The sequence below is a fragment of the Lycium barbarum genome, chromosome 7 (assembly GCF_019175385.1).
Source record: "Lycium barbarum isolate Lr01 chromosome 7, ASM1917538v2, whole genome shotgun sequence".
Classification (NCBI taxonomy): Eukaryota; Viridiplantae; Streptophyta; class Magnoliopsida; order Solanales; family Solanaceae; genus Lycium; species Lycium barbarum.
In genome coordinates, this window is record NC_083343.1 from 9809345 (window position 1) to 10097702 (window position 288358).

At 35.4% G+C, this 288358-nt stretch overlaps 13 protein-coding genes and 1 pseudogene across 21 annotated transcripts; 7 read left to right on the forward strand and 7 right to left on the reverse strand.

Moving 5' to 3' along the window:
* Positions 1-29593: 29593 nt before the first annotated feature.
* LOC132601258 (uncharacterized) lies at positions 29594-32437 on the forward strand. Its single transcript, XM_060314359.1, has 5 exons — positions 29594-30198; positions 30484-31037; positions 31169-31314; positions 31393-31779; positions 31997-32437. The coding sequence occupies exons 1-5, from the start codon at positions 29594-29596 to the stop codon at positions 32435-32437; spliced, it is 2133 nt and encodes a 710-aa protein (XP_060170342.1).
* Positions 32438-33941: 1504 nt separating this feature from the next.
* LOC132601259 (uncharacterized) lies at positions 33942-38064 on the reverse strand. The gene is made up of 9 exons (XM_060314360.1): positions 37591-38064; positions 36846-37340; positions 36647-36751; positions 36434-36559; positions 35952-36083; positions 35349-35875; positions 35106-35253; positions 34623-34921; positions 33942-34167 (listed from the first exon to the last, which is right to left on the reverse strand). Exons 1-9 carry the CDS (start codon positions 38062-38064, stop codon positions 33942-33944), a joined length of 2532 nt encoding a protein of 843 aa, XP_060170343.1.
* Positions 38065-54236: 16172 nt separating this feature from the next.
* Positions 54237-59721, forward strand: LOC132603090 (protein NUCLEAR FUSION DEFECTIVE 4-like). 2 transcript variants are annotated; one of them, XM_060315974.1, is made up of 3 exons: positions 54237-54876; positions 57149-58017; positions 58962-59721. In XM_060315974.1, the coding sequence occupies exons 1-3, from the start codon at positions 54553-54555 to the stop codon at positions 59425-59427; spliced, it is 1659 nt and encodes a 552-aa protein (XP_060171957.1). In that variant the 5' UTR covers positions 54237-54552; the 3' UTR covers positions 59428-59721. The 2 variants fall into 2 exon arrangements, with proteins under 2 accessions (XP_060171957.1, XP_060171958.1); XM_060315975.1 differs by lacking the exon at positions 54237-54876 and adding an exon at positions 55011-55307.
* A 2305-nt stretch (positions 59722-62026) lies between these two features.
* On the reverse strand, positions 62027-62356 carry LOC132601260 (uncharacterized). Its single transcript, XM_060314361.1, has one exon. It carries the CDS (start codon positions 62354-62356, stop codon positions 62027-62029), a length of 330 nt encoding a protein of 109 aa, XP_060170344.1.
* A 14556-nt stretch (positions 62357-76912) lies between these two features.
* On the reverse strand, positions 76913-79102 carry LOC132603091 (protein ALP1-like). Its single transcript, XM_060315976.1, has one exon. The coding sequence runs from the start codon at positions 79017-79019 to the stop codon at positions 77097-77099; it is 1923 nt and encodes a 640-aa protein (XP_060171959.1). The 5' UTR covers positions 79020-79102; the 3' UTR covers positions 76913-77096.
* Positions 79103-111204: 32102 nt separating this feature from the next.
* LOC132601261 (uncharacterized) lies at positions 111205-112236 on the reverse strand. The gene is made up of 2 exons (XM_060314362.1): positions 111402-112236; positions 111205-111275 (listed from the first exon to the last, which is right to left on the reverse strand). Exons 1-2 carry the CDS (start codon positions 112234-112236, stop codon positions 111205-111207), a joined length of 906 nt encoding a protein of 301 aa, XP_060170345.1.
* A 14632-nt stretch (positions 112237-126868) lies between these two features.
* On the forward strand, positions 126869-136030 carry LOC132603092 (uncharacterized). 3 transcript variants are annotated; one of them, XM_060315980.1, is made up of 12 exons: positions 126869-127188; positions 128419-128566; positions 131063-131185; positions 131284-131380; positions 131469-131504; positions 132111-132298; positions 132407-132509; positions 133238-133419; positions 133511-133588; positions 134037-134139; positions 135000-135093; positions 135513-136030. In XM_060315980.1, the coding sequence occupies exons 1-12, from the start codon at positions 127020-127022 to the stop codon at positions 135896-135898; spliced, it is 1707 nt and encodes a 568-aa protein (XP_060171963.1). In that variant the 5' UTR covers positions 126869-127019; the 3' UTR covers positions 135899-136030. The 3 variants fall into 3 exon arrangements, with proteins under 3 accessions (XP_060171963.1, XP_060171960.1, XP_060171962.1); XM_060315977.1 differs by lacking the exon at positions 128419-128566 and having other exon boundaries at positions 126870-127333; XM_060315979.1 differs by lacking the exons at positions 126869-127188; positions 128419-128566 and adding an exon at positions 127739-128049.
* Positions 136031-136932: 902 nt separating this feature from the next.
* Positions 136933-146907, reverse strand: LOC132603093 (protein OS-9 homolog). 2 transcript variants are annotated; one of them, XM_060315981.1, is made up of 8 exons: positions 146690-146907; positions 144362-144438; positions 142532-142732; positions 142266-142337; positions 139337-139452; positions 138978-139044; positions 138795-138901; positions 136933-137467 (listed from the first exon to the last, which is right to left on the reverse strand). In XM_060315981.1, exons 1-8 carry the CDS (start codon positions 146781-146783, stop codon positions 137221-137223), a joined length of 981 nt encoding a protein of 326 aa, XP_060171964.1. In that variant the 5' UTR covers positions 146784-146907; the 3' UTR covers positions 136933-137220. The 2 variants fall into 2 exon arrangements, with proteins under 2 accessions (XP_060171964.1, XP_060171965.1); XM_060315982.1 differs by lacking the exon at positions 144362-144438 and having other exon boundaries at positions 146690-146828.
* A 911-nt stretch (positions 146908-147818) lies between these two features.
* On the forward strand, positions 147819-150835 carry LOC132602116 (cell division cycle protein 48 homolog). The gene has a single exon (XM_060315125.1). It carries the CDS (start codon positions 148259-148261, stop codon positions 150698-150700), a length of 2442 nt encoding a protein of 813 aa, XP_060171108.1. The 5' UTR covers positions 147819-148258; the 3' UTR covers positions 150701-150835.
* Positions 150836-158965: 8130 nt separating this feature from the next.
* Positions 158966-164507, forward strand: LOC132603094 (protein PHOX1-like). The gene is made up of 3 exons (XM_060315983.1): positions 158966-161862; positions 161957-162194; positions 163953-164507. Exons 1-2 carry the CDS (start codon positions 159708-159710, stop codon positions 162103-162105), a joined length of 2304 nt encoding a protein of 767 aa, XP_060171966.1. The 5' UTR covers positions 158966-159707; the 3' UTR covers positions 162106-162194; positions 163953-164507.
* A 363-nt stretch (positions 164508-164870) lies between these two features.
* LOC132603095 (uncharacterized) lies at positions 164871-175068 on the reverse strand. Of its 5 annotated transcripts, XM_060315985.1 has the most exons (17): positions 174891-175068; positions 173863-173929; positions 172492-172821; positions 172270-172398; positions 171849-172056; positions 171371-171517; positions 170343-170417; positions 170181-170252; positions 169940-170011; positions 169652-169723; positions 169492-169563; positions 168983-169054; positions 168825-168896; positions 167259-167402; positions 166539-166613; positions 166217-166363; positions 164871-165487 (listed from the first exon to the last, which is right to left on the reverse strand). In XM_060315985.1, the coding sequence occupies exons 3-17, from the start codon at positions 172723-172725 to the stop codon at positions 165300-165302; spliced, it is 1779 nt and encodes a 592-aa protein (XP_060171968.1). In that variant the 5' UTR covers positions 172726-172821; positions 173863-173929; positions 174891-175068; the 3' UTR covers positions 164871-165299. The 5 variants fall into 5 exon arrangements, with proteins under 5 accessions (XP_060171968.1, XP_060171967.1, XP_060171971.1 ...); XM_060315984.1 differs by lacking the exon at positions 173863-173929; XM_060315988.1 differs by lacking the exon at positions 173863-173929 and having other exon boundaries at positions 166539-166610; positions 174891-175067.
* An 8939-nt stretch (positions 175069-184007) lies between these two features.
* LOC132602117 (uncharacterized) lies at positions 184008-185525 on the forward strand. The gene has a single exon (XM_060315126.1). The coding sequence runs from the start codon at positions 184582-184584 to the stop codon at positions 185365-185367; it is 786 nt and encodes a 261-aa protein (XP_060171109.1). The 5' UTR covers positions 184008-184581; the 3' UTR covers positions 185368-185525.
* A 14182-nt stretch (positions 185526-199707) lies between these two features.
* On the reverse strand, positions 199708-213592 carry LOC132603097 (protein S-acyltransferase 24). Its single transcript, XM_060315989.1, has 13 exons — positions 213211-213592; positions 209856-209996; positions 206013-206125; positions 204324-204403; positions 204074-204237; positions 203217-203355; positions 203029-203128; positions 202768-202825; positions 202453-202530; positions 202264-202362; positions 201539-201617; positions 201290-201438; positions 199708-200369 (listed from the first exon to the last, which is right to left on the reverse strand). Exons 1-13 carry the CDS (start codon positions 213484-213486, stop codon positions 199974-199976), a joined length of 1872 nt encoding a protein of 623 aa, XP_060171972.1. The 5' UTR covers positions 213487-213592; the 3' UTR covers positions 199708-199973.
* A 35409-nt stretch (positions 213593-249001) lies between these two features.
* LOC132601263 (phosphoglycerate kinase, cytosolic-like) lies at positions 249002-282430 on the forward strand (annotated as a pseudogene).
* Positions 282431-288358: the final 5928 nt, after the last annotated feature.

Genomic DNA, 288358 nt, shown 5'->3' on the forward strand with positions numbered 1-288358 from the left:
GTAAGCACGTTTAAGTAATCAATTGGCTAATGTTCATACGACTTCTCTTGAAGGTAGAAACGTGAGCATCAAGGGAGAATAAGCAAGCGATAGATTAGTTAAACGAAAAAGGTATGTAAGGCTATCCCTTTTTCTTCAAAGGCATTACTCTTGTTTCATAATTTCTTCCCTATACTTCCATGACCTTCTTACATCCCTAAAGATGAAAGTGGAAGAACTTCAAGACCTTCTTACAAGATACGATCCATAACGATAAGGTTGACAATGATGGCCTCATGATACAGATATTTTTATGCTTATGATTTCATTGATACCATTCTCCATTGTTGTCTCGCCTCATAATATTAGTTCCTTCAAGGCGAGATGTAGCGATGAGGATGTTGCCATAATGTAATCGGAGGTTCACGACCTTACGTCACTCCGATAAAGTGCACTTTTGTTTGGGCTCTCATGCATGCTACGTATATTATGTGTGTATACGATATGTATATATATATAGGGGACATGGGGAAAGGTGAGGCGCTATAGACGGATAGCCACCTGATCAGCTGGTATCTTATGATATCATCCCGGACGCGGGATATATGGGTAATGGATCAGGCCGTACGTTCCGCGGCAATATATTGATATATGATGATATATGGATCGGGCTGCACGTTCCGCAGCAATATATGATATGATGATAATTTTACGAGCATGCATGCATGACTTCGCCTTAAGAGGCAAGGAGTCACCGGTTATTTTCTTACCTTTATCTTATCTTTCTGTTCCTTTGTTATTTTATGATGCATGTCTTACATACTCAGTACATTGCTCGTACTGACATCCCTTTTCTTCTTGGACGTTGTGTTCATGCCCACAGGTAGACAGGGAGACGACCCAACTTCCTAGGAGCCACACCAGCTTGCATAGGAGCACTTCCATATTCCGGAGGTGCAGTTCTAATATATATTTTTTTGTGTACATACTTGGATATGGCGGGGTCCTGTCCCGTCCTCATGACTTCAGTGTCTTAGCTAGAGGCTCGTAGATACTCATGTGTGGGTAGTGGATGTTGTGTAACCCTCATTGTACATTCTGTATATTATTCTTTTGCCGCCGCGAGGGATTATGTGTGTGTATATATATTTGTGTATGCGTACAGTTTAAGACGATAGTAGTATGATGCGAGGTGCTCGGGAGCCAGCTCCGGGTGCCCGTCATGGCCCGCTGGGCGGGTCATGACAGCTGCCCTGAGCCGATTCATCTCCAGATCCTCGGATAAGAGTCACTGTTTTTTCTCGTTGCTCAAGAAAAAGATTGACTTTGCATGGACCCCCGAATGTCAGGCGGCCTTGGCAGAACTCAAAAGATACTTATCAAGTCAACCTCTACTCCACACACCAAAAGCGAACGAGCAGTAGTATCTATACCTGGCGGTGTCCGAGATTGCGATGAGCGGTGTCCTGGTTCGAGAGGAGAATGGTACACAATACCCAGTTTACTATGTAAGTAGAACTCTCGGTGACGCCGAAACCAGGTACCCACATTTGGAAAAACTCGCTTTGGCTTTCAGTGTCATCCCATATGCGTCGTAACGTCGTACCCCCTAAGGAACGTCATGCATAAACCCGAACTCTCAGGCCGACTAGCAAAGTGGGCTGTGGAGATTAGCGGGTATGATATTGAATACAAACCCCGAACTGCGATCAAATCCCAAATATTGGTGGATTTCGTGGCCGATTTTGCACCGGCCATGATCCCCGAGGTCGACAAGAAATGCTTCTTGCCTCGGGGACTAGTACGGGAGTCTGGACCCTTCACACGGATGGTACGTCTAATGTGAAAGGGTCCGAGTTAGGGATCGTTCTCAAACCCCCCTCAGGTGACATAATAAGACAATCTATTAGGTCTGCTGATTTAACTAACTACGAAGCCGGGTATGAGGCTATGATTGCAGGTTTAGAACTGGCTAAAAGCTTGGGAGCCGAGATGGTAAAGGTCAAGTGCGATTCTCACTTGGTGGTCAACCAAACGAACGGAACCTTCGAAATCAAAGATGACAGAATGCGGTGATACCAAGAGAAGTTGCAAGTTGTCCTTCACCGATTCAAGGAGTGGACTTTGGAACACGTACCCCGGGATCAAAATAATGAAGCGGACGCCCTGGCAAATTTGGGATCTTCGGTCGAATCGGAAGGGTTCGCCTCTGAAGCTGTGGTACAGTTGACAAAATCAGTCATAGAGACTGGCCACGCCGAGATAAACTCGACTAACCTCACTTGGGATTGGAGGAACAAATACATAAACTATCTCCAAACAGGGAAGCTACCATCCGATGCCAAAGAATCAAGGGCCCTCCGAACCAAGGCAGCTAGATTTTGTTTTGTCGATGGCCAGTTGTATCGAAGATCATTCCACGGCCCCTTGGCGAGATGCCTAGGACCAGGGGAAATCGACTATGTTCTGAGGAAAGTTCATGAGGGCACTTGTGGAAACCATTTAGGAGCCGATTCATTGGTCTGCAAGCTAATCAGAGCAGGATAATACTGGAACGAGATGGAGGGGGATGCCAAAACCTTCGTTCAAAAATGTAACGAATGCCAAAGGCACGCCCCGTCAATACATCAACTCGGGGAAGAGCTTCATCCGGTCCTCTCCCCATGGCCATTCATGAAATGGGGCATGGATATAGTGGGACCGTTGCCATAGGCCCCAGGTAAGACACAATTTATTTTACTTACGACTGATTATTTCTCTAAATGGGTCGAAGCATAGGCACTCGAGAAAGTCAGGGAAAAAGAGGTTATTGATTTCATTTACGACCATATAATCTGTCGATTCGGGGTACCAGCGGAGATCGCGTGTGATAACGGGAAGCAGTTCATAGGTAGCAAGGTCAGCAAGTTTTTTGAAGAATACAGAATCAAGAAAATCTTATCAACCCCATACCATCCAAGCCGAATGGTCAGGCCAAGTCTACCAATAAAACCATATTGCAGAATTTAAAGAAGAGACTGGCCAGTTCCAAGCACCGATGGAAGGAGGTTCTGCCTGAGATTTTATGGGCCTACCGCACAACGGTAAGATCAAGCACCGGGGAGACTCCATTTTTCCTTGTATACGGAGCCGAGGCCCTGATACCCGTTGAGGTTAGTGAGTCGAGCTTTAGATTCCGTTATGCCACTGAGAACTCGAACCATGAAGCAATGACCGTCAATTTGGATCTCGTGGACGAAAGAAAGGAAGTTGCTCATATTCGGATAGCCGCACAAAAACAGAGGATGCAAAGGTATTATAACCGGAGGACAAACCTCAGACATTTTCAAATTGGGGACTTGGTACTGAGGAAGGTCACACTTTATACGAAGAACCCTCACGAAGGGAAACGAGCCCTGAATTGGGAAGGTCCATGCCGAGTCACTGGAATAACCGGAAAGGGTTCTTATCAGCTCGAGAATGAAGACGGCCACCGACTGAAAAACAACTGCAATGTGGCACACCTAAAACGATATTACTGTTAAAGGTATAAATAAATTTCTTTTGCTTTCTTCTCTCTCGATCTAACCATGCAGGGATACAGCCCGAGGCACAACGAAACAGCACACCGGATACTCGGAAATCATAGACTTAGGACTGAAAGCACGTGCTGCACTCTTTTTCCCTTCGACCATTTTGTCCCGAAGTGGGTTTTTGGCAAGGTTTTTAATGAGGCAACACTGAACAGCGTGCTACGCATATAGAGCATACCGATCAGAGACCGGAGACCGGGGACTGCACATTCCGGTCTAATAGTACCCGAGCCCTCATACTTCGGACTCGAATACTAGGGGACTACTATACCATGAGTTAAGTGAGAACTATGTAAAAGCCAAGGCCTGAACGATAGGATCAGATGTAAGGACCAAACGATCAATTGAATCGTGTTCACTTAGTTTGTTCTTACCGCGGCAACAATTGCGAATGCATCTCTGGCCGGTTTTTTCAATAAAAAACTTACTTCGATCAAAAGGATCCGATATTGCTAAATACCGAAAAACTATGGCATAACAGTTAAAGACTACGGTCTAAACTATGACATAAACAGTTAAAGACTACAGTCTAAAAAACAAATGCAAGCTCGAAAGCTGCGACCTAAAATGATTAAAGACCACGGTCTAGAAACGCAAAATTGTCACGATTGGGTCTGTCTTGCAAATTATGAATAAAGCAACGACTAACGACAACACGGACAAAAACCCAATCGCGGGTCGTTACCATTTGAATTTTATCCTGGCTGAAACAATACGACAAATTATAATGAAGGAATAAACCAAGCAAACATTGAAACGTGGAGTACTTTGCAAATATCAAACACAAATTTTCATTCATTCATATATAAAGTAGATTTACAAAGGCTCGGATAGTGGCCTCAAAACAAAGATGCAAAAACAAAAGAAGGGGCACAAGGCCCCGAACCTAATCTTCATCCGACCCCTCGGCCTCTTCATCGGCTGACTCGAGATCGATATCCAACTCCTCGGGGTCGAACGCAGCCTTTGCTTCCGCTTCAAGCTTTTTGGCTTCCTCGATCAAATTTGATAAGTCCACACCAGTGGCTTGAACTTCTTCGAGGGTCTTCCTTCGGGACAAACACCGCTCATACTCAGCTTTAAGATTACTGCCTTTTCGGCAGCAGTCACATCGGCCTTGTACTGCTCTAACATGTCGTCACAACCCGAGATCTGATCAAGAGCCTTTCCATTCTCAGCTTGCAGATCGGTGATGACCCGGCTCAATCGATCTCTTTCCACTTCGGCCGCAGCAAATGATGCGCTAAGGCCATTCATTTATTCCACCGACGTCCGAAGCTGCTCCCGGAGAACATCACGTTCGGCCACAGCACGGATGGTCGGTTCGTAGAGGGCATCAAACTCAGGCCTGATCCCATCAAGCTCTGTTCAGAGTTGATCGATCTGGCTAACATAAGCCCGGTCCTGAGAAGCAAGGACATTAGCATCAGCTATTAAAGATTTATTTTAAGTTTCGAAGGCCTTTACCTTCTCCGCCAACTGGTCACGTTCCTGTTTGGCTTCGGCAGCTTCGTTTCGAGCCGCTGCTAAATCCGATTTAAGGATGGAAAGATCAGGAAGAGACGAGATATATTGCAACTTCTTTTCATATAGAGTCATGAGCTCGTCCACCTCCTTACTCTTACTTTTGAGCTCCTCCTTGAGTCGGCCCACTTCATGCCTAAGCCGGTCGAAGCTTGCATGGTGAAGCACGGAGGCCTATAAGGGAAAAAGGAATGGTTATTAAAATGAGGCATGAAATTAAAAGCTGAGTAAAAAGAATATAAGGACGAGACTTACCCGATTCAATGCATGCTGAGCCTCGTTGAAAAGGCACGATTCGTCGACTTCGGCCATTTTCTTACGGTCCTCTTGGGACACCAGAGGGTACAAATAGCTGGACACCCCAACAGGACCCGATAAGATGTTCATATCGGCCGGTACCTTAAAAGTAATTAGCCTCTTCCAACTCCGGTCGATACTAGGGGCAGGAAACGATTTCTCCAACCTGGGACTAGAATTAACCCCAAAACGGATAGCTACAGGGGTGGGCAAATGCTCGAAACTCGACATACCCGGAGCAGGTATTTCATAACTCCCATGACCGGCCACCTTTTGCTCGGTCACCTTGCCTTTGGCTTTTTCGTCATCGGCGGGAATATCCACCAATGGCGGCAGAGAATCCTGCATGCAAATTATCGTTTCAGATGAGGCCATAGCTAGTATCGGAAGGACGGAACCAATACCGTACAAAGGCAGAATAGTAGGTACCTTAGATCCTGATACCGATGAAGTTTCCCTCGATCCAGCGGTTGTGGCTGGCAATTTTTCAGTACTACGAGTAGAAGTGTGATCGGAGACCCCGACTTTCGACCCGATGATCCCTGCTTCCGTCGACTTCGAGATACCACTCGACTCAGCCGGAATTCGACTTGAACTTTCCACCAACGGTGGAGTAATTACAACAGAACCAGTTAAATCATGCTCGAGGAGCTCGTCACTAAGACGATGCCCACCCGACACCTGATCATCGTCGTCAGAATGGTCCAATAATTGACCAACGACCTCAGCATCCAAAGCACCGGCCGAGATATCTTCCGACGAGGTCTCTCGAGTGACGACCCTCGATCTTTTCTTAGCCTGGGAAGGAGCTCGAGATGATTCGGAGGATTTTCTTTTCCTCCTTACAACTAGGTCTCCCTAATCGGGAGCTTCGGCATCCTGCTCATCAACTGAGGTCTTGGCAGTTTCCTGGCCCCGAATTCTGGTGGCCTTTAACAAACCTGTGAAGCAAAGAGAAGAACAATCACTACCTAACTAACGTGGCATACTACACAGCGTAGAACGGACGACGCTCTAAGGAGAAGACTTACCATGGGTCTCGGCCTCCCAACGGGACCGGGATAAATGCCTCCAGGTGCGTTCGGCATAAGTAAGTTGGGAACATATTTTCCCAATCCACTGGTCGAGGTTAGGAACCGCACCAAGGGTTCGGATAAGAGTTGTATACACACAAACAAACAAAAAGTTCAGTATCGGTGCAGGCACGCGGCCGAATCGCATCGATGTAAAATTACTTACGTTTTAGGTTCCATTTCTCGGGAAACGGCAATTTGTCAGCATGGATCAAATCCGCTGTCCTGATTCGGACAAGCCTGCCCTGCCAGCCTCGGTCTTTATCTTCGTCCAAACCGGAGAAGGGCGCTTTTACAGCTCGTTTTGAAAGTTTTATCCTTCCCCCTCTGAAGACACGGGGGCTTTATAGTCGAAGTAGGTGGTGCACCGTGAACGGAATGTTCACGTTTGTATCAAAATAACGGAGGAGCACAACGATCCTCCAAAATGACACGTGAATTTGGCCGAGGGTGATCTCGTACCGCTTGCAAAAATCGACCACCACAGAGTCGAGTGTGGTGAAGGTGAAAGGGTAGGTATAAACACTCAAGTACCCTTCCACGTGGGTCAATATGGCTTCATCTTGGTCAGGAATAACGACCTCCTTACCTTTCCACCCACAATCTTCCTTGACTTGTTCAAGTTTATTCAGGGGTATCGTGCACAGATAGGCTGATATTTCAACACCTCGATCCCCCTGTTGAGAAGGTTTCTCGACTTTGAAGTCCCGAATTGTCGAACAGTCTTGAGGAACGAAGTCAGTCAGCAGTGGCTCTGGTTTAGGAGCCGAAGACGTCTCACCGGCCTTAGCCTTTGAAGATTTGCTCGTCATTTTGAAAGTAAGAAGATAAGAAGGTCTAAAATGAAGGTTTGAAGATTGAACTGCAAATTAAGAAGAAGATATGAAGATATGGAGGTTTGAAGGTTTGAAGATATCAAGATCAAAGTATTCAGAGCACATGAAGCTAAAAATTCCCTTTGGTAAAAGTCGGAAAGTGAAAAAAAAGGGAAAAACTTGCTTTTATAGAGTGGGACCGAGACACTTTACCTTCCGCAACCGTTTTCAGAGCCAACGGGGCTTCGACACGTGTCGATGTCAGACGGATGTGACCTTGATCCTATCTAATCATTGGAAGCGTACGAGAGAAGGAACCGGGGTGTCCGCTCAACCCACAGATCGTACTTGAACAGATCGACCTTCCGAAGAGACCTAGATCGGAACCTCGTACGAACACCTCTATGATCGAGTAAAGCTTCCGAATATTTCACAAAGGGTGTTGTTTCGAACCGGTCATGGCCGAATTTAATAACAAGATGCTCGATTATGGATTATGGAATTAGAACCGGTAGCAAAACATGTCGTGTTCTTTCGGATTATGGAATAAATGATTACTGATCGAATACAAAAAAGGCATATACGAAAGTTTGGGTACAAACATTATACATGGAATGCTCAATAAAGTCCAATAACAACCAGTTTGCAAGATTCCATTAAAGATTTTTTCCATTTCATAAAATCCCGACTATGCCGGATACATCGGTACATCAGAAAAAAGCAGAAGAAACCCTACTCTACGACCAGTAATTGGAAAACAAAAGTAAAGTAGCCACACCCTTGCTCAACCTAACAAGTCGGAGGATGAGATCTCCAAGTCTATCCACGGGATGCGGCAATGACTGGTGATGCTGATTAGTTGTCCCCATGACTTGCACCAGAGATGGACGATCCGGGGATATCCAATTCCGGTAAATCTTCCTCATCGAGCACAATCACTGGTGTAGTTTCACCCAAAGGCATCTCTCGACGAGTCCCCATAATATGGCGAGTTCGAACTCGAGATCCAACCCCCGAATGCACAATGGGAAAACGTCCGGGCTCCCTGCGTCTAGGTGGCCTTGATGGAGCGGGTGTTCTTCTTCCCCAAACTACGTCCTCGGCTACCGATTTCCCATTGGAAGCCCTCATCGGCCGAAGTCCTGGAAACCAAAGGTATTGAGTTGAGATATAATGCAGGGAAATAGGGATCGAAACGTTCAGATTAAGAAGTTACCATGGTCCTTGACTTTCCAACCTTCGGGTGCCATTCTTCTCCAAGAACGGCCTAAGCTACGAGAAGCCCCGGAGAAGGGCAATCGCCCATTCAAAAATAGCAGTTTCGAGCGTGGGCTCAACTGGATTCGATGAAGGGTTCCACACTTTGGAATAATCGACAGACGATGGACGGTGAAGTTGAACCGTGCGTATCATCACGAACCGGTTAAGCCATCCTCGATCATAATCGTCTTCAGGGTCGATTAGGCTTCGGCTTCCCATGGGTATCAACTGAACAATTCCGCCTCGGATCACCCGAGGTATATATAAATGAAGCAACTGATCGAGGGTAAAAGCGACTCCGGCCGCGTTGACCAACTTCTCAATAAAGAACACGAGCCTCCAAATTTGCAGGGTGATCTGCCTAATAGATACTCGATATCGACAGCAGAAGTCCTCGATTATTCTATGAACAGGGAGGGTGAACCCTATGGCAAAGGGATATATGTATGATAACGAGTAACCGGGAACGTGATGATTTATTTTCACACCCTCCCCAACGGGGAGAAGGTCGACGTCTGCGCCTAGATGGCAATCTTCCCTGACCGTAGTAATGGCGCTATCATCGACATAAGACTCGAAATCTTCCACCGGGTCAAGATGGTGAAGGACCTTGCAGTCATTCGTATAAATAAAACCCGACGGGACAATACCAGCAGCAATAGATTCTAAATCCCTATCAGAACCAGCGGCTCCAGCCGATGACATGAATGAAGGTTGATCTTCATCCTGAGTCAGTAACGGTACGTAGGCCATGATCGTGGAAGGTCCTCCTTAACAAAGGGTATTCTCACCCTGGAACAAGAAGATTGAAGATCCGAATAGTATTATGGGCTCAATGCAGGAATATCAGTAGGTTTAGAGGTGGAACAAAGTGAGATTTGAAGAAGTGCCGACGCATGGAAAAGAAAGAAGACATAGGCTTTATATAGAAAGAGATTTAGAGCCCGTTTGGATTGGCTTATAAGTTGCTTATAAGTTACTTATAAGCTGTTTTCAGCTTTTTTGAGCGTTTGGCTGGCCAGCTTAAAGTCATTTTGTGCTTAAAATAAGCTCAAAAAAATAATTGGGTTCATTTGACTTAACTTATCTAAAGCAGCTTATAAGCTGAAAACAGCTTATAAGCCAAAAAAAAAAAAGTTAGACTACCCCAACTTATTTTTTTTAGCTTATAAGCTGTTTGCAGCTTATAGACATAAGCCCATCCAAACAGCCTCTTAAGAGATCCTATAGCGTATCAAGAATTCTGATACAAGGAGGATTCCCCAAAAAGATTTGGCGGCTGGGTAATAATGACCCAGCATCGGGCAGAGTGAGATTTGACTTAAAGGTCCCATCCTGGGTAATTAGAGGCGGCTGCTCATTTTATTCAGGGTCCATTCCCCGCCGTCAGTAACTGTGCCTCGGGAAACGGGGGGACTATCTGTATACGGGTAAAACCGAGGACACAGGCACGCTCGGTTTCCCGACATCATGGTTATGCTCGATCACAATACGACCGTCTCACCGGGAACGAGGCTTCGAGCCCGGGCCAGGATGAGGCGATAAAGGAAGGGCGATTAACTGCCATTAGTGGGAGATCGAAATATCCGTCCTCACCTGGATATCTCGGCGTCGATCTCGGCAATACAGTTGTTACCAGATTTACTTGCTTTATTTAGAATTGTACTAGGGTTGAAACTCCTCTACTATATAAAAAGGAGGTCATCATTCATGAAAGGGGTTGGCAATAATAGCAAGGAGAGAAATAGTTTACATCAACAATCATAAGAATCTTATTAAATTAGTTCTTAAGTTCATTTTTATTATAACTCGTGAGGGTTTGTAACAAAAGGGTATCGACCTCGGTTTCTATACCCGAGGCCATACGTATTTAACATTTGGTTAGATCTGCTTTTTTGTTCATTTTCTTGACATATCTCGCTATTTAATCTTGAATTGAATTTAGCCACATATCTTTGGCATCACGTACAAATTTAATTGTTCTACGTTTTAAGGTTAAACAGGTTTGGTTTGGTATTTAAAAAATCCGAATCAATCCAGTCCATGTACACCCCTAGAACCGGCCAACTTCCTTAGGTCGCCTCTCTTGTCTGATTGAGTAGCTTCAATCCTTCTATTTGCTATAAGTCATTTCATTAAGAGCAAGAAAAAAAAAATATAAAACTAAATAATTTTTAAAAAAAAGTTTAATCTTTTCGGAAAAATTAAAAAAAAAAATGTGGGTCACATAAATTTTGACGGATGAAAGTATTCGACAAATGGGGTTTTTTTCTTCTTCTATAAATATGAATAGTGGCCTTTCAGAATAAGTAGAAGCCATAGTATTATAATTAGATAATGACACTGCCATATTTCTCCTTGAAAGCCAAAAAATTGTTGGCGAGGCACTGTCATAGTCTTAAATGAATAGGCAAGACGAAAGCACTCTATTTATATTAGCTACTTATTATTTATTTTACAGGCAAGGAATCTGAAAAAACTGAAATTCTAAGAATCAAGATAAGGTTCTGAAAATGAGGTTTGTGGATGCATATATCATGTGATGAGTATTTTGCCTTCTTTGTGTTGTGCCTGCTTTTCTTTTCCACAAAAGAAAAAAAAAGTGTTCGAATGTGACCCATTTAATTAGATGTGGCTAGGGCTCTTTTGGTTATTAGAATTAGGATACTAATTTCGGGATAAAATTTTGAGTTATATCAATCAAATTGTGTTTAGTTATTTGTTTGGTATTTGATTAAGAACTTTTTTTTGTTTAACTTGACCTGAAAGTTAGCTCAAAAAGTTAAGATTGTCCAAGACCATATAAAAAGTCATCCATACAACTACTACTGTGACACACTCAATCACCCCTGCACGTCTAGACCTACCATCTAAAGCGTGGATAACATAATATAGGAGCTCAATATCGGGTAAACAATGGATTGAGATGAGCATGATGATGATAATAAATAAAATGGACTTTTGGATCTAATTCAACCCTAAAAGTTAGCTCAAGAAGTGCGGATCGTCCAAAAACATATAAAAAGATACAAACTTCACCCCACAACTAAGATGGGACACTCAACACCCCATGCATGCCCAGGCTTGCCAATTGGAGCGTGGACGACATAATATGAGAACCCAACATCAAGTAAATAATGAATTGAGATGAGCATGATTTTAATATCATGATTTAAAAAATTAAAAAAAAAAACAATATTCAACACCTCATGCACACCCAGCCTGCTAATTGAAGTGTGGATAACACAACATAGGAGCTCAACATCATGTAGATAATGAATTGGAATAAGCATGATTTTGATACCATAATTTTAAAAAATTAAATCTAACCTAACTCCCACAGCTAGTTCAAGAGGTGAGGATTTCTCAATTCTCATCCCACAACTAATGTGGGAGACTCAACATTATTAGCTGATATCGATATAAATTTTATACCAAAATTTCTATATTATTTAATGTAATGATAGTCCAATTCCAATTGCGAAAGGGCTGCTTTTTGTTTCCCCACCAAACGAAAACACTCAAATAAATTTTAAAAAAGTTTTTTTTTTTTTTTTTTTTTTTAAATACAAGCAGGAAGATCGACATCGTGTATGCGTGTTCTTGATAATTGTGGGCCATCCTTATTTGGTCCATAGCTGGAAATAGGCAAAAAGCAAAGGGCCAAAGCCCACTAAGAGATAAACGTAATCCAAAAACTAGTGGGGCCTTAATAAATAGCAGTGTCACTTTTATCTTGACGTCTTTATTTGACTACTTTAAGAAATTCAGTTGGAGATTACGTCCAAGGGCTGGCCTACAAAGATAAGGTTATCTACAATGACGTTGCGGATATAATAAAATAATAATAATAATAATACCACAACAACATAGCCGTGAAATCTCCCCAAGTGGGATTTGGAGAGGGTATAATATATGCTGACCTTACCCATGCCTCGGAATGTAGAGAGGTCGTTTCCGACAGACCATCGGCTCAAGGATAAGCAATTCAAAGCAATACTTAAAAGAAATAACATAAGAGAATCCGTCATGGCAAAATATTATAAAAGCCTAATGCATAAGCACCCCCTCTCCCGCCCTAAACTTGTCCCTTTTTTTCATTTTGGCACCTCAACTAAATGTTGTTTCTATTGAACCCCTAAACTCGTCCTGGAGTGTGTCTATCAAACCTCCTAAATCTGATTTTTATTAAAAGCAGAAATTAAATTGGGGAAATGAAGGAGGAGTAATATTTTAGACATGTAATAAGCTATTCTTTAGCTCATAAATGTGTCAGTTTCTGCTCGTTCTGCTCTTCCACTGCCAGCTTAATTAAGAGCTACTTTTTTTTTACCTCTCAATTGCTGCTAATCTTAGCTAAAAGGTGACATAATTAAATTATAATATATATTAGCATGTTGCTACATTGAAGATGGAATACTATGTAAGTCGAATTATGTTTGATAGATACACTTGAGGTCGAGTTCAGGGATTCAATAAGAACAACACTTAGTTGAGGTATCAAAATAAAAAAAAAGGGGCAAATTTAAGGAGTCGCATATGCATTAAGCCTATTATAAAAGCAAGATAGAAAGGAACAGTTACTACCATCAATTAATATGATAACGAAGTACAAAAAAATAACAGATAATAGTGGAAATCGAAGAATAATAACAATAATAATATAAAGAATAGTAATCGTACTCACAATATAATAACAAAAAGCAAAAGCAAAAAAAGCAGGCGAAGGAGTTATTTTTTGAATTTTGATATAGATTTTCGAATTAAGTATAACAATTTGGACTTTGGATTTGGAACATTAGATTTATATTTATCCCTACTCATTACTCGTTAGACATAAATCATATACACAATCAGATGTGAAATGCGCTCGGGAATTCAAAGAAATTGAAGATGGGTTCTTCAAACTCCACATGAACACCAAGAACAATAAATAAAGCGATAAAATGATAGGAAGATTAAGATAATTGTTGGGATAAATACACACCTAAGTAATTAATTATCTAGACGTATAAAAATGCAACTAATAATCTTGAATCTAAGACAAGAAGAAAGAAAGGATAAATCTAGAATTGAAACAATCAATTAACCCAAAGAAACAATGAAGAGAATTTGGGAACTAATTAGTTTAACATTCAACTATCAAATATAATCCAAAGGGGAAAGAGAATGAACTCATACATGAATTGCCTACTTCTAATAATTCAAGAGAGGTTCAAGAGACAATTCCCCAACTCTCAAAAGAGCAATCTACACTCATAATCCAATATAATCTATCCTCTAAAATAAGGACATAATAGTCTATTTATACCATTGTTTTAAAAGGCAGTGTCAGGACTCGCCCCGGGGCTCGCCTCGGGGCAGGGCAGTGGCAAAATGCCCTAGGGCTAAGGTGCGGGGCTTAGTTCCTATGAAGCTTACGCCCTAAGCGCCCAACCGTACGCCCTAAACACGCGTAACGCCCAGGGCTCGCCTAACAGTTCTTACACAAATTATATTTTAAATTCCTTAATTAAAATCATTCACCCTCATAATTGTTTAACAAAATAATGATACTTAATAGTTGTTCATATATAGAAATAGAAGATTGGGTGTAACTCATATAACAAGTCATAATATTGGATATTTACTATTTGAGAAAGTCGTGAGGGTGAATATCACTTAATTTTTTTAAAAAAAAAAACACATAGCGGAATTGTACATTTTCACTTGTCATTGGTCATAAGTCCTATGTATCAGAATTATCATATAATTTTATTTTTTGTTCATGAAGAAGTTATGTTTTAATTGTAATATTGATAAATTTTATTGATTATTTGCTTATAGGGAGATAAAATGAATAGTATGATAGTAATAGTGTTTTAAGAAACTATGTTTTTTTCCGTGTTTGAAAGTTAAAATGTTAGAATTGATTTGCATTTCATAATAGCTTTTATTTCATTGTATTATTTATACATGTAAAATTATGTTATATATAATTACAAGTTATAAGCGGTGTATAATGGATTGCTTTGATCATTTTTTTGTGAGGATCCGCGCGCGCGCGCGCGCGCGCGCGCGCACACACACACACACACACACACATATATATATATATATATATATATATTTCATTTATTTACAGTTTTTTTTTATTTTTTAATGTAATTTTACCTATTTAAAAATATTAATTGTAATTATATTATTTTAAGAAATACTAAAAAATAAATATCCATGGGGCTTACGCCTCGTCGAGGCGTATGCCTCGTCGAAGCGTATGTAAAACGCCCCGTCTTACGCCCCCGCCTTTTAAAACACTGATTTATACTAGGGCTCATATCTAAACAAAAAATATTAAAATATCCATTAACTTAGGGCCTTTTAATTGAAGACTAATGACATGGGATCTTTCTTATTTTGGGCTTCTATTTGTCATGGACCTTGTTCTCCATTCTTTAAATTTTCATATAAGCATATTGTGGATCTTGAAATTCGGAACGAAACCTCCAATTTCATTATGGCCACCCCGTATACCATCACAATCATAAGTTCAATATCTACTAAATCACCTAATATACGCTATTAGGCTAATGAATGGATTGAAATGTAATTATTGTGATTGTGTTTATCGTTGTCCTTTGAGGAGTTGTGGCACCAGGTCCTTAAGAAAGTATATTAGTTGATGTTGGAATCGCACAGAGTTTATAAGGATTGAGTAGTACTGATTGACTTGAATTTGGACATGATTTTACTATGTTGGAACTTGTTGATTTTCAAGATGACTATTTCTTATTTTTCTTTTTGGTTATCAGCAATTCAGCATACTTTCTATTTAGACATAATTTTATAATTTCAGACTTGTCGAATATTCTGACGCCTTAATGCTTCTATTGATACAAATTTTCTTGATAATCGGTTCATTGCTTGCATGGATATTTTATATTGATGATTGTAATGGGAATGAGGAAGTATCAAAGCAACTTTACATGAATACTTTATTTGTGTGTGACTTTTTATTAAGAAGAAGAAAATGTTGCAGCTCAACAAATAGACTCAAAACAGAATATTTTAAATAACCAAACCGATTAATTATATGAAACCAAAATTTTTAAACTATCAATTCGAAATCAAATAGCCAAACCGATTACTATGAAACCAATTTTTTTTTTTTAAATCATCAATTCAAAATTATTTCGATTGAATTAGGACTATAATTTCTTGAATTAGGTAATTCAAAATTCAAAATTAAAATTTTTATATTCAATCCGAACACCCAGGACACTCCCTTTAGGAAGCATCGGTTTTTTTCTATTTAGGCACACAATCCAATTACGAAGGGATTATCTATTTAGGAAGTAAGATGAAACAACCAAGTCAACTAATTAAACTCTAATCTTATAAGATAAGCTTGCTAATAATTTGATCGCCCGATAAGGTTTTTGAAAGAGCATGATGCGTCTAACAGTCAGAAAGCTATCAATAGATTGTTATCTTTTTAAGAACAAGAAGGTGTTGAGGAAATGATTTCTAATTGCTATTTAAATAAAAGAAAATTGTCCTACAAAATTCTCGTGTCTTTTATTCATCGATCTCTTATAAAAAAAAGTATTTGTAATGACTATAAACCGATTTCCTCAAAGTGTTGCCTACAAGAAAAATGCGAATTTATAGCGGAACAGATAAGTCGATTACAAAATTGTGATGAATTTGTGACGATTTTATGATGGAATTGATCATTATGAACGAAATTTATCACAAACATAACTATCAAGAAACTGTTAAGGAAATGATCTCTGATTATAATTTAAATAGAAAAAAAATGGTCCTACAAAATTCTTCTCTTATCTTATTTATCGATTTCTTGCGAAAAAGATCAAATAATTAAAATAAGTTTATGATGAAGGACTACATAGATTTCTTGTTTGGTCGACTCTGTTGTTGGTGTGTGTCGAAACCAATTCGTGCATTCAAATAGACTTACAAATACTTTTTAAAATCTTTTTCGTCATACCAAACATATCCTAAATTTATGTGGATTATATGACCTCCTAAACGTATTCGAAATGAAATTATTATCGTTTTTATTTATTAATGTGATGCAGAAAATTTGGTTACTTAACCCCTGATAATATATCTATGTCAAAAATAAAAAGCATATCCACAGTATAACGAATGAGATAAATTGAATCACTAGTTTCGATTCAAATTTTGTGTATAAGTGTTATAATCGCGCTGTACTAATTAAGTACAAATAATATATTTTGATTCCAGAAGACTAAACGAGCTGTGAATTTAATACTTTACGGATCTATAATTTTCAAATTCTCAATCCATTTTTATCAAAATGAATATCACCATCGGATGGTACCCTAATGATAATGTATGTCCAATCACCAACGTACAAGCCACTAAGATGGTGATGGGTGTTTCACTTTTTTGGTGCAAACTGCAAAGGGGATAAGGATAAAGTTTTCCAAGGTTTGCTATTAGGTACCATTATTGTATATTGTGGGCTAGCTAAGTTACATAAAGCCTGTTTTCCATTATGATGTGTAGTATTTAGATGAGCACACAGCTAGCAAATGCCATTTATGAGTTTTTAATTTGTTTGCCTTGTATTGTATTGGTCTTGTCAGTTGTGTGTCTTTTCAACTTCTAGTCAATTGGGAGGTAGTAGTGGAAATTAGAAAGTGGAATTTAGACTATATACAGTTGGAAATGTATCAAAAGGTCGTGACACTGAAAATAACAATTCTTTGCTTGAGTAATTTTGGGAATGTTCTCAAAGGTATAATCATGAGTCACATTAAGATATTATCACAAACATACCCTTCCCACCTTTTAACTAAAAAAAGGTTTTAGAATGCATAGGAAGCCCTTTACTCTTTATTGAGAAGTTTGTTTAGCGTGAATTTAAAACAGCCGACTTGAAAATTCTAAATATAGAATATTTAAACAAAATAAGTATTAGAGGAACACTTTTTCTTTCATATTTTTTCATTTTATACTTGAGATTTAAGAAAAGTTAGAATTTTCCTTTATTCTTCCATATTATTCTTCCATTCCTTTACTATCTACTTACATGTGCTTTAATAAATTATGTATATTAAAAACCACAAGCATTGTCATAATAGATCCGGACTTCCAGATCATAATTGCTCTAGTAAATAACTAAAGAAAATAAATAGATGAGAGATAAAAAATAGAAGAGAAACAAACCATAGTGGCTTATTCAATATTGTTCTTCTAAACCAATAATGATAGCCGTTTCAGTATCTTAAGGATACATATCTATTCACGGTTGAAAATTAATTGATAATACTATATACCCTGTCTTGTATAGAGTATTTGAAAGCAAACAAATGCACACATGCCTTATCTTACATCTCATTCTAATCTAATTCGAGTAGACGATACTAAATAGATCATTATCAAAGAATGACTCTGGTTATCAAATGATTGAACAACCGGGAGCAATTTACTTACGATACTTAGTTGACATTCATAAAAAACATCTAATGAATTATGAGTTCAATCAATCCTAGCTCATCGAAAGGATCTCGGAGACCCACCAAAGTACGAAAGCCATCTCTCCCGCAAAAAAACATGTTTTTTGTTACCGACGCACAAAGAAAATATTTTGTTGCGAATGAACAAGATATTGAGAAATTGTCCATACTTAAAATCAGAATTATTGATACGGGTCTTTTCCTCATAAAGGGGAATCTTGTGTTCCAACAGAATGTTAAAAGTCCCTGTAAGTTTTGAACTTTAATTACGGACAATTATGAGCTTAATTGCGTGATCCAAGTATCATTGAAGTGCAATAAATTGGAAGGTGAGCTCAATGCTATTTTGGGTAAATTTCACTGAATAAACACAAGTCTTAACATCATTTATCATTGGATTAGATATTTAGATTAGATTTCACCAAATCTTGAAGAATCTCCCAAACTTGGATTTTACGGGTTAAGCTTCAAGAAACAATCCCACTTATAGCCAAACTTCAGTACAAATAAGTATGTAGAACGTATTTACGGGTAGAAATCTTGATTGGACTAAGTATTTACTGAACCCTAAAAGTGGATGTTAGTGGAGTTGGTTGGATAGTTGAGGCAAGATAATGATAATTGTCCAGTTATTTGGGCACTATAATGATCCTGAAGATATTAATTAATAGCCTGTTAAATTAATGGAATTGTTTGGTGAACCAATTAAGATGTCAACATAATGGAGAATTGAAGGTTTTGGTAGTTTCAAAGCCAATACTCAAAGCGTAATTGGGACTTGTTAGGTTATAATTAGACATGTGTTGATTAAATGAGTTACATAATGTAGATTAAACCTTATTGGTCGTGTTGCTGAAATTGGATTGGTTGGAGAACAACATATGCTAAGGTAGATAAGTTGAGGCCTAACCATTCTTATGAATTTTCCTTAAATACATGCTTCCAGAATGCAATTTCAAATATGGATTCATAGAGCGGATACAAGTCAAACTATCTGCTTTTTATTGACTTGCGTTATACGTGTTATACCTTGATGCTGTATAATAGGTTTAAAGAACTTATTAAATATGCATTATGAGTTAATGCATAAAAGATTGCATATATTGTACGTATTTATTTCCAAGAATGATTCTGTATCATGTACTACAAAAATGTTATGAAAGTATGACACTTGCAAGATTTAAGTATTGTGGCATGTCTTAAATCTAGACTACATATGGAATCTTTTTATGAATATTGAGTGAGGCGACCTTGTGTTCCAATTAAAAATATTATGTTCAGGCCAATGCGACCGTATTTGAAATAATGATGAGAACTAGGCCAATGGTGTCATACTTGTTATGATTAAATGTTCAGTTGTCCTGGATGAGAACTAGGCCAATGGTGTCATACTGGCAACCGGTTTAACCGGAACCGGACCGGTAACCGGTTAGGGAACCGGCCGGTTTCCGGTTAAAAAACCGGAAACGATTCCGGTTTACCGGTTTGAAATCGCAAACTGGAACCGGTCCGGTTCCAAGTGCCCAAAACATGTTTTTTTTTGTTTTTTGTATTATATATATATATATATATATATATATATATATATATATATATTATAGTATTTATTAGTATATTGTAGGTATATTTACATATGTTATACAAGTTTATAAGTAAAGTTTAAATATTTACTGACTAACAGACTAACAGCAAGTCAGCAATACAGAATATACGTATACATATATATATATATATATATATATATATATATATATATATATATATATATATATATATATATATATATATATATATCAATATATGTATCAATATACTTCGGTTATATAACTTAATATATATAAATATGTTTAAGTTATATATAACTTATATATATGTATAACTTAATATATATATATATATATATATATATATATATATATATAACTAAAATATACTAAAAATATACTTATAATATATAGTATACTTATACATATATATATATATATATATATATATATATATACCTAAAATGTAGTAAGAATATACTTTTATATATATATATATAACTAAAATATACTAAAAATATACTTATAATATATAGTATACTTATACATATATATATATATATATATATATATATATATATATATATATATATATATATATATATATATATATATATATCAATATATGTATCAATATACTTAGGTTATATAACTTAATATATATAAATATGTTTAAGTTATATATAGCTTATATATATGTATAACTTAATATATATATATATATATATATATATATATAATTAATTTTTTATTTATTTCACCGGTTTAACCGGTTCCGGTTTCAAAAAAATGGGAACCGGACCGGTAAAGAATTAATGGTTAACCGAACCTATTGTGGTACACGTTGCCTAGAAACTATACATACTAGTGTAAGGTAGAGTCCGGAACCAAAATAACTCAATAAAAAATTAAGTGAACCAAAATATTCTAATAAAAAAAAAATTTACAAAACTACCTTTAGCGCAGTAAAATACTGCGCTAAAGCAGTTCACGAAGACGGAGCCGTTAACTGCTTTAGCGCAGTATTTTACTGCGCTAAAGATTTTTTTTTTTTTGTAAAAGTAAAATACTGCGCTATAGCGAGCACTAAAAAAAAATTTGGTCAACTTTTTTTTTTTTGTAACACTTAGTGTTTTTTCCATACTTTGACCAACGATTAGTCGTGTATCAAGACTCCGAAACGTCAATATTTTATATAAAACCTGATTTTTTTCTGCATACAATAATGTAGGCTCAATACATCAAGATACGTAGATGTTCGGATCGTCATTTTAGGGGTTGACAAGGTGCCCGAAGTAAGTTTTTTTTTAAAAACAACTTAGTGTTTTTTGGTCAACTTTTTTTTTTTTGTAACACTTAGTGTTTTTTTTTCATAATTTGACCAATGATTAGTCGTGTGTCAAGACTCCAAAACGTCAATATTTTATATAGAACCTGATTTTTTTCTGCGTACAATAATGTAGGCTCAATACATTAAGGATACGTAGACGTTCGGATCGTCATTTTAGGGGTTGAAGTAAGTTTTGTTTGAAAAAACTCAGTGTTTTTTGGCCAACTTTTTTTTTTTTTTTTTTGTAACACTTAGTGTTTTTTCCATACTTTGACCAATGATTAGTCGTGTGTCAAGACTCCGAAACGTCAATATTTTATATAGAACCTGATATTTTTTTCTGCGTACAATAATGTAGGCTCAATACATTAAGGATACGTAGACGTTCGGATCGTCATTTTAGGGGTTGAAAAGGTGCCCGAAGTAAGTTTTGTTTGAAAAAACTTTAAGTGTTTTTTGGCCAACTTTTTATTTTTATTTTTTTGTAACACTTAGTGTTTTTTCCATACTTTGACCAATGATTAGTCGTGTGTCAAGACTCCGAAACGTCAATATTTTATATAGACCTGATATTTTTTTCTGCGTACAATAATGTAGGCTCAATACATCAAGGATACGTAGACGTTCGGATCGTCATTTTAGGGGTTGAAAAGGTGCCCGAAGTAAGTTTTGTTTGAAAAAACTTTAAGTGTTTTTTGGCCAACTTTTTTTTTTTTTTTTGTAACACTTAGTGGTTTTTCCATACTTTGACCAATGATTAATCGTGTGTCAAGACTCCGAAACGTTAATATTTTATATAGAACCTGATATTTGTTTTTGCGTACAATAATGTAAGCCCAATACATCAAGGATACGTAAACGTTCGGGTAGTCATTTTAGGGGTTGAAAAGGTGCCCGAAGTAAGTTTTGTTTGAAAAAACTTGTGTTTTTTGGCCAACTTTTTATTTTTATTTTTTTGTAACACTTAGTGTTTTTTCCATACATTGACCAATGATTCGTCGGTTGTCAAGACTCCGAAACGTCAATATTTTATACAGAACCTGATTTTTTTTCTACGTACAATAATATAGGCTCAATACATCAAGGATACGTAAACATTCGGATCGTCATTTTAGGGGTTGAAAAGGTGCCTGAAGTAAGTTTTGTTTGAAAACTTTAGGTTTGAGTGTTCTATATACATAGACGTCCATTTTTATTTGAAGACTTGTTGTCATTAGCTTAAATTTTTTTATTTTTAGGGTTTAGATTTAAGTGTGTTATTTTTTAATGCGTAACTTTGTTTCAAATATACGCAATTTTTTGTGCTCGGACGTCCGATTTACGCGATTTCTTTTGGCAACATATTCGAAATAAAGTTACGCATTAAAAAATAACACACTTAAGAAACACTTAGTGTTTTTTTCCATAAAAATATCGTAACATCTTATTTTAATAAATCTTTTTTTTTTGTTTTTTGCAATACTTAGAGTTCTCTTTTCTTTACTTTGACCAATGATTAGTCGTGTATCAAGACTTAAAACCTGATTTTGTTTTCTGCGTGCTATAATGTAAGCTCAATACATCAAGGATACATAAGCGTTCGGATGGTCTTTTTAGGAGTTGAAAAGGTACCCGAAGTAAGTTTTGTTTGGAAACTTTAAGTTTAAGTTTTTTATTTTTTAAGATTTTGATTTAAGCGTGTTATTTTTTAATCAAGCATAACTTTATTTTGAATATAAATATAATTCTAAAAAATATAGGGAGAAAAACTAGTTGTAAAGTGGTCAAACTTTAGATGGTCATAACTTTGCGCTCGGACATCCGTTTTACGCATTTTTTTTTAACTTGCGTATTTTTCCGAGATCTATGCGGACAAACCGCATGGCTGAGCCGATTTTTAAAAAAACACCTTTTATCCCATTCAATTTTAATTTTCCCCCAAATTGGCGTGAAATTTTCAGTTTTATTTAGTAATAATATGATGATACGCAATAGATTTCAACGTAAAAATCCTGGGGTAATGTAGTTGTGAATGTCAATTTCACTTCTGTGGTTTCAATTTTCAAAAATAAAGCTGACTAATTTTCTCGACATATAAAGTTGACTAAAATAATCTTACAGTCAAACACTAAGTTTTTTTTTTTAAAAAAAAAAAAACTTACTTCGGGCACCTTTTCAACCCCTAAAATGACGATCCGAACGTCTACGTATTCTTGATGTATTGAGCCTACATTATTGTACGCAGAAAAAAATATCAGGTTCTATATAAAATATTGACTTTTTGGAGTCTTGACACACGACTAATCGTTGGTCAACATATGACAAAAACACTAAGTGTTACAAAAAAAAAAAAAAAAAAAAAAAAGGTTGACCAAATTTATTTTTTTAGTGCTCGCTATAGCGCAGTAAAATACTGCGCTAAAGCAGTTAACGGCTCCATCTCTGTGAACTGCTTTAGCGCAGTATTTTACTGCGCTAAAGGTAGTTTTATAACTTTTTTTTTATTGGGTATTTTGATTCACTTGATTTTTTATTGAGTCATTTTGGTTCCGGACTCGTGTAAGGTATACTGAGAATTACTTGATAGTGGCTATGTATATTCTATTCACTCAAGAATAGTGGTGTATTTGGTACCTCGGTTACGTATGCTAGCAATACCTAATAGGCATGTATGTACAACATTATGGTAGGATGCACGACCAAACTAACCCTTTAAAAAAAAAAAAATCAAACTACGCTTCACGCTCAGAATCTGTGCGTGAAAGGACCAAACTGCCTTTCACGCACAGATTCTGTGCGTGAAGGGGGGTATCCCCTTTTTTTTTTTAAGCTATCAAAATCACATTTTTTTTCCATACTTTGGGCAAAGATTAGTCATGTTTCAAAACCCCGAAATATCAATATTTTATATAAAACTTAATATATTTTTTTGCGTAAAATAACGTCGGCTCATTACATCAAGTATAGTTAACGTTTGGATCGTCGTTTTAGGGGTTGCAAAGTGCCCCGAAGTAAGTTTTGTTTGTTTGAAAACTTGTCATCTTTGTTCTTTGGAAATCAAACTCAAAATTAAGCTTTTTTCGTACTTTGATCAAAGATTAATCACGTTTCAAAACACCGGAATATAAATATTTTATATAGAACTTCATATTTTTTTTAGCGTAAAATAATGTTGGCTCATTACATCAAGTATACATACATGTTTGGATTGTCATTTTATGGGTTGTAAAGTGCCTCGAAGTAAGTTTGCAAACTTGTTATCTTTAAGTTTTTTTTCGTACTTTGACCGAAGATTAGTCACGTTTCAAAACGTCGGAATATAAATATTTTATATAAAACTTAATATTTTTTTAGCGTACAATAATATCGGCTCATTACATCAAGTATACATATGTCTCTTCACTCACGTAAATAAAAAATAAGGATAGGAGCATAGGTAGAAAACTAGTTGTAAATTGTTAAAACTTTAAACGGTCATAACTTTGTTACAGTTTGATCCTTTCACACACAGATTCTGTGCGTGAAGCCTAGTTTGGTTTTTTTTTTTTTTTTAAAAGGGTTAATTTAGTTCCAAAAGTTATTTTTGGGTTAAAAAAGTTCCGGGCTCTAGGACACCCTAAATGATCACCTGGGTGATCGGGCACTATATATGATCATCATATGGTGGTATATTATATTCCATGTTATTGTCTACCTAGGTAATACTTCATATATAAATAATTGGTTGATATACACTACGATTTTATTATGGACGAAGGAGCCAAATGTGATTTCAAAGATATGCTTTTCAACTGTAAAGTTATATATATGTTGTTACAAGCTACGTTTTGACATGTAAAGATAAATGTTTTGCTATTGTCAGTCACACATCATGCATGCATGTTTTCGTTAAGACTTGTCTCACCCTCACTTGGAGTGGTAGGTATTGGGTGTGCGAATAATGTATCACATTGGTAGCTGAAAAGAAAGAAGAGCTACTTATAAGGTGTTGAATACTCTTAATGGTGTGAGACCTTTTGAAAAAAAACCGTACAGGCTAAGCCTGAAACGAACAATATCACATCATGTTAATTAAGAGTATGTTTGGACTGTTTAGCCCAACGGTAGGTCTATACAATTGTTAAGTACGATTATGCTCACGATTTCAATCACTTGTTATTTTTCATTACAGGACATGAGCTTCAGGTGAGGTGACAGCACACGCAAGATAGAGTTCACCTCCTATATTCGTATTTTTGGTGAACCCTTACCCCACTATACATTCTTGAGGCCTAATTTAATAAATTCTTTTGCAGATTTTTTTTTGGGTTAATTCTTTTGCAGATCGTGGCTTCATAGACATACTTTGGACTTATTTTTTAGGAGTATATGTCATAAATATTCACTATGCTATTCATGAATGAAACAATTCTTTTCTTTATCTGATAAGGGCAAAGAGCCAATGTTTATGTGTGATATCTAATTTTCTTAGTCTAACAATTTATCTGTGATGCTACATCTCATTTCAGACAAATATAAGATGAGGCAGGCTGAGTACGAATAAAGTTTTAAATGCTTATATTATTAGGTCCCGTCATACTTCCTCTTAACATTTTACTGACCATTACTTCTACTAAAAATAATTGTTCCAAAACATAATCTCAAATGATTTAGTCAAACAAAAACTGTTAATCTCGTAAAGTACTTTTCAAAATAAATTGATCTCGACAACTTGACCCAATAGTCCCCAAACGACACTGATTATTTAGAAATTTATATACACTATCAAAGGATATACGTAAAATTATTTTAAAAGAACCACAAGAAATCAATGGATAACTGACTATTTTTAAGAAGGCTCACTGCATCCAAGTGGAAAATGCACCTTCTTCCCTGTTTATTCTTGGACTTATTTTGTTAGTTGTTAATTGGATGCAACTTAAGTTTTGGAAATAATGGCTAGTACCTATGAAGTCAACCAACTTTTGATTTAATTATAGCTGTCAAAATCTTTAAAGATTCTTGGATTTCACAGATAAGAAAGTTGCAAAGATATTTTCTTCTTATGGATAAGTATTAGTGAGCTTGAAAGAATAACATTTGGATACTTCTTCTTGTTCTATAAAGGAACAATTCCAAAGTTTCACGAAAAGACAACATTGTAGTTCCCATCAAAGTTTAGAGTGTACCAGCACAAGTTTGACTTTTTCATTAGTTAACATCTTGTGTTCAAGGCCTAAATGTAAAGTTATCTTCGATAGATATCATTTTACCTCCCAATGTAAAGTTTTTTAGCATGCATTTGAATTTAATCAGACTCCAAATATATCGTACTGAGCATCAGTTGGATTTTATTTTATTTTAAAAAGTCAATTTTTTTTTTTTTTACATCTCTAGTTCGAGATCTGAAAATGGAGAAATTTCTGCTAAAAAATTCTTCTATCTTATAAATTTTACGCGGTGAAAATCATGATTGATCGTCCAATGAATTGCGAATACTATATAATTATATCACCAAGGAGAAATTTCTACACAATAGATATACTGTGAATTCGATGTTTTACTCCTTTTTCCTTTCCCATATATATGAAAAAAGAAACTAAAACAAAAAACATTGTAAAAAATCAAGTCTCAACATGTAGAAGCTATATTAGTAACATGATTTTTCTAGAAAATGCAACTAAAAAGAAAAAAGAAAAAAAAAAGAATGTAGAGATAGAGATGAACAAGTGCATAGAGAACAATGATGATCAGCTTCACCTTTGCAATTTGTTATGTTTATATATTTTTCTAAGTATTAATTTATGGGAAAATAACCTATATATACATAAGAATAGAGTATATTTAGAAAATATGACGACTTTTCAGTTTACAAAATATGACGATAGATTTCTTACAAAACATATACGAAAATTTTCGCTCAATATTTTGTGTATGGAAACTGTATGAAATGTGTATATCTCGCTCAAGGCTTAGTTCGCTCAAATTTTTGTGTATGAAATGTGTATGTCTCACTCAAGACTTAGAATTCTCACATTTTTCGTATGTGAAAACTGTATGAAATATGTATATAACTGTGTAAATTTTGTTAAGTTCATGTTAGATTTTTGGAAATTTAAAACAACTACAATAACATTGTATATAACTTTTATCCAATATTCATACAAATTTATACAACAACATAAAAAACTTAATTTACAATTTTCATACAAACTCAGTATACAATTATCATACAACTTTAATACAAATTTGAATCTCGCTTCGAAATTTGAAAAAAAATCACGCTTCAAATTTCACGTAGTGATGCAATTAAAAAGCTTTCTCACTGCTACCCTAAGAAATAACCGAATCCAATGAAGGGTCATCAACCAAATCAAAAGTCTTTGACAAAAATGACGAAATTGATGTTTTTTCAGATCTGTGTTCTTTAGATATGCAGTCGGAGTCATCAATAGATACTCTAACAGACACAAAGAACTGGGAGAAGGGGAAGAGAAGGGTGGGGTGGTGGAGTTTTCGGAGGAGACAGAACGGGAGAAGGGGAAGGGAAGTGTGGGGCGGATATGTTGAAACAGAGAATAGGGAAAGGTGGGGAAGGGTGGGGCAGATCTGTTGAAACAGAGAATAGGAAAAGAATAGGAAAACGGGCAGATCTGTTGAAATAGAGAATAGGAAAAGGGGAAGGGTGGGCTTAGCTTTTAATTTTTTTAGATCTGGTATATTTTATAATTTTATTGGTATGTTTTATAAATAAGAAAAAGTATTCTTATATTTTGTAATATAGAGTCTTAAGTAGTATTATTAGGAGCCCGTTTGGATTGGCTTATAAGTTGGCTTATAAGTTGTTTTCAGCTTTTTTGAGTGTTTGGCTGGTCAGCTTAAAGTCATTTTATGCTTAAAATAAGCTCAAAAAAATAATTGGACCCATTTGACTTAGTTTATCTAAAGCAGCTTATAAGCTGAAAACAGCTTATAAGCCAAAAAAAATAAGTTAGACTACCCCAACTTATTTTTTTCAGCTTATAAGCTGCAAACAGCTTTAAGCTGTAAGCCAATCCAAACGGGCTCTAGGTCATTTTCCCTTAATTTAAGCAGAAATGTTGAAATGGTCGTATCAAAGCTTAGCTAATCTCCACTTCTAATGGCTCTAAACTAATATTTTAAAAACTACTCCATACATCGAGAAAACAAAAATAATGACAAGCTATATAATACCAAATAATACCAATTTTCGAAATGAACTACTCATATCTTTGATTATTGAATAATTGAACATATAAAAAAGTGATCTCAAGAGAGAAATTAACGTTTCTGTTTCATCATAATTAAGTCGGCCCAACTATTGTCTTTTTTAGTAAACAATATTGGGCTTTGCCAGTCAATTTGGTACCATTTGCCTAATGTTTTCGATAATGTCCAACTAAAAGTTACATAATCATTATTAGGCACTTAATTGAAATCAAATGCTACTTATAACCAAAGGTATCTAGAGCGGGCCTAACAGTTCAAGTGAATTCATTATTTTCGACTCAAACTATACATGGACACACAAAAACAAAATGTATACATAAAATATAACCAATGTCATCCTGTATCTGCTAACTCTAGATCTTAAGTTCACTCCATCTTGGAGCTTACTCTATAAATGGCTAACCTACAAAAAAATATGAAGCTTTAGGTGTGTTTTACGGAGGAAAATATTTTCCAAATCTTCCATGTTTGATTGGTCAAAATATTTTAAAAAGTATTTTCTCTAAGGATTAATTTCCTTAAAAATGAGAAAAATGACCTCCCTATCAGAAGTAGGGAAACATAAATAGCATTCCAAGTTCATTAACTCCTCCCCACTCCCAAGCGCTCCAAATCCCAACCCTGAAACCCCACTCCCCACAATATTTTGCCCGATTACATATAAATGCTCTTGGCCCAATATTTCTTTCTTTACTTAGCAAACACTAGAAAAAAATAAGGAAAAAACCACTTACTTTTAAAAAAAAAAAACATTTTTTAGGAAAATATTTTCCATGAAAAACATTTTGCTTCGTACCAAACACACCCTTAGTTGAACAAAATTGGAATCAATTGGGCAAAGCTAAATTAATTAGCACTTTACCCACCTCATTTCACTTCATTATTTCTCATAATCTTTTAACTTACATAAATAGCTACCTTTTAGTAGCTTGTAACAAGAAATAGCTATAAAATTGTTATTTACTAAGCGTAGCTGTTTTTTTAGTTGAAACGCGTGTATTTCATTTTTTTGAAATATAGTGAAATACACGGAACGTCCGACACTGCTGAGTAAAATTAGGCCGTATTTATGGAAAAGATTTTTTTAAAAAAAATTCAGGGATTCAGTTTAAATCTTCCCATTAATCACGCGTAATGAATGTTCTTCCATAACAGATTACGTATCTCTCTCCACTTTTATCACAATAAAAACTTTTTGAATTCAAAAAAATACTGAAGATCTAAAAAGATGCAACTACAGAAGAATCTCTTTGAGCTCTGTTTTCTACATTCGAATTCTTCAAAATCAAGTCGAAATACACTCAATAAGATACGAACGAGTGTATATATGGAATTTTAGTGAAGATCAGATTTGTATTTCAGACTCTACAAAAGGTATGTTTCAAATTTTCAATGATTTGTGTGATTTTTTTTTATTCAATTTTCTGTGATTGGAACGATGAATTTTTTTTTTCCAATGCAGTTAATGTTCTTCTAGTTTTGTTGAATTATCAAAACGAAACATGTCAAGCATAACAACAGTGATCAGACACTCCGGTTTTTGGAATGAACAGAATTGCTTTGTTGATTACAAACTAGACGCAGTTGTCTTCAAAGATTATTGTTCATACGGTGATTTGGTTGAAACTATAGCAATTCAGTTAGGTGTTGATATTAGCAGGAAAACGATATCAATAAAATATGTTGTTGAAGGAGACAACATGCCAATTGAAATACGCAACAATATGGGAGTAAGGGTGTATGTTGAGCTTAAGAGAGAAAACAGGGGATTTGAAGCATATCCGTTGTGCGTTAACATAACTGATAATGATCTTGAGAATTTTGTGTCCGGCAAATCTGCAGTTGAAGACGATATGTTTCAACTTGAATTTAATGATTATATGTATGCTATGGACGTAGTTGATTCAAATGATTTGGATGCGTCGGATTGTGCTAAGGCTGTTGTTTTATTTCAAAACAACGATGACTTGATAATTTCGAACAAGGAACATAAGGATGTTTTTGTTGATCAAATCTACAAAGATAAGGACACTCTGAAGAATGTTATGGCGAATTATGCAATTCGCAAAAGATTCAATTTCAGGACAGAGAGGTCGAATGCCGTAAGGTATGTTAGTCACCTAAAAATATGAAATACATTGAAATTTACTATGAAATATATATGAAATATATTGAAATATACTAAGAAATGCATTGAAATACAGTGACGTAAACTGTTGTATTGCCATTACATTTCAGCTGGATTTAATTAAATACAGTGAAATACGAACTGTTTGAATTATTTAATTCCATTATCTAACCATTTCAGTATATATATAGACAATGTATTTATGATGTTGTATGTGTTTGAAACTTCAATCTGACTGTTCTTTTCTTGTATTGGTTTATGTAGTTACACTCTGGTATGCTGTTCAACTGATTGTCGTTGGAAATTCAGAGCTTCAAGTATTGCGAACTCTGAAATATTTAGAGTGAGATCTTTTCATGACGAACATACGTGTCTATTGAAGGACAAAGTGTATTCCCAAAGGCAAGCAACAAATTGGTTGATTGGTGCGTCAGTTGTTAAGCCAAAAATAGCAAATCATAAGAGGAAATATACACCTGGTGATATAGTAGACGACGTAAAAAATGAGTATGGCGTTGATGTTTCTTATATGACGGCCTGGAGGGCTAGAGAAAAGGCAATGAATGAATTAAGAGGGGAACCAACAGAATCATACAAGAAGTTACCGGGATATGTCTACATATTGGATAAAACATACCCTGGATCACATGTGAGAATGCACAAATCACAACAAAACGAGTTCTTGTATTTGTTTATAGCACTTAAAGCGTTCATAAAAGGCTTCGAGTGTTGTAGACCAATAGTTGTAGTAGATGGTTCCCACCTTAAAACTACATATAACGGTACTTTTGTATCAGCCAGCACGTTGGATGGTGCAGGTAGATGCCAAAATGTTTAAATACATTTTTTTTTTTCTGTTTTTGGTATATTTCGTTGTATTTCTAATGTATTTCCAATATGCTTTATGCTATATTTCACTGTAATAATACACAAAAACATGTATGTGCAGGTAATATTCTACCATTGGCATATGGTGTGATAGATTCAGAGAACGATAAGTCTTGGACCTGGTTCTTTGAGCAGTTCAAACAAGCTTATGGGAATAGGGATAACATGTGTATTGTATCAGACAGACAAGAGAGCATCATTAAGGCGGTGAGTAGAGTGTATCCAACTGTGCCACATTTGGCGTGCATATGACATTTATGGAAAAATGTGACCACGAAATACAAGTCGAATGGTGAAGTATTGAGTCCTGTATTCTATGCACTTGCAAAAGCATACACACATGCTGAGTTTGATAAGCTGATGGAGAAGATTGAGAAGGTTGATTTTCGGGTAAAAGAGTACTTGGAGGATGCTGGAAGGGAAAAGTGGGCTCGACTGTATTCACCCGTTAACAGAGGATGGACAATGACGTCAAATATAGCCGAATTTATTAATGGAAAATTAGTAGCAACAAGAGAGTTGCCTGTTTTCGATTTTCTTGAAGAAGTGAGGAAGATGTTTGGGAGATGGAATTGCACTAATAGGAGGAACGGTACATACACATTCACAACACTTGGGAAAGCATTCCAACAATTATTATCAATAAACGAATGTAAATCTCTACGTATGACGGTATGTTAATGTTTATTTTGTTGAAGTCTGCCTACATATATTTCAATATATTTCAGCATATTTTAGAAGGTACTTAAGTAATTCTGTTTGGATTGTATATTTCCATGTATTTCATATTAAGTAATTTTGTTTGGATTGTATATTTCCATGTATTGCATATTACTTATCGTTGTTAATATTCAATGTATTCTGGTCTGACACATTTCGTCTTGATTAGGTTGAACCATCAACTGAATATGTGTATACCGTAAATGATGAGGCAAGGCGATTCATAATTGATCTTAAAAAGAAAACATGCAGTTGTCGGATGTTCCAAATGGACGAGATACCATGTCCACATGCATGGGCTGTATTGAAGAGTAAAAGTCTTATGCCTGATGAATATTGTTCAGACCTATTCAAACCAAAGACAGTGATTAAGACGTATGATGTACCTGTGGATCCTCTGCCTGACGAGAGTGAGTGGAATATTCCCAAACACATAAGCAATGAAGTTGTTTTGCCACCAAGATACAAGATACCCCCGGGAAGGCCAAAGAAAAAGCGAGATAAACCATTAATGGAGACGATGATTGGTAAACGTAGGAATGCTTGTAGTACTTGTGGACGTCTTGGTCACAATAGACGTTCTTGTTCCAATGAGCCACGTAAGAAGTAGATGTTTAGATTGTAATAGGTTTTTTTTAAAAAAAAAAATACCTTATCCCCAAAAATATTAAATAAAGAAATTTTTGGTTCATCGTTGTATTCTGTAATTTTTGTCCTTCATTTTCATAATAATATTGCATACAATTCGGTGTTAACGGACATTAAAATGAAAAATAAGTGAAATGTTTAAGAAATATTAAGTTGCATTAGGACTGGAATAACCAGAAGCAGGTGCTGGAATACAACCCTGATATTTTGTATTTCACTATATTCCGGTGTATTTCCTTTTGCATTTTCACGATGTTTTTTTTAAATTTCACTATATTTCTGTGTATTTCTCTGTATTTCAGTGTTCAAAATGTAAGAGTATTCCAGTTCACCTGGAATAATTTGTCGAATTGAAGAGTGGGTATATAACATTGGAATATATTGAAAATGCACCAGAGGCTGTTTTCATTAAACGATAAATAAAAATATGGGAGGCTTAAAGAAAAAATAGTTGTGAAAGAAATTAGTTAAGTCATTGATGAAAAAACACTGTCATTTGTCAATTCTTTACAAAACAACACAACAAAATGTAGAAAAATGGTCAGCAAAACAGTACTGTGAAAAACGATTCAACATTAAAACCTAGTGGACTAATTAACAACTACTGTGTCGACCGCGTTGTAATCTATGGCAGGCCTAACTGGTCTTGGCGACAGTTCATTGTCATTGAAGGCATTCAAATCAGCCTTTTGCCATCCGTATTCCCATAGTAATGCCCCGTATCTATTACGTAGTGTTTCTACATCAATTTCAGATGGAACGCCTCATCCAGAACAAAAGTATTCAGCAAAATGCGGCAACATACACACCACAATCCCTGAAAAAATAAAAAATAAAAATGATTATTGGTTGAGAATTTTGAAAAAAAAAATGGAACTCTGATGTTGAAAGACATACATGCTGCCAGAGGCTTGTTCATCGTTGTATTCTGTAATTTTTGACCTTCATTTTCATAATAATAATGCATACAATTCGGTGTTAACGAACATTAAAATGAAAAATAAGTGAAATGTTTAAGAAATATTAAGTTGCATTAGGAATGGAATAACCAGAAGCAGATGCTGGAATACAACCCTGATTTTTTGTATTTCACTATATTTCGGTGTATTTCCTTTTACATTTTCACTATATTTTTTTTTACATTTCACTATATTTCTGTGTATTTCTCTATATTTCAGTGTTCAAAATGTAAGAGTATTCCAGTTCACCTGGAATAATTTGTCGAATTGAAGAGTGGGTATATAGCATTGGAATATATTGAAAATACACCAGAGGTTGTTTTCATTAAACGATAAATAAAAATATGGGAGACTTAAACAAAAAATAGTAGTGAAAGAAATTAGTTAAGTCATTGATGAAAAAACACTGCCATTTGTCAATTCTTTACAAAACAACACAACAAAATGTAGAAAAATGGTCAGCAAAACAGTACTGTGAAAACCGATTCAACATTAAAACCTAGTGGACTAATTAACAACTATTGTGTCGACCGCGTTGTAATCTATGGCAGGCCTAACTGGTCTTGGCGGCAGTTCATTGTCACTGAAGGCATTCAAATCAGCCTTTTGCCATCCGTATTCCCATAGTAATGCCCCGTATCTATTACGTAGTGTTTCTGCATCAATTTCAGATGGAACGCCTCGTCCAGAACAAAAGTATTCAGCAAATGCGGCAACATACACACCACAATCCCTGAAAAAATAAAAAATAAAAATGATTATTGGTTGAGAATTTTGAAAAAAAAAAATGGAACTCTGATGTTGAAAGACATACATGCTGCCAGAGGCTTGTTGTGGCAAGTCGTTCACATACATGACATGAAAGTCATCAGTCCGTTGTTTGCCCTTGTATGATGGGTGGTTAATCCAATCGATGCCTTTTTTTTCTCATAAAATCCAGACAAATGTAGATGATGTGCAATAGGGTAGCTATCTTGTGTATTTTTCTTCTAACAACAACATCATGACCAGCAGCTCGGTATGAGTTGTAGATGTAGAGACGCCTGCACGTAAAAGAATATTACATCAGCTCGGTTAACAGGTTGGTAAATTAAATTTCATACGGACCTTGTAGGATAGAAATACGAGGAACATACAAGGAGATATGCAGATTTAATGAATTTTGTTTAAAAAAAAGAGTAGGAATACCTGTCAGTGAATGGCACTATAATCAAGATCCAGTGATTTTCCTCTTTGATGTTGACAGGGATGAGAACACAATCAACTGTATGCCATGGCAGATTAGCCAGCATCCTATGCCCGTTAATGTACTCGCATATTTCGTTCTCCGAACTGGCAACACTACTGGTCCCCTCCGGATTAGCATATGCACGATGAATTTCATCAATTTTGGAGAAGAACATACAGTCAACAGTTGTGGATTTGAACCTGTTATCCTTGTCGTACTTGCCTTTCTTCCGCAAGTAGTAAAAAATGACATCAATATGCTGTAAAAAAAAATGAAATTAGTCTAATGGATACTGGTAAAAAAAATGAAATAAGCTTCTGCAGAAAAAAATGCAGTCAAGATGCAGGAAATATAGAGAAATACACAGTATGAATATCGAGAAATATGGGAAATATAGAGAAATATAGAGAATATGGGAAAAGAGGACATGGAAAATATAGCACCTCATCATTCCAAGACTGGCCATTCATCGATAAGAGATAGAACCAGTTTTTGTCATCAACATGTAACACACCAAAATTGAAGCCAAAATTGATGTCATCTAGATCCAAAGCTTGCTTATTCTTTTTGTAACGGCTTTCCTTACCCTTTCTAAATAACAACAATCAGTTATTTTCATTTTGAACAGTTTACTTTGCTGAAAGAATGAATATATAAATTAAAAAGGTAAATACGTTCAAACTTACTTTTTATCATGCCTTAGAAGTAGATCCTGTTCAAGACAATTCCGGTATTGTTGAATAAGCGAAGTATTTCGCGGGCCATTAATTGGATCTTCAACAAATGGATGCTTCTTTTCAAATATGGAAGGTGTGGGGTCTTGAACAGAAGCTTCTGCAGAGCCGTAATTGGTCATGTAAGGTGAACTGAAGTATTTACTAGGTTTGACTATCCTAGTTGGAATAACATCTGGTTGAGCAATTACAACTTCCGCATTAATCACTGGCTGTTGTATTCCTTTATCAGCAGACATTACTGGCATAACAAATCCTTTGTGACCCGTTTGATGACACACAGATAATCCTGACGAACCTATTTGGCTTGGTAACATTTCGTCAGGGATCAACCATTGTGACCTAGTAATGTTCTCATCGAACCTGTGTGGAGTCTCTAAAATTGAATGATCAGTGATGTCCCCGGGTTGTATTTCCGCACCTGCTTCTGGTACACGAGTTTCTAGAGGCAACTCAATGAGCATCTCTGCGACCATTCCCTAAAAAAAAAGATTTAATAAATGTTAAGTATAGCAGTATCTTGAAAATATCTATAAGATTGAATGTAAAATTTACCTCTGTTGAGTTGAAAGATCCTTCGTCCGCCCGATTAATCTCTTCAGATGAAGCTTTACGTGTATCTGCTCTTAAATTTCCGGCGGTCACTACAATTTCCGGAACTTCCTCATGTAACTTTGGTCCAACACCCTTTTGAATAAGAAAAAATCAAAATTTAAAACAAAATCATAACATAAAAATATAAGATTGGAGAATTACTAAATACACAGAAATAGGGCCAAGATTAGATTGATTCTGTGGGGGTGGAAATACATAGAAATACAAAAAAAAAAAAAAAAAAGTTTGAAAAATAGACAATTGTATCAGTGAAATACAAACGAAATGCCATAAAATACGAAAGTTTGTAAAATAGAAAATACCGAGGAAAACATAACTTTAAAATTTAAGACTGAAACATGGCAACCATATACTTTTTTGTGCATACAATGCACAACAACATAACTTTAAAAGATGGATTTCACGTCACAAACTCATTTTACCTTAATTGACTCATCATCATGTTTCGGAGGAGATGTTTGAATGGTAGAATCATGACGTAAGTTTTCTTCAGGCGTTAACTGTAGCCCAACATCAGTTTGATGCTCCGGCGCCTCACTATCGGCAGCCTTCACATAAAAAAATGAATTAATATAAATTGTATTTCGCAATAAGAGTCTAAAAATGTTAGTTCAATTGCTATTTCACACATTTACCTTGTCCGCAGAATTGTTCACCTTGATTGCTTCAAATAGCTTCTTGAAGTTGTCATCCATGAAAGTTCGAAGCTTGGACAACTCACTTGTGAATTCACCAACGACCTAATATTTAAACAAAAATAGTATTTCAATTTGTTTAGAAACAGTAAATTAAATACACCAATTTTTTTTTTGTTTCGTAACTAAAATCACTTACTGATTCCTTGAAAACTTGAAAATCTTTCCTTAGCAATTGCATTTCCTCTTTCATGGATATAGTAGGGACATCGCGTAGGACTGTGGTGTTTTGGGGTCTATTCATTTGTTCATTCAACTTTGGTGAAGCAGACTTCTGTAAAATAGGCTTTTGAGCAACCTTTTGATCCTTGTGACTCTTCTTCACAGTTGTCTGTGGTTCGGTGTGGATTTGTTGTTTTTTAGATGTGGAAGCTGTTGTAGGAAGTTGTCTGCGTCTCTTTGAAGGTGGAGAATCTGTCTGATTCGTCCGTTGTTGTTGTTTGCCCTTAGAAAGGTGGGGGGGAGTAGTACTGAAATCATCAAAGTCATCCACTGGCATATCTGTGACTTGGGTACCTTCATTGGCATCAACTAAGACATTTTTGTCTACTGTATCTCGACAGACAACAACATCGGGCAATTGGAGGCTCTCCAACTCACTGCTAGTGGGGATTGTATTAGCAAATGTACAGCTCTGAAGAAGAAAGAAATAAAATGCTATGAAATACACCGAAATATAGTGAAATACAAAAAATAGTGAAATACAAAAAATCAGGAAATACACCGAAATATAGTGAAATACAAAAAATCAGGAAAACAAAACAGCAGAAAAGCAATAATACGACAGTAGAACAGTGGGGTACAAACTAAAATCAGTAAGGCATAATTGCAAAATAAAATGCTATGAAAAAACATAAAAATAAGTTAGAGTGTTCGAATATTACCGACTGTTTGCCGTCTCTAAAAATGTCTTCCATCAAAATATTATATTTTGGCTGACTGTCGATGGACCTCCAATTCAACATTCTTGGAATGGAATTTACGGATTTAATAGCGAGATACGATGGAACTCTTGAACAACACTCATAAAGCCAAACTTGCATAGCCAGTGGCATCCCATGGATCTTATAATACTGTGTTGTGGCAGAATACTTCTTGCTGATGCTTCTAATCAACTCGTTAAAAGCATCTTTGCCCCATGGATAATCTACATACCTTCCATCCTCAACCACTTCAAAATGAACCCTTGGTATATTCGTTTTCCTAGGCTCACCGCAAAAGATGTATGTATTTATAAAAAACAAAATTACAAACTTAACAGCGTCCTCATCATTATCTCCCCAACACTTATTCTTAAAGCAATCAATGAACTCCAATCTTTTTACTTTACTCCTAGTTCCACCAAAATATACATCCATAATCCTATTCAATTTTCCTCATTGTATGTAAATTCACCTTCATCGGCTACACAATTTAGCCCGCTCATAAGGGCAAATTCTCTCATTGTAAATCTCAATACGATACCATTTATATCAATTGTAAAACAATCAGAAGTGCTTTCCTTGAGCTCTCTTACCATGAAGCTTGAACCTCCAGGTGCTGCATTCCGAGGAATTTCCCAAATATTGTCTTGGAAAAGATCTCTAACTGTGGAACAGTTAGCTTACTCTTGATATCTTTGAACACCTCGATATTAGTGTACCGTTGCATCGATGGAGCCTCTTCAAGATGACTCCTAACATAGAATTTAGTTTCCTAAAATAAAAATGCAACACTAAATTAAGGCTGAAACAATTGTATAAAACATAGACACACACAAGAAATATACTGAATTGCATATCCAAGAAAAATATACACACAAAAAAAAAATTGCATAACACAACTAACACAGCTTTTAAAATCAATAAGTACAGAATAGTAAACATAAGTACTTGTGAAAATACATAGAAATATAATGAAATACAGTTAACCACGAAAAACAACTTCCACAGTTATGTTGTATATGATATAAACTACAGTTGATGCACATATAGATTTTATTAAATACACAGAAATATACTGAATTGCATATCCAATTATGTCGAAATATACAGAAATATAGTGAAATACAAAACAACAAAATCGAAAAATTTCATCAAATACCTGTTCATCCTCTTCCAGATCTACATCTTTAACAACATTTTTACCCTTAACGTCTGAAGAAGGCTTGGTTACTTTTCTCTTATTTTGTTGAGCAACTTTAGAACCTTTTTTTACTGGTACATCATCTTTTGGCTTGCTCGGTTTTGGAACTTCAGTTGGAGGAAGTTGACGCATCCTTGATGGGTCATGAATCTTCTTCTCTCAACAGCAATTTTAGCAGATTCTCCTGCAATTGGAAGTTGTTGTTGTGAAAATCCCAAAGAGAAACTAGGACCATCATAAGCATGAGGACTACCTCGAGTATTCCTACTTGGAGTATCTCTTTCCGCCATTAAAATGGAGAATTAGATCTTGTTTTAAACACTCTAACAATGGCTGAAAACAGAAAAGGAATGAAAAAAGAAACAAAGAAAACGATGAAATATAAGAATAAATATAGAGAAATACAACAAAGAAAGTAAAAAAATTCTAATAAATTATCAAAATTCGTTACCTACACTGTGTGGGTAACGATTAAGGAAGATGGAATCGTGATAATAATGATGATAGATAATGGGCGTATAATACGGTTGAAGATATTGAAGATGGGAGAGAAATTAATTTGAAAAGAGAAGAGATTGGGAGTTATTGGGGAACATGGGCCGTAAGTTTAGGGAAATACAGAGACGCTTGTAGATCAGTTACAACTGGTAATTTTGAAATTAATTTAAGCTATTAAAAATAAATAAAATAAAAGGTAGCTATTATTACTAAATAAGTCTTAAAGGTAGTTATGTCCAGTAAATTTTACTTACTTTTATTCTTTTACATGTATTCATCATCTTAGAACTGTGGCCTCAAAAACGAGGGCTGTTTTAGGCCCAAATTAGCAAACTCTCAACGGAAAAGTTCCATAACTTTATAATGGGGTCATTTGCAGTTTTGTGCCTATTTTGTGCCGGTCTTAAAAATCGAACTTATTTCTCGTGCGGTATAACTTATGCATCATAATATCCACAAGTTATGCTAGCTCCCTTCAAGAATTTATGCCCTGCCAGGCATAAGTTCGATTTTGAAAGGCAAATATTAAGACCAGCCCATCTGATGGTTAAAGATTAAAGACCAGTTCATTTAAAGGCCAAACCCTGCAATTACATCTTATAATGATAAACGAAAGTGGGCCTAAACATTTGACTGTTGAATTAGCCCAATCTGCATTTACTGCACAGTGCCTTACGTTTTTTCTTCTTTTAGTGCGCGTTAATTTTAACTTTAATCTAATTTTAAACATTTTGGTAAAGACTTTCAAAGTTTGATTAGAGTAATATCACTTATTCATTTTTTATATCCTTCCTCTTTGGCTTATTTTGAAGAAACAAAAAAAGAATTTTTTTTTTACATATTTAATAGAGAAATAAGAAAAGATCATATCAACACAATTTGAAAAGTAACTTATAATACTACAGGGGAATTTCAGTAAGACAAAATTGCGTCTTGTGCAACTCAGGTACTGTGGAGCAGTCTACACACCTCTTCTTTGACTTTGCATATTCTAACTATATGTGGAGTTCTTTACTAGTGTGGATGCAAATGCCAAGACAGATAGAAAGCTGGGAAGAAGAAGTAAAATGGATCTCAAACAGGGCTCATAGAAAATAACCGCAACTAAAAATCTTAGGTGCCGCATTTCGCTCAAAGGGTTGAAGGGAGATAGTGCATGAGATTCATAGTTACATTACTTATAGCTTCCTTGTTCGTAGACAAAGCGGATTCAGAATTGTCTTTCATTCCAAGGCATAATTAATTCTTCTTCTGATGATCGATTCAACCTCTAATAAAAAAGATATACCTTGGTTATATTTCATCTCTTGGTTGCAGCTTGTGGTTATCACATTTGGATTGACAGAAATGCTCGACGATTCTCACAGCGTATCACACCAGCGAAGCGAAAGATTACTTATAGACATTGCCCTTCAATTGCATATCTGAGGACAGCTCAAATCAAAGTGGAGTAGAGTACTTGATAGATTAAATACTTATCCTGTCTAGTTCTTTACTTGTATATGATTATAGATACATAGGAAAAACTTGAGGCACAGTTCTAGAGTCCAAATGAACTGGCGGATATAAATATTTACTTGGTTAAATGAAATTTTATTGTTTGGTCAAAAAAAAAAAACTTGTAATACTACAATTTGTATTTCTGTCTCGTAATAATATAAAAGACGATTATAGTTAAACTTTTCTCGTATGTCTAAATCATACGGACAGAGTAATATAACAATTATGCTGGTGGCAAATAGAAATTGTTAAGCGCCTATTAGATTATTCGAGGTTCACATAAGTTGGTGCAAACATGAGAAAAAAATATTCTTCCAGAAAATAAGGGAATAAGATACTCGATTTTTTGCTTTCTGTAGTTTAGTTATGAGGGGGACCTTGGGATTAATTATTTTTCTCACTGAAATTAAGCTCGTTTTCCAACAAAACAGGAAAAAAATGTTTTCAGTCTTAACCCTAGTACTAATAAGATAATAAATATTAATGAAACTTTTGTCTTTCGGCATGTGATTTACCATAATTAGTCCTTGCAAACTTTAAGTATATAAAAAAATATTAATCGTTCATGTTGCTCTTTATGTCCTAATACTTGTTTTAAATAAATAGTTTTAATACAAATTAATTACTACCAAATTTTGAGGGCCTAGATTTTACTCTTTATGTTACAACATCATCATTTTCGTATGTGTCCCATACAAATTTGACGGATATTATATCTATATGAAAATGAATTTAGAAAAATATATTTTTCAATTTAATTTGTGTAATGATGTAATCTAATTTTCATAAGTGTCCCATACAGATTTGTTGTGCCGCATCATTCAGACAGCAACAGAGACAATATGTTTTGTTTCTTCGATCTTTTTTTTTTTTAAATAAAGAATGGGGCAGAATTAAATTCAAGATTTCGTGGGTTCAACTTTTAAGATTTTAATAGTGAATTTATAATACTTTTAAAATTTAGTAGTAATTATTAAAATGTTAATAACTTTGCACATAAATATAATTATCTACATATCGTTTTAAAAATGCTAAATTTAGTTGAACCTATTGGATATCGTCTCTATCCGCGTCTGGTTAGAAAAATATTACATTAGTACTCCACTGTAAACATTGTTAGTCTAGTTATTTTATGAAATTGAATGTTTAATTTTTAATTGTGCATTATTGTAATAAACTCTTAAATTAAAGAGTCAGTCTCAACTCTCAACCGCAAACAAAAAAGAAAGAAAGGGTGACACGTCTCTATAGTGCAGAATAAGTCACTTTAGTAGGGGTTTAGCCATAGGATTTGAGATCCCAATTTCAAATTTTAACTACAAATCAGCATTTGTTTATGAAATTTGCATAAAAATTCAACTTCAATTTCAAATATCAAATTCTCTAAAAAATAAAATTTCAAATTGTGATTTCATTTTTTTTTTAATATAACATTTGACTCATAAGTTTATATTTTGTAAAACAAAAGACTCATTATTTAAGTTTTGCGGAAAAAAAAGGCTCATGCTCGACGCGAAGAAATTGTTCATACCATGTGAAAGGATTACGTTAAATAATAGCTAGTTACTACTATAATTGATTTTTTTGGACCAGTGGATCTTTGTAAAATTATGTGTATTTGAAAGTTTTTAATAACGTATAATCGCAAGCATTTATTTATAAAAGGAACAGAAATATGTGATTTATTAATGTGGCGCCTTAGGATATTCGGACACACCTGTTTATGTGCTATAGTTTGCTCTGTTGGTAAAATTGCATAAGAATTGAGGAACTCTTAATAGTTTTCACAAATTGTGGGGTTTTCATGTTTATGAGAAAAAATACAACTTAAGAAATTCAAATTGCATGTCCAAATAAAACTTGAACTCAAATCAACATGATTTCAAATCATATCCAAACGGGTCTTTGTGTACACCATATGTTGAAGGTTTAACGTAAAAGATTCAAAATCCGTATCGGTAATCAAACTCTGAAAGATGTTGTTTCATATCACTTGTATAAGGTTCTCAAACAAGAAAATTTGATTGCTTGATGATGCAATATGAATTTGGGAGTTATATAATGGGAGATGAGCTAACGTTTTGGGTGGTTGTACTTAGTGCAGTACACAACTGTTGAAAGCTTAATCTTCTGAAGGAGGACATGAGTTTCATTAACTACATGCAGACCTCTTAAGTGTAGCTCCTTAATTATTCATTTTAACTCAACTTTTATTGTAATACTAGTTATTTTAGGCCCATTAGCTTGCTAGGGTTCTTTAGTATATATTTTATTGGTGTAACGATTTTAGAGTTTATATGAAAATCTACCTTTAGCTCTCTTTAGAGTAGCTTTACCTTAGATTAGTTTCTAGCTAGTTTTCTTCTCAAATTCCATTTTGTATCATTTATTGTTAATAATAATAATTTTGGTACCTTGGGTTATTGATAAATCGATTTTAGTTCTTATGATATCTGATTAAGTATAGAGCTTTTGCACATTTTCGTTAATCCATGAACAGGATCAAAAATGGATTTTTGTTAGAATCATTAGTGGAAATAAGAAAATGATTTTGTTGATACATTCAAGTAATTAAACGTTTCACAATTAGAAAACTAAATTTATTGTTATAACCTGGATTTTCCAACAAAATCGACCTTTCTATTTAAACCATGATCATGAGCAAGTGCATAAATATACTCCTGAAAGATAAGTGGATATAGGAAGTTGTGTTGTTGCGAGCTATCTGGCTGTAAATATCTTTGGATTTCTTCCATTTGAAATTCGATTTGAACCAAAGATGGAAGATTTTGAGGGTTATCAAATGATACATAGTGCGATACAGTTAAACAAAGTATTATAGTAAGAATAGAATAGATACCTTGGATACAGGTAAACTTCTCAACGGATTCTCTATCATCTTTTTTTTTTTTCATTTCATTTAATTGGTCTATGTTATATATAGTGTTATTTTGACCTCAATTGAATGAAATATGCATGTACTTTGATACCTTTGCTCGTAAATATTCACAAATTTAGCATGATTACCGATTGGTCCACCGTTTAATTACTCATATGTTATGTAAAACTTGTATAGTTACTTCATATTTACCTATAATATAGGTATAAAAATTATCATAATATTACATATTTGCTACATAAAGAGATCAAAATCACACATTTCAATTAATTGAGGTTAAATTCCACGTATTTAAATTCTTAAAAAAAGTTTAAATTTATCCAACAATTTTTTAATTAGGAGTCAAAATTACCTTAGCTTGGAGATCAGTTAATGATCAAAGGCAGATTTTTTTTTTCTTTTTCTTGACGACAAGATTGACCATGTCACAAATTAGACAATAAATATATGACACATTTTAAATTCAATATTTATGGAATCCAAGATAAATGTTCTACCGATTCTAAATTTTCAATCCCTAGGTATCCCAAATAATTTGGCAGCGTCATCATTTCCTTTTTTTTTCTTTTTTTCTTTTGGGTATATTAATAAAGAATACTGTTAATGTTACACTAGACAAATGTCAATTTTTTGTAGTCTATTAGTACCACTGACAGTATCTTATAATGTGTAAAGTTCAATTTTAATGTAAAAGAATCTAAAGATCCAATCTCAACTGAACTAAGAAAACGAAAAAAAAAAATGATTCTTAAAAAAAAAAAAAAAAGGACACCACTCTATCTGCAGGGATCTATAATTCAATAATATTCCAAGCACTTGGTAGACAAGAATAGATCTTTAGATTAGAAATCATCATGTGAATTGGATTTAGAATATTTAAAGGGAGCACAAAGTACATATGTATACACTTTGCATCATATTGTTTGCCAATTTGATTAAGAGCCCGTTTGGATTGGCTTATAAGTTGCTTATAAGCTGTTTTCAGTTTTTTTGAGTGTTTGGCTGGCCAGATCATTTTGTGCTTAAAATAAGCTCAAAAAAATAATTAAGCCCATTTGACTTAGCTTATTTAAAGCAGCTTATAAGCTGAAAACAGCTTATAAGCCAAAAAAAATAAGTTAGACTATCCCAACTTATTTTTTTTAGCTTATAAGCCGCAAACAGCTTATAGGCATAAGCCCATCCAAACAGGCTCTAAAATAGTTTTGGATTCCGAATCTTAGAAAAGTGTTTTGACTAGAGTGTAAGTGCCAAGGGAATCTACAAATGGCAGAGTTTAAATTTTAGCAGAAACAAAAAATATATTGATTGATTTTTTTTTATTTTTTTTTTTGTATCTATCGAAGTTTTAGAGGATAAAATTATTTGTTATATAGAAAATAACAAGTACCTAATAAAAAATTAAGGTGTGAACAAACTAGATGCGAATCAACACAATCGTGGCATCGTCATTGGAAGAGGGAAGATGTCCAAATTTGTTCCTGAACTTCGTGGAATGATCTAAATTTTCCGTTTGTTAATAGTTATGTCACATCTAATGTATCCTTGTTGGTACAAAAATGAGCTAGATTTGCTCATGAACTATAAGAATTGGTCCATATATGCCCCTGAACTTTGCGAAATAATTTAGATTGTGTTTTTCTTGATCACCATCTCTCATCCCTCTAAAATGATCACTATCATAATAATTGATTCTCTCCGGTCTTTAAAAACACCACCTAAAAGTCATCGTTACTAAACCACCACTTCATCCCCACAAGTCCACACCTCTCAAAAAAGAAAAAGGAACAAACGAAAGTTCCACATGGAAACCACCCTGTTCAAGTATCTCTCTCATATATTCATCTTTACCACTTTCCTCCATAACCTTACCTCCTTTAGAAGACTATTGGTCCTCAACTGTTGCAACCTTATCTTGACAGTCACGATACTATTACAAATGATTTAGAAGTTGAATATTGTGTGCGTGGATTTGTTTTAATATTAGAAGGTTGCTATAAAGTTCTGTCATCGATATTAGTGATTTGAGAAGTATTGGTGATGAGTTGTGTCGATTGAGTTTCGATATAGTGCAGCTTAACTGGATGGTGCAATTGATCATTATATGAATGCCATTTGGGTTGATCTTAGGTTTGAGGGTGATTAATTTGAGATTGGAAGGGAGAGATATCCATCTTTTGGAGGTTTTGAGTGTCGAAAATTCGGCATAGCTGCCGTCGAAACAATGACCTTGTTATTTAAAACTGAAGGACAAATTTAGACCAATTTGCATATTTCAAATGCAAAATTGACACTTTTCACTTGCAAGGAAGGTTCACATGTCAGAAAACCTTTGTCATTTGTCAATAATGCCACATCTAATCTACATTTAAAACGGCAAAAGTTGATTTTGTTAGGGTTTTGCCCTGATTTTCTTATCATATTTGGATTTTACCTTCTTTTTTTTTTAAGAAAGGACAAAGAGTTTACCATAATTGGTTTTACTTCCAAAGGAAAATTTTAATATTCCATTGTTAGGTAACCTTTTTTTTTTTGGAGGAAAAGGTTTTGGACCTCTCTAAATTGAAGAATCCTTCTCATACAATACACCAGAGTAGCACCCACAATGTAGTCATTAAAGAGTCTTGTTTAGGGGGAGGTTATTCTCTCAATAGTTTTATACTTTTATTTTAGTTTGTCATATATAGGGCAGTTAACCAAATCATATAATAATATTATGCTTATTTTAGTATAGTTCTTTTTGTCATCTGATTTATCGACCTTCGAGGTTTGCAATTATTAGCTTCCGCACGACGCCCTGTTATTTCTATTACAACAAGTGGTATCAGAGCCAATGGTTGAACGAGGTTGAGGACGGGTTGAAGCAGATACAAATCAAATTGCAGACCAGTTCATGATAATAAAGATCTTGTCCGAAGTATTACATGTGGAGACGAAGTTTCAACCATATTTTCAATATCTACTGTTGCATCTTTAAAAATAAAAATAAAATATTTTTTAAACCATTTTTAACCCATAATATTTTCAACATATTTTTAACCATGGCAAGCAGCAGTGATGAAGATTATGTGAAGATGAAGAATCAAGTTTTGTCAAAAAAATCCAGGCCAAAATGGGAGATTTGTTAGGGTTTTGCCTTGATTTTCTTTCCATATTTAGATTTTACCTTTTCTTGAAGGAATGACAAAGAGTTTACCATAATTGATTTTACTTTTTTCAAAAGAAAATTTTTAATATTCCACATTTGGGTAACCTCTTTCTTGGAGAAAAAGGTTTTGGACCTATATAAATTGAAGAATCCTTCTCATACAACATAACACAATAACATCCATAATGTAGTCTCTAAAGGAGTCTTCTTTAGGGGGAGACTATTCTCTCAATGATTTTATGCTTTTATTTTAGTTTTTCATATGTAGGCTAGTTGGCCAAATCATATAATAATAGTATGCTTATTTTAGTATAGTTGTTTTTGTCGTATGATTTATCGACCTTCGAGGTTTGTAATTATTAGCTTCCGCACAACGCCTTGTTATTTCGATCCCAACAGATTTGACCTATATTATTATTAAAAAAAAAAATTGAATCATTTCGCAAAGTTTTGAGAAAATTTTTATCTTTACAAAAAGTGTCGTTGGTCTGCTTTTTTAATCCTCTACAGCACATTCAGAAAAACAAAATTGACACGGAATATTCAATTGAAAATATTCCTTGTTTTAATTTAAGATGGTACACTTGGGTCTTCATGTCTGCACCCAAGAGGCCAAGAGTGACCATGCAACTCTAGTGTTAATATGTTCTAGTATTAGTTATGCCAAAAGTAATAATACGATTTTAACAAGCATTGCTTTGATTAATACAGCAAATGTAAGTAAATCTTGGCCATCAATGGATGAGATCGCTTCATTTTCATCAGATGTCTCGGATTCAAGTCTTTGAAATGGAGAAACTTCTAATACAAACATTGTTTTTCATTTAATAGGTCCTCTGCTACGCGAATATGAATTAGTCGATCAAGTCAGTCAGTTTCGAATATCAAATAGTTATACAAAGAAAAAAAAATAAGGTCTCACTTGTCAAACAATTTAGTCAAAATTTTTTAAAAGTATATGTTGGACCTTTATTCTAAAATGTTGAGTTAATTTGTGCTTTTTTGAAAAATTGATGCTTGTAGATTATGACGGACTCACAATTATAGCAGCAAGAATTGATAAAAATAATTAGTTGCTGATATGTCATTTTCAAGCAAAGCACGCGTAATACATGCCACAAAATTAATACGTCAAGCAAATAGCACAAATTAAGCAAAAAACCACAATGTGATATCATAAAACAACACCCAAAATGGGTGTGTTTGCCACAATAAAAAAAAAATTAAGCAAAAGAATCCTCAATTGAGTTTTCAAATTTTACTTATTTAATTTAACAAATGCGTAGATGCTGTAATAACAAGTTGACCAATTCATATAAAAATAATTTATCACTCAAAAACGGCTTAGACAATAAAAATTTAATACATGAGGGAAGGAAATAATTACAGAAAAGCTTTCAAGAAAGGCTTGTAGAACTAGAAACTAATAGCCTATTCAATACTTCCTGTATTTCCATGCTGATGAATATTTTCATGAATCAGTTATATTAAGCGTGACCAATATATTTTTTAAGAAATTATTTTGACACTGATTTTTTGTATATTATTTTTAAATAAAATGTCAGTTCACGTTTAATTTCACTTTACGATAAATAGCGGAAACTATTTGTGTCAAAAGTATGACTAGCACTTCTTTGTTGTTTTAAATGATTTACCTTTTTTCTTGTTAATTTTTTTCGAGGGACCATATAAGATTTTTAACAATTTTATAGAAAAATACCATTGCTCTGGGATTTGGGAAACAAAAGGAAAAGGGAGAAATGACACCACTAAACTACAAGTCTTGGTGGTAACCACGTAAGAATCAATTGTTCTTTTGAGATGTGATTTCTTTTTTAAGAGAAGGTATATGTTCCCTCCTTCTCAATTTGTTTGTCACTATTTCCTACTAATTCATTTAAAAAAGAAAAGTATATTTCTATATTTACAGTAATTAATTTGAATTTACATTTTACCTTTAAGAAAAAAATTGTATTACTACACAACATTTATGATATACTTTAAGATCATAAATTTTAAAAGTCTTATAATTATACATATCATGATATATTTAAGATCACAATTTTAAAGTCTTCATTTAAATTTCATGCGAGTCAAACTATATCTAATAAATTGAAGGAAAAAAGAGAGTTTAATATTTCTTTCTATTTCATGCAGCTTCGGAGTACGAAAGTCAAGCAAATTAATTTCTTGCCTGAATTTTGGCAACATTGTTTTAAGATAGGTGGAAACAACATATAAGCATTATTATGTAATTCAAAATATTTAATAGATACTTAAATAATTTATGATCAAACAAAAATCTTTGCGGCTCCTACCAAGGGCTATAGTTAAAATTAGGGGTTCAATATAACTCAGTAGCTTTATTTCAAAGCTCCATGTTTGGAGTTGTTTTAAGAAACTCATTTAAGGCGAAATTGCTCGGGTGTCCCCTAATGGGATTGATATTTATTTTTTATCCCCATTTTTATAAATGTTGTGACATATGCGTGTTTTGGGTTTACATGCAAGGCAAATGACATATGTGCCCTTGCAATAGAAGACAATATATTAAAACTCTTCAGGACAAGTCATGGCCCGGGTCAACAGAAAAATCATGACAACCGATATGGTTTATGAATAATCCAACAAGACAATATGTTGAATATAGTATGAAGTCCTAACGATTTGTCATGACACGCATGTCACCGTTATGGGATGTATTTCTTTATGTATATTTTAAATTATAAAAGAGAGATATCATGAGTGAGACGAAATGAATAATGAAGAGATATCATGAGTGAAATGATAGTATGATAACTCTGTAAAGTTTGTGAGTGATCCAACAGGATAGCTAGATTCTATATAGCTTAAAGCTTTACCGATTTATCATGACTTACATGTCCCCGTTCTAAATGTATATTTTCCTCTTCTTTGTGTACTGTACCTTTGAAATCATGACCACTCAATAAGATTTATGAGTAATCAAGCAAGACAGTTAGGTTCAATATAGAATGAATTCATAACGTGTCATGACTTGCATGCTATTGTTTGATGTCGTTTTACCATCTCTATTGTTCTATTCAAGAGTATTTTAGTCCAATTTTTTTCATTAAACTTGAAATAATTATTCACATACAAATTCTAATATTGAAAACATTAATTTAAATAGAAGCATAAAATATTCATTTTTTAAATCACCCCATTTAATATGTATAAGTATTTTATTTAAAATTCAATATATAAAAAGTGTTATAGTCTAAAGAGTCATGAACTTAAAAGGGATACTTAAACTATGACGAGATTGCAAAATTACACACCTAAACTATTATAACCCGTGTTTTCACACGTTTGGAAAGACTTGAATTATATTGGATCCTTGAGATATAAGGTCAAATTTGATATTTTGTTGAACATAGGAGTTATGCATGAAAGATTAGAGTCATGAAAGTGTGGGACAAGGCTAAGGGCAATTTTGGAATTTTGGAAATTAGTTTCGGGAATTACAAAACGTGGACTATAAGTCATTGGGCCAAAAATGATGGAATAGAATTTAAGGCCCAATGCACTTGGAGTGGCCGGCCATGGTATGGCCCAAGCCCAAATGTGTATTAAATTTTCATGGGATTAATTAACTTGAGGCCTTGATCCAAGCCCAATTAATTAGTCATGTGCATGGTCATATGACAATTAATATAAGATGCCTAAAGTCTTCATTATATGCATTAGAACATTCAAGAAAACTAAGCAAGAAAGAAGTCAAAGAGCAAGAGAAAAACCAAGGAGGGTTTCGGGTTTGGCTAGGAAAAATAGCCACAAAAAATATTGCTCCAAAAATTTATTTCTTGTTGATTCCCTACTAAGTCAAGGTCCCTTTGTAACTTGGTGTAGTTGGATTGGAGTGGGGAGCATTAGAATCACCAAAGTAATCATACCTCCAAGTGAAGAAGACTTGAAGAAAAGGTAAGAATTTCTACCTTTTTATTGTGTTATGAAGTTTTGATTGTGTTGTAGTATATAGAAATGTGTTGATTGTATGGAAAAATGGAAGTTTACAAAGTGGGTATGTAGTAAATATGTATGGCCGTGTATATGCATGCCTTATATGCTAATGAAGAATTGAAATTATGTTGTATTCTAGTTGTAAGTATGGTGGAATTCATATTGAGAATGAAAGTTGAATAAAATTGGATGAATTGATGAAAATAGCATTTGGCCGTGTGGTATGGAGTGGTATGGAATGGAATGGATTAAGTTTGTTTAATGTGTTAGAGTGTTGTTGTGATGTTTGTAATGTAAATGAAGTTAGAATGATATAAGTTTGTATTGAATTGGAATGTAGAAACTTATGTCGTTTTAGTATGATTTTCCGACATTAAGGAAATGAAGTTGTTTGGTTGTTGGTTGTGATGATCATTGATGAATTTGGAAGTTGGAAACATGTTATGAAGTTGTATGCCAAAGATTTGATGTTTTGCATAAGTTATGACTTTGGCGGAAAATTGTATATTATGTATATCGAGTGTATAACTTGAGGAAAACGATATGAAATGTTTCTAGAACTATATGGTGATGATCTTGATTGTTGATGAATGTGAAATTATTGATATTAGCGAAAGTTTGGGTTGAATTGAAGATTATGTCAACTTGTGAGAAAAATGACTAGTTGAAGGATATTTGTGTTTTTAATGTTCATTGTTGATATTGATGTTGTCGTTTGGGTTGTTGTTGATGATTTCTAGCCGAGTTGAATTCTCGGGGTGCCATATGTATAGGGGAAGTGCTGCCGAAATTTCGGTAGCCAAAAATGCTTAAAGTTGTAATAATGGCATTAATAACTCACAATTGGTTAACTTGACCAATTGCAGTTTTTCGACGAAACAGGAAGTGAGTTTGGAAAGGCTTAAGGAGCGTGAAAGGTATGTAAAGCAAACCCAATTCTTCCCTTGGCATGCCCTTAGTGTATTAGGGTCGGATCCGGGCCTCGAAGGACCTCTTGGCCCTCGGAATCCGCAAGACAAAATTTCAGTTTTTCCTTCAGTAGAATTGAACCATTTTGATACGCTTTTTCTGAAATTATGCAATTGTGCTCTAAATTACTCAGAAAGTCATAGAATGTCTGTATAACCTTCGTAGATGATATTATATGTTTAGAGGGCACAATTTGAGCCCGCCGCCTTATTTGTTCTGAGGCGGGCCCGCTATTTACGGTTTTGCCCCTAATGTGTTAAAGCTTCCTTTTTAAGCGATTTTTGAAAGAAATGTTTTAATTACCCTACTAATCGCTTAACGAATATTATTTTAAATATTCTGTTAAATATTATAAATTATTTTGACATTCGGAATGACTTCGGGAAAGTTATACTTCTGTAATTTATTATGATATCCGAAATACATTTATTATGATTCCGTCCGACCCCATTGGATTTGTTTGTCTTTGATACGCTTCATCGAGTCTTTGAAAACATTTATTATATTTTTAAATTGCATTAGTCTCTCACTACTCCATTCGTGGATGTCCCAATGTTTCCCACACTGAGCCCGGGCCAGGATATGTTGTCAAGCGTAATTCTCTGCATTGTTCGCCGCGCCCCGATGTGAGGGGGCAGGTATACGCGTACATGGGTCTGTGGAGTATGATGTGCCATGTCCGCCTATTCTGATTTGATCTGTTATGGCCATTCTGATATGACATTTTATGATACGGGGCCACGCCCCCTTTTCTGATTCCTCTGTATTGTGGCACCAGTGTCGGGAGGGTGACCACGTTCTGTCTGCCGAGCCCCGTGGCAGGGATCGGATATGATATGACATATGTTTCTGTACACATTCTGTCTGATTTGGAAATATGCATTTGACACTCTGGATTTTGTACCCATTTTCTGTAATCATTATGATTTGACTTCTGTGATTCCGCTTTACATATTTAGTACATATTTCGTACTGACCCCCTTTCTTCGGGGGCTGCGTTTTCATGCCGCGCAGGTACAGACGACAGGTTTGCTGATCCGCACGTTTAGGATCCCATTTCTGCTATTTTGGGGCGCTCTCTTCTACAGAGCCCATCTTTTGGTACAGTCTGTCACTGCTATCTGGATATGTACTTTGTTCAGGGTATGACGGGGCCCTGTCCCGTCTTATGATTATGATATGTTCTGTAGAGGTCTGTGGATACATCTGTGTGGGTTCTGTACATATGTTTGGGATACTTTGTTCTATGATGGCCTTATCGGCCTATGTGTGCCAAGTCTGTTTTTTCTGATAAATTCTGTAGCATCCACTAATATTATTATATTATTATTCTGATAATATGCTAATTTGGGTATCGGGTACGTATAGGTGCCCAGCTAGGGCACTGGTCGCGGCCCACGGGGTTGGGTCGTGACATAAACTACGTGAGTCGTGGGAATTTTATGACTTCGCTGAATTTATTTTTTTCATATCATTTACTCCTTTACTAATTACCTGCTGAAAAATAAGTTAGAACTAGCATGTACAAACACGCATTTATTCAAGACTAATGTCTTCGAAGAAGGAATTCTAGAAATGTGCAAAAAGTACATTTGAAATAGAATTTAAAGCAAATTTAGCAACATTAAAGCTACTTAGTGGGAAAAAAAATAGTTGAAGACTGATCTATTAATGGTGCAAGGTGTATTTTAATTTTGGGATGCAAGAATCAATAAGTTTGTGTTTGCATATGTTGCGTTTAACTTTTTTCTTTTTACCAGGTACTTAATGAGAGAGTAAATACTACGAAAATAATAATTCAAGATCATCATAGAACACCAACCCCCCGCACCCATAATTTAAATAGGAAAATAACACTCTATGTCTGTTTGGAGAAAATATTTATCCAAAATGGCCCATATTTCTAAAATAACCCGAAATGACCATTTTATACATTATTAGACACTTATAAACAAGGTTTATACATTGTTTACAATAATTATAATGTTGTATATCGTGTGTATAAATATTGTTGCAATAAAAAATTTAGCTATGCGGATGTAATTTAAAAATATGACTATGTGGATGTAATATTTTGTGTAATTGATTTACGAAGGGATTGCTTGTACGTTCTTTTGAATATTTTTACATGTGTGAGTTATTAGTGCGATATAATTGAGACGTTTCTTGAATAGCCGAAGTCATAATTTTCTACGATATGGAAATACGTAAGTCGAATTCGAACAAACTATGATTACCGATTTACCGTACTGCAAAATACTGAAACCGAATTTAAAAATACCAACCATATTAAATTAATTTAATATAATAATAATATAATATTTTTAAAAATCGAAAATTGAAATTATCACCAAAATTTCATATGCCTTACCATGCCCCATGCTCCAATGAGTAGACACAAGCCTCAATAAATCCAAAGAAACCTGGTTTTTTCCTCTGTTTTCTGTTTTTGGACACACTCTACCTCTCAGACAAACAGCACACTGCAACCTGCAAGATCCATCCCCCCACTCACCCCAAGCTGATCTCATCTAACATCAAAATCAAGTATAAAACACCATCTTTCCCTTTCATCAAAATCAAATATAAAAACACCATCTTTCCCTTTCCTTTTGTCTCTTTCTTTCTTTCTCACTTGCACCTCCCAATTCTTGTAAATACACACACACAAAAAGAACACAAAAGCCTCTTCTTTATGATCAAAAATAGAATCTTGAAAACCTTAAAATGGTGAATGTAAAGGGTGGAACAAGACCACCATGGGTAGGATTAGGAGCTGCAGTTTGGTTACAAATAGCATCTGGAAATGCATACAATTTCCCACTTTACTCTCATTCATTAAAATCAGTTCTTGGTTTTAATCAACAACAACTTACTATGCTTGGTGTGGCAAATGATATTGGTGAAAATGTTGGACTTATTCCTGGACTTGTTTGTAATAAGTTCCCACCTTGGGTTGTTTTATTAATTGGTTCTTTCTCATGTTTCTTTGGTTATGGTGTTCTTTGGCTTTCACTTAGTCAAACTGTTCAGAATTTACCTTATTGGCTGGTAAAGACTCTTCCTTTTTTGCTTTTTATTAACCCCTTTTACTTTCTTTGTCTTGTTTTGTGCATATGTATGTTAAAGATCTAATCTTTGATTGATGTTTATTCTTTTTATTTGCAATTGCAATCTTGTTTCTTTGTTTTGAGATGATTGGATTAGTTTGGTACTTATCAATTTGTTTATCTTAGTTTGACTAGGTACGGTGTTTAAAAAAGTAGATAAGACTGGTGAATCTTGTGGTCTAAAACGTGCCAAGTGGGATGTTGAAACTACAGTGTTGCCAAATTAGGAAAGAGGTAAACCGACTAAAAAGAAAAGTAATACGAACATATTGAAACCTTAAAGATCCAAAAGATTCCAAGAAAATGGTGAATGTAAAAGGAGGAACAAGGCCACCACTTAGTCAAACTGTTCAGAACTTGCCTTATTGGCTGGTAAAGACTCTTCCTTTTTTGCTTTTTATTAGCCCCTTTTACTTTCTTTGTCTTGTTTTGTGCTTATGTATGTTAAAGATCTAATATTTGATTGATGTTTATTATTTTTATTTGCAATTGCAATCTTGTTTCTTTGTTTTGAGCCGATTGGATTAGTTTTGGTACTTACTGCTCCCTCCGTTTCAATTTGTTTATCTTAGTTTGACTAAGCACGGAGTTTAAGAATGTAAAGAAGATGGTTGAATCTTGTGGTTTTAAACTAAAAATATGTATGATGTACAAAAATGCCCTTTAACTTTGTGGTCTTAAACGTGCCAAGTGGGATGTTTGAAATTAAAGAGTTGAAAATTAGGAAAGAGGTAAACCGACTAAAAAGGAGAGTAAGACGAACAAATTGAAACAATCCCTTTTCTTCCTTTTTAGTCCCTTTTGTTTTTCTTGTCTTCCTTTTTGTGTTGATGTTTTTGAAAGTTCCATTTCTAGGACATTACATGCTGTTTATTCTTTTTATTTGCAATTGCAATCTTGTGTCTTTGTTATGAGCTGATTTATGTGTGTCTTAATGAAATCCAATTTTATGAGAAAAGAATTGATTTGCTGTCCAAGTGGTATATTTGCAATTGCAATATAAATACTCCCTTTGTTTGAATTTGTTTGTCTTAGTTTAACTTGGCATGAAGTATTAGAAAGTAAAACGATTTTTGAATCTTGTGGTCTTAAACTAAATATATGTATAATGTACCAAAATTCCCTTTAATCTTGAAGTCTTCAACATGTCATGTGGGTTGTTGGAATTAAAGAGTTGCCAAATTAGGAAAGAGATATTCTTTTTTAAACAGACTAAGACTAAAAAGGAAAGTAAGACAAACAAATTGAAACAGAGGGAATATAAAAATTTCAGAAAGATCAACTTTATGAGTAATGAGTTCTTCAAAATTGATGCTTATACTGCATAATTTAAAATTATGTGGTTAAAGTGATTTTACAGTTGAGAATGTTACAGTCTGCTGGAATTTTATGAAATCTTAGCAACAGCCCAGCTATAATTAGATTTTCTGAGAGTAAAGCCTCTTCACTCTCGGTTCATCTTTCAAGATTGTGCTTGACATGAAAGAAAATTAACTTAAGTTTCTGACGTGGAAGTGTTCAATCGTGCAACTTAATGTTAAGAAGCATCGATTGTTGAATCAAGTCTTCTATGAAAGGACCTCTGCCAGAGGCGGAAGCAGCCTTAGAGCACCGGGTTCATCTGAACCCAATATTTTTGACCCATGTATGTGTAAACAAATAGTACGTCTGGACCCATAATTATAAAAATAAAATAGGTTCAATGCTCAGAACCTTAAAGCTTGAACCCATAGAGTCCTTAAGCTTGAACAAGCTGAACTAAGATTGCATGGCAGAAGAATAACTTATTTATTATTACATCTCATGAAACAAATCGTGCTGGACTACCTTAAGAAGATGTCCGAGCCAGTAATATTTATTTCTTCTTCTTTGAAGCCGAATGTTTTTCCTTCCATCTTGCTTTTTCTGGTCATTAACACCGCGTACCATGGCTTAATTCACAGTAATGTAATGGGTTTCCCCAGTCCTGAAATGTTCCATGTTGTCCTTTAAAGTTGTTCACTGCTACTTGGTGAATGGTACCCGCTGATGCTCATTAATCGTTTCGGTGTTTAATATTTCCTAATTTTTCATTCATTGTTGCCGGTAGCTTCGTCAACACTACTTATGGTTCCAAGAGTTAATGTAATTGTCTCTGGTATTTTGTTTCACTTATCATTCTCTCATTTCTTCTTTTTAATTGAACAATATACTGTACTTTGTGGTTTTGGCAGTTATGGATTGCACTTTGTGTGGCCACAAATAGCAGTGCTTGGTTCAGCACAACTGTGCTTGTGACTAATATGAGAAACTTTCCTCTAAGTCGGGGCACAGTTGCTGGGATTCTTAAAGGCTATGGAGGGCTCAGCGCTGCAGTATATACAGAAGTCTATAGTGCATTGCTTCGCAATTCTTCTTCTAAGCTCTTGCTGTTCCTTGCATTAGGTGTTCCTACATTAAGTTTGTTAATGATGTACTTTATTAGGCCTTGTACTCCGTCTTTAGGAGAAGATTCTTCAGAGTCGTACCACTTTTTGTTCGTCCAAGTAGCTAGTATCGTGCTCGGTGTCTATGTATTAACAACAACAATTTTGGAAGACGTATTTTCGTTAAACGTCTTTGTTTCTTACAGTCTTCTCGTTATCATGGTTGTCCTTCTAATGGCTCCACTAGCCATTCCTGCGAAGATGACTTTTTATCCGTCAAACAAAGGCAAGTTGGGCGTTTCCGATGTATCAGAAAAATCGGAACCCTTGTTAACACCGTCATCATCAGCAACAAATCTAGGAAGTTTTCAAGAGGGAGAAGAAATATCTGAAGTGGATATGCTTTTGGCTGAGGGGGAAGGTGCGATAAAGAAAAAGAGGAGGCCAAGAAGAGGCGAAGATTTCAAGTTTACTGAAGCTTTGGTCAAGGCAGATTTCTGGCTTTTGTTTTTGGTTTATTTTTTCGGTGTGGGTTCTGGGGTTACTGTTCTCAATAATCTGGCACAGATTGGAATAGCTCAAGGTCTTCATGATACAAAGATCCTGTTATCACTCTTCAGTTTCTGCAGCTTTGTTGGTCGCCTTGGTGGAGGAGTTCTTTCAGAATATTTTGTCAGGTGTGATAATTGATCCTTCAACCTCTTCTTAGCTACTATTTGTATTTATCCTCTCTTGTTGCCCCAAGGCTTAACTCAAACGGCAAATGTTGAGGGACTTGTGACTTAGGTCACAGGTTCGAGCCCTGCACCATGCAAACTATGCTTGGTATTTAAGTAGAGAAGGGTAGAGGGGCGGGCCCATTTTCACCGAGTTTCAGAAGTTACGGTTAGTCCTAAGGGTTGGCCCCAGTCGGATTTCTCGGTCATCAAAAAGATAAAAAAAATTAATCCTCTCTTGCTTGACTTAATTATTGTCAATCAATGGGAAAATGAAATAGCCGATAGGTGGTTTTATCGCTTAAAACTTAACCAAAAGTAATTAGTTAAGCAGTTATTGCTACTACAGTACCCTTCTATAACAGTCATGCTCCATATCAACATTTCACTATAACAAACCATGGTTTCTGTGGAACCCATCCTTTCTTTTTTTTGGCAATAAAATGATTTCATTACCAAGTGAATGCAGTTACAGCGCAAATAACCTGAGGTTGGACATTGTCCCAACCTTCAGGATGTTCTTATGCTCATCTATGACTTACTACCATATGGATACCAATTTAGCTGCTGAAACACACTTGCTAGTCTAGGAGCCCATCTTTTATGATATGTTATATGTTCTCTATAACAACATTTCACTATAGCAGCCAAAAAGTATCAGAACAAACGATGCTGTTATAGACAGGTTTGACTGATTTTGTGCTTTTGTCAATAAAATTGATAGGGCAACTTTTTTACCTAAGTATTCAAAAAGGGTAGTCAAAAACAATTTATGGACGAGATAACGTGTTGAAGATGCTAAACATGCTTGAAATGAATAAGTAGACTGCTTGTTTCAGTTATAGTGTTTTACTGTCATAATACTAGCCCTGATCTAATCGCTTATTGTTCGATTTTCAATGCAGGTTAAAAGCAGTACCTAGAACAGTTTGGATGACATGCACACAAGTAGTAATGATCATTACCTACCTTCTGTTTGCTTCTGCACTTAACGGTACCTTATATGCAGCGACAGCATTACTCGGGGTCTGCTATGGCGTTCAATTTACAACAATGGTCCCAACAGCTTCTGAGCTGTTCGGTCTCAAGAATTTTGGTATAATTTTCAATTTTATGTCGCTTGGAAACCCCTTAGGTGCTTACCTCTTCTCCGGTCTGCTTGCCGGGTTTCTCTATGATAATGAGGCAGCCAAGCAGCATACTTCCACTTGCATGGGTCCTAATTGCTTTAGAGTCACCTTCCTTGTTCTGGCTGGAGTATGTGGTCTCGGCACCATGCTTAGTATCGTTCTTACCATGAGAATAAAACCCGTTTATCAAATGCTTTATGCTGGAGGATCGTTTCGGCTACCTCAAAGTTCAAATCATTAGGTATCTTGAAAAAAATCCGAGTGACGTTATGTGGTAATGTTCTAAAGGAAAGCACATTGACAAGTACCTGATTGCCTGTGAGTGCAAATCTCGGACAGTATGATATTTTTGAAATTTGTTGTGATTTGTATGATATGTTTGATAATTTTAGGTTATTTCGGGTGTGTCCACGATGAAACATCTTGCAGTTAGATGCTTAACCTACTGAATGTAACTACTTGCTGAGTTGTAACACTGGATACATGAAGCTATAGTAAGAAATAGCGTCCTCTCATCTAATTTGTATCTGCTCCATCCCAAATGGTTATACAATCTTGGTAGTATTATGTGCATGTTATTGTTAGATAATGTATCACTGTCCCCTTAAGACTGACGTCTAAACACTATGAAAACTGTTTCGATGACACCACAACATTATAAGTATGTGTGTGGTTATTCCGTAAGAACTCCCAGAGACTTCAAAGGGAACAGGAAGAAATGAAGTTCTCGATCACTAACAAAAACATGGAGCTAGGCTAACTGACATGGAAGTGTATACTACTACAGTTATCAGGGCCGGTCTGAGGTTTGCCTATCAATAAAATACCTGAAACATTACAACAAACATAGTTATGTAGATCTTATACCCTGATTTGTAGTTAATTGCAGAAAGGTAGAGTTATGCTGATAAGTTGAATTGGTTTTGGATTATCAGACTTTAATTCTGAGCCAGGGCCCACATGCAATCTACTGGTGCTCGAGCACCCATTAACCCCGATGTAAATTATGTATATTTGTATAGAAACTTTTCAAATGATAGATATATTAAACCAAAAGCACCCAATGAACGAAAATCCTGATGGGTGCTTTGGTTAGATGGCTGGCGTGAAAGCCTACCTTGGGAAGACGTTTAGGGGTTCGAACTTGGCATGATACAAATTGTTTTGTAACTCAAGTCATCTTTTTCTGCTTTAAAGTCAAACTTTTTCCATCTTTTTCTATTTTTTTTCTTCCAACAAAGCTTCTTTCTCCCCATACAGATTCTTCAATTCCTTTACTTATACTTTATTTATGGCTTTTCATTTTAACTCAGTTTCAACTAAGTGATTTCTCCTCCTCCTCCTCAGTTATACTTACTTTAGCATTTGATTTTCTTTTATATTCATGTAATTTCCTTTAAGAAAGAAAACGAAAAAAAACTCTATTTTTTTTTTTAGAAAGTCTGGCTATTTGGTTAAAAAATCCTTCAAGTGAATTCATTTTTTCCTAAGAAGCGAAGAGTTTTTTTTTTTTTTTTATGTCAATTGTGTTTTCTTCATTGACTTTTTAAACAACTGTGTTTAAATATTTGTGCACCTATACTATGTGATTTATAGTAACTTTATATGAAAAGAATACCACTCACGAGCTTAAAATTCTGGGTCCGCCACTGTTCTGACCGTTGAGGTTCAAGATGGAACAATTTCAAGTTTCATGATTACAACGTTCTAATGGCCTATCCTTGTGGATGTGGACAAGGTCAATTCTGGTAAGTTTTGGTGCCTTTATAATGACATGAGACCTGTCTTTTTCAGTATCAAAATAAGTATTGCATGTGAATGTCTTTATCAAGTCCCACCATCATGCTCATCTTGTAGAATAAACTCCCAGGAAGATCATTTAATTGTGTGTGTAGTTTACCCCAAAATCACATTGCTGCTGTGGTCCTGCAATTTATCTTTAACATCTTTCATTGGTTGGAAAACTTGGTCTTGATCTTATATGCATTGCTAAACATTACATGAGTGAAGAAGAAAGGAACTTGCATAGCCTTCACTTAATAGATGAAATGGAAATGGAATGATACTAGGTAGGCATTTGGTCGTAGATTTAAAATATTTTTCACTTTATTTGGAATCCAACTCCAAGTTGGATTTGGGAAATTTATAACCAAAGCACTGATTGTGAAATAACGTGAAAAAAAAAATTCCAGAAAAAAAGTGAATAGTTTTCATGGCCAAACATTTCCTTAAGCGTGATCTTTAAAGTGCTGATGGACTAGAATTCTTCCTGCTGGTCTTTTATTGCATATATACTTGTAGCTGATTGAGCTTTCTATTTGGTAGCTCTGTATTGATCTATTGGGAAGAACGATTGTAGTATATCTGCCTTGCCTAGAATTTCATTTTTATAATCAATATATGAACCAGCCATCATACATATTTGATACTGAGCTTAATTCAAGACTTCCAAGTACACAAATGCAGAAAAAAAGGTTATAACAGAACAAGAAATGTTGAGTTGAGACAGCAACCCACATGCCTGTGCTACCTTAAGAATGCACTCTGCCTTTTTGCTACTAAAAACCAAACATATATCTACCAAAAACATACTAACCAAGAAGCATCCAAAGGTGTGGCCTAGTGGTCAATAAAGTGGGAGAACCAGGAAGTCTCAGGTTCAAATCCCAGCGGACAAAACATAATAGGTGGTTTTTTCCCATCTGTCTGAGCCTTGGTGAACAGAGTTACCCGGGACATATTGCTGGCCAGACACCACGGTTATCAAGAAAAAACATACTAACCTAGGATATTCTGTAATCTGCAGACACTCTTACAAGATGATAGCTACATATGAGTTGTCAAGTGGGCTTCATATCTTGAAACATTAAAGACCATTGCGAGTAGAGAACCCCATCATCAGCTGGTATAATGTCTTGATGGTAGTGATTAAGCCTTGGGCTGAAGCCCTTTCCATCTAATGGTCCAGATTTATTGATTCTGTTTGGATAAACAGCACTGTCTTTGTATCTTCTATCCAATGGACCAGACTTCATTGGGCTCCTATTGGGGTACATCATCAACCTTTCTTGAACTTTCCCATCTAGAGGCCCTGAGACACTCAAATTCCTACTGGTGATCATCAATTTGTTGTCTTGCATTCTTCTGTCTAGTGGTCCAGACTTCATCATGCTTCTTGTTGTGACTGTGGCTTTCGAGCTCTCGAGCTTCTTCAGTGTTCTAGACCCCACTTGTGGGATCACACTATGTATGTTGTTATTTTTGTTGTTGAGCTTCTTCAGTGCTCCGGTCCACTGTGTTCGGTAAGGTTTGAGCTCCGAGAGAGCCAGATGAGTCGACCCTCGGTGAAAACTGAGCTTGCTGAAGTTCTTGGCAAGGAGCTTTTTTGTTTTGTTGATTGCCAAAACAAGTCTTGAAAGGCCATTTGATGATGAGATTGTTCCTCCTCCTTCCTTTCTGGCTAATTTGAGAATCTCTAGTCTGTGTTTAGCTACAATTATGCCCATACTTAGAAGAAATTCATGGTTGAAGTAAATCAAGTCCTCTTTTTGAAGCTCATTTCTGTTGAAAACAAGACCATACTCATAGATAAGTGTTTGATCAAGGCTAGTCTTGGATAACCAAGAATACCAATCCATGTTTTTTTATGTTTGCTAGTGAGTGATGTGGCTAATGAGACATTTAAATATAACATGCATCGTGAACCTCCACCCTCCTCCACCCCCCCCCCCCCCCCCCACCCTCCACCCCCCACCAAAAGAAAAAAGAACAAATAAAAGCTCACTTGTCCATCCCCACTAAAAAAGATAGGAGCAGGAAGGTGGAAAAGGTCAAGAGTAAGTAAATGAGCTTGAAAAGGAAACCATATATAAGTGACTGTGGTGGTGGGTAAGATTATATAGGTAGCTGAATAGTGAGTCATAAAATTCAATAGGTTGTTGGTTAGATTGAAAATTAGTCAGTTTGACCTCATTAAAATTGGTTTTAATTGTCATGTTACTGTATAGTTTTGAATTCAATCACCCAATTAATTCAAGAGAAATTAATTCACATGTATCCCATCTCATGAACAAGTAGCATAAACATGCCAAAACTTAGACATCATGGAAAACTTGACATGTACAGATTGAGTATTGTCGGGGCCTGAACTTTCTACATGCAAATAGAGCTATTTTAAAAACAATGTTAATTGGTTTTCTATTTCTAGGAAAAAAAGTTACATAGAGAAATCACTGGAGACCAAAGTTCAAATTCTAGACCTTTATACCTGTACTAGTGTGATTAGTAGGTACTCGATTAATTAGTCTAGGTGTGTGCAAGTTAGTTCGGATATCATTTATTAAAAAAAAAAGAAAAAGAAAAATATCAGATTCGAGTATGGTAAGGGGTTGAAATCTGCACAAGTATGCTTTTTAGAACAATTCTCAAATACAAGGTTAATTATTTTATTTCTGGAGAGAAACAATTACATGGAGAAAATGAAAGGCGTGGCCTAGTCGTAAATGAAGTAGTAGAAAATGAACGGAGACCATCCCAACCGAGACAAAACTAGGTAATCTCTTCTTGTATATTTAAGTTTTGATGGACAAAGTTATTTGATACTTATAGTGGTGGGACTTGGAAGGTACTAAATACCCGATAATATATTCTAGGCACGCGCAAGCTGATTCAGACGCTACTGTTATCAAACGAAAAATGTTCCAATTGGACATTTATTGAGTTGTACTATAGTCATTGATAGGAATTTGATATGTGCTAACAACCACATGCCCACATACCTACGAAGTAGTTGTTTTATTCAAAGGGGCAAGTAATTACTTCTCACATGGCCAACCCTCAAGATTGTCCTCACAAGCCACATTCAATACCTCAAAGGCAGGCAACAACAAAATCCACTAGCTTGATTAAGACATTGAAGCTTTTCTTTTTCTTTTTTAATAAACTTAATCCCTTTTTCTAATTTTTGGTTTAATATGAATCTTTTTTTTTTTTTTTAAATACTGAGAGAATTGTTTACTAAGTAAAGAAGAAAACTTCGATTATCTCGTATAAGGTGAATCGAGAATGAATCATGGTTGAAGTGCACAAATAACCCCTTTTGAGGCCATTGTTTATATTTTGTTCTTGTTTTAAAAAGCAGGAAAGGGTGGAACATTTACGTTACCGTTTTCAGATTTTTATTGTTCTACGATGGTTTAAAGTTCCCAATGATCTAAAGTTTAACCAAGTGATTTAAAGTTTGGTCAATAAGTTTTAAGAATTTTCTCCTACCATATGGTTGACAAGAAAAAAAAAAGCATATATAACATAAAAAAGGATAAGTGCACGGATACCAGATTTTGAAGCCACCATTTAAATTGTGCTCACTTTTTAAATTCTTTTGCATGTGTATCCATTTCGGATAACTCGGACACTCCCACATAAATTTGGACGAAGAGAGTAGTAGTAGCTTTAATCTTCAGTGTCACACTGCTGCAAACTGGTGTATTTGAATGCCTACGTGGGTCATTATTAAACCATCTCAAGTGACCTCCTCATATTTTAATGTTCATGCGTATTCTTTAGATATCTTCGTTCAAATGTGACCATTTATTAGCTGAATCTTTTAAACTTCACATCCATCGATCTTAACAAGTCTTTTTACATAACTCATCTCCTAGATATGTTCAGTCATTTTTTACTGACTTCATTCATTTCTGTCCAAAGTTCATACGTACATATATAGCTAAAGTTCAAGGGTAAATGGCTAAAGCCACACAAAATGACTGAACTTCAGACATATATATACGGTTGAAGTTAAGGCAAAAATAACCGAAGTGCAAGTCAAAACTTCATACAGAAATGCATTCAGACATTCTCTCTGAAGTTTCATTTTTTTGACAAGCCTTATAACTTTAGACACCCCATGTTCAAAGTGCGTACATATGCTAAAAAAAAAAAAATTAAAAAGGCAGATACATATTAAAGGACGGGGTCGTTAGTGTTTGAGCTTGACTTTCAACCATAATGCTCTTGAGCCCGATGGCTGACCTATGTTGATGATTACTTTTGTTGGATCGGTTATGGATCCATTAAAACTTTTCCTAAGAGCTTTTAAAGTTAGAGCGTGCTATTTCAAAGAATATTTTTATAACATTATTGATTTATTTGGTGGGATACATAAATGTTAGGTGACCAAATGCATAAAGAAAATGGCACTTAAATTTTCAACATGGGCACTCCTTTAGTCATTTTCTAATTTTATTTTGGGGAACATGAATGAGGGGCCATGGACAAGGAAAGGAAAGGGGGAAAAAAAGAAGAGGAAAAGCCTTTAGTAGTTGTAGTGACTTAACCCGAATAAAAGAGCAATAGATTCATAATAAATGAATTCAAATGAAAAAACATGATCTTATAAAATTCATGAACTCATTTATTTTGGTTTGAGATTCTAACAATCCAACTTCGAACATTTGTGTTCAAGTTTATGTTTTTGGGCAATCACATATATTGATAAAGTTATTAGTGGCGAAGAGGAAGCAGAGTTGACTGGGGCCGCATGAGACTTATCGCAAACACGAAGGATTGATGACTTTGACCTTCGTGAACGCAGAGAAAGAACTGGGGTTGATCAAGGTATCGATTCACGTGATCGTGAGTGCTTGTCCACGATCACGTAAAAGACCTAATCAGTATAAAATGAGAAGTGACAAAATTCATATTAGGTTTTGATCAATTTTAGCAAATTATCTTCGATTATTATCGAATTTTCATGGTAGAAACACAAGATTTAAGAAGGTCTAAAGTAAGGAAAGAACAACTGGTCTAAAGTAAGGAAAGAACAACTGAACTTCAATCACAGTTCGAGCAAAAAATGATTGAAGTCAGACAAAAATGACTTAACTTCAGTCACATTTGGCTTAAGTTTGGGAAAAAATGGTTAAACTTAGCCATATGCGCCTGAAGCAAGGCAAAAACGACTGAGCTTCAGGCATACACGACTGAACTTTAAGGGAAAAAACCTGCAATGGCGCAAAATAACTTGATTTCAATTACATTTGACTGAAATTCTGCAATCATCGTTGAACTTCAACCGTAGGTGCATGAACTCTAGTCATATAAAACTTCATAAATTGTGTTAGAAGTTAGTCTTTGTCAAGACTAACTTCAACACATCGTATGTCTGAAGTATTAGAAAAATGGATTAACATAATCGAAGAAGAAAATGGCTTTGAGACGTGAAGAATCGACTTTCCTTAAAGAGATATTGCCTTCAGGATACAACAAACCCTTGTCTATACCTGCAGATTTTTCTATGTGCCACTTCTAGATTGTCCTTGTATTTATAGATTTGAGAGGTGACTTTTCAGAATAGTCATGCCTCTTCATGAACAGATGTGTCTGTTCATTTAAGACCTCCAAATATTACAAAATATCTAACAATCTCCCACTAGTTTGTAATATTTCTTATAATATTATGCATACCAAAGAGTATCTTATAATAGATTTGAACTTTCCATTAGTGTAAATACTTTAAAGTTCTGACGAAGTTATTGGTGTCTTTAAAGATTTGAACCACAACTCCTTGTGCCAAAATCGAAAATATCACACACATAATATTGTTTAGTTGCTTAGAAAATTCAGTATTTGCTTTAGCATGTTTATGGCCATGTGCTCATCTTGATTCCATGAATACTTACTAGACCAATCCTCTAAGTCTTGCGTGAAATGGCACCGCTTCAATATTCATATAGGAGAAATTAGCTACTATGTCCCTGTTACTGTAGACATTTACTAATTTTATTAAGAATAAATTCAACCTCTTCTCGAAACCGTTTGCACAATGCAGTTTGTCACTATGCCCATGTTATTCAGGCATTTAATAACTCCTTAACTCCTCATATAACAGTATGCAATACATTGGAATCAAGGCTCTAAAAGAGGAAACTTTTGCTTTAGCAACACAAAGTAACTTGTCATTACCCGTTGAACTTGTATTGTTAAAGTGTATACTAACTCATAGTTGGGTTCCCATTACTTGTGTTTAATTTAAGGATTTTAGCCTTATTCCCTCACAATTTGTTTGTACTGCATTTCTTCTAAATAAATTTTGCAAGCTCAACATAAATCATTGTCGCGACCGATTGAAAGCAAATCTTTCACATATGCTTGTTATATACCAACACGTCTAGACTTTTCATCACATATATGATTGTTGGATGATCTTTTTGTAGCATCATTATAAAAATATAAGAGAATGATTTAACCAGTTGTGGCCACAACTCTTAATAACATATGCATTTCTCAATCATTTCTCTTCTCTTCTAGCATATATATGCTCAATATTCCGTATATTGTGAAATAAAAGTTTGGCTTCACGCCTAAAAGTAACACCTCCATTTAAGGTACAAATCCATCTTAAAGTGAATTTTCTTTTCTTGTCATTTGATCAAATGATTCTTAAATTTATAGACCAAAAAAGGCCTCTGTTTATTAACATCATATCTCCATATACAAAGAGTTGTCTAACAGACACATCTTTTCATGAGAAGTCACAACCTTTTAGGTGACACTATTTCATGAAAGAACACAACATTTATAGAAAAGCTCATAGCCTAACCATCAAATTGGTAGTTCCATCAACTAATCATCACCAAAATTGTGAAGTTGCAAATTCACTACTACCATATCAAATATATATATATATCAAAAATATATTTTGTGGGAGTTGAAGAAATAATTTTATCTCGTAAACTTCTTCAAATAATATTGGCTATCAATCATAAGCCAAGCACAACCCACACTTAAAAAATTTCAAGTGTCCTTTCCAAATAATACTAAATACTTGAAATCTTATTATAAAAGTCAGAACCTCTCAAGTGAAATCTTTACACGAGAGAACATAACATTTCAAGTGACACATTTTCACAAATGAGCACAATATTTCTGAAACGACACATGACCAAACATCAGGTTAGTAATTCAATTAACTAGTCGTCACCAAAAAACCGAACCAATTATGAAATCATTCATTGTCATGTCAATATCCACCAAGGATTTGTGGGAGTTGAAGAACTACACAATTTAAATAAATTTATATCTAAAGTTTCTTCAAGATTTTAAAAGACACTAAGTCCAATATTGACTTTTACTCATAAGTCAAACACACCCACATTTTAAATAATGACATATTCTAGGCAATATTGTTGCCAATGATAATGCACAAAGTATTAATATCTTATATTAAGACATCAAATTCATATACAATGTCTTTCCATTACTCTTTTCACACCACATATGAAATAGAATTACTTAGTAAATCATTTTGGTGCCAATTAGAGCATTCAACGTTATAAATTCGTTTTGATATAATATGAAGACGTCACTAGCGCTTCAACCGTTAATGTACCCAAAATGATCCACAAATAAAGTACATTTCTCTAGATTTTAAATTATTTTAGCAACTTTCAAGTATAAATATTATCCATCAAAATGAAGGAATTCATACATATCATTCAATAATTTGAAAGTAAAATTCACATGATCTTTATGCAACATAATTATGTTATGATAATATTCTTTGGTGCAGAATAACAACTTTATAATAAGCATGTCAAATATGTTTTCCTTAAACTTATTTAGAAGGCATTTCATGCTCATCACAAGTGGGTCATCTACCCTAATATTTATGAAAATAAATTTCACAAAAATCATGAAGGGTAGAAATTCATAAAATAATAAGAGAAGTTAAGAAAGCAACAACAACAACAACATACCGAGGGAAATCCCACAAAGTGAGGTCTGGGGAGGATAGAATGTACACAGACCTTACCTCTACCATATTAGAGAGGCTGTTTCCGGTAGACCCTCGACATAGGAACAGGCAATTCAAAGCAAGACGAAAAAAAGGAATAACGAACCAATCATGAAAACAGAGTAATACAATAGACAAAGTACATGAAATAAGAGAAGTTAAGAAAGCATAACTTGATATTCGCAGCTTTCTTCCTGATTCATTGCTTTAATTGATCACCTTTGTCATATGAATGACCTTTAAATTCTCTTTGGTTGTTTCACTATGGTGTTTATTTCCCTAGTGCAAACAAGAACTTTCACGATCCCACAAACAAAACCATCATGTGTGAGAATTTGTTGTCCTTCAGAATTTCGTTCGGAATTTACTTATGGCGAAATAAAAATCTTATTAACCCACTGATCCGCAAACTATAAGAGCAAACCATCAATATTCTAGGCCATTGACTCATTATCCACCTGTATCATTCTGTTAATTGACTAATGATCACCCTAATCAATTGTAAGAAATTTGTCCGGCCTTAATTTCCAGTGACAGCAAAATACAGTGAGCCGTTGCTTCAAGTAAATGCTTTGAATTCACTGGATTGTTAGAAAAATGGGTTAACATAATCGAAGAAGAAAATGGGTTTGAGGCGTGAAGAATCGACTTTCCTTAAAGAGATATTGCCCGTATACATATTGGGGATAATACAAGCAATTCTTCTCACGATACAACAAAACCCTTGTCTATACTGCAGATTTTTCTATGTGTTACTTTTGAAGTGTCCTTATATTTATAGATTTGAGAGATGACTTTTCAGAATAGTCATGCCTTTTCGTGAACAGATGGGTCTGTTCATTGAAGACCTCCAAATATTACAAAATATATAAGATGAAGTTGTCTAAAATGATTACACGTAAAAAAAAAAAAAAAAAAAAAAAAACAGGCACAAGTTAGATAACAATGTCAAAATTAGATATCCATATACTTCAGCCGACCGATTGTTGATTAAGTTTGGGCCAGTTATGGGTCCATTAAAACTTTTCCTAAGAGCTTTTAAGGTATAGGCATGCTATTTCGAAGAATAATTATTATATAACATTAATGATTTATTTGGTATACAACAAGTTAGACGAGCAAATGCGCTTCCAAAATAAATCTTAAATACAACTTTTCAACAAGGGCACTCCTTTTGTCATTGTCTAAATAGTATGTGCGACATGAATGGGGGACCATGGACAAGGAAAGGAAAAAAGAGAAACAAAGGCATTTAGTAGTTTTGGTCTCTCATTCTGACTTCTTCATATTGTATCCTTAACCCGAATGAAGAGAGAAAGTTGCGGTAGACTATCAGACAACGTAAAACTAGTAGGATCATTTAGAATTCATATACCCGTTCATTTGGGATTGAGACGTAGTAATTATTGTTGTTGTGATTGCAATTACTAAGCTAAACTAATCTCACGACTCATGTAAGAACGGTATTTCAACAAAAGGTGTCGCTTAGGTTAACTAACCAAAAACATGTAGTTCACTGAATATTATTTGGATTTCAAACTCTATATGAAGTTTTCATTGAATATTATTTGGATTTTAAACTCTATATGAGAAACAAGCTGCGTTGTGCAAATTCAGAGAAGTACATTGTCTTCCGTATATATAACCTCTAATTTTAACTACGATTTGGAAAGAAGAGATAGTGATTATAGCATCAGCTCTAAATCCCAAAAAATAAAGCTAGACCACCTAAATATGTTCTCTAAATACATAATGAGATGATGTCTTTGTGATTGTGATCGATAAAAGGAATATCAGTATTGGTCTTGCATATCGATTTATTGTAAAAATTCTATATCTGTCTCTATTTGTTGATGCTCATGAGTCATGAATATCATGAGCAAGCTGCATTCATTATGAAGAAAAATAAGAAGCGGAAAAGCTACAAAAAACATACATTCATGTTCTTTTCACTTAATCGTACTCTTCAAAAGAAAAAAGAAAGTTTGCCACCTTAGGTCAGTTAGACTTACTATCGTTTAATTTGTCGAGGCTTCATTCAAAGCTTATAAAACTTCTCCTTTTGACCTTCTAGTGTTCAGTAGGCGTCAGACTCTACACATCGTTCTACCAGTTAACAAAGTCCTATGTATTTAATAAACAATCGCTACCCCTTCATATGTGCCGCTTTCCTAATCAAAAAACAGGAGAGCACCCCTTCTCCTGAAGTTACAAGGTAATTTTGTCAAGTTCCTTCAACATGGTTCCTCATGCATCGTTGTATACTCTACGTGTTCACCTGTATTGGTTTGGTGTACCATCAGTTCACCGGCGATGCAGTAGGTGAAACTGTTTTGTGTCTGTTATATATATATATATTTTTAATCTATATCTATATCTATATATAATATAAAGTTAAGCATAGACAAGGTGATGTGACACCTCTCTATCACCTCTATTCGTATTTATCTTTTTTCTCCTTTCTTTGATTTTTCTCTATTTATTTTTTTGTTTTTTCTATTATTTTTATGTATCTTTATAACAACATTAAATGGCCCCATAATTAATACCCCACTTTTCCCTTTATTGTTTTCCAAAACCTCAAAATTTACTAAGTAATTATCATCCCTTCTTAGTGGATAACAACCGTTTACTTTTTTCAATTAAGGGGCAGTCATGCTCTTTCAAATTGAAAGATCAAAAGTATCTAACAGTTTCCATTTTTCTGTCCACTTTCATTGTGAAATGTGAATTAATTATCTATTTTTTGCCTGTTAAATATGTGAAACAGAGAGGGGCCGGGTAACTCTATGATGTGAAGGGTAAAATTATGAACAGTTGGAGCTTTCAAGAAAGTGGATGGAAAGATAAGGAAGAGATTGCTATCAAAGAAGTTTGTTTTAAACTTCTTTGATATTTACAAATGTCGATGACCATTAGTACATTTTACGAAGATTGGTTCCATAGTGTATTTAAAAAGGTTAGAAATTGGGAATTTTTATTCTTTGGCTTGATATTATTATTATTATTATTATTATTATTATTATTATTATTATTATTATTATTTCATGTGACTATCATAGTACTTGTCTTGAGAGCTGAATTTATTTTCCGTACAATTGATGGAGTAGTTTGAATTTTTATTTTTGTCATATGCCTTAGCTCTTCCTACATATATGATCATCCCGGCCTTTCAAGAATTCTTTGTCTGCTTTAAATGATGAACTCATACAAAAAAATGATATCGAGTTGAAAAGTAGGGGAAACTATTTTGAAAAAAAGATTGTGAGGATTTATTTAGTGAGTTTGGATGAGAGAGGAAATGAATACGCTGAGTAAAGGGACGACAATCTATAGCTATATCTATATATAATAAAAAGCTAGTTATAGACAAAGTTATGTAGCACCTCTCTATAGCCTAGAAAATCATTTATCTTTTTTCTCCTTTTTTTGGGTGATTTTCCTTCATTTTAAAAATAATAATGTGTTAGATATTAAGGAAATCAACATAACAGTCCCTCTTTAAATTTTCTTAATTGCACCTTTATTCTCTTAATGATGCCTTTTCTTTTCCTCTAAAACTGTTTCAGACGAAACCTTATACATCTAACTAAATGAGAATAGATTGTTATTTCCTCACAGTGAGGATAATATTTGTACTTTGTGATATGCCTTCCACTGCAGGTCAAGAATACTTGGAAATGCATGCCCTTCAAAAGTGAACAATGTATAGTTCGGTAAAGCTCTTCCATAAAATCCTTATTTCTGGAGCTTTGGTTTGAAACTATATGTTCTCATTATTAACTTTTATTTTTAAATTATTGTTGATTAGAAGAGATTAATATGTCTGCAATTTGTGTATTATGCATGGAGTGTGTTAATGCATGAGGTTTCATGAAAAGAAATACCAACTTTTATATCAATATAAACAGTAGAATGAATGGTAATGTGAATGTTCAGGTATGGTGCAATCGGAAGAGCACAAATTTGCCGAAGTTCATAAAGGCATAAAACTACAAGTCGAATGGATTATGAGGTCTTTAAAAAATATATTGACGGATTTCTAATTAAATAGTGATCTTAGTCATTATTAAGAGTAAAATTATTTTTATATTACATCCCCCCCCCCCCCCCCCCTTCATTTTGTTAATGGCAACTTATTGTGTCATTTGCGTGTGTGCAATTTTGATTTTCTTTATTTTGGTATCAAGTTGATATTCTCAGAGAGATAGGTTTGAGACTGACGACCACGTGTTGTATTCTTATTCTTCTTTATTTTTCCTTTTCTCCATATGTATCTTTCTTCTTTTCGGTAAATCTACCGTTTTTATACGTGCTAGCATTTTAGCTTTAAATTTTTGTGTATTTATATTGTAAAATTCTCTTTCCTTAGTGGAAACAAATGTTTTAAACTAAATGTAGTCATTAATAAGTATACCTGTATTTACTTAATTATCTGCGATAATTTTCTTTATATTCAATTTTCATGGTTGTAAGAGAATAAATGTGGAAGCGCGGACCTTTTCATTAGTTTAGAAAATAATACCTCGTTTGCAGCAATTCCCCCAACATAAAGCATGTTTATCTTTACAGCAGCAAACCTGGCTGGTCAAAATAACACGAGCTTTCTACCGGAACTCTAGTTTTGAGATGTTACATCTCAGAGATAATTAATTTTCCAGTAAGATTGGACACTTACAAAGCTACAATACAAGTTGCAGACAAGAAACTAAGGTTGCCTCATTGCCCATGAGGTCTATCTTCAATAAAGCAATACTACAACAATTATGATTGGACAAAATATATTAATTGGTAAGAAAATCATAATGAATGACATTGTTACTTCTTTCTTCCATTCTTGTTTCTCGTTGCGCCTTTTTTATTTATCAGGTTTTAAAAATGCAAAAGAACAAAGCTTCTTTATTTTGGCAAAGTAGAGTTGAATAAATGACTTAATATTCAGCCAAAGGTTTTGCCAAAAAACATTGAGTTTTGCACCAGAAAGTACCTTAGCTCGAGTTTTCTCTGCAATAACAACTTTATATTGCAAAGGGCTATTTGGTGCATTTCATCACGCCTTTTCAAAAAAAAAAAAAAACCTCAAAGCCTAAGACCAATTTTTTTGTTTTGTTTTTGGATAAGTAGAATTCCATTAACTGCACCAAGAAAGTTAGAATATTTACACAAAAGACTTCTGGTTCCCTTAAATATGTAGGGAATCCAAAAGGTCACAAAAGTACTTACATCATATGCTGCAATGTGCTATTCTTAACAAAATGAGCTGTTACGTGTATCTACCATCAAAACATTTACCATTTCTCTCATCATTCCAAATAAGGACCAAAAAAATACATAAAGGAACATTGTTCCAATTGTGTTTTAAGTAGTCTCTTCACTCTCTTACCGATAAGGTAAATAAAACTGATTGATGCTGGGAGAAGAAAACTTTCTCCCTTTACCACCCTACACAATCAGGCTTATCAGGTAAAAGTTACATTTCTTCTTATCTTGAGTGTCCAAAAAATACATAAAGGAACATTGTTCCAATTGTGTTTTAAGTAGTCTCTTCACTCTCTTACCGATAACGATAAGGTAAATAAAACTGATTGATGCTGGGAGAAGAAAACTCTCTCCCTTTACCACCCTACACAATCAGGCTTATCAGGTAAAAGTTACATTTCTTCTTATCTTGAGTGTCAAACTGAGCCATCTCATCTAACTCCCAAATCAAAAAGATTACTTCTCATTCCCATATTCCAGCCTTCTCTTTTCCTGCATTCTGCTATAAGCATATAACAATCTCCTCCTTCTGTATCACTAGAAAATTTGCCTAAAAAGGAATTAAATCGAGCCATGGATCAACCACATACTTAAATCTCTTGCCAGCCGATACTGATACGTTTCATGATGATATACTGCATTAGCGTATTGTCTATGTATACTGTACCAAGTTCCCCCTAGAAAACATTTAGCTATCACCATCTATTTTTTCTCGACAGCTGAATCTTCACTATTAAATCTCCATAGCCATTTATGTAGGAGGATTTTATTGGTGCAACTTGAGGCTCTTGACTCCCAAATCCAATTCTTCTTTGGCTACATATAGGGGTGGCAAAACTAGCCCATGACTCATGACCCCCCAAACCCGTTCAAGTTTGGGCGGGTAAATAGGCGGCCCCGCCTGTTTATTAGCTCAGCCCAACGCATTTTAGCCCATCTAAAAATTGGGCTGATATGTAGTCAATTTAATCCATATAAAACTTTCACAATATTTTCAAAAAGTTTTTTTTTTTTTACTTGATACTTATATGTTATATATAGCCATAATAAAGGAACAAATAGTTTTCTAGGCACTTAAAAGTTTATCAAAAAGAACAAATAAATAAATTAAAAGTTAAAAATTGGTTGGATTGGGTTATGCTTTTTAGCCCAACCCACTTCAGCCCAACTAAACCCGCCCATTTATTAACTCAATCCATTTTGACCCGCCCATTTGACACCCCTAGCTACATAACTGAGTCCCATTTATCGACCAAGACCTATGTTGCTCGGACTCTTTAGAAATGTCGACGGGTGCGTGTGGGATTCTCCAAAACCAAAAGTAGTGCATTTTTGGAGAATCCGACACGACTGCGGCAACATTTTTGTAGAGTCCTAGAAACATAGACCAACCCATCTGGGTAACTGATGTGGGGTTCTAACACCTTGTGTTGCTGTACTTGACCTTATTAACTAAGTTTTAGATCAGTATCTACCAGAAATCTTAATCTAGTAAGGCAAAAGGTAACAGAGTCAAATCTGACACTTAAACGACTGATGTAATCAGCACATTTTAGTTAGAAACAAACCAAAACTACAAGACAACAACGCAAATAAAGAATCTAACCATCATGGCCCTATAGCCAACATTGGCCCTTTCCCACTGCAGTCGTTTTGTTAACTTTCATTTCGCAAGTGACCTTTTCTTGGTGGTTATATAATTTAGGTTCTTCCATTTCAGATCAATTCTGTTCATTTCAGCAGCATAATGAACATCAAGCACAAGACACCAAATGTTGAATCAGTAGCTAAATGCTTTTTAAGAAATTCCAGATGATTCTACATGAGACCAAAGGAGAACTGTAGAAGAGAAAAATAGGCAAATTACTACTATTGTACTAATTCTCTATATAGCCCAAGTTAACACCCTACTAATGAATGTACCAGAAGATCTAAGCAGAATAACAGCATAAACCAAGAATTTCTTCCCTCCGACTTACCGTAAACAAGTGTGACCGCAAACGCATCCCTAATCTTTCTTCTGTCATCGCAATTAGTAGTGGCAAACGGGCGGGTCGGATCGGATATGAGCAGTTTGAAAACGGGTTAAACAAACGGATAAAATATCCAATCTGCTCATATTTAACACGAATAAAATATGGGTAATCCATGGTTTCAGGAATAGTCAGGTGAGAACACCAGCTAAAAGCCAAAATAAGCTCAAACTCACAAAAAGCAAGAACTCAAGTAAAGACAAATGGGTATTGATAATATGGATATCCATTTTTTAGCAACTAATATCCATATTTGTCTTTTTTTGGGATCAATATCAGCAATGCAGTTCATCCAACCATAAACTTAATCCGAATTATTGAGCTACAACACAATCAAACCCGAATCCATTGTTCAATGGTCAGTTATCCAACCCACATCTAATGGGTTGGATTGGACGGTTACTTGTTTTTTAATCATTTTGCCAGCCCTAATTGCAACCATCAACAATAAATTTAGTTTTTTCATTTTCTTTTTCTTCTTCTTCTTTCCCACTTTGCTCCTTTAACATGAAACTTGTTTGGGTTATGCTTCTAACTTGTCTTTATTTTTTTCGGGTAATGTTTCCTTCCTTAATTCCCATGGAGTTATCAGTTCATTTCTGTCTATTTCAGCATAATAAACATCAAACACAAGACACCAATACCGAATCAGCAGCTAATACTACTTAAATTTTTCCAAAATGATTCTACATGAGACCAACATAGAACTCGAAATGTGAAAGGCAAACTGCTACTAAATTTCTATCTAAGGCAACTTAACATCAGACTAATATATACATACCACTATAAGATGTTAAGCAGAAATAACAACATAAACTACTAAATTTATTCCCTCTGACTTACCCTAAATAAGTGCGAGGCAAGCGCATCCCTAGTCTTCTTCCCGCTTTCATCAACCTCTCCATCAAACACCAGAAACTCTTCATTCCTCGGATAGTCCTTGGTTTCATCCGCCACTGCTTCACTACACTTGATAAGAAAATTATGCAGCAAACAGCAAGTCACAATTACAAACGGAAACGCCTCAAGACATTGCTCGTTCCATTTCTTAGCTAAAAGCTTCCACTTTTCCCTAACTCTCCCAAAAGCTGTCCCCACCAACTGCATTCCTTTTCTATGCACAGAATTAAACGCCATTTCCGTCCCATCTTCCTCGTTCGATCCCTTGTACGGTGTGAGAACCCACGGTAAAAGTGGGAAACAAGAATCACCAAGAATGTACTGAGGTATTGAATTTCCATCATTTAGCTCAAAAGATGGACCATTTAAGTACTCTTTTGATTCCTCAACACCTAAATAAAGCTTAGATTTTCGTAAAACGTTTTCGGGTTTCATACTACCAGGCCATCCAGCTGATACATCCAAGAATCTTCCTTCAGAATCAACCAAAGCTTGAACTAACAAAAACCCATTTTCACCCATCAAATCACCATCAAGTTCAAACTTTTCAATACCCAAAACACCACAACAATTAGGTAAAGATATCCAACCAAACCCTACAATAACCCTATTGATATCACTCTTTAGTTCAAACAAATGTCCAAGATTCTCATTTATAGCTTTACATACAGTATAAAAAACGCGACACGCGCTTGGGGAATCAATGCCAAATCGTCGCGAAATAGCGGAGAAAGAAGCACCATGAGCAAGACGATAAAGGGCAGCAGCTAGAGCATAGTTTGGTGGAACAGGAAGTGAAGAAAGTGAAGGTGTTAAAAGGCGAAGTAAAAGAGTGAAAGAGGTTTTAGTAAGATTGAAATTTTCAGCCCAAAGGCTGTCCAAATCGGCTGCCCGAAATAGCTGAGACCCCCAATCAGCGGCGCGTGGAGAATCCGGATCGGCGCGTGGATGAGTAAGGTTGGCGCGTGTGGAAGAGGGGGTTGTAGAATTGGAAGTTTCAGCCAAAAGGGTGTCTGAATCATCTTTCACACATGGCTGGGACGCGCAAACAGCGGCGCGTGGAGAAGCAAGATTGGCGCGTGAGGAAGAGGGGTTTGTAAGATTGGAAGTTTCAGCCAAAAGGGTGTCCGAATCAGCTTTCAGAAACCGCTGGGACCTGCCATTGGCGGCGCGTGAATAAGTAATGACGGCGCGTGGATTATAGGGTTTTGTAAAATTGGAAGTTCCAGCACAAAGGGTGTCCGAATCCGCCGCCAGTAATGGCTGGGATGTAAAATCACCGGCGCGTGGAGAAGCAACGGCGGCGCGTGCAGAGGAGGGATTTGCAGGATTGGAAGTTTCAGCCAAAATGGTGTCCGAATCAGTTTTCAAAAATCTCTGGGACCCACGATCGGAAGCGCGTGGAGGTTGTGGGGCGGCGCGTGGATCATCGGGATTCGCGATATTGGAAGATTCAGCCAAAAGGGTGTCCGAATCAACCGCCAGAAACCTCTGGAACCAGCAATCAGCGGCGCGTGGAGAAGGTGTATCGGCGCGTGGGACAGCGCGTGGAGGTGGTGGTGGGAGGTTGAGAAGTGAAACAATGTTGGAAATGGAAGTGGAAGTGTTGGAGATGAGGGATTCTAGGGAAAGTGACTGGTTAGGGAGGAGATGAAGGTCGTGATTTACGAGGAAAGAATGGGCAGAAGAGATGGCTGAGATGAGTTGTGGGATGAGTTTAGTGCAGTGTTGGTGACGGAGTTGAAGTGTGGCTTTGAATTTCTTGGTGAGTTTTGTTATTTTTTTGGTTAGTAATGTCTTGTTCTTTTTCTTCTTCTTTCTTCCTCTCTTTCTCCCAGCAGTGGCCATGTTTGTGCTTAGATTTCAAAGCAAATAGGTTTCTTGTTATGGGGGTTTAAATATTCCTAGATGGATCCATTGGAGTACAAGCTAATAAATCCTTTTTCCTGAAAAGACTGTTAAATTTTCTTTTTTGAGTTAGAGCCCGTTTGGATGGGTTTATAAGTTGCTGAAAACACTTTATATTTTCAGTTTTTTTAAGTGTTTGACTGATCAGTTTATAAGTTATTTTGTGCTTAAAATAAGCCTAAAAAAATAAGTTGGCCCGTTTGGGTTAGCTTTAAAAAAGCAGTTTATAAGTTGTAAACAGCTTATAAGTTAAAAAAAAAAAAAATTGGGGTAAAAAAAATAAGTTGGGGTAGCCCAACTTTTTTTTTTTTTGGCTTATAAGCTGCTTTTTTTAAGCCTATCCAAACAGGCTCTTAATAGTGTTATAAAATAAAGCATATAAAGTAAATATAACAGAGACAAATATATAGAAAGAAACTGATATATTATTCAACCGTTGACTTAAGAGAGATTTCATTGTATATTTCATTCTACAAATGAACTCCTATTTATTGGAGGAAAAACGAAACAACTTAGGTGCCCAAGCAAACTTGGTGGCCAAGTTTTCTTGCCATCCAAGTTTACTTGGTGGACATTCAATTTACAACACTCCTCCTTGAATGTTCATTAATTAGATAGTGCACCTCATTAAAGCCTTATTAGGAAAAACTCTGTGGGAAAAAGTCCTAATAAAGAAAAAAGAGTACACATATCTAGTAATACGCTTTGAGAGCTGCATTATTAAAAATCTTGTCAGGAAAATCCAAATGGGACAAAATCTTGGTCAAGCAAAAAAGAGTACAACGCGTATTTTCTCCCCCTGATTAAAGCATCACATAATTCTTGAAGATGATGTACACCGATCCTGTATACCAACTTATCATATTTTGAGATTGGCAGAATCTTGATCAGATCTATAAAATGGTCATTTGACGAACTGGTTGATCATTTGCATCTTCATTCCTTGATAGAGTTGCATCATCGTCATATAATATTGTTGCAATCACACCAAGTACATTCTTGATTTGGTTTACAAACTGTTGTTATCTTTATATGATTTGGCTGTCAGTAAAATAACATGGTATGACAGTGATTCTTCATGGAAATAAATAACAAATCTGGATCAAACTTTTATGTCAAACATATGAATGCCCCGTATATCCAAAACAATTAGACAATATTTGTTAGGATAAACGCATTAATGTCAGGACTTTCATTTGCAATATGCAATTGATCCTATTTCAACATCTGTATATAAGAGAAAGATTCTATCATGATTATAGTTACGACGAGATAGATAAACGCATCAATTGCACAAATATATGGTACTTCAGGACCAATTTAATTCTCATTTCAACCTCTTTTAGCAGATAATCTAATGTGTTGGAAACTCTTCAAGAGTTCCAATAATATTCAAGTCATCAACTTGCACAATTATATGAAAGATTATGATTATCATAAAGAGACAAAGGTAAACAGGGTCATCTTTGTACCCTTCGTCAATGAATATTCACTAAGGTGATTAAGTTATATTCACCTTACCTAATTTAATCCGTATAAGGATTATGAACAAGTTCCCCCAAAACTTGTATATGCTTCAGGCATTTTGAATCATTTAGAAATTTTTGAGTTTTATCGAGTAATACATATAGACTGTGACAACATCCATTTAGTAGTTAAATGGCGTGACATCTTCTCATGTTTGGACTACAGGTCCAATAAACTTTACGCTTACCAAGATGCATCATATCACTTGGTAATTATTTATACGTCAACATGCTTTAAGAGACGTAGAACTCAGATCCTCACAATCTTATAAAATATTGAGCGTCATATTGCAGCAAAGATATCGTCGACGAAATATCATTTTGTATCGGTTCGCAATTCTACATAATTTATTGAGATCTCATCACGTCATCATTTTCAGGTACTTGAACCTCCCATAAGGTTTCATGAAGTGTTATGTCGTAGGTTCTTCAAAAGCACATTGTCTCCTTATTCTGATCATTTGCTCCTCCCCTTTTTGAAGGATTATCATATTTGAAACCAAAGGTCTACCATGTTCCATGCATGATATAGACTTTGTCCTTCAGGGACATTCGGAGCATTTTGCAGAGAAAATATGAAATAGTTAGATCAGCAAATGCTTCCAGCATTTGACTTGAATTATTAGAGGATCATACTGATGATAATTCACAACATATTTCTTAGTTGCATATTCTCTCCCCCTTATGTTAGAAAAGCTAACACATATTCTCATTTTCTTTAGAAAATCCATCTGTGTGCATCATGGTATATCCATTAATCATATACCGCACATCAAAAGATATAAGATGAAAATATCTAGTTCCTGACCCTGAGCCAATTATGAGGGGGGAATTTATCATAATTCATTGATCCGAAGCATACAAGTGTCGTTGTATGCAATATATCATATCTCAGACCAACACATGAAACTTTGTTCTCATGAGCAATGGCTTGGCTATATATCGGAGGCATTCAACGCCAAATCATCTTGGATATAAACCAGCATTATCAAGATGAATTATCTTGATTGCATATTCTGAAAATTGTGCTTCCAACTCAATTATTTGAGCAAGCAACTTCGTAAATGTCAAACTGCAGGTTGACAATAAACGCACATGTGACGTCTCATAGATGCATCTATTTAAGACATCACATCGCAGGTGAAGGGGCCACATTCACCTTTTATGTTTTCCAAAATTTAGGGAATTCAATCCCAACATTAGCTGGTATAATCAATTTATCATGAGAACAAGGAACACAAACAACTTCAATATGTTTCGAATACTCAATTAGTATATCAGATTTAAATCAGGACGACCAAAACGATCATATCAACTGATAAAATTATTTGTACCCTTAAACTTCAAGTTTACCATGATGAGTGCTATTTACTTTAGTAAGCTTCTGGTTTACTATGGCATGAGATTTTATGTCATAAACTTCTGGTTTATCGTGACATGTGATCCCATCATACTCGGTTAACGTTTCATACACGTATTTCTTACCCGTAACAACTTAAAGATATTCAATCTTCTAATCATTTGTAGTCTCAATATGATAACCAATTTTATTGCTAGTAAACTTCAGGTTTACTATAATCTGTGTTCCGATCGTAACGATTACGATTTAGGACGAATGATGCTGCCATATATATCCTGTTCGAGAGACTTTAATTTATTTACCATAATCAGATACTATTTGGACCCTGCTTGTGTCATGATACTTATAGATAAACAATTAGCTCTTCTGGATGATCATTAGTTTCTATTACCAAATATTTATTAGATAGTTCTGATATCACGTAAGAAAATCTGGTTAGACACTACTCGTGTCATGAAGGAAAATAATAATCAAATGGAAATTTAAATACAAACTATAAATTATGAAAAGTAAATGTTAAGCTTAAACTTTAGTATTTCAAATATCTACTTCGAGGAGATTAGACATTAATATCTGAATATTTTGTATCAAAGCGACAACTACATTGAGAGTAGATTCAAGAGTTCTACCACTTCGGGAGTAGAATTCAGAGTCTTACTACTTCGGGAGTAGAGGTCAAAGTTCTACTACTTCGGGAGTAGAATTCTATTACTTTGAGAGTACAGTTCAAAGACTACTACTTCGGGACTAGAGTTCTGAGTTTACTACTTTAGGAGTAAAGTATAAAATATTTAGAATATTTTTTCTCAATTATTTTATCTCTTCTGGAGATGAATCGTGATATTTTCACAATCAAATGCACGTTCATATTTATAGGCTTTACTACAGGCTATCACATTCACTTCAGGGAATGGATATGTATTTATAACATTTATCAAAAGTTCTCATTCTTTAGGAATGAAACATAATTATCTGAACGTGCCTTAAGCATATCAAATCGTGATAGCTTAGAATCTCTAAGATATTGCTACTTCAAATCAAGGCATACATAATTCTTCAGTTGTAGTCACGACAAGCCTATGAAAATATTATCACTTCTAGTGATAAACGAAGACATGATATTACCACTTCCGATGGTTGTATATATATATATATATATATATATATATATATAAACTCTGCTGGAATTGAATCGTGATGTTAATAGCATAATATTTCTTGATATCTTATCACGTATTGCTCTTCAGGAGCAATTAATGCTTTTGAAATTTTAATAGCGTGTAAGAGATTAAGGCATACGTACATATCAAAATTCATAACTTGTTAAAGAATCATATTTGCAATGATCCCACCTTACCTGTAGGTTGCCAACGAATCTTATATTCATATGCATATGTTAATCTCTTTTCTTAAGCTGGCCACCAAGTAAAGACTTGTGATAAAATTACAATCTTTACTAGCTACTCCCACAAGAAAATTGAGTAAGTATAAAAAGAACGGAAAAGGGTCAAATATACCCCTGTAGTATCAGAAAAGGGTTAAATATGTTGGGAAGAAACAAGCAATAACCAAATTGCACGATAAGATTATTTTACTCTATTATTACTTTGCTTATATTTTATGTACTAATGATAAGATTATTATATTAACGCTAAATTATGAAATTTATTATTATTGTTATTATTATTATTATTATTACTACTACATAATATATTTGATCTAATTTAGAAGCCAAAAGAAATACAAGGAAAAAGATATTTCAATCCCAAAATTCGGACCACAACAACCCATATTTTACACCCAAATTTGCCAAACACCCACAACAACCCACTATCCGAAATATTCAACCAGCCCATCCTCTATCGTTTTAACGATCCAACCCATCATCGCAACCGACCCGACCCGGTTCATTCAAAAGAATGAAGCCATTAGGGTTCGGTCCCTTTCTCCTTGACGCCTCCTCTTCTCCTTCTCTCTTATCCCTCTCTCATCACCCCCTCACTCGTCCCTTTCCTCTTTCAGCAAGAAGCCAAATTTCCACAGTCATGGCAGAAAAACAGATACCATTTCCGTATATCCAATAAACGTCTCTCTCGCCTCTTTCCTTTTCCAACAATGATTCATTTTGCCTCAACGATGGCAGATCTTTGCCATGCCATTTTCATGTAAATACTTTCCTCTTTCATCTTCAACGGTTTTGGTCAACATAAATGGCCAAAAGCACTTCTGAAATTTCTGAAAAAGAAGCAGCTTTAAGGATTTGATTTTGATTTTCAAATGGCGAATTCATCCCTCCCAAAAAACTTCGTAAAAGCCCTATCCTCACTCTATAAAGGAAGAGAAGCTTACACCTTGAAAGAGGAGGAGATAACTCAGCTTTTTTTTCCAGAGAGACCCAACTATCTTCCAAACTTGATTTTTCCTTTTTCCGGTGAACTTTAGCCGCGACCAAGGTATTCGACTCACCCAACTCTAGTTTCGAAATCGTTCTTGAGGAGAAGGGTAGATCCGAGACTCTGTGTCCCTGTTCACTGCTCCCACAACAGGTAAAACCATTATCCCTATTTCTATTTTTGTTGTGCATTACTGTTAAGACGAGTTCCCATGTAGTATAAAATGTGTTATCTACAGTTTTCTTGCTTTCCTGGGCTTAATATAATTCTGTAAATATGAATGCATATGTCGAGTACAATGCGCGTTTGCTGAAGTTGATCTTTTTTTCGAATTTGCAATGTTTGGCTGAAACTGGACTTTAGAGTTTTAGCGTTGTCTTTCGAACTCTGTCCGAAACGATAGATGATACTCTGGATAAAACGAGATGGCCAGTTAGTAACTGTTTTACAGCTTAATTGTCAACTAAGTCTTTAGCTGAATGTTGTGTTTAAATATTGCTCAGCTTGGTTAAATGTAGTAAAATATAGTTTATTCAAGCCAGCATGAATCAGTAGAATGACTATGTGTTTAGTTTGAAGGCATAAGATGGCCTGCTCATTGGTCTTGTTTGTTAGTAAAACTCGGTAATTATGAGATGTTTGCTAAACAGACTTTGTCCGAGCCTGTGAAACTTGACTGACTTAAAAGGGATAGACATATTTCTGTTGTCTACTCATAGAAGCTTTAGTATTGAAGGCTGGTATATATGTGCATAAACATCCGTGTAATCACCGAAAATGAGTCTGTGCAACCTTTTACAAGTAGAATGTGTTAATCAGTAGAACTAGGATTAGCATAGGCTTAACAGGAATTGAATTTTTTGTTGTGGCTATGTGTTTTTTCCTATGTACTCTGAGTCTACCTATCCTGCTTATCTTTACCAAGTGCCTACTCTAAGTGATTCCAATTAGGATATAATTTCAGCATAGCTTTCTTATACTGTGTACTCATACATGTGATGGTTTAATGTAGTGCTTCTTAACATCCCTTGCGTTATGTTGAGTAAATGAAATTGTTGAGGGAAGTCTGAGGTCTATGCGTATATCCGATAAGCATTTATATATATGCTCATATTATGTATTTGAAAACCCCTGAAATCTTGCTTTAGCATTTGACATGTTGCACAACATCTGGGAAAAGGCAAGTGTGTCTTATCTGTCATAAAATGGTCTGGTAACACTGGAAATTAGTTCTATAAGCATGTTTGTTGGATAGTTGGTCATCTCTGCATATTTGAGTTGCCATGCTTGCTTGTGTTTGTCCCTTTTTTTTCCCCTTTTGAACATTTCATGTTAGAAGCATAATAGTATGAGACAATGCATTCTTCTTAGCTCAGCTGGTATGGATTTCTCTGTCAAAGTGGTTTCCAAGTATATTGCATGTCCTAGCAGGAACACATGTGTATTAAAGTTCAAAATAAAGTATAGTATAGCATCCTCTAAAATTAAGCTTTGATTTCTGTTTCGGCCGCTATATATGAAGTGTATATCAGGTATAATCTTGGTATATCAGTCCCCTAGACTTGGATATTTCTTCCTGCGCATTATGTAATACTTGATTTGGGCATGTCTTCTATTTGCTTTTCCTTTTGGGTTATTGTCTATACGAACTGGGTTGATGCTGCTAATATTTTTATTTTATTTTGAAGAATGTGTCTTTGTATATCTTCACTTTACTAATCATTTTCTTTTGTTTTTATGCATGACCTTTGCGTACGATTCCGAGGGACTCATCCTTCTTCCGCATCCGGTGTTGGGCTAAAGGCCCAACGTAATGTTTTCGAGTCAGCCTCATCAGCCCCATCCACATAAATTTATTAATTTGTTGGGCCGAAGCCCAACAACAAACAGATCGCAGCAGTTCCATAAAATGGGCTGAGCCCATTTAATTTTATCTGCTCCTTATTTTGTGCACTTAAGTTGTATTGTACAACTAATACTTGGTTTGTTTTCTTAGCTAGAATGAACCTTAGTGGAATTAGTGGGTTAGTTTTAGTATGGTGGGTAGTTAATCTAAAAGAGAAACTAACAATTATTCCCATAGGTTTCATCCCCTTTTTTATATTAAAATTATTTATAGCATCTATAATATTTTTTTAGAATAATTAATTTCCAAAATAGCATGACTACATATTTTGAGCTAAAAGAATCACGATTTATTATTACTATCTTAGAAAATTAAAACATCACAAATTTCACACTAACGTCAGCTTGTTTTAAGAAATAAGAAAAACGAACTAGTTTTCATGGATAACTGTTATACTTTAGCTCCTTTCCAGCACTTGAAATACGTATTTGTTAAAACAACCTTTGCACAGTTTGTATTGAACTAATAGTCTTTCTATAAAACCTTTAAATTTTATTAATATTAATCTTACAATGACTCTTTTTAATTTGTTAGTCAGCACAACTTGTTTTCTCCAAATATATATAAAACGTTACATATCCCTTTTTTTTTTAGTTTACTTACAACTAAACTCTTTTATGCAAATTATTATTTTTCTTGTACAAGTCCTATTTTAAATAGCATTTTTACATGTCTATCTATAACTTTAGCAATACTTACAATGCTATTTTATTTTCTATAATATTATATTTACACTTAGCCTAATTAATTAACATAAGTCCGGTCGGTTAACCATTATTAATGGATCTTAGAGGATGCCTAATACCTTCCCTCTAGGTTAGTTGAACCCTTATCTAGAATCTTAAGTTTCAGAGACTTTTAAAACGGAGTTAACTTTAAAATAACTTTAATTAACTTTAGGTGCCCTAATTCACCATAATAATTAGGCGGCGACTCCCTTAACTTTAATTAACCCCAGAATTACCGCGATGTTGTAAATCATTTTGACTCCGGTTAAAATGGGGTATAACAGCTTGACGACTCTGCTGGGGACACTTAGGTTCTAACCATAACGGACTTAATTAAATAGGCTTTGTGTGTTTGTTTTAATTACTTATTTGTTGATTAATTGTTTTTACATGCTATTACTTGTTTGTTTGATATAAATTGTTTAAGTGTTACTGCTTTGATATAAACTGTCATCCCGTATCACTTTTCTCCACATCTGGAAATTCACACTATCACACGTACACGCGAGGTGTGTTTTGCGCACCCGCAAATTTCTTTCAAAATCCCAAATTTTAGGAGAGTTGGCATATGCGCGGGGTGTCCGGATTTCTGTGTGACTGCGTAGCCTTCTCACTAGAGTTGTCCGCTCGGGAACCTTGCGTCTAGTGAACCCACTCTTAGCCAACCTAGAGTAGAGCTAAACCAACGCCCTTATTAGGAGCATACATTTCATGACCTAGGAGGTTTAATACCCTTGGTGTATTAAACCCATTAGATGACTTTACCCAAAACGTCCAAGTGGGTCCACAACCCCAAGTGACAATAATCATACTTTATGTGCATGTTTGAAGGATAACTGTGCCTAAATATTGACTATTTTCTCTAACTAATTAAACTTTAGGAGGGAGGGAATGACTAACGTTTCTATGACAGGTATCGATTTGCATTGGAGTACATTGATGTGATCAACAACCGACGAGAACCGAGGACATCGCAAAACGGAGCTAGAAGTTGTATTTACTTTACTTAGATTAGGAAACATTTTATGTTGTACTCATTTGATATGTAACAAATATTACATTACTTTTGTACCTTATTTCGGGAATAGAATTTGTTTAATTAGCCAAAAGCAATGGGATGACATATTATGGCACACTTTACCCTTCAAACAAACGTTAGGCCTACCTCTGGCACAAAGAGGTCACATGCATATTAGGACGCGCTATTGTTTGATATACTCGTGTACATTTGTTTGACAACTTGTTTGACTTTATTTAATGAATTATTTGCTACATGACCTACTTGACTTTACGTGATCATGACTTTACCTAGACTGACATCATTTGCACTTTATGTTTCTTTTTATTTTTTATTCCCAAAGAGTTGATTCGTGTTGACACTCGAGCTGGCCGACCACCCTTACCTCACGAGGTCAAAAACGTCATCATTACCTCGACGTAACTGGGCTGTTCAAGGAAAGGAAATTATTATGTCTGATCCAGCCGCAACTATTCCAACTGGAAAACATCGTGATCTCTAGTGATCCTCCCGAGACTTCCGAACATAGAACTACTATTCAACATGATGAACATATCGCCCGCTTGACTCAAGAGATCGAGGACCTACGTGGAGAACTGACTCGGGTTAGGGACCTGACCAATTTGTCCGTTACACTCCAAAGTCCGCCGCCTGAACCCAGAACTATCGCACCAAATCCACCTCGTTTTCCATCACTTGAATTTCCAGTTCCTGAACACGTTCCTCCACAAAATAATGCACCCACCAAAAACAATTTTCCTCCAATCACACTCGCAAATCCACCAAATCCATCATACGTCTATACCCCTCCACAAAGTCAACCACCCACCTACACTACCTACGCTACTCCAAATCCACCACTCGTCAACCCACCAAAATCAATCACTAGTTCATACTCCTTACAGTCCTTTACCCACCAACACTAATCCACCACCTACGACTACTCCTTTAAACCCACCAAACCAACTACCTACAAATACCATCTATAACACACCACCTCCAGTCCAAAACACTCCCACCGTCCAAACTTATCCAACCCAGCATATACAAGGGGCACATTTTTTCACCCCTAATGAACAATATGTTCCTCCGGTATATGCAGCGGAAACATAAGCCTTTACCAACCCAGTAACAGTCAGGTTCCAACCCGAGGTGGATCAATACGAGGAAATGGAAAATGAGGCAAAAGCGAGGGCGGATTATTACACCCCGCACTTTCAGAGCATAAGCATGACATGTAAATGACCGTAGTAACGAAGTATCGGAGATGTCCCATGATGTTTTGGAAGGTACAAGCCATGGAAAGTACGTAACAATGAAGCAAAGGATGAATTACGATCTCGTAAATCGTAATCGGGAAAGACTATTTTGAAACACAAGAATATGGCCATTATCATGTATAATAAAAGATAAATATCATGTATGAAGAGTTTCGGAAGGTTTCGAGGTCAAGCAAATTGAAGAAAATAAGTTTGACGAAAATTTGAGAAATGTTGGGCAGATTTTTAGTCAACTTTGTAGGGGTATATCTCCTATCATATTAGGAGTTTTAAGGTGAAACAAAAGCCTAAAATGAAGTTCGTCGAGTCTAGTTTTTAATGCAACAAACCGCTCGCCGATAGGACGTCGGAGTAGAGAATTATAGTCGTTACAAACTGAGCGGGCAAAGATGAACAACACTGCTACAGTACTGTAGCTACAGTGATGCAGACCCAATTTAATATAAAAGGGGCTAAAACCCATTTTTCTTCATCAAAATATGCTCCAATGTTCCAGAAATTTCAGCCACCAAAGGGCTCTTAATCTCACATAAAAGTGAAGATTTTGAGCAAAATTTCAAGCTACGGAATACTAATCGAAGTCCGGGCAACGTGTAGACGCGATTAAGATTTCATTTTGGTGTTGGAGGAGCTTGGGAGCAAGTAAAAATTGAAGATCTTGTTACTTTGGTAAATACAAGGTATGAATCATTAAATTTCTTTCTTTATCAATATGGATTAAGGAATAATTGCAAGAATAAAGGTTATATTTTGTTGTGTTGAGGTTGTTGATTTATGGATTGAGGGTTGAAGAGAAATTTAGATGAAATTACACATATTTATCTTGTAGGATGTTGAGGATGTTGTTATTGATGTTGTTAGTATTAATTTCGGCTTCTTTACGGAAATAAAGTATTCAAATAGTCGTATCACAAGTTGGTTAGTTGAGAAATTTAGAAAATATCGTGTGGGATGTTTTAGGAGGTATATTGGTATGGATAATGGTATTGATGATGTTGGTATTGTTGTTGTTGATATAATGATTTCGGGTTGGGCATATAAACAGGGGAGGTGTTGCCCGAATTTCGACAGAATCTAAAAGGATTTTTAATTAAAACTTCGAGACGAGCGTAAGATGATGATTCTAATAATAGTATGAATGGTTGTATATGTAGATTACGAGGCTATCAATGATCTTAAGTGAATTGCAAAACTGGAAATAAGTTGGAAGTCGAGAAATTATCTTTCAGGTATGTTAAGGCTGGTCCCCTTTTTTCTAAAGGCATGATCTTTTAGTTATAAACCTTTGTGTCGTATCCATAATATCATTGATTCTGCAAACGCTAGAAACCCATGAATTTCGTGATCCTTACGAGGTTATTGAATTTCCAAAAGCACGATTCTTTTCCTACCAAACTATGTATGGATTCCATAAAAATTTTCATTTCCAAGAATGTTAGGAATTTATGACTCTTAAAGTTTTATGATGGAAAAGATGAATAATTTCTTTTATGATAACCGTGATGATGATTATGAGGGATTTATTTATCCAAGCTCCAAGGCATACGGATTTCATGTTATTATGAGATAATTTTTATTCACAGAGATTTCCATGTACATGAGCTTTACATTATTATGATGACTATGATGAGAACAATTTTATGTTCAAAGGTCCCAAGTTTATGATTTCAATGACGATATGAGAATATTGAGCTATCTTTTGACCTTCCTTAATTTTATTTATTGTTGTTGGTCTCACCTTATAATAATTTTTCCTTCAAGGTGAGACAAAGCGACGATGATTATTCCATAATATAATCGGAGGTTACCGACCTTACGTCACTCCGATGTACTCATAGCTTTTATTTGGCTCTCATGCATGCTTTATATATTTATGTATGTATTTTCTCACACCGTGCCGCGCTATAGTCGGTCGGGCAGGCACGTAGATGTGCACACCACTGCAGTGGGCATGTTATGATATTGCCCCGGACGCGGGAGGCCTGGACGCAGGCTAATGATGATAATACTGAGCCTTGATGGCCGGGCATGATATTATATATGACACCGCGCCTTAATGGCCGGACATGTTACTATGTATATATATGAAAATGTTTTTTTTAAAAGGTTAAGCATGCATGACATCCGCCCTACGAGGCATTCAGATGTACATGTTATCTCTCTTATTCCTCGTTACTTTTCATATCTATGTTATGTTGTTACTCATGCCTTACATACTCAGTACATTATTCGTACTGAAGCCCCTTCTTGTGGGCGCTGCGTTTCATGCCACGCAGGTGTATACAGATGAGTAGAGGATATTGCTAGAAGATGTTCCAGCTGGATTGGCGAGCTCCACTTCTTTCCAGAGTGTTGCCGAGTCAGAGTATCTATGTTACGGTATATTGATTTATGTTAGAGACTTTGCAGACAGAGTCATGTATACAGTATGCCAGTCTTGTAAGCGGCTATTTAAGCCGATGTATCATTATGCATTACTTTACAGATTCACATGATTACAAATTTTATTTGATTCGAGAAAGATGAAAAGAATGTTTTCGAAAAGCTCCCATTGTGCATTTCATTTCATGACTTAAGAGTCTTGTGAGATTTATAAGTATAACGAGAAGCAGCGGGTTCGCTCGACTCTAAGTAAGGGTCGGGTGCTCATCATGCCCTACCAGGATTGGGGTGTGACACGGATGATATGTTGTTAAAAGAGATCCACAGTCTCAAAGAAGCAATGAGAAACCTTCAAGTTGCTAGGGGAAGTAAGAGTGTAGAATACGAAGATCTGTGTGTCCAGCCTGACGTCGATTTGCCCGTAGGCTACAAGCCGCCAAAATTTGAAACATTCAATGGGACAGGCAACCCTCATACACACTTAAGGGCTTATTGTGACAAACTGGTCGGAGTAGGTAGAGACCAGAATATCAGGATGAAGCTATTCATAAGAAGCTTATCTGGTGAAGTTCTTACTTGGTATACACAACAAGACGTACGTAAATGGTGTGGTTGGAGCGATATGGCACAAGACTTTATGGACCGATTCAGTTTCAACACCGATAGCACACCAGATAGAGTCTACATGACTAAGTTAACTAAGAAGTCAACTGAGTCGTTCCGTGAGTATGCACTGCGTTGGAGGTCAGAGGCAGCCAGGGTTCAACCCCCGATGAACGATAGAGAAATGACTGCTACCTTCATTGAATGCGAAGCTGGCATATTTTATGAGAAAATGATAGGCATGATGGGGCAGAAATTCACAGAAGTTGTCAGAATGGGAGAAGCCTTAGAAGAGGGAATCAAATCAGGAAAAATTCAGGATCTTACGGCTTTGCAAGCTGTAAACAAGGCTATTCAATCTAGTTTTATCAGCGGGGTTAAAAAGAAGAAAGAAGATGTCGCTGCAGTCATAAATTTCCAAGGACATAAGCCAAGCCAAGCCGTCACATACTTTAACCATCCACAACCACCTTTCTACTCATACCACTACGCTGAACCCTACCACGCTCCACTATCTCCTTACCCTGTCTACAACGCCCAAGCAAACTACTACCAACCCCAAGCACCTTCCTACCAGAACCCACGTCCATATCAATCTGTTCAAGCTCTAACTTACCAAAATCGACCACACGCCACACCTAAAGCCCGTCCAAACCATGAAATCAAAAACACCCGTAATTACACTCGGTTCGCTGAACCCTTGGCTCAATTGTTCGAAAGACTGAAAGCCGCAGGCGTGGTACAACCAATTGAAGGGAAAATTCCAGATCCTATTCCGAGATGGTTTGATGGTTCCAAGCGCTGTGCATACCATTCTGGAGTGGCTGGGTATGACACCGAAGATTGCTATGGGCTTAAAAACAAAATCGAAGCCTTGATTAAGGAAGGAGCGATCCAGCTCACTGGAGCTAGGCCCAATGTGGACAACAACCCTTTACCTACTCACGAGAATGCTAACGTGAACATGATAACTGTTGAGGAAGATAAGGATTTGAAAGGAGCCATGAAAAGGGGCATGACATCAACTTTTGTTGCTCCCGTGGAAACAGTCCAAAGCCAAACACCAATAGAGATTACTTCTACAACTACTCGCGACACCGAGACACTGACCATCCGGGTTGCCGAACCAGGAGAAACTTTGAAGAATTGGACTTGTACTCCGTCCCTGGTTCGCCGGGAGTGTTGGTATTTTGAACATGTAGTGAACTTTTTGAGATAGCATGATTTTAAAATTGAGGCTTAAATCGTGCCCCAAAACTTTTGTTGCTTTGCCTCATCTTTTGGAAGCTTAAACTGCAAAATCTATGAATGCATTTCTGATTTTCCTTAATCATCTATTATTGTTATTTTCTATTTTATTTATCAAATCTGCCAATTTCATGATTGTGACATAAAATGAACGAATGACAACATACATCTCGAGAGAGTAACAAAGAAAATTAGAGGACAAGACAAGATTCCACTTGGAAGAAATTGAAATAGCCGATAGACAATGACACAAGCATGAAAACTATTAGGTCAAGAAGACATTAAAAGACGACATTAGATTGCCTAGTTTGCAACCTTTCCTTTACTGTACTGTACGAACTACACTGACCTGATTCCCGTGGTGGGATACGTAGGCAGCCCACATAGAGTTCGGTTGCATTATAACAGAAAATCCAACAAACCTTTTACCATTTACATACGAACTACGCTGACCTGATTCCCGTGGTGGGATACGTAGGCAGCCCACATAGGGTTCGGTTGCATTATAACAGAAAATCCCAAAATCCTTATGTAAGGAAAACTACATATGGCCTGATTCCCACGGTGGGATTCATAGACTATCAACATACTGGTCAGTCATATTTAGGTAGAAATCCAACAAACTCTTAGCCATTTTACATAACGGAACTACGCTGACCTTATTCCCTTGGTGGGATACATAGGCAATCCACATCGGGTTCGGTCCCTTTATCAGAAAATTTCAAATCATCTTATGTACCTTATGAACTACGTTCTGACCTGATTCCCTTGGCGGGATACGTAGGCAACCTATATAAGGTTCGGTCATACCACAACATAAGTTTAGTATACTCTCACGAGGTCAAAACTGGGGCATATTTTGAAAGATTAGACAAGAGAAGAGTGGGACATCGACAAGATTAAGGCTATCAGACAGGAAATTGTATAAACAAATGATTTTTCATTTGTCACAATCTAAAGTTGGCAGAAATATTTATAACTTATATACCCATATTTACATATATATTTTTCCTTATATACATATATTTGCATATATATCTTTCCTTATATATATATATATATATATACTTACATATATATCTTTCCTTATATATATACTTACATATATAGTTTTCAAATGAAACACTTTCTTTGAATCATTTTCACTACTGTTCATCTACCGAGGCTTGAACAGAGATCACAAGATCCAAACAAACAGGACAAATGGAACGCCAACAGCGTCAAGCTTCGAGTCAACACGAATCAACTTCCCCCTCCCAAACTAAGAATTTTTCTTTGAGTGCAGGAATTAAAAGACCGCGAGACCAACAGTCAAGTCTATCAATCATAGCCGAAAACATCATTTGGCTCATTGTGGCCTCGCCTTAAAAGCCAAGCGGCTTTATTTCTAACTTTATCTTTAATTTTATTTTATCACAATAACTTTATGACTTTATTAACAAATACACTTGTTTTGAAGGTTGTCGAGATTGAAGGCGAATTAAATCAAGATTACACCGAAGACGTCATAAATTTGGATTGTCACAATCTCATCAACATCATTAGCTAACTGGCTACGCTTACTTTACTCTATACTTTATCACTTATTTGATCATCCACTTTACTTACTTTAACCACTTTATCCTGAACTTTACAGGAATTATCATTAAGTCTCCGAAGACGACCAGAGGCATCATTTGGCTATTCAGCCTCTTCCGCATTAGCCAAACGGCTACACTATCACTTTACTTTACCAATTACTTTATCATTTACTTTACCAACTTTAACGACTTTATCCTGAACTTTACAGGAATTGTCATTAAGTCTCCGAAAACAACTGGGGCATCATTTGGCTATACAACCTCATATGCATAAGCCAAATGGCTACATTCTTATCATTTATTTTACCAACTTTAACAACTTTACCCTGAACTTTACGGGAATTTTCATCAAGTCTCCGAAGACAACCAGAGACATCATCTACTTTAACGACTTTACCCCGGACTTTACGGGAATTTCATCAAGTCTCCGAAGACAACCAGAGACATCATTCACTTTACCTACTTTAACGACTTTACCCCGGACTTTACGGGAATTTGCATCAAGTCTCCGAAGACAACCGGAGACATCATTCACTTTACATACTTTAACAACTTTACCCCGGACTTTACGGGAATTTTCATCAAGTCTCCGAAGACAACCGGAGACATCATTCACTTTATCTACTTTAAACGACTTTACCCCGAACTTTATGGGAATCTTCATCAAGTCTCCGAAGACAATTGGAGACATCATTCACTTTACCTATTTTAACGACTTTACCCCGGAATTTACGGGAATCTTTATCAAGTCTCCAAAAACAACCGGAGATATCATATGGCTATACAGCCTCATTTTCATAAGCCAGACGGTTGCACTCTTACTTCACTTTCTACTTCATCAATTACCTTATCATTCGCTTTAATAACTTTACCTTAATTTCACAGATATCATCGAGCCCCCGAAACAACCGGAGACATCGTTTGGCTGTACGGCCTCGTCAGCATATCATTTACCATCAAGTCCCGAAAACATCCGGAGACATCACATGGCTACACAGCCTCATCTGCATAAACCAAACGGCTACACTTTTACTTTACTCTCTATTTTATTACTTTACTTTATCATCCACTTTACCTACTTTAACGACTTTACCTTAAATTCCACAGACATCATTTATCATCAAGTCCTGGAAGACAGCCGGAGGCCTTATTGCTATAATTAAAATCTCCAAATACAACTGGAGATATCATTACATCCTCGGCATACACATCACACATTCATTCAAGTCCCTAAAGACAACCAGAGACAACATTTGGTCGCACTGCCTCATTATAAGCCACACGGCTTCATCCTCACACTCATGTTTATTATCATTTTTACATTCTTTATAAGTTTTACATTTTCCACTTTACCCCAGACTTTATTACTAATTTTGACATGAATATCAGTTTTGACAAAAAGTACAATCTACAGAGATACGGCGCGACGTGGAACTTTATCTTACGCAGAGAACTTGGGCAAATTTGCTGAAGAGGAATATCAAACTCATAAGCAAAGGTCACGGATCTACTCTCGAATTCAATTTCGCCTACGTCCACAAACACGGGATATGTAGGTTAATTTCCCTTTCATATCCACCGCTAAAACTCTACTCAATCAACCCCTCTGACAATATTGTAAGCCTTTTTGTATCACAGTCTCACCATAATTCAACACTTGGGAGAAAAAATGTAGCGTAGGTATCGACCCGCTTCTTCAAACTTCATACAGCTTAATTTTCACAAAACCCGAGACATGTAGGAAATTCGAAACGGGTTCGGCCTTAATTCCTTCCATTCCATAATGTCTTCCAATCATCCTTTCTGCCCCTATAACGTTTTCTACCAATTCTCCTAACCCCATTTTCTCAAAGTTCATATTTGTTGGTCGGAACAAAATTGGCTATTACGTCAACTTCTTCGCCCGAAAACTCTTACATCGTCTCCGGTCGAAGAGGGGCATCTGTTGAAACCCAATTTTGCCCCTCCTTTATTCCAATCCATTTTCTTTAGCTTCTAAGTTATTAATAAATCAGTATCTTATTTTCACCCTTACTTTATTATAATTTCTACTACTATATTAATATTGTTAAGTATTAATATGTCGTACATCGCTACTTATTATGTATTGATTATAAGATATAACTTAGGTAATATTTTACTCTATTATTACTTTGCTTATATTTTATGTACTAATGATAAGATTATTATATTAACGCTAAATTATGAAATTTATTATTATTGTTATTATTATTATTACTACATAATATATTTGATCTAATTTAGAAGCCAAAAGAAATACAAGGAAAAAGATATTTCAATCCCAAAAATCGGACCACAACAACCCATATTTTACACCCAAATTGGCCCAACGCCCACAACAGCCCACTATCCGAAATATTCAACCAGCCCATCCTCTATCGTTTTAACGATCCAGCCCATCATCACAACCGACCCGACCCGGTTCATTCAAAAGAATGAAGCCATTACGGTTCGGTCCCTTTTCTCCTTGACGCCTCCTCTTCTCCTTCTCTTTTATCCCTCTCTCATCACCCCTTCACTCGTCCCTTTCCTCTTTCAGCAAGAAGCCAAATTTCCACAGCCATGGCAGAAAAACAGATACCATTTCCGTATATCCAATAAACGCCTCTCTCGCCTCTTTCAGCAAGAAGCCAAATTTCCACAGCCATGGCAGAAAAACAGATACCATTTCCGTATATCCAATAAACGACTCTCTCGCCTCTTTCCTTTTCCAACAATGATTCATTTTGCCTCAACGATGGCAGATCTTTGCCACGCCATTTTCATGTAAATACTTTCCTCTTTCATCTTCAACGGTTTTGGTCAACATAAATGGCCAAAAGCATTTCTGAAATTTCTGAAAAAGAAGCAGCTTTAAGGATTTGATTTTGATTTTCAAACGGCGAATTCATCCCGCCCAAAAAACTACGTAAAAGCCCTATCCTCACTCTGTAAAAGAAGAGAAGCTTACACCTTGAAAGAGGAGGAGATAACTCAGTTTTTTTTTTCAGAGAGACCCAACTATCTTCCAAACTTGATTTTTCCTTTTTCCGGTAAACTTTAGCCACGACCAAGGTATTCGACTCACCCAACTCTAGTTTCGAAATCATTCTTGAGGAGAAGGGTAGATCCGAGACTCTGTGCCCCTGTTCACTGCACCCACAACAGGTAAAACCATTATCCCTATTTCTATTTTTGTTGTTCATTACTGTTAAGACGAGTGTCACGACCCAACCCCATGGGCCGTAACTAGTGCCCGAACTGGACACCCATATACATTTCTCCTAAGTATAGTCAGGCTGAAACTAAGGACAGTATGGAGACTTGTAAAAGCAACCGAAAGATTCATGACACCATATATCATAAACCTGCCTCCTGAGGAGTCACAGCTGATCAAAGCATAATACGATACGCAAGCCGACAAGGCTGCCTCTACATATCAATACCATACGCAAGCCGACAAGGCTGCCACAACATATCAATACCATACCTAAGCCATATATACGCAGCTGACCATAACCCATGTACAACCCACATATGTCTACATACCTCTAAGAGTACCATAGTGAACATGACGGGACAAGGCCCCGCCGTACCCCTGGATATACACACATAAGTCCATATCAAAAGATCAGTACCAAAATAACTTAGGCTCCGGAACAATGGAGCTCTCCAAACAACTGAGCAGAAGTCTTAATCTGGAAGGTCACCAAATCGAGTGTCTGTACCTGCGAGCATGAAACGCAGCCCCCCCTGAAGAAAGAGGGTCAGTACGAGATATGTACTGAGTATATAAAGCATGAAGTACAATAAAGATGATCATGGCTGAATAAAAATTAAAGGTGCCTTATGAAATAAAAATCATGCATATCAATATCATATACCATACCCGGCCCATTATGGGACTCGGTGAATTCATCATATTCGGCCCTTCATGGGGCTCGGCGCCATCATCACATCATCATCATCATCATCATCATCATATTATCATATCATCATATACATATACCGTACCCGGCCCTCTAGTGAGGGACTCGGTGAACAATGCAGTGAACTGTGCACGAAAACATACCCGGCCCGGGACTCGGTGAAAGATATATTGAGGCATGCACAAGCAGAGTAGTGAGCAACCATATGCAAACTAAATTATATTTGAGACTCAATAGAATATTCAAACGAACTATCATTTGGAAATCAAGACAATAGTCATATCAAGTATCCTTCGAATGAATATGAATTATACCAAAATATGAGTTATACCAAAATATGAATTATACAAAAATATGAGTTATACCAAAATATGAATTATACCAAAATATGATGGCTGGAATCATACGCATGTATTAAGACATAATGAAATATCTTCTGGAAATCAAGAACATTAGCCATCCTAGTGGCTCTAAGAATAGGAGCTTCTTTGGAGTCATATATATACGTCGTCTGTTTGTTTCATAAAGATCATGCCAAAAAGAAGGAAGGGTTAGCTTTACATACCTTGAACTCTATCTAAATGTCCAACGTCTACTTCTCGAGCTCGTAGGTCTAAAATTAAGATAACATAGGCCACGGTTAGATTATCCACATCACTTACTAATCAATCCAAGTACGAATGAAACTTAACAAAATTCGGGCAGCATTTCCCCTGCAAACTTAACAATCCTCGAGATTCCAATTTAGCCAAACATCAATCAAAATACCAACAACAACAACACCAACAATTTCATATCAAACTAGAATTAAATTCATTCTTAAATCACTTCCAAAACAGCCTAATATACATTCGTATACCATATCTTTATACACTTTCTTCGTTCAAATTCATAAAGCATAGCACTACAGTATTATGTTCCAAGGCAGCCCACTAAATCATCAAGTCTTAACACAAGTTTTGAGTTTCTCTTCCATAATTTTCCATTCCCAACTAGTTGGTTAAGGACTAAACAAACTAAAACAAAATAAAGATGGAATGGAATTTTACCTTAAAATTAAAACAAGTTGCTGCATATGTTCTTGTAAGAAAGAAGTTCGTTGTCACCATCGATCCCAAATTATCTAAGCTTTAGTTGGCTTGAACTTGCTGCCTCCAATTCTCAATTGAAGCAAAAGCTTCACCATAATTACTTGAACGTTGCTGCCCAATTCTTTTCTCAAAATGAAGTGTGAATGTTTCTCTCAGCCTCCCTAAAAATAGGTGTTCTTGATCTCCTAATGAACTACTAATTAATTTATAAGGGGCAAGTTTTTCCTTGGCAGCAACAAGCACGTCCATGGCTGCTTGTTCGTTGCTGCTGTTGGCCTTGTTTTTCTTCAAGAAATAAATGGTTTCATTTGTAATGAAAATCCAAAGGACCCTCCCTTCCATTATGTATATAAAAAAATGACACAAAGTCATCACTACTTTTCCCTTTTACACGTGCACCATGGCTGGCCAACTCTTTTAAATAGTCATCATCCATTTGACACCAAGACACAACGTGAATGTATATATATTTGCAGGCTTGCAGCCCACTTTAAATAAAACATGTGGACTCCTACCACTTCACTAGCTACTCATTTGATTAATTAGTCACTATTATAATTTAACAAGGTCACTCCACGTTGACAGCCCCAAAAGCCACATTTATCTATACTTATAATTACACATAAAGATGGCCTTTCCCCACATGGGACCCACGTGGACATATTGTCCCCTAAGTGTTTTTAATTTCCAAAACAAGATTGCTAAGTTTGCAAACTTTTCCATGGAAAAATCGTTACTGCCCAAATATTTTACTTGGATTGTTTCCCACTAGAATGATCTCTATATAAATCCTTTTATAGTGGGTTTTGGGGTCCACTTAGCTCATAATGATAATGATCACACTACACCAAAATATGTCACCCATTACATAAATTTGCATAGTCATATGCTGCTCATTTCCAAGACTTCCACGTAGAATGGTTGGCACGTAACATTATCAAATAACTAAGTATTTAATTCCCTCATCCCCACTATAATCCCACATTTAACCAATTACACATATAATTAATTTCTTGATCTCAATTCACTTAAATGGTGGTCATTTTCGACACACTTTATATACTCATTACCGTGACCGTGTAATATAACACTAGTCCATAACCTCATTTGCCACACATAAAATATTATTTTCAGTCATCGTCGTCACACTTTTCCATCTTAAATCATCTCGGGACTCCATTTTTCGTATACACCGAATTATTTTATTTTCATGTTTGACTATGACCAAATCTTATAGTCGGTACAATTTGCTCATGCTGGACGGTTCGATTTCCTAGTCCAAAAATACAGGATATTATAGCTTGGACTGTATTTCATTTAAATAAATTTTGAACCTTGACGAAACTTATTTTCTTAGCTTTGTTTAACTTCTAATATTTATAACACATCTGTACCATCAATACCGCCTATAAGGTTGAGGGATAACCCCGCTTCCGTTTCTAATGTCATTTAACTCGCACGCTTTCCAACGCACGAAAATACAGGATGTAACAACGAGTTCCCATGTAGTATAAAATGTGTTGTCTACAGTTTTGTTGATTTCCCGGGCTTAATATATTTCTGTAAATATGAATGCATATGTCGAGTACAATGCGCGTTTGCTGAAGTTGATCTTTTTTTCGAATTTGCAATGTTTGGCTGAAACTGGACTTTAGAGTTTTAGCGTTGTCTTTCGAACTCTGTCCGAAACGATAGATGATAATCTGGATAAAACGAGATGGCCAGTTAGTAACTGTTTTACAGCTTAATTGTCAACTAAATCTTTAGCTGAATGCTGTGTTTAAATATTTCTCAGCTTGGTTAAATGTAGTCAAGTATAGTTTATTCAAGCCAGCATGAATCAGTAGAATGACTATGTGTTTAGTTTGAAGGCATAAGATGGCCTGCTCATTGGTCTTGTTTGTTAATAAAACTCGGTAATTATGAGATGTCTGCTAAATAGACTTTGTCCGAGCCTGTGAAACTTGACTGACTTAAAATGGATAAACATATTTCTGTTGTCTACTCATAGAAGCTTTAGTATTGAAGGCTGGTATATATGTGCATAAACATCCGTGTAATCACCGAAAATGAGTCTGTGCAACCTTTTACAAGTAGAATGTGTTAATCAGTAGAACTAGGATTAGCATAGGCTTAACAGGAATTGAATTTTTTGTTGTGGCTATGTGTTTTTTCCTATGTACTCTGAGTCTACCTATCCTGCTTATCTTCACCAAATGCCTACTCTAAGTGATTCCAATTAGGATATAATTTCAGCATAGCTTTCTTAGACTTTGTACTCATACATGTGATGGTTTAATGTAATGCTTCTTAACATCCCCTGCGTTATGTTGAGTAAATGAAATTGTTGAGGTCATTCTGAGGTCTATGCGTATATCCGATAAGAATTTATATATATGCTCATATTATGTATTTGAAAACCTCTGAAATCTTGCTTTAGCATTTGACATGTTGCATAACATCTGGGAAAAGGCAAGTGTGTCTTATCTGTCATAAAATGGTCTGGTAACACTGGAAATTAGTTCTATAAGCATGTTTGTTGTTTAGTTGGTCATCTCTGCATATTTGAGTTGCCATGCTTGCTTGTGTCTGTCCCTTTTTTTTCCCCTTTTGAACATTTCATGTTAGAAGCATAATAGCATGAGACAATGCATTCTTCTTAGCTCAGCTGGTATGCATTTCTTTGTCAAAGTGGTTTCCAAGTATATTGCATGTCCTAGCAAGAACACATGTGTATTAAAGTTCAAAATAAAGTATAGTATAGCATCCTCTAAAATTAAGCTTTGATTTCTGTTTCGGCTGCTATATATGGAGTGTATATCAGGTATAATCTTGGTATATCAGTCCCCTAGACTTGGATATTTCTTCCTGCGCATTAGGTAATACTTGATTTGGGCATGTCTTCTATTTGCTTTTCCTTTTGGGTTATTGTCTATACGAACTGGGTTGATGCTACCAATATTTTTATTTTATTTTGAAGAATGTGTCTTTGTATATCTTCACTTTACTAATCCTTTTCTTTTGTTTTTATGCATGACCTTCGCGTACGAGTCCGAGGGACTCATCCTTCTTCTGCATCCGGTGTTGGGCTAAAGGCCCAACGTAATTTTTTCGAGTCAGCCTCATCAGCCCCATCCGCAGAAATATATTAATTTGTTGGGTCGAAGCCCAACAGCAAACAGATCGCAGCAGTTCCATAAAATGGGCTGACCCCATTTAATTTTATTTGCTCCTTATTTTGTGCATTTAAGTTGTATTGTACAACTAATACTTGGTTTGTTTTCTTAGCTAGAATGAACCTTAGTGAAATTAGTGGGTTAGTTTTAGTATGGTGGGTAGTTAATCTAAAAGAGAAACTAACAATTATTCCCATAGGTTTCATCTCCTTTTTTATATTAAAATTATTTATAGCATCTATAATATTTTTTAGAATAATTAATTTCCAAAATAGCATGACTACATATTTTGAGCTAAAAGAATCACGATTTATTATTACTATCTTAGAAAATTAAAACATCACAAATTTCACACTAACGTCAGCTTGTTTTAAGAAATAAGAAAAACGAACTAGTTTTCATGGATAACTGTTCTACTTTAGCTCCTTTCCAGCACTTGAAATACGTATTTGTTAAAACAACCCTTGCACAGTTTGTATTGAACTAATAGTCTTTCTATAAAACCTTTAAATTTTATTAATATTAATCTTACAATGACTCTTTTTAATTTGTTAGTCAGCATAACTTATTTTCTCCAAATATATATAAAACGTTACATATCCCCTTTTTTTTTAGTTTACTTACAACTAAACTCTTTTATGCAAATTATTATTTTCTTCTACAAGTCCTATTTTAAATAGCATTTTTACATGTCTATCTATAACTTTAGCAATACTTACAAAACTATTTTCTTTTCTATAATATTATATTTACACTTAGCCTAATTAATTAGCATAAGTCCGGTCGGTTAACCATTATTAATGGATCTTAGAGGATGCCTAATACCTTCCCTCTAGGTTAGTTGAACCCTTACCTAGAATCTTAAGTTTCGCAGACTTTTAAAACGGAGTTAACTTTAAAATAAGTTTAATTAACTTTAGGTGCCCTAATTCACTATAATAATTAGGTGGCGACTCCCTTAACTTTAATTAACCCCGGAATTACCGGGATGTTGTAAACCATTTTGACTCCAGTTAAAATGGGGTATAACAAATATACCTCTCGATATACTTTGGGTCCAAATATACCCTTCCCGTTATACTTTGGGTTCAAATATACTCCTCTGTTATACTTTGGGTCCAAATATACCCTTTCTCCGTTAAAATTGCAACAAGGGTCATAAGTACTGCAACAAGATGAGCTGAAACCTAAAAAAAAAAAACGGCCCAGCCCAGTATTATCAATAAGGTCTTTATAGCAAGATTTAAATCATTGCAGTCAGTGAAGGACTGATCCAGATGAATTTTCCCTCTTAAGTAGTTGTGTGAATAAATGAACCAACTTTACACACTAGTTCAATGCCCACAACAACGAGATATTCTGATTCATTCGGCCCACATAATTTTGCCCGCATTGTATTTCCATAATCTTTCATCAGTTGGACCAATTCTGCCCATTACTGATGAATCGTTCAGTTTGACATGATATTATGCTACAATATTACTTTCTAATGGTGGTGTGGTGGTGCTAATGGTGGCAAAGATTGTGGAGGAAAGGAGATGATAGTGGTAGAAGAAGAAGGGGAAGAGAGGGGTAAATGGGTTGGGGTGGTGAAGTGGCATGCCATGTGGTGTCCACCTCACCGAGTTGTCAGTGTTACGTCATATCTCACATCCACCATAGACAATTTTAACGAAGAAGGGATATATTTGGACCCAAAGTATAACAGAGGGGTATATTTGAGCCCAAAGTATAACGCGAAGGGTGTATTTGGACCCAAAGTATAACGAGGGGTATATTTAACCCTTTTCTGATAGTACAAGGGTATATTTGACCCTTTTCCGTAAAAAGAAAGATACTACCTGACATCCTTTGCCTTCTCTGTAGCTTTGTAACACTTTAATCTTTCCAAAATAAGTGCTCAAGACAGAGTCTCATGCTGATAACGTGTTATAAAATAAAGGTTATAAAGTAAATACAACAGAGACAAATATATAGAAATAGACTGATATATTATTCAACCTTTGACTTAAGAGAGATCTCATTGTATATTTTATTTTACAAATGAACTCCTATTTATAGGAGGAAAAATGAAATAACTTGGTGGCCAAGTTTTCTTGCCATCAAAGTTTACTTGGTGGACATTCAATTTACAACAAATAGCATGTTATATTTAATTTTTTATTACAGTATTTGAAATATGTAATTGTGAACCTTTACTTATTACTCCCTCCTTCCCAATTTATGTGGCACCATTTGACTTGACACGGAGTTTAAGAAATAAAGGAAGACTTTTGAAATGTGTGGTCCAAAATAAGCCTTATATAAATGTGTGGCTGTAAATCATCTCATAAAGTTAAATTCTTTCTAAATATCGAAATGTGACATTCTTTTTGGGATAGATCAAAAAGGAAATGGTGTCACATAAATTGAAACAGAGGGAGTAATATTCACAACTTTCTAGAATTATTATTTGTTTCATCATTTACTTGTTTACGTGTTATTTTTTTTTGTTACTTCATATTTAAAGGCGATGCACCATAAAAATATCAAATACTATTATATTTTCTACATAAAAGAATCAAAAGCATATTCTAATGGATAAAGGGAAAATTTAATTCATTTGGCATCGGAAAAATTTGACCCTTAACCTTATTCTAATTAATTGAAGGTTTAAATGTGTTGTGCTATGTCACAAAATTTAAATAAAAAATATCACCAACAAGAGTTGTGAAGGGATGGATAGGTCCTCCACCCTTAACAAGAGGTCTCGGGTTCAAGAATGAGTATGGGCAAAATTCTGTTAGGAAGTGATTTCCTCTTAAATGATCCTTACATGGCCGATTAATTAGGGCTTCAATTAGGATATCAAACACCAGATGTAAAACTAAGAAAAAGTTTAAAAACTTATCAATAATTGAAGGATTGTTATAAAATAAAACTAAGCACTAAAATAAGTAAGTAGTATGACTCATACACACAGAGAGAAACGAAGAATACTTTGTTTTACTAATTTTTGTTCTGCCATCCATCAACATAATGAATGGATATATATAGCCTCATTACTTGAGAATGATATATTACTACAATGATGGTCATATGGGCTCACATGGCAACATCATCATGACTTTGTCATCATAACTTTGGTCATCCACTATCTCCCTCCACTATCTCCACTACATGGACATCCACTATCATTTCATAACACTCCCCCTTGGATGTCCATTAATTAGATGACGTGCCTCGTTAAAACCTTATTAGAAAAAAAAACTGTGGGAAAAAGTTCTAGTGAAGGAAAAAAAAGTACACATATCTAGTAATACGCTTTGAAAGTTGCCTCATTAAAAACCTTACCAAGAAAAACCCAATAGGACAAAACCTTGGTTAAGGGAAAAAGAGTACAACACGTATTTCACTCCCCCTGACGAAGACCAAAATTCAGATGTCGGAGTCTTCGCATTCCAATCTTGAATATCATCTTCTCAAGAGTTGAAGTTGGTAAAGATTTGGTGAACAAATCTGCAGGATTGTCACTTGAACGGATTTGTTGCACATCAGTATCACCATTCTTCTGGAGATCATGTGTGAAGAATAACTTTGGTGAAATATGTTTCGTTCTATCTCCTTTTATGAAACCTCCTTTCAATTGGGCAATGCATGTTGCATTATCTTCATATAAGATTGTGGGTATTTTATCACATTTCAAACCACACTTTTCTCGAATGAGGTGTATCATTGACCTCAGCCACACAACTTCACGGCTCGCTTCATGAATAGTTATTATCTCAGCATGATTTGATGAGGTAGCCACAATAGATTGCTTTGTAGATCGCCAAGATATGGCAGCGTCCCCACAAATAAATACATAGCCTGTTTGAGATCTAGCTTTATGTTGGTCAGATAAATACCCTGCATCGGCATAACCAACAAGATAGGGACTGCAATTGCTAGAATAAAATAAGCCCAAATCGATAGTCCCCTTTAGATACCTCAATATGTGTTTAATTCCGTTCCAGTGTCTCCTTGTAGGAGCACAACTATGTCTCGCTAACACATTAACTGAAAATGCTATGTCAGGCCTTGTGGTATTGGCAAGATACATTAGTGCACTAATTGCACTAAGATATGGTACTTCTGGACCAAGAATTTTCTCATTCTTTTCTTGAGGTCGGAACGGATCTTTATTCGCATCAAGTGATCGAATAACCATCGGAGTACTTAATGGATGTGCTTCATCCATATAAAATCGTTTCAACACTTTCTCTGTATAGGTAGATTGATGGACAGTCATTTGTCAAATGTTCAATTTGCAAACCAAGGCATAATTTTGTCTTTCCAAGATCTTTCATCTCAAATTCCTTCTTTAAATAATCAATTGCCTTTTTAAGCTCTGCAGAAGTTCCAATAAGGTTTATGTCGTCAACATATACAGCAAGTACAACAAACTCCGATATTACTTTCTTTATAAAAACACATGGGCAAATTGCATCATTTGTATAGCCTTCCTTTAACAAATATTCACTAAGGCGGTTATACCACATGCGCCCGGGTTGCTTCAAACCATACAATGATCTTTGTGATCTGATTGAATACATTTCCCGAGACTTTGAACTACATGCTTCAGGCATCTTAAACCCTTCAGGGATTTTCATGTATATTTCATTTTCAAGTGATCCATATAGATAGGCTGTAACCACATCCATCAAATGCATCTCAAGTCTCTCATGAACAACGAAACTAATGAGATAACGTAATGTTATTGCATCCATAACAGGGGAGTATGTCTCTTCATAATCAACACCAGGCCTTTGTGAAAATCCTTGTGCAACAAGGCGTGCCTTATATCTTTGTATCTCATTTTTCTCATTTATTTTTTGCACAAAAACCCATTTATAACCAACAGGTTTAATGCCATTAGGTGTTTGGACTACAGGTCCAAAAACTTCCCGTTTGGTAAGTGAGTTTAACTCTGATTGAATTGCCTCTTGCCACTTTGGCCAATCACGTCTTTCTTGGCATTCTTTAACAGATTGGGGTTCAAGATCCTCACTATCTTGCATAATTCTTGTTGCAACATTATAGGCAAAGACACAATCCACATTTATTTCCAATCTATTCAAATTAGTCCCAACATTAATTAGATTAATTGATATTTCCTCATTTTCTTGAGTCTCAGGCTCATTGATTTCTTCAAGAATATCACTATTGCTCAAATCTCGAATTTCTTTGTGAGGTTCTTTCGTAGTGTCATCTTGACCATTTGTTTCTCTTTTTCTAGGACTTCGATCCTTAGAACCCAATGGTCTACCACGCTTCTGGCGTGCTTTGGACTCGTTTGCTATGACACTAGTAGATGGTCCTACAGGGACATTCTCTGCAGGGATATGTGATTTGGTAATCCTTTTCAAATCTGTAAATGCGTCTGGCATTTGATTTGCTATTTTCTGTAAGTGAATAATCTTTTGAACCTCTTGCTCACAAATAGAAGCACGTGGATCAAGATGAGACAATGATGAATCATTCCACAAAATTTCCCTTTTTATTTCATTATTCTCTCCCCCTAATTTTGGGAAAATTATCTCATCAAATTGACAATCTGCAAATCGAGCAGTGAACAAATCTCCGGTTAATGGTTCAAGGTAGCGAATAATGGAGGGTGATTCAAACCCAACATATATTCCTAATCTTCTTTGGGGACCCATCTTGGTGCGATGTGGTGGTGCTACAGGCACATATACGGCACATCCAAAAATTCTTAGATGGGATATATTAGGTTCTTGACCCAAAACCAATTGCAACGGAGAAAATTTATGATAGTTTGTCGGTCTGAAACGAACGAGTATTGCTGCATGCAAAATAGCGTGACCCCAGACAGTCATGGGAAACCTCGTTTTCATGAGTAATGGTCATGCAATCAACTGCAAACATTTAATTAATGACTCTGCAAGGCCATTTTGAGTGTGAACATGAGCTACAGGATGTTTAACTCTTATCCCAATTGATAAACAATAATCATTAAATGTTTGGGATGAAAACTCTGCAGCATTATCAAGGCGAATAGACTTTATCGGATTATCAGGAAATTGTGCCCGTAATCGAATTATTTGTGCCAATAATTTCGCAAACGCCAGGTTGCGAGATGAAAGTAGGCATACATGAGACCATCTAGAAGAAGTATCTATTAGGACCATAAAATATCTAAATGACCCACTCGGGGGGTGAATTGGTCCACAAATATCCCCATGTATACGTTCCAAAAATTCAGGGGATTCAAACTCAACCTTTGTAGGTGATGGCCTAATAATTAACTTGCCTTGATAACAAGAAGGGCAAGAAAATTCATTGTTTAAAAGAATCTTCAGGTTCTTTAATGGATGCCCATTTGAATTTTCTATAATTCGTCTCATCATTATAGATCCAGGGTGTCCCAATCGATCATGCCAAAGTACAAACGTATTGGAGTCCATAAACTTCTGGTTTACGACAGAATGTGCCTCAATTACTCCAATTTTTGTCCAATATAAGCCAGAAGACAAAGCAGGAAACTTTTCTATAACAACTTTCTGGCCAGAGACATCCTTGGTGATACCAATATATTCAAGATTCATCTCATCCATTGTTTTAATATGGTATCCATTTTGACGGATATCTTTAAAACTTAATAGGTTCCTTCTGGACTTAGGAGAGAACATGGCATCCTTTATAATGAGTTTTGTTCCCTTAGGCAAAATTATGGCGGCTCTTCCGGAGCCTTCAATCAAATTAGTACTACCAGAAATGGTATTAACATTTGCCTTACCCATAAGTAAATGAGAAAAATATTTCTTGTCCTTGAAGATCGTGTGTGTGGTAGCAGAATCAATCAAACATATGTCTTCATAATTGGATTTTAATCCAAACTTACTTTGAGAGTTATCCATATCTTCGAATGAAATGACACAAACAAAGCAAAATAAATACTAAGTATTAGAAATTCCAGTAAACTAAATACAAACCAAAGTTGTACAAACAAATGAAACTACATACCAATAAAACGTTCCAATATAATAATCCAAGCCAATATATCATTTAGGATATTTACTTAACTTATTAGGTCAACAGACTAATTTAATAACACATTTCTGTGGATAACCAAAAATTTCTTATACCGAAACAAGGACTCGAAATTAAAAATTATGATTAACAGAGTTGCTGTAAACAATCGCTATAAATAGTACTGTACTCATAATTTCCTTTTCTTTAGTTAGGAAAAATAAGCATTTACGAGGTGTAAAGCAAGTACATAAAATAAAAAATAAAAAAATTACACATGCTATTCCTTAATCACGTGAGAATCAATCGTAAAGCAATATGCAGAGACGGGAATAACAAATATTAAATTCTTCTACTATCAAAAATAATCTGTTCGCATTCAGCCTCTTTTCTCTCACTCTCTCTTGACATCATTTGTAAAGCTTTCTGCATATTGCTTTGCTAATCAATTATACTTGCCTTGGATCTTTTTCACTGTAAACTAAATTTCTATTGACATCATATCACAATTGCGGAAAATATTGTGGTGTAAAGAAGTAACAATATGCGGTGAAAAACATGGTTGACTTTTAATCCAACCCAATCACTTTGTAACCACTTCTGTATTCTTCCGTTTCCATATATATCAAGTAAAAAAAATGGAAATTAAATAGTTATATGTATATAATAGAACTCAATGCAGCTGCAGTTATAATGTTTAACAAATTGGTTATAGAATTTGCACCTTCATTAATGATTTACTCACGACAAATCAGATTAAAATTTTATTAATAACTAACTATAACAAACTGACTAAATCTAGACCAATTAAAAATAGTACTCATGTAAACAGCTACTGTCACATGGTCTTTTATTCATCAACTACTACGACTAGTAAAGATTAAAATAAACAACTCAATCATCTCTAACCACAGAACCATGACCAATCAAGTGATTTATCTTTCCTTCAGGGTGCTCAAAGAAATCTGCTACATCCAAGTGTGTGATGTCAATTTGATTTTCAGAGATAAAATTAGCTTCAAGATTTTTCTCTTTTCTTTTAATTGATGCCTGATAAAGCTCAACCAAGTGCTTTGTCGTACGACAGGTACGTGACCAGTGTCCACTTCCACCACATCGATAGCATTTGTTTTCTGAGCCACGTGCTTCTGGCACTTCATGCCTATCATCCTTCTTTTTCCCCTTTTGGTGGTGATTTTTCTTTGAAGAGTGATTAACACCAGGAAAATAATTTCTCCTTTGACCATTATAACGACCACGACTATTATCATGACCACGACCGGGGCCATGACCTTTTCCACGCCTGGAGTAGTGGGCATACACCTCATTCACTTCGGGGAGTGGTGCAACGCCAGTAGGTCGATTCTTGTGATTTTTCATCAGCAAATCATTATTTTGTTCAGCCACAAGAAGATGAGCAATCAAATCACAATTCTTTGTGAAACCTTTCTCTCGATATTGCTGCTGCAGAAGCACATTCGAGGCATGAAAAGTGGAGAACGTCTTTTCTAGTTTATCATAATCACTAATCTTTTCTCCACATAGTGTCAATATAGAAGTAATTCTGAACATCTCAGAGTTATACTTCATAACTGATTTGAAATCTTGTAGCCTTAGATTGATCCATTCATGTCGTGCTTTTGGGAGGAAGACCATCTTCAGGTGGTCATACCTTTCTTTCAAGTTTTTCCATAAAACGAGTGGATTCTTAATAGTAAGATATTCAATTTTCAGGTCCTCATCAAGATGATGACGCAAGAATATCATAGCCTTAGCATTTTCTTGGTTGGATGTTTTATTATTTTCTTTAATGGTGTCTCCAAGACCCATAGCATCAAGATGGATTTCAGCATCTAACACCCATGATAGGTAGTTCTTGCCCGAAATATCAAGGGCAACGAACTCGAGTTTTGTAAGGTTAGCCATAAAATAGAGAGAATAAAAATATTACCTTAACCTTCAAAAATTCCTTGGGACGGTAGAGTCTCGTGCTGATAACGTGTTATAAAATAAAACTAAGCACTAAAATAAGTAAGTAGTATGACTCACACACACAGAGAGAAACAAAGAATACTTTGTTTTACTAATTTTTGTTCTGCCATCCATCAACAGAATGAATGGATATATATAGCCTCATTACTTGAGAATGATATATTACTACAATGATGGTCATATGGACTCACATGGCAACATCATCATGACTTTGTCATCATAACTTTGGTCATCCACTATCTCCATCCACTATCTCCACTACATGGACATCCACTATCATTTCATAACAAGGATAATATAATGCTATTATCTCTTTCTTTTTTGGATCCTTGAAGAATGAAAGTTTTGGTCGTTGAATTAGAATAATATTTTGCCTTCTTAATTTTTAAGAAAAGAAAAAGTGCGTGTACCACACTCCATTGAGGTGATGTAGGCAATCTAATTTAATGCTGACATTAATGACTGTTTTCACGGCTCGAACTTGTGACATACGTACTATAAGATACGTGAAAATAATTTTTACCTAGCTCCAAGGCTCGCCTCCTCCTTAAGTTTTAAGAATTGGAAACATATCATGTTCACCTTTCTAATGAAACGATAATTTGTTTAAGCAATAATTCCGATAAAAGTTTGGTTTAGTGACTTTAAAATTTTGTAAAAACCTGAAATCTTCTCAAACAAGACATACTTTTAAAGGTGAGAGTTAGTACTTTCTTTACTATGATCCATGTCAGTATCTTTGTGCTCGTCCATGTCAGTATCTTTGTGCTCGTCCAAAAGTTTCTTCGCTATTAATCCATGTCAGTGTCTTATGTGCTTGAGGAGAAGTTTCAAATAGATGAAATGGATTGTTGAGTCATCTTTTTTTGCACTTTTCTGGTTCATTAACCTTTATAAACTTGTGATAATTCTCAAGTAAGATTGTACTCACTCTTTACCGCCTTTAACATGCTAAACGGCACTCTCCGAATAAAAAAGAGTGTCCACTTAGCATTTATTTTTTTATTCAAAAAGAGTGTTCACTTATTAAATCAAGAAAAAAGTAACTTTATTTTTTCAGATTTACCCATATTAAGTGTTAAATGACCAAATCTCAATACCTATTTAATTAGGGGCATTTTAGTCAAATTACATATTTTTGTCTAGGAGTTAATATTTTATTAAAGGATATGTAAATGGCTAAGTAAACACTCTTTTTTATTCGGAGGTGTTAGGGTTTTTGCCCTGATTTTCTTACCATATTTGAATTTTACTTTTCTCTTGAAGGAAAGTCAAATTATTATCATAATTGTTATTACTTTTCCTGAAAGGAAAATATAATTCTCTTCTATATTTGGCTATTCTTTGTATTGGAGGAAAAGTTTTGAACATCTATAAATTGAAGACATCCTTCCACAACTAGAATACAATAGCATCCACAATTTAATCGTTTAGAGAATTTTGTTTGGGATGAGATTTTTCTCCCAATAGTTTTTATGCTTTTATGTTAGTTTTCTTATGTAGATCTAGGGGTGTTCATGGATCGGTTTGGGTCGGTTTTGGGTTAAACCCCAAACCAAACCAATCTAGTCGGTTTTTAAAATTATTAAAACCAAAGATAAATATCCATCGATTTGGTTGTAGTCGGTTTGGGTTGATTTTTAGGTTTTTAAGAAAATTAAGGGTATTTCTCTTTTCCTACAATTAGGGGAGAATTTTCTATCATTTTCCAACTTATAATCCGTTATTACCCTTTTATTGTGGTAGCTATAGTTTCTTGCATTATGGAGAAAATGTCTAGGATTTATGATTTTAATGAAGTGTATAAAGTTTATAAGAAATACAAAAAATAAACCTAAGTAAATCTCACATAGTTGTTTCTTTGAATACATGAGTTTGAATTCATGGATTTCTTTTTTTTAAATCGACTAAAGGTATAAGGTTCATTAGCCTATTAGAGATAAATAAAAAATTTCTTAAAAAGTATATAAATTATTTAAAAGTATTTTTTAAAAAATAATATATTGTATATATATAATTATGTATAAAATTTGTCGGTTCGATTCAGTTTTTTCTTCGGTTTGCATTTAGTAAAACCAAAACCAAACCAAATATTATCGGTTTTTAAAAATTTAAAACCTAACCAAACGTAACCCAAGTGAATTTCGGTTTATTTAGGCGGTTTGATTTTGGTTTTCGATTTGGATCGATTTTTAACCAAACCGTGAACACAAATATATATATATATATATATATATATATATGTATTAAATTTGAAATACCAAGCGATAACTTTGTTTACCTTTGCCTTGATCTGCTGCCAACACTTTAGAAAGATCGTTTTTGTTCAACATTTCGTTTTTTTTTCTAGAAGTAGGGAAAGTAAGAGAAGAGTGAATGAAGACCCCCACGGAGCGGTAAGGAGATCGATGAGTTTTTCATCTTCCTCTTTATGTATGAAATTACAGACATATAGTGAATGGACGAGCCCCTTCAACTTCGAAGCAGCTTCCTTTGTACTTCCCTTCGTAGGGGAGGTAGGAAAAAGAAAGAGATTAGATAACTCTAGAGCAGATTCAGATCCAACTAGCAAGGCATACGGTCTTTGCTTATATGAGTTTTTTCAGTACTTCCATGTTGAGATTTTTTGCTTATATGAGTTTTTTCAGTACTTCCATGTTGGGATTAGTTACTAGTTCGAATTTGATACAAATTTATATTTTTTGGGAATTGGTTGGGTTGTGTTCCTATCTATTAATAGGATTTTGGTTTACACGACCTGCGGCAAATGCTTGTCAAAAAGCGTTTGTAACTAATCGTGAATTGAATTTAGATGGAGATGGCTACAATTAAAAGCTAAACCTACTCTACCCTATCAAAATAATATACAAAAGGTCTCAAACATTACTCTATTTATTAAGGTAATATTACTTATCAACAACCGGAGAAGATTAAAAGGTCTGTTTTATCATTTCTTATTTTTCGTCCCTCTTTATCTTTTCTGAGTTTTGAAAGTGATTATTCCAGTTAGCATGGTATCATCTGTAACTTTATCTTGTAAATTCTTTAGCTTAAAATTTAGCACAATTACCCTTTAACCTAAGCTTTACTAGTTCACGTAAATTATAAATATTGGTTTATCTATTTCAAATTAAATGAGAAGGTTACTAATTTAATTTATTAATATAGTTCTTCTCTTTAACATTTTTTATGATATTTATATTCTATTAGAAGTAACAAGTATAAGTATATATTCAGAAGTGACATTCATTAGTGAGATTTTTCGATAACGTTGCATTTCAGATTGTTTATAACTTCTTAATTCATAACTTCAATAATTTTTGGTATTGTATTGGCCATTAGTTGACCTTTTAAAATACCAAAAATTAATCGAACCGAACTGATACAGAAGAAAAATCGAGATAATGAGACGGTTTTGAAAACTTTAATTTTGGTTTTTGGATATATATAATATAACAACCGAAAAAATTGTATGATATAAATTTTATAAAATAATCGATCGAACCGTACCATTAATACCACTAGCGGATTCGATCTCACTCACGACTACTTGAGCCTTTGAACCAACGCACCCAGACTACTTTAGTAGGTGGGTTCTCACTAATTATTCGACAGTCATTACCAACTTTTATATTTATATATCTATTACGCGTAGAAAGTAATGGGTGCTCCAGCACCCATGAAAACCTATGTGGGTCCACCTTAACAGCATAATAACGATGTATGAATTCGTAATTTCACGTATTTGGAAAAATCTCTTAGGGTATGTTTGGAAAGCCACCTAGTAATTAAAATTGGTGCTACTACTGGGGTAGTAATTACACAGCATAGTAATTACGAAGACCTGTTTATTTGTCATAACATAATTACAGTGTAACATAAGCGCATTGTTGCACAAGTGTAACTATACATTTTGATTAAATTTTAAAGATAAAAACTATTACCAATAAAATTAAAAGTTAAAATTTGACATATATGTACCTTTATAAACAATATTAAATTAGGTATTTAAGAAGAATTTCGTCTATTAGATTTTAAAGAGTTATACTGTAATAATGCATATTACATTAATCTCATACTATGCACTTCCGCTATATAAATAGGGCATAACAACCGTAACTTTATGAAAAACATAGAGAGCAATTCTGTTCCTAGGCAAAATCAGGTATGTGATGTGATATTAAATCATTTAATCATTTTTTTTCCAATTGAAGTTGACATTTGATTGACTGGGTATATTATTGTTGTTGAAGCTGACATTTAATTTGATTCACTAGGTATGTTGTTGTTTTATACTTTTTCCAATTGAAGCTGACGTTTTATACTTCTGTTTACCCGTCAACTAGGGGTGTCCACGAAAAATTGAAAAGCAAACCAAATCTAGGGGGAAACAATCGCCAATTTTTTTGTTTGAACTTGGTTTTTAATTCTTAAAAACTGGTAAAAGTTGGTTTAATTTTGATTTTTCTTTTAAAAATTGATAAGATTTGGTCTGATTTTAGTTTTAACAACACAACATAGACAATGTGATCCCACAAATGGGGTATGGGGAGGGGGCATATGCAGACCATACCCGTACCTTGTGTGAGGTAGAACTCCATGGCTTCCTCGTAAAGTTCTGCTACATGCCTATCCCCGATGACAATGTCATCACCGAGAATAGCGTACTTCAGAAACCTTTTCAAAAATATTGTTCCTGATACACCCTCGGCTCAAGAAAAATATTTTCAAAAACTGGTTTGACAAATCTTTTGAAGATTTATTTTCAAATCTCCCGGTTGGCCATAGATTGTGGGAGCATATTTGAAGATTTATTTTCAAATCTTTGTTTGGCCATAAAATTTTAATAGATTTTGAAAATAAATCTTTAAGTCCCAAATTCTGGCTCAAACCTGTTTTGGGCCAAGATCTGTGTTGTTAGCAGTTGTTATTAAATAGCATGTTCTGCATAATTTTGGGATTAACAAGTATGTATGTTTTATATGATTGGCAGTAGATCAATTGCTCAAACCATATAATTAGAATATTTTGTCTCTTTTAGTATGTTTTTCTTTGTCGTCTGGTTTATCGCTGTTCAAGGTTTGCAATTTATTAGTTTTCGCATGACGTCATGTTATTTTGATTTCAAACTATTAATTAGCTTAGTGTTAAACCTTAGCACTTTAAAAAAAATCACGGTGCTACGATATCTGAAACTACAAAGTTGTATCATTTACAAATTAAAACCTGAGAGGATTTATGTAATGTAATTCTCCCTTATTTTTGTCAATAGCTTTTTCTCATTAATTAATTGGACGGAAGATTTTTTGTAAGTTGAATTTGTTCGCCTTTAATGAGAAGGAAATACTCTGGTCCCATCCTTCCCCAATTTCAAACACGTGCAGCTTTAACTATAAAAGAACTTGTAAGATGTGACGCAGCGGACTGTTTGTCACTTAACCAGACGTTTTGTGTTTAGAGGCCGGAACCTAAATGACCCAAAAAAAGATGAAATGAACCAAAATACTCCTAAAAAAATTAATATCAAAGTACCCTTAACGCAGTTAATTATTGCGTTAAACGATTTACCTGTAACGGCTCAGTTAAGTCCAATAACTTAGTAATATACTGCGATATTCTGATGTTGTTTAACGCAGGTAATTCCTGCGTTAAACAAGTCAATAAAACTAGGGCACAACCTCCAAACTTCTCCATTCTCATCTCCTCCATTTCACTCTTTTTCCCACACTTTAGCCCCTCATGAATCATGTCTCAAAACTGAGAAGCGTCGTTTTACGAAATAGCACCCAACGTTTATAATTGCGGTATATATCGTCTGCTCAAAACATCAAGGATCCTATAAAATTCGGGCCGTCGTTTTTGGCGTTGTAAAAAGGACGAAGTAAATTTATTTTGCAACTTTTTATAGATTTTTTGTCACATTATCTACATTTTCTACTTTACAAAACTTATTTTTTATTTGTTATTTTATTAGGCAAATGGTGGGTGTCCATATTTTCGGTGGGAAGACGAAGTTCCCGTGGATAAAACAGTGGTGGCGAAATTTAAGAAGGCACCCAGTGGTGGAGATACCGCGACTTCACGAAGCAATGTAGATACCGTGAAATTTGATTTGCAGTGTCCACTTAGGGAAGCTCTAGAAAAAATTGAACTTCTAGGCATGTTGCTAAAAGAATCGGAAGAGAAAAAGAACTTTTTCAAGGATAATCTTAGAGACTCTCAACGCAAGACAAATGCTTTGAAAGAGAAACTCAAATTTTGGAGGATGATTTGTGGCCTCTTGTTGTTGTTTATAGTTTTCAGACGTTTTATTGTCGGTTAGGTTCATTATTTCCTATGTATTTTGTTTTTATTTTTAGTTGTTGTTCTTTTTATGTATTATGTATTTTCTATGACTTTTTATGTGTTATGTATTTTATTTTATTTTTGGCTTTTTAATGTATTATGTAATCAACATTTTTTATGCATTAGTTTCTTTGTGTTTTCTAAATAAAAATTGAGTATATAATTTTATGTGCACTTTGTATGTAATTTTATGTTTGACAATTTTAAAACACTTAAATAAGTGAGTAATAAAATATAAGACTAAATGCAAAACTAAATCCACCCCACTTGGATGTGACATAACCATTTCGACTATATCCAGCCCTAATGCAACGTATTTGCATTCGGTTGTTCTCTTCGTGAAAACGGTTAAGAGCAAAATTCAACTCTTGTGAAGTGCCACGAAGCATTAACATAGCACGACTTTTTGGGCGTTTAAGTCCTAATGCCCTCAAGTTTTGTTCCGGTGCTACAGCCTCCCTAACACGCCAAATCACTCATCTGTCATTGTATTGTTGTAACGTTGATTGTATCTCTCGTTCGGGTTATTCCAGTATTCAAAATCTTCACCCAATTCCCATGTCCTACCCATTGCTTCGAATCTTCACCCTTTGCCTACCGTCGTTATTGTTTAATGCATTTGAAGGAAAATTTTAAGAAGAAATATCGAAGCCCAGCACCGAACAATTGGATGTGGGAGGCTGCAACAGAGCATCAGGAGAAGAAGTTTCATATGCAGATGGAGTTGATTAGGCGGGCGGACGACGAAGCCTATCACTAGTTTAATAAAATCGATAAAGACAAATGGACATTACACAAGGATAAAGGTAGGAAATGGGGGATGCTAACAACAAACAACTCTGAGTCATTCAATGGCTTGTTGAAACCCGTTACTGCGATGGTAAGACTGACTTTTAGGCAAGTTGTGGAGCAGTTCGTGACTAGATCAAAGACGGTCAAAGGATTTGCGACAGACGGTCTGAAATGGATGCCAAAACCAACACAATTGTTCGAGTATCACAAATTTAAGTGTCAGCAACATTCAAGGATGGAGTACAACCATGCACAACGTATATTTGAACTCACAACAAGTGTGCACCAAGGTCGTGGAGGTAACATTCACACAATTTGTGAGATTCCAAGAACATGCACATGTGGCAATTGGCAATCATGCCACATGCCATGTTCTCATGCCTTCAAGTGTTTTACCACAATGGGAAAGTACGTCTCGCAATACGTGACTTCGAAATATACCGTGGAAAATTATGCAAAAACGTATGCCGGTCGGTTCTACCCACTTGGTGATGATAGTTATTGGTCACCGGAACCATTTTCCATGGTTGCTAATAAGGCATTTATCTGTAAATTGAAACAACGAGCATACTCTCGTATTCCTAATGAAATGGATGTTTCACCGGGGAGATACACTCGAAAATGCTCTAATAAGCGTAAGTGTCCCTTACGGGTTGGAGGTGAAAGTACATCTCGCGGTGGAAGTATCTCATGTCGCGGTGGTGGCACATCTCGTGGTGGCGGAACATCTAGTCATGGGCATGAATTGATGAATCTATTTTAAGTTTCTTCTTTGATGATGTATTTTAACTAGTCTCGGTTTGATATTAATGATGAACTTTAAGTATTTTCATATTGTTATGAATGATGCAATTTAATTATTTTGAGATTGTTATGAATGATGCAATTTAATTATTTTGAAATCAGTAAGAATGATGCAATTTTGACTATAAATTAATACACTTAAATCTAAACTCAGAAAAATAAAAAACTTAAAACTAATGATAACAGGTTTTCAAACAAAAACTTACTTCGAGCACTCTTCAACCACTAAAACGACAACCCGAAGTTTTGCGTATCCTTGATGTATTAAGCCTACCTTATTAATCGCACAAAAATAAATTGGGTTCTATGTAAAATATTGAAGTTCCTGAGTCTCGAAGCATGATTAATCTATGGCTAAAGTACGGAAAAAGTGTGAAAAATTAAAAGAAAGAGAGTAATTAACCAAAAGAAGAAAAAAAACAGAATAGCGCAGTAAATTACTGCGCTATTGGACTCAACAGAGCCGTTACAGTTAAGTCCTTTAACGCAGTAAATTAATGCGCTAAGGGTACTTTGGTATCAGTTTTTTGAGTCATTTAGGTTTCGGACTTTCGTGTTTGAGCCTTGGGTACAAAAAAATCCTTAGTAGGGATCGCTTCTGTCACGACCCGGCTAGGGGCCGCGACGGGTACCTGGGGCTAACCACCGAGCACCGCTCGTGCTATCATTTCCTTAACCCATTTACCAATTATTCATCGATTCCTTGTTAATCTTAAAAAGATCTGGTTTTCATTACAAAATATAATGCTCTGTCACAAGGACATATTTCAATATACTCATACACATACATACTATCCACGTCATGGAACCACATAACCCACATCTAGTATCTACGAGCCTCTATGGGATGACATATACTAATATACACAAAACGATCAACCGAGTAGCACCTCCGGAATAGTGGAGTGCTCCTGTAAATCTGTGGATGGCTCCTACTGATCTGCAGCGTCTCCCTGTCTACCTGTGGGCATGAGCACAGCATCCAAAAAGAAAAGGATGTCAGTACGAACATTGTACTGAGCATGTAAGGCATACATTAAGAAATAAGGAAAGAATAAAAAGATAAAGTAAATGCAAGGAGATAACCCGTAACTGCTTGCCTCTTAAGGCGGATTCATGCATGCGTACTCATAAACATCATACCGAGTATTGCTGCGAAACGTGCAGCCCGATCCATATATCATCATATACAGTACCCGGCCCATTATGGGACTCGGTGAACATAATGCCGTGGAACGTACGGCCCGATCCATCACCCATATATCCCGCGTCCGGGATGAGATCATAATATGCCAGCTGACCAGGTGGCTATGCGTCTATAGCGCCTCACCTTTCCCCATATCCCGTAAAAACATTTTCATATCATATACTTATACATAATATACTTAGCATGCATGAGAGCCCAAGAAAAAGCTATGGCTCTATCGAAGTGACGTAAGGTCGGGAATCTCCGACTATATTATGGATTAATCATGGTCGTCATGTCTCACCTTGAAGGAACAATTATCATAAGGTGGAACTATCAATAAAGAATACATATATGAATAGTAATAACATCAAGAGGAAACATGAGATAGGGTCATAATCTTATGAGAAGTCAATCCATGTGTTTTTGGAATCTTCGAGAAAATATAGTCATCATTCATGAATAAAATCAAGGAGTCAATAGATTGCTCAATGTCCTCATGTCGTCTTGAAATCGTAAAATCGGAACCTTTGACATAAAATCGGTCTCATCACAACATGTTCCTCATATATGCTCATCATGGTGTTTACCTGAAGATTCTAGAACAACTATACTTTATCGAGGTGACAGGAGGTCGTGAACCCTCGATTCCTTTATGGACATTTATACCCATTATGCCTCACCTCGAAGGGATTAATGTATGAGGGGAGTATAAGCAAGGAATGACATCATTCACTACTAAACACATACATTACTCTTATTCCGTAAAATATTCGTGAGTTTAGACTCTTAGCCTTTAGGAATGTAGGAGAATCATGAGGATGAAAGAAGAATCATGTTCTATGATTCATGCCTTAGAAGAAAAGGACTAGCTTCACATACCTTGGACGTTTACCATTCTTATCTCTTGCTCGCTTCCCTTATGATGCACTCGTATATACCTTCAAGAGAGTTCATGCCGTCATTAGTTAAGCAATTATAAAAACGGACTTCTATTTCTAGGGAAAATTGGGCAGCATTTCCTTTGTTTCTACTACGTTTCCCACATTCTATTTCAGCTCCCAAACATTCACAACAATAATCACAATATAGAAACCAACAATCATCGTTTATATACATTTAGCAAAACCCACCAATTTCCTCCAATTTCTCCACATTTAGTGGTTTTAGCCTATCATCACATCTCCTCATACATCACACTTATCCCATGGTCTAAACGTTATTTATAATGTATTCATGATCATAACACACCAACATTCACGATTTCCATCCAACTACCATTCAATAGTGACACTACTCATCCATTCAAAACTCATTGTCCATGCTTTTCTACAATCCAAACATTTTAACCTTCCAACACCATATACAACATAATAAGATAATGAAACATACCTTAGATGATGGTGGAACAAGCTTTGAATGGAATTCTTCCTCTTGCACCAAAGTTTCACTTTGCCTCCTTAGGGTTTTCTTGAAGAAGGTGAATCCTTCTTGGGTTTCATATGCTTTGCTCCATGGATTTTATGTTGTTTCTCATCAATTCTCCTTGGATTTTTTTTCTTATGGAAGAATGTTAGAGTATTCTCTAGAGGGTTCTTGAAGTGAAGAGTGGAAATGAAATGAAAATAAAATGGGAAGGGTCCCTTATATTAAAAATAAAAAATCTGGCCGAGGGACTTTATACGGACCAACATACGGTCCGTATAATTTTTACTGACCGTATGTTGGACCGTATGTTTGGTCCAGTGAACTATATTGTGTTGGGCCAAATCCACGGTTGGACATACGGTCCGTGGATTTTATACGGCCAGTATGTCTGGCCGTATGTTTGCCCAGTTTTTCGAGACTTGTTCTTGTCGACTCGTTTGATCTCCAATCCTTATGGAACCTTCTTAGTATATGCTTAACACCTCAATACCAATCTTAGGGACGTTATAACATATATCTAACCATCATTATGCCATTACAGAATCGTTACTCATTATTTTCATCTGATACACAACCTATGGTTTGCTTTTCCTTACTAACTTTCTTTCCTCATCTCGGATGTCCTTGAGAATCTTAATTAGGGCCATTTATATCATTTCTTGCTCGTCAAAACATCGCATATGTTATGTCCTTCGCTCACCCATTCCCTGTACATGTACGGAGGATTTCCAAGGTGTAACAGCTTCCCCCGAATAAGTCCTACACAGCGCGAATCCAAATCTAGTCTCCGAATATCTAACCAGTTGGGAAATCAAAAAAGAAAAACTATAAAAGAACTTGTTGGACCAAGTGTAACTATCAAAAGAACTTGTAGGACCTTAAGTGTAACTATCCAAGAAGGACGCAGTCCAAACAAACAATAAAAAAGTGACCTTGTCTTCCAAGGCTCTTCTCATAGTTTCTGTATAAAAATACATAGTTAAAGACTTCAAGCGTACAACTTCTTAGTAGGCGTTTGGACATGCGATTTGAAATCATGGTTTCAAACTATGACATGAAATCAGCGTTTGGACATGCATTTCATCTCATGGTTTCAAACCCCAAATCATCCAAAAAGGCATGATTTGGGGTTTCAAACCATAGTTTCAAAAATTTTAAATATAGAACTTGATCCATAAGTTTATATTTTATATAAAAAAAAAAAACTCATAAGTTTTAAAGAGTAGTTACATTATGTCTACCATGTGGAAGAATTATATTAAAGAGTAGTTACATTACCATTCATGTTAAAATTTTCGTTTTTATTGAACTAAGTATGATTAATTGATGTTGTATTTTTTAGAAAGACCTTCTAGTAGCGTATTAATTTTGTTATGAATTATGACTTACTCATTTGGTAAGATTGTATAAGAATTGGGAATGTTTTGATAGTTTTTATAACCTGTGGGGTTTTTATGTCTATATAAGGGAAAATACAACTTACCCCGTTTGGATGGTGGTTTCCCGTGGTTCATTAATGTATGGTTTTCTAGGAAACCATGTTTGTTTCCATTGTTCATAAAATTATGTGGTATGGTGTTGTAAACCCGTGGTTCATTCCATGGTTATATAACTATGAAAGTGCTAATTTTTGAAACCACGGATTTGGTGATTTTTCTGTGGTTACGTATTTCATTTCTCCATTATACCCTCCACCCTCCACCATCCACCCCACCTCCACCCCTGCCCCACGCTACCACTCACCCCACCCCTGCCCCACGCTACCACTCACCCCCACCCACCCCTCGCCACTCACCCCACCCCCGCCCTACCACTCAACCCCACCCCCAACTACCCCATTCCTCTGCCACCCACCCCCATCTCCCCAACTACCACCCACTACCCCTCACCACCGCCCAACCCCACCCCACAACAACTCACCCCCACCCTCATCCCACACTACCCACCCCTACCCACTACCTATCACCACCACCCAACCCTACCCCCACAACCACTCACCCCCACCCTACTACCCACTACCCCCACTCTCATCTCACAATCACCCACCTACCCCTCCCCCACCCACTACGTACTTATTTTTTAAAGTTCCTATTTTATTCTTTACCTGAGTTTTATTAATATATATAAATTATTTCTAATTAAAAGTTAAGGGTATTTTAGTAAACTTACAAGTTATTATACAGTACCATACAGTCAAACCAAACAATACAAATGTTATTAAACCACAACAAATGATACAGTCTATCCAAACATTGTATTTATTAATACAGTACAATACAATACAACACCATACTGTACCATACCATACTGTACATTAATGAACCACGGGAAACAACCATCCAAACAGAGGGTTAAGATATCCAAATTACATGTCCAAACATGATTTCAAATCATGATTTGAAACCATAATTTGAAACCGTGGTTTCAAACTATGTCCAAACAGCTCCTTATATTAATCTTTTTCATTTATCATCTTAAGTAAGCAAAGAGTATTTAAATGAGTCAAATGGAGGACAATAAGAACAGCGTCATCATCAAACAAAATATGAAAATATAATATTATTGCCCGAAAGATTAAAATTAAAGTGCAATGGACTAGTTTGTCTATTTGTACAAAATAATAGTATAGTTTTGTTACATTAATACATAAAGAGTGTGAGTTTTATAATATCTGAAACTACAAAGAAAGTGCATGCTTTACAAGTCAAAACTTGAGAGGATTTATGTAATCCTCCTTTATTTTGTCATAGCCTTTTATCATCAATTAATTGAACAAGAGATTATATATGTTTTTTTAAAGTTCAATTTGTTTCCTTGACAGAGAAGAAATGAAACTACTTTTTTTTTTTCCATCTTCTCCAATTCCAAACACATGCAACTTTAACAACTCCTATAATATTTTCGTAATTCAATTAAAAAAGACTTTAGCTATAAGGGATCATTTGATTGAATGGACTAAGTGAATTATCCAAATATAAAATTTGAAATTAAATTTATTCTTTGACTGATTAAGGATGTTATCTAAAATTAAGATACATTTTATATGATAATTAATGAGATTAAATAAAGGTGAGATAATAATCCTAATTATAATCTCAAACTTATAATCCTGGTTATAATTTCGTAATAACCTGATTGTGAATCAAACAACTCCTACGTAATCCTCAAAAGAACTCTAACGGTCGTTTGATTCGCGACTAAGTTATCTTGAGATTATAATTTTTGGACTAATTTATTCTATTTGGGAGGTGGGATAAAATAATATATTTAATTTGATGGAATAAAGTGGATGTATACCGAATTTTTTCAACTTTTTTCCGGAATATTTTTTCACTTTATTCGGAAATTAGTGTTTGACCATGAAAAATTCAAATACAACATCTGGAAAACACTTAAAACCTTATTTTCACTTTTTTTTTTACTTTCATTACAATTAAATATTCTTTGCAAAAATTATAACCAAATAAAATATGTCTTAATGATATTAATACTTTGTTCAAGATCTTAATGATTAAGACTTATTCAGATCAGATAAGATCATTAGATCTTAACGTAAATAAATACATTTAATAGGTTAAGGTCTAAATCAACTATTCAAATTCAGACCTGCGATAAACGCAAACAAACATCGCTAAGTAATCCTCAAAAGAACTTGTAGGGCTTCAAGAGTACTTATCCAAAAGAGACATAGCCTGTTTGGATGGGCTTATGCCTATAAGCTTTTTGCAGCTTATAAGCTAAAAAAAATAAGTTGGGGTAGTCTAACTTATTTTTTTTGGCTTATAAGCTGTTTTCAGCTTATAAGCTGCTTTAGATAAGCTAAGTCAAATGAGTCCAATTATTTTTTTGTGCTTATTTTAAGGACTTTAAGCTGGTCAGCCAAACACTCAAAAAAGTTGAAAACAGCTTATAAGTAACTTATAAGCAACTTATAGGCCAATCCAAACGGGCTCATAATAGTCAAAAACCTATAAATTTTCCAAGTCTATATCAAAATTGGACTTACATACAACTTTATATACAAACAAGATTCCCCAGTCCAAAACAAACAATAAAAAGTGACCTGCACCCAAGTCTTCACCTAGTGAAAAAAAAACACATACTTTGTTAAAGACTTTCAAGAACAGAACTTTGTTTTATTTCTCTACAAAAAAATAATCACATGGGGTCTTCAAAATTGAAGATAGGAGGGGCATGGAGTGGTGTTCTTGAAGTAGAATTAGAAGAATGGACAGTACTAATGTTAAGAGAAGAAATTGCAAAAAGATCAGGTCATAATGGAGGACCAGAAACAATTAACCTTATATGTGCTGGTAAATTGCTTAAAGATGGTGATGGTACTGAAAAGTTGAGTCAATTAGGTGTTAGAAATAATGCAAAGATTTTGGCTTCAAGAGTTAATGTTGATCAAGGCAAGTCTGTAAAAGAAGAATCTTTGGCTGAAGAAGAACGTTCTACTAGGCTTTCAAGGCTAAAGTCAGTAATTTTCTTTGCTTTTTTTGGCTATATTTTGTTGTTCTTTATGTCTTGATTGTGTTAAACTATGTGTGGTTTGTTGATCAGAGTGAAGATAGTGTTTTGTTTAGCTTTTATATGTTGATTTTGATTGTGATCATGTTTTTCTTGTGTGTATGTGTGGTTTGGGTTGTGGGGGGGGGGGGGGGGGGGGGGGGGGGGCGTGGGGGGAAGGGAGGGAGCAGTGATCAGAGTGAAAATAGTGGCTTTATGTTGGTACATAAAATTGATTGTGATCATCTTTTTTGTGTCTGTGTGGGGTGGGTGGTTGTGTGTGTGTGCTGGTGGTGGTTCCCGGGGGGGGGGGGGGGGGGAGGGGGGGTTCTAGTTGAAATAGGCTTCAAGAATACAACTTTTTCTATTTTTCTGCAAAATAAGCATATGGGGTCGGCGAAATTGATGATAGGAGGGGCATGGAGTGGTGTTCTTGAATTAGTATTAAGAGAAGAAATTGCAAAAAGATCAGGTCATAATGGAGGACCTGAAACAATTAACCTTATATGTGCTGGTAAATTGCTTAAAGATGGTGATGGTGATGGTTCTGAAAAGTTGAGTCAATTAGGTGTTAGAAATAATGCACAGATTTTGGCTTCAAGCGTTAATGTTGATCAAGGAAAGTCTGTAAAAGAAGAATCTTTGGCTGAAGAAGAACGTTCCACTAGGCTTTCAAGGCTAAAGTTGGTAATTTTGTTTGGCTATTTTTTGTTATTCTTTATGTCTTGCTTGTATTAAAGTACGTGAGGTTTGTTGATCAGAGTGAAAATAGTGGCTTATTTACACTTTTTTTTTTGTGTGTGTGTGTGTTTGGGGGGGGGGGGGGGGGGTGTTCTAGTTGAAATAGGCTTCAAGAATACAACTTTTTCTATTTCTTTGCAAAATAAGCATAGGGGGTCGTCAAAATTAATGATAGGCATGGAGTGGTGTTCGTGAAATAGAATTAGAAAAATGAACAGTACTAATGTTAAGAGAAGAAATTGCAAAAAGATCAGGCCATAATGGAGGACCTGAAACAATTAACCTTATTTGTGCTGGTAAATTGTTAAAAGATGGTGATGGAACTGAAAAGTTGAGTCAATTAGGTGTTAGAAACAATGCAAAGATTTTGGCTTCAAGGGTTAATGTTGATCAAGGCAAGTCTGTAAAAGAAGAATCTTTAGCTGAGGAAGAACGTTCATCTAGGCTTTCAAGGCTAAAGTTAGTAATTTTGTTTGGCTATTTTTTGTTGTTCTTTATGTCTTGATTGTATTAAACTATGTGAGGTTTGTTGATCAGGGTGAAAATAGTAGCTTGTTTAGCTTTTATATGTTGATTTTGATTGTGTATCATGTTTTCTTGTGTGTGTGTGTGTGGGGGGGGGGGGGGGGGGGGGTAGGTAGTGGATTATTTAGCTTTTTATGTTGGTAAGAAAAATTGATTTAATTGTGATAACTTTTTTTTTTTTTTTTTGTGTGTGGGGATGGTTGGGTGGGTGGGGGTTTCTAGTTGAATAAGCTTCAAGAATATAACTTTTTCTATCTCTCTGCTAAATAAGCATATGGGGGTGTGGGGGGGGGGGGGGGGGTTTCTAGTTGAAATAAGCTTCAAGAATACAACTTTTTCTATTTCTTGGGGGGGGGGGGGGGGGGGGGATGGGGTTGTTGTTGTTGCTCATCTTTTTCTTATTTGTTGTATGTCTCCACTAAGTTTGACTTGGGATTCTATTTGCTATGGGTTGTGAGTTCTGTTCTTAAATAGTGTGATTAAAGTGAAAGCAGTGTTTGATTTAGCTTGTATCTCGATACATGTAAATTAATGGATATAGATTTTGATTTTTACTTATCTGTGCTGATGTTGCTAGCACAACGATATGATGGAGATATTTATGCCGGAGAGGGAAGACTAAAAAGAATAAAATTGAGAGTACCTCTAGGTCTTGACGAGTAGAGCATGCCAATGTACTTATGTTTACCTTTATTGATAAGTGTAATTGATATTGACCTTTAGTAGAGTTTATAAGTGCCATTGGAATATTTCAGAGAAGGGAATGCCTATGCAAATTTAGAATCATTAACATGCACCGCTAGTGATGATTGCATTTTGTAAATTAAACTTGTAAAGAGAAAGTAGTGGCTTGTTTAATTTCTATCTTGGTACATAATAGTGATTTCTGCTGATTTTTGTGTGTGGGGTATTTCCTTTGTGTTCATATATTTGTTTTGTATGTCAACTGAGTTTGACTGGGAATTTATTTGCTCTGGGATGCTAGTTTTGTTTTTAAATTGCGTTATCAGAGTGAAAGTAGTGTCTGATTTTTTGGCTGCTATTTTGGTACATGTAAACCAGTATTTGATTCTGGTGGTGATTTGTGTGAGTATGTGTGTATGTGTGTTTTTTTCATAAGTCATGCGCGAGGTCTGCAGGACCTAGATGTGTAATAGATACACCTGTGTCGAGTAGAGGTGTCTATCTGACTGTTGGTGACAACTTTAAGTGCCTGTCTTTCGGTTATAGTAGCTACTATATAATTTATTCATGAAGGACAGTGATTGGAATAGTGATTTTCATTTTTCTTACTATCTCTGATGTTGCTAGCTCCTTGACAACTATATGAAGTAGAAAGTTTATGCTGGGGAGGACACTAAAAAGAAATAAAATTGGAAGTAGCTTTAAGTTTTGATGGGTAGAGCATGCCACGGGGTATTTGAGTTCAAATTTACAGTGAAGAAGAATGTGAGTGGAAGTGGTGTTTGAATGGAATGGAGAGAAAGTAGTGGAAGAAGAAGGGACAGGAGGGTTTGGGTTGCTCTATGCTTTTTGGTGGAGGATTGATGAAGAAGAAGAAGAAGAAAACGGGGTGAAGGTGGGGCGGTTATTTTGGATGGAGGTTTGCTAAATGTTCTTTTCCCGGATTAAATATCTCTGAGGTTTGCTAAATGTTCTTTTCCCGGATTAAATTTTTGTTTGTAACTTTGCCACGTTATCCGCTATTGTAACACGTATGTGAGGTCTCTCTCTTTTTTTTTTCAAATTACACGTATCATATTTTTGTTTGTAACTTTGCCACGTTATCCGCTATTGTAACACATATGTGAGGTCTGCCTGACCTGGGTGTTACGAGATATAAATGTGTTGAGTAGAGGTGTCTATCTGACTGTCGGTGACAACTTTAGGTGGCTATGTATTTCGCTCAAATAGCTATAATCTATTTATGGGGAATAGAAATTTTGATTCTTCTTACTTGATCTAATGTTGCTAGCTCTTTCACAACGATATGAAGAGAAAGTTTATGCTGGGGAGGACACTCTAAAAAGAAATAAATTTGGGAGTAGCTTCAAGATTTTATGAGTAGAGCATGCCATTGTACTTATATTTACCTTTAATAGGGTAATGTGATTAGCTTGCTTGAACAAATACGCTCTATTTGCTGTGAACAAGAGGTTTAGTAGAAGTGCCATTGGAATTATTCAAAAAAGGGAAATACCCATGTAAATTTAGATCTGTGATATGCACGTCAAGTGCTGATTACATTTCGTAAAGTACACTTGTGAATGATCGAATCTGTAATATAACAAGATATGTTGTTTTTTCTTTCTCTGGAGAACTGTAAATTCAAGCCAGCTAGATGAATGGGTTTATGACACACTCTGGTAGTTTCACTTAATGATAATTTTGTTCTTTTCTAGCTAACTTATGATATAATTGGAATTACAGGGCTGCTGCTATTTCTCTGTCAGACAGACATGCGGATGGCTCATTACCTGTTGAAGATTTCAATCTGGAGCTTGAAAATCAGAGTGGACAAAAGGTTCAACTGGGATCTGAGACTGATCAGCGGTATGCAAAATTATTTCCTTAACCTATTTAGTCAAACAGGTTCACATTGACTTCGAACGAAATACAGTCTTTTGTTTCCTTTGCTTTTATTTTTTCAGAGCAATAATGATGGGCCTCATGCTTCATACAAATGCAAAAGCCTTAATGAGGAAGAAAAAATATAAGGAAGCACTAGAAGTGCTGACCATGGGAGAGGTTAGTGCCTAATCTTTTTCTTGCTATTTCCGCTGTTTATTTAAGTATCTCGTTGAATGCTCATACAGAAGTGGATTCTCTGTTACAGGAGGCTTTCTCTCTCTGCGACCAGAAACTCATCGAGGTGAGTTAGATTTCTTTCTTCCAAAAAATTTAGTGTTCATTAGTTTAAACAATATTGTTATTAAGATGAGAACCGTGAATGTTTATTATTTAGTTATTAACTGGGTAGTGGCTCACAATTTCTAAATGCAATCTCCTCTGGGAATTGAGGTGAAAGTGAACTTGGACTTTTGCAACAATCAAAACAAAAAAAGTGACCTTGGACTATTGAGTTACATAATATGGAAAAAGAATGATTCGAAGGAAATAGGATGATATAGTATAAATATACATATAATATACATAATCAGTGTATAGGTTTTTTATATTTTGATAGATCCCGTAATTAATTTTGGCCTGCAGGCCAAAAATTTTAAAAACCCCCTTTTTATTGCATCAAGTCACAGAGCATGTCCTCCTTACTCTTCTCATATGGTCATTTGATCCGTGTCTTTGTTGTCACTCCTTGAATGGCTAGCATATATTGTGAATAGTGCCTAGCGTTTTAGCAGATATAAAATGTATATTTCATTTTATGGCAAGACTCTTTATTCACTGATCTGCAAAAGTTTGCTCCACATATACAGCTGTTATCTGATGATTACGTCCTTCCTCTTTGGCTTTTCAGATGGTTGACAATGTGCCCATTCTGCAAATAGACATGGTGTGGTGCTACTTTATGCTCCGAGATATCAGCTGGCTTTCAGTTGCAGGAGTCCGCCTTGTAAAAGCTAGGGAAGGACTCGAGCGTTCTCATGGAAAGGAAGCGAGTCGTCTTAGACTGCTTCAAAAAGGACGTTATCCGGAGATTGCCCTGTGAGTAAACTCTTCAACAAAAGATTGATACTTCTGGTTTATAATGCAGGAAAAAGTGCCTTGCAGCATTAATTTTGAAAATTTGTTGCTTCGATATCTTTTTTCTAGACATTTGAGGCTGGAGCTACTAGAAGGAGTAGTGGCATATCATAGCAGTCAGATTGAAAAGTCTAGGAAGTCCTTGACATCTGCTCAAGCCAAGTTTTTGCAGGTTAGCCCAACCCCCCCCCCCCCCCTTTTTTTTTTTTGGGGTAAAGCTGATGATAGTTGGCTCTTGCCATTTGCACTAATAGACAGATATTTGGATAATGTTTTCAGTTCTTCTAGGAGATAATATATTCACCTCCAGTGTCTATTTATGCTACAATATCTCTCTGGTAGCATGCATTTATAAATGTGTTCACTTGCTCTTGGTGTTGTTTAAAGCCCCGTTTGTGATGCTGACTTATAACCTGTTTGGCCAAGCTTCTTCAAGGCCAAAAGTGCTTTTTTTTCCTTCAAAAAAGGTGTTTTTTCAAAGTTGAAGTGTTTGGCCAAACTTTTAGAAGAAGAAAAAATGCTTTTGACTAGAAGCGAAAGCTACTTTTGAGAAGCTGAAAGAAGTAGTTCTCCCCATAATTATTATTTTTAAAGAACTTTTGAGAAAATACTCTTGGAAGCACTTTTTAAATTGATTAGCCAAACACATACTACTTCTCACCAAAAGTACATTTTTTTGCGAAACACTTCTCAAAATATGCTGATTTTAGAAGCTTGGTCAGACAGGCTATTATTAGTATATGGGGTTTACATGCACATCTATTGCTTCTCTTCTTTGAGATATCAGCTTTTGCTCCTTCTCTCTTGGTTAATTCGTCATACTTATTTTCTCAGTAATCATAAACAATTAATCCATTTTTTTGTCTTCATTTTTGTTTCCTTCTTAAAAAAAAAAAACAGCTTCAGATTCCAGATGAAGCTTTGTCCTTACTTTTGGGTATGGGCTACAAAGAACGGGATGCCAAGAGAGCGCTGCGCATGAACAATCAAGTAGTAGAAAGTGCTGTTGATTTTCTTGTTGAGGAGAAAGAAAAGAAAGTAAGGAGAAGGGAGGACAACATCAAGAGGCAGAAGGAGATCATGTGAATTCATCTTTGTCTAAAATATAATTCCTTTCAGTATTTTTTTAAAAATTAGATACATCACTGAACTTCTCTACCATATAAACTGTAGGGAGCAAAAGCGTTATGGAACGACTCCTCTTGGAAAAGCTGTTGATATCGAGAGACACAATGAATTGGTGTCAATTGGGTAAGACAGACTTATATCACAGGATCTTTCAAGTGGAGACATTCTATGTATCCCTTATATAGGACTATTTGACTGAAACTGCTATTTATGGTCATGACAAACACTGGATTAGAAAATCTGAAGAACTTTTTGGGCTTTTTTCATTTTTGGACCATCGGTCCAAATTAATTACAATATACAAAACCTGTACACTGATTATGTACATTATAAGTATAATTGTGTATACAAAATGTATATTATATGTATATTTATACAAAACCTATACATTTGCGGGCTATTATTCTATTGAGCGGTCCAAAAATGTAATTATCCGAAACTTTTTCGACTACCAAACAATGCATTTGGTTGATAAACCAGAATGACTGAGCTTTTATCCTAAGTCATGCCTATGTTAAATCTTGAGTGGCCTAATATTTATATAAAACTCATACATATTCCTGAATGCCAGGTTCGAGAAAGAGCTTGCTGCAGAAGCACTTCGACGAAATGAAAATGACACACAAAAGGCTTTGGATGACTTGACAAATCCAGAAGCTAATTCTTTGATACAGGTAAATTTTCTGGCATGAATTTTGTCCATGTGAAGCTATTAGTCGAGTACTTACCGGGTATTAGTTACTGATCGAATTTGATTACAAATTTATAATTTGGGAATTGTTTGAGCTGTGTTCCTACCAGTTAATCCCATCTAGGTTTTGCATGACTGGCTGCAACAAATGCTTGTCAACAAATGTTTGAATTCTCTAGGAATTTCTTTAGGTAAAGGAATATGCAGAATATTGACCAATCGAATATTACAAAGTGCTGGTAATTATCAGTTTATTACCGTCAGAGGTAGACCAAGAGAAATCTCTAGTGGGTTCCTACTTCTACTTTTTATGTACATAATTAATATTTTTCTCGGAGTATCAGAAATGATGGGTCTGGTTCTCTTGCTCGTATGATTTAGACGAACTCAAAATAGATAACCGGCAATTCTGATGGACGCTGGTGGTCAACTCGTAAATACTTTTGACACAAACTTGGTGTTTACTAGTCATATAGACACCTTTGTAAATACTATTGACGCCAACTTGGTGTTTACTAATGAAAATTTGACTTGTTGGAAAAAAAATTGACAAGCTAGCTGATTTTCTTTTTCCAAACTCAAAATAATCAGCTAGCTTGTCAATCATTAATTAAATAAAATGGGAATAAGCACCTGAGTTTGCTGGCACCGTGCAGTTGGAAAAATTCAACCATTTACTTATTCAATTGCCCGTGCTTCTGACATTTCCAGTACTAGTGGCATGGAAATGACATTGAAAAATAGTGCCCAGAAAATAGGATTTATCAAATTCTAATGATCTTACTTGTAGCTCGTTTATTGAGGAATATCTCTGGTTATGTACCTCCTCTTTTCGTAATGCAGATACATGTTGAGTCAAAGAAGAAGAAAAGATTGCGTCAAGCAGCTAATGCTTCAATTGAAGAACTTGTATCCATGGGTTTCCCCAGAGAATTAGGTACCTACTACTCTCCATGATTCAATTTGTTTGTCTTGCTTTCCTTTTTAGTCTGTTTTAAAAAGAATGTTTATTTCCTAATTTGGCATCTCTTTAATTTCAACACCCCATATGGCATATTTAAGACCACAAGATTAAATGGCGTACATTTTGGTACATTACACATCTTTAGTATAAGACCACAAGATTCAAAAGTTTCTTTACCTTAAACTCCATGTCAAGTCAAACTAGGACAAACAATTTGAATTGAAGGGAATATTATTTGCAGGGTAGGAGGGATAACTAATACATGAACAACTAAAACCCAGCATAACTAATCCCTACATTGCTAATACTTGCATAACTAATCCCTATATTAGTAATACCTGCATAACTCTAATCAGCAACCAAACGACCCCTGAATGTTTTTGTTTTGGCAGTGGTTGCAGCTGTTCGCAGTTTTGGCACGAGTCAAGCAGCGCTAGATCATCTACTTGGAGGATCAAGTAATATTGCAGCAGCAGATCACAATGTAAATGTTAACAATCAGGGTGAAGATGCAAATGATCCTCTAACTACTGACCAAAGTGAAGATGGATCGGGTACTAACACAGGCTCAACTAGTGCTGGGATTGATGGAGGTCCAAATCCTAACAAAGTTGACACGCGCGATGTAGAAATGGAAGATGAGATTACTGGAGAATTACTAAAAGGAGATGCTTACTCCGACTACGACATTGAGGTTACGGAAGAAGGTGAAGCTATAAATGAGTACTTAGCTTTAGTAACTGTGGGAGATAATGTAGAGATCGGTTCATCGTCGTAGTTGGAAGTACAGTACATGAATTGTTCGGCTTCGTAGTTAAACGTACAGTACATTTTGACAGACTTGAATAGTTTGCTGTGTATGGAATATATTATCTTTAGCCTAATCCTTGAATGAAATATCTTTTGCAAATTGATGCCTTGCATTCCCTTTTTGTTAAATTATGTTGCGTTTATGATAAGAGTTTTGTTACTCAGGTCCAAAGGGATTCATGATTTAAGCTCTATGAGTTTAACCTTTAGGATTCCTAACGTTGAGCCTGTTTTATTCTTGAAATTCCTGGTTTAGATCTACTATTTGTTTCAATTTTGTGAATTTTACATATGAATTCATGAGTCATAGTCTAGCTGAGATCAATACATGGTTTCTCGGAATCTACTCTGCTATATTAGGATTAATTTCACTCTCATGCTCAATAACTTTTTGTTTTTCAAAGACAAATTAAGGGTTCTCAACTAGAGGTTTTCTATATCTCAGTTTACTACAACAACAAAAATGCAAAGAGCTTCCAAAAAACTCTCTTTTCTTTCTTTCATAGGGGTGAGGTTTTTGGTTAAAAAGCAAACCAGAAAAAACTGTGTAATTGCGTTCTCCATACAATAAATTAGATAAAATATAATGGAATTAGGGTGTGTTTGGTACGGAGGAAAAACAGTATACTTGTGTTCTCCATACAATAATTTGTAGAAACATTTTCTCTAGAAAAACAAGTTGCTCAAAAATAAGAAAAATGACTTCCATAGTGAACTTAGGGAAAACAAATTCCGTAGTGACATTTCACATTGATTGTCTCTTCTCCAACCAGAGCCTCTATGCCGACCACCCCTACCCCCACCCGTCTTCATAGTGTTTGTCTAAATTATACACAGATGCTTCTACGACTATTTTCTGCTTACTTACCAAAAGTCAAAAAATAAATAAAAAATCCGCTTATTTTTCAAAAAAAAACATTTTCTAAGAAAATATTTTCCTTCACACCAAACACACCCTTAATCTCGCCAATTAGGCATATCATCTAATATCTTTGAGAATGCTTGAGCTAAAATGCCACCTTATATTATACCCATTCTTGAACAAAAGAAACTTACAACAGTATTTTCTCGATTGACATTAGGGTCATGTTTCCTCAACAAATGTGACTTCTATCCCTATACCTTAAGAAAAATGTTTTTTCCGTTTCCTAAAAGTTCTATACTGAATCAGATAAACAAATAGGAAATAGTAAAAGAGTTGAAACAGCTTGATGTTGATAAGCCAATGAATGTAGCATTCTGCAGTAAATAGAAAATTTCCCTACATTGGTCATGTCTGTATTTATGTTGCTATGGTAGTATGGTGATATTTTCATCTTCTAAATTGTCTCCCTCAACATTGGCATGTTCATCTGAATCGTCTTCCTCCACTTTCACGTGTTCGTCTGAATCACTCGAAGGCTGATACTCTGAGTCTGTCACCATGTCGATCGTTTCATTTTCAAAATTGTCTTCAACAACTTTCGTTTCTGTGTAATCTTTTGGAAGTTTATTACAGTTAATGGTATGCCACACTGGCCTTTCTTCATGAAAGAGCCTGCATACAACAATTAACAATCAGAGCAAATGCTGACGACCAGAATACGCACGAAAAAGTGTTAATGTGCTTATATGGAGAACAAGCTATAAATATCAAGTAAAACCACACACCTAAATGATTGCATAGCAAAAATACTAATATGCCAAAACATATAAGAGTGGTTGTTAACTGTTCAACAGAGTTACCAGTGAATTCCTACTTAATATATATATATTTTTTTTAAATGTAAGAAGGAAGATTGAAGATGTAGCTTTGAAGAAATAGCATAATGCATCAGACTGACGAGAGATCTTTATTCATATTCCAATATATACAGATCTTGGGTATGAAAATATCAACTGAATGGCCATGTCATCATCATTGGATATTAATTTTTAATTGGATCATCTAGACGGTAAAACTTATCCACATCCGGTGTTTGCACCAGTCTAATGAATACATGACACACGTCTTCACATACATTACAATTAATTAACATATATTCTCACCTTAATTTATCAAGGTAAACTAGTAGTATAATTTTAGGTAAACACTGGGTGGGGGTATGTTTGTACCCCTATACATTGCACAACCAAGCATCAAACCCTACAAGTGTAGATTATCTCACAATAAGTTGGCCATCTGACTGCCAGAAAATCAAGGCAACTAAGATTGGAGAAAAAAAAGAAAAACTATCTTAGCCGTATCTGACCTCTTTTTATGTTTTTATTGAGTCGAGGGTCTCTCGGAAACAGCCATCCTACCTTGGTAGGAGTAAGGTCTGCGTACACTCTACCCTCCCCAGACCCCACGTTGTGGGATTTCACTGGGTTGTTGTTGTTGTTGTTGTTGTATCTTATTCCCACAAAATCACAACATGATTAAAGTGGTCGTCTGCTGATTTTTGACTGAGACCTGTAATAAGCATATGCTTTCAGGTTATGGTACTTCTTGACTAAGTTGCTCGGATTCTCCAACAATGCTGCCGCATCCATGTCGGATCCTCCAAAAATACACTACTTTTGGAGGATCCGACATGCACCCGTCGATATTTTTGAAGAGTCTGAGCAACATAGCTTCTTGACTTTTGGCCAGCAGTTTACACTGACATAAAAAACAACTGGATTTCCACTTCCTACCTAGAGACGTCTCAGATTTCTCAATACCTCGGCAGCAGTAACTAATGAAAGCAAGTATTGAAATAGATATAAACAGCTACCAGAAATAATGTCAGCCCAAAAGAGAAAGCATGACCTAGTTCCATTTCTCAGCAGCATAATAGAGAAGAATTGAACAAGAAATCAAGAGGCATAACTTTAGAAAAAAAGCAAGCGGAGTAACTTACGGGTGTTTACAGAGGGTTGGGCAGTGTACAGTGAGCGCGTACTTGCAGGTGGATAATTCAGTTATAGAGCTTATCATAGCTCTAGGTTCTGAGCAAACAAATCTCACCTGGAATTGAGTCCATGAGAAATACAGAATTCTTGGATAGAAACAAATAGCAAAAGGCAAAAGAATAGCTTCATACCTCTGTTTGTCGTGGCTCATTTGTTAAATCACATATGGTTCCATTTGTATAGATATGAGCATGATATCTACAGAAGTCAAAGAGTTGGAGCAATTGATTATTGTGAAGAACAAAATCAGAAAAATTTAATCCATCCACGCATCAGGCAATGTGCTTCAAGTTCAAGAAAGACTTTACAAGAACTTCATAAATTGAATAAATGTTGATAATAGTTATTTTCTGTAGTCAACTACTTATGTGAAACTTGAAACTGAGGAGCATTTGCTTTTAATGGTAGTCAGCAGACGTGCTATGTAGCCAAGGTGTATACTAGAAGCTCTTTCCAAGCCAGTTAGTAACTCACAGTTTGGTATCCATACCTTTGTGATGCATCTTTCGAACGGGGATCCTTTAGTACTGAATTATCTGAGTGATTCTGATGATAAGCTGCGGTAGCCTCGGCATCATAATAACCCAAGATAAATTCTTGAACCAACTGAAAACACATCACAAATATAATTTTTTGATCAAAGACTACAGTTTTTTTTTTTAAGGTAAATAATTGATCAATAATAAATATACTCCCTCCATTTCATTTTATTTGTCTTAGTTTGACCAGGCACGAAGTTAAAAAATGTAAAGAAAACTTTTGAATCTTGTGGTCTTAGCGTGAAGATGTATATAACATACCACCAATACCCTTTGAATCTTGTGGTCTTAACCATACTATGTCATTTTTGTAAGGAAGTGTCATCAAAGGTAAAGTGAGAATGTTGGAATTAAAAAAAAATACCAAATATGGAAAGAGGCATTTTTTTTCAAACAGACTAAAAATAAAAGTAAGATTGTAGGACACATATATTAAGACGGAAAGCGTAAGAAATATTATGCACATAACAATAGGATGCATGTATGATGAACTTACAACAACAACAACAAACCCAGTATAATCCCACTATGTGGGGTCTGGGGAGGGTAGAGTGTACGCAGACCTAGCCCCCACCTTGAAAGGTAGGGCGGCTGTTTCCGAAGCATGTATGATGAACTTAAGAAATGCAATTGCATAATAATACATCCATCCTTTCATATGTTGACCTTTTTTTTTTTTGAATAAATATGTTTGTGCTGCGTTTTATTTTGGTGGACCCAAATATGAAATCTACACTTAAATGAGAAATCCACCAAGTTCAAACTGTCAAATCGGTATTTACTACTATATCATAATATTTTGATTTTGATATGACATCTCTATACACTTCACATCTTTCAACTTTTATCTTTTCAATTACACCATTAAGCAAAATGTAAAATTACAATACAAATCTGCATCCAGAGGATATATAAAAGATATGACAGAACAAACAGTTTAATTCCGTTTGCATATTTACAGCAATCCTGTTTGAAATGGACTTGCAGACAATCCTTAAAGTCCAGTAGCCATCTGTCTTTTATATTATAGATGTAATAAGCAAAAAACCACAAGAACAAGAAAATTTCAGAACATGTAAGAAGTAAACTATTCGTTTTTTTTCCTTCCTCCATTTCCAGCTCAGAAAATGTTGCCTCAAAGATTCTGGCATCACCCACTGGGCCTGGATATAGTAAGAAATCTATACCAGATCTCCTTGGGTATTTCAAATTTAAATATAATAGCTCATTCAACTTCAACACCATGAAAGTCAACATGATTCACACAAAATGGAACGGGGGAATGGGATGGCCTAGTGGTCGAGAGACGGGAGTAACATGATGTTCGGCCATAAATTGCATATATTTAGCCATTGTTGCCTCACATTTTAGTACTTTTAATTGTCTTTTGAGTATTAATTGTAATGAGTTGTGCTTAATATTATATTTTACTATGTAGGAATAAAGAGGTGTAAAGGTGAAGAGATTTGAAGCAAAATCGACTGAAAAGTGTTGAAGTTACAAAAAGAGAAAATAAATAAACAAAAAAAAGGGACGAAGGCATGACAAGAAGCCAACAAATAATAGTAAAATGAAGCAAGCAGCTTAATGGAGCTTACCTTAGCTTTTGTCTATGTAGCATTAAAGTTAGCAAAGAAGACGAAAGAAAATGCAGAACTGTTCTCTGACTCTCTGTTGGTTCCGCGTTTCATCCGCAATGCGGGTCTGATGCGAGCCCGCGATTTTTCCTGGTCCGAGTTGGATTTGGTTTTTAAAAGCCCAGGCTTTTTAGTACCCTATAAATACATATTCTACACGGTTTTGACATAACTTTGGATAGCTTGTAACCCTTAGTTCATAACTTTGGACCTAGAGAGAGCTTGGAGCCGCCGTGGAGGCCATAGTTACAGGGTTTTATCTTCTCTTTCTGTAACACTTATTTTGATATTTTTATTCGGATGATTTGTTATTTTTCCTCCATGTCTATGTGGAGCTAAGCTCTTTAGTTCTAGGGCTGTGACACAAACATGAAAGTTGACGTTTGATTATCGTTTCTATCTATTGATTTTCTATCTTTGGGTTATTTATTTATTCTTGGTCTTAATTGTTTGATTACTTGATCACTAATTGAACACTATCTGTGGTGCGGGAATTGGACTTGAGAAAGGGAATTCACGCACGTAATAAGAATAAATAGAGTTTGTTCGATTTAATCGTTTTGCTACTAAGGATAGAGATATACCCTTTAGCCCTACTTAGTTGAATACGGAGAAATAAATGCGTTCTTGTTACCTCTGACGACCATAGAGATATAGGCGTTATAGTAGCATCTACAGGCTTGTGAGTAGTTCGAGAGAATATCATAACGTTATAATTAGCCCGTCAACTATTAACCCATAGGTAGAACGATTTGAAAACTCAACTGGATTGTTAGTGGTCATAGCCCTAGATCTATCTCTTCTCCGTTAAAAATTTGTTCTTTCTTGGTTGAAGTTCATTAATTGTTTTCTTTTATTTTTAATTAGTTTACAAATATAATTTGGATTTTATTTCTTGTTTAGATAATTAGCATTAGTTTAATTTGATAAATAGTTAATTATAAGTCTCTGTGGGATCGATATCTGGACTTAACAGTCTATATTACTTGTACGACCACGTATACTTGCGTGTGCGTTTGGGAGCAACATAACAACCTAGAGATCCTAGGTTCAAATCCCAAAGCAGAATTGGTATCCAATGTTAGCATTTGACTCTTCGAATTTTCTGAAACGAACTCACCACCAATCACATTACAGGAGCTTTAGCAAAAGGCAACAAGGAGTCAGCCTATTAAAATATTTAAAGTATTCTAGGTGGAAAAATGCCTGAAGTAGTCATACTAAAAAGCGAAGTTAAGCATACCTTCTCATCCTCCAAATGAACTTGCCTCAACTTGTTCTTGTAGCAGAATTCATATGACCACCACCCTTCTTGCTGTAGAAAAGTTTGATAATACAAGATAACAGATACACAAAATTAGACTACCTCTTTCCCAACGCATCAGCTAGAGGGTACCGAAAAAACTTATAGTTGAACAAAATTTTCATTAGTTATGTACTTGGAAGAAGGTCTGAAGATATTTAACTTATCTAAATCAGGTGGAAGGGAGGAACTAGATGGATTCTCACCCTAACAAGACATCGATCCTTCAGTACTTCAAGTAGTTCATCTGGTGTCTTCCACTTGATGCGTTTCTCAGTGTCCACAACCAAACTGCTTATATTGGTTGTCACTGGTTTACCAATCTTCGGTTTATCGACTTTTGGCAAATAACAGAGAAATTTCTCCCCATTTTTGTTGGGCATAAGAATAGTTTCCTGGTCATCATCCTGCAAAACAGAGCGCATCAGTACATCAGATTTGGGACAAATAATACATGCAAATTTACCCTCCATCTCATCATAGTTCGCTCACAATATCAGGTCAAATTTCTGTATTCACTTCCCTTCAACCGATAGGTTGCATAGAAAATTAATGAAAATATCAGTTGCACTTTTCCCTCAGGCACCAAAGAATCCTAAATATTCTCAAATTTATCCCACAATTCATAAACCTCAAGTTACCAGGGTCACCACTGAAGGATCCTAAGGGTGCCAGTACACTTCTTCAATACATTGATCAAAAGAGGCTATTCAACATGATTCCATAGTAGTCCCTCATACGTATAACATAGATTTAAATTCTTAATTTTATTTTTTTTTTGAAAATGTCACATTGGTATGTATTGACTTGATCAGTGCATAGATTGCACTGGAACCATATTTACAGCAAAAGTGAGAAAGCTGATCCAAAACTCTGAAAATCTAACAAGAGCCTAGGATTTCAATTATGGATTCAGTCTCCTCAAGGTAAATCTGTTTGCACCAAAAACAAAAAAGTTTGACACAATTTAGCTTGATCTTTTGTACATCACTACTACTGTCTTCAAAGCACCGTGAATTTCTCTCTTTCCATATTGTCCACCAAATGCAAGCTGGGACAATCCTCCATCTATCTCTGTCTGAGGCTCCTATTCCTGCCTCCTCCCAAATATGGAGTAGATTAGTAATCCTGTGTTTTAGTTGCAAGAACAATAGAATCTAAAAGTATTCATGTGTTTTTCACGCTAGTACTGAGTTTTAGATGATAGGTATGGGTAGTCTGGATACATAGTATAGCAATAAAAATTCGTGCTTTGGGTTGACACCCTCTCTGGCTCGTCAATTAACACAATATCTTTTTCAGCAAATAGCATACACCATGGGACCTCATCTTGTATTATGTTGGTCAGCTCATCCATAGCAAGGGGTAAACATATAGGGGCTCAATGCCGATCCCTGGTGTGGACCCATTGTCATGACTTATGGGAGTGAGAGTGAAGCAGAAAACGAAAACTAGAAACTTGAAATAACTTGTCACAACTCATAACCCTCTAACTTGCAAAATATATGCCCAGGAAAATAACAGGAAACCATAGAAGTTCTTGGACAGAAGTATGGACACGGTTTAAGTAGCATTCCCTCTGTTTCAATTTGTTTGTCTTACTTTCCTTTTTAATCCGTTTAAAAAAGAATGCCTCTTTCCTTTTTGGCAACTCTTTAATTCCAACTTTCCACATGGCATGTTTAAGACCACAAGATTAAAGGGCATTATACATTCTACATATCTTTAATTTAATACCACAAGATTCAAAAGTCTTCTAGTTACCTTTACCTCAAAAAAAAAAATATATCAAAAGTCTTCTTTACTTTCTTAAACTTCGTGTCAAGTCAAAACCAGAAAAACAAATTGAGCGGAGGGAGTACTTTTTTGGTCTCAGTAGAGGTGTACTTTCCAGTTTACATCCACTTCTAATTTTGAGATCCTTAGAATCTTTTTATACTTAAAGATCACCTTATATTTGCAAGAATATAATGATTTTGAGGTGCATGGTGTGCCTATGAATACGTTAAAAGTGGTAGATATGACAAATAACTTACCGGGTGGAAAGGTGCGTCTTCTGAATAAAACTCTACCTTATATTTTGGCTCTTTAGAACTTCGACTGAATGATGCACCTGATACAAACAGGAACGAACCAATAAATCTGCTGTAAAGTATTCTTTTTTGAGCCAGATGGGAACTTTGTAAGCACTAGTGCAGTCAAGTGAACAAAAAGGCCGTTCGTTCCTATCTCATTCAAGAATAATAATATAGTGTGTGAACCAGTTCTTCTAGAAGCTTTTTATTATGACGTCTCTTTTCCTAGATGAGTGAGCTATTTTCATATTGATTTTCAATGACTTCAGAAAAAACTTACTTAAACAACTGCAAAAAATAGGAGTTAAAAACACATGTGTCCAAATGCACAGGCTGCATCAAGCTCCTCAAACTATGACTATATTCAAGAAAATGGACATACATAGAGCTTGAGTATCAAATTTGAACTTCAATACAGCAGTATCAAAAAGGTTATTGTGTACAAAACATTATTTTGCCAAGGGTAGATCTAGAACACAGAAACCGGAATTTGTAGGATTAGCGTAGAAGGTCAGTAGGTAGTTGAGTGTTGTGCTACTTATCCTTTCATACTAGTAGTCGTAGTATTATTCTTGTAGTTTCTTGTCATTCGATTTCTGCTACTATCTGTTGTTTCTTGTACTTTGATTATCGTATTAATTTGTGGTAGTTACAACTCTTTTTTTCCAGACATCTTTATCATGCTTTTTATAGTATTTTGCCATGACTTTTTATACCGCTTTGACTTGTTTATCCTTGTGCCGAGGGTCTATAAAAAACAACCTCTCTACCTCCCAAGATAGGGGTAAGGTCTCGTACACTCTACCATCCCCAGACCCCACTTTGTGGGATTTCACTGGTTATGTTGTTGTTGTTGCATTCAGAATAGTCAGCTCAAGCTAGTGAAGGAAGCTTTGGCACAGCGATAGAGTTTCTCTTTTGGTGACTAGCACATTTTGACGTGTGGACAGCCTCTTTTTGGAAATGCAAGGGGAAGGTTGTGAACAGTATACACCTACTCTTCCCCTACCCCCAACCTATGTTGCTCGGACCCTTCACTTTTGCCGCCGTACCCGTGTCCGACACGACACGACACGGGTTTGGGTACGGAATTCGTGTCGGATCCGGTCAATAGAGATCGGATACTTTGACCGAAATTCATGACCAAATTAAAGAAAAATTTTGAGATTATGATTTCTCAAGATAACAAAAAGTAGAGATTTGAAGACATGAGATGGCATACCTTCAATATTATGTAGAAAATTTAACTAGTTTCTCGGAGCACACAGTCTAGCACCTAGTAGAATGGAAGATTGAATCACATGTCTGGTACAAACTACATGTAGGTGCTTCCACAAAAAGCTCTCATAATCTAGGCATATTCTTGTAGCTATATTATTAGAATTTTGAATTATTTTTGCCGAATCCCCGCACTCGTATCCGTACCCGGATCCGTACCCACGAATCTTAAAATTTAGATCATGCCGAGTCCGACCTCTAGATCCATACCCGTATCCGACACCCGCACCCGAGTCCGAGCAACATAGCCCCCAACACTAGCCGGGGAGCACAGGGTAAGCCTAACTCCCTGTCCAGCTCAAGCTAATACTCCCAACTATTAGTTAAAGCTTCTAGTAGTAAATATTTAGCCCTCCAAAGAGCATCAACCAATTAAAGCTCCGTCTTTTTTTTTTTTGGGGTGCAATTCTATTAACCATTTCAGTAAAAATAATCATTCTAAAACAACAACAACAACAACAACAACAAAAAAAAAAAAAAAAAAACCTAGAAATGTTATTTCCCTTTCCAATCATACTTCATTAACAACACGCTTACAATTCTAATTATCCAATAATCTCTTTAAATTAAGCAAATACTCCCTCCATCCTAATTTTTCTAATACTTTTCGGTTTTCGAGAGTCAATTTGACTAAACTTTGAAGCTAAATTAGATTAGATTAACTCAATATTTTAAGATTAAAATTTATATATTTGAAAAATACATGAAAAGTACTACTATAAGTTTGCAACTTTTTCTCATATCAATTTGGTGGAAAAAAAAAATACTACCTTAAAATGTTAGTCAAAGTCCATGCAGTTTGAATCTCGGAAAATCAAAAGTATCACATAAATTGAGACAGAGGGAGTAATTCGATACAGAATTCAACAAGAACAAAAATAATTACAAGCTAAACTTCAAAATCCAATTTTTTCTACAATTATCACATCTATAATGGCATTGTTACATTATTTTAATTTTCTGCTTCAGCATTGAGAAATAAAAAATAAATTTTTGAGATTTTGGGGGTACCTGTATGAGCAGATAATATCTGGGAAGAGGAAACGACATCGTATAGCACATTAATTGACAAAAATACAACAATCCAACAACATACGGATCTCATTTTTTGAAACCCTAATTGTGGTGTAGATTAGGATACAGTGGTCTGCGAAACAGAGAATCGCTCATAGGACTGAATAGTAATAGTTGGTTTTAACGGATGAATGTTGCCTTGTTAAACAACTTCCTTATCTGAATTCAATATTATTATTATAGTAGTATTTTTCCTTACTTATTTTTAAATTAAAAATTAGTTCTAATTGAAATGTGTTAATTTGACTAGGCAAGATGTTTACGAAATAAAGAAATAGTTTTTAAACTTATGAACTAAACTAAAGATGTGTATAATGTACTAAAATGTCATTTGAATCTTGTGGTGGTTATAAAGTTACTGTGTATGATATGTTTGAATTTTTAACTTACTAAATATAGAAAAAATCATTCTTTCTGATCAAATAAAAAAGAAAAGTAAGACATCTAAATTGGGACAGAAGGAATATATATTTGAATATGTCAACTTTTTATAATTTTAAGTTAATCAAATTAAAAAAAAAATGCCTTTCAAAGATTAGTATGATGTCATATAAAATAAAAATAAAGAGATTAGAATTTACGAATAAAAGAAGCACAATATAAACTTTTTTGTTTTTTCCAGAGGAGGTGGAATTTTACGAAAAATAAATTTGATAAATACGTTTTACAGATTATTAAATGCAAATTTTGCGAAAATAAATATCATAAGAAAATTGAGTGTTCACTTGTAATATTATTCTTCAGGACTTGTTTTTCACGACTTAGAAATATAAGACTTTTCAAATTCGTTGTTAATAATGAAGGATACACATTGGATGTTATGTTGTGACAATGAATGCCTTCAATCAAATTCTTCCTTGTGCTCCCCAAGTTGTACAACAACAAATTCCGTGTAATCTCACAACTCATAAGTGAGTCTAGAAAGGATAGCGTACAGTGTACAGTGTACAGAAACATTATTCCTAGTTTCCTACCTACGAGAAGGTAAAGAGGCAATTTGCACTTGTTGGCATGTCTTCAATTTTATTTATATCAACTGGGCATTTTATTTATCTCCAAAATAAAAAATAGAGTATCTATTACAATTGTGTTGAGGGAATGCAAAATTACTTGCTCCTAATTCTTTAGTCTTTCCTGCAAGATAGCTAGTGTTATTTTTAGTACAAATGAGATGAGTTAAATGCAATAAGTACTTTCAAAATTTTGTACAAACTAGAAAATCCAATTTACTTAAAAAAAAAAAATTAACGATCCTTTTTTCCAACTTATTCCTTATAGAAAACGGACTACAAAAATAAAGTCCTTTTCCGGCACAAAAATAGAAACTTTAATTATCAAGAAAAACAATTCCCAGTAATAAAGCTTTCCATATCACATTCGGACAAAGAGAAAAGCAAACCTATAAATACCCCTTAAACCTCCAAGCAATTTCACACAATCTCTCTTCTTACAATTCTTAAACCCTTCATAAACCCCAATTCTTGATTTCTTTACAAAAATAACACCATGAAAAAACAAAAAAGATCTCGTGAAGAACCAAAAGAAACCAAAAAAGATTACAGCACAGCAATTCTTGTTAGAAAAAAAGCACCTAATCGTCTCATAATTGATGAATCAATCAAAGACGAAAATTCCAGTGTTTTTCTCAACCCAATAACAATGGAAAAGCTACAACTTTTTTGTGGTGACACTGTTTTAATCAAAGGTAAAAGAAAAAGAGACACAGTTGGTATTGCATGTATTGATGAAACATGTGAAGAACCAAAGATACGTATGAACAAAGTTTTACGTAACAACTTACGTATACGTCTAGGTGACATTGCATCTATCCATCTTTGTGACAATATTCAATATGGAAAAAGAATTCATCTACTTCCTATTGATGATACTGTTGAAGGTTTAACAGGTGATCTTTTTGAAGTTTATTTAAAACCTTATTTTCAAGATTGTTATCGTCCTTTAAGGAAAGGTGATATATTTAATGTACGAGGTGGTATGAGGTGTGTTGAGTTTAAGGTTATGGAAACTGACCCTCCTGAGTATTGTATTGTTGCTCCGGAAACTGAGATTTTCGTCGGTGATGAACCTGTTAAGAGGGAAGATGAAGATCAATTGAATTCGATTGGTTACGATGATGTTGGAGGATTTAGGAAACAAATGGCTCAAATTAGGGAGTTGGTTGAGTTGCCATTGAGACATCCACAACTTTTTAAGTGTATTGGTGTGAAACCACCTAAAGGAATACTTTTATATGGACCTCCTGGCTCGGGGAAAACAACGATAGCCCGAGCTGTTGCTAATGAAACTGGTGCGTTTTTCTTGGTTATTAATGGACCTGAGATCATGTCTAAGATGGCTGGTGAAAGCGAGGGTAATTTGAGGAAAGTGTTCAAGGAAGCTGAGAAGAATGCACCGTCTATTATCTTCATCGATGAGATTGATTCCATCGCGCCTAATAGGGAAAAGACACACGGGGAGGTGGAAAGAAGGATTGTTTCTCAGCTACTGACGTTGATGGATGGGCTTAAATCGCGTGCACATGTTATCGTTATGGGTGCAACGAATAGGCCTAATACGATCGATCCTGCATTGAGGAGGTTTGGGAGATTCGATAGGGAAATTGACATTGGTGTCCCTGATGAGGTTGGACGCCTTGAGATTCTTCGTGTCCACACGAAGAACATGAAGCTTGGAGAGGATGTTGATTTGGAAAGCGTTGCACGGGACACACACGGTCATGTTGGTGCTGATTTAGCAGCATTGACTACTGAGGCCGCGCTTCAATGCATTAGGGAAAAGATGGCTGTGATTGACTTGGAAGATGAAACTATCGATGCTGAGGTACTGAATTCCATGGCGGTTGGTAACGAACATTTTAAGGCTGCTTTAGGCAATAGCAACCCTTGTTCTCTTCGCGAGACAGTTGTTGAAGTTCCAAACGTTTCGTGGGAGGATATTGGAGGGCTCGAGACTGTCAAACGCGAGCTTCAAGAGACGGTTCAGTATCCTGTGGAACATCCTGAATTGTTTGAGAAATATGGCATGTCCCCATCAAAGGGTGTCCTGTTTCATGGCCCGCCCGGATGTGGGAAAACTCTGCTGGCTAAGGCGATTGCGAACGAATGCCAAGCAAACTTCATCAGTGTCAAAGGTCCTGAATTGCTCACAATGTATTTTGGAGAAAGTGAAGCTAATGTTAGGGAGCTTTTCGAAAAGGCACGCCAATCAGCGCCCTGCATTCTGTTTTTCGACGAATTAGACTCGATTGCTGTTAAGAGAGGGAATTCCAGAGGGGATGCTGGTGGTGCTGCTGATAGAGTTTTAAATCAGCTCCTGACCGAAATGGACGGAATGACAGCCAAAAAAACCGTTTTCATTATAGGTGCAACCAATAGGCCAGACATAATTGATCCGGCACTACTAAGGCCCGGGCGTCTTGACCAATTGATATACATTCCTCTCCCTGATGAAGAATCAAGATACCAAATTTTCCGCTCATCTTTAAGAAAATCGCCTGTTTCAAGCAAAGTAGACTTTAGACTCCTTGCTAAGATGACTGAAGGGTTTAGTGGGGCAGACATTACTGAAATATGTCAACGCGCTTGCAAAAACGCGGTCAGGGAAGATATTGAAAAGGACATTGAGAGGGAGAAGAGGCGAATGGAGAATCCTGATATGATGGAGGAAGATATGAAAGAAGAGGTTGCAGAAATTAAAGTTGCACACTTTGAGGAATCTATGAAGTATGCTAGAAGAAGTGTTAGTGATTTTGATATTTTGAAGTACCATGATTTTGCTCAGTCTTTGCAGCAGGCAAGAGGCTTTGGTAAAGATTTCAAATTCTCAAATTACAACAACAATGCTGTGGAAGGATTAGCTACTAAGAAAAATCCTTTTGAGAATTGTGCTGGAGTTGAAGATTGTGATGATGCTGAGCTATATGATTAGGATCTTATAGTTTCTTTTTACTGAATTTTTTGTTGTTTTCTCTGTTCAAGATTCCATTTATTCCTTGCTTTATATAGTTGATTGCTCTTTTGTAGTCTTTTTGTTTCAGTTCAATGAGTAAGTAGTAAAAATATTTCAGCCTTTTGTGTCTTGGTGTTTGCAGATTACACTTTTTTTCAATCATAGTAACATTAGTAATAATTCAGAGAGAACTTGTGAGAATAAATTTGACAACTTTACTTTTAAACAGTAATATTAGAAAAAGGTAACAACTTCTTTTCAGTTGATGTTCCAATACTCAATTTCTTTAACCATAAAGTTGAAACTAACTCCAATAACAGCTAGTGATTTTGTTTTTCTATCATGTCTCAGTACATAAATAAAAAGAGAAAGGGCATCATGTTAGGTGAAAACTCTATCCATTTGATGCTATATGTTCAATTGTACATGGAGTTAAAAGAAAAGTGTCTATATCAACATACAATAAGTCAAACGATTACCTCTTGATTCCAAACTAACTGGTATCAATTACTCCCTCCGGATAAAAAATAGCGTCCACTTAGCCTTTTTTTTAAGGTAAAAAAGAGTGTTTACTTATCAAATCAAGAAAGAATTAACATTATTTTTTCAGATTTGCTCCTAGTAAGTGCTATGTGATCAAATCCAATAACTATTTAATTAAGGACAGTTTAGTCAAATTACCTATTTTTTTTTAGGAGTTAGCATTTTTTAAGGGGTATACAAATTGTTAAGTGGACGCTCTTTTTATCCCGAGGGAATCTTAATACTCATTTTATTCTGTTCAGGTTAAAGTGAAGTAGAATGAAATTAGACAAATGTTCTTCCTAGTAGTAATAGTCCATTGACATGACATCAGAAGCTTCAGTTAGCACTTTATGACTCAAAAAGGGGGAAAGAAAAATATGCATTAATTGATATCATTAATATTTATTGAGGCTGCTTTTAATTTCTAAAGAGATGAGTGTAGGGTCAGTTTCAGGTTTGGTTTTGAAGCATTAATTGGAATAAATATAAAAAATCAAAGAAATTGAGCAAGTATCATTATCAACGCAAATTAAAGGGGGGAAAAAGAGGAGGACATTATGCAAAAGAAACCAAAAAGAAATGGAGTAGTAATAGAATATTATTTTTGACGCTTCTAAAGTTGACCATTTTTTCTTCTATCTAAACTGATCTTTCCTATCATTACTTGTAGCTAATTAACACATGTTAGTTGATTCAAATTGTTTTTAATTGACTAAATAAACGTGCAATATTCAATTCAAAAAGAAAAAGAGTTTCAATGGTGCTTGATTTGCCAACTCTATGTCGTCTCCTACACGAAATTGAATAATTTAACATATCATCTTAAGGGTTAATACCTGTGATTTAAAAGGCTGTTTTGGGGCACTGGCAAAACTCATTGAGACTTTCGTGTGGGGTTAGTTCCGTAAGGCTTACGTCTTAAGTGTCCGACTGTACGTCCTAAACACATCTAACGTTCGGGGCTCGCCTAAAGGTTCTTACACAAATTATGTGTCAAATTCCTTAATTAATACCGTTGATCCTCGTAATTTTTTAAGAAATGAATGATGCTTAACAGTTTTTTCATCTATAGAAATAAGAAGATTGAGAATAACTAAAATAACAAGCTGCAGTATTACATATTGACTATTTAAGAACATCGTGAGGGTAAATATCACTTAACATTTCTTTTCAAAATACATAGACGAATTTTACATCTTCAGTTCTTCACTTGTCATTGATCATTATGTTGTTGTCCTATGTCTCAAAATTATCATATTTTATTATGACTTAATTACGTTGTATGTTAATTAAGGTAACAATGCTACCAAAATTGTTCCACCTTTTTAAAATCTTACCGAAAATTGTTCCACGTTGTATGTTATTATGACTCTCTCTCTCTCTCTCTCTCTCTCTCTCTCTCTCTCTCTCTCTCTCTCTCTCTCTCTCTCTCTCTCTCAATCACCGAAAAAATCCACTCAAATCTGGTGGTGGTGAGCGAGGTGATGTGGCTGGTGGTTTCCGTCGGAGCTCCGAGGGGATCTCTTCGAGGGAGTGCTACAGATGAACGGAAGGGAGAAAGTCTGTTGCTGCTCGTCAAAGAGGCAGCGAGCTCATTGGAGCCTGGAAGATCCTTCGTTGTTGCTGCTCCGTTGTTGATGCTGTTGGAGTTAGTTTTTGTATATAGTGTATAATATTGTATATGAGTGTATGCACACCTCTTATACACTATTATACATTTTTATACACCTATATAAATAATGTATCTGTCTTGTATAAAAGTGTAATTTTTATTCAAAACCAGTCCAGATCTATATTTATACCCACTTATACAATATTGTATAATTGTGTATAAATGTGTATAAGTGCGTATTTTCATGTATAATATTGTATAATTATATTTTTTGGTGTATACACCTACACATTATACACTTTCATACACCTATATACATGATGTACTTATTTTTTTGTATATAAGGGTAAAACATTGTATAAAAGTGTTTTTGGGCTATATTTTTGCAATGTAAGTTTTGAGCTATATTTTTGCAATGGAAGTCAGCGAAGTATACTTTTCTGAAATTTTTAATTTATTATTTTTCTATTTGAAAGTAATTTTATTTTTATTCATGAAGGAGTGACATTTTTATTATAATATTGATAAAGTTTATTGTTTGTTTTCTTCCAGAGAGGTAAATTGCATAGTATGATGGAGCAGTAATATATTTTCAGAAATTGTGATTCTTTTATTGTTTGAAAGTTAAGATGTTAAAATTGATTTGCATATCATATTAGCTTTTATCTCATTCATTATTTATAACTATAAATCATATCATAAGCTTTGTTTTCGATGAGTTTCTTTAATCATCTTGTTAAGTTTTTTTTTTTTTTTTTGTATAATTTATGTGTTATTATGCTATTTTTACTGCATTATAAATTTAAAATTTAAAGATTTATGGGGCTTACACCTCATCCCCTGCTAAGTAAAACGCTCCGACTCACGCCCTACCTTTTAAAACACCGGTTAATACCATTTTTGGTCCCTCAGTTATTGATTAATTTTAATTTTAATTCTGGTGTTAGCTAATTAAGTACATTTGACCTCAAATTTTCCATGATTATCAATTGTTTCACCACTTAATTACTCATGTAATTATTTTAAGCTTGTAATATCACTTCATATTCGACACTAATATAGTTCTAAAAATATTCCAAATATAGTATTTTTTCTACATAAAGGACCAAAAACACACATTTCAATTAATTGAAGGCTAAATATATTTTGTCGAATATGACAATGACTAAAATTAGATTTTATTGAATCAAAAACGGCCATTATCCATATTTTTAGTGTTTCTTATACTCTTAGGGGTCATTTGGTACAATAGTGAGAGATATTCCATGTGACTGGTTATCCCACCTTCTATTTGAGATAACTAATTCCATCATTTTAGTGTAAAGGTTATCCTGACATTAGCTAATACCTCAAATCAAATATGAAATAAAGTTAAACTCAAAGCTTATCCCGAAATTAATATTTTTATCTCATGTACCAACAACCCTTAGGGGTTGTTTGGTATGATAGATAAGCAAGAATAGTCCTCGGATAAAAATTTAGTACCGCCTTATCCCACGTTTGGTTGGAATAAAATCGCGGGATAACTAATCCCGGGATTGTAGTGTTTTTTTATCCTACATAAAGGGTGGGATAACAATCTTGGGATAACTAATCTCAGGATTAGTTATCCAGGGATAACTTGTTGCCCAACCAAACGAGCCCTTATAGTCTAAAATTATAAGGAAATAAATGTGCTACTCCCTCCGGCTCATTTTAAGTGTCTTCCTTTATTTTTTTGTCTGTCGCAAAAAGAGTGTCTCTTTTTATATTTAATAAGTTTTAGACCACAAGATTTAAATGACTACACTCATCTTTAATATAAGATCATAAGATGTAAAAGTCTCTCTTTATTTTTTAAATTCTATACCTAATTAAATTAAGACACTTAAATTGAGACAAAAGTATATTCTTACAAGGAAAACTTAACAAACAAAAGAAAAGAAAAACACCAAGCACAAAGTTAAAGGACTTCCACTTGGGGTTTTGGTCGAGGGGAAGTTGCCTTGCACGAGGTGGAAGTCAAGTTGACCACTTTAACCACAAATTAAAGTCCAATACTTACATTAAAGACAACTTTTGCTACAATTTTGTTGTCTTTTGAGGGGATTAACGGTTGGTAGGTAGTGAGTGGATCCTAACAGATTTGTGGGGAGTTTTGTTGCCCCTTTTTTTTTCCCAATCACATGATATGTCTTTCACTTTGTCAGTTTCATTTAGAGTTGGAGATAACGTGCACTTCCTTTTTAGAGGTCCAACATATTTCATACCCCACAATACATCACTTCGTCTCTCCTCTTTGTTTCTCTCACCATAGACTTTTCCAGCCTGTCTTGAAATCCCCATATTTATGTGAAGTATTTATTTAGTTATTTTTATTATTATTATTTTTGGAAAAATAAATACTTAATATACCTTGTTTTTTTTTAAACGTTTGATTAGGGATACTCTAGTAATTTTTGGTATACCGGTATTCAAGTTTTCCTTATTTTTTTATCGATCATAGGGTAAAAAACTTGTGCCTGCTTCACCTCGCTGCGCTGCAGCCTCATGAACTATATTTCATTGCCTTAAATCAGGAGCTCTTGCTCTAGCCAAATGAGAAGAAAGATCGTTTATATCAATACTGACAGAATTATTTTACACATATAATAAAAATAAACTAAATTATATCTAATTAACTTCATATATATTTCATTTTTTTTTAAATGTTTGATTTGGCATATTCTAGTAGTTATTTTGGTGTAACGGTATTCAAGTTTTCCTCAATTCTGTTACGCATAATACATAAACAGGCCCTTAAACTTGGCCTCAGCTGACAAATATGCCCTCCAACTTTGGGTGTGCACAAGTAGGCACCTCAACTTGTATAAAATTGAACATGTAAACACAAATGCTGACGTGACACATAAAATTTGAAGGGCCATGTCAGTGCCAAGTCAATGCCACGTCAGCATTTGTGTTTACATGTTCAATTTTATACAAATTGAGGTGCCTACTTGTGCACACCCAAAGTTGGAGGGCGTACTTGCCAGCTGAGGCCAAGTTTAAGGGTCTGTTTATGTGTTATGCCTTTCTTTTATCGATGATACTAATGTGGATCGAGTTTTAATGAGTTCTAATATGCAACATCAAACAATTCATGTTTCTCGCTCCAAGAAATACGTTGTTGGAACTCGATTGGAACAAGTCCAAACGTCACACATTCATCACCTACTTACCGTTTAGGTGGCACCAACGAAATCCAACTAAAGTAAGGAACTTCATGTCGCGGTACCCCATTTCGATGCGCTGCAGCCTCGTGAACTAAATTTCGTTGCCTTGTCAGGTACTTGATTTAGGAGCTCTTGCTATAGCCAAACAAGAGGAAAGATCGTTTACATCAATACTGACAAAATTCTTTTACACATATAATAAACATAAACTAAACTACATTATAATTGATTAACTTCTTTTTGACGGTAAACTTTGCGTATCAATTAATAAGAACTGAGTAATTTGTCAAAGAAGATGCTCTTCGCTGGCCTTCCCTTTTCTGTAGATTCCTTTCACTATTTCTCCTTAATTTTTCTATGTTGATTCTCTGTTATATATGAAGACTTTTCCTTTCATTTTTTTCTTCTCTAACGCTAAAAAAGGAAAAGGTAACCTATTAGGAAGTTTCTTGACAGTTGCGTAAAGCTAAGATTCCTGGTAGAAGTTTCTTTGTTATTGTAAAAATAATAGATATATTATACGTATTTGTACATTAAATTTATATCAATCAATTAGCTATGATCAATTAAATATGTATAGTTTGGTATAATCGCAAGATTTTAGAAATGGACTTGCATTTTACGAAAAAAAATCGGACACGTACTAATTGATAACTTGCACGGAAATCATTACGAAAAAAGACGGTATACTAATTTGTAAACAAGATGCTTCAAATACCATCCTCTATATACTGTTGTAAGTTTTAAAATTGTGGGACAATCAGAGTTGTTATAGGAAAGGGAGCAAGATAAAATAGATGGAGGGGAGCTCTATTCTTTCCTTATTTTCTTCTTCTTTTTGTTTCTTAAAAATACAATATAATTAAGTAAAATTATTGTTTTTGTTCTTCTTTTTTTTTTGGTGAATAAATATGCATATTAAAGAGCTGGAATTAAAGTCATTACAATGCGGGATTGATCGAAAAGATTCAATCCCTAAATAGTCTTTGCGAAAAGTAAGATAAATAAAGTCTGGTGGTGCATTCCAAAAACAGTCAATGTGATTAGTCTTCTCCCTAAGTATTTTTCTACAAGCTGATGAGCCACTGCATTTCCTTCACAGAACACATGGTTGATCATCGGCTGGTTCATAGCCTCTATGAGGAACCTGTAATCAGACTCTTGCAAGATGGACAAACTTGTTTGGAACTGAAATGCAATTATTATTGTTATTTTTTTTAGAAAGATTACTTAGGTACTTGCGTTGTTATAATTATTATTGTTATTACTAGTATTTTTGAGAAAGTCTACAATGTAATAATATGTTGGATAATATACCACAAATGATTATGGTTGAGCAAAAAGTTCTTCATTTTTAATTAAAGCTTTCGGATTCGAGTCTTGAAAATAGAGTTGTTCTTGATAGGGAACGCTTAACCCTCAAATTAAGATTTTCCACGCCAATCCGGATTAGTGGGTCTCCAAAATGAAATAACGTCAACCGAATTAGTAAGTTGCAAAAATGGGTAGCTAAATCCACATTAGGACCCCAAAATAGGTACCGAACACTAGGTTAAACTGTCCTTTATTTCATTTTATATGGCTTAGTTTGATTAAAAACAAGGCTTAAGAAAGTAGAGAAATTTTGAACCATGTGATCTTAAGCAAAAAAATTGTGTATATCGTATCAGAATGATTTTTGAATCTTGTGATCATATCAGGTAAGATATTGAAAAAAAGGTACTAAATCTAAAAAATAACATCTTCTTAACTAAAATTTAAAAAATAGACAATTAAATTGAAACAAAATAATAATAATATTCATGTTTTGAAAATTAAAAGAAAAAGACTTTTGATTCTTTTTGGGTGAAAGGGTGGAAACAAAACAAAAAAAAAAAAAGAGAGAGAGAAGAAAAAGAATGAGAAGAGACAGAGTTGCCTTCATTTGCACTCTCCGCAAACGTCCCCCACAATCCAGGATTACACGGTTAGTGGGTCCCACGTTTACTTGTCGGAACATAGAATATTATAAAATCTCTGTTTAGAAAAAGAAAAACAAAATCAACATAATCTTTCTTTTTCCCTTCTCCTTATTTTATTTTTTCAAAAAAACAAATCAACACAATCTAAATACTCTCGCGGTCTCAATTTAAGTGTCTTACTTTCTACTATTATCTGTCCAAAAAAAAAAAGAGTCTCTTTTATATTTAGTAAGCATTTGGCCATGAAAACCAAATATTTTTCACTTTATTTGATAATTTGGAGTTGGAGTTGTGTCTGGTTGTAGTTTTTGCAAAGAATATTTGGTTATTTGAATTGAAAGTGAAAAAAGTGGAAAAAAGTTTTTTGGTGTTTTCCAAATTTCAAATACAACTTCTTCCATGGGCAAACGTTAATTTTAAAATAAAGTAAAAATATTTTTCAGAAAAAAGTGAAAAATTTTCATGGCCAAACGGGTTCTTAGTAATTTTTGGCAAGTATTAAAGGACTCACACATCTTTATTCAAGATAACAAGATTGAAAAGTCTTCTTTTTATTTTTCAAACTTCGTGTCCAATCAAATTAAGACACTTAAATTGGGACGGAGGAGAGATAAAATATTTACTCCCTTCGTTTTAATTTATTTATGGGATTTGACTTGACACAAAATTTAAGAAAATCAAGAAGATTTCTAAATTTTGTGATCTTAAAAATGTCACGTAGAAAGTTAAAATTAAAGAATTATCAAAAAAAAATAATGTACTATTTTTTAGGCGGACTAAAAAGAAAAATAAGATAAACAAATTAAAAGGGAGAAAAAATGTTATCTTTGACCTGTTTTTTGTGGCGTTTACGTAAAGGTACAACACACCCTTTTTATTACTTTTTATTTTTAAAATTTAATTTTTTTTCCCAACTTAAATAACAATTGGAGCCATTAGTTGTGGTTTTTCTTTTTCCATTTCTGCAGAGCATATATTCCTTGTGGAAAAACCAAAGAAAACATAAGTCCCATAAAATCTGCAAAAAAAATTGAAGAGTGTTCAAAAGCAAGCTGAATATTTACAGATAAGTTATCTTTAATTATTTCCTCAATACAATATTTTAAAAAAAAGAAAAAAATAAATAAAAACAAGAATCTTGGTTGAGGAGAAGAATTATTTACAGCTGAATAAAGGGCGTCTTTTTTTTTGTTCTTTCAATTAGGCTTTGTTTGTTTATTGAGCTGTTACAATTTAAAGGAGAAAAAAATTGGATATATATACTGTTTTATTTGTGTTTTTGAAGAATACCCTTTTGAATTTAGGGTGTTAAATCTCAGTTCTTTAAGTTATTTTGTAAAAAAAGATTGGATTTTTTTGGTTTCTTGGCTTGTTGGTTCTGGTGGATTTGTCCTGTTTGTAAGTTTCTATTTTGGGTTGGTGAAAAATTTCCTTATTTGGGTTTTTTTTTCTTGATTGATTTTAGTAGTCTTTGAGTTTGGTTCTTGATTTTCTAATTTGGTGCAAAGACTCAATTTTTATACCAGTTAAGTCCTGTTACTTGGTTCTTGATTCCTAATCTGGTGCAAAGACTCAATTTTTGTACCAGTTAGGTCCTGTTACCTATCTATTTTTATTGACTTGGATTGAAATTAGTTTAAGTTGTTCTATTTTAAGCTATAAAGTTTGGGAAAGTTGGAATTGTTGAGCTAAGAATGGGGAAGGAAAGTTGGAAAAAGTCGAAAAAGATAGGAGGTAAATCTGGTGAAAATAGTGGTAGTCCAAGAGCATTTGATAAAGACACAGCAGTTTTCATTGCTATGTCAAAGGAACTTAAAGATGAGGGGAATAAGTTATTTCAGAAAAGGGACTATGAAGGAGCCATGTTGAAGTATGACAAAGGTATCAAGTTGCTTCCGCGGAGCCACATAGATGTATCGCACCTCCGTAGTAATATAGCTGCGTGTTACATGCAGATGGGACTTAGTGAATACCCGAGGGCGATCCTTGAATGCAATTTGGCTCTTGAAGTCGCGCCGAAATATAGTAAGGCACTTTTGAAGAGAGCTAGGTGTTATGAGGCTTTGAATAGGTTTGATTTGGCGCAGAGAGATGTGAATAGGGTGCTTGAGATGGAGCCGAATAATCTCATGGCGACTGAGATTGCAGAGAGGGTGAAAACAACTATTGAGCAAAAAGGCATCGGGGTGAATGACGTTCCGGTTGATTTGATTCCGGTACCTGAATATGTTGAACCGCCTTTCTCTTCAAGTAAGGCTCTAAAGAAGAAAAGCAAGAAAGTAGAGGAGAAGATGGTTAACGGGAAGGCGGACGAGAAGAAATTCGACAACGGAATCAATTTAAAGCAAGATGATAACAGAAATGAGGAAAAGAATGCTGAGGAACGGAAAGCTGAGGAGATGAAAGTTGAGATTAGGATTGATGAAAATAAGGATAAAGACCAGACTCCGGAAGAAAAGGTTGATGACAAGATGAAGAGAAAGAAGGGTAAGGACAAGAGTAAGGAAAAGAAGAGTAAGGACAAGATCGAGGTAAATAAGGCTAAGGATCGGAATGAAGAGAGCAAAGATGAGGACAATGAGGACAGGAAAACTGAAGATAAATTGGTGGTGGAGGAAATTATCAGTCATACCCCAGAAGAAGAGCCAAAAAGGACGGTGAAACTAGTGTTCGGGGAAGACATAAGATGGGCCCAAGTTCCTCTAAACTGCAGCATCTTGACACTAAGGGAGATTATAGGTGATCGTTTCCCGAGCTTAAAAGCAGTCCTAATCAAGTATCGGGACCAAGAAGGTGACCTAGTTACAGTGACGACAAACGAGGAGTTAAGGTGGGCTGAATCTTCTGTTGAACATGGTTCTATAAGATTCTATATCGTGGAAGTTAATCCGGAGCAGGATCCTTTCTATAAGAAGATCAAAAGGGTGGAAGACGATCATAATAAAATTTTTGAGAATGGAAATGGTGAAAGAAGCAAGGAACTGCATGATGGACCGGTTTGCATTAATGATTGGATCTTTCAGTTTTCTAATTTGTTTAAGAACTATGTTGGATTTGAGCCTGATGCTTATCTGGATCTCCATGAAGTCGGAATGAAGCTATACTCCGAGGCCATGGAAGAAGCAATCACAAGTGAAGAAGCTCAATGTCTTTTCAGCACAGCTGGAGAAACATTTCAGGAGATGGCTGCTTTGGCATTGTTCAACTGGGGTAACGTTCATATGTCCCGAGCACGGAAAAGGGTCTACTTGAAAGAAGATAGTTCCGGAGAATCTTTGCTTGCACAGATAAAAATTGCTTATGATTGGGCTTTAAAAGAATATTCAAAAGCAGGAGAGAGATATGAAGAAGCGTTAAATATCAAACCAAATTTCTATGAAGGTATCCTTGCTCTGGGCCAGCAACAGTTTGATCAGGCAAAACTTTCTTGGTATTATGCGATTAGCGCTGGTGTCGATTTGGATTCTTGGCTTTCTACTGAAGTTATTCAGCTTTACAACAGTGCTGAGGAAAATATGGAAAAAGGCATGCAGATGTGGGAGGAAGCTGAAGAGCAGCGTCTGAACGAACTATCAAAAACGCATTTGCAGAAAATGAAGTCGGAGAATTTGTTCAAAGGAATATCTGCAGATGAAGCTACTGAGCAAGCTGCAAACATGAGGTCTCAGATAAACTTACTATGGGGTACCATGCTATACGAACGATCACTTATGGAATTCAAACTTGGGCTTCCACTCTGGCAAGAATCTTTGGAGGTTGCTGTTGAAAAGTTTGAATTAGCCGGAGCTTCTCCGACAGATATTGCCGTTATGATAAAGAATCACTGCTCCAACAGTACTGCAACCGAAGGTGAAACTGGAAGATATTTTCTTAAAACTTATTTACTATTCGTGTCTCTTTTTAATATCATTTGAAACGTTTTTGAGATTTGTCGTGTTTGTAGGGCTGGGATTCAATATTGATGAGATCGTACAGGCGTGGAACGAGATGTATGAAGCAAAAAGATGGGAAAGAGGGGTACCTTCTTTCAGGTTGGAACCATTGCTTCGGCGACGAGTTTCCAAGCTGTATCATGCCCTTGAATTAGCATGAGTTCTTGTTATGGTGTCAGAGGAATCAAGAAAGAAACTCGCTATTACTGTTGCTGTTGCACCGAGTCTATGCTTATACTCACTGGGAAGGTAAACATCATGTTTCTATACACTCATTCATTGGTTCCAGTTCTAAAATACAGAGATATAGTTGGAGTCGGTGGTAAGAAATGCATCACAAGAAAATTTTGGATCCCCCTCTGAATTTATGTTCTTGTTAGGATTCTGTAATGCAAATTAATGTTTCAAGAAAACCTGGAATTCGTATTCGCCTCTTCTGTGCAAAGGATACTAGATGGTACTTGAAGATTTTAGATTCTGAGTTCCTGTGTACATTCCGTTTAAGTTGGTATACTACTTGTATAACAGTTTTTCTTACCCAACAGAATCAACAAAATATTTCCTTATAAAAAAGTAAAATAAAAAAGATTCTGAGATTCCAAGTTCCATAGGGAGTCTGTGCTTGACCATGGACAAACTTTTAATGCTCCAGACCAAAATTATTTGTCGTGATAGCAAGGTAGGTTAGTACCATAGAGAGCTGCAGTTATCTTTCCAAGCTCTATAATTTTTGGAGCTTTCATCTCAAAAGTGAAGGTCCATATTAGTATCATAATGACTCAGAAACTATCCATTCTGCTGTTGGGCTGTGGTTGCTTCAGCTCCTGTTGCTAAGTTGCTAGCTAACTTCTGTTTTTAGTTTTTAGTTGACTCATTGTTGTTGCCACTTCTCGTTTTTCAAGATTTTAATCAGATCATTGTTATTTGTTCTATTACTAGGTCGGTGGGGTGAAGGGGAGAATAATAAGCTTTCCCCAAGTGGGTGTGGCAACTAGTGTTTTATCTCAACATCTCTAAGTTTACTGCTGGACCCTTGTTCAGCTCATTTAGTATGTTGGGTTGTTTTTTAAAGTTTATTACTCTATTATTTGGAGTGGTCAGGATGCAATAATACTTAATCATATGAATCAGCACTTAACACATATGTGCAAGAAGTATGGTCAATACCTGCAAAAGTTTTTTCACGTGGTAGAGAGATTGAATAGCCATTTTCTGACAGATATTCCTGCAGGCGGGTAAAAATAAAGTTGTTATTTTTATATTTTTCCAATTCAAGTTTACATCTTTCTGGAAGTAGCCTGGTCTTTACGAGCTCCAATCTCTCCATACTTTGTGACTTGTTAAGCAATTTCATAGAGGGCTAAAAGACTTACTCAGGAAATAATACATTGTAATTTGTAAGGAAAATTGGTCGGTGTGCCTGGACGATTAGATGATGATCTATTTCAAAATGGAAAAGAAAGATCATTAACGAATGACAAAGTCTAGCTTCTAAGCAATTTTCTTATTTGTAAGTGTACGAAAGTACTTTGTTATACAGTCACCAAAATATATGCACCCCTTTTTCATCCCCAAATATCTGGACAGACTCTCTTCCGACATCCTTCTGGTTGCTAAGTGTTCGTTCTTCACTGGCATGAATCGTATCATTGCACTCTGCTGGTCTACGTTGCTCAGACTCTTCAAAAATATCGCCAAGTGCATATCAGGATCCTCCAAAAGTGGTACATTTTTGGAGGATCTAACACGGGTGCTTCCTTGAAAATTACCACTTTTGGAGGATCTAACACGGGTGCTTCCTTGAAAATCTTCACTGGAAAAGCCTTCAACAGTTGCCTGTGCATAACTTCTTGCTAACAGCTCATAGTACTTTGGAAATTATGCTGAGTCTTGACCAGCAGGCATTAACAGTCATACTTGTAAACCATTTAGTAATCAGTACAGTAACATTATTGTTTTCCTTTTCCCTTCTTTATCTGAGAGGTCTTGCATCTATTTGTTCTGCAGGGATCTATGTGCATCAGCTGTTAATACAGGTTTTGGGATTTGGACCTTGTGACATTTGGATTGTGCATTTCCTGTTTCTGTTCCATCGATTTTTACAATCACACAGAAAGAAAGAAGCAGAAATCTCTTTTTCGTTGTTTTTGTCTAATCGTCATTGTCTTGCCCGGTGCAGCGGTTCCTCAAAGCCATTAGCAAATTGCGTCAGTAGTTTTCAATTATTCTCCTTTTGGCTCATGGAAGGGTCCTAAAGGCATTCTTTTCTTACAGGAATTTCTTGGTTAGGATACTTTTTGTTTTCATAAGATTTTCTTTCATGGCTTGTACTATTATATGTGTCAGGCTTTTGTATTTCTTAAGTTTGTCTTAAGTAGGGTCTTAGATAGAGTTCTTGCATTGTATTGATGCAACATTATGTAAGTTATATTATGTAACTTGTTTGTATGATGTTCCAGATTGTTGATTAGGATGTAATACCACTCTTGGCAGAAACCTCAGTTGTATTAAAACTCCACAGTTAGTTATCAATCAAGAAGAATATTAGAAGTATTAGCGTTACTACTGTTTTTATGTTCTTTTATTTCTCGGATTTTGATCGATCCCTGAGAAATCCCCGAAAGTTCGATAGCTGCACAAAAAAGGTAAAGTTGCTTTAACTACAGAACGGCAAAATAATGTCAGCCTGGAAAGAAGTCATTTTCTGATTTCATTGAAGGCGAAGATTTTGTGACTCTTGTTAGGGCAAACGAGTCGATTATTCAAAACGTTCTGTCATTGTCATGGGTCCTTCACTTTCATTACATTGATGTGGTCCTTATTGAACACGTTCAGATAAGCATGCGCAAGTTCAGATTATTACTTTATATTGGATATAACAGTGTTAACATCTACATACTAAACTATACATGCAGATAATAAGCATTTGGCGTTATTCTGTCTATTTATCGGATATAACAGTATTAAACAACAAACAGAGTAAGCTATATGTGCAGATCATAACCATTTGGTGTTATTCTGTCTATTTACACACCAAAAAGGCTGTCCTTCTATAATGTTATATCCAGGATAACCTATTATCATTGATTAGGGCGGTATCACGCAAGATTTGGAAGCGCTGTAGCTTGAAGTTTCTTGATTTCACATGCTGTCACCCCACAAAATTCCAGGTACAGCGAGCGTAAATTCTTGAGAGGCTTCAGGTGCTGCAAGCCTTCATTGGTGATACTAACAGTATTAAACAACAAACAGAGTAAACTATATGTGCAGATCATAACCATTTGGTGTTATTCTGTCTATTTACACACCAAAAAGGCTGTCCATCTATAATGTTACATCCAGGATAACCTATTATCATTGATCAGGGCGGTATCGCGCAAGATTTGGAAGCGCTGTAGCTTGAAGTTTCTTGATTTCACATGCTGTCACCCCACAAAATTCCAGGTACAGCGAGCGTAAATTCTTGAGAGGCTTCAGGTGCTGCAAGCCTTCATTGGTGATACTAGAGTTTGAAACATTTAAAGAAACCAGTGATGTCAATCCTGCATTTTCAAAATGAGATGTTTGTTAATCAAAGTAGGATAACTATGAGAAAGAAAACACTAATGCAGCTTTTCCCAATCGGTCAAACTATCCAAGTGTAGGTTGACAGAGCTACCCAACACCTACACCTGTATCGGTGAGAAGTACATGTACCAAGTGGAATAATGAGATGCCCGCAGACTCGGCCGAACACCTCAATAAACAGACAACGGGGTTGCACGAAGCATCCTGTCTTTGCCGGGAAATGGCAGCACCCCCAAAGGGGTGTAATGTAGGCAGCTTACCCTGTGCAAGCATCAATGTCTAATTCCATGGCTTCCAACCCGTGACCCATAGCTCACACAGACAACTATGTTGTTGCTCTAAGGCTCCCCTTATCCGAACACCTCAATGATGGGGAAAGAAAGTCAGACAGGTAATATCGTGTTTCTATTCTAGCGTATTCCTGCAGTAGCTAGACTACTCCATCCCTCCAAAAGAGGGCGTGTGTATCGAAGCACGCAACAACACTAAATTCACTATTACTGTTTCAGAAAGCATTCACCATTGTGGTATTTGGTTTAAGCTGATTGAAAAGCACGGTACCCCAGTATGTTGAGAGAAACTTGGCATATTAAGAGTTCTATTTTCTTTAAGAACTATGTCTGAAGTCTTCAATTGGTAGCAGCAGCTTTGACAAGCATTCAAACTGTGAAGTGTTTCATGTACCGAAAGAAATCAAAAGTTACCTGATAGAAACTCTAAGGCTGTATCTGTTAGCTTCAAGTTTTGTGACAGGTTCAGCAACATCAGAGAAGAAAGATCCTTTATGTTCTTGACACCAGCATCCGTCAACCGACCACCACAGAGATCAAGCGATTGGAGACTTCTGAAATCTGATGAGACATGCACACACTTGAGAATTCGGAAAATGAGCAAAAGTTCGAAAACATCAGTGTGTAGTGGGGCTACAAGATCACCAAGAAATCCGTATTCAAACTTAATATACTAAGAAAGGAGATGAAAAATTAACAGTACTTAGAAAAAAACCAAATGGCTGCTTCAACTTACATGTCAGATACTTTGTCCCGGAATCCGTGATCTGAGCACCAAAGAGATCCAGGTGAGTCAATCCAGTTAAACCTGCTTCCATATGACAGAAAAAGCTACATATTAATACTTCTAGCATAAACCAAAAAAGCATGACGTAAATGGCTCCTGCATATTATTGAGCAACCGATAAATCAATAGGGCAAAGAGATCTCAAAACCAAACTAATAGATCCACTAGAAAATATCGTATAGAACAAAGAGGAAATTCAGAAGTTCTAGCTTCAACTACGATAAGAATCGTCCAATAAAGGAGAAGTCAGTTAACAGACGAAAATATAACAATGAATTGAGGGATCACACAAAAACCAAAATGAACATTAATCACGCTATTAATCAAAGAAGTCCGACCACACAGCCTGGTTTTTCAAGATTTTACAGATACATATTTGACACCAATCTTTATTCTCCTTAGCAGTATCCAGAATATCCATTAACCTGGGTTTGTCGACCTTGGACACTAGAAACATATCTATAAGTGTCCTTGGAAATACACACACATGCACCTTCAATAAATTACAAAGAATATAGACAAGCACAGAGGCGTATGCACAACAGTAAAATCCATGTGTTCAGAGAGTTTAATGAAGATGCACACGACACCTTTAAACAAGATCAGAATGAGTAGCTCTCCAAATCTTCACCTCATATTATTGAAACAACAAGAGATTTTAGTCCTTACTGGTGAGAATTGCGAGCCCCGAGTCTGTGATTTGACGAGTATCAAGGTTAAGTGACCTAAGAGAAGTCAATCCAGATAACTTTGTCAAACCACTGTCAGTTACTGAGGTGAACGAGAGATTGAGATCCTCCAACTTTGTCAACCCTAAAACATACAATAGCTCAAATAAGCACATCATCATATATACAAGATAATAAATCAGAATTTACTGCGATAAGAGCTTATAAATTTTGATTAAAATTGATGTCTTTGAAATGTGAAAATACATAAAGTGTGTACAGAAAATCACTGATAACAAATTCTATGTCAATGAAGGTCGATGGCATTTCTAGTCAGAAAAATAACAAGATCATAAGAACCAATTGAACAAGGAAAAAGGAAGAGGGAGAAGAACAAACACAGAGCACACATGGAGACGTTAGATAGCTACTCCCTCTGTCCCGATTTATGTGGCACATTTCCCTTTTTAGTTTGTCCCAACAAGAATGCAACCTTTCTATGTTTAGAAACAATTAAACTTCAAAATTCTCATTTTACCCTAGTGAGATGATTGACCTCCACACAAACGTATATGGCTTATTTTACACGACAAGTTTCAAAAGTCTTTTTTTTTTTCCTTAAACTCCGCATTGAGTCAAACAATACCATATAAATGGGGACAAAAGTAGTACTAATTTCAAATCAGTCAAAGACACTTTAATTGCAAATGAACACACAAAGAACTAAAAGATAATTTAAACAGGATGTACATACTCTACTAGATATCAACTCACGGTATGAATAGAGAAATAAAAGTTGAGCATTGCATTTTGAAGATTGATAATAAGATTAGTTTTTGAGAGTCTGGTAGTTCCTATAGTCTGTTAGGACAAGCTTCTCCAAGGCCAAATGCTTTTGTTTTTAATTTTTTTTTTTTTTTTTGGTTCAAAGTTGAGGTGTTTGGCCAGGCCAGAAATTCTTTTCTTCTTAAAAGAAGTGTTTTTTTCTAAGTTGAGAGTTTGGCCAAGCTTTTAACAAAAGAAAAAGTACCTTAGAGTAGAGGCAGAAGCTGTTTTTGAGAAGCTGAAAGGAGTAGCTCCTCAAATGAAAAGCACTTTTTAAAGCTAGGCCAAACATCAATTGCTGCTCAAAAGTGTTCTTCAAATTAATTAGCCAAACAGAAACTGCTTCTCACCAAAAGTACTTTTTCGAAAATCATTTCTGAAAAACACTTTTCAAAATGTGCTGATTTTAGAAGCTTGGCCATTAAACGGGCTAGTAGCCTACTAAACAGACAATTCGAGCCAAAACCTACAAGGATTTTTTGTAATCTGACCATCTTAAGTCCTCATCTGATCCTCTGATAGCTATTCATAAATTCGGGGGAAGCGTATCAACTTGTGCAGATGCATTTTTAGTGAGATTTAATTATAAGTTACTATTAACTTGTTACTGTGAGAGCTGGCATAAAGGAAAAACAACAGAATTTTTAACATATAGTATATCAAAGCCATTAGCCAATGTGATGCCAAAAGCCCCATAATGTAATAGAAAAGTAGTTGTGCTAAGTAGGGTAAACAGTCTAACCAGAGAATTGAAGAATTCCATTGCTTCCAACTTCAGTATCAGACAGCTCCAAAGCTTTCAAGTTTGAAAGGCCTGAAAAAGACAATTACATAAATCTATAAGAGTAAAAAAGCTCTCTTCCTGGTGGACCGATGTTAACCAAATTATATGGTGTATACCAGCTAAATGAGCAAGACCGTCATTGCTAATCCTACAAGAATCCAAGTAGAGGCCTTCCAATTTTGTCAGCCCTGCAATGTTAGGTAAAACTAAAGTAAATAAATAACCAAAACTTATGGAAGAAAGATTAAATGGATAGACATAACCACCTAACTAAAAACTGAAAATTTTCACATCATCAATTCTACCAAGCCTGAAAGGATCTCAAAACTCCAAATAAAGCAGCAGCCGTGAGACAAATATCAACTCTAAATATACCGGCAGTTCGTTTAAGATGAAAACAATAAAGTTCCGGCATAAGAGCATTAAGTAAGAGGAAGGTCATAGTATTGCTTTTCAAGTTCCTATCCCATAATGGAAGTCTCAACTCAACAAGATCAGTTAGATAACAGCAAAACATTCCGTGAGATAGATATCAACAAAATGATAGATCTGAATTTTAGAGAACCTAAAGCTTAAATGTCATGTAACCCCAAATGAAGGCAATTAAAGAAGAAAAATTACAGACCTTTTAAATGTCCCAAACATGTATCAGTGATATTGTTAAATCCCAGATTCAACTCTTTCAAATTGCTGAGTGCTGCAGATGCAAAACAGTTGGCTATAGATGTGGAACGGTTTTGCTTTATTCAGTTCTTTATGGAAGATAACAAATGTCTTCCACTTACCCAAAAACTTCTCACATCCATCATCTGTTAGGTGACATCTATTGAGATTTAGAGATTTCAGTGAAGTGAAAGCTGCATAACAATAAAAGGAACTATCAGAAACTTCAATAACGTGACGGAAAAAGTTCTTAGAATAGAAAAGTAATTCCATGAAAATTTCTCTCTTTTACTTTCAGAAAATCCGCACCCCCCCCCCCCCCCCCCAAAAAAAAAAAAAACCCACCCACACAAAAGAAAAACTAGGCCTAATAAGTCAACATGGAAATAAGCACAATAAAAGAAACACACCGGTGAGGTAATCCAAACATGAAGCAGTAACATCCGACCCTTCCAAGTTTAGCACAATGAGTTTGTCCAAATCTGTTAAAGAATAAAATTTATAAATAAAGATGTAACCTAACAAATGAAAGCACATATTTAAATGTTTTACCACAACTATCCGATATAGTCAAACCAGCGAAACTAGAAAAAGTGCAATCAACTTGAGGACATTGCAAAAGTTTATAACACCAAAAGATGCAAGTGGTACCTCTCAAATAAGACACTCCAACATTTGTTATGTCGTTACATGAAATCTGAAGTTCCTTCAAATTCACGAGCCCTGAAATACATTGTGTGAATATAGGCAAATATATCAAACAAGCTCGGAGACATATATGAAGATTCTAAAGCATATTCATCAAGAATATACCTGCAAAAGGCTTCAAGTCTGAATCCATAATAGACTTGCAGCTTCTTATAGTGAGAGACTCAAGATTCGTCAAACCTGAAAGTTAAATGAAACAACTATCATGACGTGCTGAAAACCAAACTTAATTTATGACAGCAAAAACTATGTTGACATAGTGAAGATCAATTAAAAGCGTAACTAACCAAAGACAAAAAGTACAAACTTAATTCATTAATAGTAAGTCCTTTAAATAGGTTCCACTAGTCCTTTTACGAGACCAGTGACAGAGTCTTTCTTCCACTAACTCCTACTCTTTAACAAGAAAAGATCTACTACCGCACAGAAAATTCAGTAAAATTGTGACAGATACCAGGTCTAAACCCATAATTTTAAAAATATACTCCCTCCGGTCCAAAATAATTGAGGATAGCCTCTAAAAGTTGGTCCAAGATAATTGAGGTTTTAGTCTATCAAGAAGGTATTTATTCTTTTTCCAAATTTACCCTTGACACATTTTTAATTCATTGAACAAATATAATGCTTGTTATAGTTTCAAAGCCCCTCTTAATTAAGAGTATTTTAATCAATACACCTCTTAATTTTTAGAAATAAGTGAATTCCTTAATCCATGTGCCCAAGTCTAAAACCTCAATTATTTTGGACCGCAAGGAGTAATAGTTTCAACAGCAAGAACCTTAAAAGTTGAACCCATAAATTTTAAATCTGATCCGCCCCTGGCCTCACCCATCTGTCTTTTATTTTGCATTGCTAATTCTAGTTCTTTAGAAGAGCATGGAATATTTAGTGGTATTCTCCTGATAAACCACTCTCATTCCACTCAAGAATTTCTTGTTGTAGATTAGGACCTTCACATCACAAGTACAATTAAAAAAATGCATCAACACGCCGGAGCTAAATGCTTAACTGGAAGCATACGACCAAGGAAAAGAGGGACATATGCTGTGCATTCTTATATGACCGGAAACGAGGCCAAATATGAAAGATGGCGTAATGTTTCCTCTTCGGGTAAATAATGGAAAACAACAAACCTTCAAGATGGATAAAGCCTCCATGAATTCCAGGACATCGCTCAAAATCCAACTTGACTAGTTTCATTAAGCTGGATAAACTTTTCATTGCTTCAGCACTAAGCCCACAGCATTTTCTAAAACCCAAGTATGTCAAGTTTGTAAAACCTGAAGCACAATATAATGGATTGTCATCACCAGAAATTCTAGCACAGAGAGTTCTAGTTTTGTTTGTGGGTGTTTTTTTTTTTTTTTTGGGGGGGGGGGGGGGGGGGGGGGTGTAGAGAGGTGTATCCACTAAGTAATGAGCCAATGTCGAAGACAAATAACACTTGAAAGCCAATAGAGGATTCAATAACAAATCTTTCCACACTCATGCTGATATCAGCAAGCTATAACAGAAAACAAACACAATAATACTAGATATAGGGGGTATAAAAGCAATTATATTCTGTAGATTACCATGTAATATGTCATTAGAGGGAGAGGCGATAATTACCGGTGATGTGCTTTATGCCATGGGCAGAAATTTTGTCGCAGCAATCCAAACCTAAAGCTTGGAGGTTTGAGCAATTCCTTAGGAGGCTTAAACCAAAATCTGTAACCTCAGTGCTAGAGATATATGCAGATAATAATGACGATCCTTGTGAAGATATGACGTCCAACCATTTATCGTTAACTCTCGTACATTCTCCCATGCACATATCCTGTCAACAAAACTAAAACCATCAAATAAAAATAGAGAAATTGACATAAATAGCCGTCTACCAAAATAATGGCTGGGAAATATATTTTTCGTATATCAATGTATAATATACATAAATAGTGTATATTTTTTTTATACATTTGGCTAGCAAATGTAATTATTTTTGCCTGACTGCCCAAATGTGTAACTTCCTAAATACAAGCCGAGAGTTTACATGCAGGGCGCAGTCTCTGAAAGCCTCAATACAGTTATCAGAGAGGCTGCATGAGTCGACCAGATAGTTGAATATCAACTGGCTTATGTCCCTCGGGAGGATCGAAAATGAACGATATTTGTTGATGTCCTGTTCATACAGAAAGCATAAGATTTCCTGGACAAAAACACAAGTACTCAACCATGAACCTCAAAGGGATGTAGCAGAGATATATTTAGTTACCTCACATATTTTACGACTGCATAATTCCATGAGGGACGGACAACTCCTTCGTTGAAGTTGACAACACGGGCCGGGCAGAAAAAGGGAGGACTCTAGCCATTTTGAGCTCCCAAATTTGAAATATCTAGTAGCTAAGCCTCTTCTAGTTACGTTCTCATCAGCATAGTGGTCTCTTTTACATGAACAAATACCCCCCATCAAGGAATTCCCTTGATAAGACTCACTCACTATCATCAAATGCTCCAAAATAGATGGTTCTATGGCTCAGTTATGAATAGACTAATCCCATATGTCTTAGTAGCAATTTTGCATGAGCATTCAAAATCAGTCCTGGAAGACAGAGACATTCTAAACACATAAGAATTTCCACATATTGCTGACGGAGCTAGGATTTTCACACTAAGAAAACACTGGGGATTCAACATATAGTACATATACATAAATAAAAATTTACTACCTATCTACACAGTGTACATGTCAAGTGACCTTGAAAAGGGTCGACTCTGCCACTGATTGATACTTTATTAAAGGAATGAAATTAACATTATACAGAACTATTCGTTAGAAAACAAAACTACCAACATAAAAGTTCTATTATTTCAAGACAATCCAAATATAAATAGTATAGCAGGTGCAGGTCAAAATATAATCTTTCCTTTCTTCTCCTCAAGTATATTCAAGAATGTCTAAACTAATTTCTCAGTGACATTTCTCCTAACAAGTAAAACAACTACAACAATAAAAAAGAAAAATAAATACACTATGCAGATACTATAACCCCATTTCATTCTATCAAACAAGAAAACAACCTGAAAACTCCACTTCCTCAACATTCCCACAGAAGTATACTCATATACTAATAGTTTTTTTCTTTCTACTACTCAATTCTCAAAGTAAAAATACATGTAAAGTTTGAAATTTTGAAGCTTAATAAATAAAGGGCAGGTCATATTGTCAATCAAAAAAAAAAAAAAAAAAAGGAATGCAAACAGAAAGAAAAGACTCACTCAAAAAATAAACTTTCTGTGTGTATTTTCCACTAAAATTTTCTTACCTTAAAGGCCCAAAAGTACTTCACAAAAAGACCCTTTATCTACTTTCAGAGGACAAATACAAAACATTGATTTTTAATGTCAGTTATGATGAGAACAACCATAGAAGGAAGAGACAACAAGGAGCCAAAGAGGTGGCAAGAACAGAGGAACTATTTGGGTATGTGCCACTTGTCCATGTTTCTTTGTTTCTACTATTCAACTACAAAAATACATGTAAAGTTAGGGGATGAAAAATAAAATCAAGAAACATCATATTAACAATCAAAAATGAAGCCTCAAAAACATAAAAGCATGCAAAAGAGAAAGAAAGACTCACTCAAAACAGTTTACATTAGCAAACTTTCAGTGTGTATTTTCCACTAAAACTTCCATACCTCAAAGACCTATAAAGTACACATAATAAATAAAGGGCAGGTCATATTGTCAATCAAAAAAAAAAAAAAAAACACACACACAAGAAAAATGAAAAGGAATGCAAACAGAAAGAAAAGACACACTCAAAAAATAAACTTTCTGTGTGTATTTTCCACTAAGATTTTCTTACCTTAAAGGCCCAAAAGTACTTTCCAAAAACACCCTTTATCTAGTTTCAGATGATAAATAAAAAAAAATGATTTTTAATGTCAGTTATGATGAGAACAACCATAGAAGGAAGAGACAACAAGGAACCAAAGAGGTGGCAAGAACAGAAGAACTATTTGGGTATGTGCCACTTGTCCATGTTTCTTTGTTTCTACTATTCAACTACAAAAAATACATGTAAAGTTTGAAACTTTAAAGCATAATAAATAAAGGGTAGGAAAAGGAAACTTAAAAGAACATCATATTTCCAATAAATGCATGCAAAGAGAAAGAAAGACTCACTCAAAAAATTACATTAGCAAACTTTCAGTGTTTATTTTCCACTAATATCATACCTCAAAGACCCCCAAAAAAAAATAAAAAAATTAAGTACACAAATACATGTAAAGATTGAAACTTTGAGGCATAATAAATAAAGAGGATGAAAAATAAAATTAAGAAACATCATATTGCCAATCAAAAATGAAGCCTCAAAAACATAAAAGCATGCAAAAGAGAAAGAAAGACTCACTCAAAACAGTTACAATAACAAACTTTCAGTGTGTATTTTCCACTAAAATTTCCATACCTCAAAGACCTATAAAGTACACAAATACATGTAATGATTGAAACTTTAAAGCATAATAAATAAAGGGTAGGAAAAAAAGAACATAAAAAAAATCATAGTCAATCAAAACTGAACCGTCAAAACCATAAATGCATGCAAAAAAAAAAAAAAAAAAACAAAGCCTCACTTAAAAATCACAATATGTATTCTCATACCTTAAAGCTCCAAAGTACTCAACAAAAAGATCCTTTATCTGATTTTCAGTTGATAAATACAAAAATTTGATTTGTAATGTCAGTTATCATATGGTGGTGGTGGCAAGAAGAGGGAAACTATTTGGTTATGTGCCACTTGTCCAGATCTTTGTTTGCATTTTTGTGACTTGATTTGTTTATATATAGTAGTTAGCAAGAAGATACGAGAAACTTTTTTTAAAATTTGTGTGATTAGAAAAAAAGAGATGTCAGGTCTTTATTCCTAGTACAGTGTTGTTTGTTTATGTCATTTTCATTTGTGGATTAGTATGATTTGTCACCCTACCATAATAAGAGTATGTCTCTATATTTAGGTTTAACTTTTTTTTTTTTATAGGCATCATAAAGTATTTTTACGGTATCAATAGTACTACGTGTCCTTGTCATGATACTTAGCTTAAATTAATACTCTTTTTATCTCAATTTATGTATCACAGATTGAATTTTGAGAGTCTTGCAGTTTAGATTAGACTGTGAGTTCGGGCATGAAATATTTAAATTTTTTGAAATAAAATTTACGTATCCGAAAACTAATTAAAAGAATTACAAGTCATAGTAATTGACAATTTCAATTCAAAGTACTTAAAAGATATTTTAAAAAATTATGAAAAAGAAATTGTTTGATTCTCGAAATTTAAAAAGTGCTATGTAAATTGGAACGGAGGGAAAATATATATATGTGCATGAAATGGACTCATTAATTCAGTCTCAACAAAGAGGTGTTGAATATAAAACTGTAGTTCAAAAAGTAATAACAACATCAAATTATTTAATTATGAAAGTTATTATCAAAGAATTTTTTTTCGAACTAATTATATTTAAGTTTCATTCATATATGATTGCTATAAAGTATTTTTACAGTATATTTTAAGATATTCCAACTTGCAAGTTGGCTTATCATCTAGGTTATTAACTTTTTCAAGGAAGGTGATGGAGCAAGATAAAACTATCTTCATATGATTTATACATTACGAATTTCAATCATAAAATCAATCACCAATACTTACGTTTATATCACAAACTTGTATGAACCTGAGATATTTCGTGCACTGAACTTCCCTTTTTACAAACTTTATTATTTATAGACGTTTTCTTTTGATATGTAACAAAATTATATTAATCACTAAAGTAAAATAATTACAAATATAGCAAGCAAACACGGCCTGCTATTTTCTGTCAAAATTTCCCCCATACACATGGACTAAGGAACAAGGGCAATTTTTATTTAGTAATTTGGGTCACGTGAACTCATGCTCTCTCCATATAACTCTAGGTATTTATATATTTTTCAAAATTGATATAGTATTAACTGTTGAAACCCATGTTATAAGAAGGTTATATGATGCACTTGATTAAAGGTTGAGTTATTTGGTCCAGTTCCTCCAGTAGAATGCTAGATTTTTTTACAAGTGTCTCACTTATAAATTAATGATCACAAGATTTATTTGGTTAAAATGGTCACTTAGCCATAGTTGTACCTTATCTTTCATCACCAGTGTCACTCTGCCGACTAGAACTTTAAAAGCTTTCATCATTTAATATTTTAATATTTTAAGAAGATGAAAATAAAGACAAGATCAAATTAACAAGTGGAAGTGGTTTTTGAAGATGAGAAGCTATTGGTAGTATTTTCAGTTCATTGTTTCCTATGAATGCTTCTGTATTTCTTTTGTTAAGATGGAATAATTGGAGATTAAAAATTACTCTTTGCAAGGATTGAATTAAAATTTCTCTCTGCCTAAGTCCCTCCATTGGAGAACATTGAACACCAGAATTAAAATCCAATTAATATTTAGAGTGATGCACAAAAAAAAAAATATAGTACTATATATATATATATGAAGCCAACTTGTTCTTCAGATACTCATAGTTGGGGTTATAATAAATTACACCATCCGTCTCAATTTATTTGATACTTTTTGCTTTTTGAAAGTCTTTGATCATAATTTTTTCACATGTCTTTTAAATATTTTAAATTATTAATGATGGTGACTTACAGTACTTTTTACGTAGTTTTCAAATGTGTAAATTTTATTCTGAATTTTTTTAAAAAATATTGTTTAAATATACGATCAAAATTAAAAAAATAATTTTTGAAAAGCGAAAAATATCAAATAAATTGGAACAGCGGAAATAGTACCTAATAATTCGTTATAAAAATCAGTATAAGAACTAAGTTCAAAGTTTGCTCAAGGAAAAGAGAAATAGATGTGTGAAGATACCATTGGAGAGTGACAGAAAGGAAGAGAAAACCATAGTTAAAATGATATTTTAACCAAACAAATCTTGACCATCTATTTAAAAGTGAGACACTTGTACGAAATCTAACATTGCACTGGAGGAACTGGACCAAACAACTAGTGGAGGGAATCTGATCCAGAATTATTTATACGGAAAAAGTCCAAAAATACCCCTGAACTATTGAAAAAGGCTCATAAATACCCTCCTTCCACCTTTTGGTCTAAAAATACCCTTAAGGTTTGTTTTTGGCTCAAATATACCCCTCAAACTAACAAAGTTAAAGTTAACTCTTTTAAAAAGCCAAATGACATTTTGTGATTGGACACATATATTATTTAATTTAAAAATTAAAAAATATGAACAAAACTGATTTTTTTTTGCATTTCGTGAATTAATCAACGATTTTTTTTTTTTTGCATTTCGTGAATAAAAAAATGAAATAGGAAATTATAATTTTTTTTTTGCATTTCGTGTATTGAAAAATGAAATAGGATAAAAAAATTAATTTTGTTCATATAAAAACAAAATTGGAAAATATATTTTGTCCAATTTTCCAATTTCGTTTTTATATGAACGAAAAAAAAAAATTATCCTATATCGTTTTTATATGAACGATTTTTTTTTTATCCTATTTCGTTTTTTAATACACGAAATGCAAAAAAAATTATAATTTCCTATTTCGTTTTTTTATTCACGAAATGCAAAAAAAAAAACATATTTCGTTGTTTAATTCACGAAATGCAAAAAAAAATAAAAACAGTTTCGTTCATATTTTTAAATTTTTTAGTTTTTAATTTTTAAGTTTCCACACAATTTTTTTTAAAACAAATATGTAAATTACGGAATTTTATTATTGACAATTTTTTTTTTAAATCTGGAATTTTAAATTACTGGAAATTTATTATTGGCAATTTTTTTTTTAAATTTGTTTTTTTTTTTAAATTATGGAATTTTATTATTGACCAATTACAAATTGCCATTTGGCTTTTTAAAAGAGTTAATTTTAACTTGTTAGTTTGAGGGGTATATTTGAGCCAAAAACAAACCTTAAGGGTATTTTTAGACCTAAAAGGTGGATGGAAGGATATTTTTAGACCAAAAGGTGGAAGAAGGGTATTTATGAGCCTTTTTCAATAGTTCAGGGGTATTTTTGGACCTTTTCCGTTATTTATATAGAGTACTAGAGATCCATTACCACTTAATAAAAGGGTCAAAATGGCACATAAATTATGTGAAATGAACAAAAATGTTCTCCGTTCATAATTTGATTCACGAATGTCCTTAAATTATATGAAATTGAACAAAAAGGTCTTTATTGTTACTTTATTGGGTCAAAAATGTACTTTCCCTAATAAACATATTTTTCTTTCTTTTAAACACATTTTTTTTATAAAAATATTATTTTCAAAGGAACCTTTTTTGTTCTTTCTTTTAAAAATCCTTTTAACTAATAAAAAAAAGCGGGAAGTAATTTCTTTTCGTCTTAATTTCGTTTTATCAATTAAACTAGAATTACCTTATGTACTTTTTTAACTGATAATATATATATATATATATATATATATATATATATAGGCATAGACAAAATGACGGGACACCTCTCTATGGCCTAGAAAGTCATTTATCTTTACGGGGCACCTCTCTATGACCTAGAAAGTCATTTATCTTTTTTCTTCTTTTTTTAAATTTCTTCTCATTTTAAAATTAATATATATTACTACTATTTAGAAGAGTGAGTTCTTACTCACTCTTCGTCGTCTGCTTCGTCGTAAAAAAAAAAAAAAGTGGCCAAATTAAAGGGGTTTACATCAATATACACACCATCAACCTAACATTTCACGACAAGTGTTTCTTACTTTTGTCAAATACTTTAGTACTAATAAATATGGGCCAGTGTACCCCTCTACAATAATCTATGACAAGACTTTTTCCTTCACGCTTGATAAATAATTTTCACTATTGAAAATAATATCTTAAAGTTATTTCAAATGAGTACGGAGTATTTATTTATCAATCCGATTTATTATTATGATTTCAGATTTATAATAAAAGAATTTAAAAGTTCTAAAAACAAGCTTACAGACTATTTTAAGTGAAATAATGATTTTCACAATTTTTTTTTGTAAGTGAAATACAATTGTAACAGTTTACTTTAAATATCTTCTTTTAACTTCAAATTCAAATACTTTTTTCTTCAAATTTTAATCAAATCATGTCCAAACAACAGTACAAGTGGTTAATATGCAGAACACGTTTTTTATACTTCACAATAAGGTACTTCACAAGTTTTATAACTCAAAAGGATTTATATTACACGATATAGAAAGGCAAATTTACAATTTGAAGGATGTTTTCTAAATATGATTACTGTCGCCACGAACTTTGTTACTCTCTCTGTCTCATATTATTTGTCTACTTTTTTTTTTATTTAATTACTTTTTTATTTTTATCCTTACTCTAATAAATGTGAAAAGAGATTAATATCAAATGGAGATCAACTAATGAATAAAGTAAATTAGTCAAATTCTAATTCTAATTCACGTTTCCTTAAAAAACCATGCAAAAGACAACATGACAAGTAAAATGAACTAAACCGAGAATATTTACCAAAAATTAAAAAATAGCATTTCTTCGTTTAAATAGAAAATCTTTGTTTTGTTTCAAACATGTAAAATTAATTTAATAATTTGAATTAGAATTATCCAAATCAAAATTTGATAAAAAATAATAAGTATTTTACACCTTTAAATTAATCAAATTAAAATTGAAAGTATCAATTGATGCTTAAATATTGCTATTGTTTTATATCAAAGAAAGGAAAATAGTTTTCTTTTAAACAAATCTTTTCTTTTAAAAAGTATTAATAAATTTTCATAGCAAACACAAATATAATAAAGTTTTAGATACAGAGCACAAAACCATAAAAATTATGGATCCCATATATATTAAACAACAACTAATATTTAAAAAAAATTGTGGGCCCCATATTAAATACCAACCAGTATTATAAAAAAAAGTGAATCCCGTATTTAAAAAATAAACAATGTTAAAAAAAAAAAAAGTGGGCCCCATATTAAACACCATGCGTATTCGTAGCAAACACTAATATAATAAAGTTTTAGATACGGAGCACAAATTACAATGTTATATCAATCGTGTTTTGAACATAGTACATATAAAAAAAATTGGCCCCATATTAAACAAGCCCATAAAAAAATTTGTAAAAAAACAAATTGTGGGCCCCATATATATTAAACAACAACTAATATTAAAAAAAAATGTGGACCCCATATTAAACACCATCCAGTATTAAAAAAGAAGGTGGAACCCACTACATCCAAACTCACGGGAAAAAAAAAGTGAACCCTATATTAACAAAATCAAGTAATATTAAAAAAAAAAAGTGAATCCCATATTAAAAAAACAAACAATGTTAAAAAAAATTGTGGGCCCCATATTAAATACCGTGCGTATTCGTAGCAAACACTAATATAATAGAGTTTTAAATACGGAGCACAAACTATAATGTTATATTAATCATGTTTTGAACATAGTATCCATATTGACAAAATCAAGCAATATATATAAAAAAAAAAATGAATCCCATATTAAAAAAATAAACAACGTCAAAAAAAAGTGCAGACTTTGTATTCTTAGCAAACACTAATATAATAAAGTTTTAGATACGGAGCACAAATTACAATGTTATATCAATCATGTTTTGAACATAGTATATATAAAAAAAATAAAAATAAAATGGGCCCCATATTAAACAGGCCCATTAAAAAAAATTGTAAAAAAAATTTGTGGGCCCTATATATATTAAACAACAACTAATATTAAAAAAAAAAGTGTGCTCCATATTAAACATCATCCAGTATTAAAAAATAAAAGTGGAACCCACCACATCCAAACTAACGGAAAAAAAAAGTGAACCACATATTAACAAAATCAAGCAATATTGAAAAAAACAATTGTGGGCCCCATATTAAACACCGTGCCTATTCGTAGCAAACACTAATATAATAAAGTTTGAAATACAGAGCACAAATTACAATGTTATATTAATCGTGTTTTGAACATTGTATCCCCCATTGACAAAATCAAGCAATATATATATAAAAAAAAATGAATCCCACATTGTGGGCCCCATATTAAACACCATCCAGTATTTAAAAAAAAGTGGAACCCAGCGCATCCAAACTCACGGGAAAAAAAAAAGTGGACCCCATATTAACAAAATTAAGCAATATTGAAAAAAAAAGTGAATCCCATATTTAAAAAACAAACAATGTTAAAAAAAATGTGGGCCCCATATTAAACACCATGCGTATTCGTAGCAAACACTAATATAGTAAATTTTTAAATACGGAGCACAAACTACAATGTTATATTAATCGTGTTTTGAACATAGTATCCCATATTGACAAAATTAAGTTATTATGTTCACTAAATATACTTAAAATATTTATATTTTAAAATAAGATAGAATTTTAATGCAAAAGACAAACATGACAAGTAAAATGAGCTAAACCGAGAATATTTACCAACAATTAAAAAGTAGTATTTTTTCGTTTAGATAGAAAATCAATTTCTACAATAAGTCTTCTCTTTTAAAAAATATTAATAAATTTACCGATTTTGTATTCGTAGCAAACATTAATATAATAAAATTTTAGATACGGAGCACAAACTATAATGTTATATTAATCATGTTTTAAACATAACATATATATATATATATATATATATATATATATATATATAATCACTATTCAAAGACAATTAGATACACATAGATGCACTATAATCTAAAAGTGTTGGGCCCGTGCGCAACACGGGCATAAGCCGTCTAGTATATATATATAAAGTTAGTCATATATAAAAAGGTGACTTCCATCCTACTAATTTACCTTATATTAAAAAGCCTAAAAATCTGTGTTAATGCCTGAACGCTTATGGTTCTTCTGAAATTAATTTATGTTAATTAATGTGTATTAATGCATTTGGTTTAATAGGAAATGGAAAGTCAAGATGTAACTGTAAGCCAAGCCTATGTTACCGACCTATATGACTATGAGCAATCTATTTTAGCTCCAACAATCATTACCCGGAGAAAAAGGCTTCAACATTGCATTGCCAAATTCTCCACCAAGAGGTTCATTGCATTTTTAGCTTTTTGTAATTTGCATAATCATTATTTATCTTGTCAGATTCATTTGTTTGTGGATATTTAATGCACGCTTCCTAGCATATTCAAATGGATCAATCTCTTTATAGATATGCGATTAAAAAATCTAAACTAAAAAATGATTAAAATTTGAAATATTTGAATTTTAAAACTAAAAAAAAAAAAAACAAATTAATATTTGAAAGTATAATTCGCGCAAAGCGCGGATAGATTTACTAGTATAGATCATACATATAAGATCATAGTAACCCCATTACTAATTTCATATATATAACGATAAAATTCTCTTTCCTAATAAAATAGAAAATATTTTTACTTCTTAATCTTTTCCCAATTGAAGTAGGATAAGCATTCGCTGATATAATCCTTGATTTTAAAGTTAAATACAACAATCATAGTGCCATAAAACAAGACAATTTATTACATTGCTTAAAATCACAAAATATCTTTAAGATATCATCGATGGAGTTATTGTTGACTCCTTTTTCATTTTAACTTTAAAACCAAGGATTACATCAGCAAATGTTTATCCTACTCAAATTCGGAAAAGATTAAAAATAAAAATATTTTTTTATTTTATTAGGAAAAAGAATTTTATCATTATCTAAATAAAAATCAATGATGTGGCTACCATGATCTTATATATAAGATATATATTACCAGTTAAAAAGGTACATGGGGTAATTTTATTTTAATTAATAAAATGAGATTAAGATGAAAAAACAATTATCTCCCACTTTTTTATTAGGTAAAGAGATTTTAAAAGAAAGAAAAAAGAAAAGGTTTATTTAAAAATAATATTTTTATAAAAATAATGTGTTTAAAAAGAAAAGAAACAATATGTTTATTAAGAAAAGGGCATTTTTGACCGAATTAAGTAAATATAGGACGGAAGGATTCGAACTTCCGAATAGCGGGACCAAAACCCGTTGTCTTACCACTTGGCCACGCCCCAGGATTTAATGATTCCTAACAACGGATTCATCTCATTCGCTATTTGCATTTCATATAGGAAGCTTTCTCCTCGTACAGCTCGAGAAAAATGATTGATTCGAGATTTTGTCTATGTATAGAATTCTATCTAAGAAATGAAAACTGAATCAATTATCCAATTAAAGATGTTAGTCTTTTTTTCAATTTCGTATAGTTTAAGGAATTTTTTACCCTTTTTCATTTTTTTTTTTTAATGATGAACCCGTGAGGCCGTGCTATAGTTAAACTCCTACAGAATACTCTGACATCATTCTCGGCTATTTTCAACATCAAAACATCAAAGGTTATCATCTTTGTTGGAGTATATCTTTTTTGGATTATAACTTTAGGGACCCACCTTATCACAAAGAATTAAAAAAATGAATCAGGAAACCATTGGACTCTTTTTTATAACTAGAAAAAAAAAAAAAAAAAAAAAAAGGAGGGCGCCATTGGATTTGTAACAAGAGCAATTAAAGTTGATAACTGATATCAATAAAGATTATTATCATTATACTCCTATGACTTAATTAGCGGAAACAGGTTGAAGTGCTTTTCATGGATTGGATGCTAGTATTTCATCATCTCTTTTAGATAAGGTTCGTTTCTTTGGATATACACACATTAGATAAAGGGAAAAGTATGAATGTACCTCTTAAAGCAGATATATTTCTCATTAAAAAGTGATATATATATCCTATCTGTTATAAATATTATTATTATATTATGATGTCTATCTTTAGGAAGAATTTTAGGGTTTGTGATTTTGGCACCAAATCAATTCTCTCCTATAAATAGAGAGGTTCTCTTCATTGTATTTCATCCCTCATAAGAGAAATAAGAACTCTCCCCTCTTCTCTCTTTCTCTACAATATTCTTGTTCTTAGTTTATTATTTTATAATATGTTATCAGCACGAGACTCTACCGTCTCAAGGAATTTTTCAAGGCTAAGGTACTATTTTTATTCTCTCTATTTTATGGCTAACCTTACAAAACTCGAGTTCGTTGCCCTTGATATTTCGGGCAAGAACTACCTATCATGGGTGCTAGATGCTGAAATCCATCTTGATACTATGGGTCTTAGAGACACCATTAAAGAAAATAATAAAGCATCCAACCAAGAAAATGCCAAGGTTATGATATTCTTGCGTCATCATCTTGATGAGGACCTGAAAATTGAATATTTTACTATTAAGGATCCACTCGTTTTATGAAAAAACTTGAAAGAAAGGTATGACCACCTGAAGATGGTCTTCCTCCCAAAAGCACGACACGAATGGATCAATCTAAGGCTACAAGATTTCAAATCAGTTATGAAGTATAACTCTGAGATGTTCAGAATTACTTCTATATTGACACTATGTGGAGAAAAGATTAGTGATTCTGATAAGCTGGAAAAGACGTTCTCCACTTTTCATGCCTCGAATGTGCTCCTGCAGCAGCAATATCGAGAGAAAGGTTTCACAAAGTATTATGATTTGATTGCTCATTTTCTTGTGGCTGAACAAAATAATGATTTACTGATGAAAAATCACGAGAATCGACCTACTGGCGCTGCACCACTCCCCGAAGTGAATGAGGTGTATGCCCACTACTCCAGGCGTGGAAAAGGTCGTGGCCCCGGTCCTGGTCATGATAATAGTCGTGGTCGTGATAATAGTCGTGGTCGTGGTCGTGATAATGGTCAAAGAAGAAATTATTTTCCTGGTGTTAATCACTCTTCAAAGAAAAATCACCACCAAAAGGGGAAAAAGAAGGATGATAGGCATGAAGTGTCAGAAGCACGTGGCTCAGGAAACAAATGCTATCGATGTGGTGGAAGTGGACACTGGGCACGTACCTGTCGTACTGCAAAGCACTTGGTTGAGCTTTATCAAGCATCAATTAAAAGAAAAGAGAAAAATCTCGAAGCTAATTTTATCTCTGAAAATCAAATTGACATCACACACTTGGATGTAGCAGATTTTTTTGAGCACCCTGAAGGAAAGATAGATCACTTGATTGGTGATGGTTCTGTGGTTAGAGATGATTGAGTTGTTTATTTTAATTTTTACTAGTCGTAGTAGTTGATGAATAAAAGGCCATGTGACAGTAGCTGTTTACATGAGTACTATTTTTAATTAGTCTAGATTTAATCAGTTTGTTAGAGTTAGTTATTAATAAAATTTTAATATGATTCGTCGTGAGTAAATCTTTAATGAAGGTGCAAATTCTATAACCAATTTGGTTAAACATTATAACTGCAACTGCATTGAGTTCTATTATATACATATAACTATTTAATTTCCATTTTCTACTTGATATATATGGAAACGGAAGAATAGAGAAATGGTTACAAAGTGATTGGGTTGGATTAAAAGTCAATCATGTTTTTCACCAAATATTTTAATATTTGCTATTCCCGTCTCTGCATATTGCTTTACGATTAATTCTCACGTGATTAAGGAATAGCATGTGTAAAATTTTTATTTTATGTACTTGCTTTACACTTCGTAAATGCTTATTTTTCCTAATTAAAGAAAAGAAAATTATGGGCACAGTACTATTTATAGCGATTGTTTACAGCAACTCTGTTAACCATAATTTTTAATTTCGAGTCCTTATTTCGATATAAGAAATTTTTGGTTATCCACAGAAATGTGTTATTAAATTAGTCTGTTGACCTAATACGTTAAGTAAATATCCTACATGATATACTGGCTTGGATTATTATATTGAAACGTTGTATTGGTATGTAGTTTCATTTGTTTGTACAACTTTGGTTTGTATTTAGTTTACTGGAATTACTAATATTTAGTATTTATTTTGCTTTGTTTGTGTCATTTCATTCGAAGATATGGATAACTCTCAAAGTAAGTTTGGAATAAAATCCAATTATGAAGACATATGTTTGATTGATTCTGCTACCACACACACGATCTTCAGAAATACTTTTCTCATTTACTTATGGGTAAGGCAAATGTTAATACCATTTCTGGTAGTACTAATTTGATTGAAGGCTCCGGAAGAGCTGCCATAATTTTGCCCAAAGGAACAAAAATCATTATAAAGGATGTCATGTTCTCTCCTAAGTCCAGAAAGAACTTATTAAGTTTTAAAGATATCCGTCAAAATGGATACCATATTAAAACAATGGATGAGATGAATCTTGAATATATTGGTATCACCAAGGATGTCTCTGGCCAGAAAGTTGTTATAGAAAAGTTCCCTGCTTTGTCTTCTGGCTTATATTGGACAAAAATTGGAGTAATTGAGGCACATTCTGTCGTAAACCAGAAGTTTACGGACTCCAATACATTTGTACTTTGGCATGATCGATTGGGTCACCCTGGATCTATAATGATGAGACGAATTATAGAAAATTCAAATGGGCATCCATTAAAGAACCTGAAAATTCTTTTAAACAATGAATTTTCTTGCCCTTCTTGTTATCAAGGCAAATTAATTATTAGGCCATCACCTACAAAGGTTGAGTTTGAATCCCCTGAATTTTTGGAACGTATACATGGGGATATTTGTGAACCAATTCACCCCCCTAGTGGGTCATTTAGATATTTTATGGTCCTAATAGACGCTTCTTCTAGATGGTCTCATGTGTGTCTACTGTCATCTCGCAACCTGGCGTTTGCGAAATTATTGGCACAAATAATTCGATTACGGGCACAATTTCCTGATAATTCGATAAAGTCTATTCGCCTTGATAATGCTGCAGAGTTTTCATCCCAAACATTTAATGATTATTGTTTATCAATTGGGATAAGAGTTGAACATCCTGTAGCTCATGTTCACACTCAAAATGGCCTTGCAGAGTCATTAATTAAACGTCTGCAGTTGATTGCAAGACCATTACTCATGAAAACGAGGTTGCCCACGGCTGTTTGGGGTCACGCTATTTTGCATGCAGCAACACTTGTTCGTCTCAAACCAACAAACTATCATAAATTTTCTTCGTTGCAATTGGTTTTTGGTCAAGAACCTAATATATCCCATCTAAGAATTTTTGGATGTGTCGTATATGTGCCTGTAGCACCACCACATCGCACCAAGATGGGTCCCCAAAGAAGATTAGGAATATATGTTGGGTTTGAATCATCCTCCATTATTCGCTACCTTGAACCATTAACCGGAGATTTGTTCACTGCTCGATTTGCAGATTGTCAATTTGATGAGACAATTTTCCCAAAATTAGGGGGAGAGAATAATGAAATAAAAAGGGAAATTTTGTGGAATAATTCATCATTGTCTCATCTTGATCCACGTGCTTCTATTTGTGAGCAAGAGGTTCAAAAGATTATTCACTTGCAGAAAATAGAAAATCAAATGCCAGACGCATTTACAGATTTGACAAGGATTACTAAATCACATATCCCTGCAGAGAATGTCCCAATTCGGATTGATGTCCCTGTAGGACCATCTACCATTGTCATAGCAAATGAGTCCAAAGCACGCCAGAAGCGTGGTAGACCATTGGGTTCCAAGGATCGAAATCCTAGAAAAAGAAAAATAAATGGTCAAGATGACACTACAAAAGAACCTCATAAAAAAATTCAAGATTTGAACAATACTGATATTCTTGAAGAAATCAATGAGCCTGAGACTCAAGAAAATGAGGAAATATCAATTAATCCAATTAATGTTGGGACTAATTTGAATCGATTGGAAATAAATGTGGACTATGTCTTTGCCTATAATGTTGCAACAAGAATTATGCAAGATAGTGAGGATCTTGAACCCCAATCTGTTAAAGAATGCCAAGAAAGATGTGATTGGCCAAAGTGGCAAGAGGCAATTCAATTAGAGTTAAACTCGCTTACCAAACGGGAAGGTTTTGGACCTGTAGTCCAAACACCTAATGGCATCAAACCTGTTGGTTATAAATGGGTTTTTGTGCGAAAAAGAAATGAGAAAAATGAGATACAAAGATATAAGACACGCCTTGTTGCACAAGGATTTTCACAAAGGCCTGGTGTTGATTATGAAGAGACATACTCCCCTGTTATGGATGCAATAACATTACGTTATCTCATTAGTTTCGTTGTCCATGAGAGACTTGAGATGCATTTGATGGATGTGGTTACAGCCTATCTATATGGATCACTTGAAAATGAAATATACATGAAAATCCCTGAAGGATTTAAGATGCCTGAAGCATGTAGTTCAAAGTCTCGGGAAATGTATTCAATCAGATTACAAAGATCATTGTATGGTTTGAAGCAATCCGGGCGCATGTGGTATAACCGCCTTAGTGAATATTTGTTAAAGGAAGGCTATACAAATGATGCAATTTGCCCATGTGTTTTTATAAAGAAAGTAATATCGGAGTTTGTTGTACTTGCTGTATATGTTGACGACATAAACCTTATTGGAACTTCTGCAGAGCTTAAAAAGGCAATTGATTATTTAAAGAAGGAATTTGAGATGAAAGATCTTGGAAAGACAAAATTATGCCTTGGTTTGCAAATTGAACATTTGACAAATGGCATTTTTGTCCATCAATCTGCCTATACAGAGAAAGTGTTGAAACAATTTTATATGGATGAAGCACATCCATTAAGTACTCCGATGGTTGTTCGATCACTTGATGCGAATAAAGATCCGTTCCGACCTCAAGAAAAGAATGAGGAAATTCTTGGTCCAGAAATACCATATCTTAGTGCAATTGGTGTACTAATGTATCTTGCCAATACCACAAGGCCTGACATAGCATTTTCAGTTAATGTGTTAGCGAGACATAGTTGTGTTCCTACAAGGAGACACTGGAACGGAATTAAACACATATTGAGGTATCTAAAGGGGACTATCGATTTGGGCTTATTTTATTCTAGCAATTGCAGTCCCGGTCTTGTTGGTTATGCCGATGCAGGGTATTTATCTGACCCATACAAAGCTAGATCTCAAACAGGCTATGTATTTATTTGTGGGGGTGCTGCCATATCTTGGCGATCTACAAAGCAGTCTATTGTGGCTACCTCATCAAATCATGCTGAGATAATAGCTATTCATGAAGCGAGCCGTGAAGTTGTGTGGCTGAGGTCAATGATACATCTCATTCGAGAAAAGTGTGGTTTGAAATGTGATAAAATACCCGCAATCTTATATGAAGATAATGCCGCATGCATTGCCCAATTGAAAGGAGGATTCATAAAAGGAGATAGGACAAAGCACATTTCACCAAAGTTGTTCTTCACATACGAGCTCCAAAAGAATGGTGATATCAACGTGCAACAGATTCGTTCAAGTGATAATATGGCTGATTTGTTCACCAAGTCTCTACCAACCGCAACTTTCGAGAAGATGGTGCACAAGATTGGAATGTGAAAACTCAAATATTTGGACTGAAGTTCTCATCAGGGGGAGTTAATACATGTTGTACTCTTTTTTCCATACAAGGTTTTGTCCCCACTGGGTATTTCTTGTAAGGTTTTTAATGAGGCAACCAAAATGTATATTATTAGAAATATGTACTCTTTTTCCTTTACTAGAATTTTTCCCACTGGGTTTTTTCTAGTAAGGTTTTAATGAGGCATATTATCTATCGAAATAGACATCAAGGGGGAGTGTTATAAATATTATTATAATATTGTGATGTCTATCTTTAGGAGGAATTTTTGGGTTTGTGACTTTGGCACCAAGTCAATTCTCTCCTATAAATAGAGAGGTTCTCTTCATTGTATTTCATCCCTCATAAGAGAAATAAGAACTCTCCCCTCTTCTCTCTTTCTCTACAATATTCTTGTTCTTAGTTAATTATTTTATAATACTATCATTATAAAATGGTATAAATATACGTGATTTTTTTGTAAGAATTATTTAGCTTATTTTTAATTTAAAAAAAAAGGTCACATGGCTTCAAATGTCGCAAACACTCTCCGTCGTTACGAGAGATCTTTTTGTTTTGTTTCAAATATGTTTCTAAGTGCTATAATTTAATTTTTAATATAATGCAACCAACATTCCCAGAAAAAAAAAAAAAAGGGGTGGGGTTTGGTTTTTGGAGGGTTGTGGCGAGGGGGGGGGGGTGGTGGTTGGGTGTTGGAGAATTGGATAACTCAAATGAGAAAGCTAAGTATGATTTTTACACCTTAAAACTGGTTGGAACTTTGGATTAAATTAATTGTAAGCCAGATATTTGGGTATTTTGAGTAGATCAGTAGCTTTTGGTTAAGTCTTTTTTTAGTATTTACTTTTTTAAAAGTACTTAATTATAAGTGATTGTGAATTTTTATTTACTATTATTTCTTTTTATGATATTGGAGGAATAGGAAAGGATAAATTCTGATTACTCGAATATAATCTTATGTTTCACATATGCGAGATATTCTTGCACATTCATCCAATTCAATACATGCACCAAAATTAACAGATAGTACATGATATAAATTATCCCTTTTACATTATTTTTTTAATCATTAATTCAGTTAAACCTAAACTTTAGAAAAATCAAATATTGGAGTAAAACACTTTAGTTAATACGGAATAGTATTTTTCTGCATTAATCTTAATTACAGATTCAGAGTAGTTTAAATTTGTCAGTAAAACGAAAACTTACAGTTATTTTGTGTCTTGCTATTGAGTCACTTCCAAACGAGGCCTTGCGTAATTGTAAAAAAGGTGAGTTTTCAAGCAATTTATCTTATATATCATTTGCGAGAATTAGCTCTAAGTTTGGAATTTTTGAGAAAAACAAATTAAAAATATAAACTTCCAATTAGTATTTGAGGATTCTAATTAATCCCAAGTTTGAGTAAAGTTGAGACTAGAGGATTTATTTATCACTGTGATTAAGTTGTGAATAAGGAATTTGATGCTTATCCATGCACCTTTTTGCTATAAGTGATGCTTATAGGAAGTCATTAGTTGACAATTGAGATTAAGTTCACACTCAGATATGATTCTTTGGATAGTTCTGATAACGTCCAAATCCACTCCTCAAAGAGAAAGTGTACACGGTCGTATGCAATATAATTACCCAACTATGAGTCGGGATCGAATCCCACAAGAAACAATATACTAGGCGATCAAGCAAGTAAGGAATTTTCACTTTCCACTCTAATCCAAACACTTGATAATATTTTGGTTTTGAGAAAATTATAACTAATGCAAAAATGTAAACTAACCTAGAAAGCAAGTAAAATAATCAATGGCCACAAGCATGGATACAAGGGAAATTACTCTCAAGTAACGATCCAATGTATTTTAAAATTTTACAACTAAGAGCGAGTTTATGTTAATAGATAATAGTTTCTAATATTTCATTGAAAGTCTTCCAACCAAATCAATGAATTTCACTCTAAGCTTTTTCAAGACTTAGAGTGCGATATCAAACACCAATTGAATCTCAAGTAACTTTTCTATTTCTAGCTCAAGTTATTAGATGAGGGTTATGCCCCACATTCTTGTTAATTAATCTTTCCCAACTAGATTTCCTCTTCCAAGCTCAATCAAAGTAAATGGGCGAGTCTTAGGGTTAGCTACTCCTTTAAGAATCATTCAAAACGAGATTAATTAAATAAACAAGGACCCACTTCATTAGATAGAAACATCATTCAATATATAAGCATAACAAGAGTTTGATCCAAAACTTTAACAATGTATATTTTCATAAACAAGTTTCAAGTAATGGAATAAAATACAACACACTTAAATATGCAATACAAAGCGAGGAATTGAAGAAAGGGTTGAGAAATTTATCATTAAAGAGCTTCAATCTTCTTCTCTAAAGGTGTGATGTAAAACCCTAGCTCCAAAGCTTGTAAAAATGACCAAAGATGATGATACTGTCTTCCAAGTGTTGCTTTTAAGCTTTCCAAAAATTTCTCAATAGAAAGTGACGAAAATAGCCCCCAACTTTTCAGATTTACAAATCTGGCCACTTTTTGCACTTCTAACCAATTTTTCCATTTTCTTCAATTTGACCTCTTTTTGACTTGTTTTTCACTTGATTTCTCTCCAATCACTTCTCAAGCATGTAAAACCTATAAAATGGAAGTAAACGATATTAAATGCACTATTTTCTCAATCAAACAAGTCAAAAGTCTAAAAATAAAGAAGAAATAAGTTGGAAAATACCAACTTATCAAATACTAAGGTATAATAATAGAGATTAAAAAGAAGCCATGTGACTTTTTTTTTAAATTAAAAATAAGCTAAATAATTCTAAATAAACTCCACGTGGAACTATTTTTGTCATGTAGAAAGCCTATGTGGATGCTTACATGAAAAGAAGGCTAGCTTATGTGAGAAGGTTCTAGAGAAATATGGAGATTTCTCATGGAAGACCTTAGAATCTTATGGAATTGCATGAAAAGTCCTTACAATAATCTAGTTGTGTAGAGATTTCTAGAATAGGGGCTTATTAGTAAATATGTAGGGACTTGTATAATAATTAATATTTACATACTAGTCCCTAGGTGAGTAGTATAAATTGGAGGGTCATTCATTTGTAAACCATCAAGCAAAAATCAATCAACTCTTCTCTAATAAAAAGCTTCCTTCTAGCAAATTTCTCTTGTCTTTCTTAATTACTATTTCCTTAGCGATCTTGAGTGTAGTAATCTAGGCTGACTTGGCATAGCAAGAGCGTGAGCTAGTTGTGCAAGAACGTGAGTGAGTTGTCAAGTGCCGCACGTGCGCTTAGTTGAAGACTAAGGACGTGACATATAGCTTTGAAAACTAACTTCTATTGGTTGTAATATCGATGAAGCTTTAGCTCCATTATGGAACTTATTATTCGAATAATTCAGGTCTTTGTCCCCGTTTTATATTTATATAGTAATGGGAAAAGGTGCAAATATACTCCTATCTTTGCGATATAGAGCAGATATACTTCAGTTATAAAAGTGGTGTATATACTCCTGCCGCTACAAAATGGTGCAAACATACCTTTTTCGCTGACGGAATTTTTTTTAAAATCATTTAGTTTATTTTTTAATTAAAAAAATACCACGTGGCTTTAAAAAAAGACATATTTTTCTACAGCAACATGGTGGATCGGGTATGGTTCATTTACAAAAATGGGTAGACTTATGTTTTTTAAAGCCACGGACATTTTTTTAAACAAACCAGACCCAACCCACCAGAAAAAAATATCATGTGGCGTTAGAAAAATATGTCTACTCAAAAAAAAAATGATTAGACTTTTTCTTTTTAATTAAAAGATAAGCTAAATGATTTTTAAAAAAAATCCCGTTATCAAAAAAGATATATTTGCACTATTTGTATAAGGGCAGCGGTATATTTGCATCATTTTGTAACTGTAAGGATATATATAAACCATTTTTTTAACAGGGGTATATCTGCGGGGTATATCCATTTTACTTTATGTGAACAAATGTCACGTTCAAAACATTTATTTTCATATACAACTCTTTAATTTAGCTCCATATTCATTGGCATATACTACTTGAACATTTCATCATTCATACAATAGGAGCTTCAGTTATATACCCTGTTAATGCACCTCCTTAAAATTGAATTTATAATCCTAAAAATAAAGTAAGTGTTATAAAATAAAACTATGAAGTAAATACACAGAAGAAATATGTAGAGAGATATCAGATTATATTACTTCTGCTCTTTCAACATTGTATCTGTGCATCCTATTTATAGGAGCAACATACAAAGGAGATATTTTGGGATATTTCTAACTTAATGGATATTCACTAATTTGGGATATTTATAACACTCCCCCTTGGATGTCCATTAATAGATGATGTACCTCGTTAAAACCTTATTAAAAAAAAACCCTGTGGGAAAAAGTCCTAATGAAGGAAAAAGAGTGCACATATCTAGAAATACGCTTTGAGAGCTGCCTCATTAAAAACCTTACCAAGAAAACCCAATGGGACAAAACTTGGTTAAGGAAAAAAGAGTACAACGCGTATTTCACTCCCCCTGACGAAGACCAAGATTCAGATGTCGGAGTCTTCGCATTCCAATCTTGAATATCATCTTCTCAAGAGTTGAAGTTGGCAAAGATTTAGTGAACAAATCTGCAGGATTGTCACTTGAACGGATTTGTTGCACATCAATATCACCATTCTTCTGGAGATCATGTGTGAAAAATAACTTTGGTGAAATGTGCTTTGTTCTATCTCCTTTTATGAAACCTCCTTTTAATTGAGCTATGCATGCAGCATTATCTTCATATAATACTGTGGGTATTTTTGTATCACACTTCAAGCCACATCTTTCTCTGATGAAATGTATCACTGATCTCAACCACACACATTCTCTACTTACTTCATGAATAGCGATTATCTCAGCATGATTTGAAGAAGTAGCAACAATGGACTGCTTGGTCGATCGCCATGATATAGCAGTACCTCCGCATGTAAACAGATAGCCCGTTTGAGATCGAGCTTTATGTGGATCAGATAAATAACCTGCATCTGCATAACTAACAAGATCTGTACTACCTTTGTTAGTATAAAACAGACCCATATCGCTAATTCCCTTCAGATATCGCAATATATGCTTAATCCCGTTCCAATGCCTCCGTGTAGGAGAAGAGCTATATCTTGCTAGCAAATTAACAGAAAATGCTATGTCAGGTCTTGTAGCATTAGCAAGATACATAAGTGCACCTATTGCACTAAGATATGGTACTTCAGGACCAAGTAGCTCTTCGTTTTCTTCCTGAGGTCGGAACGGATCTTCGCTCACTTCAAGTGAGCGAACAACCATAGGATTACTTAAAGGATGCGCATTGTCCATGTAAAACCGATTTAAAACTTTCTCAGTATAGGCAGATTGATGGATAAAGATCCCTTTTGCGAAATGTTCAATTTGCAGACCAAGACAGAGTTTTGTCTTTCCGAGATCTTTCATCTCAAATTCTTTCTTCAAATATTCAATCGCCTTTTGGAGCTCTTCTGGAGTTCCAATGAGGTTTATGTCATCAACATAAACAGCAAGTATAATGAACCCTGATTTTGTTTTCTAAATAAAAACACATGGACAAATGGCATCATTTATATATCCTTCATTTATCAAGTACTCACTTAGGCGATTATACCACATACGCCCTGATTGTTTTAAACCATATAATGATCTTTGTAATCTGATTGAATACATTTCCCGAGACTTTAAACCAAATGCTTCAGGCATTTTATATCCTTCAGGAATTTTCATATAAATTTCATTATCAAGTGAACCATAAAGATAAGCTGTAACCACATCCATAAGATGTATTTCAAGGGTTTCATAGATAGCTAAACCCATGAGGTATCAAAATGTTATAGCATCCATAACTGGTGAATATGTTTCTTCATAGTCGACGCCGGGTCTTTGAGAGAATCCTTGTGCAACAAGGCGTGCTTTGTATCGCACAATTTCATTTCTCTCATTTCTTTTCCGTACAAAGACCCATTTGTGACCAACTGGTTTTACACCATTAGGCGTTTGGACTACAGGTCCATAAACCTCACGTTTAGCAAGTGAATTCAATTCTGATTGAATTGCTTCTTGCCATTTTGGCCAATCATATCTTCGTCGACATTCTCCGACAGATTGAGGTTCCTGATCCTCACTGCCTTTTATAATATTTAGTGAAACATTATATGCAAAAACACTATTCACCACAATTTTCGAACGATATAGTTCTTCACTCACTGAAGTCTCGGGTTTGCTGATTTCTTCAGGAATATCAGAATTAATTAGATCTTGAATCTCTTCATGAGATCCTTTCATAGTGTCATTCTGATCATTGTTTGTATTTCTTTTTCTTGGATTTTTATCCTTGGAGCCCAATGGCCTACCACGCTTCAGGCGTGGATGAGATTCAGAGGCTATGACACTAGTAGATTGTCCCTTTGGAATATCAATTCGAATAGGCACATTCTCTGCAGGGATATGCGACTTAGTTATTCTTTTCAAATCAGTAAATCCGTCTGGCATTTGATTTGCTATTTTCTGTAAGTGGATGACCTTCTGGATCTCCTGCTCACATATAGGGGTACGTGGATCAAAATGAGATAGTGATGGAACTCCACCAATATTATGATTAGACAAAGTATTACACACACTTTATTTCATATATTACTATGGAAACATAACCACATTAGCTAATACAAATGACATGTATGAAATATCTAAGTTAATACAGATCCATTACCGATCAGATGATTTATTTTCCCTTCAGGGAGTTCAAAGAAATCTGCCACATCTAGATGCATGGGCTCAACATTATCTTCAGAAATAAAATTTACTTCGGCATCCTTTTCTGCCCTTTTGAGGGAGGCTTGATATAGCTCAACAAGGTGCTTTGGCGTACGACAGGTACGTGACCAGTGCCCTTTTCCTCCACATCGGAAGCAATTATTTTATGAATTTTTCTTTTGCACAACTTCATGCTTTTCATCCTTCCTTTTACACTGCTGGTGGTGAAGGGTATTATATGGTGCAAAACGAGAATCATGATTAAAATTCCTTCCTCGACCACGACCATGACCACGACTGGGGCCACGACCTCTTCCACGCCTAGAATGGCGAAAATTTGCCTCATTCACTTCAGGGAATGGGGCAGTACCAGTGGGTCGGCTTTCATGATTTTTCATCAGTAATTCATTATGTTGTTCAGCCACTAGAAGATGTGAGATTAGATCAGAATATTTCTTGAACTTCATCTCTCGGTATTGCTGCTGCAGGAGCATACTCGAGGCAGGAAAAGTGTAGAATGTTTTCTCCAGCATATCATCATCAGTAATATTTTCACCACATAATTTCAGTTGAGAAATAATTTTAAACATTGTAGAATTATATGCCTTAACATATTTAAAATCTTGGAACATAAAATGGAGCCAATCAAAACGTGCTTGTGGAAGTATGACCATCTTCAGGTGATCATATCTATCTTTCAGGTCATTCCACAGCGTAAGAGGATTTTTAACCGTCAGATATTCCATTTTTAAATTCTCATCAAGATGATGGCGGAGGAATATCATTGCCTTAGCACGGTTTTGGTTTGATGCCTCATTTTTATCTTTGATGGTGTCTTCCAGACCCATCGCATTAAGGTGAATCTCGGCATCAAGAATCCACGACATATAGCTATTGCCGGATATATCTAAGGCTACAAATTCACGTCTAGAAAGATTTGCCATTAGTAATGGAAAACAAAGAAATCAATACCTTCGAGGCTTGTAAAGTATTTGCTCGAGATGACAGAGTCTCGTGCTGATAACGTGTTATAAAATAAAACTATGAAGTAAATACACAGAAGAAATATGTAGAGAGAATATGTAGAGAGATATCAGATTATATTACTTCTGCTCTTTCAACATTGCATCTGTGCATCCTATTTATAGGAGCAACATACAAAGGAGATATTTTGGGATATTTTGGGATATTTCTAACTTAATGGATATTCACTAATTTGTGATATTTATAATAGTAAGTTGCTACTATGTAGCAGGAATATTATAAAATTTTCCACAATGTTTAAATTGACGTATAAGGAGAATCATGACCAATCACCACACGGTGTGGTGAAATAAAGGTCCTGACTTCGAGCCCTTGATAATAGACAACTCATGGTAGAATGCGCTTCCCCTTTATTAGATCCTACGCAGCGAAAATTTAGATTAGTCTGGCCATGGGTTCCAAATACCGAATGATTAACCAAAAAACGAAAAAGGAAAGCACTGATTAGACATATTGAACATTTACAGGAAAAATTTAAGAAAAAAAAAAAAGAAAGATGAAGTTTCTTCATATATGAGAAAAGGATTTCTTTAGACAAACCAATTTCATATATGAGAAATTTTTTGGCTGCTATAGTGAATTGTTGTTATACACCTATAATAACAATTCCATTTAAATAATATTTCGCTGTTATCGGCAAAAAAGATGCATAAATCTAATTTTTCATTTTTACTTATCAAATCTTAAAGCTTAATCACACTTTGTATAATGAAGGGAAAACTTTTAATGATCAAACTATATATTCATATATATTCTTTGTGTAAATAGTGTATTAAAATCTCAAAATATTTGGTCTAAATCTATACACTTATTATTGGTAATCATAGATATTTTATTTTTATAAAGATGGTTAAAAAATTATTTTACCAAAAAAAAAAAAAAAAGATAGTTGTTACATGGATGGTAATTTTACAAAGAGCATACTGTTATAAAGTTGGTTATTGCTGTTATAGGTAAAATGTTGTTATAGAGAAATACTATATAACATAAAAAATCGGCTTCGGAAAATTTTTATTTGTTATAAAAGAGGTGCTTATAAATAAGGGTGCTGCTATAAAGAGGTCTGACTGTATATAAATTTCCACTTAGTTCTTGAGGATTCCAATTAATCCCAAGTTTGAGTAAAGTTGAGACTAGAAGTTTTGTTTATCATAATGATTAAGTTGTGAGTAAGGAATCGATGCTCTCATGCATACAACTTTTTGCTATAAATGATTCGCATAAAAAGTTAATTAATTGACAATTGAGATAAAGTTCACACTCTGATATGACTCTTTGGGCGGTGTTTAAGTGGAATTACCCCTAACTAAAGTATAATAATAGAGATTAAGAATAGCTCGATCCTGTTTTGGCATCTTATTATCACTTTGAAACTGGAGTACTTTCTATTGGTTGTAATATGGATTAAGCATTAGCTCCATTATAGAACTTATTATTCCAATAATTCATGTCTTTGTTCACGTTTTTTATATCGTAATTTCCCTGTCACTTCTTTTTTCATATAAAGTAATTCTATATGTTGTAACAAACCTGTGGGCAAAATTCTGCTTTATTATTATTATTATTTGGGGAGGATGCTTTATTATTATTATTATTTGGGGAACAAATTCCTCGTGGAATATCTATTTTACTTTATGTGTAACAACGATGCAATCCACTAGTAATATTGTCCCTTTAGATCCACACTCACGCGGCTTTAAAGCTCGTCACTAATGTCTAAGACATGTTTCCTTATATAACTTAACATCTTTCTCGTGTTTTCTTGATGTGAAATTTGTCTAAAGTGTCGCACATCCCTTAGAGACTCACATACTCATTAAAGCTTGTCCAACATCAACTTAAAGATGTGGTTATAACAACCCAATCCACTAGCACTAATGTTTGGTTTTGGCCTAGAGTCGCACGGCTTTACAACAAGTCATTGGGTCTAAGGCTTGTTTCCTTATTCAACATCTCTCCTGTGTTTCGTCGATATGATATTTGCCTATAGTTTCACACCCTAAGAATAGACAGAACTCATGGCTGGGTATGTTTCCTCTTTAATAGGCCCTAGGCAACGAGAATCTAGATTAGTCGAGTCACTGAGTTCCGAATACTAGTCAAATATCGCAAATTGACATGAAAAAGAAATAAGAAAGAAAGATGAAGTAGCTTCATCTATAAGGCAATGATTTCTTTAGACAAACCGACTTTTCAAAATCGATTACTAACAGCTGCAAATACAGTAGCATCTGTGCTTCTGCAAAAGAATCACAAATTTGTACAAAGTAACTATGAACTTAAGAAGTTGCATAGCATAAAGGAGGACGTCGGGGGGATAACAAATGGTAAACCAATTGAATTACTTAAGCTCTAAATCAATGTGTGCTTTATATAAACAAAATAAAAGGTCAAAAAGAGGGGATTCTAAAAACCCATAAGCCAATAACCACACTAGTTATGAAGGTACCGCGGTACGTGCAGCATTTCTTCCTAAGCCAACACCCAAACCCGCAGGTACAGATTCAGTTTTGCTCTTCACATTATGACTACAATGGGCAGAATGAACATGACCCGTGTGTGAGTTTTGGTTATTGTTGTTTATATTGATAACATGATGGCCATTTCCATTTTGCATACTTGAACTGTGAGGAATCTGCATCATTCCAATCCCTTCGGACTGAACTGATTCATCGACATACTCGATGTCTTCGTTGTAACCGTTTATCAAGAAATCTGAACAGTTCTTCTTACACCCATGATCATATGGATTCCGGAATCGACCACCTGGTCCTCTAAGGTAACTGTAACGCATCATATTGGCCATTTCGTTTGTCGTAATGTTGTGTGATATCTGTTGCAAAAGGGAAATCAGAAAGGTCAAGATATATTGCACGTGTTTTTACTGTTTGCAGGAGATGGTGAAATAATCGTCATTGGACACCAATGACCCCAACAGTTCATGTTCATACTTTGATACGTGATGCTTACACTCAAAAGGAATTCCGGATACAAGTGTTCTTTGTATGTTTTCACGAGAAAATGACAAATATGGTCCCTTATGTTTGAGGGTAGATCAAAATAGTCCCTTAAGTATGCACTTAACAGTTTTGGTCCTTTAAGTTTGTCAAAAGTTAACACTTTCAGTCTCCGTAAAATATTTACCAATGACGAAAACAGTCCAAAAAAAGATTTCACCATAAACACCAAGAAAGTCTCATCAAATCCTAAAACATTCAACATAAAAGACTACACTTATATAAAACAATAACAAAAATTACGAAAATTGAAACCTCTATCCCGTTAACTTTTTTTTTTTCATAATTCCCATCAAATCTAAAAGGTTGCATCAGACTCTAGAAATAAATTTAAAATAACAGAAACTACGAAAATTGAACCTCTATCCCGTTAACTTTTTTTTTTTTCATAATTCCCATCAAATCTAATAGACAAAGTTCAGTAAATATTTGATGGAGACCAAAAGTGTTTAACTTTTAGCAAACTTAAAGGACCAAAACTGTTAATTACATACTTAAGGGACTAATTTGAACCAACCCTCAAAAATAGGGGACCATTTTTGCCTTTTTCTATATGTTTCACCAAAGATATTTTTTTTTTTTTTTTATGACATGGGAACCCGCAGCCGCTACCCTTTGGGTGCGCACAGGGAAAACCCAATAATATTTATATCTTTAGAGGCATACAAATGCATATAGTTTCAAGAAGTAGGCTGAAGAGCTCATCAAAAGTAAACAGGAAAATAATGATACATACCTGAGAAGCTTGTACCCCAGTTAAGACTGCCACTCCAATGAAGAGGAAGATGTCCGCTAACAGAAATGCTAAAGCGCCAATATGGTGAGTACCAACATGACGAAGCCAAGCCCCAAAAGAGGATGGAGCTGCTGGATCAGTCACGACTCCTGTTATCACAAAGCATTTTATTTAGCAGACAACCAACTGAAGGGAAAAAAAGTTTGATGAACAAATATTTTATGTGAGTTACAAGGAAAGAGTCTTTACTTGTAAGAGTAACTGCACCAGTTAAGACCATTGCCAATACTTCAAGAACAAGAAAGATGAAAAAGTCCCACTTGTTTTTCTGAACGTGGAAAATCAACTCTTCAGAGGATGAAAGTAAGAACTAATAGGCAAACATAAGAATCGGAGACATACTGAATTATCGGAGAAACCGTGATTCAAGTCTTATACCATACTATTAGGGGTGTCAAATGAGCAGGTTGGGCTGAAGTTGGGCGGGTCAAAATGGGCTGAGTTAATATCCAAAAGTTACTTGGGCTAAAATGAGTTGGGCTGAAAAAGTAGGTCATAAACCCACCCGCCCAATTCTTACTAAGTTTTCATTTCGTTGTATGTTCTTTTATAATTTTTTAAGTACCTGCTAAAATTATTTTTTCTTTATTTATCAAATGAAAAAAATGTCGTATTGAAAATATTTTGACAAGGTTTCTCATAGGTCAATTTAGGCTGCATGTCAGCACAATTTTTAGATGGGCTGAAATGAGTTGGGCTGAAATGGCAGGTCAACTTGGGTGGGGTTGGGAGGGTCGTATTTTCATGCGCTAATTTTGCCACCCTTACATACTATAATCATCACCCAATGAAGTAATGGCTATATCATACATGTACCCTTTTTCATCATAAAAATTATATATACATACACTAAGCATCACAATTAACCAGTAGAGGGAAAAAAAAAAAAGAGGGGAAAAAAGAGAATCAATTACCTTGCCGATGCAATTAGACACCCAAGGACAATGATGGTCAAATTGCTCCACACAGCGATCACAGGTTGAACAGTGCTTTGCACGAAGAGGACGAACAATCTGGCAAAAGGAAAACGATAATGTACATAAACCCCCCAAAGAGATAAGCATCTATCAATAAAAACATGAACAATCAGATATAGTCAGCACCTTGCACGTGGAGCAAAGCTGAGACCAATTCCCAGCAAGCAAAGCAGGATGATTTATTTCCATTTTCAGCAAAGGTTCCTGAAATATGACAAGAAATACACATTTCTTGTGAATTATACAGGCTGAAAACAAGAGGGAAATTTTAAAAAAACAGAAGTAGACAAAGGTCTTGGGACAAGATTATGTACACCTCCTAATAAGAAACAATGAGTATTATTTTAAGAGCCTCTTTTCACTATTAATTCTAGTTTTCTTCATTCTTTTGTTTTTAATTTTTTTTTCCTTTTCGGTTTGGACTGCAAGGTTAGAACTTACATCATCTTTGGTATTTTGCAAATCATGTTGACTCCTCCTGATGTAACCTGGATCTTTTCTGTAACAGAAAAACCAGGAGAGATTCAAATTTGACGAGTACAAGCAAGTTTAGCACATAGGAATTTTCTCACATTGCCAATGATAGCAAGGTCTAAGGAGTAAGTGATTCTAAGAAATCCACCTAAAGAAGGCAAAGCGAAAAACAGCACTTTTTGAAAGCCTAATACACATTCTTATATACCAAAAGAGCATAAAGAATACCTGCTGCACCGGTAAAAGGTAACTAGTCCGACTGAAGCAAGGAGGACCCCCGACCATGCAAATAGTGCGCCAGCAGCAGTTAATCTTGGCAAAGTTGAAGCTGAATCAAACAAAAACTTACAGGTCATTCAACATTGACCAACCAATGAGACAAAGTTGATTGCGGACAAAAGGATTAGGAGAAGTACCCATGATTACTGCATGAATGTAAGTGGTAAGTAGAAGAAATATTGTACAACAAAGAACAGGAGCAAGTCCAAGCTTTGAAAGTTTGCCAAGCCGGGTACTTCCATCACAGCGTTTGTCATACAACTGCCTAGCGTTCCCCTGCAGAGCCATTTAACATTCTAATGACAATCGACTAATGCATAAAATGCTGCATTCCAGAGATGAGACAGCCACACTTTAATGGAGAGAACGACAAAAATAGTCCCTCACGTTTGGGAGTAAGTTTAAAAAATTCCCTAAAGTATGCTCTGAACAGTTCTAGCCCTGTAAGTTTGTCAAAAGTAACACTTTTGGTCTCCGTCAAATATTTAACGAACTATGCCTGGTAGATTTGATGGGAACAGTGGAAAAAAATAATTAAAAACACTAGGAAAGTCTCATCAAATCGCAGAAACTGCAACACAAAAAAACTGTACTAGACACCCAAAAGTAGTCCATAAATAGCGGAATTTGCATCTAAAAACTACATTAAGACTCTAGAAAAAGATCAAAAATAGCAGAAACTGCAATTACCGTACCTCCAAATGTGAGTTCCCGCTAAATCCTCTTTTTTTCACAGTTTTCCTCAAATCTAACAGAGAGTTCATTAAATATTGACGGATACCAAAAAAGTTAACTTTTGGCAAACTTAAAGGACCAAAACTATCAGAGCATATTTTAGGGACTATTTTAAACCTACTCCCAACATAAGGGACTATTTTGTCATTTTCTCCACTTTAATGTAACAAACATTGATTCTCGTGGACTTTGAAATTGGATACCAATTCGAAAACAAGCTAATCGCATGTTAAGGATACCGAAATTAAGCAACACCTACAAGGAAAAAAGCAACTTGTCTGTGATTCTTGTCAGAAGCAAGTTGAGCAGGTGTAAGGCCAGTGTTATCTGTCACGATAAGGTCTTCCTTCTTCCCTGCCTGAACCAACACTGTACATGCTTCTAGGTGACCCCTAATAGCAGCCCAATGAAGAGGAGTACAACCTAAAGTAGAATGAAATGTCAGAACACACTTGATTTCAAGTAATGCATCACTAAAAAAGAAAGTTGGAGGAAAATAATTGGTTTACCCTCTTTATCCTGACGTCCACGATATGCATCAAGAAAGAGTAAAAGGCGTATACAGTCAGCAAAACCCTTGTATGCAGCCCTAATTTTCCGGGAAATAAATTCACAAGTAAATATAAGCTAAAATAAAAGAGTGCAAGGATAACCCCACCACTCGGTTCATGAATAAAGTACCGAAAGGATGACGATCTAAGCAACAAAGAGATTCAGCGGGGGGGGAGGGGGGGGGGGGGGATGGGGATTGGGTTGCAGGGGAATAGGAGGCTGGGAAAGAGCACCAAAAGCAAGTTTTGACCAGAAATATTTCCATTTGTGGATGAATAAACCTTTTCATATATAAAGAGTAATGCATATAATATCGACGGAAATGGCTCATTTATGCCATTCGTCAATAGTTTGGCTCATTTATGCCCTCGAACTATCAGAAATGGCTCATCCATGCCATTTTTCATTAACGCAGGTTTTACAATACTAGATATGACACTTTGCCTCCAATTAGAGGTCCATGTCGTTTAATTAAATCAGCACAGATTTGTGGGTCGGGTTTTAGTTTAATTTAGGATTTAATTTGTGCTGGTTTAATTAAACGATGTGGACCTCTAATTGGTGACCAAGTGTCATGTCTGGTATTGTAAAACCGACTTTATTGAAAAATGGCATGGATGAGCCATTCCTGATAGTTTGATGGCATAAATGAGCCAAACTATTGACGAGTGGCATAAATGAGCCATTTCCGATAGTTCGATGGCATATTTGAGCCTTTTCCATAATATCAATAATATATGGCGATAAATGGACAGCGCAAGTAAACTTCTAATCAATGTGTACCATAAAAAACATGTAGGGGAGAGATTGTTTAAGAAAGCAATTAGAGAAAAGTCTCTGTCCATATTCAATTGTTGACTATTTCATGCTTGTAGGTGTAGCTACTCTCTTTTCCATATTCAGCTTCTGACAAAAACAGTGATTATCAAATCCTATATGAAGATTCCTTAGATATTCGAATGCCAGATCAATGGTTGGATTTGTTACTTTTTCTAAACTGTCAGTTTCTCCCGGTTCTTTAATTAAGAATCACATTGTCAGATTTTAGAGGAATTTCTCCTGAAATCTGGCTTTAAAACAAAATGGCATTGGCATCAACAACCCAACAACTATGCAGTTCACAAATTTCCACAGTGTCAAACAACCATGTATTAGACAGCAGGATAAAGAAGCTCCAAAAGTATAGGCAGCACTTGCTGCAACAAACAAAGGCTATTGCATGCTTCTAATACCTCAATGGGAAAATAGCACTTTTAGTCCCTCAATTATTGATAAATTATGATTATGATCCTTGTGATTTCTGGTTAACTATATTGAACCTTCAATTATAGTTGAAGTTATGCATTTTTAGCCCTTCTGCTTGCAACTATTCATAATTACTAAATTATCAATTGTCATATTACTTAACTATCCATGTGTAATATTATGTTTGTGTTATTACTCAATAGTTGAGGGTAATATAGTTCTAGAAATAGTCAAAATATAATAAAATTTCCTACATAAAGGGATAAAATACACATTTTTGTCCATTGAAGGTTAAAAGTGTTAATTCAGATATCAAAAGGGCCAAATTTAGAATTTAGCAATAATTGAGGGACTAAAAATGCTATTGTCCCTAAGTTTGCTATTCAGAAAAAGGGTAGTACCAGTGTAAAGGGCTTCTCCCGTCACTGTCAGGTACATCAGGATCAGCATTCCACTTTGTAACAACGTAATAAAGGAAAGCTGTCTGACCATACTGTGCGGCAACATGTGTTGGCTGCAGTTGAATTTCAGATTATGAGTAATAGGCAAGTCTTCATAGATTTAGAAACTTAGATCTTAATCATTTGTAATTATTAAATAAGTACAACAGCAGTGTGAGGAAAGAAGAGGAAGAAGAATATCAAGAAAACAAGGATGCGCCTTCAGATACATGGGCACTAAGATCATATATTGCAGAGGTAAAATGGTGTTAAAATATGTTAACTGATATAACATGTAAAATGTTCCTCTTTATCCAGGTAACAAGTGACGGAGTCCTTACTGAGATCACTAAAAGGCCATTAACATTCCCCATCTTCTACAACTTTATCCTACTTTCTTTTTTCTAAACAAGATATGTTGTCCTTGTCGAATATTGCACATGTTGCTGCTGATTTGCTAGAAATTAGAATAATTAGTTGTTTAGTGGTCGGAGATCTACTACGTTGTTTAAATTTAAATTTTTGTTAGATATTTTAGGTCGTTGAGATATTTTAGTTTTTTTTTGAATATTTGTTTTGCAGATCTTTTGTTTTCAAGTGGTTGTTTAAAGACCTTGAGGGCTGTGGTTAATAAATTTGAAGAGACAATTTTCAGTCATATTTTCAACCTTCTTGTTGCTGCATTTATACAAAAAACAACTCCACGATTTTAGAGCCTCAACTAATCTTATAGGATCTGAGTTAACTCAAAAATATATATATATATATATATATATATATATATATATATTTTTTTTTTAAACCATAGCCTTTTTTAACCTTATTTTTTATACATGGCAGGCAACCGCCTCTCTTTGAATGCCCCACTCAGTGAAAACTATCAGATTAGATTAGTGAAAATGAAGTCTTATCTTGAAATTTTTGACAAAAATGGTGTCCTTTGATGGACAAATCCAATAAATGGGTTTGTCAGAATTTTGCTAACCAAAATGGTGAAAACACACCCGTAGTGGAGCACCTTCGGTGTGCGGTTTTCACGTCTAAAAACAGACTGTCCATTAAAAGTATTTACACTAAAGGTGCTCGGCAAACCATGAGCCTTCAGTGGATATTTCAAACTTTGGAGAAAGGCTCATCTATTGAAAATCACCTTCAGTGTAAATTTGAAAAGTCAGATAATCTGAAAAGTTAAATTTTTGAATCTGAAAAGTTAAATTTTTTTTGCAGTAATATGACATAGCATGGCAGCCTTTCTAAACCTAAAGGCTCATAGTATGCAAGGAACCTTCAGTGAACTTGCGAAAATGCCCTTAGCCTTCGGTGATTAGCTAAGTATAATTGTTATGGTTTATGGACAGCTTTCTTGACAGAAATGGGGAAAGGAGGGACCCCAGAAAAGTGGTGGGGGAGAGAGAGATATACCATCATTTATTGAGAAGGCTCTCTAGGCTAAGGGCGTTTTCGTAAGTTCACTGAAATGTCTTGCATACCATGAGCCTTTAGGTTCAGAAAGGCTGCCATGCTATGTCATATTACTGCAAAAAAAATTTACTTTTCAGATTCAAAAATACACTAAAGGTGATTTACAATAGATGAGCCTTTCTCCAAAGTTTGAAATATCCACTGAAGGCTCAAAGGTTTGAACCCTATCGTGGACAAAGCATGGTATTTAAGTTGGAAAGAGGGTAGAGGGTGGGAACATATTCCCAGAAGTTCCGAACCCGTACGGCGTCTGGAGTCGAGCCAAAAGCCCACATCGAATTTCTTCAAGAAAAATACCATAAAAGCTCTTAGGCCCCACTTTTGCTCGTCTCCGTTCAACTTTTTCATCTATTTTACTCTTAGACAACTCCATATATGTCCCAATATGTTTCACAACAATATTAAATTATTCACAATTTTAACTCCTGTGAGTGATCGTATCATATCAAAGTGGACAAGCGTTTAAACGAGATGTAGTACAAAAATAAGGTTCACATGAATCTCCTCTTAAATAAAACTAGTGGCAGGCTTCACAAGGTAACGTCACTTTATTAGTAAAGGGATGATGCGGCCTTTAGGCAAAAGATCCCATCTGAAGTTAAGAGAGCTCAAGTTTTCAGCCTCTGTACAGTTTAAAGACCATAGTCCAGTTTTATGCAAAACTTTGGCATTGATCAAAGAGTTGAATCTGAAAGCACTCTTGTTCTAATTACTACGACTTGCCTATCGATTGAGTACCTTTTAATGAGGTTCAAACTGAGAGATTGTATAAAAATATTAAGTGCGTAAATGCAGTGATGGACGAGTACTTATTTTTTGATAGGGATAGACGAGTATTTATGAGCACTAGTAGCTTGTTTGGCCAAGCTTCTAAAATCCGCTTATTGTGAATAGTGTTTTTGTCACAAGTGCTTTTCGAAAAAGTACCTTTGGAGAGTAGCAGTTTGTATTTGGATATTTGAAAAGCATTTTTTCCAGTATTAAAACATAATCTGTGCTGATCAAGGTTCCAAAAGTGCTTCCAAGAAAAAGCTACTTCTTTTAGCTTTTTAAAAACAGTATTTGCTACTACTCAAAAAGCACTTATGTCTTTCCTAAAAGCTTGCCAAACACCTCAACTTCCTAAAATAAGCACTTTTTAACAAAGAAAAAGAAATACTTTTGGTTTCTCAAAAGCTTGGCCAAACAGGCTATAGATCTTTAGGTCTGGAATTATTAATGCCATCTGGAGAATGATTAGTGCTTCCAAGTCACAGAAGGCATAGCTCCTGAGAAGCTAATGTGTTTGCTGGAGAATTCATAAGCTTGCTGTAGCAAACAAGGTCTACTTAGGAAACAAAATAAGGAAAAGAAAAATATATCCTAGAAATAATTCTAATACGCCACTGGATTGGAATTCCAGCAAATAGGAAGAACTGAGAGTAATGTAACCTGTTGGAGCAGAACTTTTCCTGACTTGATGTCAATCAGGACTTTGTTTCTGCTATACAATAGCCTTTATGCATAGCAGATTTTTTTTTTTTTTAATCAAGGTATGTATAGCAAAACTTGTAATATTCCTTTGATGAACAGAAACTTCCGTTATTCGTCCAGCTTGCAGGAAAATAAATGTGACTGTGATTTTTCTTTTTTTGACAGGTAAATGCGATTGCTGATGTTAACATGCATATCTCTTCAAGCTTGCACAATCCCTAAATATTATATATTTTTACTTTGGAGCTTCCAGGATACCCATCATTTACTCTGCTTGTTTTTTTCCAACTCTCTTCCCAGCTTCATACACTTATTTCTGTTATGACATTTGTCATGTCCTCAACCTTTGATGACTATCCTCATTGCCAATTTTTGCTCTGATTTGACACATAAATTGTATATATGTTTAAGTTGCTATAATATATACGGCTAAATTAGTTAATTGTCCACATTAAACACCACTTTTATAAGAGCTTGTAGAACTCCTTTTCCAACAAAATGTGGGACAGAAGGGGATCACAGTCAACCTTACTTACTTAAAGAGAAACTGTCGGTATAAGTACAATTTCCCTATGTTTTCTTTGTGATCCATATATGGTGGGCCCAACTAATTATTATTTTATTCAGGCAAGATTCTACTTTTCCTGTACTGTCATCACCAGTCCAACAGAACCCGAATGACATATGCACCAAAATGATGATGAGCTTAGCTCATGAGTTCCTAGATGGAGTATCTAGTATTACATGGACACCGGAAGGATTCAACTTCAGAGATTTAAGCAGAATAAGAAACATAAAAGTGTTTCAAATAATGTAATGACTACTAAGAACATACAAGCAAAAACATACCTGATAGCCATACATATCAGCTGCATTTACACGAGCACCCTCTTGTAGTAAGAGTTCGGCAACCTGCACTGCACCTCGAACAGCACTCCAGTGCAATGCTGTTTGCCCCGTATGATCTGCAGCATTTACATCTCCTCCATGCTGCCAATTCCATCACCACCACTAGCCATCAGTTCCCAACCAACCAAAAAAATAAGGCATAATAATACACACGCACACGCGCACAAATAGAAAATATAATCAACATAAAGTCGATAGTTCTCTCTTATTAATATTACTTCATTATATAGACCTAGACAGAGCCAAGTGAATTCAAGCTGATCCAACTAGTTCGGGAATGGAGGTAAGTTATTTTGATGAAGTTTCAAATTTTTTTTGATGAATAGAGGTAAGTTATTTGATTGATTGTTACTTACTTGATCAAAACAATGAGTTCTATTGTATAATAAAGTAGTTAGTTGCCGGTGCTAAATTTCTTTTTCCTATTCTTGTTTACAATTCAACTCCTTGATTACCCACAAGGCCACAACACAGTCAGCACTCCACTTTCGTAAGCTAATGATTTTTAAAATGTGATGTTCGAGCAGCTTGCATCTACCTAACTACGCTATTGAATACGTGTCAGGTAATTTTGTCTACCAAGACTTGGAGAAATGGAAACAATTCACCTAGACTGCCTCTATTGGGATGCTTTCCTTGGTTTTCAGTAGTTGTCACTCCATCTATTCGACCACTATGATATCCACCCCCCCAACCCCCGGCAACTAAAGAAAATATTTTTATGGCTTAACTTTAATACAAAGCTCAACAGCAGCAACAACAACATATCAGTGCAATCCACAAGTGAGGTCTGGGGAGGGTAGGAGTACGCAGACCTTCCCCCTACTTTTGTGGGGTAGAGAGGCTGTTTCCGAAATTATAATGCCTGGTTTAAATTTGAAGAAAATGGAACTCCAAAATTATAATGGCTGGTTTAAATTTGAAGAAAATGGAACTCCAAAGTTACAATGCGTAGTTTCAATTTCTTAAAAATTGATCCTCAATTATACATTATGCAGCTGCAATGCCATTATTAAGAGCAGCCCACCGAAAGATAAAAGCAAATGAAACAACAGATAGCAATACACATAGAAGAAAACGAACTACAAATACTACTAATAAGAACACACAGCTATCTACTAACCTTCTAGCCTAATCCTCGAATACTACTAGTAATGCGATTACCTAAGCACAAGAAACACAGGTAATTCCAAATATATAAACATGAAGCTCCAAAATTATAGTGCCTGGTTTCAATTTCAAACAAAATGAAACCCCAAAATTACTATGCCTAGTTTCAATTCTCAACAAATCGAACCTCGATAACATATTGAGAAGCAGAAGTGCTATTATTAAGAGCTAAACAAGATTCAAGAAATGAACATTAAAAAACCCAAAATTATGCCGGGAGTTTTACAAATATATACAACCCAACATAATATATTACACCTACATAGCCATAATTTCAGTTTACATTCGCATAACCAACTTTTTTTTCCACAACAGTGCTTATACACACGGTATACAACATTATACACTTATGGTAAACAATGTGTCCGCCTTGTATAAAAGGTGTTTAAGGAAAAACTGGCTAAACCGGGTAATTAAGGAAAAACTGGGTAAATATTCTTTCCCAGTAGACATAGAGCGCAATTTTCCCTAAACAGAAGCTCCCAAATCATAACTTTCCTAACTAAACGATGGTGATATTTTAGGTAGGAAAAGGAAACAGCTTACAACACACTTAGTGTAGTCCCACAAGTGGGGTCTGGGAACCGGGGCGAATTTAGGTAGAAATATTGGGGCACATGAAAACATGGTATCTCCGTAAAACTGGGTATTTTATGTATATATTTTCTAAAATTAGTATAATATTACCTGCTGGAACACATGCTACAAAAAGGATAAATGTTGCACTTGGTTGAAGCTTGAGTTTTTTTTTACCTAAAGAACTAGGGATCAATTCCCACGAAGCACATTTTTTCCCTTCTTTTTTTTTTTTTTTTTTTTTTGTTGAATGATGAACCCATGATCTAAAAATCCTCAATTCGCCTCTGTCTGGGAAGGGTAGGATTTACGCAGACCTTACCCCTACCTTTTTTTGGTAAGTAAAGGATTTTATTTACCAAAGTGAACGTTGTGTACAGCTTAATATCTTGAGTTGGACAGAGTCCCAACCTCAAGTCACGCTACAATCTGCACTGCCTACTTCACCTCTATGCTACCAAAATTATCAAGGGTAAAAATTTAAAGCCTATAAAATACTAGCTAATTTTGGGGAAGCTGCTCCTCTTCCATGCACTTCCTGGATGATCTTTCTCACCAATTGCTCAGGTGTTCTGCTCTTTTGTTGGAAAATCCTTTGATTCCTCTCAAGCCAAAGATGGTACACTGCCCCAGCCAGCACCATTCTATATATGATAGCAGGTGCAGCTTTTCCTTTTGCCCTTCGACTTGCCCACTTGACTTCTTCCTTCCAGTTCATCACCCCCCCCCCCTCTGTGAAGACCTTACCCCTACTTTTGTGGAGGTAGAGAGGTTATTTCTTATAGACCCTCAGCTCAAAAAGAAGTATAGATAGACAAAGCAAGATAGAAAAGGAAAAATAATGACAGCAAAGCAACAGGTAATAGTAAAAATTAGAAGAATAAGAAACTACACAGCATACTAAGAGCCCGTTTGGATTGGCTTATAAGTTGGTCAAACGAGCTTATAAGCCATTTTTTAACTTATTTGGGTGTTTGGAAAAATAAAAAAACAGCTTAAACTAAGTTAATAAGTGCTTAAAATAAGCCAAAACCAAGAAGATGCTCAACCCCATTTTGGCTTAAAAGCCATTTTGGTTTGACCAACAGCTTTACCCTTTTATCCCTTATATTTTCTATTAATTCCAATACTACCCTTACTTCTAAAAACCCTTTAAGCTCTTTTATCTAAACACATAACCCCTTATTTATAAAATAACTTTAAGCACTTCTGCTTAAAAGCCACTTTTTTTCTAGCTAATCCAAACAGGCTCTAACTAGTACTACAACGTTCGGCTCCCTACTAACCTGTAAGCTGAAAATGAAAATGTATCATGTCAGGTCTACTCACCTCTCCTAAAATTAAAACTTGTTATAGCCAACCTCTCACATCCCCGCATAACAGAGTATTAAAACTAAGCATCATATAAATATAAATACTCCCTCCGTTTTCATCAATTTATGTGAACCCATTTGACTGGACACGGACTTTTAAACTTGTAGTCCTATATAAATCATTGCATAAAGGTAAAGTGTTTCCAAATAGGTTCACATAAAGGTTTGAATGGAACCTCGATAATATATTGGGCAGCAGCGGTGCGATTATTAAGGGCAGCCCATTGAAGGGCATAATAACCAAGACCATCAGGTTCAGATACAGAACAACCTTCACTTTCAACCAATCTTGTTAGTTTCTCCATATCGCCATATGCTGCTGCTGTATACACATCGTTCCTTAAACTCTCCTCTTCCTCAACAACACCGTTAACCGCCGACGAAGATGATGATTCCACATTTATTGATGATGATGATTCTACCTCATCAACCACCTCGATCTCCGATCCCATTTTTAATTTAAAAAAAAAAAATGAAATTGAGGAATTTGTACGTATGGAAGAGTTTGTATGAAATTGGGATTATTATATGGATATGATTTGAACGTGTGAAGGAATGGGGGGGGGGGGGGGGGGATGATGTTAGGGTTTTTCTGGGAAGGAAGGAAGAGGTGACTCGGTATTGGAAATCACCACAAGCCAAAAACTCACACGGCCTATGGATTCTATTTTCTTTTTTGTTTTTTTTTGGGGGGGGGGGGGATAACTTTTCAATCTTTATATTTTGTAACGTATTTATATCTATTTGACTTTTTCTTCCAAAATTCCATTTTTGAGTAGTTTATTTTTTGAATTTTTGGTCCGGTGTTAGATATCCATATTGAGTACAAGACTAATCCAGATTCGCATGTATAAGGCCAATTTAAGAGGAAGCTCTCCCTAACAGTATTTTTTTTTTTCTTTTTCATACTTGCTCAAACCTTCTAATTGGGGTGAAAAGTTTTATCCATCTCATCACAACCTTTCTTGGTTTTGACTAATCATTTTGTAGGATAAAAAATTATTTCCATTTAATTGTTTTTTGTTTTTTGAATTTTTGCACTTGCTTCTAATGACACTTTAAATTTCTTTTAGATAGGAGTCTATTAAAATCTCATTTATTTTTGTTAAGATTAAGGTATTTGAATTTGAGCATATATTAAGATGTTAGTATTAAGAATTGAATACTGATGGCCTCTAGTTCTGAAAACTCTTTAAGTCGCTTTTATTAATGCAGTATTTATTTGGCTTAATGCATATGCGGCCTCCTAAACTTGCTCCTTTTATTTATTTTGACACCTCAATTAAGTGTTGTTGCTATTGAACCCCTGAACTTGGCCTCAAGTGTGTCTATCAAACACAATTCAACTTACATAGCATCCTCACATGATGTATCCTTGAAAGTTAAGCTAATATATGTATGGAATTTGACTATGTTGATAAAGATAATGCTATGCTGAGATGTATTCATATGTGAATTCTTGATTCTCTTTGTAAAATATGTATTAATTTTCAGTTATTTTTAGTTTGAGTTTTAGTTATTGTGATTTGTAGGATCTTGTGCCAACCATACTTGAGTAAAAAAAAAAAAACACCAATTATGTTATGTAAGTCAGATTGTGTTTGATAAACACACTTAGGCCAAGTGCGGGGATTTAATAGGAACAACACTTAATTGAGGTGCCAAAATGAAAAAAAAGGGCAAGTTTAGGGGGCCGCATATGCATTAAGCGTATTTATTTTGTCTGATTTTGAAAAAATATGTAAATGGTAAGAGGTTGTATTAAGATTAAGATATCAATCTAAATACACATTTAAATATTAAGCTTTTGTATTAAGAGCATGTTTGACCTAGCGGTTTTGAGGCTAAAAGCTCTTTTTTTTGGAGAAAAAAATATACTTTTTTAGGATATTTGAGGTGTTTGACCAATTAATAAAACTGTTTTTAAGTAGAAGCAGAAGCAGTTTTCTACGGTTGGGGAGAAGCAGAAAATGCTTCTTGAAAAAAGCAGAAACAGAAAATTATTTTTTAAAGACAAAAATATCCCTACCATAATACATATTACCAAGTATATCCCTCATTAATCCATTAATTTTTAATTAATAATTCTTTTTTTATTTTACGTAGTATAAAGTTAGGTTTCACTAATGTAATAGACTTTTATAATTTGAGGAATGATTTTGAATTTTATTTTAGTTATGAATTTTTAGTATATTTAAATCATCGTGTTGATATTATATCAATATTTAATATATATTTTTATTCATTTATGTATTATATTAATTGAAAATTTTAATGTGTACTTTTAAATTTTAAATAAATAAAAGTATAAACTTAACTTAAATCTTTCATAATAAATATTTAAAATAATTTATGTCTGTAAAATAATCTTGATAGTAAACGTTCATTGATAATTGTCCTTTTTCGTAATTTGACACTGAAAAGCAATTTTTTAAGAAGATTATCCAAACGCAATCTACTTATTAAAAGCAGTCAAAAGCACTTTTCAAATGAATTAGTCAAACACAAATTGCTTCTCACTAAAAGTACTTTTTGACAAGAACTTCTAAAAATAAGCAGTTTTTAGCCGTTAGGCCAAATAGGCTCTAAGATCTGAATACAAAATAATTAAATTGTATGTTTTCTCAGCATTTGAATATATAAAAATTATCCTGATTTCAAAATAAATAAAGTAATAATTAATCTAATATTAAATTAATATAATAATTTTTAAAAAAAAATTATATGATAATTGATGATGGTAATCAAGAATTATTGATTAATTCAATAAAAAGCTCGTTGGAGATTCAAACTTGAAAATGTCTTGTATTTTTTTATTTTAATAAATACTTTAAGCTCATTAGCTTCCATTTATTTTAATCACATTATCTCATGTCCTTTATTTGTTTTCTCACGCTCAGAGTCTCAGATAACATTTGAATTATCCAAGAATTCTGAAAGTTGCGAACCAAATTGACTTCTTCATGTTCTAAAAAATTAATAATTTAAACGTTTCTTTACGTTGTTCTAACTTCTATGTAAGGCTGAAACAAAAACTTTCCTTGACGTATACCAAGACCAATAATAATTTTCAGTCAAAGAAAATACCTAATTGTTTAATTTAAAAGTTTTTCTTTCAATTGTTTGACAGAAAATGAACTAATAGCTTAACCAATTTGCAAAAAATCGTAAACTGTTTGACAAAGACAACCTTATAGCTCTATGTAACATGGGCTGCGCAATGACAGAATAATACCACTTGCATAGTTGCTTGAAATCGTTAATATTGCTCGCCTAAAAAGAGTACCACTTGGTTGGATGAAATCATTAATTTCCCATTATTTCCTCTAAAAAGAGAGTGAAGCCAACTAAAGAAATTCAATTATCTATCTTTCATTCGCTTCCCCCGAATGGACCCTACAGGCTACACGACGGGAATTCAGATTAGTCGAACTTCAGTACGGATATCGGAGATCAAATGAAAAACCAAAAAATAAGTCTAATATTTAACTTAGAATTTTTTTGTTGCATTGCATAATCTATAGTTAATCTTTATTAGTTTATTCTTAGTTTTATATGTTTTATAAAAGATTTTTATTTTTAGACTAACGTGATTAAAACACCCTAAACTTGACACGGATTGTTACTTTAGTCCCCAAACTATGACTAGTCTTAAAAACACCCCTAGGCTTGGCTAAGTGAATTTAAAAACACCCTCGAGCTACCACATGGCACAACAAATGTTCTCAAGCTCTTCCACGCGCGTGAGCCCTGCCACATCAGTAGTCAAACAGTTAAAAAAATCATTTTTATATTTCCCCTTTTTTTTTTGCTTTTGCAATGGCTAAAAAGCCCCTTTTTCCTCTATTTAATTCCTCCTCTATTAAAACACACCCCAAGTTGAATTCAAGATTCTTTCTTCACCTTCTTCTCCAATTGCTGAAGTTCTTAGTCATATTTGTTGGTTTTGGTCTCAATTGTATTCATGATTAAAGTTTGTAGATGTGGATTTCCGGCGATAGTGAGAATTTCATGGTCCAGTGACAATCTGGAAGGAGATTTTGGGGTTATCAAAACTACACGGTAAGTAGTTTTTGTTTTTGGTATGTCAACTTTTGTATAATTTTGTTAGGTTTGTTCTATTTAGAAGGGTCAATGTGCATCTAATTTTGTTGGGTTTGTCATTGATTTTCGTTCACCTTGTATAGGAGAGAGGTCAATGTTCTTACCACCATTTCCGGAGTAAGCTAATGTGGTTATTTGGAATTTGTTGAAGAAGAAAAATAAATACGAGCAAGAGTTGAAGTGGTCAAGAACATTGAAGATTTGCCTATGTATTAGTATGATATTTAATTTGATGTTACTACTATATAGACGTCGTCAGTCACCTTGAAAAAAAAAATATAAGGTGACCCCATACTAAAAACACTAAGCAATATTTTTTTTTTTTTAAAAAAGGGCAAAAAAGTGGGGGCCCCACCATCTCCAAACTCATGTAAAAAAAAAAGATGGACCCCATATTAAAAAAACAAGCAATATAAAAAATTAAAAAAACGTGCACCCCATATTAAAAAATCATACCCCCATTAAGTCAATAATGGTGGATTCATTGTCACATGCGTATCAATCCATTAGTAGGAGCAAATGAAATTATTGTACAACAAAAAACATGGACCCCATATTATTGCTCTTCTTCAAAAGATTCAGTAGTCAAACCATACAATTTCCTTTCTTTTCTTATATTAGCCTGAGATCTAATCTAGATATTTAACTGTTGTATCTGCTATTCTGCGATGTCATTTATTTGTCATGTTTACTAAAATAAATATACTTAATATTTATATATAAGATAGAATTTAATTACTTTTTCATTTTTATTCTTACTCTAATAAATGTGAAAAGAGATTAATGTCGTAAAAGAAAAAATAATATTAAATGGAGATCAAATAATGAATAACGTAAATTAGTCAAATTATAATTCTAATTGACGTTTCCTTAAAAAACATGACAAGTAAAATGAGCTAAACCAAGAATATTTATCAAAAATTAAAAAATAGTACTTCTTCGTTTAAATAGAAAATGAAATTTCTACTTTGCTTCGTTTTAAACATGTAAAATTAATTTAATAATTTGAACTAGAATTATCCAAATCAAAATTTGATAAAATAATAATAATTATTGTTTACGTCCAATCTACATACATTAACAATAGAATATTTTACACCTTTAAATTAATCGAATTAAAATTCAAAGTATCAACTGATGCTTAAATATTGTTATTGTTTTATTTCAAAGAGAAAAATAGTTTCCTTTTAAACAAGTCTTCTCTTTTAAAAAGTATTAATAAATTTTTGCAAACTTTGTATTCGTAGCAAACACTAATATAATAAAGTTTTGGATATGGAGCACAAACTAGAAAGTTATATTAATGGTGTTTTGAACATAGTATGTATGTACATATATATATATGCATAAAAACAGTGCAAACTTATGTATGTTTATTAGCAATATGAAATATATATATTATCACTACCCAAACACAATTACATACACATAAATACACTATAATCCAAAGTGTTGGGCCTGTGCGCAGCACGGGCATACGCCGTCTAGTTTTGAGAGAAATGGGAGTTCTAGCGTGTTTTTGGTGATTTAATTAAGTGGCGAGTTATTTGGTTGGGTATTTTACTCGTTCCATATTTTTTATTTGAATTTTAAATTATCCATGTGGAAGACACATCAGCTGAAAATTCCAAATGGACCGCGAGTGAACTACACTCACTAAGGTTTATGAGCTCGGGGGTGTATTTAAATTCACTTACCCAAACTTAGGGGTGTTTTTAAGATTAGTCCTAGGTTAGGGACTAAAGTAACAATCCGTGCAAAAATTTAGAGGTGTTTGACCACTTCAGCTTTATTTTTACACACAAAAGATATGAAAATAGCAGGCAAGAAATATTTGCAGGTTGCTATTTTTTTTTATTCAAATGGAGTATGTTTAATCATTTTCACAATATTCTTAAAGAGGCCTACTTTGTCCTTTGCTCATAATCTTTCCATTAAGATAAACATTAATTTATGGATTAAGACTACCTATGACTCCAATTGAAAATTAAGATGACACTACATGTGGATTTAGTCAATCAGATCATAAAATCTATTTTAAGAAAATATCAAATCCTAAAATGATCTTTCCTATCATGGTGTCATATATGATTGAGAAGTCAATTGCCTTGTGAGTATATTTGTAGGTAGTAAAATGTGAAGAACAATGGAATTTTGTACCGAAATGGTGTCCTTTGAACAACAAATCCAATAAATGGGTTTGTCAGATTTTTTATAACCAAAATGGTGGAAACGCATCCATGGTGGAGCACTTTCAGTGTATGATTTTCACGTTAAAAAACGGATGACTCGTTAAATATATTTACACTAAAGGTGTTTTGCTGTTCATGAGCCTTCAGTGGATATTTCAAACTTTTTTTAAAAAAAGCTCATCCCTTCTAAAGTAAATTCAGTGTAAATTTTACAAATCATAGAATCTAAAAAAGTAAATTTTTCTGCTCCGATGTGACAACTGAGATAGTTTTTCCAAAACCTAAAGGCTCATACATGCTAATGCAACTTCAGCCTAATTACAGAAATGCTCTTTCCTTGAAGAGTCTTCTCCATAAATGATTTCTTATGTGCCTTCAGTATTATTTTCCCGTTTCTCTTTATATATGAACATGCTATACATTGTCATGTATATCACTAAGTTCACAAAATTAGTGTACATTGCGCTTCAATGCACACTTCAATCCAAATTTGGAGAAAAAGGTGAGTGACTTTTTCATAATATTGCTCTTTCCTTGAACAAATAACTTACTGATAACCGAGATTTTTTTTTAGGTCTAAAAATATCAAATGAACGGCGTGTTAGAGTTGCATTATATTGGAACGCGATATAATTAAAATAAATCTTCTCTCATTTATTACATCGCCGCCCAATACAATACAACTCTAACACAACCAAAGACATTAACAACACTTAGCATAGTCTAAAGGAAGCTAGCCGACACGATGTACCTTATAAAATATCCCTTAATATTACTTTTGAAAATTCCCTCAGACTTTTTAGCAAACACCACATTGTTGGTCAAACTGTTTTACTGCAAGTTATCATCCAATTATTAATGTATTACACACGAAATTCCCTTAAAAATGTAATCCCAAATGTTTGGACGACGGGGAGATTCAACTTGTAAGCTATTAATATGTCAAAACCTCAATTTTAAATTAGTTGGGCCAGCCGCATGAATCCTGTGTGTCAATTTCACTGTATTAAGGTTCATTTCATTTGAATACTAAATAATTGAAATTTTAAGACAACTATAATATGACGTTTATTTGACATTTTTAGATCTGCAAAAAAACACAGTTATCAGTAAGTTAATTGCTCAATGGGGAGAGCAATACATGATGAAATTCTCCAAATTCATATTGAAGTGTGCATTGAAGCGTAATGTACATCAATTTTGTGAACTTAGTGATATACATGACAATGTAGGGATGTCCATATACATAGAGAGGAACGAGAAAATAATGCTGAAGGCATATAAGAGATCATTTATGGAGACGACTCTCTAAGGAAAGAGCGTTTTTGTAATTAGGCTGAAGGTGCGTAACGTATGAGCCTTTAGGTTCTGGAAAAAGTTGTCTCAGTTGTCACATCGGAGCAGAAAATTTACTTTTTCTGATTTTCTGATTTATAAAATTGACACTAAAGGTGCTGTAGAAGAGATGAGCCTTTCTCCAAAGTTTGAAATATCCATTGAAGGCTCATAGGCAGCAGTGCACCTTCAGTGTAAATATATTTAAAAGGCCGTCTGTGTTTGGACGTGAAAATCATATACCAAAGGTGCTCCATCATGGGTGCATTTTCATCATTTTGATTACAAAAATTTCTGTCAAACCCATTTGTTGGATTTGTCCCTCAAAGGACACCTTCTGGTAAAAAATTTGAACAATGGATTGGGCATAAATATAGTAGTCGGGACAAACTAGACCCTCTTTGCAGTTATTAGCAAGGTTCAATCTAATTTTGATATTTTTACTAAATTTTTAGCAAATTACCAATATTCCTACGCAATTTTGAGGTTTACGAAGGGGAGCTTTGGAGCAACGATAAAGTTGTCTTCGTGTGACTTATAGGTTACGAGTTAGAGTCGTGGAAGTAATTATTAATATTTGCATTAGGGTATACTGCCTACATCACACCCTTGGGGTGCGGTCTTCTCCGAACCTGGCTAACGCGGGATACTTTGAGCCTGTTTGGATGGGCTTATGCCTATAAGCTGTTTGCAGCTTATAAGCTAAAAAGAAATAAGTTGGGGTAGTCTAACTTATTTCTTTTGGCTTATAAGCTGTTTTCAGCTTATAAACTGGTTTAGATAAGCTAAGTCAAATGGGCCCAATTATTTTTTTGAGTTTTTTTTAAGCACAAAATGACTTTAAGTTGGCCAGCCAAACACTCAAAAAAGCTGAAAACAACTTATAAGCCAATTCAAACGGGCTCAAATGTGCACTAAGCAACCCTTTTTAATTTTGAGGTTTACAAATTCTGGGGCATTAGTGTCTTTTTTTTTTCTTTTTTCTTTTCACATGCAATGTTGCTCTCTTGAAAAAGATATAATGTAGGACGTCAGGGCATGAGGCATAAGTATAACATGGTGTGTGAGGAAGTATTTAATTGAAATTATAATGTAGGACCCACCATTTTATGCTCCACATTCTCCATTTCTTCTTCTAATACCGTCTTTTTGCTCCTCTTCAGTCTTTTCTCTCTCCTTTTTTTTCTTCTAATTTTTTGTTTTTCATCAATTTTGAAAATCAATTTTATTATATGCAGATCAAAATTCTTTGAGATATTCTTCCGTTTCATTATCCAATTTTTTAGTTTCTTCTTAAAAATTCAGTTAAATTCGGAACAAACTTTAAGAAAATAATTGACACTTGATAAAAAAGTTTTTTTTCCCACAACTTCCGGTGGTTTCCCTTATTTTCCCTTTAATTAAAAAAATCATAGGATCAAATCTTATGCATTCAATTTGTGTAACATCATAGTTTAAAAAAATGGTTTTACTTATAGCTTTTGTTTGATTTTATTGTTATTAACATTTGATGTATTGTTATTCGACGTAACATCTTCTTCCTTTCGTCTTACTTTTAAGATATTCCAAAGTCTTGATTTGTTGGTTTTTCAGTTTTGTTTTTGACTTTAAGTACTGGACAAAGATATTATTTTCTGAGCTAATTATTATTACTTTAATGAAAGTAATTAATTTGACTAATTATGTGACAATCACATTTTTATTATCAAAAATATTTTGTGCAATTATTAGCAAGGTTATGATCCGCAAATCATACGTATGTTCTTTTAAGGTATTCAATCATTAGAAACGAAAGAGTCGGTCTTTCAGTTTCATGAATTCACAAGTCATATTCATGGCTTAGAAGACTAATAATCATTAGGCAAAATAATTCTTCATTTTTCTTGAATTCATATATAATTTCGCATTTAACTTATTTCTTTGTATAATTTGACATGATCTAATCTTAAAAGACGATGAACTTTATCTTAAAATTTGTTCCACCAAAACATCCCAAAAGTATGTTATTTTTGTTCCAAATTGGAACAAATAGCCATGAAGTACTCACTGATTCAGTTGTCAAGAAGAGAATATGTGAAAAAACAAAAAAATTAAAAAGAGAAAGAGAAAGAATTAAGGACCCGTTTGGCCATGACAATTCTTCACCTTTTTCCGGAATTTTTTTCCACTTTATTTGGAAATCAAGTGTTTGACCATGAAAATTTCAAATACAACTTGGAATTTGAAAAACACCTAAAATCTTGGTTTAATTTTTTTCACTTTCAGTACATTCAAACAACCAAATATTTTTTGCAAAAATTATAACAAACACAACTTCATCTTCAACTCCAACTTTAAAATTTCAAATAAAGTGAAAAATATTTAATTTTCATAGACAAACGCCTACCTTAAAGTCCCTAAGGGCCATACTGCAAGCACAAAAATTAACAAGGGATACTTTAGGAATTATAAGAAATACAAGGGATAAGAAAGTAAAATCGTAAGTCAAACTAGAGTAGATTTTCAGCCAAAAAGTCATAAGTTAGGGTCGGTCAACTTATGAATTTTGGCTTGTTTTAGCTTCAAAACACTTGTTTTTAAGCACTTTTTAATGTTGCCAAATCAGTGGCGGAGCCAGAATTTTAAATAAGGGGGTTCAAAAATATAAAGAAATAGACAAACGAAGAAGCATGGAGTCTTTCTTCTAGTTCCAGAATTTTTTGACAACTTGCTTCCATTCGGGCATCAATAACAATCTGGTTCACGGAGTAAAGATGTCTCAAGAAACCATTTAACATTACTTGCTGCTAAATATAAATTGAGATAAAAAATTTATCAAACCCTTTGTAAAGATCCTGATCTTCCTAATGATTTGCTGGACAAACATCATTATAAGTTGATCAAATTATCAAGAAATGGTTCCTTTGCATGAGTAAGAAATTGATGTATTTACACGGATCACCCTCATTCCTTATATGAATTCTTAAAATAGTGATTATTTGTAAACAATAAAATAAAAATGGCCAATTAATGCTGTTCTATCTTCTATTGTGGTGTAAAAAATTGACAGTAACTGATTACATACCAAACGGTTTAATGATCTAGCATCAACGTGGAGCCTGGCACCAACGTGAATTACATTCATGTAGAGTAAAAATGGTTACAAAATATAGTAAATAATTATGCTAGGTTCTCGCTCATTCCCCCCAAAAAATAATATTCCCTCCGGTATAAAATAAATGTCCACTACTCCACTTATAGTATTTAGCACGCTCCTTAAGAAAATACTACTGTAACTTATAGAAAAAAAAAGTATTTTGACTAAACTATCCTTCATTAAATATTACCTAATTAATATAGTTTCTTGATTACATAAAACTCACCTATCTAAATAGGGTAAATTTGAAAGAAAATAATTAATTCCTTCTTGATTATGTAAGTAGACACTTATATTGAATTAAAGTAAAAAGGCTAAGCATAGACATATTATGAACCCGAGGGCGTTCAAATTACAAGATAAAATGTGAGATTATTTTATTTTATATTTCGTTAAACTTTTATTTTAGTATAAGTAATTCCGGGATTATATATACCATACTATACTCAATGTGCGATGTCAATTCCGGAATTGCTAATCATGTGATAAAACAACAAAATGACAAAGATCTCCTAAACACTTCTCCAAAAGTCTTTAGAAAAATCAAGATTAGTAAAACAACAAACACATATTTTATAGGGAAAACGGTTCAAAACACACTCAAACTATGACCAAAATTGCCATAACACACCTAAACTTTGCGGGGGTCCTATGACCCTCCTAGACTTATTTTTTGGGTATTATTTACGCTTTTATGTGGTGACAAGGACAAGCAAGTGAGGCTACTCTCCTTCAGCGCGTAAGAGAAGCTAGAAACTAAATGGACCAGTCTATATTTGCCACATGGCCGTCCAAGTAACGTGTTTTAGCAACCCAAATCCAATCTTAAACCCCCACAACAGCTAGAACTTGTTCTCTTCTTCCACATTGAGTTCTTCCCCAAATTTTGTGGTAAATTTCTTCTCTTTATGTTTGAATTCTTACTCAATATTGGATTCTTACAATTTCTTTCCCCAAATTTCTGTTTAAAAATTAGGGTTAGCTATGGAAGAAACAAGATTGGATTTGAATAAGCTTTGTATGGATAATGAAGATCCAATGTTGAATGCCGAGGTGCGATGCAGTCATGGTCTCTTGCTCCCATTGAAGACTTCCTGGTCCGACAACAATCCTGGAAGAAGATATTGGTCTTGCCTTACTATGGTTCGAAGAAGTGTAAATTTTTTCGATGGAGGGATCTTTCCAAAGTTGATGAAAGATCGAAGTACATTATTCCAAAGTTGGTGAACAAAATGAAGGAGATGCACGAAGAATTAGCTTCAAAGGAGAAGAAAATTAAGGAGATGGAAGAAGGATATGGAAGTTCCGAAATTGCCGAGATGTTGAAGGAGATTGAGATGGAAGAACAATCTGCCTCAAGTGATAAGAAAATGAAGGAGACGGAAGAACAATCAAGTGTGATCAATCTGCCCGAAATTGAAAATTCAAAAGAGATAAAAGTGAAAAAGAAAGGGATCAACAACTTTAGGTTTAATATGATTTTCACATTTTGTATCTTGTTTTGTTTTGCTAGTTGGATCAATTAGTTAACGTGAGGATATGCAAAGACTTATCATAACCAATTGCCATAGTGGTTCTTGTATGTTTAAAGTTGAATGCGTTAATTTTGTGCTTAATGTAAGGTAGGAAGTGCTTGGGAAAATGTCCTTTGTGTTGTGGTTAATGTTAGTTAGGAAGTGCTTTTCCGTTTTCTTTTGTGTTGTGGTTAATGTAAGTTAGGAAGTCCTTTGTAGTTTTCTTTTGTTTTGTGTTTAATGTAAGTTGGAAGTTGATGAATGAAATCCCTTTTATTTAGAAAGCAAAGGTGTTACATGTGCACCAACATAAACCTTACTTAAATTAAAAACATGGAAACCTAATCTAATCTATCTCTATGATCTCCTGCTTTTTATTAACAAGGAAGGCTACCCGGACGCTAGTAGCGTCACAGGCCTTGAAACACAATACATCCCCTGTCCTCAATCTGTTAGCATATACAAATTCTTTCCATCCTTGATAGAGGCGCGTATGTGCAGCAACTTTGTATTTCATGTTGTACGCACCTCTTTCAAAAATTACAATAGCTTCAAGGTCAGTGTCTGGGAGAAATTCCATAATATTACTTGGAAGGATCTGCCAAAAAACATGTTATTACTAAAACTAAAATAACAATTGAAAATAAAAAATAAATTAGATGAACACTTACGAAATCATCATTTTAGACATATGATTTGGTCAATTTTTTCTCAAAATATGCTACCATTTTTGAATTAAGGCTCATGTTAGAGGCTGCCTAGAATGGTATTTGATACTATTAGAGTGTGAGTGAGAGGTAGATTGGAAGACCTATGTGATTTGTGAGTGTGAGTTGTGAGTGAAAGCCTATATTTATAATGTGTTTTGCATTAAATCTAGTTACCCCCCAACCACCTTAGCTGTTGTTGACCACCTTTAAATCCATTAAAAAGCTTGAACACATTTAGTGACCACCATTAAATTCGTTCAAATGCTTGACCACAGTACCATTACCATAAACTGCACATTTTGGACATTAAACATGTGCACCAACATAAGTTTGTACAAAAGAAACAGACCTTACTATATATAAACCATTGCACCAATATAAGTTTGTAAAAAAGTAGTACATCACATTCATGATGATGCAACATTCAAGTGCAGAAGCATAATGTCACAAAATAGGCATCTAAACCACAACTACTTTAGTTTGTTTATAAAAAAACTGCAAAAACTGCCAACTACATTAGCTTGTTCTACCAACTACCAACATATTAACACTACTTCCATGGATCCTTTATTTGTTAGTTCTGGGTTGTTGTCACTTTTTTCCTTTTCTTTACTCTCATCTCTTCAAGCTGACTTGATGTCGTTGCTGCTTTGCCCTTCCACCCCACTCCAGTCCTTGCTTTGTGACCAAGGTCCCCAGTAACATCAGCTGACCCTATATGCTTTCTTGGAGCAGCATATATTATCCTACTACTTGGTAAGCCATGCTGTAGACAAAGCAAAATAGTTGTTTATAGTTAGTAAACTCACTTGCAACAAATATACCCATTCCAACAAATATTTTAACACTTACATTGTATGTTGTAAATCTATTTTCTGCAACAAATATACCCATTCCAACTATCCTAGGCCTTTTATAAGGGGTTGTTCTTCCTCTTTCATTGTCAACCGGTGTTGCACTAGAAGCTTGAGAGGTTTTTCTTGGTCTTCCCCTACTCACATTAGACTGAGAAGCAGCAGGTTGAACATGCAGGTGCATTGGGTGCAACAGGTGCAGCATAACTTGTTGCATTTTCAAACCATTTAGAAGTAATGGTTGTCCTCCTTATTCCCATACCTCTTGCTGGTGCTTGAGAAGTACTTCTTGGCATTGCACTTGTTCTGGCGAGTACATTAGAAGTATTTGGCCTTCCCCTAGCTCTTGCTGGTGCATCAGAAGTTAATGGATTCTTCCTTGGCCTTTCCCTAGCTCTTGCTGGTGCTTCAGAAGTTGGAGTTGACTTTCTTGGCCTTCCCCTAGCTCTTGCTGGTGCTTCAGAAGTTGGAGTTGGATTTCTTGGCCTTCCCCTGGCTCTTACAGGTGCAGTAACAGTAGTCCTGATTCTTGTTTCAGGTACAACACTTGATTCAGCAAAGTCACTTGGTCCATTCTTGGTTGACATGCTGCAGCAGTATGTGGTCCATTACCAAAACGTGTTCTACCAAAATCCTACCAAAAATATAGTGTCAAATTCAAACCATTACTACAAGTCAAATTCAAACCATTATTACAAAGAGTATAAAAAACATAGTGCAATTTAAAAGTTCATACATGTCATGACCTGACTGGGGGCCATGACGGGTACCCGGAGCTGACTACCGAGCACCGCATACCCTTCTAGCTATCATACTCATCTCACACAAACATAATTCTCGAAGTAAACTTACTATGAAACGATCACCAACATCTCCCAAATTATACATATAAATATGTGTAGGCCCATAAGGCTACAAAAATAATATACAGAATATACGCTGATGAGACCACGTAACATCTACTACCCACATATATGTCCCTACGAGCCTCTAACTGGAGTGCTGAACATAAGGATGGGACAGGAACCCGCCATGCCCTCAATATGTACACAAAAGAATATACTAATAAGCGGCGACTCCGGAGTAGTGGAGTGCTCCTGTACAGCTGCTGGTAAGGCTCCTAAGTGTCCGGGCCGTCCCTCTGTCTACCTGTGGGCATGAACACAACGCCCATAAAAAAAAGGACGTCAGTACGACAATGTACTGAGTATGTAAGGCATATATGATAACATAATAAGGAAGTATAGAAAGCATGAGAAGAAAGGATAACTGTAACTGTATAAGAAGAAAGGAAAACTATAACTGCTTGCCTCTTGAGGCGGAATCATGCATGCTCACTTTTACCTTTAAAACAAATCACACATACATACATAACTGTTTGAATCAATAATATCATTAGCCCGCGTCCGTGGGATCATCTCACGCCGCCCACTAGTGGTGCTGTCATCATCGTCCACAAGCCGCCTGCCTTAGCGGTGCTGCCTGTGCCATATAGACACGGTGGAATCATTATCATATGCTTAACATGAAGCATGCATAAAAGCTGTAACTCTATCGGAGTGACGTAAGGTCGCTAACCTTCGATTACATTATGGAACATCATGCTTGTCATGTCTCACCTTGAAGGAACTAGCATTATAAGGTGAGGCTATCAACAATGAATAGCATCAAGGAATCATGTAAAGATCATTAACATCATAATAGAATCACATCATAAGCTTTAAAATCTCTGGACATAGAATCATCATTATCATTGACATTATCATAACCCATCTCTTATCCGCATCTCATGAGAAGCTCTTAATGATCATGGACTTGTAGCTTTCGGAATGTAAGAAAGTCATGAAAAGATAGGGGAAATCATGTTATAGGAATCATGCCTTAGAGAAAAAAAAGGACTAGCCTTACATACCTTCACGTCTCCTCAACAACTAGCATTCTCCTTCCAAGCTTACGATTCTACATTCAAGAGAATTCGTATGAAGATTAGGTAACCAGAAACATACTTAGGCCTCAACTAAAACAACTAAGGGCTAACGAAAATTGAGCAGCGTTTCCTTTGTTTCTACAACTTTTTCCATATGATAAACAACTCCCAAACATCATTAACAACAGCCAAGACATCATAATCAATAAACTCCTTCAAGTTAAACATTATTCAATTCTCTCAATTCCCCTTCAAGGGTATCCATAACCATAATTACAACACAACGTCATATTTATTTACATATAATGCTTCTTCAACATCCTTAATATCATTCATAACAATATTATGCTCATGGTATGTCAAGAACTATGACTCAAGTCAAGTTACCGTTCAAGAATCCCACTATTTCGATGTTTGAACTTCACACTCTACTTTCTTCCATAATCCAAGTCTTTCAACTACAATATCCTTAGTAACATGAATTTAAATGTGAAACTCAACTTTGATCACATACGAATTGTCTTTGGATGAAATTACTCCACTTGAGAAAAGCCCAACTTCATCACCCAAGAGGTTCTTGGCTTCTATCAACCCTAGTGAACATTCTTTCACTTGATTTTCCTTGATTATTGGTGTTAGATCTTTAATATCTCTTCAATTTGTGTTGGTATGGTGCATAGAATATTCTAGAGTCTTCAAGAGGTGTTGAGAAAGTGAGAAAATGAAAAAATAAGAACTTGGGACTTATATTTATAGTTGCAAAAATCTGACCCGTAATGATTTTATACGGACACTTATACGGTCCTTATAATTTTATACGGTCCGTATAAGTAACCGTATAAGTCCATCAGAGACTGGTCCATTCTGTGACTGTTAGACGGACCACTATACGGACCGTATAAAGTTATACGGACCGTATAGTTGGTCGTATAACTCACCCTTTTCCAAAAATGTTCTCGTCGATTCGTTTGATCTCCTATCCTTAAGGAACCTTCTTAACACTTGTTTAACACTTCATTAACAATTCAAGGAACCTTATAACTCATCCTCAAGACCTTACTAAATAATCGTTAGCTCGATAATTACAGAACCTTTCCCAAACACAACTTATACTTCACTTTCCTTCGACGAACTTAGTCTCACCAATTCATCTAACTCCAAATTCTTATCGTATACAATTTAAAGCTACCAAATATCCTTCTTATGGTCATAAGAGCTCCATGCTCACCTTATGCTTACTCTAATCTACTAGCAGTACGACAACCCAAATTTCCGAGGTGTAACAATACCTTCAAAAGACAGCCTTTTTTCTTATGGTTTTTACCATGACAAATGCTAAAAGTCATGTCAACTCCTTTTCTTGACAACTTCCCATATCTTCTTGTCTCAGTGGCTTCTCTTCTCCTAACCTTCTTTGGCCTGCCTGGCATAGGCTTTGCAACTGGTGGTGCAACATAGGGGTTATTGGACTGAGGCCACATTTTCATTTTGGTGACTGGTAAAGAAAATGACAGTAAGTCCTCAAGTAAGTCTCCTTACTGTAGCAGCTATCAACAAAGTCAATGGGTTCATACTTCTTCTTTAATATGGCAGCAAGGGCATGTGGACATGGTATTCCCTTGAGCATCCAGGCCCTACAACTGCAAGTTCTATTTCTCAAATCAACAGTATGTTGATATGGCCCATCACTAATTTCAAACCCTCTCTCACCATTGAAATCAATATTACATTCCATTGACCTTTTTATTTTGATTTCTAGTACCCTCAGTGCCATTGGAGATATATTGATTAACCATGTTTTTGGAAATTGACTCAACTGACCTATTCTAGTCATTACCTTCACTCTAATCTCTTCAAGCATAGTGATAATGGTTTTATGCCTTGGTCTTAATATCCAAGCATTGAAGCTCTCAGACATATTATTGTCCACACTATCACACTTAATGTCAATTCTAAAGTACAGTTTACACCAAGTTTCAGGTGGGTAGTACAGTAAATCTGCAACAATATCCTTACCAAGCTGGGCAGTACCAAGCTGTTTCATTTTGTCCAGATTTATCTTCATCTCTCCCTCAAAGGTGCTTTTTTGCATACTTCAAGAATTGGTTCCTTCTTTGAAGACCTCTCCATTCTTTTGCCCAGTTGGCTAGGATGTGTCTTGCACACATCCTGTGCTCCACTAGGGGTAAAAATTCTTTCATAGCTGATTGAAGCCCCTACAAATTTTGAGTAACAGTTATATATGAATGGACAGAAACTAAATGAAGAAAAATCAAAGTCATTTGTCATACCTTTTGCATGTCTGATATCAACAATTTCAAAAACCATGTCCAAGTGTTCTTATTCTCATATTGTTGACACCTAATTTTCACCTCATAAGACGTGTATTTTAATTTTCAAAATTCCCGAGTCAAAGACGGAGCAAGGATGCACCTTCAAAAATTAAAATTTCAAAATCCCGAGAAAATTACGAAAATTGACATTTAATTAATTATTCTGTAAAAATTGACAATTGCAAGAAAATTCCGAGTTATTTACTTTCATAAATATAATTCAAAAAGGAAGTACATATCCCGCTCCGTGAGAAAATTGTTAATTAAGACTACATATGAATTACGACTCATTTTGACCGTGTTTTTCACATTTTTAAATAATACTCGGAAGTATATCAATATTAGGCTCGTTTTGAAGCTCGTGTTTTAAAACAATGTATTATAATTTTTATTTCGTCAAAATATTATTTTACGAGGGCGTTTTAATATAATTAACTTAAGTTATATGTTATATTTTTTAAAAAGTTGTGTTATATTTTATAAGGGGAGGGAGTAAATAATATACTTACCCCTCCTCCTTTTTATTTTACGCGTCATTTTACCACTACCCTAATTTCATCTTTCTCTCTTTGAGAGAATCTGATGGCGGTGCTAGGGTTTCCACCACTAGCCACCGCCCCTCCACCGTGTTTCCACTCTTTTCAGCCTAAGACGGGTATTTCCCCACCCCCTTTTGGTGGTGTGGGATGCCATGGGCGAGCCTTTAAGGCTTTAGCCATCTTGTGCTACCACACCACCCATAAAAAGAGGGTGTATGGCGAATTGCTCGACGACTGTAAACCCTCTCTTTGTGTTGTGTTGGCTACGTGTACGCTTTGGATGAGATTTTAACAGTCCTATTTGTTTGTTGTTGATATGATTTTGTTGTTTTGTGTGTGTTGGCATACGATTCGCCATCTCTGTATGTACGATTTGATATCGTTTTGTTATTCCTCGTACAATTTACGAAAAATTAGGGATTTTGGTACGATTTAGTACAATGTGCTGTATTGATTTTTTCATTACTTGTTTGAATTGGATTTTTGGAAGAGGTTGGGAATTTAGGTGGGAAATTCGGTTAGGGAAACCTAGAATCTTCTATTTTTATCCCTAAATTGATTTGCATGTTATAAATAGAAAGTGTGTGTAAAAATTCAGGAGGATTCTTTTTTTTTCAAAAACTGATATAACTAGACTGCTAGGGTTTTGAGTTCTTCATCCTAATCTGCCTAAAATTCCATAACTTATATAACTTATATACCTACATCACTATATATATATATATATATATATATATATATTACAATATACTACTATGATATAGAGGATATTATTCGAAAATAATACACTATATTATGAAAATCAAGAAGAAAAGGGCTTTGCCAAAGATTTTTGAGTGATTGTTTTTGAAGAACATTGATTCAATCTCCCTATTTGATCTTTGGGTTGCCTTTGTAAGAGGTAATATCTCTATACTACTCTTTTATTCAATTTCAGTTTTCATATGAGTTCAAATAAATGCATTGTTGTTTAAATATGTGTTTGAAACTTTATTTTACTGATTTGGATACATTTTTGCCTTAGTTTAGTTAATAATATAGTGTTGATGGTGTTTAAATTTCTATAATGTGACTGAATTTGTTTTTGAATCATGTTTGAGGCTTTATTTGTTTGTTTTCCTTCTGGAATTTTGGAACTTGAAGATGGAGTTCAGTCCTGTTGTATTAAGTTGTTTAAGGTTCCGACTTTTGTTATGTGCTATTGTTTCATTAGAAATTTAGGTATTTATTCTTGTTCTTGTTGATTTCTGTTCATTATGTGGTGAAGATGATCCTGTCTATTAGTTTGCTTGTTTGACATAGTTTTGGTTCCAGATGTGGCTTTAGAGAGCTTGAATTTCTTTTAGAAATCTGTTAAGGCCAAGTTTCGGAAGATAAATTTGATCCCATTCCATCATTTGTTGGTCCTGAATCACTCTTAATAGTCTAACATCTCTTGAAAGGGTAACTTAAGGCTCTAAAACCTCCTTGTTAGTTAAATCTTTTGAAGTCTTAAAGATTACCTCTAAACCTGTGTGTATTGCTAATATTTACTTAGAAACTACTTAAAAAGGAAAGAAGGAAGGTATTTTCCTAATTATTGTGTATAAGTCTCAATCTTGTAATAACTTGTCTTCCTTTTTATTTACTCATTCATCTAGATTATCTTGAAAACTGTTTATGTCTTAGTTTTAGAATTTGAAGTGTTAAATAGGCAGACTTCATGTACTCTTGTTGTTGAATAAGTAGAAGTATAAAAAAGGGTTTAAACTGAACCTAGAAAGTAAGATGAAACCTAGTAGTAGCTCAGTTTCTTGTCCTTTCCCTCTATGTGCTTGATTTCTTGGAGACTTGATCTTTGATTAAAATTTCCTTTCCAAAACAGTGTTATGAGTTGATTAAGAGATTGAACCTTGTTGAGCTTACTATCATGCTAAAATAGAGGACAAAATTTGCTTTTGAAAAACAAACAGGGTGCTTGCTCGCTTATACTTGCCTTGCTAGTTGTTTGTAATCTCAGACCCACATGTTCACATGTTTTCTACTCTTTCTTGTATTGTTTAGCCTAAGTGTGATGATTTTGTGACCATAGTTTAGTTCTCTCTGAGCTTGTAAGTGTTTCCATGTGAACTCCCTCTTGTCTGTGACTTACTGTGACTTCAACTGATCTATATTCACACTTAAGATAGACTCATATCTTCCTTGATTATTTTGAACTTGTTTAATTTTGTCTTAAGTTACTTTTTGCAACCTAATAAGACCTTGTGTAACTCCTACTCTTTGTTTGGATTTCAGTGTGTAGACTCTGAATAAGCCTTAGCATAAATCTTCATTTAGGGATCTTGTTAATACTTTATGAGACTAGATATGTACTAAAATGATTCATTGCCATTTAGTTAGTTCAGGAATGATCATAAGATGAATTTTCTGAAAATCATGTGACATTATTTGCTTTGATTGAGAATAGAGTAGTCACTGGTTTGCTTGCCTATTTGTCTTGCCTTGTTATTTCTGAACTTTGCTAGGTATATGAAGATAAAAGTGATCTTTCCTAAAACCTGTTTGATATATTTGAGACTGTCTAGATGGAAAGTTAGTAAAAAATAGGAAAGCTGTAAGATTTGCAGTTAAAATTTTGATCCTAGAAGAGTTTAAGTGTCTTGGATTTTGTGTGTGTTTGTTGGCTTCATTCCTGAGAACTACCAAAAAGAATAAGGGTAAGAAGTTTATAAGAAACTTGGCCTTTCTGTGTAAAATTTGAAACAAAAAAGCTGGAGATAGATCTATAAGTGATTTGCCTGCATTTCACCTCTGAATTTCTGAGATCTCCCTGTGTTTTCCCACTTGTTGTCCATGAAACTTGCTATTTATAACTTATGCTTTTATTCTAGTAAAAGGATATAGTGTGGTTGAAGTCCCCTGCTTCACATAAGTCATTAAAACCAGTATAAAAGACTAAAGAATAAGGTCAAACTGCCCCTTGGAAGAACTAATTGTGATCCTTATTCTGAGATTTGTCACTTCCTTTATTGTTTACCCGTTGATTTGAACATTATTTTATGTGTCATTTGTGCTTTGATACCTACTTTACTGTTAAAGACCCATTTGTGCACCTAATTCACTTAGACTATGTAGAATACCCAGAAAGGGGCTTAAGACCAACTTGAAAAGGCAAGTATGATGTCTACATTCTTCCTTTTGGAATCCATCTGTGAAACCTGAATCTGGTTCTGTCATTTACTCCCCCTATCTTGTCACGACCCAACTAATGGGTCATGACGGGTACCCGGAGCTGACTAACGAGCACCACTCATCATGCTAACTTTCATACCCAACCTGAACATATGCCATCTCAACACAAGCTTATCATGAAACGAACTTCGAATATCTCTCCAAACATAAATGTACATAAGCCCACGGGACTACAAAATGATATACAAAATATGCACTGAAGAGGTCACATAACATCTACTACCCACACATGAGTATCTACGAGCCTCTAACTGGAATACTGAAATCATAAGGACGGGACAGGACCCCGCCATGCCCCAAATATGTACACAAAAGAATATACCAATAGGCTGCACCTCCGGAGTAGTGGGGTGCTCCTGTACAACTGCGGATGAGGCTCCTAGGTGTCCGGTCCGTCTCCATGTCTACCTATGGGCATGAACACAACGTTCATAAAAGAAAAAGGACGTCAGTACGAACAATGTACTGAGTATGTAAGGCATGTACAATAACATAATAAAAAAAATAAGAGAGCATAAGATGAAGAGATAACCTGTAACTGATTGCCTCTTAAGGCGGAGTCATGCATGCTAACTTTTATAATAAACAATATCATTGTTGACACCCGATTTTGTCCCGCCTTCCCTAATTATTTATTTATATTTTTCTAGTATTTTTGGCAATTTAAGAAATAATTGTTTATATTTCACTATAATTATTAGCTTTTATTAATACCGGCATTTCATTATTCTGTCATTATCTTTTACTACCGTTACTACTACCATTATCATTATTATTATTATTATTATTATTATTATTATTATTATTATTATTATTATTATCATTATTATTATTATTATTATTATTATTATTATTATTATTATTATTATTATTGTGTTATTATTATTATTACCAGTATTATCATAATGGGCGTTTCAACATTTTTACCACCTTATGCATACGCATCGCATTTATTCCACATAATTAAATAATAGTGTTTATTTACTGTGGACTTTCGAAATATTATTGCACGACTATTACGACGACATATAATTTTATTGCCTGAGCACTAATAATTGCATATTTTATATTAAGTAATATCTTAACACACTTTAGTATAGAGTTATTTAAATAGGTCTTTTATTTAAAATGTGCCCAATCAACCCATACTATTTTTTTTGATCAATTCATAAAAAAGAAACCCAATGTTTTTCATCCGCCCAGCCCATATTTTCAGCCGATTCAGCCCAAATAATTACCCAAATGGACCAGCCCATACCCGTTTAATTTATACCCGACCCGGCTCAACTACCCTTTTAATAAAATATGAAACCCTAGGGTTTCATACTTTTTCCTCACCGCCGCTCACCTCTCTTCTCTCCCCCTACGTTTCCTCTGCCACTTCCACCTTCTCCTGTTCCCCACGCTCACTGCCACCCCCATTCCCTCTGTTCCCCACGCGTCTCTCTTTTTATTCAACACAATGCAAAGCAAAACCCTATAAATAGGGGCGTTTGAATCGTTTGAAAGAGGAGTTTTTCTTGGAAAGCCCTGGAATCGCAAAAGAATCCCCTTACAAAACCAATCTTGAACCCTCGAAGTCGTCGGAAAATAACAAATTTTTCAGTGGTGGGAATCCCCTGAAAAAATTGAGTTTGCCAACCGCCTTTCCTCCCCCCCCCCTAAAATATTAACCCACTGTTTTCTTAATATTCAAAGTGTCGAGTCATTTTTATTTTCGCATTTTTGCCTTGTTATTGTTTCGCATCCGAGTCTCCGCAAACTCGGAGATTTGAAGTGTTCGAGCGTGAATCGGAGACGCCTGCCCCACTTCGCTGCACCTGAAGAAGGTAAATTTCCTTCCCTTAATTTATTTTTAGTATTTGTTATAATGTTTGAAACTGTTTTGTTATTTGTTTGCTTAGTTGTATTTCAGTTTTTGTTTATAGTTGTTTTAGTTGTATTATGCATGTTTAAGCTTAGATTAATCTTGTTCTAGTTCCGTAGTTGTTCAGTTCCATATTATGTATCAACTTGGGTTAGTCATGTGCTAGTTAGGTCTACATCGCTTATTTATTCTTCATTTGATTAGTTCTATACATTAGTTTGTAGTTTGCCAATTATGTGCATGTGCTTACCTTTTAGTTGTTCTATAGTGGTTCATTTTTATTCTTGTTTTGATTAGCCATATATATTCAGCTTATAGCAGTTTGAATATAGTTTGTGTTGCTCAATAATGATGGTTCACGGATCAGTTCAGGTCTGTAGCTGCTTAGTTGTGCCATGCATGTCCAACTTTGGTTAGTTGTGCAGCAGTTAACCTGTGGTTTTGCCTGACTAGGCCTTTATGTGATGTCATAGTTGGTTAGGTTTATCATTATTCCACATACTAATTTAGCAGGAATCTTGTTGATACAAGTATGTATGCTTATTCAGATATTTCAGTAGTCTAATATAAAATTGAATGTTGTTTTCAGTTTGATGTCTCTTTCGTATTAGCTGAGTATAAGCATGTTTACCTTTTGTGCTTCTTTAGTTGTGAGTCTCCGTTTGATTTGAGCCTTGTTTGTCATTTGTGTCATGGTAACTTAACTTGAAATATGGTAGTTACTTTTCTTTATTTGACTAAAACATATTATAAGGTCAGCCGATAATTAAGAAATGAGTTTAACATATCGGACTAAGTTACAAGCTTATATTCTAAAACTCCTTCATGATCTGAATATGTCTGATGCCTTGCTATAATGTTTGTGACCAACCCTTAAGTTCATTTTCTTTCCTGAAGCATAATTCTCTAGGTAGGTATTTTCATTTCTTGATACCATGCCCAGGAGTTCGTTAATACATGTTTCTTTGAGTAAATTGAGCTTTCAATCAAAACCATGGTCTTTTGGACATTCTAGGATGTATTTTGATGCTTGAATGATGGTACTTACATGTGCATTTGGTGACTTCTAGAAGTTCATTTTCTCATAAGCATGAATTCGTATCTGCTATTTTTTTAGTTACAATAAAAGGTAGACTTCCCTGAGTTATTTGTCAGTGCCATGCGTGTAAAGCCTAAATGAATATTGCTCTTTGAATATTCACAAACTTCTTTCTTTAAAAACAAAAAAAAAAAAAAAACTGTTTTAGATCAGCAACTTACCACCTCTGTTGCAGTAGAAAAATTTATAATTGGCGATAATTATTCCCAAAGCTACTTTTAAAACATAAGAGGGTGTTGATGGAATCCTTTATGTGTTAGATAATGTCCAATTTTGAAACCTCTTTATTTCAACTTGTCAACAGTTTTCCTCTTTGTAATAACAATTTGAACTAGATAATCTTTCCTTGTGTCAACATTAAGTATTAGCTGTCGTTTGGTCGTTTTCAAACTGTAGTTGGCTGGGATTTTGTTTAGTTAGATATGCTTTTGTGTTAGTTTGAATTGACTTATACAGTTAAGCCATGCTTCTTGTATGATACTTTTAGCTTAGTTGGTTTAGTCGTTGTATTAATTCAAGTTTAGTCTGTCTTAGTATGTCTCATGTATTAACCTAAAGTGACCCTTTTAATCTGAAGTATGCTTTTTATGTGGTTACACGGTATTCGGATTTGTTAGTCAAACTATCGCCTTATGTGTCTTAAAATCTACTGCTGTAATTCCCCTTCTCTTTTAAATTTTCTGCATTTTTTTAGTTGTTCTGTGTAGTTTAGTTGACAGCTTTGGTATGTTGCTGTTTAAATTAAGTAGATTAGCATGTCTAGATAGGTTGAATTAGTCCAGTTGTTTAAGTGTGTTAGTTATAGTTTTTGCTCAGTTTAGTTTTTATCCGAAAATAGAATTATGCACGCTAGTTTGGTTGGTTGTTAAGTATGATTTAATTGTTAGTTTAACCTGTTTAGTTAAACATGCATTAAGGAGCTATTTCAGGCCATTCTATGTTTACATATTGTATATATACATGAGATATACTCAAATATACATGTTATACACACAATCTACTGGTCTGCTTTTATTTATATTATACATGTGTAGTTCTGTTTATCGATTGCATCCTAATCCTTTTCCTTTCGTTTTTATGCATGACTACCGCATATGAGTTCCTCTCCCGCATTCGGAGTTGGGCTAAAAGCCCAACGAAATCTTCCGAGTCATTCTCTGTCCAGCTCGTGTCCGCAGCAAAAAAATAGAAAACAGATTCTGGGCCAAGCCCCAATAGCGTGAACAGTTCTCAATAGTCTTAGAAATGGGCTGAGCCCATTCCCAACAGCAGCAGCCCAATCCGCAGCAATATAAAAAGTTGCTGGGCCGAAGCCCAATAGCAAATAGATCCAGCAGTCCCAAAACGGGCTGGGTCCATTTGATATGATTTGCTCTTTTTATTTCATTTTCATGCATTTGATTTGTATTATGCAACTAACCTTTTACTTTGTTTTATTTTCTTGATTTAGATGAACCTTAGCGAATTTAGTGGGTTAGGTTTAGTATACTGGGTAGTGAATTTAGGAGAGAAACTCACAATTAATCCCCCATAAGTTTCATTTTCTTCTTTTTATATCAAAGTTATTTGCAGTATCTATAATATTTACTTCTAGAATAATTGACAGCATAAATTCATATTTTTAGTTAAAGGAATCATATTTTATTCTTATTATCTTAATTTCAAAACATCACTAATACGCAAATATAAATTCAAGCATATTTTAAATAACTCGTCAAGTTTTGAATCAATCACGCATATTCTTAATTAAGCATAGTTAATAAAGATAATAAAAGGGATAAAGAAAACCTATTAGCTATTTTGTATTTCATTTATACTTCTAAAACTCAAAGTCAATTAATACCTCATCGTTTAGTTTGCTTTAAATATTTATTAAAACATTGCACAAACTCGCATCTTCTTCTACTTATATGTAAATTATCATATTTCGTAAATCTCATTTCGAATAGGATTATTCTACTTCCATTTAAACTATTAGCAACATTTATAAACTTTATTTCAAATGGCATTCTAAAATCTCCTTTTATGCAAATTATTAGTCTTATTTTAAATAGCCTTATTATTTAGAGCCTTAGCAATATGTACAAGTCTTATTTTAAACAACTTATATTTTCCTTTTAAAACATTAGCAGCATTACAAGCCTATATTTTCCTTTTAAAACATTAGCAGCATTACAAGCCAATTTCTTAAAATTTAAATGTTGCATTTACATCTTTAACTTTAATTAATTAACCTAAGTTTGGCCGGATAACCGTAGTTAACGGATTCTAAAGGATGCCTAACCCCTTCCCTTTAGGATAATATAGAACCCTTACCTAGAATAACACTGATTAAACAGACTATTAACGGAGGTTTAGTTAGCTTTACCTTAGTTAATAAATTAGGTGTCCTAATTCACCGTTAAATTAATTAGGTGGCGACTCCTTAAAGTGAAGCAATTTAGGAATCTCTAATATGTTGTACTCTACTTTAACCAGTTTAAAATAAGGGTATAACAATCATATCAAGTATGCATATGTAAACTGCTCGACCATATAGGTACGGTGTGATCATCATTAGCCCGCGTCCGGGGTAAACATCTCATACCGCCCACTAGTGGTGTCTGCCCGACCATATAGGCACGGTGTAATCACCATCATAGCTGCCCACTAAGCCCATCGTAGTGGTGACTGCCAGGCCAAATAGGCGCGGTGTAATTAAACATATACATAGTGTAAAGCATGCATGAGAGCCCAAGTGAAAGCTATAACTCTATCGGAATGACGGAAGGTCGGTAACCTCCGATTACATTATGCAATAATCATCATCGCTATGCCTCACCTTGAAAGAACTAATATCGTGAGGTGAGACAACATGAATTAAAATCAATGAAATCATAAAGATAGGATTATCAAGCTCATGATAGCATCATTATCATTATCATTATCATTATCATAGAACATATCTCATCTCTATCTCATAAGAAGCTCTTAAGAATCTTTAACTTTCATCTTTTGGGATGTAAGAAGATCGTGGAAATATAGAAAAGAAATCATAATATAGAAGTCATGCCTTTGAAAGAAGGGGACTATCCTTACATACCTTTGCGTCTCTTTAACTTTATCAACTAAACGCTTTCCTCCCAAGCTCACGATTCTACATTCAAGAGAATTCGTACTAAAATTAGATAATTGGAAGTATACTTAAGTCTCAACTAAAACGATTAAGAGCTAACAAAAATTGGGCAGTATTTCCTTTGTTTCAACAACTTCCTCCATATAATAAACAACTCCCAAACATCAATAGCACGCCCATCATATCATAATCAATAAACTTCTTTACGTTAAACATTTTTCAATTCTCAAAACGCCCTTTCAAGGTCATCCATAGCCATAGCTATGACATAACACCATATTTATTCCCAAATAATACTTCTTTAACATCATTTGTATCCTTCACAACAAGATTATACTCATGGCATATCAAGAACTATGATTCAAGCCAAGTTACTATTCAAGAGTGTCATTATTTCCATATTTGGGCTCCATATTCTACTTTCTTCTCCAATTCAAGTCTTTCAACCACTCAATACTTTTAATAACATGAAATATATGTAAAAATCACCTTTGATTATATAGGAATGATCTTTGGATGAAGATACTTCACTTGAGAAAACCTCCAACTTTAATTCCAAAGGAAACCTTGACTTCTATTAACCCTAGTGAGCATCCACACACTTGATTGTACTAATTTTTGGTGTTTAATCTTTGCTTTCTCTTGGGTATGTGTTAATATGGTGTATGGAATATTCTAGAGGTTTCAAGAGGTGTGGAGAACATGAGAAATGAGAAATTAGAGCTTGGGTCCTCTTTATATTATATATATAAAAAAAAGAAGTTGCCCGTAATGGATTATACAGACACTTATACGGTTCGTATAATTTTATACGGTTCGTATAAGTGACCGTATAATCTCTCCAGTGATGACCCTTCACTGTGACTGTTATACGGACCACTATACGGACTGTATAAAGTTATACGGACCGTATAATTGGTCGTATAACTCACCCTCTTCCCGAAATTGTTCTCGTTGAGTTGTTTGATCTCCAATCCTTATGGAACCTTCTTAACACTTGTTTAATACTTCATTAACCATCTAAGGAGCCTTATAACTTCTCCTCAAGACATTACTAAATAATCCTTAACTCGATAGTTTGCGAAACCTTTCCAAAACACGACGTATACTCCACTTCTCCTCGACAAACTTAGTTTTACCGGTTCATATAACTTTAAAACATTATCGTATACGCTTTGAAGCTACCACATTCTCTCCTTAATGTCATAAGAACTTCATGTTTACCTTAAGTTCGCGTTAGTCTATTTACAGCACAACGACACGAAATTTTCGAGGTGTAACATATCTATGCTATTTGAAGCCCCTACTTAATACCTGTGTATTTTCTGTGCAAATTCTACATAATGGACTGAGTATGAACTACTTTTAGGCCCTGCTAATGCTTTAATGAACCTGTGACTTGCCTATCCTGCTGTCATTGAACTTGCTGGGATTAAAACTAAGCTAAAATGGCCTGGATTTGTAATTTTGCTCCTGTGACATCTTTGTTGATAACAAACAAACTTTAAAAAAATGGTTTTTGATATTTGAATTGGTTCATCACCGGACAGGTATGACTTCTAAGTCATTTAACCCTTAGTTCTACCCCTTCTCTGATTACTGACTCTTTAAAACTGGAAATAGAAACATGTTGGTGTGTTTGGTAGTTTGTTTGTGTATCCCTCCATCTTATGGTGTTTGATCACTTGTTCACTGCCCATTCCCTTTAGCTAATGCCTATCTTTTCCTTCTTTAAAAAAAAAAAAAACTGGAAACTAAGACTATGAGTGTGTTGATTGTGGCCTTGACCTTATTCTTATCTCTCTCTCATTGTTTAGTTCTGTACCCCTATGTTCCTTACCTTTACATCCTAATTGTTATTTGCTTGGCTGTCCTGAAGTTTTCCATATTCTCTTGACTGTGTTGTTGCTGTTTATGAATCATTTTGACACTGTTGTGCCTTGCATTACTTATCCTTGCATTATTTGGATCCCTTTGGGGCCTTGACTGTTTCTGTGATTAGAAGTAAGACTCTTGACTTGAGATTAAGTAGGATGCATTAGTCCCTCTAAGTGTTGTTGGATCTTTGATTTGTTTTGTTGGGTCCTTGGGGCCCTCTGAGTCTGCTAAAGCTGATTAGAAATTTAAGATTAGCCCTAAAAAATAAGATATTGAGGGATTTATGTATTGGTTCTTCTTGAAGTGAGTATTAATTGAGAATAAGTATGTATGTTGGGTACATTTGAGTGTATACAAATGTCAACTTACCTTTCCACTAGGTGGACAAAGGGTATGCCCTTCATAGGGTTTTGCTTTTTGTCCTAGTAGGTATATAGGTAGTATATCAGGCATATCATAGCTCTAACACTTAGAAAATTTTGGGGAAAATGGAGTAGTATACCAGTGGTAGATCATGTATACCACTCCTTGATACTTAGAAAATTTTCAAGAAAAGAAGAGTCTAGGCTTGTTATTTGGGCCTCTCACCTGTGTATGGATGATTATTATTATTCTTTTGGGCTTATTCCATATCTGGGCCATTTTGGTTACTTGCCATCATGGATTGTTGAGTGGGCTAGACCCAATAAATTGTAATTCATTTTTTGATTTTGTAATAATTATTGCAGTCTTAATTTTGTACTTAGTTTAATTCATGAATGTATACTAGTATCATGTATACTCGTTTGTATCTTTGTCCATTCAAACCCGTTGGTGGGTCCTAACGGGGCGCACTAACGTATCTAGATCGAGTCAACCTTTCCCTTGGAGAAAAATAGAGCATGCGTTGGATTTAAGACGAACCCGATTGCATAAATACCTCCTTTTGGGCTTGGTCGGCCCAATCTCTCTATCTCTATTTAATTATGTACTTTAAATTGTTACTTGCACAATTATTATGCAAATTGGAGCCCTTATAGGATTATCACGTATTTTAAAGTCGCCAAAAAATGAATTTGCTACAAAATTTGAGACTAATTTTGAGGCGTTAATGCAAATTTGGGACTGATTTGATTAGAAGGACTAGAATTGCCGATTTTTGTGAAATTAAGGACCAAATTGAACATTTATGAAACCTGTGGACTTTGACATATGGACTGATTTGGACTAATGTTCAGAACTTGTGGGACTAATCGTGATTATTTAAACTTAGACTAAAAAATAAAACTTGACGAAAAATAGAATAAAATGGACTCTATATGTAGAATACGATTAATATATGGGCTATAATAGTATGCCTAAAACTATTTTTCTAAAAACTACTTTCTATACTTAATTTTTTTTTCAAAACTATTTTGGGTGGATTTATGTAGGGTTCTACTTGGGTTAAGATCCTTCGGGTATTAGCCTAAGTGTTCTAGTCCGACACCCAAACACCCAATTTTGGGAATTTTTTTACCACTTTTGTTTCTTGAAACGTGATATATTTCACATGAATGACTAAAATCTTTTGTTGTGGAAATGTAAGCCAAAACAATTTTTCACTATAAACATTCATATCTACAAAAGCATACTATTAGAACCCGTAGGTCAACCGTATTTTACGGATCCTTAATACCGGGGTGCCTAACACCTTCCCCAGAGGATCACCAGAACCCTTACCCGAACTTTGGTAAGATTAGGATTCTTTTAAAATTTAACCGTTTTAAATGAATCCTTTTCGAACTGGTTTTCCTAATTTCCTAAAAATTAGGTGGCGACTCTAAAATAATATCCATTTAGAGTGGCATTCATGTAAAAGTATATTTTTTCCTTTTTCCCGGTACGATTGACAACCGCACTTCCCTGAGACACTTTTCTTTTTAAATGAGGCAAGTGCAAATACGAATCGGAAAACATACGACCTGCTACATATATTCCACTATAGCCCAAGCAATAGGCAACATTTGATTATTAGCATCTTTAGCAACAACGGCCAGTAGTTGTCCTTTGGTTATTCCCTTTAAAAAACAACCATCTAAACCAATACATTTTCTACAGCCACCTAAAAAATATTTTTTCAAAGCATCAAAGCAAATATAAAAACTTTCAAACACCAACCTACCACTTTCACCAGAGTCATCAACCTTAACAACACAAGTACTCCCAGAATTAGTCCTCAACATTTCATCCCTATAGTCAAATATTCTTCTAAACTCTAACACATGATCACCCCTGATTTCTTGGAGTACTTTAGCTCTAGCTCTCGTGGCAGTGGTTTTTCCAACATGTATGTTAAGTTCTTCCCTAATCAACTGTAGAAACTTGAAAATCCTAATGATTGGTTGTTCAGTAATTCTATTCTTGTAATGCTTAGACAAGTACTTAGCATTGCACATGTAATTTCTGGTAGTCTTGATATACCTATGTTTAGGATTGTAGGTTTTGAACATGAAATCATTAGTCTTCTTGTCAAGACTTGCATATAGAAGCCATGGGCAGCCATCCCTACACCTCACCCTAACCTTTTTGGGCTCATTGACAAATTTCTCTAACTGCACACCCCTTTGAAGTGCATATTTTGTAACAACATCCCTAAACTCATTCACATCCTTAAAAACCATCCCCAACTCCCACATCACTCTTTTAACAGTTTTGTCAAAAATTATCCTTCTCCTATCCCTCCTTGACCCTGACTCATCATCTGTATCTGATTCAACACTATATGCATCAGAATTAACATACACTGGCTCATCCCCAGTAACCTTACCTTTCAAGGTTGTATCTGGAATAGCAGTTTCATCAAAGCCCAGATATGGACCAACTTCACCAATAGGAATTTCTCCAGGGTCATTTGGTATTCTTTCTCATCTTTTCCTCCTCTGCTATGACCTCCGATCCTTTCAGCCCTCAAATTTATGCACTCTTCATGAACATCATCACTTTCATGTTCAGCATTATGTTCATTAAATAGTTCAGCTTGGTTAGACTCAGAACTATCATCAGTGGATTGGTCAGATTCAAGAATAGAAAATTCACTACTTAATGGGTCATCAGAAGCAGCAGTTTCAGTAGCTGTTGGTTGAGATGTTGCAGCAGTTTTAGCAGCTACTGGTTCAGCAGGTGCAACAGTTTCAGTAGTTGATTAACAGTAGCTGCTGGTTCTTTATTAAAAGCAGACCCATCCCTTTCTTCATTAAAAACAGCAAAAGATTCCTCATTGGGCCTAGTGTATTCCAACAAAGCAATAAGGCCATCTACATTATCTAAATTATCAACCATGTGACAAATATAGATTTCAATAGTATCCCCATTTTCGAAACTTTGTGAAAGTTCCAAAATGTCCCTATCAGTTTGGATTTCTACAACACTATCAATATTAGGTATTGCTAACACAAAAGGAACAACTTGTAGTATACCTTAGTTATTTAATACCTTAGTTCAAAAAAAGGACATCCTATCCACATCAACATCCAAAAACTCTGTTATTTGTCCACCCTCATACTTTGGTTCCCCACTACTAACATCCAAAACCCCACCATGATACCATCTTAATGTTACCAATATAAACCCACTAATACCTGAAATTACAATTCAATAATGGTACAAACAATCAGTACCACACCCATACAAAAACAATAGATGGCTAACAACAATCAGATCCCCACACACACATCAAATAACAATAATTAAATTCAGACAGGTGACAATAGAAGGCCAAACAGTGTATAAAATCAGATTTTGGGGTGAAAATGAATTAGACACACCTACAACAGCAATACTACACAGCATAAGATTACACACCTCTTAACCCCAATTTAAACTAGAAAAAAACCACAATTTTTCAACAAACCCTAGAAATCCAGATGACAATGTCACAAATCCTATATAACATAGGAAAAAATAAACTTTACGTGTACAATAATGACAAAGAACACGACTAACCTGGTATTTTTTTAGTTCACTAACTGTTTGACACAACCTTGAAGATAAATCGATGATTTCGGGTCAAAATTCACCACAATGTTGCAAGCTAAACTTAGTTTTAGTATGATTCAAAGTGTTTTGCATAATAAAATGGTATGATTTGAGTGATTAAACATCTTATTTAGGTAGAAATCGAGTGGGAGGTGAGAGCTTTTTGGATTTGAAATTTGGAAAAGAAAAGAAATGAAAAGGACCCGTCTGATTATAACTTTTGATGAGCGCGTGCATAGACTCATTTGAGTTTGGGTGACTTTGTCCATTTGAAAGCGTAAATAATACACAAAAAAGAAAGCCCGGGGGGGGGGGGGGATCATAGGACCCCGCAAAGTTTAGGTGTGTTATGGCAATTTTGGCCATAATTTGAGTGTGTTTTGAACACTATTCCCTATTTTATATTATACATTGTATATCACACTTGGTCCACTAACATCTATGAAAAAAAATGTAAATCCAGTGAATAGTACACGTCACTTATCAAATTTACGTATTATTATATACCAATATAATTTATTCATAAATGACCAAACGAGCCCTGATAATTATAGGTGTTGACACCTAATTTTTTCCCTCCAATAATTTTATTCAATTATTCGGAGTTCTTGAGTCACAAACGGAATGGAATATCATTTTTCAAGTCAAAAATGATTTTACAAAATTATTTAGGTGACATTTAGCTATTTCATTTGGCAAAATATCGTCAAGTATATCATTGTATATAAAACTGTATATTTGGTATATTTTTTAAGAATTTCAAACATATTTATCAAGATTTTAATCCAAAAATAGTGGAAACAATTATTGTTAATTGTTTAAAACTAAAAAAAATGGTCAATTGATAAAATCTTATTCTGTTTAAATCAAGAAATTGAATTAATTAAGTAAATAATCAGTTTTATCTCAATTTTATAAATTATTCAGCTATACTTACAAATGCTTTCGAATTAGTTGAAATTGGAATTGTTAATTTTATTTGTGTGTTAATATAGGTCATAATAGAAATGTTTAATTAGTTTCTACACTTTAATTTGGCTACAATTGAAATGATTGATTCAAATTGGAGTTTAATTAATGTCCACATTCCTGATTTTAGTCTTGCATGAAGAAATAGGTTCTTGGGCCAACTATAAGTGTATCTAGGGGCCAGATTAGAGTCTAGCTTAGTTCAACACCATAGGTTTCATTCTTCTAAGCTCTTTGGTAGCATGATAGGGTAATATGAACTGAACAGCTCATCTGAATTCCTATGACCTTGTATGAACACATAGTTAACATAGGTTAATTTAAGCTATGAAGCGAAAAAACCTAGTAATCTTTAAATAAGCTAAGAGATGGTCCTCCTATTGCATTCATTTTGAAGTTAATAAGTGTATTTTCTTGAGATCCTATCCTGGTAATGTGTGGCATATATATATGCATAATAATAGGAACACTGTTTTTCCTTGGTCCATGTCGAACCATGAGTTTCTTGTTGATTAAGTGCACTGAAGAGAATACCTTTGATTTATGAAATGGCACATCTGTTTTCTTAACAACCTATAAAGCATGACCCCTTCTCCTTGTTTGGAAACTGGTTTGTATGCTTTAAAAGAGGAGTCTTTATGTTCCGTTTTTCTGTGTGTGCATCTTGATTCAATGACATGGGATTCTGTAGTTTAAATGGGCCTAGTCTGTTGTCTTGTTTGTATGCAAAGGATGTGCCATTTGTCTCACGAAGAGGCATTGAGGAACTCCCTTGAGTGTGTTTATAAAGAATCTGTTGAACTTAGTTTTATTTTTATTTTTTATCTCTTGGTCAAACTGCATAACTGATAGGGTATTTGAAACATTTTAACTGAATGATGATAGTAGCATGTTGGCTATCCTTAAATTCATCCTTTTGAACTGTGATGCTCATTTAGTAAGATAGGATTATGGCTAATTGATTAAGGATAGCAGATTAGATATGGAATAGCCTTATGTTAGGAAAAAGATATGGACTAAACAATGCAATCCTCTTTTGTCTTTTGTAAAGCATGTGAGCATGTGCCTTATCAAGCTATTATGTCATGTCTTGCTTTTCTTTTCTGGTAAATGTTGGACTGATGACTGATAACAACTATTCATCTTTTCCTACATCTCGGTGAATAAAATGGAATCTGTGAGATCACCTATGCATCTTCCCTTTTTCTGGATAGTTAAATCAGTGCCTGATAGTTTGATAAGGTAAAAATGAATAGGTAAATACAAAAATGCTTGTCTAAGCTCATGATATTCGTCTCCTCCTTCCTTTTAAGACAACACTGTCATTGATACCCCATATGTAATTAGTTGAGTTATCATGTCTGTATTTGCTGTATGATTGTCCCTAAACATGCTAGCCTGAATGGTCTGAGGATCACCGTCTCTTCCGTTAGTTCTGCATAATGGTTGTGTAGTCACCAATTCTGTTGATACTCACAAATGTGTTAGCCTGAACATCAACTGCTTTCTTCTTTGTTAGCCTGAACATCAACTGCTTTCTTCTTTCTCTTGCCTGAATTACATATGACTAAGTCCAATTGAGATTGTGGTATGGTGAAGATTAGAGGAAGGATTACATGTGTTTGGAATCTGCAGAAAAAATGAACTGGAGAGCTGAGTCTTAATTTAATAGGAATCATGAGTGTTCTTTAGGGAGTGCATGTATTTGTATATCGAGTATACCTTCCGTATGTGTGCATACATTTGATACGATATCTGATTGAAAATGGGTTAAATGAGCCTTGTTCTTAAATGTTCTACTCATCTCCTTCCTTGGACTTGAATACATAGGAATATGAGCACGGGCCAACACTAACATAATTAAATAGTTGTTCTATCTCTGACCAAGTATACCTTTTCAATTTCAGCAGTGATTATACAATAAACTACCAATCCACCAGAAAACCTATCATATACTCATCAAAAGTAGTGAAATAAAATACCCAACAAAAAAAGAGAGAATTTTTTTATCATCGCAATCAGTAGAAACACCAGAGAAATTCAAAAAGTGTACGGAGAAACTTACCAGAAAAGCACTTATAGAATGAGATGGAAGCAATAAGACTTGGTCCTAATCATGGTTACATGAAAAACAATAGTACATTTTATACTTATATAGTAATACCTAATTTTCTGGTTAACACATTGTTAGGCAAATAGTAGAAACAGTTTACCAAAAACAAATGAAAGAAAACTATAGTTTTTCTTGAGCGTATCATACATAGAATGTTCATATGAGTGACATACACTTTCTACACAATGATTTGTAGAAGGCAATCTCAATTATCGAGTATTTGTAGATAATTTAGGCATATAATTCCCAATTTAAATTGGGTATTTTTTAGCTTGGAATTTTCTGGGGAATTTTTTTGAAAGATGATGATGGGGAAACTCACCAAACATAGAGATGGCAATGAAGAAGAGAAGAGTTGAAGTGGGCAGAGATAGTAAGAAAACATAGGTAAAAAACCACCAACATTTACTCTGCCAAGTCACCTCACTACCTTATCCAGTTGAACCAATATAAGAACTGTTTGTATCTTCAAATTCAACATTTACAATGTGCTGGAGCTGGAGTCCTAGGCTTAGCAGCCAATCTTCTGCAACTCAAAAACCACAACATAGGAGATTTAGAGGTACCTCGACAAACAGGTGAATACAAAATCAACTAAATTGGACTTGGGAGAAGTGAAAAGATAAACATTTATGAATTATAAGTAAAAGGATGAATAATGGCGATATATAAGTATAAAAAAACTTCATAAATGCATCTAAGACTTTCAAATATCCTTTCATACAAATTTGAAAAAAATGATAACTTACATAATTAACGATTTGTTCAAGTAACCAGAACTACCAGAGAAACCATTAGAGATTTTTGTCCAGGTAGTTGGTAAAGAGAAACAAAGAATACATGATTTTTTATCAGATTTCATGATGTTCGTCTACTTATTCATTCAACAATAATAACAAAACAACAGTACACTACGTCTAGATTCACTCTAGTATAATATGAAATCTCTAAATGTTAAATCAATGTACCAGGAACACATTAAAAGATATAGATAAGCTTGGTTAGTGTTTAGATATTTACATGGCTGCTCGCACCAGTTAAATAAATGCAACTAAAATATTTATATAAGCTAAAATGATGTATCTAAAAGAATTGGATGTACAACTACTAAATTCTATTAAATTAGTAGGAACTGGTGGAGAAACCAGAACATTTTTTTTTTCTGTTCAACATGTCAAATGGTTTACGGTTGTAAAACTTCTAAGAAGCAGTTCAAAAAAATAATTGCTTTAACACTTGTTGCCAGTCCCATTCACTGATAGTACAAAGCAGTTTTGTATTGTTTCTATATTTTGAGTAGTCTCATTTTGACCCTTTTAATACAATCCTATATTGTAATTGATTCGTTGTCTTTCTTGTTTACTCTCTACCCCCCTTTTTATCTTAATGGAGGACTTCTAATGCATTCTTTTTGGAAAACAATTTTTCAACTATGACATAACTGTGCATTTATCTTTTCACTACTAACAACTAAAATTACCATTTAATACTGAGGCACTAATGTTATCTGTCATTTACACTTCGTGCATTCAAATTTCCTTCTTTATTTCGTGCGCGTTTTCTGTTTGGTGCCTGAACATTCAAGCACACAAAACTTTTGCAGGTCATTTGATATAAACATTCCCGCCTCAACGTAGAAAATTTCAGTATAAAGCAAATTAGATGCTACTACTATATATGAAAGTACCTCTTCATCTTCCAAAAAATCTGATTTTCTTTTCAGGGCTTTCTCGTTCGTGACAAATAATTAATATAGCAAGACTTCTGAGAGATACACCAAATAAAGTTCTTATTAAAAAATAAAGCGAGAAGAAAAAGAAGGGGGGAAACAAATTTTCAAACATCCATGAGTAAATCCGACCAAATTATGAACATCCAAGTAGAAAATCCTACAATAAACTACCAAAAAACAGAATTTCTATCATATACCAACCAAAGTACTGGAAATAAAATACCCAACAAAGAAAAGAATGAATTTTTATCACCACAACCAGTAGAAACACCAGAGAAATTGAAAGCAAATGAGACCTGTGCTTGTTTAAAAAAATGAAAATAATCTCAAGCATAGAGAAGAAAACATGTATGCAGAGGTGCATTCTTATTTAAGAAAACAAACACATAAAGATCGGATATGGGTGACAACTAAAAAATTTACCACATAAGTGCATCTCTCTCATGAATTATATCAAACACATTTCTGATATTTTTAATCAAAGAATGCCTTAAAAAGCACAGGTCTCATTTGCTTTCAATGCCTTAAAAACAGCTTGACGTCACTTGTACCAAAGCTGTCAGAGCTATTGGAAATTAAGGTCTGTGTCCTATTCTGATATCCTTATTGTCATTGTTTCTTCTACGGCTGTCTAAAGAGGCTAGTGTAACTCCAATTGTACACACAGGTCAGAATGGCAAATGATTGCCTTGGTATACCAGTTATCAACTTAGTGAATGAATTACCAGAAGGGGGAGTTCTGCGGCTGGAAAATCTGATATTCCATGAAGGCGAAGAGTTGTACGGTTTCGATGAATTTGCAGAGATGCTGGGGTATCTTGCAGATTTGTTTGTCAATGAAGCTTTTGGAACTGCACACAGACAATATGCTTCCACAACAACAATAACTTCTTATGTGAAACCAAAACCAGCAGTTGCTGGATTCCTCTTTCGAAAGGTATGAATTATGAATTTAGGACTGTGAAATGTAACAAGAAATTTGGTAGGCTGTGCGAAGCATGCACTGAATATTAACTCAACTGTCTAGCACACACTGGTTGATAGCTGGAAACTATGGAAGACAAGGAAATAAGGAAATCAACAAGCAAAGTAAAGATAGAGATTTAGAGTAAAATCCATTTGATTCAATTGAAGACCACTTGCAAGAAGACAAAGACCCAACAATTGTAATACAAAAAGACCTTAATCTATAGGAATGACTCTCAAGAGTATGGAATACTCTTAGAATCGCCTTAGGGAAACAATAACCCAACAAAGGAGTTAATCAACTCTGTCACAAATTCAATGCAAAATCATCTAGGGAAAATAGCTAACACTCGTAGTATTTATACCTAGGTTAGGAGTGCATAATAAAAGGTCCCCAAAGTGGGATAAAAAACCGTAAGGCCGAAATAAGAGAAATCTCCAAAATGTCTCTGCATCAGCCGCGTTCGCGGTACATCTGGTCGCGATCGCGCCGCCCCAAGCTCATGGAGGGTCGTGATCGCTGTGATCACTGCCGCTATCGCCGTGAAGTCCTGGCAGGCAATTTCCTGCGGTTGAACACTTTGTTATTTGGTCCATTTGAGGGTTCAATTGGCTTCCCTCTTGCTTCCCTGCACTCCCTATGGTTTGGAAACCATTGTAGATCTTTGAATGACCCTTGCATGGTTCTTCAAAAGCTTCCATCTTCAAGTAAATGGCTTGGACATCTTTGTCACGCCCCGAACCATGGCCTGGACGTAACACGACACTCGGTGCCTGACTGCATGTGACCGAGCGAACCACATGGCTTGCTGAATCATCATGATACATAACATAAGCGGAATATAACGTGAATGCATGATGAGCCTTTATAAAACATGGTAAGTCATAATACTTAATAAAATACTTGTTTAAACATGAGTGAGCCAAAATAGCTATACGACTCCAAATGTCTGACATGACATAACTGACTTGTCTAGTCTATGAAACCTCTATCATGAGTCTGACTGGAAAACATACTTACTGGGACAAGGCCCCCAGCATACCTTTAGATGCAAAACTAAATAAAGAAATAAAATGTTTAAACCCCGAATGAGATGGGGCTCACCAATAAGCTGGTACGTGTAAATCCTAATGAGCAGAAGCGTCGTCCTGTAAATCCGTACCTGCATCGTGAAATGCAGGCCCCCGGGCAATAAAAGGGGACGTCAGCACATTGAATGTACTGGTATGTAAAGCAACCGAAAGAAACAACATGGGACATGGAATAACATGATAAGAACTGAAACTGAAAACTTGGACATGAACATGAGCATGAGCATGAGTACATATATATATATATAACATGAGTAAAACATGATAAGTAGGGAGAGCATTTCATAAACCGACACATGATATCACCACGTGGATACGTGGAGTCTGGTACCTCGCCGGACCAGCAGAGCCCCTATACCTTGCCAGGGTATAAGGTGGTAACGTGCCTGATGGATCCATTCAGTGTAAAATTAAGGTATCGTCCTAACTAGGCGGAGCAATCCTTGTCCTATGGTGGCTACATAGTTTCAGGCTATCTGAGCCTTTTCGGTAATTCGTGCAACTCCCAAAACATGAACATAATATAGTTGGCTAAGAATCCCATGACTTTCGTGAATTAACTTGTACTTGTCTTGTAATCATGATTTCACGAAATAACTTGTAAACATGGTTTCATGAAATAGCTTGTAAACATGTTCTTGATTTATGAGTAATACAATAGTTCATAATCATATATTTGTAATTGACTTGAAAACATGCTTGTAACTTGCAAAATAAAATCATACAGTTTCATATGAACATAATGAGAACACATGAGTAAGAATTCATGATTCATGGATTAAGCTAGGATTCCTAATATCCGTAATGGAAGATTAGGAATACAATAACGAACATAGATACAAAATTCATGTACATACATACATAATTACGGGCTACCAATATGTTGGGTTTAATGCCCTAGGATTTGAACTTCATAGATTTTACGAAACGGATCATGGGGAAGAACGTAGAGATTTCCACATGTGGATGAAAGTTCTACATACCTTAACTTCCTGCTTTTGAGCGTATCACAATGTCCTCCAATCCCTTCAACTTTAATCTATAGCAATACAGGTCATAGGGATTCTATATTGGCAACCATATCCATGCTTTGTTCATCTAAGCATTTTATCAAACACTTGGTGGGCATGAAGCTCCACAACCCTCATTAATGGTGTTTTCTTCACCAAATCCCCATTCTATTACTTCTAGCTAATTCTACAATCTCAATTAGATGTAATTAACATCATTCTTCATCACCCATATGAATACAACAATCCCAAGTCAACAATCCAACAACTCTAGCATAGTTCATATAATTCTCTTCATCAAACCCAATTATTATTCTTCCAAGAATTCATCAATTCACAACTATAAATGATTAGGGAGTATAAACATTACCTTTTTTGAGTAGTCACCACGAAATCAACATCCCCAAGTTCGATTTTTAGCTTAGAATGACGGCAACAACTTGTACTACACTTTATCCTTCACGAGCCTCGGGATTCAGGGCCTTCAACTTGGTTGATTCTCTACTTTCTCTCTCTAACCCTCCTCTCTCTCTCCCTATCTCTCTAAAATCTGAAAATATGAGGAAATGGGGCTGCTAGGGTTGAGCATTTCCCTTAAATACCAAGGGGAAATGGGTTTGACCCGACTTGAAATCGGGTTGGGACCTTTCTGTCTTAAAACATCCATATCTCCCTATCCCGATGTCACCTGTGGGCCCATGATCTATGGTTGGAAAGGTATTTCAATTATCTACAACTTTCATTCTTTGGGTTTTCCCAAATTCCCAATTTAGGATAGGGTTATGGCCTCTCGAAGTCAGGTGACCCGAAACGTACTTACGGACCAAAATACGCCCCATGTTACGGTCCCGTAACACGAAGGACGGACCGTAACTTGGGACCGTACCTTAGTGAAAATTTCCAGTGAGGTTATGGAAATTTTTGGTGTGTTACGGCTCACTGTTACGTCCCGTAACACGTGTTACGGCCCGTAACGTCCACCATAACACATGCGAAATTTCCAGCGAACAGGCTTCAGTAAAATGGGCATAACTCTTTGCACAGATGTCCGTTTGACCCCCATAATATACCGTTGGAAAGCTATTTCAAAGGGATACAACTTTCATCAAGGAAGTTGTCACAAATTCCCAACGTATTTTCACGAAAGTTGACTCGAAGGCAGACGTATCGAAAACTTAGCCGATTCTATAGGATTTCAAGTGCCTTACTATTAGCCATATTGAGACGATCATATCTCCTTGCTCCGATCTCTGATTGGCTTGGTCCTTATATCGTTAGAAAGGTATTTATACATACTACAACTTCATTGAGGGTACTTTCCCAAATTCCAAACTGATCAAGGAGTTATCGCTGCCCGAAATAGGCCTATCAACCATTTTCGCAAAACGTTCAAACCTTCAGTGTTTCCACTAGAACTCTAATGATATGAGCTTAAACTCAGTTCCAAGTTGCGGGGTGTTACAATATCTCCCCCTTGGGATCATTCGTCCTCGAATGATGAGTCATGGTTAAGAATATGGCTGGACATGGCTTGACTACATGAACGTGAAGGAAACATGACATGAAACATGGAGACTGAACTAACATAACATGGTTATATGGAAACATGAATACTGAGGCATGAACATAGGCACTGGATAGCTGACATGAGCGTGGAACATGAGACATAACATGACATGGGGCATGGAAACTGACATGACATAGTTTCATGAAAACATCAGTGCCCAAACATGAGACATGAATAGCGAATACATGAACTTGAACGTGAAACGTGAGGCATGAATACATAAGGGACATGACATGAATACTAAAGGTATTTACCTTGAAGTCTATCTGCCTGCTCTTCAAACAAGTGAGGATATCTAGATTTCATGTCTTCTTCGGCTTCCCATGTAGCCTCTTCAACCTTCTGGCTCCTCCATAAGACCTTTACTCAGGCTACTTCCTTAGTTCTCAACTTGCGAACTTGACGATCAAGAATGGCTACGGGGATCTCCTCATAAGTCAACCCATCCTTAACTGTTATAGTATCAGTAGAAACAACCAACGATGGTCTCCTACACACTTCCTCAACGTGGACACATGAAATACGGGATGTACAACAGCCATGTCTTGTGGCAACTCAAGTTCATAAGTCACTAGACCGACCTTTCGTAGAATTCTGTAAGGTCCAATATATCTGGGACTTAGCTTCCCTTTCTTGCCAAATCTCATAACACCTTTCATGGGCGAGACTTTAAGGAACACCCAATCATCAACTGAAAATTCTAAATCCCTTCGTCTCACATCTGTATAAGACTTCTGGCGACTCTGAGCTGTTTTCAAACGCTCCTGTATTAACATGACTTTCTCCATAGCTTGATAAACCAAATCTGGTCCTAACAACTCTGCTTCACCTACTTCGAACCAACCAATTGGTGATCTGCACCTTCGCCCGTACAGAGCTTCAAATGGTGCCATCCCAATACTAGCATGATAACTGTTATTATAAAAAAACTCAATGAGAGGTAAGTGATCATCCCAATTACCTTTGAAATCCAAGACGCATGCTCTCAACATATCCTTCAGAGTCTGAATAGTACGCTCTGCCTGGCCATCTGTTTGTGGATGAAAAGCTGTGCTGAGGTTCACCTTGGTACCCAATCCTTTCTGAAAGGATTTCCAGAAGTTCGCTGTAAACTGAGCACCACGATCTGAAATAATGGACACTGGTGTCCCATGCAATCTGACAATCTCATTAACATACAGCTTGGCATAATCTTCTGCTGAATCTGTGGTCTTGACGGGCAAAAAGTGTGCTGACTTAGTAAGCCGGTCAACGATCACCAAAATGGAGTCATGTCTCCTAGATGAACGAGGTAAACCTGATACAAAGTCCATATTGATCATTTCCCATTTCCAGACAGGAATATCAATATTTTGAGCTAAGCCACCAGGCCTCTGGTCTTCGGCTTTCACCTGCTGACAATTCGGGCACTTAGCTACAAAATCTGCCACATCCTTCTTCATATCGTTCCACCAGTAAATCTCCTTGAGATCATGATACACCTTAGTGGAACCTGGGTGAATGGAATACCTGGAATTGTGAGCTTCTGACATGATTCGCTCTCTGAGCCCATCTACATCTGGGACACATAATCTACCTCGGTACCATCATCTCCCCCTTGTTCGAAAGCCGTCGTCTTATGCTTGTGAATCCCCTATTTCAGCTGCAACAAGTAGGGATCATTAAACTATTTCTCCTTGACCTCCACAACTAAAGAGGAAAGAGCTCTATTCTGAACAACCACACCACCATCCTCGGAGTCCAAAAGTCGAACTCCAAGATTGGCCAAACGGTGAACTTCATTTGTCATAACTCTCTTACCTACATCCACGTGGGATAAACTGTTACACCCCGGAAATTTTCCGTTAGCATGTGCAAAATAGGCTAATAAGGATAAAATATGTGTGTGGCATTTTGAAGGCAAGTAATAAGGTCCCGTAGATTGGTATCGAGGAGTTGAACAACTTTTACGAAGGTTCCATAAGGATCGGAAATGAAACCAAGTCAAGAAAATAAGCTTCAGTGGACTGGGAGTATACGGTCCATTATACGGACCGTAAAAGTGTTTTATGGTCCATTATACGGACCGTAGAAGTGTCACAGAAGAGGCTGGCTGAAGTGTGAGTTCTACGGTGTACTATACGGACCCTATAACGGTTTGACGGTCCGTAAAATGAATCGTCAAAGTGTCACAGAATGAGGTTGAAAGAAGGTCGATTTTACGGTGAATTATATGGACCGTATAACGATTATACGGCCCGTCAAATGGATCGTCAAATGGTTACAGAAAGGGGTGATCTCTGGGTCCATTTTACGGCCAGTTATACGGACCGTATAAATTTATACGGACCGTATAACGAACCGTATAATGACATCGGGACTGAAGTTGAATTTTATAAAATATGATCCAAGTCTCATTTTCTTCATTCCCACTTTCTACTACACGATCCTCTCTCTCTCTAGAATATTCTACACTCTCCCAAACCAAGAACACAAGTAGAAATCTAAGATCAAATTCATCAATTCACCATAACCTAGTGCAAGAACACATCAAAAGGGATTATTTGAGTCAAGAAATTCCTAGAAGGAGGACCTAGGGTTTTGTTGGAGTGAAGCATTTCAACTCAAGGGTTGTTCAATCACCATCCAAGGTATGTTTCATGACCTTATTAAGTTATTTAAGTGTTAGAAACATAGGAAAAGCTTGAATTGTAGGAAGACATAGAAAAATGGGTGAATAGTGCCACCATTGAGTGATGATGGAATTGAATCATATAAGTTGAAGTGTTAAGGTTATGAATATGCTAGAAATGATGATTTTACCATGAAATAAGTATTAAAGGTGTGAAAACACGATGATAAGCTAGGTAGGAAATTATGGAAAAGTTGGAGGAAAATGGTGAAATGTGATGAGTCGATATGAATGATGGTTGTTGGTGGTAATGTTGTGGGTATTATTGTGAATGTTGGGAATTGATATAGACGATGGGAAAAGTAGAATAAACAAAGGAAGTGCTGCCCAATTTTCTTTAGAAAATAGCGACGCGTTCTTATAGTCCACTAACTAACGATAAATCGAATTCCCTTATGAAGGTAACGACGCGATATTGCAGAAGAGCAAGTGAACGGTATTCTAGCTAAGCGACCAAGGTATGTGAGGCTAGTCCCTTTCTTCAAATGGCATGAATCCCATAGCATAAAATCCCCTTCTTTCCATGAGCTAATAGATATGATATGATAATGCTAAAGCGATGATTATGTCCTCATTGTCTACACTCACCTCATGTACTAATTCCTTCGAGGTGAGGCAGAATGTCAGAAATTGCTCCATAAAGAGATCGGGGGATCACGACCTTACGTCACCCCGGTAGAGTACAAATGATCATGAGCTCACACATGTATTATGATAAGATAAACATGTTTTTAAAAGTATATGATGATAAGTATTTTATATTAAGCATGTCATGATTGCATTTACACCGCGCCTAGTTGGCCGGGCAGACACCGCTTCGGCGGGCGGCTACACGGATACACCATGACCCTCTCGGGCATGGGCAGACACCACTAGTGGGCGGCATGAGATGGTACCCCGGACGCGGGAGGCCTGGACGCGGGCTTATATTATTGGTGATCACACCGTTCCGACATGGACGGGCAGCTTGCATGATATGTATACATGATATGATAAAGAGTATGAGTAAGACAGCATGCATCATCCTTCCTATGATTATGATTCAGCTTCACATGTTCACTTTGATGTTCATTAGGTTGTTATTGTTTCTCTCTTCATTATTTATGCCTCTCATACTCAGTACAATGTTCGTACTGACGTCCTTTTCTTTGGACGCTGTGTTAATGCCCACAGGTAGACAGGGAGACGAGCTAGATCTAGAGCCATAGGGGCAGGCAGCTGTTGAGAGCACTCCATTGTTCGGAGGTGCTTGTGATTTCTTTTATGTATACGTACATATATATATATATATATATATATATATATATATATATATATATATATATATCCATTTTGGGGCATGACGGAGTCTTGTTCCGTCCATTGTATAGCACGTCAGTAGAGGCTCGTAGATACGCAGTGTGGGTTAGATGGTTCCACAAAATATTACTATATGTATATACTATTTTGATAGCCGTATGGCAAATGTATGTAAATCAAGTATGTTTCTTGTAAAGTATGATTTTCACATGTTTCGTCTATAAATTCTGAAAGATGTATTTAATGAGTAATTGAGTATTAAGAAGAGCGGTGCTCGGTGGTTAGCCCCGGGTACCCGTCGCGGCCCCTAGCCGGGTCGTGACAAAAGTGGTATTAGAGCAGTTCAGTCCTAGGAAGTGTCTACGAGCCGTGTCCAGTAGAGTCTTGTTTATGGTGTGTAGCGCGCCGCATCAATAAACAAGAGGCTACAGGGCATTTAGGAAAATGACCATCTTTCTTTTCAGAGATCGTGCGATAGAGCCGTGTGTAGGATTTTATTCTCTTCTAAAAGTGCGTTATGATTTCAGAATGCCGCCAAAGGGGAAAGCTACAGCTGCCCAGAAGGGCAAAGCTACGACACAGAAACGAGTAGAAAGAGAGCCTCCGGCGAATGTGGAAGAGGGTGAATCCCCAAATGAGGCATTGCCTAATGTAGAAGGGCAAGGAGGAGCCTCGGCTCCGTTTCCTCCACCAGTTGCTTCGGGTCAACAAGTGACCGAGGCCATACACTTATTGACTCAGTTGGTTGCCGCCCAGGCACAACGACAAAGTGCTGGCCCGAGTGATTGTTCAGCTAGTACAAAAGCCCGTGATTTCATGACTCTAAATTCCCTGGAGTTCTTTGGGTCTAAGCCGGATGAAGACCAGCAAAACTTCATTGATGATATGTTGAGAACCCTAAAGATTATTAATGCTTCCGAGACAGAATCCGTAGAGTTGGCTTCTTATAGACTCCATGATGTGGCGGTGCTATGGTATAACAACTGGATGGCATCAAGGGGAGAAAATGCACCCCCTCCGGTTTGGCAAGAATTTGCGGATGCTTTTGTTCGTCATTACTTGCCACCCGAGACTCGCCGAGCTAGAGTGGACAGGTTCCTGAATTTGAAACAAGGGAACATGAGTGCCCGAGAGTATAGTATGCAATTCAATTCTCTGGCAAGGTATGCTCCGAGTATAGTAGCCGATATGGGCGATCGTGTGCACAGATTCGTGAGTGGTTTGGGGCCACATTTGTTCAGAGAATGCTTGACGGCCTCTTTGCAAGATGGAATGGATATTTCCCGAATACAGGCCCATGCACCGAATCTTGAGGAACGACGACAATTACAGAGAAGTGATTATGACAGTGACAGGAGACAAGGAAAAAGGGCTAGATCGATGGGAGCAAGTAGCGAATATAGAGGGGGGTCGAGGAAGATGCATTCTAGGCACTCAGGTCAGTCAGCGACCAGTGCCCCTTCTAGGTTCCCAGATAGGAGGGTTGATCGTTCTTTTCAGCCAGGACAGGGCCAGAGTTCGAGAGCCTCAGATTCCCAGTTCAGGGGAGATTTCAGTCAGCGGAGACCTCCAGTACCGCGGTGCAGTCAGTGCGGTAAATTGCATTCCGGGCAGTGTCGTCAGGGTTCAGATGCATGTTACGCCTGCGGGCAGGTTGGTCACCTTATGAGAGATTGTCCTTCCGCGAGAGGCAGAGCGGGGACTCAGCCCACAGGTTCAGCAGTGGGTTCTTCTTCAGCACGCCCGACATCACAGACTTCTCAGACTACAGCAGGTAGAGGCAGAGGTAGAGGGGGAGTATCCACTTCAGGTGCTGTTCAGCCCCGCGTATATGCTTTAGCCGGGCGACAGGATCTTGAGTCCTCCCCAAATGTTGTCACAGGTACATTGACTATATTTTCCCGTGACGTGTATGCCTTGATTGATCCAGGCTCTACTTTCTCTTATATTACTCCGTATGTTGCTGGTTGCATTGGGGCGAGGCCTGAGTCAATTAAGCCCTTTGAGGTACTTACTCCGATTGGTGAACCTGTGATAGCAAAACAAGTATACAAAAATTGTGTCGTTGTTATGTGTGACCGCCAGACTAGAGCCGATTTGATTGAGTTAGAAATGGTCGATTTCGATGTAATTATGGGTATGGACTGGTTGGCGTCATGCTATGCTAATGCTGATTGCCGGACGAAAGTGGTCCGATTCCAATTTCCGGGAGAACCCGTACTTGAATGGAAAGGTAACACTGCATCCCCAAAGGGTAGGTTTATTTCCTACCTTAAGGCGAGGACGATGATAGCAAAGGGTTACATTTCTCATCTAGTTCGAGTTCATGATATCGAGGCAGAGCCGCCAACTTTTCAAACAATTCCGGTGGTAAACGAATTTCCAGACGTATTCCCAGATGAACTCCCAGGTCTTCCTCCAGAAAGGGAGATTGATTTCGCTATCGATGTATTACCTGACACCGAGCCTATTTCTATTCCTCCGTACCGAATGGCACCAGCAGAGTTGAAGGAATTAAAGGTACAGTTGAAGGATCTACTCGAGAAAGGGTTTATAAGGCCTAGTTCATCGCCATGGGGAGCACCAGTCTTGTTCGTAAAGAAGAAAGATGGATCTCTGCGAATGTGTATCGACTACAGGAAATTGAATAAGGTGACAGTAAAGAATAGATACCCTCTTCCCAGAATTGATGATTTGTTTGATCAATTGCAAGGCGCTAAATAGTTCTCCAAGATAGATTTGCGATCGGGTTATCATCAGGTGAGAATCAGGGAAGCAGATATCCCCAAGACTGCCTTCAGGACGAGATATGGCCATTATGAGTTCCGAGTAATGTCGTTCGGGTTAACGAATGCCCCGGCAGTGTTCATGAACTTGATGAATAATGTGTTCAGACCATTTTTGGATCTCTTCGTGATAGTATTCATCGATGACATCTTGGTATATTCTCGCACAGAATCAGAACATGCAGATCATTTAAGGATTATCCTTGGCGTTCTCCGAGCCCGAGAATTATATGCAAAGTTCTCAAAGTGCGAGTTTTGGCTTAAATCTGTGGCATTTTTAGGCCATATTATTTCAGGTGATGGCATCCGAGTCGACACTCAGAAAATTGAGGCTGTGAAGACTTGGCCAAGGCCTACGACACCGACAGAAGTTCGTAGTTTCCTGGGTTTGGCAGGATACTATAGGAGATTCGTAGAGGGGTTTTCCTCTATTTCAGCTCCCTTGACGAAGTTAACTCAAAAGTCGGCAAAATTTCAATGGAACGACGCTTGTGAGCGCAGTTTCCAAGAATTGAAAGGCAGGTTGACTTCCGCCCCAGTGTTAACACTTCCCGAAGGACCAGATGGCTATGTGGTATATTGTGATGCTTCCGGCCTGGGATTAGGATGTGTATTAATGCAGCATGGCAAAGTTATTGCATATGCCTCGAGACAACTGCGTAAACATGAACAGAATTACCCAACTCATGATCTTGAATTGGCTGCAGTCATTCATGCTTTGAAAATATGGAGGCATTATTTGTATGGAGTGCACGTCGATATATATACAGATCACAAGAGTCTCCAACACATCTTTAAGCAGAAGGAGTTGAATCTGTGACAAACACGGTGGTTAGAATTGTTGAAGGACTATGATGTAAATATCCTGTACCACCCTGGAAAAGCAAATGTGGTAACCGACGCCCTTAGCCGTCGATCGATGGGTAGTTTATGTGGAATTCCCTCAGACAAGGAAGAAATGGTCCGTGAGCTTTATCGATTAGCCAAACTTGGAGTGCGTGCAATTGATTCGAGTAAAGCAAGTATCAGCATTAATGACCCCACAGTTTCATCTTTAAATGCAGAAGTGAAGGAACGATAATATGAAGATTCTCAACTAAGCCGTTACCGAGACCTATCTTGTGAGAAGGAAAAGTCTCCATTTGAAGTTTCCATGGATGGAGTTCTACGATATCAAGGCAGGCTATGTGTGCCGGATGTGGCAAATTTGTGCCAACGGATCTTAGAGGAAGCACATCATTCCCGGTATTCTATCCATCCAGGTGCAACTAAGATGTATCATGACCTCAAACTAATATACTGGTGGGATGGCATGAAGAGGGATGTAGCAGAATTTGTAGCGCAATGCCCAAATTGCCAGCAGGTAAAAGCAGAACATCAGAAGCCAGGAGGGTTGTTACAAGCCATGGAAATCCCTATGTGGAAATGGGAAACCATCAATATGGATTTTGTTGTAGGATTACCCCGTTCACGAGGGAAGTATGATTCTATATGGGTGATCGTGGACAGGCTCACGAAATCAGCTCATTTCCTCCCAGTCAGAACTACGTACTCGGCGGAAGATTATGCCCGGTTATATCTAAAGGAAATTGTGCGACTCCATGGAATTCCTTTAGCCATTATTACGGACAGAGGGGCACAGTTCACAGCCAAGTTTTGGAAGTCGTTTCAAGAGGGTCTAGGTACCCAAGTCAAATTTAGTACGGCATTTCACCCACAGACCGATGGGCAGGCCGAGCGTACTATTCAGACCCTGGAAGATATTCTACGAGCATGTGTGCTGGATTATGGTGGTAGTTGGGATGAGCATCTACCCCTCATTGAGTTTGCTTACAACAATATCTACCATTCCCGTATTCAAATGGCTCCATATGAAGCTTTGTACGGAAGAAAATGCAGATCTCCAGTTGGCTGGTTGAAATAGGAGAATCACAATTAATAGGTCCCGACCTGATTCAACAAGCGGTCGAAAAAGTCAAGATTATTCGGGATCGATTGCTAACAGCCCAAAGTCGCCAAAAGTCTTATGCAGACAATTGCCGACGAGACCTGGAATTTCAAATTGGTGATTGGGTGTTTTTGAAAGTGTCGCCGATGAAGGGAGTGATGAGATTTGGCAAGAAAGGGAAACTAAGTCCCAGGTATATCGGACCCTATGAAATCGTTCGTAAAGTGGGTCAAGTAGCTTATGAATTGAAATTGCCTTCGGAGCTTGAATCAGTTCATCCAGTATTTCATGTTTCGATGCTCGGCAAGTGTATTGGGGACCCACAAGGATTGTTCCGGTATAAGATGTGCAAGTGACAGAAAATCTAACATACGAAGAGGTACATGTTGCTATTCTAGACAGACAAGTGAGAAGGCTTCGGAACAAAGAGGTAGTATCAGTCAAAGTTCTATGGCGGAACAATAATCGAGAAGAAATGACTTGGGAAGCGGAAGAAAAGATGAAGTCCAAGTACCCCCAATTGTTTCAAATCCCAGAAGAGACTAGACATGAAGCGACGGCGAATTGAGGTATGTACGCTTTATTTCTATGATTTTGGTCGTGTGTGACCATAGATGTATTAATATTGTAATATAGCTATGTGCGGAAATGATATTATGGGTTGCTGTGACAGGTTAATAGTGCCACATTACAGAGGAAACTCTGGCGAAATTTCTGTAGAATCTCGAGTGTTTAACATTCGAGGACGAATGTTCCAAAAGGGGGGAAGAATGTTACACCCCGAAAATTTTCCGTTAGCATGTGCAAAATAGGCTAATAAGGATAAAATATGTGTGTGGCATTTTGAAGGCAAGTAATAAGGTCCCGTAGATTGGTATCGAGGAGTTGAACAACTTTTACGAAGGTTCCATAAGGATCGGAAATGAAACCAAGTCAAGAAAATAAGCTTCAGTGGACTGGGAGTATACGGTCCATTATACGGACCGTAAAATTGTTTTACGGTCCATTATACGGACCGTAAAAGTGTCACAGAAGAGGCTGGCTGAAGTGTGAGTTTTACGGTGTACTATACGGACCGTATAACGGTTTGACGGTCCGTAAAATGAATCGTCAAAGTGTCACAGAATGAGGTTGAAAGAAGGTCGATTTTACGGTGAATTATACGGACCGTATAACGATTATACGGCCCGTCAAATGGATCGTCAAATGGTTACAGAAAGGGGTGATCTCTGGGTCCATTTTACGGCCAGTTATACGGACCGTATAAATTTATACGGACCGTATAACGAACCGTATAATGACATCGGGACTGAAGTTGAATTTTATAAAATATGATCCAAGTCTCATTTTCTTCATTCCCACTTTCTACTACACGATCCTCTCTCTCTCTAGAATATTCTACACTCTCCCAAACCAAGAACACAAGTAGAAATCTAAGATCAAATTCATCAATTCACCATAACCTAGTGCAAGAACACATCAAAAGGGATTATTTGAGTCAAGAAATTCCTAGAAGGAGGACCTAGGGTTTTGTTGGAGTGAAGCATTTCAACTCAAGGGTTGTTCAATCACCATCCAAGGTATGTTTCATGACCTTATTAAGTTATTTAAGTGTTAGAAACATAGGAAAAGCTTGAATTGTAGGAAGACATAGAAAAATAGGTGAATAGTGCCACCATTGAGTGATGATGGAATTGAATCATATAAGTTGAAGTGTTAAGGTTATGAATATGCTAGAAATTATGATTTTACCATGAAATAAGTATTAAAGGTGTGAAAACACGATGATAAGCTAGGTAGGAAATTATGGAAAAGTTGGAGGAAAATGGTGAAATGTGATGAGTCGATATGAATGATGGTTGTTGGTGGTAATGTTGTGGGTATTATTGTGAATGTTGGGAATTGATATAGAAGATGGGAAAAGTAGAATAAACAAAGGAAGTGCTGCCCAATTTTCTTTAGAAAATAGCGACGCGTTCTTATAGTCCACTAACTAACGATAAATCGAATTCCCTTATGAAGGTAACGACGCGATATTGTAGAAGAGCAAGTGAACGGTATTCTAGCTAAGCGACCAAGGTATGCGAGGCTAGTCCCTTTCTTCAAATGGCATGAATCCCATAACATAAAATCCCCTTCTTTCCATGAGCTAATAGATATGATATGATAATGCTAAAGCGATGATTATGTCCTCATTGTCTACACTCACCTCATGTACTAATTCCTTCGAGGTGAGGCAGAATGTCAGAAATTGCTCCATAAAGAGATCGGGGGATCACGACCTTACGTCACCCCGGTAGAGTACAAATGATCATGAGCTCACACATGTATTATGATAAGATAAGCATGTTTTTAAAAGTATATGATGATAAGTATTTTATGTTAAGCATGTCATGATTGCATTTACACCGCGCCTAGTTGGCCGGGCAGACACCGCTTCGGCGGGCGGCTACACGGATACACCATGACCCTCTCGGGCATGGGCAGACACCACTAGTGGGCGGCATGAGATGGTACCCCGGACGCGGGAGGCCTGGACGCGGGCTTATATTATTGGTGATCACACCGTTCCGACATGGACGGGCAGCTTGCATGATATGTATACATGATATGATAAAGAGTATGAGTAAGACAGCATGCATCATCCTTCCTATGATTATGATTCAGCTTCACATGTTCACTTTGATGTTAATTAGGTTGTTATTGTTTCTCTCTTCATTATTTATGCCTCTCATACTCAGTACAATGTTCGTACTGACGTCCTTTTCTTTGGACGCTGTGTTCATGCCCACAGGTAGACAGGGAGACGAGCTAGATCCAGAGCCATAGGGGCAGGCAGCTGTTGAGAGCACTCCATTGTTCGGAGGTGCTTGTGATTTCTTTTGTGTATACGTACATATATATATATATATATATCCATTTTGGGGCATGACGGAGTCTTGTTCCGTCCATTGTATAGCACGTTAGTAGAGGCTCGTAGATGCGCAGTGTGGGTTAGATGGTTCCACAAAATATTACTATATGTATATACTATTTTGATAGCCGTATGGCAAATGTATGTAAATCAAGTATGTTTCTTGTAAAGTATGATTTTCACATGTTTCGTCTATAAATTCTGAAAGATGTATTTAATGAGTAATTGAGTATTAAGAAGAGCGGTGCTCGGTGGTTAGCCCCGGGTACCCGTCACGGCCCCTAGCCGGGTCGTGACATAAACTTCCCATGGAACGCCGACTAAGAGCATCAACTACAACATTCGCTTTCCCCGAATGATAGAGAATATCCACATCATAATCCTTAAGCAATTCGAGCCATCTCCCCTGTCTAAGATTTAGCTCCCTTTGCTTGAAGATATACTGCAAGATTTTATGATCTGTGAAAATATCAACGTGCACTCCATACAAATAATGACGCCATATCTTAAGTGCAAAAACTACAGCTGCCAACTCTAAGTCATGAGTCGGATAATTCTTTTCGTGAACCTTGAGCTGGCGAGATGCATAAGCTACAACCTTACCATGCTGCATCAAGACACATCCGAGACCAACTCCCAAAGCATCACAATAAACCACGAACCCTTCAGTTCCCTCTGGCAAAGTCAAAACTGGAGCAGAAGTCAATCTCTTCTTCAACTCTTCAAAGCTTCGCTCACAAGCATCTGACCATTGGAACTTAACTTTCTTCTGAGTCAACTTAGTCAACGGAGCAGAATAGAAGAAAATCATTCTACGAAGCGTCGATAATAGCCTGCCAGACCTAAGAAACTTCTTATATCAGAAACTAAGGTGGGTCTGGGCCAACTCCTCACGACATCAATTTTCTGAGAATCAACTTTAACACCTTCACCTAAGATCACGTGGCCTAAGAATGCCACTGATTTAAGCCAAAACTCACACTTTGAGAATTTTGCAAAAATCTTGCGATCTTTAAGAGTTTGCAACACTATTTTGAGATGTTCTGCATGATCGGCCTCATTACGGGAATACACCAAAATATCATCAATGAAGACAATGACGAATAAGTCGAGATAAGGCTTGAAGACCCTGTTCATAAGATCCATGAAAGCAGCTGGCGCATTTGTCAACCCAAAAGACAAAACAAGAAATTCAAAATGGCCATAACGGGTCCTGAAAGCTGTCTTCGGAATATCAACTTCCTTAAACTTCAACTGATGATAGCTTGTTCTGAGGTCAATCTTGGAATAACATTAGGCGCCCTGCAGCTGGTCAAATAAGTCATCTATTCTAGGAAGAGGGTACCTGTTCTTAATGGTGACCTTGTTCAGCTGACGGCAGTCTATACACATACGTAAGGAACCATCCTTCTTTCGGACAAATAAGACTGGTGCACCCCAAGGAGAAACACTGGGCCTAATAAACCCCTTATCAAGTAGATCTTTCAACTGGGCTTTTAACTCTTTTAACTCTGCTGGAGCCATTCTGTATGGCGGAATAGATATCGGCTGAGTATCGGGAAGTAAATCAATTCCAAACTCAATCTCCCTGTCAGGAGGGACTCCTGGAAGATCTTCGGGAAAGACCTCTGGAAATTCATTTACAACTGGTACGGACTGGAGAGTTTGAGTCTGGGCATCTGAATCCTTGACTCGAACTAGGTGATAGATATAACCCTTGGAAATCATTTTTCTGGCTTTTAGGTAAGAAATGAATCTACCCTTGGGTACTACTGAATTACCCTCCCATTCTATGACTGGCTCATTAGGAAACTCGAATCTTATCACTTTAGTTCTACAACATACTGTGGCATAACATGAAGCTAACCAATCCATACCCATGATCACATCAAAGTCTACCATTTCTAATTCCGCTAAATCAGCTATGGTTCTGCGGTGATAGACTAAAACTGGGCAACCCCTATACATACGTCTAACTATGACTGATTCCCCAACTGGGGTGGACACCTCAAAGGGTTCATACAATTTTTCAAGTTCAAACCCAAATTTCTTAGCAACAAATGGGGTTACATAAGATAAAGTGGATCCTGGGTCAATAAGGGCATATACGTCGAAAGTGAAAACTGTTAGTGTACCTGTAACAACATCTACACGAGTTTCTGTATCCCGACGGCCTGTCAATGCATACAAATAGTTTCGCCCAGCGCTTGTGTTTCCAGACCTAGCTGAATTGTTCCCCTACTGGGCCTGATTATTACGAGGGACTGCTGAATTAATGGATTGTGTCACATTACCTCCAGTACCCTGTCTGGCTGATGGACAATCTTTCTGAAAATGGCCCTTCTGACCACATCTAAAACAGGCATCAGTGCCCACACGACAATCACCTGAGTGTCTCTTATTACATTTGCTGCATATCGGATGAGTATAAGTCGACTGTCCCACACTAGCCTGAGAGTAAGAATTTGATGGCCTGAAATTCTGCTTTTAATCATTACGGAACTTAGGAAGTGGGGCACTTGCTGTGGACGGAGCAGGTCCTGCTGACCTGTTCTTAAAGAATTTCCTATTACCATTCCTGCTGAACTGTCTGGTAGACTTGACTCTCTTGTTGAACTCCTTGTCTTTCTCTTTCTGCAAGGCTTCCTCCTCCTTTAGCCTTGTCTCATTCCCTGGCACGAAAGCAACCATCTTGGAGATAGTCATTGCCCCATTCTGTGTAACAATATTGGCTCCACCATACAAATGGGAATCGAGACCTCCAACGAATCTTCTCACTCTTGCCCTCATATCGGGTAACATGTGTGGAGCATGCTTAGCCAGACTAACGAACTCTAAATAGTAATCTTGAACTGACCTTCCATTTTGTTTGAGCTTCAGGAATTGTTCAGCCTTAGCCTCTCTGACCTCTATTGGCATAAAGTGGTCTAGGAATGCACTAGTAAATTCATCCCATGTAGCATCAGGCACATTCTCACCTCGGGATAATTCCCAAGATTCATACCAAGTGTTAGCAATGCCCTGTAGCTAATGAGCTCCAAAAGTAGCTGCTTCGGTTTCTGTAACTGTCATAATCCTGAAGATCTTTTGGAGAGCATCAATGTAGTCCTGAGGGTCCTCATCTTTCTTTGTCCCCGTAAAGACTGGGGGATTCATTCTGAGAAAATCCTTCGTCTTAGAAGACTCTCCATTACCTCCTGAACTTGACCCAGATTCCTGACGTTGGGACTGAGCTGCTACCAGTTGTGTGAGCATATTGATAGCATTCCTAACATCCCCATCTGAAGCACTAGGAGGTGTAATGGTAGGGGCGGCTGGAGCTGTTGCCTGAGTCGAAACGGTATCTTCGTGAGCTACTTCTGCGGCAGCCCTTTGGCTGGTGGCTGTGGTTTTCTTCTTGTACTTTCTTTTATAAGGCATTTTCTGAAAACAGGTACACACACGAATTAGGAAGCCATCCTAAAAATACTGCTCTAACTGCACGATCTAGAATATGAAAGAAGTGAGACAATCCTGAATGTCTTGGTGGTCAACTGTTTATATGTGTGGGGCCCTCACACATATAAAAGAGACCCCACTGGACACGGTTTCATAGACTCCCTAAATATCCTTGAACCTAGGCTCTGATACCAAGCTTTGTCACGCCCCGAACCATGGCCTGGACGTAACACGACACTCGGTGCCTGACTGCATGTGACCGAGCGAACCACATGGCTTGCTGAATCATCATGATACATAACATAAGCGGAATATAACGTGAATGCATGATGAGCATTTATAAAACATGGTAAGTCATAATACTTAATAAAATACTTGTTTAAACATGAGTGAGCCAAAATGGCTATACGACTCCAAATGTCTGACATGACATAACTGACTTGTCTAGTCTATGAAACCTCTATCATGAGTCTGACTGGAAAACATATTTACTGGGACAAGGCGCCCAGCATACCTTTAGATGCAAAACTAAATAAAGAAATAAAATGTCTAAACCCCGAATGAGATGGGGCTCACCAATAAGCTGGTACGTGCAAATCCTAATGAGCAGAAGCGTCGTCCTGTAAATCCGTACCTGCATCGTGAAATGCAGGCCCCCGGGCAATAAAAGGGGACGTCAGCACATTGAATGTACTGGTATGTAAAGCAACCGAAAGAAACAACATGGGACATGGAATAACATGATAAGAACTGAAACTGAAAACTTGGACATGAACATGAGCATGAGCATGAGTACATATATATATATATAACATGAGTAAAACATGATAAGTAGGGAGAGTATTTCATAAACCGACACATGATATCACCACGTGGATACGTGGAGTCTGGTACCTCGCCGGACCAGCAGAGCCCCTATACCTTGCCAGGGTATAAGGTGGTAACGTGCCTGATGAATCCATTCACTGTAAAATTAAGGCATCGTCCTAACTGGGCGGAGCGATCCTTGTCCTATGGTGGCTACATAGTTTCAGGCTATCTGAGCTTTTTCGGTAATTCGTGCAACTCCCAAAACATGAACATAATATAGTTGGCTAAGAAGCCCATGACTTTCATCAATTAACTTGTACTTGTCTTGTAATCATGATTTCACGAATTAACTTGTAAACATGGTTTCATGAAATAGCTTGTAAACATGTTCTTGATTTATGAGTAATACAATAGTTCATAATCATATATTTGTAATTGACTTGAAAACATGCTTGTAACTTGCAAAATAAAATCATACAGTTTCATATGAACATAATGAGAACACATGAGGAAGAATTCATGATTCATGGATTAAGCTAGGATTCCTAATATCCGTAATGGAAGATTAGGAATACAATAACGAACATAGATACAAAATTCATGTACATACATACATAATTACGGGCTACCAATATGTTGGGTTTAATGCCCTAGGATTTGAACTTCATAGATTTTACGAAATGGATCATGGGGAAGAATGTAGAGATTCCCACATGTGGATGGAAGTTCTACATACCTTAACTTCCTGCTTTTGAGCGTATCACAATGTCCTCCAATCCCTTCAACTTTAATCTATAGCAATACAGGTCATAGGGATTCTATATTGGCAACAATATCCATGCTTTGTTCATCTAAGCATTTTATCAAACACTTGGTGGGCATGAAGCTCCACAACCCTCATTAATGGTGTTTTCTTCACCAAATCCCCATTCTATTACTTCTAGCTAATTCTACAATCTCAATTAGATGTAATTAACATCATTCTTCATCACCCCATATGAATACAACAATCCCAAGTCAACAATCCAACAACTCTAGCATAGTTCATATAATTCTTTTCATCAAACCCAATTATTATTCTTCCAAGAATTCATCAATTCACAACTATAAATGATTAGGGAGTAGAAACATTACCTTTTATGAGTAGTCACCACGAAATCAACATCACCAAGTTCGATTTTTAGCTTAGAATGACGGCAACAACTTGTACTACACTTTATCCTTCACGAGCCTCGGGATTCAGGGCCTTCAACTTGGTTGATTCTCTACTTTCTCTCTCTAACCCTCCTCTCTCTCTTCCTCTCTCTCTAAAATCAGAAAATATGAGGAAATGGGGCTGCTAGGGTTGAGCATTTCCCTTAAATACCAAGGGGAAATGGGTTTGACCCGACTTGAAATCGGGTTGGGACCTTTCTGTCTTAAAACATCCATATCTCCCTATGCCAATGTCACCTGTGGGCCCACGACCTATGGTTGGAAAGGTATTTCAATTATCTACAACTTTCATTCTTTTGGTTTTCCCAAATTCCCAATTTATTATAGGGTTATGGCCTCTCGAAGTCAGGTGACCCGAAACGTACTTACGGACCAAAATACGCCCCATGTTACGGTCCCGTAACACGAAGGACGGACCGTAACTTGGGACCGTACCTTAGTGAAAATTTCCAGTGAGGTTCTGGAAATTTTTGGTGTGTTACGGCTCACTGTTACGTCCCGTAACACGTGTTACGGCCCGTAACGTCCACCATAACACAGGCGAAATTTCCAGCGAACAGGCTTCAGTAAAATGGGCATAACTCTTTGCACAGATGTCCGTTTGACCCCCATAATATACCGTTGGAAAGCTATTTCAAAGGGATACAACTTTCATCAAGGAAGTTTTCACAAATTCCCAACGGATTGTCACGAAAGTTGACTGGAAGGCAGACGTATCGAAAACTTAGCCGATTTTATAGGATTTCAATTGCCTTACTATTAGCCATATTGAGACGATAATATCTCCTTGCTCCGATCTCTGATTGACTTGGTCCTTATATCGTTAGAAAGGTATTTCTACATACTACAACTTCATTGAGGGTACTTTCCCAAATTCCAAACCGATCAAGGAATTATCGCTGCCCGAAATAGGCCTATCAACCATTTTCGCAAAACGTTCAAACCTTCAGTGTTTCCACTAGAACTCTAATGATATGAGCTTAAACTCAGTTCCAAGATGCGGGGTGTTACAATCTTCTAATGTGATCTTGATACTTGAGAACCACCCTTGGAGCTATCCAATTTGGTTAAAACAATTGTTTATGTATTTGGCTGGGAACACCGAAATTGTTGTGCTGCATTGTAGGTGGCTTAGTTTTCTTGCATCTTTGTTGCTTACCCTGAATCTTGATGGTATTAGGAACTTGACTATCTTTTTGGAGTTTTAGCAAAACCACCGCAGTTAGTTGCTGCCATTGTTGGTGGTCAATTACTATCAAACAAGATTCGTTTGATAGAGTCACTTTTGGAGAAGGTTGACTTGATATTGCTTGGTGGAGGCATTATCTTTACTTTCTACGAGGCCAAAGGGTTCTCTATTGGAACCTCATTTATGGAAGCGGACCAGGTTGATATGGCAAAATCAGTTATGGAGAAGGCAAAGGCAAAAGGTGTAGAGCTTCGTCTTCCTCACGATGTAATGATAGCAGATAGCGTTGGTGCTAACGCCATCAGCAAGGTAAATGGCTTTTGTCAATGGTGTCTAGTTCCACTTGTACCCATTCTCATGACTCTTGCTCACTGTTTCTATTAGTCGTATTTTTCTTTTCTTTTTTGCCTTTTAGGTTGTTGCAGAAGATAAAATCGGTGATGAGTCGATGGGATTAGATATTGGACCTGGTTCTATCAAGTATTATGGAGAAGCTTTAGATAAAAAAGAAAATATCATCTGGAATGGACCTTAGGGGAATGTTCGAGTATGACAATTTTGCTGCTGGAACAAAGGTATAAAATGAAGATCTTGTTTTGTTTCACCAAGAGGCCCTATGTGCCAATAGAATTGTTTATCTGGTCTAGTTTATATGTGTCTTAGATTGTTTCCTTTTGTTAATTGTTTTTGGCTGCATCTATAATCTCTTGGCATATATAATCCAGGCCATTGCAGAAAAACTAGCAGAGCTTACTGCAAAGGGAGTAACAACAATCATAGCTGGTGGCCATACTGTTGCGGCTGTGAAGAAGATGGGCCTTGCGGACAGGATGAGCCACGTTTCTATAGGAAGAGGTGTCACTTTAGCGCTTCTGGAGGGGCAAGTGATTCCTGGGGTGGATGTCCTTGATGATGATGTTGAGCAGTACAAGAACCAGGGTTAAATATTCAACTTTTTCCCGGTTTAGTATTTTATGTCAATTAACAAAAGACTGTTGTATTCGGAGATTCCTTAGCATTACTATAGTTTGAGTTGATGATCTGGCACTTTGCTTCTGTTCGTCTTTGCTTTTTTAAAATTTGAAAAAACCCGTTCAAATTCCATCGTATGGGCTCACACTGGGTTTGTTGTTGTTGCTGTATCCAAGATATTTTTATGCTTCAGGTATACTCAATGAATTTTCAGCAACCTTCGCTAATTACTTCAATAGAAATGGTTTTGATATGCTTATTGAGAGATCCAAAAGTGTAGGTGAATAAAAGCCTCAGTTTAGAATAATACAGTTAATTTGTTTCAAGACCAGAGTGAATAACAGAAGGAAGGCTGAATGATTTTGAAAGTATATTGTTGCGCTTTAATTATGCTGTTGCTGTATCCAAGATATTTTTATGCTTCAGGTATACTGAATGAATTTTCAGCAACCTTCGATAATTACTTCAATAGAAATGGTTTTGATATGCTTATTGAGAGATTCAAAAGTGTATGTGAATAAAAGCCTAAGTTTAGAATAAAACAGTTAATTTGTTTCAAGACCAGAGTGAATAACAGAAGGAAGGCTGAATGGTTTTGAAAGTATATTGTTGTGCTTTAATTATACTGCAAAATATCCCTTCTTTACCTGTAATGCCTATTCATGTGATGTAATGCCTATTCATATGACATTTCCTGTCTATGATATACTCGTAGAGTCCCGATTCTATATTCTGCGACATTGTGAAGCATGATTGATGTTGTCACTGACATTGCTGTTTCTGAAAATGGGTTGGGCTTTAAAAATGTTTCACCAATTTCCAGAAGTTGTTGCTGGTATTCCAATGAATGCCTTTTGTCTGGTGAATGATATTGAACAACTGGCTCTTCTTACCCAGAGGCTAGCCATGTTAAAACTTTGACTGCACAGCGACCCAATTATGTTTGATGTTGTTTGTTAGAGAAGAGGCAAAGGGATACCACAGTCTGTACTACTGCTGCTGCTATGCGTCAGGACACTCGGAAAAGGAACAGCCTCAGACAGACAGTTTGTATGGGGCGTAGGCCTTTTTAAAGTACCAAAGCTCAATGGTATTAATCATACGCATGGCCAGAAGAAAGAAAATACCTAGCAATTCGGTCCCTCCTTTCGTTATTACATGCCAGCAGATTAGTCTATTTTTCCAAAAAGTTATGATATCAGAAGGCAAGTAACTTTCTTTGTGCTGTAGTGTTCCTGATGTGCACACTTAAATGTATGTGGTAATAGGTGGTTAGTACAAAACAGATTGGACAAACTGAAGGTGCTACTCTTCTGCTGCAGCCACACTTTTTCTTCCTGAACTATATGATGCCTGCAAGTCATATGCCAAGAATGGTGGTCACTACAGTGGTTGATATTTCTTCGGTATTGGAGGTTATGGAAGAACTGAATAACTTCATGTGCTTCCATTAATATTTAATTTGTTCTTAATATTCTTTGTTGATTTTAGCAGTATTTTCTTATTTAAATCCCTTGGATTTCAGTTTTGTAGTAACAATTATGCAACTATTTTACATAGAAGCAGCTGGCTGTTACTTTATATTGTTTAGAATTGTTAATCTATTTTCAACATTAAGTTTGAGTCTTCTTTAATGACATATTTTCCTGTGTTGAACCTTTTCTGTAGTCATAGTCATGTGGCTGATTTTAATCTTTTTCAATAAATTGTGATGTCAGGCAATTAACAAAACAATGTCGGGGGCACCAACTATCTAGTTATTAATTAATTCTACTACTAATATATAAGAGGCGATAAGCAGGAACCTCAGAGTCAACATGCCTGCTTCATCACTACGGACTATGGCACTTCGGTGATTCAATTACATTTCAGGATGAACTCACAGTCACCGCTTCGCTTCTCTTACCAGTCTACCACTTTGCTCTCTGGTTCTGAAAACTCCTCTATTCTCCGGTACGTTTCTTCTCTTCGCTCCTCTTATTGCCCGCTCTTGGTGGATTTTCGTTGATTGTTGCTTTCGGGTTGGTCTTTGGGAATCATCGTTCGTATCACCTTATTGGAATTCACAGTTACATCTTCTTCTCAGAGTTCTCTCTTGCTTTTACTGTGCTTGAGCTTTATGTCGCTACTGCTATATTATTAAGACTGATTTTTACTTTCTGTTTCTGTTCTGCCGAGTCGCTACGAAATTGCTTTAACATAGGGATGGAAGAAATTTTGGGTTGGAAGTACTGAAATTTGCTCTGCACTTCCCTTCCTGGACCATCTTTTTGTTTTTTTCCTGTTGTGAATTGATGTTGCTGCCGACAAGCTTGAAAAAGTACTCACCGGGTGTGAGCTTTACACCGAATTGGTTAAGCATTCACTGTTATTTTCCTGCTATTCTGCTTCATTTTGTTTGGCTGCTGGTGTTTGCTTCAGTCTATGAGGATTTTGGGCTTCTTTGGGATTTCCGAAGTTGGCTGAATAAAATATCGGACTCCTTTACATCTTCCTAGTCGATTGAAACATGAACTAGAGGTTGACGGATAGTGCAAATTGAAAAAGATCAAATATAATTTCCAACCCTTCTCTTTTTTCTGGAAAAGAAAATTCGCTATAATCTTATTGTGAGAGCTTATTTGTTTCGACAGAAAGACACAGAGAGAGAGAGAGAAGGAGAAAGAATTAAATAAGCCATCGCTGTTAGAATTCTTAGAAGTGCAGACTTCTAAGAATTCTTTTTGGCTTGTGTTTCTCCCAGTGCTTCCTCTCCAACAAAAAAGAAACAGAACAAGACTAAAACAATCTATATTTGTTTTCCTCACCAGGAAAAGAAAAAAGTTAGTTTTGCTACATGGAAAACTGAAGACATAACAAAATGCAACTTTTCATTTCTATTTTTCCCAAAGTGTGTTGTCACAGAGCTATACGTAATCAATCGTCGGACAGTTATACTCCTTTTGTTCCTGTTACATATTTAATTAACTCCTTAGTCTTAGCATTGGTATTAAATTTTGAAATATGTCATTTCCTTATACTGCTTGTGTTATTTGTAAAAACATTGCAGCTAAAATAGGGGACTTCAAAATGGGTAATGTTAGGGATTCCATTGTTCACACAAACCCAGCGATGACTTACTAGCTGCCTTGCTTGAAGAAAAACTGAAAGAACTTCTTGTTCAATTTCATGCCTTTCTGTTTTTATGACCAATATTCTTTTTTTACTAAGGTAGTCTAAATATTATCTTATTCTCCTGCTTACGTCGAGCATGTTTAGGTTTCAACATGTGATAGAAAGCAAATCAATAATGCACTATGTCAAGCGGATGTGTAGCACAACGTTGCATTTGTAGCACCAACTACTCCACCGAGGACAGATAAAAGGTTAGAAATACAAAATGAGGAAATTTACTAAGAATTTCGTTCCTGAGCTGACCAAAATCATTCTTTCTTTGAAATCTTTCTCCACTTTCTGTCACTCTTTTGTTGGTAGATGGTTTATGTTGGAATGATTTGAAAGAACATGATACTGAAGAAAGAGAAAGTGTTTTACCTTGTCGTCCCCGGTCTATAGCTGGTCTGGTAATTCGATAATTCATCAAGCGCTTGAGACACGACGCAAGTACCTATGTATCCCAGTATTCTCCTACACATAACTTGAATAAGCCGCCAACAAATTCCACTCTTCTCGACAACTTGGTGATAGATTATGAAATGTGTACCATGGTAAGAATTTGTACTACTTCATTGTGATGGCTGATTTTACAAGTAATGGATCTGTTTCTATTCTTTATTGTTATACCAACAGAAAAAGAAGAAGAAATAATTAAAAAAATTAAGTCGTTGGTGACGAGAATAAAAAGAATGTAAATGACATGTACTTCTACAAAAACACAGAAGTGATCAATTTTTTCTTTCTTTTATTTTGCTCCGAGAAATTTTGAAGACACAGAACATATGGGAGTATGCTTGCAGGCACTCACGTCAAGCACACAAGAAAATGCAAGATACCATATCTAGGGATGTTAGTTTAAAAGTAAGATAAACTTTTAAGGATGTTGATCCACACTAAACAAAGTAACATTTCCATAGAAAATGACTGAAAAATTGCACGTGTTGGTTTTGTATCTGAAAAACCAATATGTATCATTTATATGTACATCTGTTTGATTTTTTCAATTGAAAATTCAATTACTTTTGAAGAGAAATGAGATAGAGATGTGATGAATCAGTGGGGTAAAAGAATGACTGCTTGAAAAGTAGCTTATTCAAGAGTAATAACAAGATATCTGGATAGTTATTCAAGTGATTCCTGACTGGTTAGCATTGTATCTCAGACCTTATAGTATGACTCATTTGGCTTTCAAATCAATATGTAATTGGATTTGTTTTGACTCCAATAGAGACCTCACACTAATGAAGACTTCAGCTTCTTTCTATTGGCATCAAAACTTTCACAATATAATGAGTAAAATGACTGTTTTGTGTTCGTGTATAGCAACAGGTTATTCTGTGTGATTGTGCAAGCCATTCCGTTGGTTTCAACTTCTAAGTTCTCTTTATTAGCAGGAAAAGCATTCTAGCGGAGAAATGCGCTACAGACGGCAACAAGTTGAACTGGGTACAAAGGTGGAGTTGCGTGTTTAGCAGGCTGAGGTAAATAGAATGCTTCTCCTAAAAGCAAATCGCCAAAGAAGGGCCACACCGAGGGAGAGGACATCCCAATCATTACTACGTCGAATGGCCCGTGAGAGCAAGTATAAAGAGCAGGTGCGTGACACAATTTATCAGAAGCGTGCAACTGCAGCAAATCGGCTGCTTATATAGGAGGCTTAGCATGCACTTCTGTAGGATTTCGTTTTATTCACTGGGAAAAAAAGAGTGCTTTCTCCTATTCAAAAGATATTCCAACTAAAATGTGCTATGCAGGTTGGCGTTAACTTGCTTTTCGCTATTTTTGCGCTGCAAAAAAAAAAAAAGAGTACATTTTTATGCGCCGTGCACTTACAAGTTGTCCTATATTGTCAATTATTACAAAGACTGTATAAGTTCACGCATCTGTGAGTCGAATTTCATGTTATTGACAAGATGCAAGAGTTCTAAATTGTAGAACTAAATTATCGAATTGCAGAAATTAGACATCAAAAAATCAAATTTCAAAAGAGGGCATAACTGTTGTAGAGTATATTGACGTTCAACATAAACTGTGCGATAAAAGATCTTGTTGTTTTCAAAATAATAAAAATGTGCACATGCCCCTGGTTACCTTTTTTGGCCACAAGGTGATATATTGTAATTAAACAAATTAAATAACGATAGAAATACATACATAACCTATAGGGCTAAATGCTTCTGAAGAAAAGAACAAGCATCCCTGCTCAACAAAAAGAGATGCTGAGATGAAGCTTACACGACATGAAATGTATGAACTCATATCTGCCGAAAAAAAGGGATTGCTATTATTACAACGACGAACAAACAGACGAGTTCAAAAGAAATCCTCATCTAAGGGACATTTCTTCTGTTTCTGCACTAGGTGATATGACTAATCTTTTCTTGTTTACTTTTTTGGCTCAAGTAAATTGGGGAATTTGTACATGCGATTATAGTTAAATGACACTAAATGCGTGTTCTATTACATGTGTTAGCCAATGAATCTCACCTTGCGGCTTTGGCAGTTACCTCTGACAAGTAAAAGAATATAACTCCTTTGTTCCCTGTGTATGAAGTAGGTAAGACTGCTTTTTATCTTTGTGATACAATTACTATACGAAACTAATTTATAAACTTTTGACATTAGGCTCGACATCATTACATCTAACTCAAAATGTGATATGAGTTCAAGGATTATTCAAAATAAAGGTTCGCGCCAGATTTTCCAACAATTTACATCAAACAGCAGTTTGAACATCAACTATGTGATCGACTCTTATTTCAGACAGTTGTTAGGTAAGGACCTTAACGGTATGGGTCTCAACGAACTATGGCTGATTGAACAACAACTAATGGAAGGGCTATTAGCCGTAAAGAACAGAAAGGTGTGAAGTTTACTTTCATTATTCACTTATTAGTGTGACAGGATGTAGTCAACTTTTTTCCAGAATACATCTATGCTGTTGAATCTTGGAAGTCTGAACTATAATATTCTACATTCTAGGAGGAATTGCTGATACAACAACTAGAGCATTCAAGGAGACAGGTAAACCAAATCATACAGTTGAAATGTTAATTTTTTCGTTTATGCTGGCAAATAAATTAGAAGTACAGTACCAGCCTTTCTGACTCATGTTTTGCCTACATTCATGAGCTGCAGTTAGATGAGCTCCGAGGGTTATTTCCTATGACGCATTCAATTTTAAAAGAGGGTGAGAAGGGTCAGTAGACAACGAATTTTCCAACAGAACCTTGCAGTTAGGGTATTATTTCTTCTTCTTTCTTTTTATTCTTATATATTCAGTGGCTGAGTACATCGCATGTGTTGTCACACCTAAAAGCTCCAAGTTAGAAGCACGGTAACTAAATTTAGCAGAGTTTTATTGTTAAATCTAAGTTAGAATACTGAGATTTTTTTTTTGGAGTTTGTATAAACTTTCCTGTGTATGTTTATCTGGGCAATTGTTTCTGATGGTCCCTGCATTCTATGGTACTTAGGCTTCCAAACACTGTTAGTCAAAAGCGAAAGGAACCTGAGATGGGATTTGCTTCAAGCAATTCGGAGAATCAAGTCAGCTCAACGTGACACTTGTCTTTCGGGACTAGCTCGTTCCCTCCTTTGTTAGGTACATGTCAGGGGAAATGATTTTGAACCAGTTTTCATATTAAAAGCAGGTTCATCAAGCACTTAATGATCCCCTAGATGGCTTGAGCAAGATGAAGATGCCGGTTAAATTTTGATTTGGAACAATGCCTTTTGACAAATGTGTTCCAACAACTTCATATGTATTTTCACCCGTTCTGGGAGATGCATTAGGCATTTTGATTAACAAGGTTACCCTGAAAGTGAAAAAATCATAACCTACAAGGCATGATGGTTATAGAAAGCTGATGAAGCAACTTTAATTGTACTTTACAGTTGTGGTCCATTTCATTGTTAAGTGAGTCTCTATGGTCTGTTCGTATCCTATATCACATTACATAGATGCTATCTCAGTAATGCTTTGTTCATCACTGTGTGATAATCTCTTTTTCATCTTCAATAAAATTCTGGTGCCTTTTTATGTAACTATGTTGGCGTGGGATGCTGAAGATGTGTATTACTATGCATTGCAATGATTTTGTGTTACAATCCCACAGATTAAGAAAGGAAAAAAAGGAAGAAATATCCTAAGTGTAACACCCCGCATTTTGGGACTGAGTTTAAGCTCATACCATTAGAGTTCTAGTGGAAACATGGAAGGTTTGAACGTTTTGCGAAAATGGTTGATAGGCCTATTTCGGGCAGCGATAACTCCTTGATCGGTGTTGAATTTGGGAAAGTATCCCCAATGAGGTTGTAGTATGTAGAAATACCTTTCTAACGATATAAGGATCAAGCCAATCAGAGATCGGAGCAAGGCGATATGATCGTCTCAATATGGCTAATAGTAAGGCACTTGAAATCCTATAGAATCGGCTAAGTTTTTGATACGTCTGCCTTCCAGTCAAATTTCATGAAAATCCGTTATGAATTTGAGAAAACTTCCTTGATGAAAGTTGTAGCCCTTTGAAATAGCTTTCCAAAGGTATCTTACGGGGGTCAAACGGACATCTGTGCAAAGAGTTATGCCCATTTTACTGAAGCCTGTTCGCTGAAAATTCTGTCAGGGTAACGGTGACGTTACGGGCCGTATTTCGTGTTACGGTCCGTAACAGTGGACCGTAACGTCCCGAAAATTTCCAGAACCTCACTGGAAATTTTCACCAAGTTACGGTCCGTATCTCGTGTTACGGGACCGTAACAGTGACCGTATCTTGGTCCGTATATACGTTTCGGGTCACCTGATTTCGGGAGGCCATAACCCTATCATAACTTGGGAATTTGGGAAAACTCAAAGAACGAAAGTTGTAGATAATTGAAAAACCTTTACAACCATAGGTTGTGGGTTCACAGGAGACGTCGGGATAAGGAGATATGGACGTTTTAAGACAGCAAGGTCCCAACCCGTTTTCAAGTTGGGTCAACCCATTTTCCCCTTGGTATATAAAGAAAATATTACCCTAACAGCCCATTTTTCCTCCAAAACTCAGATTTTAGAGAGAGGAAGTGAGAGAGAAGGGAAACTAGAGAGAGAAAGTAGAGAATCAACCAAGTTTAAGGCCCCGAATCCCAAAGCTCGTGAAGGAAAAAGTGTAGTACAAGTCGATGTCGTCATTTTAAGCCCAAGATCGGACTTGGGGGTGTTGATTTCGTGGTGACTACCCAAGAGGTAATATTTCTACTCCCCAATCATTTATAGTTATGAATTGATGAATTCTTGGGAGTATAATAATTGAGTTTGTTGAAGAGAATTATATGGACTATGCTAGAATTGTTGGATTGTTGTATTCATATGGGTGGTGAAGAATGATGTTAATTACACCTAATTGAGATTGTAGAAATTGTTAGAAGTAAAAGAATGGGGATTTGGTGAAGAAAACACCATTAATGGGGGTTATAGAGCTTCATGCCCACTAAGTGTTTGATAAAATGCTTAGATGAACAAAACATGGATATTGTTGCTAATATAGAATCCCTATGACTTGTATGCTATAGATTGAAGTTGAAGGGGGTGAAGGACATTGTGATACGCTCAAAAGCGGAAGGTTAAGGTATGTAGAACTTCCATCCACATGTGGGAACTTCTATGTTCTTCCCCATGATCCGTTTAGTAAATTCTATGAAGTTCAACTCCTAGGGCATTAAACCCAATGTATTGGTAGCCCGTAATTATGTATGTATGTATGTACATGAATTCCGTATATATGTTCGTTATTGTGTTCCTAAACCTCCATTTCGGACATTAGGAATCCTAGCTTAATCCATGAATCATGAATTCTTCCTCATGTGTTCTCATGATGTTTATATGAAATTGTAAAATGTTATTTTACAAATTACAAGCATGTTTTCAAGTCAGCTACAAACGTATGATTATGCATTATGGTATTTCTCATGATCAAGTTTACAAGTTATTTCATGAAAATATGTTTACAAGTCCTTTCGTGAAATCATGATTTCAAGACAAGTACAAGTTAATTCACGAAAGTCATGGGCTTCTTAGCCAACTATATTATTTTCATGTTCGGGAGTTGTAATAATACCGAGAAGGCTCAGATAGCCTGAAACTACGTATGCCAACATAGGATAAGAATCGCTCCGCCCAGTAGGACGATTCCTTTATATGTTCCCCATTGAGGGATTTGGATCCATTCATGTTATGTTTATGTCTCGTGCCCCGGCAAGGTACGAGATGGCTTAGCTGATCGGGCAGAGATCAGACTCCACGCTCCTCCCCGTGGTGGTTTATGTCGGTATTACAGATTATTACAGATTATTACAGATTACTACAGACTATCTCATGCTTCCAGTACTCAGTTTCAGTTTTAAATTTCATGATTTTGTACTCATGCTCATGCTCATGTTCATGTCCAAGTTTTCAGTTTCAGTTCTTACTATGTTATTCCATGTCCCATGTTGTTCTTCCGGTTGCTTTACATACCAGTACATTCAATGTGCTGACGTCCCCTTTTTATTGCCCGGGGGCCTGCATTTCACGATGCGGGTATTGATATACAGGACGACACATCTGCTCAGTAGGACAACATTCGTATCAGCTTATTGGTGAGCCCCATCTCATTCGGGGTTTAGTCAACTTTTGTTTTATGATTAATTATGCACCTAAAGGTATGCTGGGGGCCTTGTCCCAGTAAGTATGTTTTTCAGTCAGACTCATGATAGAGGTTTCATAGACTAGACAAGTCAGTTATGTCATGTTAGACATTTGGAGTCGTATAGCCATTTTGGCACACTCATGTTTAAACAAGTACTTTATTATGTATTATGACTTATTACGTTTTACAAAGGCTCATCATGCATTCACGTCATATTCCGCTTATGATATGCAATCATGTTAGTTCAGCAAGTCATGTGGTTCGCTCGGTCACATGCAGTCAGGCACCGAGTGCCGTGTTACGTCCAGGCCATGGTTCGGGGCGTGACAAAGCTTGGTATCAGAGCCTAGGTTCAAGTGTCTTAGGGAGTCTATGAAACCGTGTCCAGTGGGGTCACTTTTATATGTGTGTGCGCGCCACACATATAAACAGTTGACCACCAAGACATTCAGGATTGTCTCATTTCTTTCTACTCTAGATCGTGCCATGAATCTTAGAGCAATAAGAAACTTCTTTTCCTCTCGAATTACGTAAGTTTTGAATGCGCAGGAGATGAACAGAAAATTCAAGGTCCAAGTAAGGATGTTTACCCATAGGGGTACAATTGTGCAGTACTTACTGGTAACGAATGAGACTTCAAGTGCTATTGAAAGTTGAATACAAGGTAAGTTGCTCGAGAAGGGGTGTAGTGGAATGAATGGTATGTTGAATGATAATGGTGTTCTTGAAAAAGGAGAATGGAAAATAAACAGGAAAGTGTAACAGGTACAGTTTGAGTTGGACATATGAGGTAAGTTCATCATTTCTATACTATTGTCGAAATTGGGAGCCCTGTGTGGCTACGATATGATATAATATATGTATATATGTTGGCCTTGTGAGGCATTGTTGGTATTTCCTGCGTGGAGGTTTTGGGATAGTAAGAAATACAGAGGAAACTCTGCCAAAATTTTCCTAGAAATAGAAGGAGAATACGGTATAAGTTCGTAATATGTCTGGAAAAGCCATGTCAACAGTAATGATAAGATTTGACTAAGTTACGAGTACGGCTGACCTTGACAAATATAATTTGATTTCCTATTCAGATGAACACCTTGAGTGGGTGACAGTTCGAATACATCCGAATGTGTGTTAGAAACCAAGGGCTTAAGTTAAGTTCAGAGTAGAGTGATTAGTGGAAGAAGAAATCAGCTAAGCCGTAAAAGAGCAAACTACAGAAGAATAGCCTTTAAGAGTTGTCAAAAAGGGGTTGTCCTAATATTTACAGTGTGAGCAGAGTTAAGTCGTTAAGATGGAGTATGCCAGTTATGAATACAGTAGCAACCCGTTCATGTAAGTAAATTTAGTTTTTCCCCATGAGAAATTGCTCAGATGTGAGTCAAAAAAAAAAAAAATCGTCAGTGTTGTAGAATACAAAGAAATTACAGAAGATAAGAAATGTTAATTGCAATCCCATCAGAAGAGAAGAATTTATAAGTATAAGATGTTAGCCTTGGTCTAAGGGGGAGATGCATAAATCGCTAGTAAGTCCAGCGAGATAATTGAAGACCTGAATGGTTAGTATGAGATATGAAGAACCTCAGTTCAGTTAAGTTGGCATAATGAGATAGTCTCCATGAGGAATATGCCTCATCTTAGAGGAAACCCGAAGTGAGTAGAATGATCGTCGAACGAATCGTGTCAAGTTCAATCACTATCGATTAGGCGATCACAGAAAAGCTATAAGATCATGCCCAATTATATGTCAAAAGGGTAGTGCCATTGCACAAGACTCTAATCTTTAAGGTTCTAGTGAAAGACTTAGCACACAACAGTACTATGAGTATTTTAGGAAATATCTCAAAAAAAAAAAAAAAAATCAAGTATGGGAAGTACAACTCATGATTTAGGCAGACAAGAGAACTAAGGTGAAAGAATTTCACTACTTCTCCAAGCTAGGAATTCGACTTTCAGACTCCGAAGTGGGTGGAGTTATTGCCCAGAACATGGCATTCCTGCTTGGTCATTTAAGTTAGAGAGAAGCAGTTTGGTGATTCCTACTTGCTGCAGATGAAAGAGGGGATTCACGAATAGAAAGTCTTAGCTTTTGAACAGGAGGGAGATAATGGTACCTTGAGATATCGAGGCAGATTATGCGTTCCAGATGTTGATGGGCTTAGAGAGCGAATCATGTTAGAAGCTCACAACTCTAGGTATTCCATTTACCCAGGTTCCACTAAGGTGTATCATGATATTAAGGATATTTACTGGTGGAACGATATGAAGAAGGATGTGGCAGATTTTGTAGCTAAGTGCCCGAATTGTCAACAGGTGAAAGCCGAACACCAGAGGCCTGGTGGCTTGGCTCAGAATGCTGATATTCCTGTATGGAAATGGGAAATGATCAATATGGGCTTTGTATCAGGTCCACCTCATTCAGCTAGGAGGTATGATTTAATTTCGGTGATTGTGGACAGACTTACGAAGTCAGCGCACTTCTTGCCAGTTAAGACCACAGATTGAACAAGAAGATTATGCCAAGTCATATGTTAATGAAATTTCCGGATTGTATGGGACCCTAGTGTCCATTATTTCAGATTTTGGTGCTCAGTCACAGCGAACTTCTGAAAATCCTTTCAGAAAGGATTTGGGTACGAAGGTGAACCTTAGCACAACTTTTCATCCTCAGACAAATGTTCAGACATATACACTATTCAGATCCCATGTTATGATATTCATGTTAGTTCAATACTCAGATATTTATGTCAGGTTAGTACTCAGGTATCAGTCCAGTACTCACGTATTCATGCCAGCTCAGTATTCAGCTAATCCAGTATTCAGTTAGCTCAGTATTCAGTCAGTTCAATAAACATTCCATTTAGTATCTCAGCAGTTTAGTAGTCATGTATTCATTTAGTTCAGTAACCATGTGTCCTTGATTTCGATGGTAATTGGGATGACCACCTGCCTCTTATTGAGTTTACTTGCAAAAATAAC

Coding starts and splice junctions, on each gene's coding strand:
- LOC132602116 (XM_060315125.1), top strand. CDS start 148,259: ATGAAAAAACAAAAAAGATCTCGTGAAGAACCAAAAGAAACCAAAAAA.
- LOC132601260 (XM_060314361.1), bottom strand. CDS start 62,356: ATGATGAAGTCTGGACCACTAGACAGAAGAATGCAAGACAACAAATTG.
- LOC132603091 (XM_060315976.1), bottom strand. CDS start 79,019: ATGGCCACTGCTGGGAGAAAGAGAGGAAGAAAGAAGAAGAAAAAGAAC.
- LOC132603090 (XM_060315974.1), top strand. CDS start 54,553: ATGGTGAATGTAAAGGGTGGAACAAGACCACCATGGGTAGGATTAGGA. Junction 54,877..57,148: donor AGAATTTACCTTATTGGCTG/GTAAAGACTCTT, acceptor TGGTTTTGGCAG/TTATGGATTGCACTTTGTGT. Junction 58,018..58,961: donor CTTTCAGAATATTTTGTCAG/GTGTGATAATTG, acceptor TTTTCAATGCAG/GTTAAAAGCAGTACCTAGAA.
- LOC132603094 (XM_060315983.1), top strand. CDS start 159,708: ATGGGGAAGGAAAGTTGGAAAAAGTCGAAAAAGATAGGAGGTAAATCT. Junction 161,863..161,956: donor CAACAGTACTGCAACCGAAG/GTGAAACTGGAA, acceptor TCGTGTTTGTAG/GGCTGGGATTCAATATTGAT.
- LOC132602117 (XM_060315126.1), top strand. CDS start 184,582: ATGGTCTTCCTCCCAAAAGCACGACACGAATGGATCAATCTAAGGCTA.
- LOC132601258 (XM_060314359.1), top strand. CDS start 29,594: ATGTCAAGCATAACAACAGTGATCAGACACTCCGGTTTTTGGAATGAA. Junction 30,199..30,483: donor GAGAGGTCGAATGCCGTAAG/GTATGTTAGTCA, acceptor TGGTTTATGTAG/TTACACTCTGGTATGCTGTT. Junction 31,315..31,392: donor AAGAGAGCATCATTAAGGCG/GTGAGTAGAGTG, acceptor ACGAAATACAAG/TCGAATGGTGAAGTATTGAG.
- LOC132601259 (XM_060314360.1), bottom strand. CDS start 38,064: ATGGATGTATATTTTGGTGGAACTAGGAGTAAAGTAAAAAGATTGGAG. Junction 37,341..37,590: donor TTAGAGACGGCAAACAGTCG/GTAATATTCGAA, acceptor TTTCTTCTTCAG/AGCTGTACATTTGCTAATAC. Junction 35,876..35,951: donor GATCTTTCAACTCAACAGAG/GTAAATTTTACA, acceptor CTTTTTTTTTAG/GGAATGGTCGCAGAGATGCT.
- LOC132603093 (XM_060315981.1), bottom strand. CDS start 146,783: ATGAGATCCGTATGTTGTTGGATTGTTGTATTTTTGTCAATTAATGTG. Junction 142,733..144,361: donor AAGACGCACCTTTCCACCCG/GTAAGTTATTTG, acceptor TCTGTTTTGCAG/GATGATGACCAGGAAACTAT. Junction 139,453..142,265: donor TTCATTTGGAGGATGAGAAG/GTATGCTTAACT, acceptor ATGTGTTTTCAG/TTGGTTCAAGAATTTATCTT.
- LOC132603092 (XM_060315980.1), top strand. CDS start 127,020: ATGGGGTCTTCAAAATTGAAGATAGGAGGGGCATGGAGTGGTGTTCTT. Junction 128,567..131,062: donor TCTAGGCTTTCAAGGCTAAA/GTTAGTAATTTT, acceptor TTGGAATTACAG/GGCTGCTGCTATTTCTCTGT. Junction 133,420..133,510: donor AAGAGGCAGAAGGAGATCAT/GTGAATTCATCT, acceptor TATAAACTGTAG/GGAGCAAAAGCGTTATGGAA.
- LOC132603095 (XM_060315984.1), bottom strand. CDS start 172,725: ATGATAGTGAGTGAGTCTTATCAAGGGAATTCCTTGATGGGGGGTATT. Junction 170,253..170,342: donor AGACTTGAAGCCTTTTGCAG/GTATATTCTTGA, acceptor AATGTATTTCAG/GGCTCGTGAATTTGAAGGAA. Junction 167,403..168,824: donor TGGAATTCTTCAATTCTCTG/GTTAGACTGTTT, acceptor TGTATGTTTTAG/GGTTGACAAAGTTGGAGGAT.
- LOC132601261 (XM_060314362.1), bottom strand. CDS start 112,236: ATGGCTAACCTTACAAAACTCGAGTTCGTTGCCCTTGATATTTCGGGC. Junction 111,276..111,401: donor TGGAAGTGGACACTGGTCAC/GTACCTGTCGTA, acceptor TGGATGTAGCAG/ATTTCTTTGAGCACCCTGAA.
- LOC132603097 (XM_060315989.1), bottom strand. CDS start 213,486: ATGGGATCGGAGATCGAGGTGGTTGATGAGGTAGAATCATCATCATCA. Junction 209,997..213,210: donor CTGCCCAATATATTATCGAG/GTTCCATTCAAA, acceptor TGGAATTGGCAG/CATGGAGGAGATGTAAATGC. Junction 200,370..201,289: donor CTGGGGTACAAGCTTCTCAG/GTATGTATCATT, acceptor CTTTTGCAACAG/ATATCACACAACATTACGAC.